Genomic DNA, 237,608 nt, shown 5'->3' with positions numbered 1-237,608 from the left:
TGGGAGGTGCTGAAGGAGTCTCCAGCCTGGCCCAGGAAGGAGACTTACCTGTTAAAGAATGCTGTCTAGCTGACCTGCCCAACCATGGGCTTTACAAAAGATTTTAGAAAGAAGGTCAAACCCAAGAACAGTTTTATCGAGCTCAAAAAGACTTGAGGGACTTCCCTGGTGGTAGAGTGATTAAAAATCCACCTGCCAATTCAGAGGACATGGGTTTGATCCCTGGTCCAGAAGATTCCACATGCGGCTGAGCCACTAAGCCTGTGCACCACATACTGGGCCTGGGAGCTGGAGCTAGAGAGTAGCTGCTGCTATCCACAACTAGAGAAGACCCTCCAGCAGCAACGAAGAACTAGCACACCCAAAATTCACCCCAACCCAGGCCAAAACAAGTCTACCGGATTCCCAAATCAAAGGACATTAGATGCCATGCAGACTTGAATGTAACAGTCATTAGCTGGTATCAGTTCAGTTGCTCATTTGTGTTCAACTCTGCAGCATGCCATAGACTGTAGCACACCAGGTTTCCCTGTCCATCACCAACTCCCAGAGTTTACCCAAATTGATGCCATCCAACCATCTCATCCTCTGTACCCTTCTCCAGCCTTCAATCTTTCCCAGCATCAGAGTCTTTTTAGACGAGTCAGCTCTTTGCATCAGGTGGCCAAACTACTGGAGTTTCAGCTTCAACATCAGTTCTTCCAATGAACACCCACAACTGATCTCCTTTAGGATGGACTGGTTGGGTTTCCTTGCAGTCCAAGGGACTCTCAAGAGTCTTCTCCCAACATGACAGTTCAAAAGCATCAATTCTGGGGAGGAGGAGCCAAGATGGCGGAGGAGTAGGACGGGGAGAACACTTTCTCCCCCACAAATTCATCAAAAGAGCATTTAAACGTTGAGTAAATTCCACAAAACAACTTCTGAATGCCGGCAGAGGACATCAGGCACCCAGAAAAGCAATCCAACTCTTCGAAAGGAGGTAGGAAAAAATATAAAAGACAAAAAAAGAGACAAAAGAGGGAGGGACGGAGTTCCGTCCCGGGAAGGGAGTCTTAAAAAAAGAGAAGTTTCCAAACACCAGGAAACCTTCTCACTGCCAAATCTGTGCCGAGCTTTGGAAGCACAGAGGGCAACATAACAGGAAGAAAAAAATAATAATTAAAACTCGAAGATTGCGAGTCCTACGGTAACTCCGCCAGCGGAGAAGCAGCGCAGACGCCTGCACGCACCATTAGCAAGCGGGGGCTGGGCAGGGAGGCGCAGCTGCATCACTTAGAGTAAGAATCTGGCCTGAATGCCCTGAGCACTACCTGAGTGAAATAATTTGGGCTAGCAAACCAGACTGTGAGATATCTACCACGCGAAAAGCCAGCCCCAACCTAAGACACCGCCAGGCCCGCGCACGGAACAAAGAATTGAACAGAGATAGCCGGCTGCAGACCTTCCCCCTCCGGTGACCGGCAGCCAGAGCCGGAAGGGGGCAATCGCAGCCCCAGAGAGACATTATCTATAAAACTGTAAGCAGGCTTCTTTGCTAACTAAAACTTTTTGGGGGTCTGGACGGTTAACATCTTCCTGAGAAGGTGCGCCGGTTTTACACCCAGATAACCGAGTGGCGGGGAGGCGGTAAGTCGCAGCATTGGCGCTCGCCAAACACCTCATCACTTGAGCTGCTCGGACCTGGGAAGAGCACAAAACTCAGGCCCAACTGAGTCTGCGCCTCTGAGGACTACCCGAGTGCCTGAACCTGAGCGGCTTGGACCTGGGAGGTACATGCAACCCAGGGCCAGCCTCGGATTGTTCCCAGCGGAACAACCTAGAGCCCGAGCAGTGTGGGCAGGGAGGCTACACGCGCCGTGAGCGGGGGCAGACCTAGTGTGGCTGAGGCATTGCGAGCACATGCCAGTGTTATTTGTTTGCAGCATCCCTCCCTCCCTCCCCACAGCGCGACTGAACAAAGAGAAGAAATACAGCTCCACCCATCAGAACACCGACACAAGCTTCCCTAACCAGGAAACCTTGACAAGCCACCTGTACAAACCCACACACAGCGAGGAAAAGCCATAATAAAGAGAACTCCACAAACTACCAGAATACAGAAAGGACACCCCAAACTCAGCAATTTAAACAAGATGAAGAAACAGAGGAATAGCCAGCAGATAAAGGAACAGGATAAATGCCCACCAAACCAAACAAAAGAGGAAGAGATAGGGAATCTACCTAATAAAGAATTCCGAATAATGATAGTGAAATTGATCCAAAATCTTGAAATTAAAATGGAATCACAGATAAATAGCTTGGAGACAAGGATTGAGAAGATGCAAGAAAGGTTTAACAAGGACCTAGAAGAAATAAAAAAGAGTCAATATATAATGAATAATGCAATAAATGAAATTAAAAACACTCTGGAGGCAACAAATAGTAGAATAACAGAGGCAGAAGATAGGATTAGTGAATTAGAAGATAGAATGGTAGAAATAAATGAATCAGAGAGAATAAAAGAAAAACGAATTAAAAGAAATGAGGACAATCTCAGAGACCTCCAGGACAATATTAAACGCTACAACATTCGAATCATAGGGGTTCCAGAAGAAGAAGACAAAAAGAAAGACCATGAGAAAATACTTGAGGAGATAATAGTTGAAAACTTCCCTAAACTGGGGAAGGAAATAATCACCCAAGTCCAAGAAACCCAGAGAATCCCAAACAGGATAAACCCAAGGCGAAACACCCCAAGACACATATTAATCAAATTAACAAAGATCAAACACAAAGAACAAATATTAAAAGCAGCAAGGGAAAAACAACAAATAACACACAAGGGAATTCCCATAAGGATAACAGCTGATCTTTCAATAGAAACTCTTCAAGCCAGGAGGGAATGGCAAGACATGCTTAAAATGATGAAAGAAAATAACCTACAGCCCAGATTATTGTATCCAGCAAGGATTTCATTCAAGTATGAAGGAGAAATCAAAAGCTTCTCAGACAAGCAAAAGCTGAGAGAATTCTGCACCACCAAACCAGCTCTCCAACAAATACTAAAGGATATTCTCTAGACAGGAAACACAAAAATGGTGTATAAATTCGAACCCCAAACAATAAAGTAAATGGCAACGGGATCATACTTATCAGTAATTACCTTAAACGTAAATGGGTGAATGCCCCAACCAAAAGACAAAGACTGGCTGAATGGATACAAAAACAAGACCCCTACATATGTTGTCTACAGGAGACCCACCTCAAAACAGGGGACACATACAGACTGAAAGTGAAGGGCTGGAAAAAGATTTTCCATGCAAATAGGGACCAAAAGAAAGCAGGAGTAGCAATACTCATATCAGATAAAATAGACTTTAAAACAAAGGCTGTGAAAAGAGACAAAGAAGGTCACTACATAATGATCAAAGGATCAATCCAAGAAGAAGATATAACAATTATAAATATATATGCACCCAACACGGGAGCACCGCAGTATGTAAGACAAATGCTAACAAGTATGAAAGGAGAAATTAACAATAACACAATAATAGTGGGAGACTTTAATACCCCACTCACACCTATGGATAGATCAACTAAACAGAAAATTAACAAGGAAACACAAACTTTAAATGATACAATAGACCAGTTAGACCTAACTGATATCTATAGGACATTCCATCCCAAAACAATGAATTTCACCTTTTTCTCAAGCGCACATGGAACCTTCTCCAGGATAGATCACATCCTGGGCCATAAAGCTAGCCTTGGTAAATTCAAAAAAATAGAAATCATTCCAAGCATGTTTTCTGACCACAATGCAGTAAGATTAGATCTCAATTACAGGAGAAAAACTATTAAAAATTCCAGCATATGGAGGATGAACAACACCCTGCTGAATAACCAACAAGTCACAGAAGAAATCAAAAAAGAAATCAAAATTTGCACAGAAACGAATGAAAATGAAAACACAACAACCCAAAACCTGTGGGACACAGTAAAAGCAGTCCTAAGGGGAAAGTTTATAGCAATACAGGCACACCTCAAGAAACAAGAAAAAAGTCAAATAAATAACCTAACTCTACACCTAAAGCAACTAGAAAAGGAAGAAACGAAGAACCCCAGGGTTAGTAGAAGGAAAGAAATCTTAAAAATTAGAGCAGAAATAAATGCAAAAGAAACAAAAGAGACCATAGCAAAAATCAACAAAGCCAAAAGCTGGTTCTTTGAAAGGATAAATAAAATTGATAAACCATTAGCCAGACTCATCAAGAAACAAAGGGAGAAAAATCAAATCAATAAAATTAGAAACGAAAATGGAGAGATCACAACAGACAACACAGAAATACAAAGGATTATAAGAGACTATTATCAACAATTATATGCCAATAAAATGGACAACAAGGAAGAAATGGACAAATTCTTAGAAAAGTACAACTTTCCAAAACTCGACCAGGAAGAAATAGAAAACCTTAACAGACCCATCACAAGCATGGAAATTGAAACTGTAATCAAAAATCTTCCAGCAAACAAAAGCCCAGGTCCAGACGGCTTCACAGCTGAATTCTACCAAAAATTTAGAGAAGAGCTAACACCTATCCTGCTCAAACTCTTCCAGAAAATTGCAGAGGAAGGTAAACTTCCAAACTCATTCTATGAGGCCACCATCACCCTAATACCAAAACCTGACAAAGATCCCACAAAAAAAGAAAACTACAGGCCAATATCACTGATGAACATAGATGCAAAAATCCTAAACAAAATTCTAGCAATCAGAATTCAACAACACATTAAAAAGATCATACACCATGACCAAGTGGGCTTTATCCCAGGGATGCAAGGATTCTTCAATATCCGCAAATCAATCAATGTAATACACCACATTAACAAATTGAAAAACAAAAACCATAGGATTATCTCAATAGATGCAGAGAAAGCCTTTGACAAAATTCAACACCCATTTATGATAAAAACTCTCCAGAAAGCAGGAATAGAAGGAACATACCTCAACATAATAAAAGCTATATATGACAAACCTACAGCAAACATTATCCTCAATGGTGAAAAATTGAAAGCATTTCCTCTAAAGTCAGGAACAAGACAAGGGTGCCCACTTTCACCATTACTATTCAACATAGTTTTGGAAGTTTTGGCCACAGCAATCAGAGCAGAAAAAGAAATAAAAGGAATCCAAATTGGAAAAGAAGAAGTAAAACTCTCACTATTTGCAGATGACATGATCCTCTACATAGAAAACCCTAAAGACTCCACCAGAAAATTACTAGAACTAATCAATGATTATAGTAAAGTTGCAGGATATAAAATCAACACACAGAAATCCCTTGCATTCCTATACACTAATAATGAGAAAACAGAAAGAGAAATTAAGAAAACAATTCCATTCACCATTGCAACGAAAAGAATAAAATACTTAGGAATATATCTACCTAAAGAAACTAAAGACCTATATATAGAAAACTATAAAACACTGGTGAAAGAAATCAAAGAGGACACTAATAGATGGAGAAATATACCATGTTCATGGATTGGAAGAATCAATATAGTGAAAATGAGTATACTACCCAAAGCAATTTATAGATTCAATGCAATCCCTATCAAGCTACCAACAGTATTCTTCACAGAGCTAGAACAAATAATTACACAATTTGTATGGAAATACAAAAAACCTCGAATAGCCAAAGCGATCTTGAAAAAGAAAAATGGAACTGGAGGAATCAACCTACCTGACTTCAGGCTCTACTACAAAGCCACAGTTATCAAGACAGTATGGTACTGGCACAAAGACAGAAATATAGATCAATGGAACAAAATAGAAAGCCCAGAGATAAATCCACGCACATATGGACACCTTATCTTTGACAAAGGAGGCAAGAATACACAATGGATTAAAGACAATCTCTTTAACAAGTGGTGCTGGGAAATCTGGTCAACCACTTGTAAAAGAATGAAACTAGAACACTTTCTAACACCATATACAAAACTAAACTCAAAATGGATTAAAGATCTCAACGTAAGACCAGAAACTATAAAACTCCTAGAGGAGAACATAGGCAAAACACTCTCTGACATACATCACAGCAGGATCCTCTATGACCCACCTCCCAGAATATTGGAAATAAAAGCAAAAATAAACAAATGGGACCTAATTAAACTTAAAAGCTTCTGCACATCAAAGGAAACTATTAGCAAGGTGAAAAGACAGCCTTCAGAATGGGAGAAAATAATAGCAAATGAAGCAACCGACAAACAACTAATCTCAAAAATATACAAGCAACTCCTCCAGCTCAACTCCAGAAAAATAAATGACCCAATCAAAAAATGGGCCAAAGATCTAAATAGACATTTCTCCAAAGAAGACATACAGATGGCTAACAAACACATGAAAAGATGCTCAACATCACTCATTATCAGAGAAATGCAAATAAAAACCACTATGAGATATCATTTCACACCAGTCAGAATGGCTGCGACCCAAAAGTCTACAAATAATAAATGCTGGAGAGGGTGTGGAGAAAAGGGAACCCTCTTACACTGTTGGTGGGAATGCAAACTAGTACAGCCACTATGGAGAACAGTGTGGAGATTCCTTAAAAAACTGGAAATAGAACTGCCTTATGATCCAGCAATCCCACTGCTGGGCATACACACTGAGGAAACCAGAAGGGAAAGAGACACGTGTACCCCAATGTTCATCGCAGCACTGTTTATAATAGCCAGGACATGGAAGCAACCTAGATGTCCATCAGCAGATGAATGGATAAGACACCTGTGGTACATATACACAATGGAGTATTACTCAGCCATTAAAAAGAATACATTTGAATCAGTTCTAATGAGGTGGATGAAACTGGAGCCTATTATACAGAGTGAAGTAAGCCAGAAGGAAAAACATCAATACAGTATACTAACGCATATATATGGAATTTAGAAAGATGGTAACGATAACCCTGTATACGAGACAGCAAAAGAGACACTGATGTATAGAACAGGCTTATGGACTCTGTGGGAAAGGGAGAGGGTGGGAAGATTTGGGAGAATGGCATTGAAACATGTGAAATGTCATGTATGAAACGAGATGCCAGTCCAGGTTCAATGCGTGATGCTGGATGCTTGGGGCTGGTGCACTGGGACGACCCAGAGGGATGGTATGGGGAGGGAGGAGGGAGGAGGGTTCAGGATGGGGAACATATGTATACCTGTGGTGGAAAAAAAAAAATTTAAAAAGTAAAGATAGAAAATGCTTAATACACATAATTATTTTATGTAGGGATGTTTTGATATAATTTAACCTCTCACATTTAAGTAAAACTGCATGTATTATGTGTTCTTAACAAAAAAAAATAAATAAACTCATGTTAGGGGAGATTTTGGAGATACTTCTAATACATTAAGTGAAAAAGTAATATGTATAACTGTATCTATTGAATGATATAAATTGCAGATGGATAGATAGGTGTACACTCATGTATATTTTCAAAATACAGAAGGATGTATATCATACTGTCAGCAGCAATTGTCTCTGGATAGTAGGGCTATGGGTAGCTTTTATTTCTTTATGAGTTTTTGTATGTAATATCTGAGATATATTACAGCTTTTCTTCTTTAGACTTCTTTGTAAGTACAAGATTTTTAATAAATGTTTCTTTCATATGCAGAAAAAAAAAAAAGCATCAATTCTTCAGTGCTCAGCCTTCTTCACAGTCCAACTCTCACATCCATACATGAGCACTGGAAAAACCATAGCCTTGACTAGACGGACCTTTGTTAGCAAAGTAATGTCTCTGCTTTTCAGTATGCTGTCTAGGTTGGTCATAACTTTCCTGCCAAGGAGAAAGCATCTTTTAATTTCATGGCTGCAGTCACCATCTGCAGTGATTTTGGAGCCCAGAAAAATAAATTCTGACACTGTTTCCACTGTTTCTCCATCTATTTGCCATGAAGTGATGGGGCCAGATGCCATGATCTTAGTTTTCTGAATGTTGAGCTTTAAGCCAACTTTTTCACTCTCCTCTTTCATAAAAAGGCTCTTTAGTTCTTCACTTTCTGCCATAAGGGTGGTGTCATCTGCCTATCTGAGGTTATTGATATTTCTCCCGGCAATCTTGATCCCAGCTTGTGCTTCATCTAGCCCAGCATTTCTCATGATGTACTCTGCATGTAAGTTAAATAAATGATGGAAAAGTAGATGTTGTTCTGGAACTCTTGCTTTTTTGATGATCCAGCTGATGTTGGCAATTTGATATCTGATTCCTCTGCCTTTTCTAAATCCAGCTTGAAAATCTGGAAGTTCATGGTTCACATACTGTTGAAGCCTGGCCTGGGGAATTTGAGCATTACTTCACTAGTGTGTGAGATAAGTGCAACTGTGCAGTAGATTGAGCATTCTTTGGCATTGCCTTTGGAATTGGAATGAAAACTGACCTCTTCCAGTCCTGTGGCCACTGCTGAATTTTCCAGATTTGCTGGCATATTGAGTGTAGCACCTTCATAGCATCATCTTTTATGATTTGAAATAGCTCAACTGGAATTCCATCACCTCCACTAGCTTTTTTCATAGGATGCTTCCTAAGGCCCACTTGACTTCACATTCCAGGATGTCTGGCTCTAGGTGAGTGATCACACCATCGTGGTTATGTGGGTCCTGAAGATCTTTTTTGTATAGTTTTTCTCTGTATTCTTGCCACCTCTTCTTAATATTTTCTGCTGCTGTTAGGTCCATACCATTTCTGTCCTTAATTGTGCCCATCTTTGCATGAAATGTTCCCTTGGTATCTCTGATTTTCTTGAAGAGATCTCTAGTCTTTCCCATTCTATTGTTTTCCTGTTTCTTTGCACTGATCACTGAGGAAGCCTTTATTTCTCCTCACTATTCTTTGGAACTTTGTATTCACATGCTTGTATCTTTCCTTTTCTCCTTTGCCTTTTGCTTCTCAGCTATTTGTAAGGCCTCATCAGACCACCATTTTGCCTTTTTTGCATTTCTTTTTCTTGATGATGGTCTTGATCACTGCATCCTGTACAATGTCATGAACCTCTGTCCATTGTTCTTCACACACTCTATCAGATCTAATCCCTTAAATCTATTTGTCACTTCCACTGTATAATCATATGGGATTTGATTTAGGTCAAACCTGAATGGTCTCATGGTTTTCCCTACTTTCTTCAATTTAAGTCTGAATTTGGCAATAAGGAAGAGTTCATCATCTGAGCCACAGTCAGTTCCTGGTCTTTTTTTGTTTTGTTTTGTTTTTTTGCTGACTGTATAAAGCTGCTCCATCTCCGGCTGCAAAGAATATAATCAATCTGATTTCAGTATTGACCATCTGGTGATATCCATGTGTAGAGTCTTCTCTTGTGTTGTTGGAAGAGGGTGTTTGCTATGACCAGTGCATTCTCTTGGCAAAACTCTTAGCCTTTGACCTGCTTCATTTTGTACCCAAGGCCAAATTTGCCTGTTACTCCAGGTATTTCTTGACTTCTTTTGCATTGCAGTCCCCTATAATGAAAAGGACATCTTTTTTGGGTGTTAGTTCTAGAAGGTCTTGTAGGTCTTCATAGAACTGTTCGACTTCAACTTCTTCAGCATTACCGGTCAGGGCACAGATTACTGTGGATTACTGTGATATTGAATGGTTTTCCTTGGAAACGAATAGAGAACATTCTGTCGTTTTTGAGATTGCATCCAAGTACTGAATTTTGGACTCTTTTGTTGACTATGAGGGCTACTCCATTTCTTCCTGCCCACAATAGTAGATATAATGGTCATCTGAGTTAAATTCACCCATTCCAGTCCATTTTAGTTTACTGATTCCTAAAATGTCATGTTCACTCTTGCCATCTCTTGTTTGACCACTTCCAATTTGCCTTGATTCATGGACCTAACGCTCCAGGTTCCTATGCAATATTGCTCTTTACAGCATCGGACTTTACTTCCATCACCCATCACATCCACAACTGGGTGTTGTTTTTGCTTTGGCTCCCTTTTCATTCTTTCTGGAGTTATTTCTCCATTCTTCTCCAGTGGCATATTGGGCCCCTACCAACCTGGGGAGTTCATCTTTCAGTGTCATACCTTTTTGCCTTTTCATACTGTTCATTTAACAATCATCAGCTGGTATACTCCTGCAGAAATATATAATCAATTGTCTCCTTTTTTCATGATTTCCAGGTATGTTGCTCAGATTAAAATGCTCCTTCAATAACCGGTTTATGAACAGATGCCTCCACAAAATTATGATTTTGGAAAAAAATGTTGACAGTAATTTCATGAAATGAAAAATAAAAGATAAAACATTTGTTAATGCTTACCCACTAGGAAATTGTTCTAGTCCTCAGAGAAGCAAGGTAAGCAAGTTCTCTGGGTTTTACAGCAATCCAGTTTAAATCCCTTTAAGATTCCAGGCTCACCACCCCACGTCATTTGGAGAGATTCACAGTCCACACACCAAACAGGAGCAAGGGCAGCTATTAGGGTGTCAGAACTCAGAGCCAGGAACGCATCTGAGGGCTGTGGCATTAATTTGTGGGTAGAGAAGAGACCAACATTTCTCTAATGCCACAGACCAGAACAGAGTGCATCACAAGTAGAAAAGAGGGACTTCCCTGGTAGTCCAGTAGCTAAGATGCCATGTTCCCAATGCAAAGAGCCCGGATTCGATCCTGGGTCAGGAAATAAGATCCCATGTGCCCCAACTAAGAGTTTGCATGACACAATTAAAGATCCCACGTGTCACAACCAAGACCTGGTGCAGCCAAATAAACGATGCTAACAATAAAAAAGGAGTGGTTCCAGAAACTGTTTCAGGTACACATGCACGTAAGGGTGTGTGTGAATGTATTGTGCCCCAGTGTGAAACACAGTTTTTCCCTGTGGTAGCAAAGTTTGGGTTACACACTATTTCTAGTGCCTTCAAATCACTGGAATGATATATTTCCAATTACAAATATAGTGCCATTTTGGCTTATCTATATAACCCAACTCACAGCCTAGAAACAGCACCCAGGAGTTCCTACTTCTGCTGTTGCTGCTGCTTAAGGAAATTTTCTATATACACAACAAACCAGAAATGGTACTTTTTGAAACGGGATAAGCTACTCAGTTTTCATCTTTTTATTTTATTCAGTTTGCTCCAAGGGCAAAATCAATAGTAATAGTGATCACAAACATTATTTTGACTGGCTCACAAGCCTGATCAGTAAAACCTGAAAAACAGAAAATGTTACACAAGTTGCAAATAAAATACTCCTGGAGTTGACTGACATGATAGCAAGTGGAAATAATATAAATGCAACAGGTGTTAACATTTGGAACAGTACTTGTAACCTTCTCACTTCTAGACAATTCTAAGACCCTGTTGCAAACCCTTCAGGTATTACTGCCGATTTCCTCTGATATAGAACATGACTTTACGGGACTCTTCCTAGGCCTTCCTGCTGTTGCACTTGAGTGGTCCCTATCCCCACAGCACTGGCATATGCTGTCAGAATCTCCACTATCTGCCTGGTTTCCAGGGTCACGCGGGCTTCCTTCAGCCAGCCCTGGGCTGCTCGTCTGGACTCCCCCTTCAGCTGATTGACGAACTTTGCTGCCAGCTCCAGGTCGCCGTGCTCAAGGCAATAGGAGGCATATGACAGGAGCGTAAATGTATCTGCATCCTCGGGGCAGAGCTCTGCTGGCGGCTTCAGCTGCTGAGGGGGGAACAGGAGCAGGGACTGTAAGTAGGAGAGGAAGTACTGGTATAAGCTATTTCTGGTCTCATCAATCATGGCTACCCTGCGGGCCAGTTTCTGGACGGCATAGAAACGGACTCTAAGGGTCTCTTCACTGTACACCCCACGGGTCAGGGACTCTGGAGGGAGGGCTGCGGTTAGCGCCTGGGCAAATTCACTATCAGAGCAGCTGGCTCGGATGGCCTCAACCGCACTGCCCAGGGGAACTGTGGGCAGGTCTGCAGACGCCGTCTTCATGCGGTACCTCAGGGCCTCCACTGAGAGCCAGAGCTGGTGCACTTTTCGGGCCTCCTCCTCAGCAACTGCATGACCTACAAAAAAAGACAGACTGTTTTCCCCACTTGACTACAAGTCCTTCTCATACAAGCAGAGAACTGATACACCTCAATAAGCTGAGTCCACAAAAGGGGAAGATGGGGCTGGACAGAGCCTCTGCCTCGCCCATCCCACCACTTGCTTCTGGCGCAGTTTTTCCTAGCCAGCCTCTTCACATGAGGCCACCAGGCACGACATACTTGGCTGAGGACTTGGTGGTGGGGGGCGGTTTTTGTACACAAATTTTCATCACAACTTTATTTGTAATCACTGGAAACAACCCAATGTCCATCAGTGGTTGAGGACTCGTTTTGACTACAACCCTGGAGGGAGTAGGGCAGATGGATATACACAGGTGAGTCTCCCTTCCCTCTCCCTGTGACATCTGGGACAGTGGATGGTATCTAATTCAGATATGTTTATCTCCAGAAATGTTTTGAGAAAGAGACGTACCTCTTAATCTAGGCTAAGACTTCTACTAAGGCCATCAGAAACTTCCTGCAAAGGAATGGAAGGCTACTGGATCCTGAAATTTTATGAGTACTCAGTTTGTTCTACTAATCTGACAAAAAAAAGGTTCCATCACACCCCAAAGAAGCCCATTTCATTAATAACACCTTCACTATCAGGACATTTCCCTCTCAGTGCGGCCCATGGAGGCCTCAGTATAACTACTGTCCATCTGGTGCGTGGAACAGCAAATCACCCCCAGCTAACCCTGTGACAGCAGGGCTGGACATGGGTCAGCAGAGCCTTGAGGGTGAGCATGCCACAACACTGACCTTTTCTCCACTTGGTGTGTGGGACACAACCAAAGTGTATAGGGTAAACTGCCATGTAAATGGTGACCTCATGCTGGTCACATGAGTATAACTGCAAGGTATTTTAGGTTTAAGTTTTAGATTCCTTAAGTTTGAGGCTTCCCTGATGGCTCAGATGGTAAAGAATTTGCCTGCAATGCGGGAATCCTGAGTGCAATCCCTGGGTCAGGAAGATCCCCTGGAGGAGGGCATAGCAACCCACTCTAGTATTCTTGCCGGAGAGTCCGTGAACAGATGAGTCTGGTAGGCTACAGGCCATGGGGTCACAAAGAACTGGACATGACCCAGTGACCAACACTTTAAGTTCCCTCTCACAGCACTGTAATCCAAACTTAACCAAATCTGACGCTAATTTTCTAAGAAATGAATACAACTTATTAGAGTGATTTTAGCATCTTCATTCCCTAATGTCAATGCAGGTACACCATTATCCTCATAACGAGAATTTACTCTAAGAAGTAGGGCTGAATGAAGTCAGCTGTAAGAGGTTCCACGTGCTTACTCTGAACAGCCTGCTCGATTCCTCTCAGTCTGGCATAGGCAGTGTTTATATCCAGAGTAAAGTTGTCAACCTGCTCCTGGCTGAGCCGACGAAACTGTAATTCTTGTTCAGCAAGTTTCTCAGACAGGTCCTGAAAGTATAAATAGTTGACAAAAAAAGTGATGCTACCTCCATGTATGTCACTTATTGGGTCACTAAGTCTTCCAACAACTGCTATGTTCAAAAGCAAAGACGGCCTTTATCTCAAAACAGGTGTCATGAAACTCCTACATTGTGTGTCAAGTTTCAAAAATTTCTTAAAATTTATATCTGATGTTTAATTTTAATCTTCTACAAATTTACTGGTGGAACCTAATATTAAGAGGAGGAAGACCAGAAGGAAGAAGTCTATTAAAATGAGAAAATGACAACTTTAGAAAATAAGGTAACTATATAGCCACCCATATTTACATTCAATTCAGTATCTTCTTCTTTGAGTTCATTTTTTTCTCAGAAAAATACACAACAAATAGAATTTAAAGTAATATACCTTTTCCTATCAGCATAAATTTCAATTTTCCAGAAGCTTTCCTTACTTAGAAAACCTCATTCCCTTCTTGTGAGACAAGATAATAAGTTAATGTATTATAAACGGCCTGAGTAGAAACTCATTATAAAAGGTATCCTCATGATTTGCTGTATTTCCAAACTTCACCTCTCTCGGATGTTTCCTCAGATAAAAATCTGAGAACTACTACGTAATCCACAGAGTTTGTAGAGATAAAGCAGGAAATACATGTCTCAAGTATCACTACCTGCATACCTGAAATCCCTGTACCAACACTCCTTAAAGCTCTGAAGTCTCCAAATGACTAGGACATAGATATAAAACACTTATCTGATCAGTAACACACAGGTACACCTTAATGCAAGAAGGAGCAGATTTGCAAATATACAAAAGCCCACCACTTCACCCACCCACCCCCCAACCAGGACTTCCCTGGTGGTCCAGTGGTTAAGAATCTGCCTTGCAATGCTGGGCACTAGGGTTTGATCCCTGGTCAGGGAACTAAGATCCCACATGCTGAGGAGCAACTAAATCTGCTCGCCACAACTACTGATCCTGCGCACCACAACTAGAGTCTGTGAGCCTCACAAAGATCCCACATGCTTCAACTAAGACCCAACGCAGCGAAATCAATGAATATTTACATGACAAAAAAGCTCCCCCTTCCCCTGCACTCCACGATGGGTACCATTAGAAACTTTGCTCCATGCTTCCACACCTCATATGAAAGGACGTGGAGACATTAGATGAAAGCAGAGACTATTTATAACATAAATGGGAAAAGAAGGTTGAAGAGGAGACAATGCTTTACAACAGGTCCTCACCTGCTCAAACTCATACTTCAGTTCCTGCTCTTGGACCCTAAGGACGTCTCGTAAGTGATCAGTGTGGGCAGCAGCCTGCCGGCGAAGCTGGGTTCTCATTTCATTCTCCATGGCGTCTCTGACTTCCTCTACCTGTGAAGTCAAGCACAGTAATGAGGAGTTCTCAAATCTGCACAAATGCTTAAGCAAATGAGAAAGACCAGTAACCACGATGATGGCAACTTCTTGGTCTGGAACCCCTATGATTGGCCGTAAATGTGAACACACTCTATACTTCGAATGCTAATATGAATCAGAAAGCTAAGTGTGAAAAAGCGACTCATATAAGGTCACACAGCTATGTCATATGGCTATAGCAAAATCAGATTCAAACAGGGGCTTCTTTGATCCCTCCCTCAAACTTGGGTTTCTTCCATATCACCAGGCTGTCTCCGAAACAAACACTGTCATTTCCTGAATCACAAACTCCCCTGGGAATTAAGAAATCTAAGCTCATAGAAAAAACAACTATAAAGATTTGAGATCAAACACAGCTTCACTGCAACTATGTGTGTGCCCTCAGCAAAATTATTCATCTTCTGTCTCCATTTTCTCCTCTGTGAATAATAATGCCTACCATGCAGAAGTGTTAAGAAAATTAACAAATATCTGGCAGTTATTGAACACAATCTCTCTCAACAAAGAAAGCTGCTCTGAAACTGCTGATTTTCATATGAATTTAGATTCACACAGGCCAAATCAAGGCAAAACTGAAAAGTCTATCAAGTCTGGCTTAATAATTAGACATGGATCATGCTACAAATTACTTAACACTAATTACCTGGAATTCATAACTTTTCTCAGAAACAATACAGTTAATAAATGAATCCATTCAGTCAATTGATAAATATTTATGAAGTACCAGTCCTGTGCCAGGTACTGCCCACTATAAGCGTGAATGAAATGGTGCTCAAGGTAGACAAACTTCTCGCACTATTGCCAAGGTATATATTTCAAGAGAGGAATGAGTGACATCTCAGACTGTGATACTTGTTAAGAAAATAAATAGGGCAATAGATGAAAAAGTAATACAGAGGCTCTACTTTAGAGGGAAGGGAACAGGAATGGGCTGTTGTTGGTCAGTCACTCAGTCGTGTCCAACTCTTTGCAGCCCCATGGACTGCAGCACACCAGGCCTCCCTGTTCATTACCAACTCCCGGAGTTTGCTCAAACTCATGTTCATTGAGTTGGTGATGCCATCCAACCATCTCATCCTCTACTACCCTCTTCTCCTTCTGCCTTCAAAAAGATGTAGTCAAGGCACCAAAACAACATCAATAAAAACACTCAGGGAACCTGCGAAATAAAACAAGTAAGGGAAGCCTGGCTCACAGCAAACAGGAATGAGATCAAGGGCTTTCCAGGTATAAGTTATGAATTTGGATTTTATATTAAATGCAGTGGGCAGTCAGTGGAGAATTTGCAGCAGCACAGTGTCTGATGAGAATATATTTTATAAATAAAGACCATCTGCCTGTGTAAACAAAGAAAGATAGGTATGCAAACGGGAACCACCTGTCAAGAAGACAATGTAGACTAAGGTGGTGGTAACTGAAAGAGAAACTAGTGGAGAGTTTGGGGATTTACTCTTGATGCAGAGCTTGGTAGACTCTCAATGGCCTGAATGTGAAAGTTGATGGAGGAACAACTAACTGAGCACGATTTCTAGCTTGATTAACTGAGTGCATGGAGATTTGTTTAGAGAAAAACAAGCTGAGGGGCTGGAAAACAGGTTGCACAGAATCAAGAAATTTGTTTTGAACATGAAATGACTACTGAAAATCCAGCTGGGAGTCATCAAGTCAGCCCAAGAAACCACAGCAGAGGTCAGAGCCTGCAAAATAAATGTCAGTGACATTGGCCACAGGACTAGCTAAGAGCACCTGGAGGCAGCAAGATGGATAAAAGGTTTCAGGACAATGTAAATGCACGCTGATATTTGAAAGGCTGAGCAACAGAGGCCAAAGAGTGTCAGCAAGGTGGGGGAAGGGCCGGCAGAGTGTGGTATCTGGCCGTCTAAGGAAGAAAGCACTTTTAGGAGTAAGTGGTCAGAGAATACCCGAAGGTAGAATGAGTAGCGAGGTTCCTAATCAGTCAGTAGACACCTCTTTAATACACAATGTGCACAGGCAGAAGACCACAGCTATTTCATCCATGCTTAACTACCAACCACTCAGAGACACTCAGAGAAAAATATTCTCAGAATCCAACAGGGACTTCTGGGCTTCCCAGGTAGCTCAGTGGTAAAGAACCTGCCTGCCAATGCACGAGACATGGTTCAATCTCTGGATTGGGGAGATCCCCTGGAGAAGGAAAAGGCAACCCACTCCAGTATTCTTGCCTAGGAAAGCCCATGGACAGAGGAGCCTGGCAGGCTATAGTTCCTGGGGTCCCAAGAGCGGGACACAACTGAGTGACTAAACAACAGAGACTCTTTCAACACTGCTTAAGGGGCTGAAAGGCTCCACTGGGAAAAGACAAGCTAGATAATCCGGGATGCTAGCAGCTCATTACTTTCTGGCACTTCTGCATCTGCTCAACATAAAGGCTTGCTGTTAGACTCATCCTTTCCTAGAAGTTCTGACAAGAACAAGGGCAGATGCTCCATTCAAAGATGGGCTGGCCTAATTGACAGCTAGTATTCTGAAGTCAGTGACTGCTGCTATTATTTTCGAGAGGTAGATAATCAAGCTAGATTCACATAAATATTGGTTAACTTTACTCATTTCTTTACCTTTCTGTCCTGTTCAGCCTGTATCTCACTTCTGTGATGCTCTAATGCTTTTGCTACTGCAGAGTCAAATGCCCGCTTTTCCTCCAGCTTCTGTTTCTCCAAGGCTAAGGCAATGTGCTGCTTCTCTGTGGCTTTCTGTTCGGCCAGTGCTCTGTTCAGCTGGTCAATGCGGCGATGCGCATGAGCAATCAGGGCATTCAGGTCATCGGCAGACAGCTTGTCAGCTAAACCAAACCACATGAAAATGTCAATGATGCCACCCAAATCATACATCCAAGTAACTTGCCTCAACTGACTGCAATTTAATTTTCACAGCTAGAAAGAAAAGATAAGAGGAGCTGACATTTCACAAGAGATACAGAGGTTGCAGTGTAATCAGAAATGCACAGCTCATGTCCAACAACTGGATATTTCCAATTCCAAGTAAAACTGTTCAGGGAGGCCTTCAAGTATAGAACCACTTTTTTTTTTCCAGTAACCCAAATTAGTAGTACTTCCAATCTAAACTAATTATAAACTGGCTTTATAACTCAATGTGATTTTGCCTCTCAGGACAAGCTTACATACACAATCATTTTCTTTCAAGCATAACAGGAATCCAAATAAAGATTCTTTTCTGCTAAAACTTGACTCAAATTCAAATTCTCTCAGACTTTTCCCTAATCAGAACTTTGTACTTTTTCTTACACAGGTAATATAATCCACGACAGTAATCTGCAGCCAGAGCTGTCCATCAGAACCATTTTTAGAGCTTTTCAAAATAATTATATTCAGATTCTGACTCTCTTTTTTTTCTTTCCCAATCTCACACTCCACAAGTGTTCTGAGATATTACCACAGGTTAACAATTACGGCTGTAACAGCAAAATAAAGACTATGGGAAATCCTATATGACAAATGACGCAATTCCACAATTAAGTAAATCAAGAAGCAAAAAAAGAATAAGAGATTTATAGACCAAATTCAATATGTGTAGCTCCTTTAGATATTGATTTGATCAAAAAGAACTAAAAAAAACTCATTCTAGAAAGTGGGCTATTTGAACTCTGAAGCAACTTTGATAACACAAAGAATTATTGTTGAGTGTGACAATGGTTTGGTGATAACAGTAAAATATACAGAAAGTTTTTACAAGTGAAAGAATATGATATTTGGGATTTGCTTCAACATAAGCTGGGGGAATAAATGAGACAAAACCAGCCAGGTGTTGGTAATTGCTAAAGTTGGGAGACGGGTCCACAGGAGTTCATTACAATTTTCTTCTTCCTTTTTAATGTTTGAAATTTTATAAAATAAAAACTTAAAAATATATATCTTCACATACATCACATCTACAGGTTTCCGATCACATGGTAAAAACGTTTTTGTTCCTGAGAACATATGGATGACAAAAATATCCAAATTAGATTTATGGCAAGCAACATAATTCTATTTTATATTAATTTTGATAGTTTAGTATGAGAATCACAGGCAAAATAAAGACTTGAGCCTTTTTAAGACTTAAAACACAAGTCTTTAAACATAAAATGCATGTAACTACTCACCTAGGTCAGAAATACCTACAAAGGAAAAGAACAACGGTTTGAGAAAAAGAAAGTACATGTATCAGTTATTAATCATTGTACAGAAATATCCAAAAGACAACAAGAAGGAACCAGAAGCCAGTAGTAGAAAAAGCACATTTTAGTACTGAAAAGCAAAATGATGAGTGTATTTCCTTAAAAAGTTTTAAAGGATCATAAAACAGTATAAATCAAGGTAAATTCTAACATTTCAGAAAATCAGAGAGTGAATGACACTGAAAGTAGTTTTGGTTTCTGGGGACTCATCTCTTTTCATGAAGCAACAACTAAATTTTTACACAGAACTACAATTCTCGTTTATTCCCCCACTTCACATTAGCTTGCAGGTTATTTCAGGAAGTCACAGTCCATTAAGTCAACCACTTAATCTGGTTCTCAACCAAAGAAACAGGGAGCTGACCCAGTGCTGCAGAAGAACAGGCAAAGATGGACAAGATAAATAGTTCTGTCTCAACCTATTACCAGACTGAACTCTGTATATTTCTCCACTTAATCCTTTCATAAAAATCCTGATTTTATTTTCTGCTTTGACGAGAAACTGCTATCTCCCTCTTAGGTGAATCAACCACATGAAAAAAAAACTAACTTCATATCTGTTATTTTTTGACAGCCTTGATTCTACTTCTTGCCATTAAATCGTTCTGGTTGGCCCTGATGCCGTTAAAATCCCTGCACTGGCATTATTACCTGAGCTACTCAGACCAGCCTTGGTTCTGTGATGCAACTTCAACACCTTCACCCCAGAGAGGCCTGTATCACTAGTTCTTCAAATGCTACCTGACATTCAGTTTCTAAAAGACATTGGCCTTTAGGAAGTTCTATTTTGATTTTGTTGAGACTCCAGATCTCTGTGATTTTAGTCACACAGCGCTTCATGCAGATGTGACTACTCCCTGCAGTTACAATGTGTAATTGTTTAGCCACCAAATTCCCTGCAATCTGAGCAATTTGCAAGCTGAAGGCCACACAGCCTGAACTTCCCTTTTCACCTAATGTCCCAGGTGAGTTCTCAATCAAGGCTGTCACAGAGCAGTTACAAGGTATGCCTTAAGTAATTCATTATGAATATTTTTAAAGTGCCAAAGGTTTTCAATAATTTTATATATAATAGGCAAATAGAGTCAAGGTTAAAATGTCACTTCACTCACTAAGATTCCAAATTACACTGGCTGGAATTTGTGTTCACCATTGCTAAACAGGGTGTGTCACCTGTCACAGGTATGGCTGAAATAAAATGCTGAAAACACTATACTGCACATGAGATGAAATATGCATGCCAGAGGGGTTTAGACTAGAGAATGGAGCCGATAAGTTTAGATCTGATGATCAGTTGTTTTTAAAAAAAAAAAAAAAACTGAAAAAGTAAAATACCAACACTTCAGTTGCACTTACTCATCCCCTTCCACCCCGGCAAGACTTCTGGAGTAATACTGTCCAGCTCTCGTTTAAAGTCTTCCCGGGCTTGGACCACGAGCTCATGATACTGAGACACGACCTTAGCCTCAGATTGAGCTGCCTGAACCTGAACAAATACAAGGGGTATGTGGTTAAAATGAACAAGAAATACCATAAACACTCCAAAAAATATGTCATATTCATGTATTTATTTACATTTGGTTGTAAATATATAAGTAATACATAGAAAGAAATCTAAAGGTCAGAGAAAGGAATATAAGTGTTGTCTTTGTTTCCATCTAATTCTGTTCAAATGCCATGGATAAGCCCTTTCCCATCTCCTTACTCCATTGTCCCTCTTTCTCTGGGTCATGGAAAAACTAACCACACAGATCAGAAGTGCAGACAAAAGAGATGCTACAAAATGGAAATTTCCATAAGCGGTAATGACCATGAGCAAACACTTACCTATTATAAAATGTATCAAGAATACTGAACAATTCACTTCATGTCCAAAGCAAGTTTCTAAAATTAGTAACAACTAATATTCTTTTCCAGGGGAAGGGAGAAAGATGACAGGAACCTTAATATTTTCCTGAATTCTTAAAAACCCCTTGACAAAAGAACTACATTAAAAAATAAAAAATACTTATAAAAGACCTGAAAAACACACCTTTTGGACCACATTATCCAGATCAATGATCATGTTGTGAAGCTTCCCCTCTGCAGCGGTTATATGAGATTTGGCCCCAGCAACCTCTTCTTTCTTTGCATTTTCAATTACACTTTTCATCTTCTCTAACTCTTCTCTGGAAACCAATAAAACAAAGGTTTAGTATTAATCCTTGCCAACTTTATTAAAAAAATTGAAATCAATACAAGTTACAATTAAGTCTATGAAACATTTAATTTGAAACAACTACTCAATGCTTTTTCACACTCAATATTGAGGCAGAGAAGTTTTCCTCACCAATTGAAAACACCTCGGTTTTTTACCACCTCAAGTTAGATTTAAAGAGTGGACCAGATGAGTAGCATGGTGTACAGGAAAAGACATAGGCTTCAGAACCCAGCAGACCTGGATTTAGCTCCCAGACCAGCCTCTCCTTTGTTGCTCACTCTGGCATAGGGATTAGAAGTAATTCAATAGCAGTGTCTTGCACAGTACCTGCTACTGTGCTATTGAGAGCCCTCAATAAATGGTAGCTTTTGCAAGGATTAGGTTGACTCCCTTGCCAATGAGAGCTTGAGGAAGATAAAGGCAAGGGAGCAAACTGAAGAGCTCACTGAGCATAGAGCTGGGTCTTCAGGAGCCCTCTCGATTCAGGCTGGATGGACTATAATCTACAACCCACAAACACAGAACTCAGAGCCCTGACTCATGGTCTACTGATGTGATGAACATCATGCTGTCAATCTCCTAAAAGACATGCTGGCTTTATCAGAAAGCTTCCCTTTCTCTACCAATTATAAATATTATGTTAAGACAACAAAATTCTGAATGACAAATAACAGTTCCATAATGTTGATGAGAACCCATTTTCAAATATTAGGTTCCTATTGACAGAGATTGAACTTATATTTGGTTTGCTTGCTTGATTCTAGTTTTAGCCAACTTTCAGGAATCAAGGTCAAGGTAACATAAAACTAGACCTATTATATGCTAACTACTTTGGTAGTTAAGGCAAAGAGAGTGTGACACACTCCTTAAATTCTGATAAAACTGCTCAAGCCGTCCCAGAAAAACCTTGAAATAATGGCAGAATCTCTGTAAACTATAGACATATCACCTAAGTAATATGCAAAGAAAATACAAAATTGTTTATCTAAGTTTCTGCCAAATTTATTTTGGCCAGATTATGTATTTTATTCTCTCTCTTCCTTTTAAATTTTCATGTTCCTAATACCAAAATATAGTACAGGTGGAGAAGGGAAGGGTTTCTCCTCTTTCTATGTAGACAGTACAAAGAAAACAGAGCCAAAAGAAAGCCACCAGGAGGCCCTAATTACTTGTCAAAGTCCATGAGTAATTACTTGGCTTTGAGAAGGGCATCAGCAGCCTCATCTACTGCCTTTCTGCGTTCCTTCAACGCGCCCTCCACTGTGCGCCACTGAGCTGACTTCTTGTCACCTGCAATCTAAACAAAAAGCTTTAGTTACGAACACATGAATAACTACTAGTACTGTCACAATAACATGACTAAATACAGAAAGTCAAAGGTTAAAAAAGTATACCTAACATTTCTCCCAAACAGGAACTCTTAATCTAATGTTCATGAAAGATTCAAAGAAGTCCATGAATCATCTCCCATCAACCAGCCCCCCAAAACTGTAAGCGTGTGTTCCAGTGCACAAGTATGCTCTAAAGAGAGAGAATATTTTTGCTAGATTCTCAAAAGGAGATATGAAGCAGAAAAGATGAATAGGAACAACAACTTGTCATGAACTGTCTGCGGATTAAATCTTTCTTCAACGAAGCACCAGTACTTAAAATTTTCTTACTTGGAGGTCTACTGAAATATTAGTAAGTATAATAGAAAGTTTACACACTTGTGGGGTCTCTACTTCCCCAAAACATTACCCACAAGAATGACTCTATCCATAATCTTTAAGGAGAAAATCAAGTCTTGTCAAGAACCCCACTCCACCTTGAGCTGGTTTTACACAATGTGGACTTTATATAAATGTCTCCCTTGGAAATTCCTTTGGCAGGTTCAACATTTTTTGCTCCAGCATTGGAACTAACTGCCACCTTCTTCAGCTGAGCAGAGCTGGCTCATATTTACGGCTTATATCATACCAAAAATAAAAACCACCTCTAGCAGAATAATCACACTCTGTGCAGCAAGATGCTCACACAAGAGTGTGTGAGAACCCTTGCAACTGAAGGTGTGGCACAGATGAGTCCAGCTTCCATCCTCCCCCTCACTCTGTATCATATAAACAATGAGCAGGATGCTATTTGCAACTGTTTGAACTCTTTAAAACTACTTTTAAAATTAGTTATTAACTATTTTAAATGACTTTCTTTCTCCCTTTCCTTTGCCAAGTAGATATAGGTTAAAGTAGTATATTATGTTTAGATATGACAAAACCACCTTAGGGCTTATCTTCAAAGTACAGCTGACCCTTTAACAACACAGGTCTAAATTGCATGGGACCACTTATATGAAGATCTTTTTTTAGCAGAGCACTACACAATCCACAGCTGGCTCAATCCTCAGATGCAGAAGGGCCAATTATGAGATGAGCATCCCTGAATTGTGGTATCCCTGGCTGATACTGGACCCAACGCCCTGTACATACTGACGGGTGACTATACACTATACCAGGACCTTTGTGAAAAACAGGAACATATTAAATTACCAGAAAATAAAATATTTATCGTCAAGGAAAAAAATGACTAAAGTAATTCAATAATTATAGTTGACAAGTCACCAAAGAGAGTCACAGCAAGGGCTGCTGCACACCCAAAACATGAGTGCCCTCTGAGTTAGGTGTCCTGGCCCTTGCATGACCATCCTGTATCTTCCCCTGTCAGAAACACAAATGGTTTTGCCTCTGCAGCCCTAGGCCTGCTACTTGAAGGGGAAGAGGACTCAGTAATGCCTCTGCTTTGGATCATTCACAAGCAATTCTCAACCTTATGTTCCCCTTGACATCAAGTGTGATCTTGATTTTAAAGGTACATTCATTATCAACAGAAAGTTTAAACAACCAAGTTCCTTAAGGCAGGATTAACCTGGCCACTGGACCACTGTGGCAATCTGAGGAAGCCTCTCTGAATAACATTTTTAAATACTTAAAATGAAACTACGAGATTACAAAGGAGCCCAATTACACTGAAATTTGATCAAAAAATATGTATTTTTTAAGTCTGCGACACACAAACCAAGATTCAGTGGCAGGACTAATAAATACCCTAATCTAGAAGTAGTGATGAGCATAAATGATATTTCAACAGTCTGTAAGTACCCATAATGTGATAGGAAAATACTTGTGCTCTCTCAGTAATAAAGTTATGAATACTACTAACACTACTGCTTTTGTTGTCAATATTCATAAATGAAGGAAAAGCTTCTGAGGCTAGTGAAAATAAAGATATTTTCCATCCAAGTTTAATGAGCCCCTGAATTCTATCCACAGATTTGACCCTAGGTTAAGAATTGCTTTTAGAAGAAATACTTGGTACTTTCTTTTTTACCTTTGTATCTCACTTTTGAACTTCTTATGTTTTATAATTATGTAGATTGTTGTAAAGTAACAAAACAAAGTTGTTTCATGGTGCAAATAATCAAGTTGAGGTTTAGGTAAACTACCACTCTAGCCATCTTGCAAAATAAAATATATCAAGAAAGCATGCTGGGGTTTCCCTGGTGGTCCAGCAGTTAAGAATCCACCTGCCAATTCAGGGACACAGGTTCGATCCCCGGTCTGGGAAGATCATGCCTCAGAACAACTAAGCCCATGGGCCACATCCACTGACCCTGTGCTCCAGACCCCAGGAGCTACCCACTACTGAGCCCCTGTGCTGTAAGTACTGAAGCCTACAGCCCTAGAGCCCGGGCTCTACAACAAGAGAAGCCACTGCAAACAGAAGCCCACGCACCACAACTAGAGTGCAGTCCCTGCTTGCCACAACTAGAGAAAAGCCTGCACAGCAATGAAGACCTAGCACAGCCAAAAATAAATAAATTTTTTCAATTACTAAAAAAAAACAAGAAAGGATGCTGGTTTGGGCCATGTCAGTATCTTTTCATGTGCAAAAAATTTTACAAGACCTTACTGTATGCTGTTACAAGACCTTGATATTATATTAGGATAACTCTTCATAACTAACCCAAATAGACTCATGAATCATGTAAGTCTCAACAACATATCTGGGGGCCAAAATGTATTTCCCTCTACTTGTAGAGATCCAAAGATAAGCTGTCCTATAAAACAGACACCAGATTCCCCTACGATCCTCTGGTCCAACTGTTTACAGGCACTGCCTTTTAGAAAGTAACTCAGTATATATTATAGAGTGAGCCTACATGCAACTACAGCTTTTTACTAGAAGAAAAAGAGCTGGGATCAATTTTTAACATTCCAAAACTTGTGCTCATACATTTTTCTGGATTATTTTGTTAACACCACCAGCTAACTATACCTAATCTGGTTAACTTCTACTATAAGGTATCCTTTAGTTGTAAAGTCTTAATTATAATAGATTTTGTACTGTTCAAGCCACATGCACCACATGTTATATGTTCAGTGGGGAGAGGAAATACCCTCTTATGTATAGCCTTCCACCAAAGTAGTACCATGGACATTTTAAAGTTTCTAATCACTGTCCTTCTGAGAGAACTCACTTGGGTTCAAACTCAATTTCCTGATATCATGCAACTTCGAGCTTTCTCACATGTGCATAATCAGTATATTAAATATTCCCTGTGTGGTTTCTTAGAATGAACTTTAAGATTTAAGCTTTCTTCTTGGACTTTAAGCAGAATCTTCTTTTCATTTTTCCAAGGTTGTAGTTTCTTGGCTGTTTGCATCAAAAGTATAATTTAACTGCTTTGTGATGTATGTGCATATGCCTAAAGCAATGAAAGTGTATTTAACTTTTTAAAAACCTCAGTCATTATGGCAAAATAACTTTAATGATGATGCAGAATCCTGATCCCTGAGACTTATTAGGTTCTCTACTTTATTTTATTCTTTAAATGACTTGATGTCAAGATGCATTTTTATACATTGAATAACTGAATGTAAAGGAAATTTACTAAGTCTCAGTATTACATTTTAATTAGTGTAATTACTTTATTCTTTGAAGTGTATAATGTAAATAATCAGCATAAGCATTTAAAGTAGCTAGTGTTTTGGGAACCCTGGGATCTCTGTATTATTTCTGACAACTGTGTATCCATCTCAAAGTATCTCATAAAAAAGTATATTTTAAAAAATGGTTGGCAATTTTAAAGCAAAAAAAAAACAACAAACAACAAATACATTCAAGCAGTATTAAAACATGAGAGCAAATCTGAACTAATCTTAATACCACATCATGGTTGTGAGATAAAGCACTATATATAATTCATTAAAAAGAACATTTCAAGTTTTCTTTTTTCTTTCATTTTGCTTTGTTTTTCTAAAAAGACAATCATTCTAGTTTGCTTTCACTTAGTGAGAGAGTCCAAATTAGGAGGAAGAAATCACGTATAACATTCGTTGGCCCACCTCAGAATCATCCATGGCTGCTTTCAGTATGTTCGCGTGGGCAGTGACAGCCTGCACCGCAGCATTCTGAGCCACAATAGCCTGCTGAGTGATGCGGGCAGTCTGGCTCAGGGCATCTTCTAAGCTCTTAGCTAATGCTGAAGTTTAAAAAAAAAAAAAAAGTTAAAAACCAGATCCTTCCCCACTGATTACTTTAATCTTTCCCTCTTTACCTGTTGAGTCTTGTGTCACATTTCCCCCCAAAATGAACAAACAAAATACAGTTTTAGAGAATCAAAGTTACACTTAAAAGTATGATAAAATTATTGAATCCAGGGACTTCCCTGGTAGTCCAATGGAGGGGGCACAGGTTCGATCCCTGGTCAGGGAACTAGATCCCACATGCTGCAACTAAGACCCGGTGTAGCCAAATAAATAAATTAAAAAAAATTTTTATTTAATCCAGATGATCAATCTATGGGGGTTATTATACTATTTTTACCTTTATGTATATCTGAATTTTTCCAAAATAAAACCTGTCTGGGATTTTCTATACACAACGGAAAATCACAACAGGAAAGACAAATGTATGAAAGGACTGACGGTCATTTAAATAAGTTAGTACATAGTTTAGGAAATAGTCCAGAAAATTCTGTGAAAGCAATTATAACTACAAGGAAGAGCAAAGGATAAACATGAAGATATAAAACAGGATGTCAAAATCAATAAATGTGGGAGAGGGGAGTAAGAAAACAGATCTTTTAGAATGTGTTTGAGCTTATATCACTATCAGCCTAACACAAGTACATATAATAATGGGCTAACATACTTGAAAACCTGGGTAACCAAAAATAAAAAAAACACGCCACAGATTCACAAACACCAAAAAGAAAGGAATTCATGCATAATACAAATGAAAACCATCAAATCACAAAAGTGAACACAGGAAGAAAGAAACAGTACATCAACTGGAAAATAAGGTTTAAAATGGAGATAAATACATATACATCAGTAATTATCTTAAGTGTCAACAGACTGACTAATCCTAACAAAAACATAGAGTGCCAGTACAATGAGAAGTCTGCTCTCCACAACTAGAGAACAGCCCACATGCAGCAGCAAAGGCCCAGCACCTAGAGGGGTGGGATGAGGAGGGAGGTAGGAGGGGTGTTCAAGTGGGAGGGGACATGGGCAAACCTATGGCTGATTCATACTGATGTTTGGTAGAAACCAATGCATTATTTTAAAGCAATTATCCTTCAATTAAAATTAAATTAAAAAAAAAAAAAAAAAAGACCCAGCATAGCCAAAAAAAAAAAAAAAAAGAGTTACAGCTTGGATAATAAAACAAGAATCTACAATATGCTGCCTATAGAAGACCCACTTCAGGGTGAAAGATACACACAGATTGAAAGTGAAGGGATGGGGATGGAAAAAGATATTTTCATTTCATGTGAATGGAAACAAGAAAGCAACAGTAGCAATATTCATATCAGATGAAACAAACTTTAAAACAAAGGCCATAAAGGACAAAGATGAACACTATCTAATGATAAAAGGATCAATAGAAAAAGAGGATATTATACTCATTAAAATTACACAATAAAACACACTTAATTGATATCTATAGGACATTACATCCAAAAAATCAGAATACACATTCTTCTCAAGCATGCATGGAACATTCTCTAGGATAGACTACATAATTGGACACAAAACAAGCCCAACCAAATGTGCTTATACTGGCCCATCTACTCTTTACACAATTCTAACAAACTTGCTTCCTAGGAATAAGACAGAACCAGCAAATTGAAGGAAACCAAGAACCATTAAAGGCAGAAAGACAAACAGAAATAAATGGAGAGAAGACAAAAAAAAACAAAAAAACCACCTACAAACAGCTGTCATAAGAGTTTAAAACTAACAACTCTCAGTCCAGCAAAAAACCACATGCACACTACCTCCAGGGACATCAGTATACTGCAACATTATACAATAAATTTTGTTCCATGTGCCTTAAGGCAGGAAAATACATTTTTAGATAACTAGTATCTTTTTTCTTTAAACCATCAAAAAACCTAATATAAAACTGAAACCTAAAAAAGGGATAAGCCTCAGTTGGGTGGAAACCAGAAATGTGTGAAACATTCCATCCCTCAACAATGTCATATAAGAGGATGATGAGACTGAGTCCAGAGGCCAGGTAACAAACTAGAGAAGGACCCATTTCCAACCTGCACAAATAAATGCATAAGTGTAACAATTAGAAGACTCTTAGGCAAGGTGCCAAAACATTAATTCCTGTTCTGCAAAGTATATAGAGTCTTCAGCACTAACCATACTAAAAACAAATGAAGAAAGTACATGCATCACTTGGAATTTACACCAATTTTACACTAAGAATAACCCCTTGTCACCTGGGTAAAAGTTTAGATGGAAAGAACACAAATGATGAAATAAAGCTGGTGAATAAGAGCAATGCCACTAAAGAAACCACTAACAGCTGACAGATGAGAAACTTGTGCAAAGGTTGAAGAAGAAAGCAACTGAGAGACACGACCCAAGTACTTAGAAAGCATCTGGTTACATACACTCAATCTTAACTTGCTCTTGCTTCTCTTGTTGGGCAAGTCGTGCTGCAACTTCTTCAGGTGGCCGCTCCCTTACAGAAGTTGAGGATGCTTCCTCTTGCAGCAAAAGTAAATAAGAGGAAATCAAATTTCAGCACAGAATTTCAACAGCTAATGGGGACATAAAAACACCATCATTTGTATTTGCCAGCTATATCAACTTGAGGGCATTTTTGTGATAAAGATTATAAAACCACATCATGACTGAATGATTCCAACATGAAGAAATAAAGGGTCAGCTCTAAAGCTCCTTGTTTTCAAAGACTTATTCTCTAAAATACCAAAAATTAGCTAAGCAAGGCTGTAGACCTAAAGCCAGTATAAATGTGCACTTAAGAGTATCTAGCAATAGCCTAGACAGTACATAGTTCTGATGAACACATCATTTATAAAACCACATATACAGATAATTTAACTACCTGAAGTTGCAGGCTTGGGTTTTCCTTCACCAGTTTCAGGGTGATCGGTTTTTATAAGTTCCTCATGCTGAACCACAGGGGCTGGGACCGACAGTGTGTCACCTGCTGCAGAGATAATTTGAGCTGCCTCTGTGGGTGCTATAAATATATGTTACACATGGTATATAGTTTCCTGGGTTAACAGAGAACAACAGGAATCTACTACTACTACTGCCACTTCACATCTGACTCCTTAAAGACACAAATGCATGTGATGCCACTACTCAAACACACAAATTAGTCAGGGGCTCTGTCCACTGCATAAATCCATAAACAATGAACAATGGTTGGGAAAGCACAACAGAAAGGAGTCTGGTCAGCATCCATATGTATTCTAACCATTATTCTCAGGCGAGGCTTCTAGTAATAGTACTAAATGGTACTAATACTTAACATGAGAAGGGAACATAAGATTACATAACATGTGAAAATAATAACAAAGGGGGTAAAAGGAGCCTGTAATGAAGAAAGTAAGCAAAAAAAAGGTAACCAAAAACCATTTTTTAATTGCTTTGAAAAATGGTAGAGATGAATGAAGAGGTGTGAATGAAAACAAGAGGGCAATTTTAAACACAGAGGAAAAAGTTCACAGTTTAGATGGTGAGTTAGAGAACTCAGTCAAAAAACTTATGTCATAGACATATTTTTAAAGAAAGGAAGGTTTAAAAATCAAGAGCCTATAAATTATAAATAAAAGTGTTGATGCAAAAGATAGATGCAGGGGACAAAAAAATGGAGAAAAAAATTTCTCAAATAAACTGAAGGTCCCATTTAAGAGTTATAGTTGGATTACCACAAAGCCCACTAACTGGTCTCCTTGCTCTGTCCTTGTTTGCTTTATCTATTCTCCACAATAGCCAGCCTGCATATGTGCCTAGTTGCTTGGTCATGCCCAACTCTTTGTGACCCTATGAACTATAGCCTGCCAAGTTCCTCTGTCCATGGGATTTTCCAGGCAAGAATATTGCAGTGGGTAGCCATTCCCTCCTCCAAGGTATCTTCCTGAGCCCAAGATCAAACCCAGGTCTCCTGCATTACAAGTGGATTCTTTACCATCTGAGCCACTAGGGAAGCCCACAATAGCCAGTGCCAGTAATCTTATTAAAGTAAAAGATATCAATCCCCTGACCTATAACCCTCCCAACAGCTTCCCATCTTACTCAGACTAGAAAGCAAAACTCTTACGATGGTCACCAAGAACTGACATGCTGGCATTCTGTTTCCTTTCTGACCTCATTTGCTGTTCTCCACTTACTTCAGCCCAGTTTCATTTACTCCTTGCTTGAACATGCCAAGTCTTTGCCCTAGCTAATCCTTCTACCTGGATGCTCTTCTCCACCAGTCTTTTACATGACTGACTCCCTCACCTCTTTCTGGTCTTTGCTCAAAAGACACCTTCCAGAGGAAACTTTTCCTGCCCACTCCATTTAAAACTGCAATATTCCCTCCCACATTTACCATTTTATGCCATCCTATACATAAATTTGGAGAAGGCAATGGCACCCCACTCCAGTACTCTTGCCTGGAAAATCCCATGGATGGAGGAGCCTGGTGGGCTGCAGTCCATGGGGTCGATAAGAGTCGGACATGACTGAATGACTTCACTTTCACTTTTCACTTGCATGCATTGGAGAAGGAAATGGCAACCCACTCCAGTGTTCTTGCCTGGAGAATTCCAAGGACGGGGGAGCCTGGTGGGCTGCCGTCTTATGGGGTCACACAGAGTCGGACACAACTGAAGCGACTTAGCAGCATACATAAATTTGGAGAAGGAAATGGCAACCCACTCCAGTATTCTTGCCTGGAGAATCCCATGGACAGAGGAGCTTGGTGGGCTACAGTTCACAGGTCGCAAAAAGTCGGACACGACTGAGCGACTTCACTTTCACTTATACATAAATTACTTGTGCATCGTATACAATTTCCTTCCCCTCATCCCACTAAGAAATATGCACAGCATTTGTATGCTTGTTTTTACTATTTTGTTCATGGCTATAACCTCAGTGCCTAGAAGACACCCACCACTTGGCACACAATAGAAACTCAGTATATACTGAATGGAAGGTGATTTCATCAAGGCAGAAGTGAGTACAGAGAAACAATACATTCAAATGTATGCTGAACAGGTGAAGATGAGGTAAACGCTGTAAATTGGTGTGGGATTACTTACAAATCATGAAGACAAAAAATACCTGCATATCAAAACCTAGATTAAGATACTTCGATCACTAAGACAGGAGAGAGGAGAATGAATTGGTGAACAAGTAGAAAAAAGAAGTGGGGAAAGAGAGCAAATATTAAAATCTAAAGAGAGGGAAAAACTAGGAGTCAGAGAAAAGGAAAAAAAGTAACTGTGTTTCAAGCAAGACCAATTCTTGTTCTTACTAGTACTCAGTAGCTGTTCAAAAACAAAAGCCCCATTCCATATCCCACTCAACACCTAAATGAGGGCCAAGAAGACACATGAGAATATTCCTTCCCAGGGTGAGGGAAGACTCCTTCGTGGGGACAGACCCCCTCACCTTTGACCATGGGTACAAATACATTAAACAATTCATTTACCCACAATTTTAAAAGAAGGATTCTAAATATAGGTACCTGTTGTTGAAGCTGAAGTATCTCCCTTTTGTTTTTGAGGTTGTGAGGCAGGCTGTTTAGATTCTTTCATTACCTCTGATACACTAGAGATTTTCAGTGGACCAGACTGAATCTTGGAAATGAAAAACATTTAACGTTTCAGACATAAATAGTGTTTTTTAAAAAGGCAGCATACAGTAACTTGTATTATTTAAAAAGTAGTAAAAAGCTTGGGAGTTATCAATAATTCATAACAATGTATTTTATTAACCACAGTAAGAGAACCCATCATACTAGGAAAATGCAGTCCAAAAGTAGTCCATATTTTAATAGTAACAAAAACTTCTCCTAAGGTAACTAATGTACTTGATATATGACCTTCCTTTTAAATAACCATTACTTTTATGTGTACAACACTGAGAAGGCTATTTCCATTCACTTTCTAAATCCAATTATGGTGTCTTCTAAATACATTCAGTTAGAAACAAACATTTTTTAAAAAGCTCTCAGTAAAAATAAAAATTCATTTTTCCTTTCTTTAATCTCCAAGATTCACGCACCTGCACTTCCAAGATATATGATGCAATTCTAATGCCTGCTTTCCTCTTTCTTAATAACCACATGCTTTAAGTTTAAGGCACCATTCATGAACAGGACTGTCAAATGATATGCCAGAGAAAACTACTGAGTAACAGAAATATTTTCATTTACCATCTATGCGGTCTCCCTTTTGCAAGAACTTGGCATTGGGACTCGGATATCCTAAGATGACTACTCAACCATAATAGAAATGGTTCTGAATTTTGTCACTACCAGAAATCAGAAATATACCCACTTTCTATTAAATTTTTACTACTTTTATCTCATGAAATGCATGCTCATTATAACAAGCAAAATAGTATCAAGATAAAGCATTGTTTTATTTAGCCTCTTCATTGCTCCTTCCAGGCTTCTCAGGAAGCCACTGCTAATGCCCTGAAATCTGTCCTTCCACCCATGCGCTCAGGTATATACACATATGCAGTTTTTCATTTCTTTAAACAATCTAAAATAGGTAATTATATAACTTGCTTTTTTCATTTAACAACACATTAATATATTTTTTTCATTTAACAACAACTCATTTGCTTCCAGGTTAAGAAATTCTTTTTAGTTGAATAATATCCCAATTTAATTGTATATCCTAGTGGAATTTCAAATTCCATAATCTGGGTCTATTATTCCACTATTCATGGACATTCAAACTGTTTCCTGTTCTTTGTTAAGCATTCTTGTCCACAGACAACTGAAAAGCACTAGAGTATGATGTCTGCAGGACAGTTTGCCACAAGAAACACTGGGTCAGAGGACTCGTATATTTTTAAGATATTATCACTTTGACATAAGGTTCTAGCAACTCACATTCTCACAATGAACATGTATGTGTTTGTGTACAAATATGATCTATTTGTAGACTCAGTTGTTCTATTTCTCTAATTTCTATTCCTATGTCAAAATCTTCTTGTTTATAACAGTAGAATTATAACAAAGTCAGTATCTGGAAAGGCAAGTGTCATCTGACTCCCTAACCCAACACTTTCAAAATGTCCTTGACCAGTCTTGTACATTCCTTATTCTTCCATGTGAACTTTAAATCTTGTCTAATTCCTCACCCTCTGGAAAAATCAATTAGAAATTTTATTAGATCTGTGTGTGTATTTATGTATATACACATACATATCATAAAAATATTACTTCTCTCAAATACATACATATTTAAGAGATTTGAGAGAAACACATATATTTAAGAAAAATGACATTTTTATAGTACTACATTCTATTCAGGTATATAACATTTATCACCATTTAGGGAAGTTATCGTCTACGCTCATCAAAAAGATTTTAGCAGGGGAAGGAGGGGGTGGAATAAATTTAGAGAGCAACATTAAAACATATACATTACCATATGTAAAACATAGAGCTAGTGGGAAGTTGTATATAACACAGGGAGCTCAACCTAGAGCTCTGTGAAGACCTAGAGGTGTGGGATGGGGGTGGAGGGGTGGGAGGGAGGTTCAGGAGGGAGGGGAATATATGTATACTTAAGGCTGATTCACGTTATTGTACAGCAGAAACCAACACAACATGGTAAAGCAATTATTCTCTAATTAAAAGAAAAAAGAAAAAAAAATAATTCAGATACAGTATTTGTGTCTATAATGAGACAATAAACTGACCATGTGAAACAACACTTTAGGATCATCTTCTCTCAGTATTTACTGTCTATGCATAAATAACCATGTTGACACTAAAAGGGTTACCATCAAATGAAGTGTATAGTTTCTAAAATCGACATGTTTGTAACAATGCACAACAACTGAGAGTACTGAATAAATGGGACAAAATAAAAATAAAAACACTAACTGCTACTGGAATTCAGAGGTGAGAGAAAACTGACTTTGGTCTGTGTAGTGAAGAATGCCAGTCTTGAAGAAAACAATAGAAGACAAAAGAAAGGAAGTCATTCTGGGTAGAAGACAACCATGGGAAGAGGTATACAAATAGAAAGGATCTCTGTTTAGTCTTCTGCTTTACCAAGGACCTTGGAACAATGCCTGGTACATAATAATCACTTGACTGACATTTGAGTAAATACACGAATGAAAAGTATAGGCATAGCCATACGGTAAACAAGTAGGAGAGCAAGGATTTATGCGCAGGACCATACAGAGCTAAAGGCAGAGTGTAGTAAGAGCCACACTGCCAAGGGTACCGAATGTCAACGGAAGAACCAGCAAAAACCACAAACCACAGAAATAAAGGAACCAACAGCCAGCTCCTAAGCTAACATTTAACCACTCTTGGCTTCACTTTTCTTATTCATACCATGAGATACCATGAGACAATCTCAAAGCCTTACTTGTTTTTACATTCTGTCTTTAAAACAACAGGAATCAAAGTCCCTGATTAAGTGATACAATGAAAATATCATGAAAACACCACAACACTTATTCTAGAAGATTCTCTAAAACTAATAAAAGGATGGCCTAGATGATGTTAAGAGTGACTGGTGGGGCAGAGCCTGGAGGTGGGAAAGAAATGCTGTGTGTAAGGAGGGACAGCACTGTTGACCTGCTGGGCACTTCCACTTGTCAGCTCTGCATGTCTGCATTACACCACCTCGAAATTTTCAGTCTTTTTTAAAATTCTTATTTTTTAATAACTTTATTTATTTTTAGTTGTACTGGGTCTTCATCGCTGCACGGGCTTTTCTCTAACTGCGGTAAGCAGGGGCTACTCTTTGTTGCAGTGTGCGGGCTTCTCATTGTGGCAGTTTCTCTTATTGCGGCACGTGGGCTCAACAGTTGTGGCTCCTGGGCTCTACCGCACAGGCTCAACAGTCATGGCACATGGGCTGAGTAGCTCCACAGCATGTGAGATCTTCCTAGATCAGGGATCGAACCTGTGTCTCCTGCATTGGCAGGCGGATTCTTTACCACTGAGGCATCAGAGAAGCCCTTGCACTCTTCTTAATTTGCTTTTTTTAATATTAATGATTGTACCAAGCTATCAGGTAGCTAGGTTAGAATTCTTGGATTCACCTTCACAGTTGCCCATATTTTGCTTGCTATCCTCTCTTGTTTAAACTCTAATTACTTTACAATATTGTATTGGTTTTGCCATACATCAACATGAATCCACCACGAGTGTACACGTGTTCCCCATCCTGAACCCCCCTCCCTAAACTCTAATATTTATTTGTCTTGCCACCATTCTTACCCTATTTCTGACCTTTAACAGCAGGGCAGCAAAAGTGGAGCAAGAAAAGGTCAAGGCTATTGAGAATGACACCTGGAAGTCATGTCCAGGGAGAAAAGAACACTACTCTGAACTGTGTAGCCTGACTCTATGCTCCTGGATGCTTCCAGCTATTTCTCCCAAGTCACATAGCTCAGAACAGACCCAGGACTTTAGCCATAGGATTCTGCTTCTACTGAAGCTGCAACTCTATCTTCCTGAGCCAGCATAAACACTTTAAAGTTCACACGGATGAATAAACCATGTAGAACATTTTGTATCATTTGGGGAAGGGGCAGGAAAAGTCAAAGGACACCTGCTTTTCCATATAGTAACTCTGTCACAGGTCTGGTCTCAAGACATTGCTACATACTGGAGAAAAGATCTCTAACCAGTTTCTTACAAAGAACTGGTCAGCCACGTTCAACCTCATAGACTATGGAAATACCCAATACCAAATCAGCAAAATTCATGTTCTCTTTCATCAATCTTTTTTTCAAGCATCTGTTTGAAAGAAGGAATATGTACAATGTTAAAAAAAAAAATTTGTAAGCCTCATGGAGAAAAGATGAAACTGAAGAAAATGCACAAAGTTCCGGGAATACTGGAAGATATTCCCATCACTGAATCAGTATGTAGCTGAAAATTCTATGACTGCTTTGTGATCTAAAAGGAGCCATGACTAACTATAACATGGGGATCCTGGTGTCATGGCCATTCTTCGTTTATGCTTTTAGCGTTCTAAGTCAGAGTCTGAGAGCTGCAGTGCTGGAGGCTGACACAGAACCCCTTGGGTCTGCAGGGCAGCCAGGGTTACTTCTGCCCAAGCTGCCCTTCCATTTAACCTGTGGGCCACATAATTATTTTCTATGTGATGTGGACTAAATGAGAGCATTTATGGGACTCCAAAGGGATAAAAATCCTTTAGGAAACATTAGTTCAAGTTAAAGAAAAATGACAAACAATGCTGGCAAAATATTTTCAAGATGAAAGCAAGCAACCTGCTTTTCAAAGTACTCCACAGGATAAACTGAAACGGTTTAAAACTCTTACCGGTTTCTTTGGCAATGGAACAGTGTAAGGTGGGGAACCAAGGACCATCTCAAAGAGTTTATCTGAGTAAGGTATGGTTTTCTCTACATTCTTCCGGAAATGGGAATCCCATTTGGCATACAGGATGGTGCCACCAATACCGCCACCAACAAACAAAATGCCAGCTCCAGCAATTTTGCTAGCAGACAACCTAAGTGAAAGAAATAGGAAACACAGGTTTATTTTGTTTTTTTTTTAACTCTCCTAAACCTTAAGTCTCAAACACCTTTAAGCTCCACTTCTCTACCACTGACTCAGATCACAGCAGCCCCGTTTATCTCCACACGCTGCACATCACCTTTCCCTGGTTTGTTTTTTAACATGTCCAAAATAAAAAATAACATTTCTTTATGAATAATTTTTCCTTAATACATTAATATCTAGGATAGGAAGAATGAAGCAATCGGCTCTTTCATACTTAAAACTTAGCATGTTCACACTCATGAGGCTTCCTTTGAACCCCAAAAACAAGTATCACTAATTTTCAAAGCTCCTCTCCCTTAAGCATTTCTGTAAATACAATAAAATAAATATTAAGAAGAACTAACAAATACTTTTTAAGTTTCAATGTGCTGAGTTCTAGATATAAATCTATTTGCCATATAATGGAAGCCAGCACAGGGGGTGGAGGATGTCTACCCTGGATGACATCCAAGAACCAAAGAGCCAAAAGGAGCACCATAACAAATTTTCACCTACAGATACATATGCTCCAAAGTTATTATGAGAAAACTCCAGTGTTTCTACCCTTTAAAAAACAAGATTTTAAGTAGATATTCCCATATTCAAGGAATGAATACACACACACACACACACACACACACACACACACACACACTTCAGCACACAGTTAAAAGTCTGTTTACAGGGAGATATGCTACATACCGAGAACTGCCTGAAGTGGAGTATCTGCGGCATGGTCGCAATGGACGGAGGACAAACTTCCCACAAAGACAGTTCTAGGGGGGAAGAAGCAAACATTACAACCAATAGTTACAGGAACCTAGTTCTTGCCTGGAGAATCCCAGGGACGGGGGAATCTGGTAGGCTGCCGTCTATGGGGTTGCACAGAGTTAAACATGACTGAAGCGACTTAGCAGAAGGCTTTTAGGGTAGGGAAGTAAATCCTTTTACTACAAATACAAATGTCTTTCTTAAAATTTTATTTTACTTTCATAAACCAACTTACCATGAAACATATTTACAGATCCTTAAAAACAGTGACACATCCTACACCCCAAGACTCATATAAAATTACTTTTAAGATTTAAAAAAAAAGGGACTATGAAACCTCTCCTCCCCCAACTGCCTGCACCATGCAGCTTGTGAGATCTTAGCTTCCTGACCAAGGACTGAATCTGGGCTCCTGGCAGTAGAAGCATGGAGTCCTAACCTCTGGACCACCAGGGAATTCTCCAGACCACTTTTTTTTTTTAATTGAAATATAGTTGATGTGGGCTTCCCTGGTGGTTCAGTGGTAAAGAATCCGTCAGTCAATACAGGAGACATAGGTTCAGTTCCTGGGAGAAGGAAACAGCAACTTTCTCCAGTATTCTTGCCTGGGAAATCCCATGGACAGAGGAGACTGATGGGCTACAGTCCATGGGGTAGCAAAAGAATCAGACACAGCTTAGTGACTAAATAACAGCAACAACATAGGTGATGTACAATATAATGTTTCTGCTTTACAAAACAGTGTTCACAAATTTTAAAGGTTATTTCATTCATAGTTATTGTAAACTATTGGCTATATTCCCCGTGTTGTACAATATACCCTTGTAGCTTATTATTTTACACACAGAAGTTTATACCTCTTAGTCCCCTACCTTTATCTTACCTCTCCTGGTTCTCCTCTCCACTTAACCCACTAGTTTGCTCTCTTTATCTGTGAGTCTGCTTCTTTTTATTGTAAGCAAGTAAGTGTTAGTCGCTCAGTCGTGCCTGACTCTTTGTGACCCCACAGACTGCAGCCCACCAAGCTACTCTGTCCATGAGATTTTCCAGGCAAGGATACTGGAGTGGGTTGCCATTTCCTTCTCCAGGGGATCGTCCCAATCCAGGGATTGAACCTGGGCGTCCTGTACTGCAGGCAGATTCTTTACCGACTGAGCCACAAGGGAAGCTGTAGCTTTTTTCTGGAGAGAAAAGGAGGATGCAATTGAGAAGGTTCACACAGGGCTTCTAAGAGTAATGCTGCAATTTTTAAAAACTTGTACACAAGTGTCCTGCTGTTCATGTAAGTGATATCATATAGTACTTGTCTCTGATGTATTTCACTTAGCACACTCTGATTATAAAATAATCCTTGCATGATTTTACTCTGATGGTTTAATTTTTTTTACGTTTAAATCTTTGAATCCAGTGTAAAGTATATGGTATAGATAAACTATTTTTATCTATACCAAACTGAATAATGTCTAAATCACAAACTGAATAATGTCTAAATCACAAACTGAATAATCCATTTCTTTCAACAATTTGAAATGCCACCTTAAAATATACTCAATTTCTTGGTGCATTTAGATTTCCTAATTTGTTCCACTGTTCCACCCTATTCACACACTTCTATTCATAGACAAATACCACAATGTTTTAAACACTGCATCTTACAATTAGGTTTTAACCTGGTAGAGCAAGTCCTCTCTTCTAGTACTTTTTTTTTTTTCCTCAGAATTTTTCTGGATTTTCTTGCTTTTGTTGTTTTGATAGCTGAGCTTTCAATTAAACAACTATAACAACTGTAATATGCACCCTGATTTAAGAAGAGATTAAACGTGAAAAAAAAATTACCTTTTATGACCAAAAAATAGTAGCAATACGTTTCATACCTCTATACCAAAAAAAAACAAAAACAAAAACAAAATACTGACTCAAATTAATAGGTTTTTTTAATCTGAAATAGTGGCTCCTGATTTTAAAAATTGGCTACCTGCATAGTCTATGATAAATTTTATATTTCAAATAAAGCTTTAAAAGTCAGGAAACTGAAGCTTTTTACAGTTTTATCATACACGTATGAATACCTAGATACAAAGTTTAATCTTGCCTAGTAAATATATATACATATACACCTATATCTTCTAAGTCTCTTAATCCTCAAGTCTTTTACTCCATAGATGTTTCCTCCAGTAATTATTGGAAGAATCTGCTTGTTTGGTCTGCGGAATTTTCCACAGACCGGGTTCTGTTCGAGGTGCAACTTAAAATATGCCAGTCCTCTGTATTTCCTGCAACCTGGAGCAGAAACCAGACACTTGACCAGACTCAGGTATACTCTCTTTGGCAGGACTTTACATGGTGGTATTTTCTTCCACTATGGAGGCACACAATGCCCGCCTGTCTCTCTTTTTGTAATGTTATCAACTGTACTGATTTACAATGTCCAGATCCATTAATTTATTGGAAGTTGCCAAAAGTGGACTCTGATTCTATTTTTCATTTATAATTTCACATATTTAATAAAGAGATGCTTACCATCATCTACAATTTAGTTACTCAGCAGTAGTTTATGGAGGAAAGGAAGGATAAATGGTTGATTCTTTCTATCCTTTTATCCAGTTATCCTCTGACGAGCAACAATTGCAGGGTTTTTTGGTTTCCATTTATTGTGACAGATTGTATTTTCTAAAACTTGCCACGTTTCACATGCTTTTCTAGAACTCTGCCACGTCCCCAGAACCCTGTAAGCTTAAATGATCCCAAGAACCTCCTAATGTAACCTCCTTAGAAATGAAAGATAAATATTTACTTATATATTATTTCCTTATATGTATATATGCACACGTGTATGCTAAGTCACTTCAGTCATGTTTGACTCTTTGTGACTCCATGGACTATAGCTCACCAGCCTCCTCTGTTCATGGGATTTTCTAGGCAAGAATACTGGAGTGGGTTGCCATGCCCTCCTCCAGGGGATCTTCCAAACCCAGGGACCGAACCCATATCTGTTAGGATCTCCTGCACTGGCAGATGGGCTCTACCACTAGCACCACCTGGAACCATATGCATATATAATACAATGTAATCTTTATCTGTATGATAATAAATATAACTTACTGTAAAAGAACAAATAATGTTATGGTTAATTAATACCAGTAGGTTTGGGGTGAACAGTTATACAGCTATAACCAACCATATGCTTGCACCTGGAAATGGGGTGCTACTACCAAACATAGAACATGTGGTAATGACTTTGGGATGGAACTGGGGGGTGGAACTGAAAGTTGGAAGGGCCTTGAGGAGACTGTTAGCAGAAGCCTAATGATCTTCACGGAAGCTGTTTTGGTGAGGGCTTAAGAAAAGCATGAAAAATATTTTGGGAACCTGGAGGAAAAAGGAATCTTTGTACGTAGTGGTAGAAGTTTACCAAAACTCTCACAATGGTAAGATGTGGAAAACAGAAAATTAGGCATTGCTGTACATAATGAAGGGGCTTCCCAGGTGGTGCTAGTGGTAAAGAATCCGCCTGCCAATGCAAGAGGTGCTGGAGACACGAGTTTGATCCCTGGGTTGGGAAGATCCCCTGGAGGAGGACATGGCAACCCACTCCAGTATTCTTGCCTAGAGAATCCCATGGACAGACAAGCCTGGCAGGCTACAGTTCATGGAGTTGCAAAGAGTCTGAAGCGATTTAGTACACACTATCTAATGAATTGACAGATTTAGCTAGAAGAGTCAGATCAGATCAGTCGCTCAGTCGTGTCCGACTCTCTGCGACCCCATGAATCGCAGCACGCCAGGCCTCCCTGTCCATCACCAACTCCCGGAGTTCACTCAGACTCACGTCCATCGAGTCAGTGATGCCATCCAGCCATCTCATCCTCTGTCGTCCCCTTCTCCTCCTGCCCCCAATCCCTCCCAGCATCAGAGTCTTTTCCAATGAGTCAACTCTTCGCATGAGGTGGCCAAAGTACTGGAGTTTCAGCTTTAGCCATCATTCCTTCCAAGGAAATCCCAGGGCTGATCTCCTTCAGAATGGACTGGTTGGATCTCCTTGCAGTCCAAGGGACTCTCAAGAGTCTTCTCCAACACCACACTTCAAAGGCATCAATTCTTCGGCACTCAGCCTTCTTCACAGTCCAACTCTCACATCCATACATGACCACAGGAAAAACCATAGCCTTGACTAGACGAACCTTTGTTGGCAAAGTAATGTCTTTGCTTTTGAATATGCTATCTAGGTTGGTCATAGCTTTCCTTCCAAGGAGTAAGCGTCTTTTAATTTCATGGCTGCAGTCACCATCTGCAGTGATTTTGGAGCCCAGAAAAATAAAGTCTGACACTGTTTCCACTGTTTCCCCATCTATTTCCCATGAAGTGATGGGACTGGATGCCATGATCTTAGTTTTCTGAATGTTGAGCTTTAAGCCAACTTTTTCACTCTCCACTCTCACCTTCATCAAGAGGCTTTTTAGTTCCTCTTCACTTCCTGCCATAAGGGTGGTGTCATCTGCGTATCTGAGGTTATTGATATTTCTCCCGGAAATCTTGATTTCAGCTTGTGTTTCTTCCAGTCCAGCGTTTCTCATGATGTACTCTGCATATAAGTTAAATAAACAAGGTGACAATATACAGCCTTGACGTACTCCTTTTCCTATTTGGAACCAGTCTGTTGTTCCATGTCCAGTTCTAACTCTTGCTTCCTAACCTGCATACAGATTTCTCAAGAGGCAGATCAGGTGGTCTGGTATTCCCATCTCTTTCAGAATTTTCCAGTTTATTATGATCCACACAGTCAAAGGCTTTGGCATAGTCAATAAAGCAGAAATAGATGCTTTTCTGGAACTCTCTTGCTTTTTCCATGATCCACCAGATGTTGGCAATTTGATCTCTGGTTCCTCTGCCTTTTCTAAAACCAGCTTGAACATCTGGAAGTTCACGGTTCACATATTGCTGAAGCCTGACTTGGAGAATTTTGAGCATTACTTTACTAGCGTGTGAGATGAGTGCAACTGTGTGGTAGTTTGAGCATTCTTTGGCATTGCCTTTCTTTGGGATTGGAATGAAAACTGACCCTTTCCAGTCCTGTGGCCACTGCTGAGTTTTCCAAATTTGCTGGCATATTGAGTGCAGTACTTTCACAGCATCATCTTTCAGGATTTGGAATAGCTCAACTGGAATTCCATCACCTCCACTAGCTTTGTTTGTAGTGATGCTTTCTAAGGCCCACTTCACTTCACATTCCAGGATGTCTGGCTCTAGGTCAGTGATCACACCATCGTGATTATCTGGGTCGTGAAGATCTTTTTTGTACAGTTCTTCTGTGTATTCTTGCCGTCTCTTCTTAATATCTTCTGCCTCTGTTAGGTCCATACCATTTCTGTCCTTTATCAAGCCCATCTTTGCATGAAATGTTCCTTTGGTATCTCTGATTTTCTTGAAGAGATCTCTAGTCTTTCCCATTCTGTTGTTTTCCTCTATTTCTTTGCATTGATCACTGAGGAAGGCTTTCTTATCTCTTCTTGCTATTCTCTGGAACTCTGCATTCAGATGTTTATATCTTTCCTTTTCTCCTTTGCTTTTCGCTTCTCTTCTTTTCACAGCTATTTGTAAGGCCTCCCCAGACAGCCATTTTGCTTTTTTGCATTTCTTTTCCATGGGGATGGTCTTGATCCCTGTCTCCTGTACAATGTCACGAACCTCATTCCATAGTTCATCAGGCACTCTATCAGATCTAGGCCCTTAAATCTATTTCTCACTTCCACTGTATAATCATAAGGGATTTGATTTAGGTCATACCTGAATGGTCTAGTGGTTTTCCCTACTTTCTTCAATTTCAGTCTGAATTTGGCAATAAGGAGTTCATGGTCTGAGCCACGGTCAGCTCCTGGTCTTGTTTTTGCTGACTGTATAGAGCTTCTCCATCTTTGGCTGCAAAGAATATAATCAATCTGATTTCGGTGTTGACCATCTGGTGATGTCCATGTATAGAGTCTTCTCTTGTGTTGTTGGAAGAGGGTGTTTGTTATGACCAGTGCATTTTCTTGGCAAAACTCTTAAGTCTTTGTCCTGCTTCATTCCGTATTCCAAGGCCAAATTTGCCTGTTACTCCAGGTGTTTCTTGACTTCCTACTTTTGCATTCCAGTCCCCTATAATGAAAAGGACATCTTTTTTGGGTGTTAGCTAGACAGAGTATCAAGCAGAATGTTCTCAAGTGCCAACTGGTTCCTTTCAGCAGAGTATAATAAGGATAGAGTCAAGCTTCTAAAACATAAACCAAAAAAACTGTTTAGCTTGCAAGCAAAATTTGAAGAAAATATAAAGGACCCAGTACTTGGTGGGTTAAAAAGTGATACTGTTTCTCATTCTCAGCCTCTCCAGTTAGCAAAGATCCTTTAAGACCTCAGAAAGATCTCAGGAGGTGCTCCTCATCGAACTTTTTACACTGAGAAAAGGCTCGCTAAGGACAGCCTTAAGAGTATGCAACCCATATTCCTTTCATTAAACAACAGGACTGCTGAGAATCTTAAAGGGTTTCAGACCACAGTAGCCTCACAGGGAGCCTAAAATGGAGAACAGCTTATCCTAGTCAGATTTATGGGTGTGGCTTTTGTCTAATGGAGAAAACCCCAGCAAGACCCAAAAGAAACCCACAAAGTCACTAAGATGAAAAACAGGCCAGCCTGGACTAAAGGGGAAAGAGTACAAAATGAATTGAAGTTTTTGGACTCCAGAACGTCTACAAACAGACATAAGTCTGAGAAAACAATTCGGCTGCCAACAGGCTACATTTCTAGAATAGGAAGGATAATGTAAGGAGTGAAACCTGAAGCCCAGAGGGTTAAGGAGCCCAAGAGCTAAGGAGAAACATTCCCAAGCAGAAGGACTAAGTCCTAATTAAGCAAGCAGCAACTCATGCCAGATAGATCTGACATTTGTTACGAACAGTGATGCTGTGTGTCTCTTTTTTTCTGCCTTTTGGGATGGGAGTGTCACACTATATTGTGCATAGGACACATGGGGAACAGATAACTTGTCTCTTTAGTTTACAGGTCTTTAGACTGAAAGGAAAAGCACTTAAGGAACTGCACCCAGGGGATCACATCCAAGATGTTTTCTGTGCAAAGGGAACTGATTTGATGACAAGATCCTGGTCTATTAGTCTAAGTCTGATGCTGTCATGGGATGAGGTTCTGGAGGGTTCTAAGGAAGGTTGTGAACACATCTGCATGTGGGAGGGATGTGAGTTGCTGTGGCTACAGGGCAGACCATATTATCCAAAACTGACTACAGTAATACTTCCTGTAATATTAGTTCTTCCAGCAACTCGCTGCTGCTAAGTCGCTTCAGTCGTGTCCGACTCTGTGTTACCCCATAGACGGCAGCCTACCAGGCTCCTCCGTCCATGGGGTTTTCCAGGCAAGAGTACTGGAGTGGGGTGCCATCGCCTTCTCCACCAGCAACTCGCTATCCTCCATCAAACTGACATCTATGCACCATTCCCAGGAACCAGGACAGGCCTAAGTTATCAATTTACTAATAAGGGCAGTGAAAGTGATCCTCTGTGACATCTGAAACCAGGAGGACATAAAGGGAACACAGCTTCTGCCTGGCTCTGCCTCTCATCACACTTGCTCTGGGAACCCAGCCACCAACAGTGAGGAAGCCCAGACATGTAAAACCCCACATGTAAGTGTTCCAGCCAACAGCACCAGCTGAGGTCTCAGTTGCAGCCAGTATCAACTGTCAGACATGGGAGTGAGGAAGCCTCTGAGATGACTCTAGCCCTAGCCACTGCCTGACTACAGCCTCACAAGGGATGCTGACCAAACTGGCCACCTGAAGCCAGGGAACCCCCAGAACTGAGTGAGGCAATAAATTTTTACCCCAAGCTCAAGGTGCCTTATGTAGTTACCACAAACCAAAACAGGATCTTTACCAACTCATAGATTTAAACACTTTTGATGGATTTAAACCAGCTGCAATTATTATCTGTTTAAAAACTCAAATTGTCCCAATTTTGGCCAATGGATACGACTTCAAGTTTACTACGTTATATTACTTTTAATATTACACACACACACACATCTATTTATCTATCTTTAGATATCTACCTGGAGGGCTTCCCAGGTGGCACTAGTAATAAAGAACCTGCCTACCAATGCAGGAGGGCTTCCCTCGTAGCTCAGTTGGTAAAGAATGTGCCTGCAACACAGGAGACCCAGGTTCAATCCCTGGCTCAGGAAGATTCCCTGGAGAAGGAAATGGAAATCCACTCCAGTATTCTTGCCTGGAGGATCCCATGGACAGAGAAGCCTAGCAAGCTATAGTCCATGGGGTCGTGGGAGTTGGACATGACTTAGTGACTAAACCACCACCAATGCAGGAGATGTAAGGGACACGGGTTGGATCCCTGGGTCAGAAAGATCCCCTGGAGGAGGGCACAACAACCCACTCCAGTATTCTTGCCTGGAGAATCTCATAGACAGAATCTCATAGACAGATGGAGATCTCATAGACAGAATCTCATAGACAGATGGAGAATCTCATAGCCTGGTAGGCTACAGTCCATAAGGTGGCAAAGAGTTGGACATGATTGAGCACGCATGCACACATTTCATATATCAGGTCATTTCCAACTACCTGGTGCTTTTTCTCTGCACTGTAAGATTCATTTATAAAAGTCACCATTTAAAGTGCATGTCAGTGCCATTTAGTACATCCACAATGCTATACAACCATCACCACTATTTAGTTCCAGAACAGTTTCATCACTCCCAAAATAAATTCCTGTACCATCAGGTCTCCCCACATTCCCTTCTCCCTAGCTCCCGGCAGCAATTATCTACCTTCTGGCTCTACAGAGCCTGTTCTGGACTTTTGGTACAAATGGAATAATGCAATATGTTGCCTTCTGTGGCTTGTTTTTAAGGTTCACCTATGTTGTCACATGTATCATGTATGTAACTTGTACTTAATTTCTTTTTGTGAAATTAGTTTGCAACTAGTTCAAACTGAATGAACTAGTTTGTTGTATAGATATACCATATTTTGTTTATCTAGACATCAGCTGAACATCTGAACTGTCTCTATCTTTTGCTATCAACATTCACCTACAAGTTTTTGTTTGAATACCTGTTTTCAGTTCTTTGGGGTGGAACTGCAGGGTCATATGGTAATTCTATGTTTAACTCTGGACCATTTTACACTCCCACAGTGAAGTATGAGGGTTCCAATTTCTCCACATCCTCACTTGTTATTTTCTGTTTTTATCAGAACCATCCTGTTGGCTACAAAGTGGCTATTTCACTGTGGTTTTGATTTACATTTCCTTAATGTCAAAGGATTTTGAGCTCTTTTCTAGTGCTTGTTGGCTATTTATACATCTTCCCAGGATAAATGTCTAGTTAAGTCCTTAGCCCATTTTTTATTTGGGTTGTCTTCTTGTTCCTAAGTTGTAGGAAATCTTTACATATTATGGATACTAGACCTTCATCAGTTATATGATTTGAAAACATTCCCTCCTATTCTTTTCATTCTTGTGTCATTTGATGCAAAAATTTTTTAATTTTGTGAAATCAAATTTATCTTGTGTCTTTTGGTGTCCTGTGTTAAGAAACCACTGCCAAAAAAGAAAACGTTGGCAGTCAGTTAGACGTCCATTTGAGAAGAGTGGGACTTGTGTGTGTGTGGAGGGAGGGGGAGAAACTAGGGTGAGGAGGAGGAGGAGGAGCAGGAGGAGAAAGAAAAGGACCCGATTGCCTTGAGGGGGAGGGGGAGATGAAAGATCCCAAGAGTGGACAGGACAGTCAGGTGAGTGCCATAGGGAAAGGAAACGAAGCCAAGCAACCGAACACACTCCCAACGGTGGTTTTGTTCAGTCCAAGATCAAGATGTGGACAGCACGGTGTCCTCCAGCACACAGTGACACACAGGCCTCACTCGGCAGGGGGAGTTCGGGATAACCCTGAACGCTGAAGCGGCCTGAACGCTGAAGCGGACAAAAGAAGCCGTCACATTCATCCATGGCTGAAAAGTACCATGGTCCCACGACATTCCAAACTCCTCTCAAACCATTGAAAGACTCTCTCACTCACTCGCCGTTCAAAATGTAGAGAACAGAAAAGGAGCGAAACGATGGTGGCTGGCTGGCTGGATTTCCGTGATGGTGTGATTAGGGAACACATGGACAGAAAAGCATCCGATTCACTTGTGTAAAGAATCTCTCTTGCCTTCTCAAAAAAAAAAAAAAAAACCACTGCCAAATCCAAGGTCTACCTCCAAAACTTTCTTAAGCACCAGACTAAACTCTCTCTTTATTCATACAAACTAAATATCCTAACTTTAACACAAAAGATACTGGACACCTCTTAATTCTGGAATACCTTTTATTAATAATAAGCAACAATATAGAAAAGACATTGCTGTTTCAAAACAATTTGCCTTGACATATAAATTTGTAATACATGTTGTAAGGTTAGTGCTGCTACTTCCAACCTATAAAAATATGATTTTAGCAAACAAAACAAACAAAAGGAGAGATAAAACACACAATTTTCATGTGATGCTTTGATACAGACCACTAATTCCTTAGCCCTACCAAACTACAGTAAACATAGAAAAGGAAACCACAATCCTGGAAACAGAGACTGTAATACAAGGCCCCTCATATAAACCCTATCTGGAGGTTGCAGTTTTCCTTTTTAGACTAGAGGGTAGCTGTAACTGATATTTTTGAAATCTGTCATAAGAATTCTTCCCACACAAACAAAAGACATCCAGATATTAATGGCCAGTTCTACATTTGAAATACAGATTAATACGCAACAACTTTTTCTATAGTTAACTAAAAATATTATATAGGAATCATGCATTAAGGTTAAAATATATCACACACAAAAATACAGTAAATTTGACATGAAAGTAGCATTATTTCTCAGTAAATTCATATTCTAGATCTAGGAGAAAAGGGGCTCTTCAGTTATGATAAAGAAATGGCAGATATTCATCAGTATGGCAGAAGCAGGAAGGTGACATTTCCCTAGTTTCCTCTGCATCTATGTGTGGATATACATTACCTATACATTCTCAATCATGTACTCTAAGTCACAATGTAAAATGTATTTCAAAATGGTTTGAAAGCAACTGATCTAGAGAAATAAAAATGAATAAAAAAAGATTCTAATATCCATAGAAGCAAACAGGCTGCATCATATATTAAACTTTCTACCATGTACACCTCGCTACCTACATCTATTACTGAGCAACACTGTTTTATTATCCTAGTGAAAAGAAAGAATTCTAAAAGATGATAGCTAAAAATATCCACACACAAGTTCAGTCCTAAACTAGCCCTGCTATCAAACTTGGTCTTAAGTTAAATAAATTAGCTTAGTCAATCCTCAAGAATAATAATGTCTCCTTCTCTTTTAAGATCAATGCATATGCAGTGACCACTCCCAAATTTATAGTCTGGGAGAGGGTGAGGCTAGACTGAAAGCCCGGGTCCTCCAAACCCCATGTCCACCTCAAAAAAGGTTGGACCTGGCCATGCAGTCCTGAGACTAAGAGAAGATGGATGGTGTCAGGTCTGGCAAGTGAGGAAGAATCAGAGCTCTGAAGCTCATTCTGGGAAAGAAAGAGCAATTCATTCCTGCTGAATACCCCCATGGATGACTAATTCCAGACACTGAGAATCAGAGTCAGCTGAGGTGGTTAATTTTATATGTCAAAATAGGTGTTTTGGGACGAGATCAACATTTAAATCAGTGAACTACAAATAAAGTGGGTTGCCTTCCACAATGTGGGTGGGCCTCATCCAACCAACTGAAGGCTTGAATAAAACAAAAAGTCCAGCCTGCCCAAGCAAGAGGCAATTCTCAAGCAGACTGCCTTCAACCAAAACTGCACCATCAGCTTTCCTGGGTCTCTGGCTTGCCAGCCTTCAGACTGAAAATGGACCATCTCTTCTGGGTATGTGCATATCAAGCCTGCCAGCCTCCATTACAGATGTTGGACTTGACAGCCTCCACAACTGCATGGGTCAAATCTTTATAATAAGTCTATCTATATACGCATCCTGTGGGTTCTGTTTCTCTTTTTGTGTTAGTCACTTAGTTGTGTCTGACTCTCTGTGACCCCATGGACTATAGCCCACCATCTCTTCTGTCCATGGAATTTTCCAGGCAAGAATACTGGAGTGGGTGGCCATTCCCTTCTCCAGTGGATCTTCCCAACCGAAGTATGGACCCAGGTCTGCAGCACAGCAGTCAGATTCTTTACCATCTGAGCCAAGTTTCTCTAGAGAAGTTCTAAAACCTATGGAGGTTGGTTAGAGGGAGGTCACATCAACACAGTTGCTGACTTTTTCTGGGCTCCAAAATCACTGCAGACGGTGCAGCCATGAAATTAAAAGATGCTTACTCCTTGGAAGGAAAGTTATGACCAACCTAGACAGCATATTAAAAAGCAGAGACATTACTTTGCCAACAAAGGTCCATCTAGTCAAGGCTATGGTTTTTCCAGTGGTCATGTATGGATGTGAGAGTTGGACCATAAAGAAAGCTGAGAGCCGAAGAACTGATGCTTTTGAACTGTGGTGTTGGAGAAGACTCTTCAGAGTCCCCTGGACTGCAAGGAGATCCAACCAGTCCATCCTAAAGATCAATCCTGGGTGTTCTGATGTTGAAGCTGAAACTGCAATACTTTGGCCACCTGATGCAAAGAGCTGACTCATTTGAAAAGACCCTGATGCTGGGAAAGACTGAGGGCAGGAGGAGAAGGGGATGACAGAGGAAGAAATGGTTGGATGGCATCACGGACTCAATGGATACGTGTTTGGGTGGACTCCAGGAGTTGGTGACGGGCAGGGAGGCCTGGCATATGCGGTGGTTCATGGGGTCGCAAAGAGTTGGACACGACTGAACGACTGAACTGAACTGAACATCCTCTTATGGAAATCAAGAAAAAGTCACAGAACACATTAATCTTTCAGTCAAACATGTCACACTTGTGACATGTTTATTTACTGAGCATCTATTAGGAGCTAGGGACTATTATGAGTACTGATATACAGTCCCTTTGAGGAGTTTCCATTTTAATGTGGAAAACACATAATAAATACACAGTATGTCAGGAAGTATAAGAGCTACAAAGTAAAACCAAGTAAGGTAAGGGTAGGTTCCAGAGTGATGCAAAGAAGGAGAAAGTGATCAGAGGTGTCTTAGATAGGGAAGGCCTCTCTGAAAGAAAAGTGATATCTAAGAAAATATCTGAATGGAGTGAGCTAAGCAAAGATGTGTGGGAGGACTTCAGGGCAAACAGCAAATGAAAAGGTAATCAGAAGAACAGAATGAGGCAGAGTAAAAAAATAAGATATGCAAAGAGCCAGATCATGAACAGCCCTGTGGATAGGTAAAGAGTTGAGATTTTATTGTGATATGATGGGATGTCACTGGAGGGCATGGCATGGTCCAGTCCATGTGCTTTTTTAAAGGCCTTTGTTAACAACAAGGTAAAGAACTGACCCTAGGGTAGACTGAGGAGATAGATCAGTGACAACCATGCTGTAACCTTTGGGCAAAACAAGGAAGAGTGGGCCTGAAAGGAGGACCCCAAAGATACACCTCTACAGTTTTGCCCTGAAAGTTTGCTCTGCTTCCTGCATACTCCCAGGCCCACTTGGGCATTTTGGTAGCCCAGATTCTAAGATGGTTCCCACGATCTCTGTCCCCAGTGGTTAAGCCCATGATTAGAGTTGTACAGGCAAAAGGGATTTTACAGATGTAATGAGGTTTCTCATCAGTTGACCTGATTTATCAAAAGGCATTTATCCAGGTGGGTTTGCCCTAATCACATAAGCCTTTTAAACCTAGGTCTGGAAATCATAAAAAGGGAAGAGATATTAAAGTCTGAGACACAAGCTCATGGTAGCCTGCAAGAAAGTAAACATCTATGTTATAATCTGCTTCTGAGAATCTTGTGGCAAAGAACTTCAGGCCGCCCCCAGGTAGGTGAGGTGAGAGCTAGCAAGAAAACAGGGACTTCAGCCCTACAGCTGCAAGGGACTGAATTCTGCTAACAAACTGAAGGAGCTTAGAAGAGGACCCTGAGCTCCAAATGAGAGGGACACATCTGGACCCCTTTATGACAGCAAGCAGATAACCCTAACCATTCACCTTTAGAAACAGTAAGGTAATAAATGGGTGCTGTTTTAAGCTGCTCCATCTGTGCTACCTGCTATGTACACACAGCAGTAGAAAACTAATACACACTCCACTTTCCTACGGAACAGCCTGTTTCTCTTACCCTGGAAACGAAAGGGGAAATGGAAGAGAAGCAAACTTGGGGGGGAAAAAATTGACTTTTCTAACCCACTGAGTCCAGGGACCTTGCTCAATCGCTCAAGTCACAGAACCTGTTTTGTAAATTCCACATTTTGCCAAAATACCAATTCTCTTTCCATTGTGAGCAATGGAAGTAAGTTTACTATTTTAAATTTCAGTAAATTACTTTGATGTGTGTGCTTAGTCGCTTAGGCCTGTTCGACTCTATGCGACCCCATGGACTGTAGCCTGCCAGGCTACTCTGTCCATGAGAGTCTGCAGGCAAGAATACTGGGGTGGATTGCCATTTCCTTCTCCAAAATTACTGTGATAATTATGCAGAAATAAAGGTAACTCCTTGGACGTCTGCCAAAGTTGTCCTAGCACCTAGAGACAGAGATCCTCAGGCTAATCTCAGAAACGAGCACAAGGTCAGGCGCTTAACCTTCCTCGAGTTCTAGAAGCTCTAACTCTTACTCTGTTTTTTATTCAGAGTAAGAATAGCTCAAGAGGCGTTCTCAGCTACGAAAAGAAAGGCAGTCCTTCCTGGATAATTACAACCTTGACCCCTAAAACTCGGTCTCTAGCAGTCCAGGCACCTCCTTAAGGTGCAACAAGCCAAGAATATGCGTGTCCCGCTGGGAAATGTAGTTTTCCCCCCGTCGACCTTCAACCACTGGATCCGCGAAACCTCTTACGCGCCCAACCGGCGACCCGGGCGCCAGCAGCCTCGATTGGTCCTAGACTGAGGCAGCGAGGGGCTGATTGGATGGCACGTCCCCAAAGCCGTGCCTCCCGTCCTACACCCGCCTCCCCGCCACCTTCTCTTCTCCACGCCCCATCCCGCTTCAGCAATAATCCTCCAGTCATTCCCGTCCACCTAACTCCCGAATTAACTGCCTCACGGGCCCACCCAGGACTCTCGCGATAAGGGCGGCCCGGAGACACGCCTCTGTCTGGGGCCTAGGCAAAGCCAAAGCCTCCCTTATTTTCCGCTGGTTGGCGAGAGTCAGTTCACCAAGCGCTGTCTCCCGGCGCCCCCGTCCTCACCTGGGCGGTGGAGGTCACGCCGGATAACTGACAGGCTCGCAGCATCTTTACTGGGCTGACTCCGCTGCGGGTGTAACTGGGAGATAGGGCGGCGGCGCGTGTAGGGTACACGGTACGTCCGTGCGTGCCTGCGTCCGTGCCGCCTCCGCGCCGGGCGTACCGGAAGGGCAGCCAACGACTGCGCACGCGCAGCCCCGTCTTGCTCGGGTCCCGGCCATTCGAAGAGGGTGGGCCCTTTCCAGGCGGAAAGGGAGATTTCTCCTTCCGGGTCGCTCTGAGAAGTCGGCTCTGTTACCCGAAATGTAGATTGCTAGGTAAACTGGAGGGCTGGCAGTGGATCGGAAACTCAGGCTTTGGTCCGCCCTGGAACCGGGCAGGTGTGACTCGTCGAGAATTTAAGCAAGAAACCATCTCAGCCATTTCTGTCAGCTGGATATTTCGTAGAAAGAAATGGATTTGCCGAAAATTACGTAAACAATGGTGTGGTCTCTGCGCGTTCCTTTCGTTTCGCAGCCCTTCAGGGAGTCATCCTGCTTAAGGAAGATTCAGTTCAGTTCAGCTCAGTCTCTCAGTCGTGTCCAGCTCTTTGCAACCCCATGGACTGCAACACGCCAGGCTTCCATGTCCTTCACCAACTCCGGGAGCTTGCTCAAACTCATGTCCATTGAGTCGGTGATGTCACCAAACCACCTCATCCTCTGTCGTCCACTTCTCCTACCCTCAATCTTTCCCAGCATCAGGGTCTTTTCAAGTGAGTCAGCTCTTTGCATCAGGTGGCCAAAGTATTGCAATTTCAGCTTCAACATCAGTCCTTCCAATGAACACCCAGGACTGATCTCCTTTAGGATGGACTGGTTGGATCTCCTTGCAGTCCAAGGGACTCTCAAGAGTCTTCTCCAACACCACAGTTCAAAAGCATCAGTTCTTTGGCTCTCAGCTTTCTTTATGGTCCAACTCTCACATCCATACATGACCACTGGAAAAACCATAGCCTTGACTAGACAGACCTTTGTTGACAAAGAAATGTCCCTGCTTTTTAATATGCTGTCTAGGTTGATCATAACTTTCCTTCCAAGGAGTAAGCGTCTTTTAATTTCATGGCTGCAGTCACCATCTGCAGTGATTTGGGAGCCCCAAAAAATAAAGTCTGACACTGTTTCCCCATCTATTTGCCATGAAGTGACGGGACCGGATGCCATGATCTTAGTTTTCTGACTGTTGCACTTTAAGCCAACTTTTTCGCTCTCCTCTTTAACTTTCATCAAGAGGATCTTTAGTTCTTCTTCACTTTCTGCCATAAGGGTGGTGTCATCTGCATATCTGAGGTTATTGATATTTCTCCCAGCAATCTTGATTCTAGCTTGTGCTTCTTCCAGCCCAGCGTTTCTCATGATGTACTCTGCATATAAGTTAAATAAGCAGGGTGACAATATACATCCTTGACATACTCTTTTTTCTATTTGGAACCAGTTTGTTGTTCCATGTCCAGTTCTAACTGTTGCTTCCTGACCTGCATACAGGTTTCTCAAGAGGCAGGTCAGGTGGTCTGGTATTCCCATCTCTTTCAGAATTTTCCACAGTTTATTGTGATCCACATAGTCAAAGGCTTTGGTATAGTCAATAAAGCAGAAATAGACTTTTTTTTCTGGAACGCTCTTGCTTTTTTGATGATCCAGAGGATGTTGGCAATTTGATCTCTGGTTCCTCTGCCTTTTCTAAATCCAGCTTGAACATCTGGAAGTTCATGGTTCACATATTGCTGAAGCCTGGCTTGGAGAATTTTGAGCATTACTTTACTAGCATGTGAGATGAGTGCAATTGTGTGGTAGTTTGAGCATTCTTTGGCATCGCCTTTCTTTGGGATTGGAATGAAAACTGACCCTTTCCAGTCCTGTGGCCACTGCTGAGTTTTCCAAATTTGCTGACATATTGAGTGCAGCACTTTCACAGCATCATCTTTTAGGATTTGAAATAGCTCAACTGGAATTCCATCACCTCCACTAGCTTTGTTCGTAGTGATGCTTCCTAAGGCCCATTTGACTAAACATTCCAGGATGTCTGGTTCTAGGTGAGTGATCACACCATTGTGATTATCTGGGTCGTGAAGATCTTTTCTCTATAGTTCTTCTGAGTATTCTTGCCACCTTTTCTTAATATCTTATGCTTCTGTTAGGTCCATACCATTTCTGTCCTTAATTGTGCCCATCTTTGCATGAAATGTTCCCTTGGTATCTCTAATTTTCTTGAAGAGATCTCTATCTTTCCCGTTCTATTGTTTTCTCTATTTCTTTGCATTGATCACTGAGGAAGGCTTTCTTATCTCTCCTTGCTATTCTTTGGAACTCTGCATTCAAGTGGGTATATCTTTCCTTTTTTCCTTTGCTTTTCACTTCTCTTCTTTTCTCAGCTATTTGTAAGGCCTCCTCAGACAGCCATTTTGCCTTTTTGCATTTCTTTTTCTTGGGGATCGTCTTGATCACTGCTTCCTGTACAATGTCACAAACCTACGTCCATAGTTCTTCAGGCACTCTATCAGATCTAATCCCTTGAATCTATTTCTCACTTCCACTGTATAATCGTAAGGGATCTGATTTATGTCATATCTGAATGGTCTAGTGGTTTTCCCTACTTTATTCAGTTTAAGTCTGAATTTGGCAATAAGGTGTTCATGATCTGAGCCACAGTCAGTTCCCGGTCTTGTTTTTGCTGACTATGTAGAGCTTCTCCATCTTTGGCTGCAAAGAATGTAATCAATCTGATTTTGGTATTGACCATCTGGTAATGTCCATGCATAGAGTCTTCTCTTGTGTTGTTGGAAGAGGGTGTTTGCTATGACCAGTGTGTTCTCTTGGCAAAACTCTATTAGCCTTTGCCCTGCTTCATTCTGTACTTGAAGGCCAAATTTGCCTGTTACTCCAGGTATTTCTTGACTTCCTACTTTTGCATTCCAGAAAACTAACCAATCTGATCACATGAACCACAGCCTTGTCTAACTCATTGAAACTATGAGCCATGACGTGTAGGGCTACCCAAGCAGATGGGTCATGGTGGAGAGTTCTGACAAAACATGGTCCACTGGAGAAGGGAATGCAAACCACTTCAGTATTCTTGCCTTGAGAACCCCATGAAAGTGAAAGTGAAGTTGCTTAGTCGTGTCTGACTCTGAGACACATGGACTGTAACCTATCACACTCCTCTGACCATAGGATTTTCCAAGCAAGAGTACTGGAGTGGGTTGCCATTTCCTTCTCCAGGGGATCTTCCCCACCCAAGGATCAAACCCCGGTCTCCTGCATTGCAGGCAGATGCTTTACCATCTGAGCCACTTGATCTTAGCCAAGAACCCCATGAACAGTATGAAAATAAAGGTAACACGTGTTAAATATTGAGCAACATATTCAATACTATTAGTAGTAATAATGATCTTACCATCACAGTATAGTGGAAACTAAACTTGTGTATCTGTTGCATTTGCAAAGTACTTTCAAGTCTTAATGCTACCAAATCCCATTTATAAAGTAGAGAAATAGATTTGAAAATTATCTAAAACCAGGTAATTACTTATTTTTGTATAGGTTCATTGCTTTTCAGAGTACTTTTGTAATTATATTACACCATTTCATACTGCTATCACTTAACAGCTTCCAGAGCAGCTCCCATTTTTTTTTTTTTTATTAATTTTATGCTTGAACTGCCACCACAACCTCTCCACTCCATCCCTGCCCACTACTGGCAATTCTGTAGTTTCCTAACCTCTAGTTTAACCAAGTCCTTAATCCTCATCTTCCACGTGCAATGTAAAATTTTTTAATTTTTGCTTTAAAATGGTCTCTCCTAAAGTAACTTAGAAATTTAATTCATTCCCTCTTTCAAAACTTTAGGCGACTCCCACTCGCAATTCAAAGATCCTTAAGAAATGTCTCAGAGTACTTTTCCAGCCTGTATTCATGTTTTATGGCTCAAAGTGGCCACCGTAGGTAGATCAAGATAGCAACAATAGCAGTTCAAGCTCATCAGCCTCTTGTCTACCCTAAAACCCAGAGAAACTGAAATATAACTAACTCAGACGTTCTCAAAGTGGTAGTCCAGGACTCCTGGTGAAACTGAAACCCATAAAGAGGGTCCATAAAATCAAAACAACCTTCATAATTCTAGATATTTGCTGTTTTTTACTCGTTATTCATAATTGTAGAGTTTTTCCAGACACTAGGTGACAGGTGATACCACAACAAATTGAATGCATAAGCAAATTTCAAAATCCAGCTTTCTATTAAACCAGACCTTGCAGAGACTTGAAAAAAGGTTAAACAATGCCACTCTTCTCATTTTTTTTTTTTTTAATTTACTTACTTGTTTGTGTCAGGTCTTAGTTGTGGCAACCAGGATTTTTTAGTTGTGGCGTATGGGATCCAGTTCCCTAACCAGGGATCAAACCTGGGCCCCTGCTTTGGGAACACAGAGTCAGTCTTAGCCACTGGATCACCAGGGAAGTCTTCATTAATTTTGAAATATTTTTCCTAAGATATTTTTTAATATGTAACAGATTTATAATTTTTTTTCTGCACCACATCAGCATGCAGAATATCAGTTTCCCTACCAGAGATCTGGTATGCGGGTCAAGAAGCAACAGTTAGAACTGGACATGGAACAACAGACTGGTTCCAAATCGGAAAAGGAGTATGTCAAGGCTATATACTGTCACCCTGCTTATTTAACTTATATGTAGAATACATCATGAGAAACGCCAAACTGGATGAAGCACAAGCTGGAATCAAGATTCTTGGGAGAAATATCAATAACCTCAGATATGTAGATGCTGCTGCTGCTGCTGCTAAATCACTTCAGTCGTGTCCAACTCTGTGCAACCCCATAGATGGCAGCCCACCAGGCTCCTCTGTCCACAGGATTCTTCAGGCAAGAATACTGGAGTGAGTTGCCATTTTCTTCTCCAATATGCAGATCACACCACCCTTATGGCAGAAAGCGAAGAACTAAAGAGCCTCTTGATGAAACTGAAAGAAGAAAGTGAAAAAGTTGGCTTAAAACCAAACATTCAGAAAATGAAGATCATGGCATTTGGCCCCATCACTTCATGGCAAATAGATGGGGAAATCGTGATAGACTTTATTTTTCGGGGCTCCCAAATCACTGCAGATGGTGACTGCAGCCATGAAATTAAAAGACACTTGCTCCTTGGAAGAAAAGTTATGACCAACCTAGACAGCATATTAAAAAGCAGAGACATTACTTTGCCAGCAAAGGTCCATCTAGTTAAAGCTGTGGTTTTTCCAGTAGTCATATATGGATGTGAGAGTTGGACTATAAAGAAAGCTGAGCACCAAAGAATTTATGCTTTCAAACTGGTGTTGGAGAAGACTCTTGAGAGTCCCTTGGACAGCAAGGAGATCCAACCAGACCATCCTAAAGGAAATAAGTCCTGAATATTCAGTGAAAGCACTGATACTGAAGCTGAAACTCCAATACTTTGGCCACCTAATGCGAAGACCTGACTCATTTGAAAAGACTCTGGTACTGGTAAAGATTGAAGGCAGGAGGAAAGGGGACAACAGAGGATGAGATGGTTGGATGGCATCACTGATTCAATGGACATGAGTTTAAGTAAGCTCCAGTAGTTGGTGATGTACAGGGAAGCCTGGCATGCTGCAGTGCATGGGGTCGCAGAGTCATCCATGACTGAGCAACTGAACTGAACTGAACTGAACTAGGGTTCTAACCTGTCCTCTGCAGTGGAAACAGATTCTTAGCCACTGGACTGACGGGAAAATCCCTATAATTGTTTTGTAATAAAGTAGTAAGACCAACGGGCAGAATACTTATCTCCACATTGTCCTAATCCCTGCTGCTGCTGCTGCTGCTAAGTCGCTTCAGTCTTGTCCAACTCTGTGCGACCCCATAGACGGCAGCCCACCAGGCTCCCCCGTCCCTGGGATTCTCCAGGCAAGAACACTGGAGTGGGTTGCCATTTCCTTCTCCAATGCATGATAGTAAAAAGTGAAAGGGAAGTCGCTCAGTCGTGTCCAACTCTTAGTGACCCCATGGACTGCAGCCTACCAGGCTCCTCCGTCCATGGGATTTTCCAGGTAAGAGTACTGGAATGGGGTGCCATTGCCTTCTCTGCCTAATCCCTAGAGCCTGTGAATATGTTACCTTACATGGCGAAAAAAGAATTTTTCAGGTGTGATTAAGTTGAGAATCTTCAGATGGGGATTGAGATAATTCTGGGATGTTTGTATGGACCAAATGTCCACACAGGGGTCCTTAGGAATGAAAAGAGGAAAGCGGGAGGGTGAGGCTGAAAAGGAAGTATGACAATGAAAGCAGGAGTCAGAGTGATGTCGCTTTAAGATGGAAGGAGGCAGTAAGCCTCTAAAACCTGGAAAAGGCAATGGAACAAATTTCTCTAGAACCTCTAGAAGAAACACAGCCCTGGATACCTTGATTTTAGCATTGTGAAGCCCATGTTGGACTTCTGACCTACAGAACTGTAAGATAATAAACTTGTGTTGCTTTAAGCCACCAAATTTGAGTTAACTTGTTATAAAAGCAGTAAGAAACTAGCAAAATAAATAGTTTCTGTTTTACTTTCCAATGTAATACATATTAATAGATATAATCCATATAATTATAAGCTCTTTGGGGTCCTCAATTTTTAAGCATGTAAAGAGGTTCTAAGACCAAAAAGTTTGAAAGCCACTGCTCTAAATAAATCCTGTGTGTCTCTGTCTTGGCTCCCTCTCTTTTCACCTTAGCTCTTGGTGTTGTTACCACCAACAGTGACCTTGCTCTTGTTAAAATCCTTCCCATTCTTTAAGATCCATATTATATTCCATCTCCTTGTCCCTGATCACCTCAACCAAAAGCCTTCTTTCCTTAACTTTGAATGCACTGTGGGTCGGTTATCTGCCGTGTATTTTTGGTCTGTTCTTTAGTAAGTCGTGTTTGGCTTTTGCAACCCCATGGACTGTAGCCTGCCAGGCTCCTCTGTCCATAGGCTTTCCCAAGCAAGAATACTGGAGTGGGTTGCCATTTCCTTCTCCAGGGGATCTTTCCCACCCAGGGATTGAACCTGTGTCTCCTGCATTGTAGGTGGATTCTTTACCACTGAGCCCCTGGGGGAAGCCTGTAAATAGTGCCATATATTGTATATGACTCAAGTATCTTAGACAACGAGGATGGGAGAGAGCTGTTTATTTTCTGTTTGAATGAAACTTTTTTTTTTAATGTGTGATCAGTAATTCTCAGGAATAAGATAAGGAATGTAAATTGTTCAGAAAGAGTTGAGATGCTGTTCTATCAAATGACAGTGCTATTGATGAGAGGAAAAAAAAGGGTGTGTGTATGTATGTTTGATATTTACATTGATTTTATTAGAGCTGGAATTCAATTTTTAAACATTTCTAATAGTGCCCTTATTTCCTATCCATTTAGCCTAACATATACCAGCTTTGGGAGAAGGCAATGGCACCCCACTCCAGTACTCTTGCCTGGAAAATCCCATGGACAGAGGAGCCTGGTAGGCTGCAGTCCATGGGGTCGCTAAGACTCGGACACGACTGAGTGCCTTCATTTTCACTTTTCACTTTCATGCATTGGAGGAGGAAATGGCAACCCACTCCAGTGTTCTTGCCTGGAGAATCCTGGAGACGGCGGGGCCTGGTGGGCTGCCGTCTATGGGGTCGCACAGAGTCGGACACGACTGAAGCGACTTAGCAGCAGTAGCAGCAGCAGCATACCAACTCTGGGAGGATACACTGTATCCTCAAATAAATTGAATGAAATGAGCAAAAAGAAAATGTTTCAAATGTGATGGTACTTAAATACATCAATTAAATGCTCAGTAAGAATTTATTGAGAGCCTACTATATGCCAAACACTATAATATAGACACTTGTTTTACAGCGCTGGAGGACAGCCTGGCATATAGAAGACATTCAATAAAGGTAGATCTGACCGTCCCTTTATTCATTTTTTCTAACTCCCTTTCTTGACTCCGCCCAGGTTAGTTTTCCTAAAGTCCCTCTTGTCTTGAGGTTTTTAGACCCAATGCGGCTGCCGTACGGCAGCGTTGCAAGATGGCGGCCTCCATGTTCGCCGGTGCGGTGAGAGCAGCCTCCGGTCAGTGAGAAGCGACGCCCTCGGTTTATGCCTTCATAGAAGCAGGGACTGGCGCGGGAGGGAGTGGACGTTTAACGTGGGTGGAGGTTAACAGGAAAAGAAAAAGAAAGGAGAGGTGGTCGTTATTGAGGACAGAAGCTTGTTGCGAATTTTCTCTGGAGAGGCCTGTATTCGATTTCAGCTCCAGATAGCGCCGAAATTCTTGGACCCTCGCGGACCTGGGGTTTCCCCCGGTTTCCTCTTCCGTACCGGCTCGTAGCCATTCCTCTTTCCCTAGAAAACAATCACGAAGGACGAGGGTGGGGGTAGGGGGGTTGTGACGAAGACAGAAAAGTTCCACCAAGGCCAGGATCCGTCATTCCCAACCTTTGACCTTGAGGTGTTATTTAATATCTTTGAACTTAAGAGGCTACGGCTCTAAAATAGGGCTAACAGCATCCATGGAAATTTCCTTGCGTCCTGTCTGGGACGTGGCGTATGCATGAGATTCAGGCAGTGTGCAGGGGATGTGCCTATTTGGTTCCCTCAGTCCCCGTACAAGGGGTCTTAAGAGAGACAGGAGTGAAGGATTGCCTTCACTCCGAAGACTTCTGCAAAGGTTAGAGATCATTCGGATACGGTTTTAAAGAGTCCCATGGACAGAGGAACCTGGTGGGCTATGGTTCATCCAGTTGTCGAACATTTCCATCATTCTGTGGAGTTTTATCAATATGCACACTATTATTATTATTTCTAATTTTTATTGGAATATAGTTGATTTACAATGTTGTGTTACTTTCTGCTGTATAGCAAAGTGGATCATACATACATATACATATATTTACTTCTTTTAGATTCTTTTCCTATGTAGGTCATTTCAGAGTACTGAGTAGAGTTCCCTTATTAGACCTACTGAGTAGGTCCTTATTAGTTATCTATTACATATATAGTAGTGTGTATGTATCAGTTCTAATCTCCTGGTTTATCCTTAACCACTGGTAACCATAGATTGTTTTCTTCATCTGAGACTCTTGAGTCCCTCACTAGTCTCAGTCAGAATCTGCAAGTGGAGCCCGAACTCTGTGAGTGATTCTGCTTTGCAGCCGTGGACTCTGAGTCTGGTGATTGTGTGAAAGATTGATAGAGAAGACACCTAGCCCCTCCATAATCTGCCTTCTGAGCTGCCACCACTCCTCCATGTTAGGTCCGGTCCCTGCTCCCAACAAGGATTTGTCTCAGCTTCCTCACCTTTGCATGTGCTATCCTACCTAGACACTGTGCCTCCCCCTCTTGTGGCCTGTTCATTTTTGAGACGGAAACTCAAGTACCTCTTATGTTGTCTTTATGAATCCTTTTTGTGCCACTCTGCTGTCTCTCCAAGGAGCTGTGGAGCTTTCATAGCTCTGCCATGCTGTTTCCTGCGTATGGGAGTTCTGTGTCATCACAGTGTAAGCGCTGGTGGTGGGAATTAACTTTACATATGTTTTGTCCTCTACTGTTGACCACAAAACTAGGACATATCAGACTGGATTGTGGTGGTGGTAGCATCTCTCTCTAACTTAAAAAAGGATTGACTTATACACAGATGGGTAATGTTGTAGTGTATAAGCTATATCGCAATAAGAATAAAAAGCTCCATGTGTGAGTCTGATGCTCAGGACCCATTAATTAATTATAGCACTTGGTTGCTTTGATGTTACTTTGTTTTAAATATCTGGATGTGTATTTTGTTTGTTTGTTTTGGCTGTGCCCCTTGGCTTGCAGGATCTTAGCTTCCCAATCAGGGATCGAACTCAGGCCCCAGCAATGAAAACACCAAGTCCTAAACACTGGACTGCCAGGGAATTCCCTGGATGCATGTTTTGGAGTGTCATATTAAGTATACATGCTTTTCTCTCTCTGCAGGAATTTTACGGCCCCTGAACATTTTGGCATCTTCAGCCTATCGAAACTGCACCAAGAATGCCTGTCTTAATTCTATACTGTCCTCCCGACATTTCAGTCATATTCAGACACCAGTTGTGTCCTCTGCTCCCAGACTGATCACATCTGTCAGAAACCTGACATGTGGGCAGACTGCCACAGTCCTCAATAGGTTGAGTATTATATTTTAGTAAACATGACTCTTGGACAAAAATTCTAAAATCTTCAAGCCTACCACAATATCTTAGGAGTAGGTGAGATTCTGTGCCTACCAACAGTTGATTATATAGACTTTGCTTGATAAGATTAGAGAATATGTATGTTAGTGGAGACGACTACTCAGGACCCACTTCTGATGTTCTAGATGTGGTTTTCTGGGTGGAAGCTGTCAGCCAAAGTAGAAGCTGGATAAGATGCTCAACTTAACAAGGCTTCACTGCACGTGGTGCTCATTCAGTCAGCCAAGGTTTAGTTTAAGCACTCCTGGGTGCCCAGCACCATACTCAGCAGAAACCATACAAGGATAAAAAAGTTGAAGCCCTCAAGGAAGGTTTTTTAATTTTTATTTATTTATATGACTGCATCAGGTCTTAGTTGTATCATGTGGGCTTCTCTGGTTGCAGGGTACAGGCTCTAGAGTAGGCTGGCTCAGGAGTTGCCCCACGGCATGTGGGATCTTAGTTCCCTCACCAGGGATTGAATCCACGTCCCCTGTATTGGAAGGCAGATTCTTAGCCACTGGATCATCAGAGAAGTCCCCCTCAAGGAGTTTCTAATCTAGTGGGCAGGTAGGTAAGAGATCAGGTGATTAAGCTATACCAGCATAAATTCTCAGGGATTAAGGGAGTAGATTATGGAGGGCTTGCAAGTTGATGATAGTTGCTATTCTTATGGGTAGCATCATGGATCATTTGAAGTAGTAGTGTATATTGAAAGTCATCTTTATTCCAGTGGAGCTGCTGCTTTCATTTCTACGAAGTGGATTTTATCCTTTAATGTCTTATTGCTGAGTTTAAATTTTTTAAATGTATTTTAGAATGGCCCTCTTGCTCCCGAACGTCCTGAAGCCACCAGTCAGAACTGTAACGTACTGCAGTTCGAGAAAAGGCAAGAGGAAGACTGTGAAAGCTGTCATCTATAGGTTTCTTCGACTTCATAGCGGCCTGTGGCTAAGGAGGAAGGTGGGTCTTCACGTGGTGACTTGCTTAGAAAAGGAGTGTGAGGTTAGATGGAACTGAAGCAAAATTCAGTTAGCCTGTTCCTTGGTACATCTTCCCCACATCTTAGCAGTAGCTTTTACAGTGCTGTGCTTGAGTCCCAGCTTTGTGGGCATCTCTTCATGTAAGCGAATCCATGTGAAGAAAACATGTTTTAGCATTCATATAACAAAATATTATTCACAATGGCAGAAGTCTGTACTGCAGAACAGGTTCCTCTCAAGTCTCTTACACATCTGGCTTATCTAAAGATTACTAGAATCCCTTTGAGGCTCCTAATGTGTAGTATCTTGTAGGGACGCTCTGTTTAAGCTCCAAGCATTGAAACAGTAGAGGGGACTTCAAGGACTTAGCTCCATGGTGAGGTTTGGGACTGAAGCACTTCCAGCTGACCCTGGATTAGGTTCTCAAGGTGACTTAATCTTTATGGCGGAATAGTAACCCCTCATAATCCCCGCCCCTTCTTTTTTTTAACTTTACAAGTTTTTGTCTTTCAGTGTGTATGATTGGCAGCCGTATCAGACAGAACTCTTAGTATTTAATTCTGATCAGGGACCACGGCTTCTAGAGGGGGACTCTGACAGATTACAGATTATTCCTGTTCTGTCTTCTCCCACAGCAACAGGTGGTAAAAGTGAATGTGGGCTTTTTCATTCATATCCTTAATTATTCATGGAAGCAGAATGGGTAGTAATTAGAAAGCAGCTGAAGACCCGAGTTTTCTAGGACACTGATGATAACTATTCAAATCCTAATTCCCTTTTACTATTTGGAAGTTAACAAACAATTCTTTAAAGGTCAAAATTTGTTTCCCTGTGAAAATAAAATAATTGGTAGGATGGTCTCACTATTTGAAGGGTTAAAAGGATTATCTTCTCTCTTATAAACTATCCTAAATTTGTAGACAAATAAGTTGACTGGCACTCTCAGCTCATTTCTCCATTAGAACAGTCCTGTGGTAGTTAATTTCTTACACTAGTCAGTAGAAGCTCATGTAATCCATAAGTACCTGAACTGAGTAATTCAACAGATAGTTGTGAATTTTGTGCCGTTGGAAACATTCCTTCCCCTTTGCTAGTAATTATTTCCAGGTCCACATGTTACCCAAGACAAAATGAAATGGCTGGTCTTCCTTGCCTTCCTTCCCACAATCCCTTTTATTGGGCTCTGAAACCCTCACAGTAGTATAAATGACCTGGTCAAGCTCCCCAATCATAATACCTAGTCCCTGCTCAAGACCCCCAAAGTATTCCATATACAGAACAGCCTGCTTCATCAAAATCTGATTTTAAGAAGAAAACAAAAAAATCCAGATGGGTTAATCTACACTAATGTATAAAAACATTAGTATAAACATTTGTATAAATGTTTATATAATATAAATTATTTTAAATAGTATAAATATATATATATATATACTTACATGTATAATGTAAATATAAAAATATTTGTATAAAAACAAATTATTTTCTGCAGCACAGTTTCATCCAGGTGTTCCTAATTTTTAGTCTTTATTCCATTTCTGACCCTAGAGACTGTCTAAGAAGTCTCAAGCACTTTCTCAGTGGCCACAGAATAATCTTTGAAGGAGATAATTCTGTTGGTGACGGGCAGGACAGTAAGCTAGCTAGGTAGTTAGCTATCAGATCCACAGGGACCCAGTTTGGCTTGCAAACTAGAAAACCTGTTAAACAGATATAGGGATTTTGCTTTGAATCTTTCAACTTAAAATTGTAAGTAATGAGAAGTAACCATTTAATCTCTGGCATTGTAAAGTCAGAACTCTGAAATAACCCTTCCTTCTTTCTAAGCATCACTGTACTCTAGAAGTTGCTAACCACCAATGACACTAAGGCATGTGAAACCCATGGCACCTTTCCGTCAAAGAGTTGTGGTTTTGTTCACTTAGCATGCTGCCCTAAAGGAGCCCTTGGCTCTTTCCAATGGCTCAGGTTCTAGTCTCACCTTCCCTGTAAATTACTGTATGGTTTTAACCAAGCATTAACCTGGATGGCACCTAAGGTCTCTTCTACTTTAAATAGACTATGATTAGGACTTTCTTGGAGGTCCAGTGGTTAGAACTTCATGTTTTCACTGCCAAGAGCCCAGATTCAATCCCTGGTCAGGGAATTCTACAAGCCACAAGGCCAAAAAAAAAAGAAAGAAGAAAATAAATAAGCTGTGATTATAGTTTTTATATTCAATCTCATTATCTGTTTCTTCAGAAATTCTTCAAAATTAATAATGTATGGATGATATATAGGCAGTTCTGGATTAAACATACGGAGTAACTATTCCTTCAGCACTCTTCCTAATAGTTTTCCTGTAGTCATTATTCCTCAAAAGAGTACTTATTACAGAAACTGCTCCCCAGTGTGTGAAAAGGATAAATGACACAGTATACTTGAGAACTCTGCTTCTCAGCCCTTGTAATACTTAGCTCCCATAAATGAACATAAGTGTTACCAGTTAGCTAGTACTCCATTATCCTTGACATTTGGAAGAGAGTAGTATAGCGGCTAAGAACTCTAAATAGTTCTGGGACCTCAGTCTGCTACTTAACTGCTCTAATTGTTTCTCTTTTATATGTAAAATCAGAATAATAGTACATTACTGTTGAAGAGATAGTAAGGTGACGCATATAAAGTTAGCTATTAAAATTGTGTATCATTACCCTGTACTTCACAAGCCACAATTTATTTAGCTTTCTTTTCTGTGACTTTAAATAATCTTTTTAAAACCATTAAGTTATTAATACTTGTTTCAAACTATGCATGCTTTCTCTGCCTACCCCCATTGAGAATCATATTTTTCTGAAAAAACATACCAGCCCCTATGAAAGTTTAGTCTCTGTTCCCAGTTGGCCTATAAACCATAAGTAGTGAAGATAATCTGTTTTTTTCTATATAATATAATGTTGTAAATGTCTTTGTGATATTATCTAACAGGCTGGTTATAAGAAAAAATTATGGAAAAAGACGGTTGCAAGAAAAAGACGCCTGAGGGAATTTGTCTTCTGCAATAAGACCCAGAGTAAGCTCTTAGATAAAATGACAACGTCTTTCTGGAAGAGGCGAAACTGGTATGCTGATGATCCTTATCAGATGTATCATGATCGAACAAACTTGAAAGTATAGATCAGAAGATCCATGATTTCTCAGTTATTAACTGTATATCTGTGTGTGTATGGTGTCTTTGCAAAGATGAAGTGGTATAAGACATGATGTAAATTGTACCAACTGATACTTGGAACATGGGGTACCAACATTAAACTTAACAATGTTTTAAAACTTAATGGATTAAACATTCCCAGATTTGTTTGGGGAAATATAAATTTTAAATTATTGATTAATTTTAACAAATGGCAGTGACTTAACTAGTTTTTCCAATTAGGCTTATTTAGTTGCAAGGCATCTCCAGTTGGGACAGACATGAAAAGACTGTAAAGCTAACAAGTTAGTTCAAGCAGTGTGACTTTATTTTAAGGACATGTGCCAGAAATACAGGAGTACCTCACACCACCCAGAACTAACCCCCAGGCCTCAGGGAGAGTAGAAATTATAGGGTGATCCTGGATCCAAGGCACCTCCAGGGGCCTCAGCAGCAGAAACGGTGGCTCTTTAGGCTTGGGTGGTCTGCCATGCACGTGACTAAGTTCTTTTTACATCACTGGCTCCATTCTCTCTCCAACTCCTCTGATTCACAGCTGTTGTTTATTCTTAGTGTCTGCTGCCTCATAATAAAGCTAGCTTGCACCCTTTGAGGTTCTTTTCTACATCATGACCCTCAGCTCCAGTTTCCCGTCTCTAATTACCAAGAGACTCTAATAGGACCATTTTGTCTTTTTATATCAGGTTTCATCATGGGTCACTGACCAATCAATGTAAGAACTGACTTTTCTTAGGTCAGGAGCCCACCCTGGCTCATTTGATTATGCTCGAGGTTCACGTAGAGCCAAAGATAGTTATGTGAGCAGTTTCCCTCAGGGGTGAGCCTGGGGTGATAACACACACCTAGTATACCAGGTAAACAGTTATCACTGAGTTTACTGGAACAGGATTTTTTATTGAGAGAAGAGATGAACTAGCCTTTCAATATGCCCATTCATGAAATAAAGAGGCTATATAAGTGGAGACAAAAACTTCTTAACCAAGAGTTAAAAGATACTATATTTCATAAAAGTTAATTTATCCCCTTGAGGTTTCACATTTTCAACTGTGAGGGTAAATGTTTTCCAGAATTTGCCACATTGTAGAATGTAAAGGGGAAAAGGTAATTTCAATCATTTTTAGAAACGATTCATGATGCATTGTTCCCTTGAAGAGGGCCAGGTAAGCAGCACTGAGGAAAATTCTGTTTTTCAGGAATGGTTATAGTCTAGGGCAGTGGTTCTCAGCTCTCCCATCAGAATCATCTGGAAAGCACTTTGAAACAGCAGAGCATTTTGCCTGGCTGAAAATCATTATTAAATACAATTATGCTTCAGTTACTGCTTCAGGTCCTTTAATAGTTGATGATGATAAGATATAGTTCAAATAAATTAAAATATAACCAAATTGACATTCTGTGGCATTTCAGACTAGGGTTATTAGAGGAGTTCCTTGAAACTAGTGTGTTCATTAAAAGGAAAAAGGGCGACAACAGAGTGTTTTAAAACTGCAAGGCCAAATGTGTGTCAGGTTCCCCTGGTGGCTCAGCAGTGAAGAATCCACCTACAATGCAGGACACCACCCTGTAATGCAAGGGACACGGGTTCAATCCCTGGGTCAGGAAGATCCTCTGGAGAAGGAAATGGCAACCCACTGCAGCATTCCTGCCTGGAGAATTCCATGGACAGAGCAGCCTGGTGGGCTACAGTCCTCGGGATCTCAAGAGTCGGTTACGACTTAGCGACTCAACCACCACCACCACCACCAAGTGTGTGTCTCTTTATGGGACCAATTGAAAAAAGAACAGACATTTGATTTGAGATGAGAATCTCAAGATCCTGAAGCATGGGATGGCTTTCTGTTCTGATGAGTTTTCATTTCCTCCTGCTTCCCGTCCCTCACAAGGGCTCCCCATCATTTCTCACTGGCCTGGCTCCTTACCTCTTCTGCTCACCCCTGGAAGCAGGATACAGCTGGTGCCCTACAGAGCCTTTCACATGCCTTCGTGACTTCTTAGTGCAGTGTAGACAACCAGGTCTTGGGGACTCAGAGCACCTTGGTTCCCCTCTAGGCCAGTGACAGGAGAGGTAGAGATGAGGACGTGCCCCGCAGCCAGAGATGGACTGAAGTGGAAGGGCTAACCAGATTTAGAAAAAGGAATTTTCATATATATAATTTTTGTTTTGTGGGTAGCAGGGCTTATCAGACACTAATTTTGTAGTTTGACAACAAAATATCTTATGAAAGGTCTAAGTGACATTCAAGTATATGTAAAAGTGTAATTTATTAAGCACCTACTGTGTCCCAACATGTAGCCACAAAACAGCTAACCCTCCTATCACCCTTCCAAGAAAGAGGGTGACACTGTCCATCCCTAGTTTAGATGTGCAGAAACTGAAGTTCACAGAAGGGAAATACATTACCCAAGGTACAGCAAGTGAGTCCCAGAACCCAGGTTGTCTCCTTGGAACCTTGTGTATTTCCAAGTCTTCCAACAACATGAAAGTCCACACTGAAATCCACAAGTGACTGAAATCTAGCACCATAAATACTAAACACTTCCTCATGACACTGAACCAAGTCAGCTTTTAAATTAGATAACTTTGCTTTTCTGTTATCTTAACCTGGTTAATCACATTTCCATTGACCATGGACTTGGCTCAGTAAATGAATGAATGAGTGAATTTTCAGCCTGCCTTTGATCTCTTCTGTCCATCTCGGAGTCATCTTCTTTACCTGCTGAGCCTATGCTTTACAGTCCTTGTGTCAAACGTTTAGGACTACAAAATCAAAGAAAAAGCGTGTTTCATTGTGATGTTTCTGAGTTTCTAAGTCTTTGTGACCACCCAGTTAAGCATACAGGTACCCGTTTCTGTCTTAAGGTGAGGGCTGTAGTGGCATTGAGGGCCCCCATACCAGCCGGTGCATCTCCGTGTGCAACGCCCTCTTCTGACCTGCACACGTTCTCCCGCATTTGCAGATAAGAAAGCAGGTTCCAAGAAGGAACGCAGCAGACCAAAGGTCTGTCTGCACAATTGAAACTGCCTTCCAGCCGAACTGCTCTGCTTTCACAGCTACCTAGTTTCCACTGGTGACCTTTAAAAATGTAAAACAAACATAGTGCCAGATGAATGTTTATGTGATCAACTGGTTTCAAAGCACTGATAGCATTTAGTATTTTCTCTCTGCAACAATTCTGTGCAGTAGGCACAGAGCCCAGACACCAGGCCCATTAGTGACTGCACACTCAGCTATTAATCCTTGCTCATGAATACATTTTTTTTTTAAAGATATTTGTTTATTTTATTTGTTGGCTGTGGTGAGCCATCATGGCTGCACGCAGGCTTTCTCTGTTGCGGCCAGCATTCTCTAGTTTCAGTACACAGACTGCTCAATGCGGTGCTTTTTCTTGTTGGAGAGCATGGGCTCAGTGGTTGTGGTGCACAGGTTTGGCTGCTCCACGGCATGTGGGATCTTCCTGGACCAGGGATCAAACCAGTGTCCCTTGCGTTGCAAGGCAGACTCTTAGCCACTGGATCACCAGGGAAGCCCAAATACATTTTTTTAAAAGGATTTTCTCTTTCTTCATAAGCCCAACATTTACAAAGATGTCTTTTAAAAGAAACATGTTAAGACTTTATTCAAGATATAGATCAGGCATTATAACAAAACAGAACTTCAACCTTTGGAATACTGTAATTTTACATCCCTTTGATGCACAGTCCAGTATACTATTTGATTACAGATCGTCCTATAGGATTACAGAGATAAACTAAGGGGGAGTGTGCACAGTCACCATCCAGAGCGCCAGCCCTCTGGTGCCTGCCGTTCACGAATGAAGCACTTCTTTTACCGTTTCCAGTGCTGTGCAAGATGAACAACTAGGAAGGTACTCAATGGCGGTCGTGGTTGACAAGCACTGTTATCACAGACACACGGACAGTTTACTACAGAGAACACACAGTTCAGAGGCCAGCAAAGTGAGCAAGCTATTCACACAAAGCCAGGAGGGATTATGCCTAACTCTCCAGTTTGTAAGTACAACACCCTCTCTCGTCTCCTCAGAAACAGAACAGGTGCTCAAAAGCAAAGAAAAAGTTACTACGTGAAAGGTACAGACTTTCCATTAGCATTTTGTAAACAGCCCGTGTCTGTAAAACAGCAAATTAAAAACATTCAGCTTTACCGTCTCGACAGAACTCCACACCACTATGTGTACACTTGGAGGCATTCACATTTTTACGTCAGTCCACACAAATATACAGCTTGTTGGATAAGGAAACACGTTTTGCCAGAAATATGACAGCTGCTCTCAGTTGTACAGTGTTTTTAAGAAAGAAACCAACTCCCTAAGCAACACCTGAAGGAAAAATAGTTACATTAAGACAGCAGTTTGGGTACCTTTCTATTTTTTTAAATCTTAAATGAGAAGTAATACAGCTTGTCTGAGAGTAGACTGCTTCAAAGTAATTTTTGGCATTGTTGAGTGCAAACTTGAGAGCCCATACTTGTTAAAACTCTCCACTGTAAAATGGTGAAAATATAGCTTGTTCACGATAGGATTTTAATCTCTGCTGCTAAAGGCATTTATTATTTTGGCCAGGAAAAAAAAAGTTGCTAAAAAGCTGCTTAATAAGCTTTTTTTTTTTTTTTTGCATTTGTTTCTGATAATTCTGGGTACTCCCAATAACAGGTAAATACATTTTAAAGCCTATATTTTTCCTCTTTCTGAAACTACTCTGTGAGCTTGAAGAAAACCGGTTTTCTGTCTTCACTAACAGATCTAGCTATTGGTGGGTATGGGGCACAAACATTAAACAGACAGCCTCTGTTTGCCCTCCTGAACCCCACATTTGCTTTTAGGTTTATTTTCCTAAATCCTCTTGTAAATTACCAAGTCACCTTCAGAGGCATAATGAGGAAAAGGGATTTAAATTTGCAATCTGGTAACAACTTCAAGTAAAACCCTTTCCGATGTGGCTAAGATCCAGCCAATATGTCATCAGCAAAGACTGATGTAGGTTTGTGTAGCTCAGTCATGCTACTGTCTCTAACTGGGCCTGTTTATAGCTGACTGACAGTAGGTTCTATGTACGTGACACTAATTCTCTAGTGTTCAGGGCCTATCTATGAACAAACACAATCCAAGTATAATAAGTAACTGGGTTGTGACCACTGCATGCATCACACTGAAAGGAAACATCAATCCTAAGCACAAGTAGACGAGTCCTACATTTAGGCTCGGCGCTTCCAGTGGGGAGTAGCCGCCACTGACCAAGATGCTATTTCAACCAGATTCTTCTTTTCAGATAAAATTCTCAATTAGGGAGTCGCCTCAGATGGTGCTTTGTTCTCTTCCTAAAGACATGGGCCTGTATGAAATACAAGTGCCCATGAACATGCCACTTCTCTCTTGCTCACACTCCACACAAGCCAGGAAGCAAACAGAGGGCATGAGCCACCGCTGCCCGTGGAGCCGAGCAGCAGGTCACGTTAATGAAGATGCAACCTCTATAACCTTCTAGAACCCAGGGTTGGGATCATTACCTAGATGGCTCAGATATACTTCACGGAGCATCTGAAACAAAGCATGGTTCTAGGGTTGGTTTTGTTTGGGTGGATTGGTTCGTTTTTGCCAGTCACAGCACAGGGTACTATAAAGGAGAAATAAACACTCAATGATTCGTCACAACAATCCCAGGAGTTTACATCCAAAGGTGAGCCAACCTGCCTAGGCAATGAGAAGTCCTCACCCTGGAAGGACTCAGAAGCTCCTAATCCTGTGTCTATGGGGAAGACAAGCTTCCTGTGACTTCCCTTATTCTAGGCTGTTCCCCTGACCTCATTATACCCACCTCTGGTACTGAAATATCATATCTCCATTCTAAACTTCTCTGGTATACTGACTGAAGATTACAGACCATCACCCTACAGGAAAAATGGATGTCCTTGAGGTGTGTTTGGAAGCTTCGTAAGCACATCTGAGACACCCTCCAGAATTAAAATAATCTTTTACGCTTCTGTTTTTGCTGTTTGCTTATACATCAGAACCTCTGGCAGCCTTTGCCAAGTCCACGCTATCAAGCCAAAAGCCATAAATATGTACATCATAGTCCGAAGTATTAGTATCAAGAACAAAAAAAAAGTTTTTAAAAAATTGCTTTGTTTGCATATATAGGACTAAAAACAAAGTATGCAACAAATAAGTTACAAATGTACATCTCAGCAGCTCAGTGGGGGGATTCTCTTCTGTTTCTACAACACTGCTGTCTATGCCAATCCAAGGGTGGGAAATGACTAACCTCAGAAGACCTAAGGTCACACCCCCAACACACTACCTTTCCCTTATCCTCTCCCCAACAAAATAAAAGGAAAGGGGGGCTCTTAGAGGGGAGAGAGGAAAGGCCACGTCCGAGGCTGTGCACAGAGCACACCAGCTTGCGGGTTTCTATGTGATTAGTGAATAAATAGCTCTTTAAGGCAGAGAAGAAACATTCTGTGGATCCGGTGCTGTTGGCTCATCTCACTCACGTGGTTTCAGTGGCCGAGGATGAGGTACTTTTCTTCCTGAAGCGAGATCGAAGGATTCTAGGCGGTGCCTGGCAGAGAAAACAGAAACAGGACTGACCCCTCGGTTTGGTATAAACATCAACGCTTTTGAGGACAGTACCTGGATGAGTTTGTGTTGGGACTTCAGCTCTTCCAGTCAAATGTCCATGTGTGTGAGCAGGCTGGTATGGCTGGGGACCCCCTTGGGGTTTCCACCACAGCAATCAGAGCAGCCTCCCAAGCATCCCCATAGAGCTGAGCCAGTGGAGGAGCCCAGTGCCCCCGTCTTCATGCTCTCCTAAGTCCCTGCACCTCCCAAGTGCACAGTTGCATGGAAGAATGACACAACTTGTTTCTGCCTTGGGAGCGAAATGATCTTAACAAATGACTCAGCAGAGAGAAAGGCCTCCCATCGCTTCCCTGGTCTTTGTTATTTCCTTTGGGAACTGGCCTCGCGTTTCTTGGTACATGCTTAAAATTTCCATCACTGAATTTCCAGTCCTCCTCCCAGATGTGAAATCCTTTCATGCAGAAGCAAACCACACAACACAGGAAACACTGGCTTTATGCATGAGGAGTTCTACCTCATCTCCCCTACCAATGACTATCAAGGGACCCTCTCCTCCCATGGGACACAGATCACAGGGGCCACTACTGTCATGATTAAAGAAAAGGGAAATTCTTTCTCCTGGCATAGCGAACTCAAGGGGGTTCACCACTGGCCCCGACCTACCCTCAACCCCCATCTGTCCACTTCTCTGTACTCAGCTGCATTTTCTACACTATCCTTTCACATCTCCATCCCTTCTGACCAGAGGCCTTTCCTCCCTGCTCTGGTTATTTCCAGTCCTCTTAGCAACAAGCTCCAGAGTCACTCCTGAGCCCCACCGCCATAGCCCAGTCACTGCCAGGATCAACTCCTTGGTTCTCATGCTGTTTAGCAGATGGCACGGGGGAGCGTGCTGCTCTGCGCACAGTCTTCCTCGGCCACACTGTGCCTTCCTGGGGGCAGGAAATGCACCACCCTCTCCCAGCAAGGAGCTCCATGCCCAGCGGGCACACAGAAGGGAGGCAGGAGGGAAACAAGCACCAACAGAAGGCTCTGGCCTTCCATATACTGAGTCCTCCCACCACACCGATATGACGGAAATGTTTACCAGCCACCTCTGGACAGGATGAGAGAAGAATCAGCGACCTGCCTCAGGCAGTTTAACCATAAACAGTAAAGCAACATGGGTGGTTTTATAAAACAAAACCAGGGACTTTCCTGGCAGTCCAGTGGGTAAGACTTCACCTTCCCACGCAGGGAGAATGGGTTTGATCCCTGGTCAGGGAGCTAAGATCCCGCATGCCCCGTGGCTGAAAAACCAAAACATAAAACCATAAAACAGAAGCAATGTGGTAACAAATTGAACAAAGACTTTTAAAATGGTCCACATTTAAAAAAAAAAAGGGGGGGGGGCACAAACCCTCAAGACCTAGAATGGTTCTAGCACCTTGCATGCCCTCCGAGCTGGGTCCCTCCCCCCATCATGGGGCTGGCCGGGCTGTAAAGGACTCCTCAGACAGAGTCCAAACCTAGAATATCTTCTACCAAAACCTCTCAGTTCAAAAAAGACCCCTGCGTGCCCCACTTTGGGAAGGAATCTGATGAACCATGCGCTGTGTGGTGGGAACAGCTGTGACCTTGGTGGGCACAGGCCGCCAGGCCGCTGTGTTGGAGAAGGGCAGCTTGTCCACACACTGCCTCACCTGAGTCTCACAAGGGTCTCTGCACTGAGGGCAGGGGGGCTCCCAACTTGCCTCAGTTGGACTCTCAGGTTGCAGCGTTCAGCAGAAGGGGAAGGAGGGGAGACCTGATGAAACAGAGAGGAAGACTCTGGGGTCCCCCAATTTTGCAGGCCCTGCATCCAAGCCCAAGGCTGTGACCCAGAGCAACGACCTGAGGCTCTAGGCTTGGCCCTCCTGCCGCCAAAATTCCATCCACATCTGCACTTGGCCAGAGTACATATATCAAGTGTATTGTTTTGCTCATTTGGCCGTGCCCCTTCAATAACATTTTATGAACATCTACTGTGTTGGCCAACAAGTTTGTCTGGGTGTTTCCAAACCCGAACGAACTTTTTGGCTAACTGAATATTTTGTATCGGCCAGTATGTTGTGACATGGAGATAAAGAGATGAACAAGCTCTATGTATAAAGACATGTCGTAAGACATTCTGAATTTTTCTCTCCCTCAAAACACTCATTTGGGTTGCTTTTCACTCACATCATCTTAAGTTGGTAGCTGGATGTTTTGTTTGTTTTGTTTAATCCCTAGATATGATCTCATTTCTTCTATTCCCAAATAAAAGTGGTAGGGTCTTTTTCACCCCTTGGCAAGTAGCTAGAAGCTATCTAGTGGCTTCTCCTGCCTGTTTGATGGAGGGAGGTCTCCCCTCTTCAGGCACTCAGATGTTGGGTATCCCAAGAGATGCCACTCCCAGGAGCCCCAGATCTCCAGGGCAAAGCCCTCTGTGAAAATACACGCTCCACCCCACAGCCCCCGATACCGTGTACCTCCAGGGGGAACTCCGTCTTTCGAGGTGCTTTAAACTTGTACATGAAGTCCAGCAGGTCTTCCTCTTCCTCATCAGAAAACGCCAATGGGTTTTGGACCTGGTGGGGCCCCCAGGCCTTCACACCACCCTCATTCACATCGCCCTCAACCACTGAATGGCCATTTACAATCTACGCAGGGGAGACAAAGTACAGCAAGGTGGGATCAGTGTAGAAAGGAGCGAAGAAGGGCAGGCCAAGGTTAGGCACACAGCACGGCAAACCAGGCCAGTTAGGAGAACTGAGGCCCCGACAGCTTCCTGGAACGTTGCAGGGGATCCAGGACCACTGCAACCGTGAGGCGCTTTGCACAGGAACAAGCGCAGGCTTCAGAATCTACTGACAAGCTATCGGGGGAGGTGGGGGTCCAGTTGGGGATACCTCTGTCTAAACAGATGGGTCACATCCTACAGCTTAGGGCTGTGGGGCCACACCAGAAGAACACCAGGGGGAAAGAATATCCTCTGGAAAGGATGGTGGCAGTCACTTCCGGAGGGGAATAACACAGTTTTCTGCATGATACATGCAAGCTGATGGGGCCTTGATTATACTTGCACATACAACTCCGAGCTGTCCTTAAGAGAGAGGATGTAAAATGCCAGGAAGCCTTCAGAAAGAACCTTAAGCAATGTAGATTTTTCATTTCAAAAGCCAAGTGCTAGAGAAGCAAAGGAGACTGGTGGAAGGAGAATCTAGCCGCACTCTTCCCCTCAGAAGCAGCAGCGAGATTCCTGTTTTGGTCTGCCGTGACTAATCCACGTGGAAAGCTCCAGAAGTTATTTGTGTCACTGTTGTTGTTGTTCTTCACTCAGCATGTCAGACTCTTGGCGACCCCATGGACGGCAGCACGCCAGGCTTTCCTGTCCTTCACCGTCTCCTGGAGTTTGCTCAAACTCACATCCATTGAGTCGGTGATGCCATCCAACCATCTCATCTTCTGTCACTGCCTTCTCCTCCCACCTTCAATCTTTCCCAGCATCAGGGTCTTTTCCAATGAATTGGCTCTTCGAATCGGGTGGCCAGAATATTGGAGCTTCAGCTTCACGTCACTGAGTCTGCAACATCGAATGTGGAGCATAGTCCATGTCATCTGGCCACGTGATCCTATCTCAGTCGAGATATAAAATACTTCCTGTCCCAGTCTGTCTGACACTCAGAGACGCATCTTTCTAGGCTTCGTATATTGTTTTTACCTAGAACCACAGAAGGCAGAGCCAGGGAGCCCTCTGATCACCTGATCTGACCGCCCGAGGCCTGCAGACAGAAACCAGAGCTGTTCTGGGACATGCTGCTACTTCTCCTAAAAACATGTTCAGCCACCAAATGTGTTCTCCCCATCAAAGGGGGTATGACAGCATCCAGTGTGGACTTCATAGAACTAACAGTGGGAGCCTAGTCTTGAGCCGCTTTCCCAGTCATTGCTGCTATACTCCCAATAAACAGCAGGGGGCAGCATGAGAGCACAGCTGTCTTAACCACAAATTTCAAAGCTGAATTGTAGACTGAGACCAGCTGCGACAGGATAGAGCCAAGCCTGAGATTGTTAACTCCCCTTTGCATTTTTTTTTGCTCCTGTGCATTCCCCAACCTGTTTCCTCTGGGTTTAGGCTCTCTCTGGTCCCTTCCCCCGCCCAAGTCAGCTGCATCGTTAAGATGGATGAACGTGAAAACTGGTCAGTCTGGCCCTCCTTAAATGCTCTGGTCTTCCCCAGCCTGTCAACTCACCCAAAAGGTCTTGGAATGTGTACCACATGGCTTGTGCCTCGAGCCCTAGTTCTCCTGTCCATCAGTTTCTGCCTCAGCTTCAAAGAAAGTGTCCTGAGCTACGGCTGATCCTCCTTGGTCCCTCTGAGCAGCTGACCCAGGACTGCGCCCACAGTGGCCACCCATCCACTAAAGGAGGTGGAGTCCTGACATCGTCTCAGAGGGCTCGCCTCTTGTCCCAAACAGAACTCAGCACTCATCACAAGGACATTCCTCTGAACACCTAACAGGAGAACAAAGAGGCAGGCCTGCCTAGGACTGAAAGACCAGGGCAGAAGCAGCCTGCCTAGGTCTGCCCCAGCACAAAATCTCCCATCTTGAAAGCAGACTAGGGTTTGAGTCTGTGCTTCTGCACTTGAGGCTCCCTCTACATTCAGGCCCACAGCATTCCCTCTACATATCACTCTGGGGTTCAGAAGGCAGCCCAGAGTCACCAAAAGATCCTCAGGCATGGAACTGTTCAACCTGCTCACCCATTCTGGACTCACTGGGACTGAGCACTGAACTCACACACTGTCAGAATAACAATAATAACAACAAGTGCAATCTCAAGAATGAAGCAAAAATGCTTTGAGTTAGTTCTCCACTGCATCCTTGAGCATGGGCTAAATGGTAGAAAAGAAGGGCCACTAGGAGTGATGGACCAAGGGAAGTCCAGAGATCCAGGCAGGAATGGAAAACAAGGTTTCAACTCAGCAGAGGTGGGGAGTGAAGGAACCACCTTCAGTGTGGGCAGCTCGGGAACCAGAAGTATCTTCTAATAGAAGACACAGAGAGAACCTGTTGAAAAGAGGAGAATCCTATTGGTCACTGTGTTCGTGGAGAATTTTTGCCAAGAATGTTGTTTGTAATATTCTGCTTGACTCTCAGGACCCGGGAGACGAAACACTGTAGACAAGCTGAGCCTCTGAGCCTCCAGATGTCTACTGTGTTGTGACAATGAATCTCTTATTTATTTTTGGCTGCGCTGGATCTTCGTTGCTGCACACAGGCTGCACATGGCTTTCTCTAGTTGCAGGGCACGGGCTTCTCATTTTGGTGGTCTCTCTTGTTGCAGAGCATGGGCTCTTGGGCATGCGGGCTTCAATAGTTGCAACACATGGGCTTGGTAGTTGCGGCTTCCAGACTCTAGAGCACAGACTCAGTAGTTGTGACATACAAGCTTACTGTCCCATGACATGTGGGATCTACCCAGACCAGGGAGCAAACCCGTGTCCTCTGCATTAGCAGGCATATCCTTAACCGCTGGACCACCAGGGAAGTTGGACAATGAACTGCTTAACTGCATCTCCCCCTTTGCGCTGGCTGCGAGGAAGCCCAGCATCTCAGACTGCCTGTGACTTTGGGACAAGCACCTATATTTTTCTTCTCGTTCTGACTCCATCTTACCTGCCTCCTCCCTTCCCCTCCAAGCTTCATTTTCTTATTTGGTTTGATCTATCATCTGTATTTCCACAAGCAGACTTAAATCCTTTAGGGAACAGGGAGGAGTATCAGTGAAGAAATAAACCCCACAGAACATGGTCCCATCTTTATGGGCACCCAGGTGAAAATAGTGGCTGAGCAGAAATGTGGTGCCTGACCTCCTCAGCGCTCCTTTTCCCGTACATCCAAACAGAATTTGTGATCCCACAGGTCCTCACCCAAAAGGGTGCTACTGTCCACGTCCTAATACTCTGATGGCTCCTGAAGACAACTTGTGTGAGGGGAGCGTCTCATGCAAGGTCATGGCCACAGCCACCTGCAAACCTCAGGGGATGGCAGCCAAGCCCTCAAGCCCACAGAGCTGACCACAGTGGCCAGGGCTGGGTGGTCTCCAGGAAAAGATATGGGTCACTCTTATTTTCCTCAGTGGGGGAATGAGTGTGTGGTCTTGGCTTACTTTCTGTGTTAGCAAACGTGCGTAGAGCAGGCTGGAAAGTGGCTGCACCTCTTCTCTCTGTGGGGAGTGCAAGGAGGGAAAAACTCCCAGCCCTTCAGGCTGAGCTGATCCATCTGCAGGAGCCCCAGGCCTCCCCACACCCCTCCCCCAGTGCAGCAAACACCCCGGGTTAGTGAACACTTCCACACAGCACACATTAGTGGGAGCCATTAATCAAAGTCAGCAAACACGTTTGAGGAGAGCACGCCCATCTGGACCACTTACATCCGAGTCCCCAACAGCCACCGAAGAGAAAGGAAAGAATATCCTGTTAAAGAAGGACCTTTGGGGAATGAAACTCACACACATGTGCGAGTGTTCGTGCACACGCACACATACACACATACTCACTCACTGCCCACGCTCCAAACCTCTGACAGCTCCTGCTACTGAGGAAAGAAACTACCCCAGGGCCCCACTCACGAAAAGATGCAATTCTCTCTCTCTTTTAATAGGATAAAAAGGGATGATTCTGCTTTTTAAAATAGGTCCCATCTACTTGATTTAAAAAGTTGGGGGGGGAACCCACGTCTATGACTCATTTCGAGCAGTGACAGAATTCAGTCTTCAGTTCTATATAACATCAAGGTAGGCAGAGAGAAAAGTGGGGATAAAGGGCAGTAGGGGTGGGAGACAGAGATAATAATAGAAGCACAGAAAAAGAGAGACAGATGTGCAGGAAACAACAGGAAATGGCTGACAGGCAGGAATGGAGCAGAAAGTTCTCTTGGGACCTGAGAGGCATGGATGGAAATCATCTCATCATTTCAGGGGACCAGGAGGGCCCCTCTGGCCAGAGCATCTGTGATCTGCAGCATCAGTGCCCCAGCCCCAGGTGTGAGACACACCTCCCCCTACACCATCTGCTGATGCTTCACAGCCAGCACCCTTCACAGGTCAAGCTGGAAGGGTCCCCGTAGCCTCGAGTTTAGTCCCTCACCCCATTTTACAGAGGAGGCGACTGAGGCCTGGAGAGTTGAGGAGCTTTCCCACCATCACAGAGGGAAACGGTGCAGATGACTCACTAGCTGTTTCCTTGCAAGCAGACCTCAGGGAGATGGGGTAGAACTCCAGGGCCCTGGATGTTCAGAAGGCTGAGAAAGGCAGGGCTGGGGCAGAGGCTCCTAGATCATGACTCTGAGCAGGTCCAGCCCAGCCTGAGGCCTCCACTGAGCCCCACCTGCAGCCCCATCCCCAACAATCCCCATCCCCACAGCTCCGTGGAAGGCCAGACTCTACTCAGTGCTCACCACCAGCTATAATTCTATTTTAACTTCTATTCTAACATCCTAGAAAGACAGGCTTTGATGATGAAATCACCAGGTGTCGTGGGGGTGGCGGGGGAGGGGGACTTCCCAGAGGGCAGCATGGAGCAGGCCCACTGGGCAAGAGTAGAGCAGAAGGCTTCTCTCTTCTCCCAGGTCCCAAGATGACAGGATCCCATAGGGAAAGGGTTTCTGAGTGGCTTAAGGTATTTACAAACTCCAAATTGTAGGGTGATTAGGTCGAAATAAACATAACTGCCTGAGGTCACTGGGATGGTTGTTTTCCACGAACTAGTGTGTGCAGCGGGCTTCCCAGGTGGCGCCAGCGGTAAAGAACCCACTAGCCAATGCAGGAGACGTAAGAGATGCGGGTTTGATCCCTGGGTTGGAAAGATCTCCTGGGAAAGGGCATGGCAACTCACTCCAGTATTCTTGCCTGGGAAATGTAATGGACAGAGGAGCCAATGGGCTATGGTCCATAGGATCACAAAAAGTTGGACACGACTGAAATGACTTAGCAGCAGCAGCGTCCAGCAGACCCGAGTATTATGTGCTAGTGCTGGACACAGCTGTGTGCAGCCCCTGGGTTTCTTTCATCCTTGTTGAGCATATGTACAGTCCTCTGTTCCTGCAGGATGATGGTCCCCACAGCCTCCTGCTAGGAATCTTTAGACCACCCATTCTCATTAGGCTCATGGCCTCTGAAACCCCCAGGTCTTCTACAGACCTTTAAAAATCCAAGAGCTGAAATGTTTAAGGCAGGGGTCCCTAACCCCTGGGATCTAATGCCTGATGATCTGAGGGGAAACTGATGTAATAATAATAGAAATACAGTGCGCAATAAACGTAACGTGCTTGAATCGTCTTGAAGGCATCCGCCCACAACCCCAGTCCATGGAAAAACTGTCTTCCACGAAACCAGGCCCTGGGGCCAGAAAGGTCGGGGACCACTGCTCTAAGGGACTCCCCTGGCAGTCCAGCGGTTAAGGCTCTGCATTTCCACTGCAGGGGGCACGGATTCAATCCCTGGTCAGGGAACTAAAATCCCCCATGCCATGTGGTGTGGCCAAAAAAAGAAGGAAAAAAGTCTTAAAACTGAGGAAATAAAGGGAAAAGAGGATTCTTCTTAGAACACAGCTCCATGTCTTCCTGCTCGCCACTTCTGTGGGAAGCATGAACCGCGTCTCGGTGGCGACAGGGCTGGGGGCACAGGCAACCATGGCACTAGGCTTGTCTCCCTCCTCCCCCACCCCCACACCAGCCAGCAGGCCAGGGCTGGCCCCTCTTGCCTTCTGAGCCAAAGGAAACTCCTTCAAGGGGTTGTAAGGGGCCTTGGGTTAGCCCAGCACCATCTCTGGTCCCTCACATGTTAAGATCAAGGAAAGAGCAGGAGCAGGTCAGAAGAAAGCAACACAGCCCAGACATCACCCTCACCCAGGGAGCATGGCAGCAGGGGCCCTGCCCAGGCCTGGGAGAGCCCAGTCCCATCTCCCTGAGGCCTTCTGGCCATCACGGCCAGCATCATCACCATCATCATTCTTCAAAAAGCCCTTTCACAGGTATTGTCATAGCAGCACAGTGAGGTGGGCAAGTGGGAAGCTTTACCTCTACTGGAAGGAAACCCAGGCTTTTGGGGGTTAGGTCATTTGCACATAGTCATACAGCTGGTGAGCGGCAAAGCAGGACCAGGGCTCCCTTGGCTGCACAAGGACTGAAACCCCCAGAACTGCAGGGCTCGTCACTTCCAGGGACCTGGGTAAGTGCCTGCACTCCTATCACCAAGAGCACAGGGAACTATGACTCTGTGATGGTTTTAAAGTCTCTCCATATTCCTTGTTACTCCTCCCTCCAAGAGGTGGAGATGAATTCCCCTCCTCTTGAGGATGGGCTGGACTTAATGACTCACTTCCAACAAACAGAACGAGGCAGAAGTGATGGTTTTGTGCTTTCCAAGACCAGGTCCTAAAAGGTGCTGTGGCTTCCCACCTGGCTTCTCTCCTATATCACTCACCCTGGGTGAAGCCAGCTACCATGTGGTAAGGATGCTCAAGCAGCCCCCAGAGAGGCACGTGGAATGGAGCTGAGGCCTCCAGCCAAGAGCCACAAGATGGCCATGTTCAGTCAAGCCTTCAGACAGCTGTGGCCCTGACTGACACCCAGACCATAACTCTTGAGAGTCCCTGAGCCAGAGACACCCAATTAAGCTGCTCCAAAACTCTAACCTGAATTCGCTGTAAGATAATACATGCTTGCTATTTTAAGGAGTTAACCTCCTCACCCCACCCCACCCCCTGACCCTGCAGCTGAAAGGGAGCCCCAAGGTCAGACACCAGCTCATGGTTAGAGCCTCCTTCCAAGGCAGGTCTCGCACGCTGCAGGGAGGCTGGCTGTGTACTCACCTTTCCGGGTCCTGCAGGTGGAGCAGCAGGTACACACTGCGGGGACGGGGGCATCATCAGTGATACCCCTCACCTGGACAGGGACCAGCCCCAGGCCAACAGGGAGGCCCAGGGAGGTGTGGGCGTCCCCATATGTTCACTATGGGGGTCCCAGGAATGTGGGTCTCTGTAGAGACACCAAGGTGGGCGAGGGGATCACTCTAGATTCCGCTTCCTCACAGGTGCTAGAAAATGCCCTTGTCTGGTGCACAGAGGCCAGTCCTTGTGACCTGCAGCCCAAGGGAAGGGAGGGGATGAAGTCCAAGTCTCTTCTGAGAAATAACTCCAACTGCCCCTTCTCTCTCTCTCTCCCACTTCATCATGGCCTGCAGAAAACCTGCTCACACTGACCTCCAAATCCCCAAAGGGCTCTGTGTCTGGCCATTTGGCCCCAGTGGCTAACTGGCTGCTACCTTACACACTCCACTGGTCTTGGTGTATATCTGGGCCTTGGTATACAGTGTGTATGTGTGTGTATGCATGCTCAGCTATGTCTGATTCTTTGTGACCCCATTGACTGTAGCCAGCCAGCTTCCTCTGTCTATGGGATTCTCCAGGCAAGGATACTGGGGCGGGTTGCCATTTCCTTCTCCAGGGGAATTTCCTAACCTAGGGATCAAACCCACATCTCCTGCATTGGCAGGGAGATTCTTTACTATTGAGCCACCTGGGAAGCCCTTGGTATACAGTAGGTGCTCACTAAATACAGGCTGTCTTCAAGTTCATGGAGGGCAAAGATCATTCTTTCAATTCCCTTTGTACCCTTCCCTGGGTTCAGTTCCAGACTTGCAATAAATGATGTCTGACAAAATACCTCCCAGGCCATTTATTCTGCAGGGTGGGCCACAGAAATTGCATGGTGTTATTTTATACCAATGGGCATGTATATTTTTATTTTACATAAATTATTACATAATCTCTTATTCCATTTTGTACATTGTTCACTAGGCCTCATGTTTTCAAACTATACCTAAATGTGCATTGAAACTGTTGCTTCCAACAGCTGCACACAACTCCCTGGGGTGTGCAGCCACCACCTCCTACCCAGCCTGTCTTCAACAGTGGCCTGCCGTCCAGGACTGGCAAATTATTAACACCTCAACTGCTCTCCTCACAACCCCAAGATGGAGGCCAAATAGGGATTCTGGTATCTCACCTTCAAAGGCAAAGGCTGAAGCGAACTGGGTTCCTTTCCTGGTCCAAGGACAAATCCTCTGATAGTGACCGCCCAGGGAATCACTCTCAGGAAGGTTCTGAGATTGAACATAGGCTCGGTGGGGACAAGAGTGGTGACTGCTTGGTGACGTCGGCCTCGCTGCGTTGCCATCTCTGCCCAGGCCCAGGGTCACTCAGTCAGGACAGAAGCCCAGACTTGGGGCCATTTCCCAGACCAAACCACTCGTGGTGTCCGAGGCCAGGGCCAGGAAGGGCACACCAGCTGGGCCTCCTTTGACGGACTTCCTCCTAGGCACCCTGACCCTCCCCTCCGGGGTTATGACAACTCCAGAGCCTCTGACCTGGGTGCTTCTGCCCTCGACCCAGGCCCTGGGCCATCTTTAACCTGCCTTTCTTTCTGAGCTGCCTTTTATTTTAGGCCCAGAGCAGCTAGGGTGAAGGCAAATCCATGGTCCCTGTCCTTCCTGCTAGGTCAGCACCCCACTTTCTGGCCCCGAAATCACAGGTGCCACGGCCAAGGGTGGGCAGTGAGGAGAGTGCATTTTGTTGCAGTACAGTAGGCTCTCTGGTTCTCCGTGAACTCCACTTGCTCAGTCTGCAGACCTGCAACCAGAGTGCTCTCCTGCTTTCTGGGGCATCACAGAGCATGGAGCGGAGCAGGGCCAGGAAGACAAATCAGCCCAAGTCCGTTTCCATCAAGTGCTGGCCTGGGAAAATGTTCAAAGCCCAGGGGATGCCCCCATCGCCTTCTCTTTTATAACTGAAGTACAGCTGACTTACAATATTTAGTTTCAGGTGTACAACATAGTGATTCAATATTTTTTATAGATCATACTCCATATAAAGATGTTATAAGTAACATTGGTAAGACTACCTTGGTGGTCTAGTGGATAAGACTCTGTGCGTCCCCTGCACAGGACACAGATTCAATCCTGGTCAGGGAACTAAGATCTCACATGCCATGTAGGGTGACCAAAAAGGAAAAGAAAAATCTCACATAAAACTGGCTATATTCCTGCATCCTTGTCACCTATGTTATGTTCAGCGGTTTGTAGCTCTTAATTCTCCTCACCCATTTTACCCTCCCCCAACCTTCTCCTCTCTGGCCACCACCAGTCTGTTCTCAGTATCTATGAGTCTGTTTTTATTTCGTTATATTCATTTGTTTCATTTTTTAGATTCCACATATAAGTAAATATACACAGTGTTTGTCTTTCTCTGACTTATTTCAATAAGCGTAATACCCTCCATCCGTGTTGCTGCAAATGGCAAAATTTCATTCCTTTTTATGACTGAGCAATATCCATCTCCTTTTAGATCCTACCAGACCTCTCTTTTTCCCAGTTTTGAAACTGCTGCAAATACTCCGCCAAGGGGAAGAGTAGGCAGGAGGCCTGGACTCTGGTCCTGTGTGGCCCTGGCACAGTATGTGCCCTCTCTGAGCCCACTTCCTCTGTTCAGTTTGCCTCTATAATGACAACATAGAAAGGGACTGCAGGCCACCCAGACTCACTTCCCAGCCAAAGCAGGAACTTTGTACGTGACTAACTCTGGTTTGGGCCCTTCCAATGTCAGGGATCTCACTACTTCACAAGGCAGCCCATTTCCATTTTAGACACTTTAATATTAAAGTGCTTTTCTAGGTAAGTTAGACAGCAACAAGAACAGTAATAGTAGCTACTACTTAGAGTGCCAGGCATGACCCTAAGCACCTTCACATGGCTAATTTCATTTGAATCCTCATGACAACTCTGCACATGGGGCTAGTCATTCTGTGCATTCAGATAAGGACTCTGTGGTGCAGAGAGGATAAAGCGCTTGCCCTGGCCACACAGCTGGTAAGCGGCTGCCCCCTCGGAACTCTACCCCGTTGGTTTTAGCTCTGTCCGCTGAGCCTCACAGAATCGGGACCCTTTATCAAATCAAAGCGACAGCTTTCATTTGAGGCTCAGTAGCTCAGAAACTGATCAAGGGTGGAGGCTCACATGCCTAGGAGCCCAGGAGGTCAGAGGCCAAAGATGCTCAAGGAAACCTGATGGCCAGTGGGTGAGTGGATAGAAGGCACTGACCCAGGAGTCGAGGCCATAGGAGAATGCCACCAGAAGGCACAAACCTGATGACAGCTACCTTCCCTGGGCCTTTGTCTCTTCGTTGATAAAATCAGAGGGTGAGATTGAGTGATCCCCAAGCTCCCTTCCTGCCTGGCCTTTAGGGATTCCACACTAAGTTCTCCTGGCTCAGGGACAGGGTTCCCCTACCCGAGGTGGATCTCACCCCCATGGCCAAGCCTCCATCTCCCCAACCCTAGTAGGGCTAAAACATCTCTCTTCCAACAGAAAAGCCACAATCTTCAATCCTAGGTAGAGGGGACATTCCCGAGAGGGGAGGAAACTGGTGGATGCCAGGCCTGGCTCTGAGCTGGTCTCCTTTTCCTGGCGGGGAGCACACGCTGTCATTCCCAGGGCAACCATGAAGCTCCTTTCCCATCCATGTCTTAGACCCTCAAGTTGGGTGGGCCTGGAAGGACCCTGTTCTCAGGACTCTAAGATGCCCCCTGCAGGCTGCATCTTACAGCACATGACCCAGGTCTAGGTGACCTGGACATCCCTCTTTATACATTTAAGGGCAGGTGAGCCACCTGGCACACGTCACAGCCAGAAATTGCCACAGTGGCCCTATATCCACCCCCAGGCTCAATGTCCCATCAAGTGAGAGGGCCGGGGGAGATTCAGAACCATGCCCTGCAGCCCACCCCCTCCCCATCTACCCTCTGCTGGCAGCAGCAGTGCTCAGCCCTGTAACCTCCCCTAGGAACAGTCTGGGGAACCAGAAGTGCTGGCCAGCTCCCTACCCCTCCAGTCCCCGACCCCAGCCTCCACAAACCAGAAACCCATTGATGGATCAGAAGTCGGTGGGTCCCAAATGTGGCTGCACCTTGACAGCACCATGTATCAGGGTCTTATCCTCAACATACTGAATCCCCTGGGGGTGGGCCCAGGACTCTACACATTTAATAATAAGGTCCCATGTCAATTCTGGCACAGGGACCCCTCTCAACCAGGGCAGACACAGAGGCAGAGGTGTGGTTTCATACAACCCTGGCCTCCACAGGAATTAGATCTCAGGGCTAGTGTGGCCTTGGCACGTGGTGGCCCAGGGTGAGGTTTATGGGGTGGGGGGGGGGGTGGGCACAAGAAGGGGACGAGATGGCAGAATGAGAGGATAGGAAACACCGTGTCAAGAAAAGGGACCACGGGAACCGTAGCCCTGGATGTGGGGGAGGAGACACTCAGGTGCTCATGACAGGTGAGCCCTCCTGGGAGCATGTGGATGGAGAGGAAAGAAAGAGAGAAAACTGCCTTAGCCAAGGACAGCTGGGCCAGTCGCCTCTAGGCTTGGTCTATGTACCACTATTCAACCACCTTCAACACCCTCCCAACCCAGATAATCAGATGGAGGAGGCAGGACCCTTGGTGTAGGGGACCTAACTCTGCCCCCATCAGAGTTCCCAAGGCCAGCTTCCCATCCTGGCCTGAGTGGCACTCAGTCCCTTGGCTGACCTGAATGGTCTGATGGGCATCTGTGTGAGCGGTGAGTCCTTGGGGAAAGAGTCCTAGGGTGGCCTGGGCCTCTCACTAGGAAAGCAAGGCCTAAGAGGTGGGAAAGAAGGGAAGTGAAGTGACACCTACCTGAGCTGCCAGCGCTCTCAGAAGCACTCCTGGACATCTTAGGCTGGCCGTGCTTGCCGCTGGCCCGCCCAGGGCCCGGTGGAGGGGGGCTTGAGGGAGCAGGGGCGCCGTCTCCCCTGATGGTGGAGAGATCCTGCATGCTGAAGCTCCGGAGTCGCTCCGATAAGGCACCTTGTCCCTGGACGCAACACAGAGGAACACCCATCAGAGGCCTGCCCCACAGGCCAGGGGCAGCCGTGCGGGACACACACAGGAGGCACACCCATCAGAGGCCTGCCCCACAGGCCAGGGGCAGCCGTGCGGGACACACACAGGAGGGACACCCATCAGAGGCCTGCCCCACAGGCCAGGGACAGCTGTAGGGGACTCTGACAGTCAGCACAGTAGAGACCAAGCCCCTGGAAGGACTCCGCACAGGGCAGCTGCCCAGCGTACTTGTGGGAAACACAGAGGGGGACCCGGCCCAGAATGTTCCAGGGCCTCTTACAGGCTCAGCCAGTTTCTCTGCCTCCTGACTCTCCTCTCCTTCAGATGCCCCCACAATAAAGCAGGGCCTCAGCCAGACCCAGGGTGGAGGAAACGACCATTGCCTTCAGTCCCTACTCTCCAGGGCTTGTCTGTGGCTTCTCCAGCCTTACATAAATAAAAATCTTTATATAGCTACATTTTTCTCAATCCTCAGGAAACAGGAATCTGGCCAGAAGATCAGAACTTAATAATCTAATAATCTTAATAATGTGCTCAGTCCTTAGTCTTTTCAAAGGAAATCAAATGCAGACAATATTTTTTTAATGTATGACAACAGCAATTTCTTTTATCTACTCATGTGACTGTCCATGAGTCACACTGACTGCCACTGGTGCATCTGAGATTCATAAAAAAGCCAAAGGTAATGAATCAGGAAGGAAAAAGATGATATTAAAAAAATAATAACATACATGCAACAAAACCCTGCTGACTGTAACCATTTCTGTCTTGCTTGCTCAAGTCGCTTCAGTTGTATCCGACTCTTTGCAACACTGTGGACCTTAGTCTGCCAGGCTCCTCTGTCCATGGGATTCTCCAGGCAAGAATACTGGAGTGGGTTGCCATGCCCTCCTCCAGGGATCTTCCCAACCCAGGGATCAAGCCTGCCTCTCCTGCATCTTCTGCATCACAAATGGATTCTTTACCACTTAGCCACCTGGGAAGCCCTTTACTGTCCTGAGGGAGCCACAGACATCATGTCAGGCAGAAACTGTTCTTTTTGTTTAGGAAAGCAAGATCGATCCACTATACTTATGAAAGGGAAGGGCCTTGTTGTCTGGATGAGAGAATCTGTCATTGTGAAAAGGATCGTAAGGCAGGCACAGGGACGATGGCGTTGTCTTAGGTGCACCTTGGGGGCTGGAGGACAGACTCCTGTTTGCAGAAAAGGAAACCTGAAGTGGGAGGGGCTGGTAGGATACTGGGGTTATTGAGGATTGGGTTGGGACCTGGAACAAGACGTGACAGGCAGACTTCCCTGGTGGTTCAGTGATTATGAATCTGTCTTGTAATGCAGGGGACGCGGGTTCCATCTCTGGTGGGGGAACTAATATTTTATACATGGCAGAGCAACTAAGCCCCCGCAACAGCAACTAGTGTGTGCATAAGAACTAGAGAGTCCATGTGCCACAAAGAAAGATCCCGTGTGCTGCAATGTCTCCTGGAAACTAACAACAACACAAAGAAAACTATTTAAGTAATCAAATACATATACAATTAGAATATGAAATCCAGGCAAAGGGTATTTGGAGGGCATTATATGAAAAAGGTGGGCTTTCCACGTAGCTCTCGTGGTAAAGAACCCTCCTGCCAATTCAGGAGACATAAGACATATGGGTTTGATCTGGGTTGGGAAGATCCCCTGGAGGAGGGCATGGCAATACTGGAGTATTTTTGCTTGGAGAATCCCATGGACAAAGGAGTCTGGTGGGCTATGGTCCATAGATTTGCAAAGAGTCGGACATGACTGAAACACCTTAGCACGCATGCACATAAGAAAAAGGCAGAAATTGTCCTGGTTGCCTCCGACATTGCCCTGGGACGATGGCGGGCAAGGGGTGTGAGGCTTAACCTACCAGATATGACAGCTGGGTAGCCTTTGCCAAGAAAATGAGGGCAGGACCGGCTGCCCAGTATAAACCCCTCCAAATCCATCAGTCAATGACCCATGATATTTCTACTCAGAAACATTCATGATGACATCTAGAATTTAGAAGAAACAAGACTAAAGAACAAAAACTGATCCTGAAAAGAGGGAGGAAATATTCTGCTAATTATAATGGAGTAATTCAATATTAGGTTAACATTCAGGAAAACTACTTATAAATTTGCTCTTTCATTCATTCTTCCATTTACTCCTTTATCTATTTCAGAAAGATTTATCAAGGATTGGCTATGGGCAAGACACTGTACTAGGTGTTACTAGGAAGTACCAAAAATATAGCTCGATTTCTGACAAAATGTAAAAAGACAAATGGACAAATAACCATTCAGAAGTGCCATAGCAGAAGCTACAGAAAATGAAGATTAAGAACCACACAGAGGTAGAGAATGGACATGTGAACACAGAGGGGGAAGGGGAGGTCGGGACAAGTTGGGAGATTAGGATTGCCATATATACACTACCATGTGTATATTCCCTGGGAACTCAGGCAGTAAAGAATCTGCCCACAATGCAGGAGACCCAGGTTTGATCCCTGGGTCGGGACGATCCCCTGGAAAAGGGAATGGCTACCCACTCCAGTATTCTTGCCTGGAGCATCCCATGGACAGACAAGCCTGGTGGGCTACAGTCCATGGGGTCCCAAAGAATGGGACACAACTATGCGCCTGACACTACATGTGTAAAGTAGGTAGCTAGTGGGGACCTGCTGTATGGCACAGGGAGCTCAGTTTGGAGCTCTGTGACAACCTAGAGGGGTGGGAGGGGGTCAGTGGAAGGGAGGTGCAAGAAGGAAGGCATATATGTATTCATGTAGCTGATTCACTTCATCGTACAGCAGAAACATAACATTGTAGAGCAATTATACTCCAATAATAAATAAAGAAACCACAGCTCTAGAGTCAGGCCTGGATTCAGTCCTATCACTTACTGCTGGATGACCTCAACCTGTCATCTGTAGAACAGCATCCATGTGGCAGGAGGATGGGGAGGAATAATATAATCTCATAATAATGGGATGATGGCATAAACTGTCCATGACAGAGCCCAGTGTGTAGTAAGTGGTCCCAAAATGTCAACTATGATGATGATAACATATTACTCTAGCTACCTGAGACATACAAGTTGCTGCTGAAATAAAAAACAGAAAGATCAGGGTCTTCCCTGGTGGTACAGTAGTTAAGATTCTATGCTTCTGATATAGGGAGTGTGGGTTCGATCCCTGGTCGGGGAACTAAAATCCCACATGCCACACAGTGTGGCCAAAAACAAATTAATAAATAAAATATAAATTAAAAAATGAGAAAACTCCAAACGCATTTGACCACAGTGAGACAGACTGTTAACTGACCATCCAAAAGTCATCCCCAATCCCATTCTCAAAATGGTGAGAAAAAACAGATTTCGCAAACTCCCTCCTATCTACTACTCATGGCCATGTGATACAGTTCTGGACAATGGGAGGTAAGGGGAAACCTGCTAAGGGATTTCTGGGAGAGATATTTCCTCTGTCTGACATGCAGAAGGAGAAAGGCCTGACCCTGCTTCCTGCTTTCTGCCTTTGAGTGTGGGAACTGCTACCTTGTGACAAAAAGACTCACCAAGACATTCACCCGAAGCCTTGGCATCTCTAAGACACCGGGATACTGACAGTGTCCGCTTACTCCTAGACTCCTTGTGAATGATGTTCATCAATTATAAGACATATTTTTCTCACCTCTGAAATTAGGGTGAGTCATACGATTGCTTGCCTTATTCTTGTTGTCACTGCTTACACACGAATGCACTTGGTCATTATTCCTGAAGGCAGGACCAGACAAAGGAAACTCGAGACTGTTCACTGTTAACAAACCAAGACCTACTGGAAGAAGGATTATGAGCCCAGGTTATTTAAAACACATTCAACTGACACCTTCTAGTAAGATGCAGAAAGTGGCAGAATGGGAAACAGCGACATGGATGAAAATCTCAGAGACAAAATATCTGCATCACTAGCACTCGGGAGAGCACAAAAAGTGATGTGGCTTCATCATGTACGGATACTGATAAGTGATTCAAAGGAAGCTTAGAAAGCCTCCAACCAGTTTCTTGTGTCTATAGCTTCCCTTTACTGCATGTATGCAAGTGACATGCAGAAAAAATCTAAAGACTCCAAAAGAGTCACTTTAATAAGTAGAAGTAGAGGAGTTCCTTGGTGTGTGTGTGTGTCGGTTGCTCAGTCATGTCCGACTCTTTGCGACCCCATGGGCTGTAGCCCGCCAGGCTCCTCTGTCCATGGGATTCTCTAGGCAAGAATACTGGAGTGGGTTGCCATTCCCTTCTCCAGGGATCTTCCCGACCCAGGGATCAAACCCGTGTCTCCCTCATTGTGGGCAGATTCTTTACCGAATGAGCCACCCGGGAAGCCCCAGTTATACCATGTTAATGGCCCAACAATTACATTTGTGAAAGTGCCTGCTGAAAGGTCACAGGGTTTCTTTTACTTATTGATTTTTAAAATATTTATTTATTTATTATTTTTGGCTGCATCAGGTCTTAGTTACAGCTCGTGAACATCTCTCTAGCTGTGGCACAGGGAGTACCCCGTGGCACACGTGATCTTAGTTCCCCCACCAAGAACTGAACTCGAGTTCTCTGCATTGGTAGGTGGACTCTTAATCACTGGACCACTTAACCACAGGTAAGTCCCATTACAAGATTTCTTTTAAAACAACTGTGTCAGGGTTCGCCAGTGGTTCAGTGGTTAAGAATCCACCTTGCAATGCAAGGGACACTGGTTTGATCCCTGGTCCAGGAAGATCCCACATGCCTCAAAGCAACTAAGACTCTGTGCCACAGCTACTGAGCCCGCGCACTGCAACGACTCACGTCTGTGTACCTAGAGCCCTGCTCAGCAATAGGGAGCCCACACACAACAAATGAAGAGTAGCTACAAGTGAAGAGTAGCCCCCACTCACCGCAACTACAGAAAGCCCAAGTACAGCAGTGAAGACCCACTGCAGCCAAAAAATACAATAAATACATCTTAAAAAAAAAAAAACAAAAAACAGTGCCAGAGGAGGGTGGGAGCAGAGGAGTAAGACTGGCTTTTCACCTGATGCCCTCTTTTGTACTTTTAGAATTGTGTACAATGAACACGAATCACCTTTAACGTAATAAATCCTTATGTTGCATTTCCAGTAACACCCACAGCACTCTTCCATGACCACCCTGCGGACCCCAGTCTGTAAATATGAGGCTTGCATGATGCTGACAAATGCCATCTAGACCAAAAAAATAACATGGGATTGTTTAAAACAAATGAGAAAAGAGGAGGAAGAAGTGGTTTCTCCAGAAGTTGCCATGTATTCACTCTCCAGCCTTGAGAGCCCGGTCTCAACTGTGCTTGGGGGACCCCGACCCAACAACTTGGTCCCACTCAGCCTTGCAACCTCACTGGGAAGTTAAAGGACTGAGTAAGATTCCCTTCTGGAATTCCCAACTGGAGAATTTTAACTTCGAGAATCTATGGCCTTCTCCTCTACAGTTGATTATGTGGCTCAGACTGCAACCCTAAGACTTTCCAGAGTAATTTGAAAATCTCTAGAGTAAATGTTGGGCCTCCCAAGGTAATTCTGAGGAAAGGTAAATAAAATTCTGGTGTGTGTGTCTTTAAATTCTTGTATCAGTTTCCTTCCCAGCCAACACCAGGTTCAGAATATGAACCAGAGGAAAAGCTGGGAAGTCTGGAGCCCTTTCATGAGCCAAGGTCAGCCTGCTTCAGGCACACTGTGAGCACCTGCCCCAGGACTGTCACACTGCAGGTCTGCACTGCCTTCGGCATCTCACCCCTGGAAGAACCTCCCCGCAGCCCAGTATCACGGGACCAGAAAGGGAGATGTAGTCAGCCTTCCGTGAAAACGAATCTCCTATTTGTATTCTGTCCTACTTTGAGCTCTTTATCTCCCACAGTATTATAAGCACGGTCTACCCAGCCCTGTTGCAGCTGCTTGTTTATATTCTGTTTGTCTGAACAGACTCAACCTTGCTTTTTTCCTGGCACGCTGATACCACGTGGCCCAGTGGCTCTCTCAACTCTTTAAAATACCAGAAATCCCACAGAACTATGTTGGGGGCAAGGAAGGGAAACCTATTACTGATTAATTTTTTTTTTCCTGGCTAAAACCCAGAAAACTGAACCATGTCACTGAATTTTCTATTAATCTGAGATCTTTATTTGTGTGTGTGTATTCCAATTTTATTGATGTATTTTTTTCCACTTGTATTTTTACATTTATTTAATTTATTTATTTGACTGTGTCCAATCTCATTTGCGGCATGTGGGATCTTCCTCACGTCATTCCGGATCTTCCACTGCAGCACTCGGACTCTAGTGGTGGTGCATGGGCTTAGTTGCCCTGTGGCCTGTGGGATCTTAGTTATCCAATCAGGGATCAAACCCAAGTCCCCTGCATTGCAAGGTGGATTCTTAACCACTGGACCACCAGGGAAGTCCCTCCATTTGCACTCCATTACTATATTTTTCTAATTTTATAGATGGATTCAAGATATAAACCTTAGGGGCTTACAAGTACTTTCACGTACATATTTATACTTAACATGTATTGTAATTTCTTTTTAATTTTAAAAGATTTTTTTATATAATTATTTTTTTATTGGAGTATAAATGATTAACAGTGTTGGGAATCTGAGATCTTTAATTCCTAATTCTCCCCCTAATTTGTAAGGAATAAGAAATCCATGTAGCAAACATATACCAAATTCTCTTTGTTTTAATGCTTTTCTTAATCGGGGGAGCAAGTGTGTTCCTGGGAAAACCCACCAGACCTCTACTAATCTGATACTCTAAGTAAAAAATTTACCACTAATAGAAGACCTGCCATTAGGGCCCACAGAGCCCCGATTCAACACAGTCACTAAGTCTGGCTGCAGGCCCTTGAGGAGGTCCCCTTTTCCAGAGGGACACAGTTGGGGAGGGACACCAGGAATCCCACTGGGGGCTGCAGCAGGGCATAAAGTAGCACACCTCACCTCGCACCGTATCTAAGGCCTGTGACTGATAACAATGAGAATAAAGTCAGAGGGCTTCAGTGAGTCAGTCAGTTGATAACAAAGCCACCAGCAGTAACCACAGTTCCCACTGGCGACTCAAAGAGCGTGAGTGCTTCCTTCTAGATTCCCACGGGGTACCCACCTCCCTGACACAGTTGCCTCTACAGCTACACATGCTCCACACCAAGCCCGAGCAGGCTCCTTCTCAGCATGCTTGATGAAGGCAGGGGCCTTCGTTTCTGCCACAGAAGTGGGTTAACACACAAAAGAGAAAGAGAATCCTTCCCACCATTGCATCAACGGTAGCATCGATCATCAAACCCAATTCACTCTCCAGGCATCAAACAAACAAACAAACAAAAACAAATAAGTTAATCGCATGTTAGATGCCACCACGTTAACACAATGAGAGGCTCTGGGAGGCGGCTGACCCCGGCTCTGGGATTAACGCACATGTACACACACGGGTGTCGGCGGGAGAGACACCGGGCTTGGATCCAGACCATGGGCTGGTAGGCAGAGGTGGCTACTGGCCTCTCTCCCCGACTGGATCAGTTCGAAGTTAGTCACACCTCTCAACGGGGTTACCTGCCCTTCTCTGAGGTCCAAAGAGTAGACAAAGGGAAAAAGTCGAGCCACCTGATAAAGGGGAAAAGAAAAAAAGCCATGGGCACCAAGCCTATGAAATAGGCACCATTCTGTTGCCCTGGCCTCAGACTCTCACTCATTCACTCATATTCCTTCATTCACCACCAATGCTGATAGTGTTCCTGAAGCTCTGAGGGAAGCCCGGTGGAGGAAAACATGAATATGAATCATGACACGGTTCCTGCTTCCACTATTCTTGCCTGGAGAATCCCACGGACAGAGGAGCCTGGCGAGCTACAGTCCATGGGGTCGCAGAGAGTCAGACACAATTGAGCAACTAACATTTTCCTGCTCCTAAGGGCCTCACAGACTGGCCAGGCATCGAGACACAAACACAAACAAGTCAGCAAAGGACGGATGACAGAACACATGACAGACGTTCGAGGCCCAGAGAGAACGAGAGCAGTGCTGGCAGGGACACCCAGAGAGGCCTCGTCCAAGAGTTCAGACTGGAGTTAGAGGTGAGGGCTGCACCATCAGAAAGGGAGAGGAGGCCCAGAGAGAACGAGAGCAGTGCTGGCAGGGACACCCAGAGAGGCTTCCTCCAAGAGTTCAGACTGGAGTTAGAGGTGAGGGCTGCACCTTCAGAAAGGGAGAGGAGGCACAGAGAGAAAGAGAGCAGTGTTGGCAGCAACACCCAGAGAGGCCTTGTCCAAGAGTTCAGACTGGAGTTAGAGACGAGGGCTGCACCATCAGAAAGGGAGAGCAGGGATATTGCGGCTGGAGAGTTGTCGGAGCCAAGGCGTCAGAGAGGAAAACCTGATTTGGGAAACTGAGATTGAACCAATCAAAGAAGGGGCTCAGGTGCCTGATGAGCAGCTGGAGGTAAGTCTGGAAAAACTGTACTTTGTCTAAACCTGGACTTCGATGACAGTGCCACTGATGTTTTCTGAGTGGTGACCCAAGTGGATAAAGCGGGATTTTAGAGTCACTTCCATGGAGGCTCAGATGGTAAAGAATCTGCCTGCATTGCAGGAGACACGAGTTTGATCCCTGGGTTGGAAAGATCCCCTGGAGAAGGGAATGGCAACCCACTCCAGTATTCTTGCCTGGAGAATCCCCATGGACAGAGGAGCCTGGTAGGCTACAGTCCAAGGGGTCACAGAGTCAGACATGGCTGAGTGACTAACACTTAAGAGTCATGAGAACATTCCAGATATACTGTGTGGCCCACACGGAGAACGGCCCCTGGTGTGTGCTCTGCCTTTCTTTCTCAAGTTGGAGCCAGGCACATGGATGTCTGCAGGGAAGACTGAAGTGCGGGACTTCCCTGCTGGTCCAATGGTTAAGACTCCAAGCTTCTACAGCTGGGGGTGCAGGTTCCATCCCTGGTCCGGTAGCTAAGATCCCACATACCTCATGGCCAAAAAACCAAAACATAAAACAGAAACATTTTGTAACAAATTGTACAGAAATATTGTAACAAACTCAATAAAAACTTTAAAAAATGGTCCACATTAAAAAAAAAAAAAAGGGACTAGAAGTGCCCTTAATGGGAGATGAAGTGCAAAAATGAAAATTAACTGGTGAGGGAAGACTGGTTTGGAGCACTGGCTGGATCTGAGGTGCCCACAGTAGCTGCTGAGGAGGTGAGGAGCAGGATGGGAAATGAGGACATTGTGCAGGATAACGACAGTGCATGAATGAGCAGAATCCCTGTAAACCAGAGCTGGGCTTGGTCCTCTGAGCCAGGCCATCACTCAGGTGATGGGCTTTCAGGGTCACCAGGAAGGACTCCAGCTGTCCCAGCCCTCACATGCAGAAGGCCACCACTGAGACCCAGCCAGAAGCCCTATCTGGTCCTTGGAGAGACGGGACCCTGAGGGAGCTTTGTGTGAGGCAGGTCCCTGTTCCAGGATCTAATTTCTTTTTTCTTTCTTTTTATCTAAGTATAGTTGATTTGCAATGTTATATTAGGACATTGTGGTGCTGGAGGACTCTTGAAGTCCCCTGGACAGCAAGGAGATCAAACCAGTCCACCCTAAAGGAAATCAATCCTGAATATTCATTGGAAGGACTGATGCTGAAGCTCTAATATGTTGGCCACTTGATGGGAAGAGCCGACTCATTGGAAAAGACTCTGATGCTGGGGAAGACTGAGGGAAGGAGGAGAAAGGGGCAACAGAGGATGAAATGGTTGAATGGCATCATTGCCTCAACGGACATGAGTTTGAGCAAACTCCAGGAGATAGTGAAGGACAGGAAAAGCCTGGTGTGCTGCAGTCCATGAGGTCACAGAGTTGAACACGACTTAGTGAATGAAAAACCAATTAGGACACAGTGATAAAGCTTTAGAGAATCTATCTTTAGTGTCTTTTTAAAAATTTAATTAATTCACTTATCTTTGGCTGAGCTGGGTCATCATTGTTGTACTCAGGCTCTCTCTAGTTGTGGCTAGGCAGGGCTACTCTCGAGTGGCGGTACTCAGGCTTCTTATTGTGGTGGCCTCTCTTGTTAAAGAGCACAGGCTCTATGTACATGATCTTCAGTAGTGGCGGCATGCAGGCTCAGTTGCCTTGCGGTATGTGGGATCCTCCTGGACCAAGGACTTGAACCCATGTCCCCTTCATTGGCTGGTGAACTCTTAACCACTGGACCACCCGAAAAGTCCCTGTCTTTAGTATCTTAAGGTAACTTGTGACCCACTGCCCAGCATTTAAGTGTGGCCCAAACCTTGCCTGAAGAGCTGACAGACAACCTTAGAAGTACCCAGGGTTGGTTCTAAAATTCTCAGTGGCAGACTGGCATCTCTCAGGCCCTCACCACTGGGTCATCCTGGCCAGGGGGTGAGATCCAAGCAGAACATGGTTAAGGAAGCATTGGTCTGGTGTGTGTGGAGGGGAGGGGGCTGTGGGGGTGTCTGGAGTGATGCAGGAACAAGCGACTGGCAACTAGAGTCTCACTCTCAGCCCAGCCAGGCCCCTAGCGGCTGTGAGGCCTCGGCAGCTGCTTGGTACTAGGGTCTCCATGTTCTCCCCTGTTCTCCCCTGTGCAGTGAGGGGCTATGGATGGTGGCATCTAAGGCTCCTGTTCTCATCACTCACAGGGTGGCATTCTTCTCTCTCTCAGTGGGGGAGTGTGGGCAGGGGCTCATGTGTTGTACAGAAGCTGCTGCCCAGGCACTGCCCGCCTCGAGGCTGAACAGGTGGCAGAAGTCGACCCCAGAGTTAAGAGGGACCTGAAGCCCAGGGAGGGGGAGTGTCTCTCCCAGGGCCACACAGCACAGGCAAGGTGGACGGAGCACAGGCAATGCCCAGCTGTGCTCATGCTACCGCATCCAGAGGAAAGGTGGGATTGTAAGTCACGTGATGCCAGTGTTGGACTTGTTTCTTTTATTTGGTTCATCAGTGAGTGAAGATCATGATCAACCTCAGGGTGTAAACGGACACAGGAGGAGTGACCAACAGGCAGCCTCCACATGAGCTCTGCATCCTAAGAAGTCCCTGTGGACATCACCTCATGACTATTTTGCGGCAGAAACCATCATCATGCCCATTTTGCAAATGAAGAGACTGAGGCTCACAGAGATGCAATAGCAAGTGGAGGAACTGAGGTTTGTTGGTATTTTTTTTTTTCCCTCACAGCATGTGGGACATTAGTCCCTTGACCAGGGATTGAACCCACACTCCCTGTATCAGAAAGAAGCAAGAAATCCTAACCACTGGACCACAAGTAAAGTCTTGGAGCTGCGATTTCCAACCTGGGTCTGCTTATTTTCAAAGCCCACACTTGATACTAAGCATTGCTCTTCTGGCTGTGACAGCTAAAAATAGGTACAATTATCCTTCATTCCTCTACTATTTACTGTGTAACTGGTAGGGATGCAGACAAGACATGGCTATAAATGACGGCAAGAGAGCCACTGGGGGCCATGAAGTGAGAGACTGGTTTCACCAGGAATCTGAGGAGGCAGCTGTGGAGGATGCGGCTCTTGATTCTGAAGGGTGGATAGGATTTCAAACAGTTGGGAACAGAGGCAGATGAAGAATCAGCATCAGAAGAGGTAGGAAAGAGAAAACTCTAGAAATAGCATGTTAATCACTCAGTCATGTCCGACTCTTTGCAACTCCATGAACCGTAGTCTGCCAGACTCCTCTGTCCATGGAATTCTCCAGGCAAGAACACTGGAATGGGTAGCCATTCCCTTCTCCAGGGGATCTTCCCAACCCAAGGATCAAACCTAGATCTCCCACATTGTAGGCAGGGTCTTTACCATCTGAGCCACCAGGAACACCATATGGAGTTGCTATTGCTAGACCAGCACAGGAGGTGGCGCTGTAAACACAGTACAAGAGCCAGGAGCAACTAGACAGGAAGGCAGGGATCAGTACAGGAATGCACAGGCCTCAAGCAGGGACAGTGGCAGTAACACTTGAGTGGCTACTGCAGTAGTCCAAGCTAGAAGGGAGGGTGATGGGAAGAGGGCAAGGAAGGGAGGAAGGGAGGAAGGAAGGAAGGAAGGAAGGGATGTCAGATGGGCAGGTCTTGAAGAGTAAGTCAGAGGAAGGAAGAGCATCAAAGATGACTAAGATTTAGAGCTTGGGGACCAGAGAGGATGGTGATTTCATTATCATCAGAAAGTTGGGACACAAGAGGAGGGGTAGATTTGGAGTTAGGTACCTGGTACTAATGACCAGGAAAGAGGGAGATGTTCAGAGAACCAGTAATGCTGGACTTGAGACCTGGGAGAGGAGCTGATTTGGGAGCCAGGAGCATCAGGCGACAGCTGAAGGCGAAGAAAAGGATGAGGTGGCTCTGGGGGTTACAGGAGCAAGCTGGGGTCCTGGAGAATCCCAACACAAGGGAGCTAGGGGAGGGGGCAGGGAGAGACATATAGCCGCTGATCATAATTGCAGGCAAATTGCCTGAGCTTTGGCTGGCAAGTCAGCAAAGTGTGAAAGCGGGCCTGGACCAGGGGAGAAGATGGAGAAACAAAAGCTCCATCATGGGCAGTGCTGTAAGTTGAGTCGCTATACCCCTGTTTCCCAGGTGAACCTTATATACAAAGGCCTCAAAGGGCTGAGCGGGTGAGGGAGATGGTAGAGACGAGCGTCGAGGAGGAGGAGGCTGTGGTGCCATGGCCACAGCCACTCATGGTGATCCTAAAAGTGGTTTCTCAGACCTCCTAGGTCCAACCACGCTGAGTGGTCCTCAGAGGCACACGGGCATCTCTTCTTCCACTGTGACCCTTGGTGCATCCAGCACCATCATCCCCACAGTCCAACTTGGAACAGAGGTGGGGCAAGTGACATCAGATCAGTAACTCTTCCCGAGCGCCGGCCCTTCCACCGACTTGTGAGGCTGAGTCTCTTGCTTGTGTTAATCCACCAGAGTGGATTCCAAATAGAAATCCGGAGAGAAAGGGCGTCAGGTAACAAAGGCGAGTGTGGCAGAACCACAGTGAACAAGGTTTGCTTGGTTCTGTTTCAGCTTGTTTTGGAAACAAGCTCCAGTGCAGGCTGATTTGTTGGGGAGACTAGAGGGCAGGGAATACTTCCAAATTTTTTCAGTGGGTTGTCCATACGGTTTGGATAATCTTGGTGTTTAAACGGTTGCCGTAGTGAATTCTAAACATTGATTTTATGTCACACAGTCCTTGGCTGAAACAGAAAGAGGGCTAACCTGACGTAAGTGAGCACAGAGGCTGGGAAATGTTGCTCTGAGGGGTGAAGGGACAAGCACGAAGCTTCCTGGAGTCCCTGGGTTTGGCGGACACGAGGGTGTGAAGCCACACAAGGGAGACACGGGAACCTGGATGGGCCAGCTGTCTTTTCGTCTTCCTTGGAAAGCATGCCTTCCAAGCATGAGTGGATATAGGGAGATGTTATAAAAAGAAAATCAATATTTAATCAATATAATTAAGCATGAGTGGATATAGGGAGATGTTATAAAAAGAAAATCAATATTTAATCGATATAACTAATTAAATGGGTTAATTATAATTAAACCTGATTATAATTAATCTGACAGACTGTAAACAGGTAGGTTATTTTTTTTTTGTCTTTTGGGTTTTTGCTAGGAAAATAAAAAACAAAGGCAAACAACTCCAATCTGGTCAGAAATCTCAAAACACTAGGCTTATGAACTTTCCAGAATTAGCTTCTGGTTCCAAAAATAAAGTTCCATGATCATTTGAAAGCAGCATTTTATTCAAGCAAGATTTTCAGATAAAGCAATGATGGATTAAAAAATAAGGATCGGAGGCAGACAACTTTTTTTTTAAATTATGGTGAATTGTTTCATAGAGTTTATTTTTAAAGCAAAAAAGAAGGTGATTTTTTTTTTTTTTCCAATGAGTGGGAAGACACTGTAATTTATCTCTCTGTGACTGTGCCTAGCTATTTGGATACTAGGGCTATAACCAAGGCTTGGCTATACCCTGGTGGCCGCTGACCATAATTGTAGGCAAAGTGCCTGAGCTTTGCCTGACAAGTGAGCAAAGTGTGAACGAAAGGCTGGACCAGGGGAGAAGGTGAAGAAGCAGAAGTTCCACCATGGGCAATGCTGTAGGCTGAGTCTCCATCCCCCTCTTTTCCTGGTACACCTCATATAACAAAGGCCCAAAGGGCTGGGCGGGTGAGGGACGAAGGGGCCTTGGTTAAAGCAGAGCACTGTAGGCAGGAAGATGGAAATAAGGCAAAGAAGAACCCAAGAGGCATAACAGAGTTCCTGGTGCAGTGCTGTCCAGGACAACTTTCTGTGAAGGTGGAGCATCCTATCCCTGCATCAGACACTAGCCACACTGGCTGCCGAGGACTTAAAAGGGGGTTAGTGAAGACTGAGGAATTGAATATTAAAACTTACTTAATTTCAAATAATTTAAGTAGCCACATGTGGCAAGTGGCTATCATTTTGGACAGAAGATTGGAGGCCTCAAAAAGTTTATTCTTCAGATCAATTAACGAGGTTTAATAAGTGTAAAACAACAAACAAGATGGCAGTTTGGCTTTTAGTGTTGGTTTTTTCCTAATGAGAAACAAGGGAAAAGGAACCAGAGCCACTTATCACCAGGAGCTCACAAACTAACAGGAAATATCCGATTCTAGGGAGGGAAGAGAAGGCAATGGCAACCCACTCCAGTATTCTTGCCTGGAGAATCCCAAGGACAGAGGAGCCTAGTGGGCTGCTGTCTATGGGATCGCACAGAGTCAGACACAACTGAAGCGACTTAGCAGCAGCAGCAGCAGCAGCAGCAGCAGGGAGGGAAGAACCCACAGGCAATCTGGGGCAGAAGCATCCCTTGCACACAGAGTGCCAGCTTTACTGAGAGCAGTTGTCTTGAACAGGTGACTCTAATAACATTATTGACGCCGCTGAAACTGTTCTGGGATAGGATCTCCAGGGGAAGTAAAATGGCATTATTTTCCAAGTTATGAGACAAGTAAAACACAAGACTGGTTTACCAGGCCAGAGAACTGGGCAGATGGAAGAGACGGAGGATATAGTTCAAATGTCAAGGGGAATGAGGGGGCCTGGATATCTCACAGTCTTAAATTTTTTTCTTTTTTTTCTTTAGTGAAAAGTGTTTATTAGGAAGAAAAGAGTATAGTTTGTGTGGATAGACACACGGGCAGAGCCAGAGAGAGTCACTAAAACTCTTGCTCAATTGTTTTTTTTCTCACTATGGTTTCTCATGTGAGAATGTATTTTGCTTAACTAATTAATTTCTCCATTCCCTTTTCCAGGGGATCTTTCTGACCCAGGGATCAAACTCAGGTCTTCCACATTGCAGGCAGATTCTTTGCTGTCTCAGCATACCAGGGAAACCCAATGAATTTCTAGAGAATTATTTTTAAAAAAAGAGCTTTCCAATTCTAGTCTTAAAAAGATGTGGGGCTGAATATTCCCTCCAGGTGGAATTACTGACTGGGAAATATTAATAGCTAACATCTAAGTTCAAAACCAACCAAAAGACTAGGGACACTTAGAAAGAAAGTACTAGCGAAGTGTGTTCCCAGGAAGGAGACAGAGCAGCTGTCACTGAAAACAAAGATGCACCGCTACTTCCCAGGGACAAGGACTAGACCTTGGGGAAAACTGGGGGATATGTTGGGGTTAATAGGTCTGGAGAGACATTTCCAATGTGCAATATTTTTATTTTAGATTTTCTAGCTCTAGGATAAAACATCAATAGCAACTTAAATTCGTACAGTGACAGGCTCTATTTTCTTGGGCTCCAAAATCACTAATGACAGTGACTGTAGCCATGAAATTAAAGATGCTTGCTTCTTGGAAGAAAAGCTATGACAAACCTAGACAGCATATGAAAAAGCAAAGACATCACTTTGCTGACAAAGGTCCATATAGTCAAAGCTATGGTTTTTCCAGTAGTCATGTACGGATGTCAGAGCTGGACCTCGGCGAAGAATTGATGCTTTCAAACTGGTGCTGGAGAAGACTCTTGAGAGTCCGTTGGACTGCAAGGAGATCAAACCAGTCAATCCTAAAGGAAATCAACCCTGAATATTCATTGGAAGGACGAATGCTGAAGCTCCAATACTTTGGCCACCTGATATGAACAACTGACTCACTGGAAAAGACCCTGATGCTAGAAAAGATTGAGGGCAAGAGGAGAAGCTGGCAACAGAGGATGAGATGGTTGGATGGCATCACTGACTCAATGAGCTTGAGCAAACTCCAGGAAACTGGACAGGGAAGCTGGGCGTGCTGCAGTCCATGGGGTCTCAAAGAGTTGGACATGACTGAGCAACTGAACAAATGGTTAAAAACCTTCTTCACACTTCATGATTATTTGCAAAAACCCTTCAAACATTCTTTTTTTTTTTTTTTTGAGAAAGGGCTCAGGGCTCAAAGTTACAAGGACAAAGAATGAACTAAAAGTGTAGGTAAAAGACCTTTCATTCTTCCAGTTAAGCTCTGCAGTTCCTCTTGGAGAAGCATCAAAGGATGGAAAAAAGATCAGATGAGGAAGAAGTACCCTCGTCATCTGGTCATGGTCCCAGGCTCTCTCCAATCTGTCTGAACTCAGAGAGAGGCTCTCAGGCATCTCACCCTGTCTTCTGCATCTGTTGAGCTAAATGCAGTAGGTATGCAGAATGAGAATTGATTTGTCAGTTAAGGGTGTTTTCTGGAAGGAGCAGGCAGGGTCCAGGAGCCATGGGTCCACATGGTCCAGGGGCCACGAGCACTGCGACCATAAATTCCAGTTTGCTCGGAACAGACCTAGTTTATACCTGTTGTCCTAGCATAATAATTAGAGCATCCTTTCAGTCTCAGATGTGTCCTGTCTGAATATTATATTATATGGTCACCCTAGCCACCGGGACTTGACATGGTGTCTTTTTTTTCCCCCCACAAAATTGCTTTGACTGTTCCCCTGGGGTCATTGACAAGGTTGTTCTGGATTCAGCTTTCCCATTCTCAAGGTTAATGCTTCTAAGGGGCTAAATCTGCATCCCAGGAATGTGAAAGAAGTTAACTGTTTTAACCCTAATCACCTGTGGTTTATGGCTCTGCATGGGGCATCAGGCAGTGACCTGTAATGAGCTCGCTATTTGAAAATCATCTGGGGAACTTGTTAAAAATAGAGATGCAAGGGCCCATGGCCTGAAATTCTGATTCAGCACATCTGAGAATCTATTTAAAAATGAGAAACAAAGCTTCCCAGGTGGTTTGAACACTGAAGCCAGATTTGAACCCACTGGTGAGTCATCATTCTTCAACCGCTGGCTGGAGTGGTCCCTTGTTGCTATGGAAACCACTGTTCTACCCCTCAGCCAGACTGAATTTTACTTTTTTTTTTAAAGTACACATCTGTTTCAAAAATAGAGGACATTATTTTATGGAGAGAAGAGTATTTTCTCTGTTAAGACATTTAGAGAGGAAAAGCAGAGCTCCTAAAAGGCAGAAAAATTTCTAGTCTGAAACCAAATTCAGCAGAAAGCAGGCGTCCCTCACTGCTTTAGCAAGACAAGAAAGAACCAGTGAGCAGTTTTTTTCTGAAGCAAGTTTCAGACTGTCGGGAGCATCCTTCAGGTTAGCTGTAAGGTGCCTGGCTGGAGGCCTGGGCTCAGGGGCTTCCCTGGTGTTCAGAGGGGCTGATGGTGACCGGCCAAGATGGTATCAAGACTCAGGAGACTCCAGCTGGAGAGGGACCTGGAAAAGGATGGCCCTACAGAATTACCATCAGAATATAATTTACACACACGGCTGAGTGGCCAGGCGGCCTGCACTGAGCCACTCTGATAAATATACCACACTGATGCTCTATGTCTGAGCTGAGGAAAGAGCAGTAATCTGTCCTTTAGGTGCAGAAGCAGAGAAGATGGGGTGGAGGAAGGGGCCTGGGAGAAGGCTTCTATAAGCCTCATGTGGTCAAGCTGGCCTGATGAATTCAGAATTTAGCAATTCCAAGTTCTCTTTCAGCTTAAACACAAAAGCATAAAATGATTGTATCTCGAACAGAATGATCTTGGAATTCACTGCTCTTTGCAAATTCTGATATCTGAAGATAAAACAGCAGAATTTCCCCTCCAAAGATACTCCCTGGGATTCACTGCTTTGCCAGCAACTATTGTACTAAGGTGGACAGGGACCCTCCAGGTACCAGCGGTAGAAGCAGCGAGACACTTCACTATGATTCTGTGTTACATAAGCAGCTGGTCCTTCTCTGAAATAGGAATCATTCCCTTTTGGTTCTCCTGTATCCCTGCCAACCTATGTCTGCAGAACTCCTTGACTTTATGTGGATGGTACTTTTCAAACACTCATCCCCGTGTGCTGTATCTTTCTCCCAGAAATGCTCCTAAAGTGCTTCTCCCTGGGCCTAGAAAACCCAGCTCAGTCCCTTGACCCAGCTCACTGTCCACACACTCCATTCCACCATCCACCGGAAGCCCGTGGAGCACCAAGATCAGTATTCAAAATCCTTTTCCAAATCCTTTCAAAGCTCTACCCTCTCTTTCCCCAAAACTCTCATATCACCATCTAGGACTCATAGCTTCCCTTTGCAAATACAACTCACCTCCCAACCCCTGGGTCTCCCCAGACATAAGCATAACTGTCTTTTCTCCATCCTCTACCAACTGTAGACCCCTACTCTACATTTGAGTTTGGGGGAAGCAGTTTTCACATGGGCAATCTGCTGAATTTGCTGTACAAGTAAACATTTACGAATTAAATTTTTCAGGGTTGAGCACATGATAAGAAACTGACACAATGACAAGGAGAATGTGATGGAAGAAGAAGCTGGGAAGGAACACAGAGGGCCTTTGAACAGGGCTGGGTGGGAAAGAGAAGGAAGTAATGACTTACATCACAATACCCACAGATTTGTGTTTATTTCAAACCTCCTCTACTGTATGATATTTGTTTTTCTCTTTCTGACTTACTTCACTCTATATAAGAGGCTCTAGGTTCACCCACCTCACTACAACTGACTCACATTCATTTTTTATGGCTGAGTAATATTCCCCTGTATATATCCACCAGATCTTCTTTATCTGTTCATCTGCTGATGGACATCTAGGTTGCTTGCATGTCCTGGCTATTGTAAACAGTGCTGCGATGAACACTGGAGTACATGTATCTTTCAGAATTGCGGTTTTCTCAGGCTATATGCCCAGTAGTGGGTTGCTGGGTCATAATGAATATATATGAAATCTAGGAAAATGGTATTGATGAACCTATTTGCAAGGAAGAAATGGAGACGAAGATGGAGAGAATGAACTTGTGGACACAGAGGGGTAGGGAAAGAGTAGGGTGAATGGAGAAAGTAGCATCTCTCTCTCTATATATATACATACACACACACTATCATGTGTAAAATGGATAGCTGGTGAGAAGTTGCTTTATAACATAGGGAGCCCAGTCTGGTGCACGATGACCTATAAGGGTGGGGTGGGGTGAGGGGAGGGAGGCTCTAGAGGAAGGGAATATATGTATAATCATGGCTGATTCAAGTTGTTGTATGGCAGAAACCATCACAACACTGTAAAAAAATCATTTTTAAAAACCCTCTTCTACTCTAGTTACTGCTACTACACATAGTGTCCTCCACATTTAAACCACTCAACTTATTCTAGGACCCTGGGTTCCTTCCCCTAGATCTTCAGGGTCATGTGAACCTGAAGTGCACCTGCTCACTCAGCTAAGTCTCTGCACCTGTCTATTTAGGTGACTCTCCCAGTGCATGCTGGGAAATTGCAAAGAAGTGCCCCATCGCCGCCCCTCCCCTCTTCTCTGTGTCCAAGGTTTATGCTTCAAGTAACTTAGAAGTTCTTAACATGAGAACCACAGGTGAGCTTCAGGGGCTCTGGGAATCTCTTGGTATTACCTAAACCATTTGCGTGTGTGTGTGTGTGCATGCGAGCATGCAGTTTTCTGAGGGTAATATTCATCCTTTATCCCCTCAGCTTTTCAAGGGGACCCCAGCTATACTTAGCCTGTCTCTGGATGAGTTACAGCCATGTTGGTCAGGTCCCAGGATGGTACCTTGGAAGCAGCCATCACTGCCGCTGTGGCCGCCACGTTCAAGCCTCGCTTCCCAAAGTGCACAAGGGCATCGTAACTTCGGTCTTTCGCTTGGACCAGGCAATCATCAATTTCCTGGCAAAGGAAAACAGGCACTCTGAGTTGGAAGGCCCAAATAAACCTCTATTCTTTCTCCCCTCTCCTGAGCGCTGAGCTTGGCAGCTTGCTCCATCACTGATTCTCGCTGGCACTGCCACTAATTGGCTGTCAGACCTGGGTGAGTGCTCAGCCTCTACACACGGTTCTGTCTTCTGCAAAATGAGAGTGGCGGCACCTAACTTGTGGAGCACAGTGAGAATTCATTGTTGTTGTTTAGTTGCTAAGTCCTCTCTGACTCCTTGTGACCCCAAGGACTGTAGCCCGCCAGGCTCCTCTGTCCATGGGATTTCCCAGGCAAGAATACTGGAGTGGGCTGCCATTTCTTTCTCCAGGGGATTGTCCCAACCCAGGGATCGAACCCATATCTCCTGCATTGGCAGGTATATTCTTTACTGCTGAGCCACCCTGGAAACCCCATGGTGAGGACTACATGTGCTCATTCCAGGAAAGCACCTTACACAGTGGCTGGCTTCAGTAACCAAGAACCATTGTCATCTTCCTTATCTCAAGGAGGTAAAGCCCCAGGATCTCTGAAATTCTACTATTTCATAGCAGTTTCATACAATATCCAAATTCCTCCTCATGTGTATATCGATGGGAGAGATTAGGATGCAAAAAGAGATAGGGGATATTTTTATTGATAGAGGAGATCATTTTACAGATAATTAAATAAAAACAGAAACCAGAAGTCAACTACAAGGTAAAGGTGAGGTGGAAGAGAAGATTGAGGTCTACTTAGGGACCAAGAGCAAGTAAAATATTGGTTTAGTTCAAATTTGGATCAGTGCTGGCTCATTCTTTTTGTTGTGTTTGGGTTGTTGTCATTGTTTTAGGAAAACAGCCATTCTGTAATCATAGGAGCAGAGTTCAGTCAATGACACTTGGCCTGTGTCTCATCGGAAGTTCAGCACATTGGTGCACTTCCTTCACTTTGAGGCATACAGGTGGGCATTCACCCCCTTGCCTGGTCCTTGTTTAAAATTCCTTGGGAAGTCACAACACTCAGTTTCCATTGGCTGACTCTGGAAGTGATTCTTGGCAGCTCTTAAGAGTCAATGGAAATTACATTAGTGGCTTCAGGGTTAAGTCCAGTGTTTAGAGAAAGGGAAGTAGGAAGAGTAGAGATTTGATAATGAGGTGGAGGCAGGGATTACCCTCTGAGACAGTAAGTGTTGTGTCCTAGTTCCTAAAGGGCATCTCAGAAATGGCTACAGTAACCTGTACTGGAGTACCTCCAACTGATGTACTCAAAGCCTTGCCCTGGAAACCCAAAATGTACAACTTTCAGAAGCAACAGAAACGAATGTATCAAGCCACCTATAGTAAAAAAGTTGGCTTAAAGCTCAACATTCAGAAAACTAAGATCATGGCATCTGGTCACATTAATTCATGGCAAATAGATGGAGAAACAGTGGAAACAGTTGCAGACTTTATTTTTGGGGGCTCCAAAATTGCTGCAGATGGTGACTGCAGCCATGAAATAAAAAGACACTTGCTCCTTGGAAGAAAAGCTATGACCAACCCAGACAGCATATTAAAAAGCAGAGACATTACTTTGTCAACAAAGGTCTGTCTAGTCAAGGCTATGGTTTTTCCAGTGGTCATGTATGGATGTGAGAGTTTGACTATAAAGAAAGCTGAGCGCTGAAGAATTGATGCTTTTGAACTGTGGTGTTGGAGAAGACTCTTGAGAGTCCCTTGGACTACAAGGAGATTCAACCAGTCCGTCCTAAAGGAAATCAGTCGTGAATGTTCATTGGAAGGACTGATGCTGAAGCCAAAACTCTAATACTTTGGCCACCTGATGCAAAGAGCTGACTCATTGGAAAAGACCCTGATGCTGGAAAAGATTGAAAGCGAGAGAAGAAGGGGACGATGGAGGATGAGATGGTTGGATGGCATCACTGACGCAATGGTCAGGAGTTTGAGTAAACTCTGGGAGTTGGTAACAGACAGGGAGGCCTGGTGTGCTGCAGTCCACGGGGTCACAAAGAGTCAGACACGACTGAGTGACTGAACTGAATTGATAGTGCTCTTAATTCATATGGTAGAATCTTACCACACAACCAGTTCAGAAAGTCATATAATATCATTAATGAATTACAGAATGCTGGACCCAATAATCCCACTCTCAAGAATTTATTCTAAGACAAGAAGTCAATAGAAGTTGATTGTATACTATGTGTGGTGATGTTTGTGGGCCCTTATAGACCCACAAGTGGAAAAGGATGGTATGCAAACATGTTTAAGATTTCAGAAGACAAGTAATGCATCTTTTCAGCTTTTTGTAGTTATTGTCTTCGGGTTTCGTTTTGGCTTTTTGGTGTGTGTGTGTATGGTTAACATTTTAAGGAAACATTACATAGACTGCATTGAATGAAAAAAGGAGCTACCAAACAAATTAATAAGACAGAGGTCTTTTATTTTAATGGTTTCTGCATCTATTATTTCCCTTAGTGTCTCAGTGTTAAAGAATCCACCTGCCAATGCAGGTGACACAGGAGATGTGGGTTTGATCCCTGGATTGAAAAGAGCCTCTGGAGGAGGAAATGCCAACCCACTCCAATATCCTTGCCTGGGAAATCCCATGGACAGAGGAGCATGGCAGGCTACCGTAGGACATGACTTAGCAACTTAGTATGCATGTGTCTCTTACTGTATGAAATCTTAACAAAACCATGGAACAATCCATTGAAAACAAATCTGACAAATCAGGTGCAGAGGAGATGTTAAACAAAAAATAATTTAATAGTGACATTATCTTAAAAGTAGCTTAAATTTCTTTTCAAGAGGGAAAAGTTGTAATTCCTCCGTGTATCCTTAGGTATTGTTGACTCCTTCCTGCAATTTCTCCCTATCTTATTTTTTCCATCTCTGTATGCTTATGCTAAGTCGCTTCAGTCGTGTCCAACTCTGTGTGACCCCATAGACAGCAGCCCACCAGGCTCCCTCATCCCTGGGATTCTCCAGGCAAGAACACTGGAGTGGGTTGCCATTTCCTTCTCCAATGCATGAAAGTGAAAAGTGAAAGTGAAGTCTTTCAGTCGTGTCCGACTCCTAGTGACCCCATGGACTGCAGCCTACCAGGCTCCCCTGTCCTTGGGATTTTCCAGGCAAGAGTACTGGAGTGGGGTGCCATTACCTTCTCCTTTCCATCTCCGACATTAGACAAATCTACATTTTCATTTCAAGGATGTATGGGAAGCAAAACTTTGAAGCAAAACACAAAAGGTAAATCGCATGAATCAAATTATTATGTCTATTCTCATTAACACACTTATCAACTGATAACTTATAAAGTATAAAAATAGCAGGTATTTCATTTGTAGCATACATTTTATCATTGATCAATAAAGCACATGTACTAGAAATTTATTATATTCCAGTCTCTGTTGTAGCTATCCAGGCACAAATGCAAGTCTTTTCATCTCTCTAGGCTTCAACTTTCCTGTTTATGTTAGGTTTTTAAAAATTTATTATTTTTATCTTTACCATTTATCATTTTTATTTTTTTGTCCATGCTGAGTCTTGGTGGCTGCTCAGGCTTTTGTCTAGTTGCAGTCAGCAGGGGCTACTCTGCAGCCGTGGTATGTGGGCTTCTCACTGCAGTGGCGTCTCCTGTCGCAGAGCGCAAGCTCCAGGGCGAGCAGGCTTCGATAACTGCGGCACGTGAGCTCAGTAGCTGTGGCTCCTGGGCTTGAGAGCACAAGCTCAGTAGTTATGGTGCATGGGCTTAGCTGCTCCTCAGAATGCAGGATCCTCGCAGACCAGGGATCAAACCTGTGTCTCCTGCACTGGCAGGCAGATTCTTTACTACTGAGCCAGCAGGGAAGCCCTGTACTCAGTTTTTAAAGTATTTTTTAGTAGTATATATAAAAATTCCATCTACAAAAGGACAGGTGCCGAGCCTGATGAAAGAAATTCCGTTTGGGGAGTTGAATTATGAGTGAATTTTTTTCTGTCTTTTGTGTCGATGTATGGAAATGTTTTACAATAATAGTGATGAATAATATCCTTTTGAGAATTTCACCAGGTCATAAAAATAGACTTAAAAGAGAAAGATTAGAAGGAACAATTTTCGGGTAGGGGGCAAATAAGTCAATCAAGAGTCTCCTTCAATAAAATCATATGTCTTCTTTTTTTTTTTTAATCACTTAAATTTTTTTTTCACTCACTCGAAGGAATGAAAGGCAGAACAACACAAATTACCTTTTCTTTTGAAGACAGTGTAGGATGTACAAACTTCCTGTAGAGGAGGCTGGAGCCTTTTGTGTAGGGAGACAGCAGCCAGGCTACAAATGCTATTTTTAGTTCATAATAGAATGGAAACCTGGAGAGAGAGGAGAAACATACACATTCCATTAGGTTTTCAGCAACTCTGCCCTGAGCCTATGACAGAGAGAACCTGGGAGCACAGATAGCTCTCCTGCCTGCACACAGCCTGGTCCTCAGATTCCCATGAACGTGTGTGCACACACACACATCCGAGGTACAAGCCCAGGGCCTCTTTTGAAAACCAGTTTCTTTTCTGTGTGTGTGTGACCTCAGTATGAGGCTTGTAGGATCTTAGTTCCCTGAGCAGGAATTGAACCCAGGCACCTAGCGGTGAAAGCACAGAGTCCTATCTATGGGACCACCAGGGAGTTCGCAAAGCCCGTTCACGTTTTCTTTTGTTGTCAAACAAGCTAGGGACCCAGGGTCTCTCAGCAGTCACTCTATGACTGTGCCTGACAACAACTGGCGCTTTCTGCCAGGCTCCGTTCACTTTGGCTGGAGCCGGAGCTCCTGCAGGCCCAGATGCCACATCCACCCTTGCCCGAGTTCCCACTCATTCACTCTTTCCTGGAGGCCAAGAAGAGACAAACACTTGGAGGATTCACAGCAGGGCTGAGCTAACAAAGAATCTCCACTTAGAATGAAAGCCTCTGTTCCTTGGCTGTCTTCTTAGTCCCCAAACAGGCTGGACAGGAGCCCAACTCTTGCAGGAAAGAGGATGGTACTTACCCTGCTCAAACCAACAGCAGACTTGGGGGAGGGGGGCAGGGAATAGAATATAAATAGTAAAATACAGGAAAGCCTGGCGTGCTGCAGTCCATGGGGTCACAAAGAGTTAGACATGACTAAGCAACTGAACAAGTACAATATATATAACTGCTTTATATACATATACGTATGTATACTTATATATATACATATATGTATATATATATACTCCCTGAGAATCCCTTGGACAACAAGGAGATCAAACCAGTCCATCCTAAAGGAAATCAGTCCTGAATATTTATTGGAAACTGAAACTCCAATATTTTGGCCACCTGATGTGAAGAACTGACTCATTTGAAAAGACTCTGATGCTGGGAAAGATTGAAGGCAGGAGAAGGGGACAACTGTTGAGGGCCAGAGTGAGGTACTCCGCCCGTGGCAAAGGTCATGAGGAAGGAGGCTCGACATACACGAAGGCGGGATCGAGCCTCAGGAGTCCCCCTGGAAATCCTCGAGCATCTACCCCCATAATCAGAGCCTGCCTACTTTACTACTTTGTGCTCTCACCTACACCTCTGACTTTACGGGGGGCTGTCCCCCACCACCTCTTTCGGAGAAGGAGTTAATCTAGAGCTCCAGTTAATCAAAACTCCTGGGCGTGACAAGAGTGTTTTAACCTACAAACTCCTCTGAAGGTTCTCTGGCCTGCCTGACAGGCTTGTCCGGCCACATGTGATTGCTCACAGCCTCCCAACCATGAGAGGCACGAGATGCTTTAAACCTTCTAAAAACAGGTTCCTTAGAAAAGTTAGAAAACTATTAGTATAAGTATAATGGGCTGATTAGAAATTGTGTTGGTGAAGGATTTTTCATTTGTTGAGCCAATGTTTGTTGCTAAGTCTCCATATCCCCTGCCCTTACACACATTAATGAATATATAGAAGAAATAAGTATTAACCTTTGATATTAATCACATTAGACCTTAGGCTAAGTAAATTCTTTCCTTAACTAAAACCCACTATACCCTCACCCTGTAGGAATGTAACTTTATTTGGGTGGCGTCTGTTTTAAGAATAATCACCCCTGGAGAAATAAGTGTCCTGGTTGACTGACCACTGTCACAAGGAGAGGGTCATAAATTGTCAGCAGGCCCCCTGGCCAGAAGATGATGTAATACCCCTAAGACCTCTGTGTACATTTGTATGAAGCACCTGACTTTGATAAAAGTCAGGACTGCCGACCCCACGTGACTTTTGCATAACATCTCAGTGTATAAAAGTAGACCATAGAAAATAAAGAATTGGGATCAGTTTCTCGAAATACTGGTCTCCCCATGTCTCTCTCTCACTCTGGCTGAGTCTCCATCTGGAGCGCGGAACCCACCATGCTTACTAATTATGCCTGGGCTTCTAAGATCCGACCGGGGAGGCCTCAGTGTCTCCTCTCCTTCGGGAGAATGGAAGGACGCCTGTGGCCTATGTAAGTGGTGCAAACTTCTTGTCTTGAAGTTTTATTGGTCTCCCGCGTAAACCAAGCTACTCAGCCTCTTTTCTCCACTGAATTTTCCTACTGCGCTATCCTTATTCTATTACTCTTTACATCTTTAATTAATATCTAATTGAAGCTATTGTATCCTGACCCTCGCTGACGCCGTCCCCGCTTCGAATACCCTGGATCAGCCGGGGCTGAACCCCGGCAGACAACAGAGGATGAGATGATTGGATGGCATCACCGACTCGATGGACATGAGCTGGAGTAAGCTCCGGGAGTTGATGATGGACAGGGAAGCCTGGCATGCTACAGTCCATGGGATCAAAAAGAGTTGGGCACAACTGAGTGACTGAACTAAACATATATATATATAGTTTCATGTGTACAGCAAAGTGATTCAGTTGTACACCTGACACTAACACATCATTGTAAATCAACTATGCCTGCATGCTAAGTCATTTCAGTCATGTCTGATTCTTTGCCACCCCATGTGGCCTGCCAGGTTCCTCTTTCCATGGGGTTCCCTAGGCAAGAATACTGGAGTGGGTTCCCATGCCCTCCTCCAAGGGATCTTCCCGACCCAGGGATCAAACCCTTGTCTCATATATCTCCTGCTTTGGCAGGTGGGTTCTTTACCACTACCACCACCTATACTTCAATAGAAAAAAAACTAAATTTTAAAAACCAACATCAGGCAAAAAGGTTTTGATCATTTTGGTACCAAAAGAAAAAGAGTTCAAGGTACAGATAAAATATCTCTGAAGTTTAAAGTTCTGGGTACTATTCACTGATGTATCCCATAAACCTTTCGCCAGCACCCATATATGGCAGTTGGTGCTGAGCACCAAGAGGACACTAGGGAACAAAGAAGACCTGAGCCCTGTTCTCTTGGAGCTTCCAGTCTAGCAGGAAGCACAGACAAGGTTCTGGCATCTTCGGAACTGACAGTCCAGTCAAGGAAACAGAGATTGCTCAAATCAAGACAATTAGTGTAGAATAACATCCTGAGACAAGCGCCATCAAGGGTCTCTGTTAACCCATATGGTACTTCTGCACATGTGAGAAAAAGCCCAACCCTTCGACTGGATGCAGTCCTGTGAGCATATGACTTGCAAACAGGGCTTCATCTGAATTTCAGCTCCACTGGCCAGGTATCTTGTGCTATGAACAACCTGTGCAACCATAATTGGCAGGTCAAATGGGTATTAACCAGGTCTTTTTATTTTTTGTATTCTGATGCTTTGACATCTTGGGACCTTGCTGATGGAGAGACTGCCTCTCTCATGGACACCACAATACAGGCTCCTGCCCACACTTCTTTCCTCTGCTTCCTGATCTGCCTGTGTGACTCTGCATGGCACACCATGCCTCTAGGGATCTGTGTATCTTTTTAAAAATATTTATTTATTTATATATTTGACTGTACTGGGTCTTCACGGTGGCACACAGGATCTTCAGTTGCAGCATGTCAACTCTTAGTTGCGGCATGTGGGATCTAGTTCCCTGACGAGGGATTGAACCCAGGATCCCTGCACTGAGAGTGTGGACTCTTAGCCACTGGATGACCAGGGAAATCCCTTGGGATCTGTGAAGTTAACAAACTTATTCCTTCATGATAGTCATTTCTGTGTCTGCATGTCTTGTGCTATGCTATGCTTAGTCGCTCAGTTGTGTCCAACTCTTTGCAACCCCATGGACTGCAGCACGCCAGGGTCCTCTGTCCATGCAGATTCTCCAGGCAAGAATACTGGAGTGGGTTGCCACGCCCTCCTCCAGGAGATCTTCCCAACCCATGGATCAAGCCCAGGTCTCCTGTACTGCAGGCAGATTCTTTACTGTCTGAGCCACCAGGGAGGCCCAAGAATACTGGGGTGGGTAGACTATCCATTTTCTAGGGGAACTTACCAACCGAGGAATCATACCAGGGCCTCCTGCATTGCAGGCAGATTCTTTACCAACTGAGCCACCAGGGAAGCCCCTCTGCATGTCTTACCAAACTTAAATCCTGGGTACCATTCAAACATGATGCTATGAGGGAACATGATACTTGGGCAGGTTTGAGGCCTCAGAAAAGTAAACCCCTTCCAGGCCATCCTCGTGTAAGAGGGCAAACACAAACAGTAATTTCTAGCAAGACATTTCAGAGGTCTTTAACTCTCACATCACTCCAGACAGCAGCTCCACCCACCCCTTCTTTCCCCACCCTAGTCCACTGCCTTCTGCTCCTGGCAGGCCCTTCCTGAACATTCTCCTAGCAACTAAAGGACACTTTCATGTCAAGATCGTTTAATGCTTCACAGCCAGAAAAGAGAAGGAGCTGAAGGAACAGAGATGTGATCCTCTCATATTTGAACACTCTGGTGATTAACAATGGAGGAAATTTGGTCTTGAAAACAAGTATTTGTTAGCCCCAAGGGGAAAATGAGCCTGGCAAGCTCAGGCACCAATCCAAGTTACACAGATAATCCTAGGGGGAATCTGTCACACTGTGGCTCTTTTGTTTATTATGTAAGAGATGTGGGTTGTTTTTTTTTTTAATAGGTTGTGTGTCCACATAGTTTAAAAGATTCTAGAAGTCCAAAAGGGGACATAGCAGAGTCTCTTTCCCAAAAGCACAAAAGCATCATCAGTTTCCTGTAGATCCTTCCAGAAGTGGACTGGGGCTAAGATATACAATCATGTGGGTATGTAGGACACCTGCAATGCTCCCTACACTCACTCAGTGGTATTCTCTGCTTCCCTTCACACCACACCTTGCTTTCCCCACCACACATCCAATTAACAGGACACTCCGGTGGCTTCAGCAATAACGTGAACCGTGAACTTCCAGATGTTCAAGCCGGTTTTAGAGAAGGCAGAAGAACCAGAGATCAAATTGCCAACATCTGTTGGATCATTGAAAAAGCAAGAGAGTTTCAGAACAACATCTACTTCTGCTTTATTGACTATGCCAAAGCCTTTGACTGTGTGGATCACAATAAACTGTGGAAAATTCTGAAAGAGATGGGAATACCAGACCACCTGACCTGCCTCTTGAGAAACCTGTATGCAGGTCAGGAAGCAACAGTTAAAACTGGACATGGAACAACAGACTGGTTCCAAATAGGAAAAGGGGTATGTCAAGGCTGTATATTGTCACCCTGCTTATTTAACTTATATGCAGAGTACATCATGAGAAATGCTGGGCTGGAAGAAGCACAAGCTGGGATCCAGATTGCCAGGAGAAATATCAATAACCTCAGATATGCAGATGACACCACCCTTAAGGCAGAAAGTAAAGAAGAACTAAAAAGCCTCTTGATGAAAGTGAAAGAGGAGAGTGAAAAAGTTGGCTTAAAGCTCAACATTCAGAAAACGAAGATCATGGCATCCGGTCCCATCACTTCATGGCAAATAGACGGGGAAACAGTGAAAACAGTGGCTGACTTTATTTTGGGGGGCTCCAAAATCACTGTGGATGGTGCCTGCAGCCATGAAATTAAAAGACGCTTGCTTCTTGGAAGGAAAGTTATGATCAACCTAGACAGCGTATTAAAAAGCAGAGACATTACTTTGTCAACAAAGGTCTGTCTAGTCAAGCCTATGGTTTTTCCAGTGGTCATGTATGGATGTGAGAGTTAGACTATAAAGAAAGCTGAGCACCAAAGAATCAATGCTTTTGAAGTGTGGTGTTGGAGAAGACTCTTGAAAGGTCCTTGGACTGTAAGGAGATCCAACCAGTCCATCCTAAAGGAAATCAGTCCTGGGTGTTCATTGAAAGGACTGATGTTGAAGCTGAAACTCCAATACTTTGGCCACCTGATGTGAAGAGCTGACTCATTTGAAAAGACCCTGATGCTGGGAAAGATTGAGGGCAGGAGGAGAAAGGGACGACAGAGGATGAGATGGTTGGGTGGCATCACCGACTCAATGATCATGGGTTTAGTTGGACTCCAGGAGTTGGTAATGGACAGGCAGGCCTGGCATGCTGTGGTTCACGGGGTCACAAGGAGTTGGAAACAACTGAGTGATTGAACTGAACTGAACTGGAGATTTTCTCATACCATTTCATGGAGAGTGGTTTCTCTCTCTCTCTTTTTTTGGCTGCTCCATGTGACTTGCAGGATCTTAGTTCCCTAGTCAAGGATTGAACCTGGGCCCAGGGCAGTGAAAGCACTGAGTCCTAACCACTGGACCACCAGGGAATTCCCCAGGCCTTACCCTTCTTAATGGCTATATAGGGGGCATGAGCATCTACCCAGACCCCCACGGATGGATATTTACAAAGGTCACAACCTTTAGCTACTACAACAGAACTGCCATGAATCTCTTGGAGTATGCTTCTTTATGTCCTGATGATAATGTACCTTTAAGAAATGCTCAGAAGTGAAATTTTTGCAGGTATCTGATTTATAGGTAGAAGCTGCGCTTTTGTGCAAGCACGAGTACAAGAGCCTGGTTCTCCCCAGCCTCATGCTCACAGTGAAGGACAGTGTAAGAGCTTACCCTAGGTTATGAGGATTGGCGGGGCAGGGGGTTGGTGGGGAGGATGGGCATTAGATCCTGAGCAGTTCTTCTGAGCTGCTGGAGCCCCTGTATTCTCTGGTCAGCCTGCTGCTAAGCCTCCTTGTTCTTCAAGATCTTTCCTGTGTACCCCATCCACATTAACATGACTTTTTAAAAAAAATTTATTTTTAGTTGCACTGGGTCTTCATTGCTGTGTTAGTCGTTCAGTCATATCTGACTATTTGTGACCTCATGGGCTGTAGCCCACCAGGCTCCTCTGTCCATGAGGATTCTCCAGGCAAGAATACTGGAGTGGGTTTCCATTTCTTTCTCCAGGTTCATTGCTGTACATAAGCTTTTTATAGTTGTGGTGAGCAGGTGCTACTCTTAGCAATCACTTCATTTTCTTTCAATTTTTTTCCTCAAGCTTTTTTCCTGCCCCCCTTTCTATTCAAAGACAACTTCTGGCTTACTGAGTGATTCACTCAGTTGGGAAAATTCAACTGAAAAGCTATGAGGTAAGGGGCCCATGCTAAGCAGTTCAGGGAAACCAAAGCTAGGGTAGAAACATCCTCCCCCTTAGTGGTTTGTCATTTAGCAAGACCAACAGGTAACCCCATAATGTACCATGAGTAATGGAACAATATCTCAGTGTGGCTCAAGGGCTTTGCTTCTCTCTGAATCATCATCCATTGCTCACAAACATACACCTCTCAGTTCTTACTATGTACCTGGCCAAAGGTCCATATAGTCAAAGCTATGGTTTTTCCAGTAGTCATGTATGGATGTGAGGGTTGGACCATAAAGAATGCTGAGCACCGAAGAATTGATGCTTTCGAATTGTGGTGCTGGAGAAGACTCTTGAGAGTCCCTTGGACAGCAAGGAGATCAAACCAGTCAATCCTAAAGGAAATCAACCCTGAATATTCATTGGAAGGATTGATGCTGAAGCTGAAGCTCCAGTATTTTGGTCACCTGATGCAAAAAGCCGACTCATTGGAAAAGACCCTGATGCTGGTAAAGATTGAAGAAAGGAAGAGAAGGGGGGAACAGAGGATGAGATGGTTGAATGGCAGCACTGACTCAATGGACACGAGTTTGAGCAAACTCTGGGAGATGGTGAAGAACAGGGAAACCTGGCGTGCTGCAAACCACAGAGTCAAGGGAGTCGGACACAATTTAGTTACTGGACAACAACAACATTCTATGTGGATAAGCCCTTGAATTGCCCTGACCTTAAAAATTAGGATGTATTTGAGAAGAAAAGGCTGGATGAACCCATAATATCCAAGTCATTTGTACAGCACTCAGGTGCAATTCTATGCTTTCAACACAATACCGTCAAGGGGTATTGAGCACTCAAGGGGGTAAGAGTTTCCTTTTTTTTTTTTTTTCAGTCATGCTGGGTGGCCTGCCGAATCTCAGTTCAGCAACCAGGGATTGAACCAAAGCCTCAACAGTGAAAGCTCTGTGCCCTAACCACTGGATTGCCAGGGAATTTCTAAGAGATTTCAAAGAGGGTTTGGCAAGTGATGAAACTGTCAAATATACAAGCAATTAATGTGTACAGAAAATTTCCAGAAGAAAACACAACTGACTTTGATCATGCTAACCTCTGGGGAGAGAGCCAAAGGCCTGGGGGAAGAGGGACTTACTTTTTAGTGTATTGTTTCAGTTTTATTTTGCCATGTGCATGTAGTATTATATACGTTTTTAAAAATTAAATGAAATAATCTACACAAATTGTGAAACAAACCACCATCCTATCTCTTCTGGGACCATACACAGCTGCTGTTTTCATCAAGATAGAAAGCTTTTAAAAGTTACCTATGAAGAGAGAACTGTGCTAAGGGTGAGGTGGAGAGAGCAGGGTGGGGATGGATGCATGAAGAATGAGAGGAAAAGTATAGACATGAGGGGTGATTTCCAGTCCAGGAAGTGAACAGAAGTGAAAGATGCTTCTAGGAAGCCAGAAGGTGTAGAACTACCTCTCTACTTCTTTAATTATAAAAAGAACTTAGAGCTGCTGAATTGGGATCCATTCCCTGGAAGGGAAAGAGGCTCTGTCTGTCTAATAGGCCTGTTCTGGGTCCAACCCCAGGGTTAAAGAGAGGATGGAGAGGGAGGACTATCCCAGAAGGAGACCAGGATCTGTGACACCTGGAGCTTGCCAGGAAAAGACAGAGCAGGCTGAGGGCATGTCCAGACTGCAAGCTGAGACAGGCACAGGTGGTAGTGGTTTAGTTGCTCTTCCCTGCAAAAGTGGAGCCCAAGGTGCCAGGAGACAGGCAAGACACCCTCACTTTCCACCCACAAACTGCCTGGACAGTGTGAGCTCAGGGGGACCAAGGAGGGACCAGATGATGCCTCTACATGGGTCAGGAAGAGAGGGGTGTTCTGCTCACACTGCACACACACTCCAAATACACTAGCTATCAGATGCCTTCCTGTGATAGGCAGCATTTTTGATCCTATGAACTTCCTCCCCATGTTACCCACCAATATGTTACCTCACATGGCATAAGGGATTCTACACATGTAATTAAGGTAATTAATCTTCTGACTTTAAGTTACAGAGACTGGGACTTTCCTGATGGTCCAGTGGTTAAGAATGTGCCTTCCAATGCAAGGGATGCAGGTTCAATCCCTGGTCGGGAGACTAAACCTGTGCACTACAACTATGGAGCCCACACGCCACAGTGAAGAGTCAGCATAGCCAAAAAAAAAGAAAACTGAACATGTGAAAATTTCAAAGTTCAAGTCAATGCATTTGGTACATGTATTGCAAGTGCTCTTAATAGATAATCATGAATTTTTTTTTAAGATGGGGAGGTTATATTGAATTATTGGGGTGGGCTTAATCTAATAGCATGATACCTTAAACAATAAGGCAGAGACCATTCTCTGGCTGGTAACAGAAGAGGACAGAAATGACATGCCATTGTTGGCTTGAAGATGACAGGATGTCACATGTCAAGGAAGTGGGGACCTCAGTCCTACAGCCCCAAGGAATTGACTCTGCCAACAACCTGAACGAACCTGTAAGTGGAATCTCCCCAGAGCCTCCAGATAAGAGCCTGGGATGACCCACGCCCAGGTTTTGGTCTTGTGAGCTTCCCATCAGAGGACTCAGTTGACTCTACTTGAACTTCTAACTCTCAGAAACTGCGAAGTAATAAATTTGTAGTGTTTAAGGATGCTAAAGTTTTAGTAATCTATTATGGCAGCAATAGAAAAGTAATACACCTCCCCCAAATCAAAATTAAATCAACCCCAGAGGCAGTTGTTGACACTTGGGTTGCCATGCCCTCCTCCAGGGCATCTTCCTGACCCAGGGATTGAACCTGAGTCTCTTTATGTCTCCTGCACTGGCAGGCAGATTCTCTACCACTAGTGCCACCTGGGAAGTCTACTTATTAGGCATGAGACTAAAATTCCAGGACCATGGGTTAAACATATCCCAGCTATTAGGGAGCAGCACATCCATCATTAGGTAGGATTTCCACCCAGCAAAGTGGTTGAAATGCCAGGACCCCCAGGAAAGAGCTCATGAGACTAATGTTCTTCCCCACAGTGTTCATAATAAAGGATGAGAGGAGAGCAGGAGGCCACCAGTGCCAGCCAAAAGGAGGGCATTACAACAGAAGACTAGACCACAAGAAGTGCTGGCCATGCTCTCTTTTTTTTTAATTGGAGGACAATTGCTTTACAATGTTGCGTTAGCTTCTGCTGTACAACATTGCAAATCAGTCGTAACTATATATTTATATCCCTTCTCTTGGGCCTCCCTTCCTGCCCTCATTCCACCCCTCTGGTTCATCACAGAGTACCAGGCTGGGCTCCCTGTGTTATTAACGTATTAGCACCTTCCCACTTGGAGGAGGCAACGGCACCCCACTCCAGTACTCTTGCCTGGAAAATCCCATGGACGGAGGAGCCTGGTAGGCTGCAGTCCATGGGGTTGCGAAGAGTCCGACATGACTGAGCGACTTCACTTTGACTTTTCACTTTCATGCATTGGAGAAGGAAATGGCAACCCACTCCAGTGTTCTTGCCTGGAGAGTCCCAGGGACAGGGGAGTCTGGTGGGCTGCCGTCTATGGGGTCTCACAGAGTCGGACACAACTGAAGCAACTTAGCAGTAGCAGCAGCAGCAGCAGCACCTTCCCACTAGCTATCTACTTTACATATGATAGTGTACATATGCCAGTGCTACTCTCTGAGTTCATCCACCCTCTCGTTCCCCCACTGTGTCCACATCTGTGTCTCCACATCCGTGTCTCCATACCTTCCCTGCAATTAGGTTCATCAATACCATCTTTCTAGATTCAGTATATACGCTTTAATATACTATATTTGTTTTTCTCTTTCTGACTTACTTCACTCTGTATAAAAGGCTCTAGGTTTATCCACCTCACTAGAAGGTACTCAAATTCATTTCTTTTTATGGCTGAGTAGTATTCCATTATATATATACCACAACTTCTTTATCCATTCATCTGTCGATGGACATCTCGGTTGTTTCCATATCCTGGCTACTGTAAATAGTGCTGCAATGAACACGGGGGTAACATGTGTCTTTTTGAATTGTGGTTTTCTCAGAGTATATGCCCAGTAATGGGACTGCTGGGTCATATGGTGGCTATGATCCTTAATGGATTACACAGTCCTCACTAGGTCCAGCCTATTCTCCTCATCTCCACGGGACAGACAGGAGCCTCCCCACTGAAGCTCTGATCAAAATGGGGTTTGCCTCTTAGTGGCAGCCCGTGGGGCCTGGGGAAGGAAAAAAAAAATGGCTCAGCAGAGTTCTGTCTCCATTCTTAGAGACTCAGCCCATCTCTGGTCTGCTGTTTACCTGGGCACAGAACAGGACAGGATAGCACAAGCATATTAAATTAGGTAATCCAGATTCCTTCCTTCCAGCTTGAGGTCATAATAGCTGAGACATCTATCTCTCCCAGTGGAGATGAAAGCCAGGCTCCTTCAGGGGAAAAACGACATACACACCGAGCCAAGACAGGATTCAGTGAAGTAGTGTTCAGAGAAGTGGACGTCTTTGACCCAGGACACCCCAGAGGATAAGTCCAGACGAATCCTTTTTAGGATGAGAACTTTTTCTCCAAAATGGAAATATCCTTATTATTTTTTTCTGATGATATTTGATCATGGTAAAACATTCATAAAACACAGCAAATGTGAAACTGACCTCATGATCCCAAATTGCAGAAATAACCCTAGTTAAGTGATGAGTATTTTCCACACTATTTTTAGTATATATTCACATGTGCACAAACTCAGACACTTCAGATATAAACAGGACACTATATATTATTCACAACCTCATTTAGCTAAGACACAATATATCAGTACAAACATGTAGCTTATGATTTTCACTTGGTTCACCACTATAACTGTACTGGTCATAAAAGAAAAAGAGCTGTCTATCAAAAGGGAATAGATTAAATAAATTACAGTTCATCTATACCATGAAATTCTATGTGGCCTTTAAAAAAAGTAGGTAGATCTGTTTATGCTTACATGAAAGTATTTAAAAAAATAAATTTAAAAAACAAAGTAAGAACTATTAGGTATACTATAGCTGTTGTTCAGTCACCCAATCATGTCCAGCTCTTCGAGACCCCATGAACTGCAGCACGCCAGGTCTCCTTGTCCCTCACCATCTCCCAGAGTTTGCTCAAGTTTATGTAAATTGCATCGATGATGTCATCCAGCCATCTCATCCTCTGATGCCCTCTTCTCCCTCTGCTCTCAATCTTTCCCAGCATCAGGGACTTTTTCAATAAGCATCTGTTCATATCAGATGTGGAGAAGGCAATGGCACCCCACTCCAGTACTCTTGCCTGGAAAATCCCATGGACAGAGGAGCCTGGTGGGCCGAAGTCCATGGGGTCGCTGAGTTGGACACGACTGAGCGACTTCACTTTCACTTTTCACTTTTATGCACTGGAGAAGGAAATGACAACCCACTCCAGTGTTCTTGCCTGGAGAATCCCAGGGATGGGGGAGCCTGGTGAGCTGCCGTCTATGGGGTCGCACAGAGTCGGACATGACTGAAGCGACTTAGCAGCAGCAGCATATCAGATGACCAAAATACTGGAGCTTCAGCTTCAGCATCAGTCTGTCCAGTGAATAGTCAGGGTGAATATCCAGTGAATCTCCCTTAACATTGACTGGTTTGATCTTGCTGTCCAAGGAACTTTCAGGGGTCTTCTCCAGCACCACAGTTTGAAGGCATCAATTCTTTGGCGTTCTGCCTTCTTTACAGTTCAACTCTCACAACCACACATGACCCCTGGGAAGACCATAGCCTTGTTGGCAGAGTAATGTCTCTGCTTTTCAACACACTGTCTAGGTTTGTCATCGTTTTCCTGCCAAGAAGCAATCATCTTCTGATTTCATGGCTGCAGTCACCATCTGCAGTGGTTTTGGAGCCCAAGGAGAGGGAATCGGTCACTACTTCCACCTTTCCCCCTTCTACTTGCCATACAGTAATGGGGCCAGACGCCATGATCTTAGTTTTTTTGATATTTAGTCTTAAGCCAGCTCTTTCACTCTCCTCCTTCATCCTCATCAAGGGGCTCTTTAGTTCCTCTTCACTTTCTGCCATTAGAGTGTTATCATCCGCATATCTGAGGTTGTTGATGTTTCTCCTGCCTATCTTGATTCCAGCTTGTAACTCATCCAGTCTAGCATTTCTCATGATGTGCTCAGTGTATACGTTAAACAAACAGGATGCCAATAGACAGCCCTGTTGTACTCCTTTCTCGATCTTGAACCAATCACTTGTTCCAGACAGGGTTCTAACTGTTGCTTCTTGACCCGCATACAGATTTCTCAGGAGACAGGTAAGATGGTCTGGTATTCCCATCTCTCTAAGAGCTTTCCACAGTTTGTCATGATCCACAGAGTGAAAGGCTTTAGCATAGTCAATGAAACAGAGATAGATGTTTTTCTGAAATTCCCTTGCTTTCTCTATAATCCAATGAATGTTGGCAGTTTGATCTCTAGCTCCTCTTCCTTTTCTAAACCCAGTTTAGACATCTGGGAGTTCTTGGTTTGCATAATGCTGAAGCATACAGTGCTGTATGTTGTGCTTAGTCGCTCAGTCATGTTCAACTCTTTGTGCCCCCCACTGACTGTAGCCCACCAGGCTCCTCTGTCCATGGGATTCTGCCAGCAAGAGTACTGGAGTGGGTTCCCATGCCCTCCTCCAGGGGATCTTCCCAACTCAGGGATCAAACCCAGGTCTCCTGCATTGCAGGCAGCCTCTTTATTGTCTGAGCTACCAGGGAAGTCCAAAGCATTTGGTACATCCTTAAAAAAAGGAAAAGTATGTGTATATGTGTGTACCCCTGAATATTCATTGGAAGGACTTTTGCTGAAGCTCCAATATTCTGGCTACCTGATGTGAAGAGCCAATTCATTGGAAAAGACCCTGATGCTGGGAAAGACTGAAGGCAAAAGTAGAAGGGGATGGCAGAGGATGAGATGGTTAGATGGCATTATCAACACAGTGAACATGAATTTGAGTAAACTTCAAGAGATAGTGGAGGACAGAGGAACCAAGCGTGCTATAGTCTGTGGAGTCGCAAAGAATCAGACACAACTTAGCAAGTGAACAACAAAAAAGGTGTGTGTACATATACACATGCACACATTTTTAAAAATTGTATACAACTGTGAAAAGCAGTAATGGTGAGAGTGAATGGTGTTGGGGGGAAATTTAGTTTTATTGCACACTTGTGTGTATTGTTTCTTATTTTCCTTTTAATTTTTTTAACATATGAATGCTTCTTTACCAACTCCATTAATTGAAGAATTTTGTTTATCTTGCTCATCATTATAAGAACAATACCTGCTCTGATAAGGGCATTCAATAAATATTTACTTGAAGAACAACTTTAGAAGAAGTTGATTTGAAATGTTCCAGTGAATATCCTTGCACCTGCTTCTCTGCTGATAAGGTTTAAGACTGTGGTCAGACCTTTTCCATCTCTCCCTTGAGACTAGGCAACTTACCTGGAAAAGTCCCAATTCCTGGAGTACTTACCAACAAAGGAAGATGTCGGTGAATGTCTCTGCTGTGGTGAATAGTGCAAATATAATCCAGTACATCATCCATTTGACCTGTTGAAAGAGAAAGCAATAAAGCTAGCAGAAAAGGTCAAGGATGAACGGTTGCCAGCTTCAAGAGAACAGGCTCCAACAGCAGATGTTGAGATGGGTCCAGGCAGCCTGGCCTACCACTGGTCACCCCTTCTCCTATTCTTCCCCAGGTTGGTCCCGTTCCACTCCAGACCCTGGGGATGCAAGCAAATAGGCCATTTCCACAACTGACCCAGGCTCGAGCTCAAAGTAGACTTTAGGTGGCCTTCACTGGCCCTCAGGTGAGCCACTGAGACCTGAAGACCAGCAGTGACTCAGGATTCAGTCAGGTCATTTTGCCAGGACTAATACCAGGTGAATAAAGTTTCCAAACTTCCACAGAGACACACTCTGGGATGAACTTTAACCTGGCCATATTCTCTGAGATAGAATAACGGTAATCCTCACTGATCACTTAAAAACACTTCTGAGGACTTCCCTGGTGGTCCAGTGGTTAGGACTCAGAGCTTCCACTGCAGGGGGCACGGGTTTGATCCCTGGTCAGGAACTAAGATTCCACATGCTGAGGTACAGCAAAACAAGCAAACAAAAACCTCTTTCATGTGGGAAAGCCCTCACAGAAACGATCTTTTCTTTTGTCTCCCCCATGTCACCATCCTTTTCCATTTCTACTGTTTCTCTTCCCTAGTTGAAGCTTTGGTTTCCCCCTCCCCGCCTGCCCCCGCTCTCTTTAACTACTGTAAGAGTCTCTTAACTGCTTTCCTGCCCCTTGACTTTCCTCTTACCAATCCATCTTGCAAACTATCCCCACACTAATCTCCCACAAAGCATGAACTCATCCTACTAACCTTTCATTTAAAATCTTCTAGCCTGCAGAATAAAGTCCAAAGTCCTGCTTAGTCTGCTCCTCCTGTTTTTAGAAATGGTGGGGTAGTTTGTATTGGACTAATCCTCTTGCCAATAATGATAATAAACTCAGAACAAAATATTTTATTTTATTCTATGTATCTTTGGCCACACCATGTGGCGTATGGGAAATCTTAGTTCCCTGACCAGAGATTGAACCCACACCTTCAGCATCAAAAGCACAGAATCCTAACCACTCGGCTACCAGGGAATTTTCTAAACAAAATATTTTACAGTAACTGTCTGAAGGCTAGAAAAGCTATCAAAAGCTGGCAGAAACTGGAAAGGATCCAACTTTTGAAATGTGGGGACCACACCAGAGTAAATCCACGTGGATGCAGCTAAAGAAACCACCTGGTCAGCAAATCATGGGGCAGACAGAACTCCAGAAGAAACCCATAGCCGAATTTGCCTGAGGAAGTGGAAAATAGAGTTTGAGATGGTCAAAGATGCTGGAAATTGAAAAGGAAAAATCCTCAGTAAGAGGGAAGCACAAGTCATAAACCAAACTCACACATAAATTCCTTTCAATTTCTTAGCTGGCTTCTGAATTGTACAGAATCAGCCACCTTGGTAATATTCCAAGGTGGCTGAGTAAAATACAGCTAGGAAGTGGAGAGTCGAGCAGAGATTCAGTTTCTGCCCACTACAGGAGAAATAGAGTTTGGAGTTCAAGTTTTGCCTAATTAGAGAAGGTTGGTAAACATTTGGGAATTTCCAGGGGAACATCTAAAAGGTCATACTTCAGGAATAAAAATTACAACCTAGGACTTAAGAGATTAGCTCTAGGACTAAGAGTAAAACTGAAATACACCTGCCCCCCCAAAATGTAAAACTTAACTACCACAAGATCAAGATGATCTGTTAGAAGTTAACTGCCTGCTAGAATAAAAATTAACCTTCTTCGCAAGAAGACAACACAGATCTGGAGTTCCTATGATGAAGTATACATAAAAACTCCAACAAACAAAAAAGATGTGTGTGTGTGTGTGTGTGTGTGTGTGTATGAAGAAACAGGAAAATTTGCTCCATGGTTAAGAGAAAAACTAGTCAATAGAAACAGATCCATATTTGACTTAAATGTTACAATTAGCAAAGACTTTAAAAAGTATAAATGTATATTGAGACAACTAAATATTCACACGTAAAAGAATGAAGATGGACTTCTACCTCACACCATATACAAAAAAGTGAACTCAAAATGGATCAGAGACCTAAATGTAATAACCTTACAAGAAAACACAGGAGTAAATTTTTGCAGCCTTGGGTTAAAAAATGTTTTCTTAGATGTGACACCAAAAACACAAGCAACAAAAAAAGAAAATAGATATATTAGACCTTATAAAAATTTTGAATTTTTGTACTTCAAAAGATATCATCAAGAAAGTGAAAATACAACCCACAAAATGGGGAAAATATTTGCAAATCAGTATCTGACAAAGTATTTGTATTGAAATAATAAAGAATTTATATAGTACAACAATAAAAAGATCAAACCCAGGTCTCCTGCACTGCAGGCAGATTCTTTACCAACTGAGCTACTAGGGAAGCCCCAATAAAAAGACAAATAACCCAATTTAAAGTGTGTCAAGGGCCCATATCTTTTAGAAAATGAATCAGTAATCAATAAACCCAATACCCATTTATGATAAAAGACCTGAATAGCCAATATGATACTGAAGAAGAGAAACAAAGTCAGAGAACTGACACTGTCTAATTTTAAGACTTACTATAAAGCTACAATAACCAGGAGAGTGTGGTATTAGTGAAATAACAGATAAATATATCAAATAGACTAGACAAATGGAATAGACAGCCTCCAAACAGACTGCACAAACTGATCCTTGACAAAGGAGCAAAGGCAATTTGATGGAGAAATGATAGTTTTTTCAATAAGTGGTGTTGGGAACAATTGGATATTTACATTCAAAAAACAAATAGATGTAGGCACTGATCTTACATCTTGCACAAAAATTAAGTAAAACTATAAAATTTCTAGACGATAATACAAGAGAAAACCTAGTTGATCTGGAATTTAGTAATTCGTCTTTTAACACACCACCATGACCCATGGAAGAAAAAAATGATAAGCCAGACTTCATTAAAATGAAAAATTTCTGCTCTGCAAAAGATATTGTTAAGAGAATGAAAAGACAAGCCACAGACTGGGAGAAAATATTTGCAATACATATATCTGAAAAGGGACTTGTATCCAAAATATTCAAAGAATACTTAAAACTCAACAACAACAAAAATAACAACCCAATATCTGAACATATATCTCACCAAAGAAGATATACAGCAGCTTACTAACAGATATTTTGTTATAGATTTTTTTTTATCACCACTTAACAAGACACTTATCCTAGGAGGAAAAGGATGGGTTCAGTATTTTTTTTTTAAGTATAAATATGTTTTAAAAAATCTATAGGAAAAGGTAGATATAATAAGTGAAGAGATGGGAGATTTCAAGAAAAAGAAGGAAAATCTTTAAAAAGAACTAAATGACATCCTAGAACTGAAAAACAAAACATCTGAAAAAAATGTTAATTATTGAATGGAATTTATAGCAGTTTGGTCACAACAAGAGATCTGTGAACTTGAAGGCAAGACAACAGAATCAACCAGGCTGAAGCCTAGATTAGGGGGTGGGCTGGGGGATGAAGAGTCTCAATACCTGAGGAACACGCATCAAGCAGTCAAATACACATGGGATAGGAATTTGAGAGAAGAGAAAAAAGAGAATTGGATAGAAAAATTATTTGAAGAAATACTGCCTAAAGTTTTCCAAAATTTGACCAACATATCAAACCCACAAAACCCAGTGAATTGAAGCAAGATAAATATGAAGAAAACCACATCTAGCCACATTATAGTAAAACTGCTAAAAAACAAAGAGAAAATCTTAAGTGAGGAGGAAAAAAGACATTACATACAGGAGAATGACAGTAAGAATTACAGTTGACTTTTTATCAGAAACAACAAATACCAGAAGAAAATAAATAACATCTTTAAAGTGCCACACACACACACACAAAATACTGCCAACCTATAATTCTATACCCAGCAAAAATATCTCAAAAAACTGGAGGCAGTTCTGGTGAATCTCACTGCCTTTGTGACTCTGAAACATGTGGCCAAGTAGATCAATTAGAGGCCTTCTCTATTTAGAAAAACAGAATAAACCCTTGGGAACAAGGCTGGCTTAGTCCATCAAAAGAAACTTATTTCTGACACTATATACTACCAAGGTTATCTGCAGCAGAACAGGCTCCTTAGCAGGAAGCGAACAATCTTATCTAGTTGTAAACTCTCTGGTATACTGGGGCCCAGGATCTAAGAATTCCCAACACTGGTATCCATATACACTGCAAGGAGCCTGAATTCCCTCTCTTGAAGTTTTTTCTTTTCAGTGTTCAAACCATGTTCCAGGGACTTCCCTGGAGGTCCAGTAGTTAAGATGCTGCACTTCAGAGAATACTGGCCTAAGTGGGTTTTTGGGAAGATGGGATTAGATAGCTTACAAGGCAAGAAATGCTCCCCAAGAGAAGGATGGCTAGGTATACACGGGAGGGAAGGGACCTGCTGAAGTCAGGGCATGAGCGACTGATAGTTATGGAACCACTCACATTAACAAGAAATTAAAAAAAATAAGAAAGCCAAATTAGGGAGAAGAAGCTGAGCTCCATGAGGCTGAGGACAATCTGAGGGTTTTGGAGGACATCTAAGAAAAATGCCCAATGGGCCTCTAGAGAGGCAAAAGTAAATCTCAGAATGGAGATTGGGGCTGAAGACTGAAGACAAAGATGAGGAAGCCATGGCAGAGAGGAGGCTGGAAGGGATAGCCTGAAGAATTTTCCATCATGTACTCCTTCACCTTAAAATACTTTCATGCAGAAAGAAGGATCTGAGAATGACTCACTGAGCCTAACAAGGTAAATGAAATACTGGTGACTCAGACATGGAAACCAAAAATAAATATCTGGAAATGGTCTCCTGACCATTCCTCAGAGAAACCAAATGGAAGCTGTTTTTCCAAGATTTGAAATAGAACTTGCCATGATAGAGGGATTCTACCCCAAACTCCCTGCAAGGTGAGTGGGAGAGTGGATAGGCTGGCACCCAGAATAGAGACAGGAAGATATTGTTGACTTGTGACATTATCATCAGGGGCAACTCGAGTGGACAGTTGACAGCACAACTGGGAACTCCCTCTGGACTGGTCAAGCACAGGAATGAGGAGACAGGAGAGAAGAGATGACCCTAGATCACAAAAGGGTGGGAAGTAGATCTTGGTGACCTTCCATGAGTCACAGAATGGGCTGAGACCCCAGGACCCATCAGATCCTGCCCCCAGGGCTCTTAGGAGCCTGTGAAAGGCCTCTTCCATGAACTCTGGAGGCAGCAGGCTCAGTCAACTCTTAGCCTCACCTCACCTTTGGACCCTCCCCCACATCAGTCACACTAATATTTCTTAAGCCTCTCACACTCCCTTCTGCATCTGAGCTCTGTTTCAGTCTCACAGGGAACCCTCTCTGACAAATGACTGAGGAAGGAAATATATGAGCCTGGTTGACAGATGAGTTGGCATCATCTGCTGGTACAAGTTCACAGGGGACAACTATAGTCAGAGGTGGCTGGGAGAGAGTAGGGAGGGAAATTCCCTGTAGGCAGAACTTTGAGCAGTGCTCTCAGTCCAGAAGGAGAATTGTCCTGAGGTAAGGCATTTATAAGAGTCGGACACGACTGAGCGACTTCACTTTCACTTTTCACTTTCATGCACTGGAGAAGGAAATGGCAACCCACTCCAGTGTTCTTGCCTGGAGAATCCCAGGGACGGGGGAGCCTGGTGGGCTGCTGTCTATGGGGTTGTACAGAGTAGGACACGACTGAAGCGACTTAGCAGCAGCAGCATGTATATTAACCATATTTTCATATTTTCTGTATTCTTTTTTTTAGATTTTTCTTGATGCGGATCATTTTTAAAGTCTTTACTGAATTTGTTACAATATTGTTTCTGTTTTATGATTGCAAGGTTTTTTGGCCACAAGGCATGTGGGATCTTAGCTCTCCAACCAGGAACTGAACTTGCATTCCCTTTCATGCAATGAACTTGCATTGGAAGAAGTCTTATCCACTGGACCACCAGGGAAGTCCCATTTTCTGTGTTCTTGATGTTGGGGTCTTGCTGACTGGAGAGACTGCCTCTCCTATGATTAGCTAATTCATAGAGATAGCAAATTTCTTATCCCAGAGCACATATGCAAACTGAGCGATCTGGGGTCCATACTACAAACCACCTCCTTTATGGAGCTCTCACAGGTTGAGCTAATATTTCCCAGCCCTAGTCATCTGGGGCCAACTGCCAGATAACTGGAGGCAGATCCCATACCCCAGAGTCTGCTGAAATTATTCAAACTAGCCAGTCGTAAGGTTGCTCACTCTGCTTTGCCTTGAATTCCCCACAGAAACTGTAATAAAGGTCAATGCCCATGTTTTCCCCTTGCTCTCCCTCTAACTCCTAACTGACCCTGGTGCTTCTTCAGTGGCCCTGCATGATGTGCTGAACCTCCTACTTCCAAGGAACTGTGAGTAAAAACTTCTTCCTCTATGAGTCATTTCTGTGTCTGCATGCCTTACCATAGCTGATTAAAATGAATCTGGGATACATTTTAAAACACCACATAAGAATTTGGATAGATGATGAGGTACTTGGAAGGGACAAGACTGAGAATTTGGTGTTGAGGTGGTTTTGAAATTACGTGGATGGGTCCATACTGCTGCTGCTGCTAAGTCGCTTCAGTCGTGTCCAACTCTGTGCAACCCCATAGACGGCAGCCCACCAGGCTCCCCTGTCCCTGGGATTCTCCAGGCAAGAACACTGGAGTGGGTTGCCATTTCCTTCTCCAATGCAGGAAAGTGAAAAGTGAAAGTGAAGTCGCTCAGTCGTGTCTGACTCTTCGCAACCCCATGGACTGCAGCCTACCAGGCTCCTCCGTCCATGGAATTTTCCAGGAAAGAGTACTGGAGTGGGGTGCCATCGCCTTCTCCGGGATGGGTCCATAGAATGCAGATATTTGTGGCTCATGCTAATGCTCACCAGAAGGTCCCAATGGCAGAGGAGGCTCTTGGTAATCAGGTGGATGAGATGACCAACTCTGTAGATGTCTGTGAGCCTTTTACTTCAGGCATGATATTGCTTGATCAGTGGGCTCATGTAGCAGTGGCCATGTGGACAGAGGAAACACACTGGCTCAGAAATGTGCATTTCTCTCACCAAGGATGACCTGGCCATGACCACTGCTCAGACACCAAGTTGCCAACAGCAGTGACTAAGCATCTCTAGGATGGTACCATAATTCAAGGCACCAGCCAGCCTCCTGGGAGCAGGCCATCATACCAAGCCCCTTCCTTATAGAAAGGGGAGCACAGAGTCTTTCTGGAATATTCATTCATTGGGCATGTGGGCTTGCTTTCCCCACTGCCATGTTTCTGGCATCCACACAACAAACTGTGGACCCCATTGAGTATCCTTCTCATTTTGATATATTCCACCCAACAATCCCATGAGAGGAGCTTGGCAGGCTGCAATCCATGGTGTCATAAAGAGTCAAACACGACTGTGTGCACACACACACCCAACACTGCCTCTGACCAAAGGCTCTCTTTTACAGCCAAAGAAATGCAACAATAGGCTGATGTCTCGGCGAATCTCTGATCTAATCATGTATCCCAATGCCCAGAAGCAGCTGGCCTTATACAATGCTGCAAGAGCTTAGGAGAGTGCCAGAAAAGAACCAGATGGGAATTAGCATTCTGGGAAGTTGCTATGCTCTCCTAGACAATGCAGTTTCCTCTCTGAACTAGTGACCAACACATGGTACTGCATCTTAGCCAGAATCTAAAGGTTCAGGAACCAAGGAAATGAGGGTGGTGTTTCTTAGGATTAGGCCTAATGCTAGCTCCCTGCAATTCGAAGTGTGGTTCATGAGACTGCAACATTGGAATCCCCAAGGAGTTTGTTAGAAATGTAGAATCAGCTTGTTAGAAGTGTAGCATCTCAGATCCCACTCCAGAGCTAATGGATCAGTTCTACATTTTAATAAAACTCTCTGCTTATTCATATGCATGTTAAAGTTTGAGAATCACTGGTCTAACCCACTCACAACACTTCAGTTCTCATTCTCAAACTTCTGAGCTCTGGTCTTTAATAATTTTAGTGCTTGAAGGATGGATGCTTTCACCAGGGATATAAAATGGTTCTGATGAAGTGGAAGCAGAGACTAGAAGGTCACCTGGCCATTTCAAGGCCACCATGTCATTAGGAAACAGATAATAAAGGGCTTATGGACTGCAAGAAGATCCAACCAGTCCATCCTAAAGGAAATCAGTCCTGAATATTCATTGGAAGGACTGATGCTGAAGCTGAAACTCCAGTACTTTGGCCACCTGATGCAAAGAGCTGACTCATTTGAAAAGACTCTGATGCTGGTCTTTTCAAGATTGAAGGTGAGAGGAGAAGGGGATGACCGAGGATGAGATGGTTGGATGGCATCACTGACTCAATGGACATGAGTTTGAGTACACGCCAGGAGTTGGTGTTGGACAGGGAGGCCTGGCATGCTGCAGTCCATGGGGTCGCAAAGAGTCAGACACAACTGAGTGACTGAACTGAACTGAACTGGGCTTTTGTAGGGTAACTGATACTGCTTATGAAGGGGAACTAGAGTTGCTATTACACATGTGGTGGGAAGGAGGTTGGATGGAGGTTAAGAATCCTTTAGGGCAGCCATCCCCAACCTTTTTGGCACCAGGGACCAATTTCAATTTCGTGGAAGACAATTTTTCCATGGATGGGGGTTGGCGGGTGGTTTCAGGATGGTTCAAGTGCAGTAGGGTTTGTGCTTTTATGATGATCTAAAGCCACTGTTGATCTGATAGGAGGTGGAGCTCAGGCGATAATGTGCGAGATGGGGAGCAGCCATAAATACAAATGAAGCTTCACTTGCTTGCCTACTGCCCACTTCCTGCTGTGTGGCCTGGTTCCTAACAGGTCATGAATACAGGCTTGTGGCCTGGGGGTTGGGAACCTCTGCTCTAGTGGATCTGCAAGCATTGCTTTGTTCAGAGGGAAAAGTCAACGGATCATTACTACAACCCTCCAGAGCAAGACCACTAAGGCCTCAGATTCCCCAGGAATGAAGATTTAGGTCACAACCTTGGAGAAGAAAAAAGGGCTTCCCTGGTGGCTCAGATGGTAAAGAATCTGTCTGCAATGCAGGAGACCTGAGTTCAATCCCTGGGTTGGGAAGATGCCCTGGCAAAAGAAATGGCAACCCACTCCAGGATTCTTGCCTGAGAAATCCCATGGACAGAGAAGCCTGGCAGGCTACTGTCCATGTGGTTGCAAAGAGTCCAACACAACTGAGCCACTAACACTAACACTTGGAGATGAAACCACACTCACTAAAGTTGAAGGCACAGGGAGCATGGACTAGATGGTGGAAAAGGGAAGTAATAGGAAAAGCTGTGAAAGACTTCGGAATGGGTGTCCTGTGGACTGCTAGGTGCTAGCCAGAGCAGCCAGCCTCCTGATTTATTTTAACTCTGCAGGTGTCTTTGGAGAAGGCAATGGCAACCCACTACAGTACTCTTGCCTGGAAAATCCCATGGACAGAGGAGCCTGGTAGGCTGCAGTCCATGGGGTCTCGAAGAGTCAGACATGACTGAGCGACTTCCCTTTCACTTTTCACTTTCATGCATTGGAGAAGGAAATGGCAACCCACTCCAGTGCTCTTGCCTGGAGAATCCCAGGGATGGCAGAACCTGGTGGGCTGCCGTCTATGGGGTCGCACAGAGTCGGACACGACTGAAGTGACTTAGCAGCAGGTGTCTTGTTTTACAATATCTTTGAGTTATTTTACAACTTTGTGAGTTGTTGAAAACTGATTGCAATGCAGATAATTTAGTCTATAGAGGTGAACAATAATTTTGTCCAATGGAGATACAACTGCGTCCAATGATCACATTTCCCAAGAAATCAGTTTAATATCTATTAACAAACATTTCATCATACCTCATTTCTTACATATATATCTGTTCTTTGGAGTCTCCTTTGGACTGATTTCTTTTTTAACACCTTATTAGTCCCCACATTACTCAGTGAGTTAAGTAAAATTTTCAACATTTGTTAATTTTATATTTGTATAAGAATCATGATTTCACACCTTTTTAAATTCAGTCAGTTCAGTTGCTCAGTCATGTCTGACTCTTTGCGACCCCAGGGACTGCAGCACGCCAGGCCTCCCTGTCCATTACCAACTCCCAGAGTTTACTCAAACTCATGTCCATTGAGTTGGTGATGCCATCCAACCATCTCATCCTCTGTCGTCCCCTTTTCCTCCCACCTGCAATCTTTCCCAGGATCAGGGTCTTTTCAGATGAGTCAGTTCTTTGCATCAGGTGGCCAAAGTATTGGAGTTTTAGCTTCAGCATCAGTCCTTCCAATGAACATTCACGACTGATTTCCTTTAGGATGGACTGGTTGAATCTCCTTGCAGTCCAAAGGACTCTCAGGAGTCTTCTCCAACACACAGTTCAAAGGCATCAATTCTTCTGCGCTCAGCTTTCTTTATAGTCCAACTCTCACATCCATACATGACTACTGGAAAAACCATAGCTTTGACTAGATGAACCTTTGTTGGCAAAGTAATGTCTTTGCTTTTTAATATGCTGTCTATGTTGGTCATAACTTTTCTTCCAAGGAGTAAGCATCTTTTAATTTAATGGCTGCAGTCACCATCTGCAGTGATTTTGGAGCCCCCCTAAATAAAGTCTGTCACTGTTTCACCATTTCCCTATCTTTTTGCCATGAAGTGATGGGACTGGATGCTATGATCTTGGTTTTTTGAAAGCTGAGTTTTAAGCCAACTTTTTCACTCTCCTCTTTCACTTTCTTCAAGAGGCTCTTTAGTTCTCTGCTTTCTGCCATTAAGGGTGGTGTCACCTACATATTTGAGGTTATTGATATTTCTCCTGGCAATCTTGATTCCAGCTTGTGCTTCATCCAGCCCAGTATTTCTCATGATGTACTCTGTGTATAAGTTAAATGAGCAGGGTGACAATAAACAGCCTTGATGTACTCCTTTCCCAACTTGGAATCAGTCTGTTGTTCCATGTCCAGTTCTAACTGTTGCTTCCTGACCTGCATACAGATTTCTCAAGAGGCAAGTCAGGTGGTCTGGTATTCCCATCTCTTTCAGAATTTTCCAGAGTTTGTTGTGATCCACACAGTCAAAGGCTTTGGCATAGTCAATAAAGCGGAAGCAGATGTTTTTCTGGAACTCTCTTGCTTTTTCGATGATCCAGCGGATGTTGGCAATTTGATCTCTGGTTTCTCTGCCTTTTCTAAATCCAGCTTGAACATCTGGAAGCTCATGGTTCACATACTGTTGAAGCTTGGCTTGGAGAATTCTGAGCATTACTTTACTAGCATGTGAGATGAGTGCAATTGTGTGGTACTTTGAGCATTCTTTGGCACTGCCTTTCTTTGGGATTGGACTGAAGACTTAAATTTTTCCAGTCCTATGACCACTGCTGAGTTTTCCAAATTTGCTGGCATATGAACAAAGACATACATACCAAGCATGAACTCATGACCACTGACTTAAATAAGGGGTCTAGCTTCTATTCATATTTCTTTCTTTCTGTGTCATGTATAGATTTAAATATTTTAACTAATTTTATTTTTATTTATTCTCCTTCTCCCCTTAACATAGTACATGGGCTCTGCCAGTGATGGTTCACTTGACAGTTTAATTTTTAGAGTGTTTATTATTAAGGTTAAATCCTGTCAGGGCCAGAAGAAGAGAGGACTTTGCCAGAGATATGCATCTGGAGCTGGACTCAAATGAAGAAATTTGGATTTGGCAAGAAGATGGTATAGAATTCTTATTGGAAGAATTTGTTTTGTTTTGGGGTGAAGCAGAAAAAAATAGCTTTGTTGCTTTGCGAGGCAAAGGGGGATACAGTGGGACTGTGCCTCTCAAAACTGTGTGTCCCAACCTGGAAAGAATTGGCGAGGAGTTTTATTCTTGCCTCAAGTGGTCTCCTGATCTTCTCTGAAGAATACTTCATCAAGGGTGTTCCATCTTCCATTTGTTCTGAAAGGATTTTTAAAAAGCCAAAACCTAGGTAAAGGAGTGGATGCAGATGTTGTGCAGCCCAAGAAATAACTATAATATAGATCACTATATATTTTCATATATATAATACACAGGCATATCTCCTTTTATTGTTTACTTTTTAAATGCACTTTGCAGACATTGAGTTTTTTCACAAATTGAAAATTTGTGGTTAAGCAGATATACTGGCACCATTTTTCCAACAGCATTATTTTTGAATAAGGGTGTATATAGTTTCTTAGAGAAGGGAATGGAGAAGGGAATGGCAAACCACTTCAGTATTCTTGCCTTGAGAACCCCATGAACGGTATGAAAAGGCAAAATGATAGGATACTGAAAGAGGAACTCCCCAGGTCAGTAGGTGCCCAATATGCTACTGGAGATCACTGGAGAAATAACTCCAGAAAGAATGAAGGGATGGAGCCAAAGCAAAAAGAACACCCAGCTGTGGATGTGACTGGTGATAGAAGCAAGGTCCAAGGCTGTAAAGAGCAATATTGCATAGGAACCTGGAATGTCAGGTCCATGAATCAAGGCAAATTGGAAGTGATCAAACAAGAGATGGCAAGAGTCAATGTTGACATTCTAGGAATCAGCAAAGTGAAATGGACTGGAATGGGTGAATTTAACTCAGATGACCATTATATCTACTACTGCGGGCAGGAATCCCTCAGAAGAAATGGAGTGGCCATCATGGTCAACAACAGAGTCTGAAATGCAGTACTTGGATGCAATCTCAAAAATGACAGAATGATCTCTGTTCGTTTCCAAGGCAAACCATTCAATATCACAGTAATCCAAGTCTATGCCCCAACCAGTAACTCTGAAGAAGCTGAAGTTGAACGGTTCTATGAAGACCTACAAGACCTTTTAGAACTAACACCCAAAAAAGATGTCCTTTTCATTATAGGGGACTGGAATGCAAAAGTAGGAAGTCAAGAAACACCTGGAGTAACAGGCAAATTTGGCCTTGGAATATGGAATGAAGCAGGGCAAAGACTAATAGAGTTTTGACAAGAAAATGCACTGGTCATAACAAACACCCTCTTCCAACAACACAAGAGAGGACTCTATACATGGACATTGCCAGATGGTCAACACCAAAATCAAATTGATTATATTCTTTGCAGCCAAAGATGGAGAAGCTCTATACAGTCAGCAAAAACAAGACCAGGAGCTGACTGTGGCTCAGACCATGAACTCCTTATTGCCAAATTCAGACTGAAATTGAAGAAAGTAGGGAAAACCACTAGACCATTCAGGTATGACCTAAATCAAATCCCTTATGATTATACAGTGGAAGTGAGAAATAGATTTAAGGGCCTAGATCTGATAGATAGAGTGCCTGATGAACTATGGAGTGAGGTCCGTGACATTGTACAGGAGACAGGGATCAAAACCATCCCCATGGAAAAGAAATGCAAAAAAGCAAAATGGCTGTCTGGGGAGGCCTTACAAATAGCTGTGAAAAGAAGAGAAGTGAAAAGCAAAGGAGAAAAGGAAAGATATAAACATCTGAATGCAGAGTCCCAAAGAATAGCAAGAAGAGATAAGAAAGTCTTCTTCAGTGATCAATGCAAAGAAATAGAGGAAAACAACAGAATGGGAAAGACTAGAGATCTCTTCAAGAAAATCAGAGATAAGGACAAAAATGGTATGGACCTAACAGAAGCAGAAGATATTAAGAAGAGATGGCAAGAATACACAGAAGAACTGTACAAAAAAGATCTTCATGACCCAGATAATCATGATGGTGTGATTACTGACCTAGAGCCAGACATCCTGGAATGTGAAGTCAAGTGGGCCTTAGAAAGCATCACTACGAACAAAGCTAGTGGAGGTGATGGAATTCCAGTTGAGCTATTCCAAATCCTGAAAGATGATGCTGTGAAAGTACTGCACTCAATATGCCAGCAAATTTGGAAAACTCAGCAGTGGCCACAGGACTGGAAAAGGTCAGTTTTCATTCCAATCCCAAAGAAAGGCAATGCCAAAGAATGCTCAAACTACCACACAGTTGCACTCATCTCACATGCTAGTAAAGTAATGCTCAAAATTCTCCAAGTCAGGCTTCAGCAATATGTGAACCGTGAACTTCCTGATGTTCAAGCTGGTTTTAGAAAAGGCAGAGGAACCAGAGATCAAATTGCCGACATCTGCTGGATCATGGAAAAAGCAAGAGAGTTCCAGAAAGACATCTATTTCTGCTTTATTGACTATGCCAAAGCCTTTGACTGTGTGGATCACAATAAACTCTGGAAAATTCTGAAAGAGATAGGAATACCGGACCACCTGATCTGCCTCTTGAGAAATTTGTATGCAGGTCAGGAAGCAACAGTTAGAACTGGACATGGAACAACAGACTGGTTCCAAATAGGAACAGGAGTACGTCAAGGCTGTATATTGTCACCCTGTTTATTTAACTTATATGCAGAGTACATCATGAGAAACACTGGACTGGAAGAAACACAAGCTGGAATCAAGATTGCCGGGAGAAATATCAATAACCTCAGATATGCAGATGACACCACCCTTATGGCAGAAAGTGAAGAGGAACTCAAAAGCTTCTTTGATGAAAGTGAAGTGGAAAGTGAAAAAGTTGGCTTAAAGCTCAACATTCAGAAAACGAAGATCATGGCATCCGGTCCCATCACTTCATGGGAAATAGATGGGGAAACAGTGGAAACAGTGTCAGACTTTATTTTTCTGGGCTCCAAAATCACTACAGATGGTGACTGCAGCCATGAAATTAAAAGACGCTTACTCTTTGGAAGGAAAGCTATGACCAACCTAGATAGCATATTCAAAAGCAGAGACATTACTTTGCCAACAAAGGTCCGTCTAGTCAAGGCTATGGTTTTTCCTGTGGTCATGTATGGATGTGAGAGTTGGACTGTGAAGAAGGCTGAGCACCGAAGACTTGATGCTTTTGAAGTGTGGTGTTGGAGAAGACTCTTGAGAGTCCCTTGGACTGCCAGGAGATCCAACCAGTCCATTCTAAAGGAGATCAGCCCTGGGATTTCTTTGGAAGGAATGATGCTAAAGCGGAAACTCCAGTACTTTGGCCACCTCATGCGAAGAGTTGACTCATTGGAAAAGACTCTGATGCTGGGAGGGATTGGGGACAAGAGGAGAAGGGGACGACAGAGGATGAGATGGCTGGATGGTATCACGGACTCGATGGATGTGAGTCTGAGTGAACTCCGGGAGTTGGTGATGGACAGGGAGGCCTGGCGTGCTGTGATTCATGGGGTCGCAAAGAGTCGGACACGACTGAGCGACTGATCTGATCTGATAGTTTCTTAGACATAATGTTATTGCACACCTAATAGACTATAGCATAGTGTAAACACAAGTTCTGTATGCTTTAGGAAACTAAAAAGTGCATGTGAGTCACTTTTTGGTGATACTCATTTTATTGTTGTAGTCTGAAATCAAACATGCAGTATCTCTGAGGTATAGGGTGTGTGTGTGTGTGTGTGTGTGTGTGTATTTTTAAAACTACTAGCATCCAGGGACTTCCCTGGCAGTCTCCTGGGTTGCACTGCAGGGACACATGTTCAATCCCTAGTCAGCGGACTAAGATCCTGCACGCTTCATGGTGTGCCCCCCAAAATTATGAACTAGTAGCATCCAAAGCCTTCTAATCTGGAGGGCATCTCCCAGCATGTGGGTCTTTATGGAAGCCAAAGTCTATCACCCAGACCTGGAAAAATCAGATGTCCCTATCCAGGGTTTTGAATCATCATGGGATGTTCCCAAGGCAAGAATGTCCCGAAGGCATGGGCAGCTGGCAGCCAGTTTGGTAGTGGCGACCTGGGCAGCAGATTCCTAAACAGACCCTTCCTGCAGCACAAGCTTGGTCGTCACCCAGCCTTCTTGATCCTCCTCAATTTCTGAGGGTCTTTCCCCAGCCTTCTAGTTAATTCTATGAAAGTGAAAGTGTTAGTCATTCAGTCGTGTCTGACTCTTTTTGACCCAATGGACTATAGCTCGCCAGGCCTCTCTATCCATGTAATTCTTTAGGCAAGAATACTGGAGTGGGTTGCCATTTCCTCTTCCAGGGATCCTCCTAACCCGGGGATCAAACCCAGGTCTCCTGAATTGCATGCAGCTTCTTTACCATCTGAGCCACCAGGGAAGCCCTATAAGTTCCTTTCTGTTTAAGCATCTGCCCATCAAACCTTGACTAGTGTAGTAAGTCTGGAAAGACATAAAAAGCTATGAATGTCGAGAGCAGTGTCTCTCAAATTAAGGATCTTGTTAAAAATGCAGATTTTTGAGTAGAGTTACCTGTACACCTGAAACTAACACAACATTGTAAATCAACTATACTCCAATAAATATTAAAAAATTTAAAGTAAATAAATACAATAAAAATAAATTTAAATGATAATTTTTTTAAATGCCAATTTTTATTTCAGAGGTTTGGGTAGGGCTTGAGATTCCAAGTTCCAACAAGCTCCCAGCTGATGTGGGATAATGCCAGTCCACAGACCACTCCCTGGGTGCTGAGCTCAGGAGCGCTGAATGCTTGTAGAGATGTGGCTAGAAAGTAGGAAGGAGCAAGGTCAACAAGGTTCAACATTATCTAATGGAGTTTGGACTTGATCCTGCAGGGGATAAGTAGCCATTAAAGGACCCAAGGGGAGTGAAATGAATAGATTTCCATTTATCAAGGGCTTGTAGACATGATGTAGACAACAGAGCATGAGAGACAGGAGGCGGAGGAAGCAGTGAGGGATCCGGTGGGCAGAACAACAGCCTCCACCCCCAATGTCCTCTTCCTCATCCCCAGAACCGGTGCATTTGTTACATTATATGATGAAAGGGACTTGGCAGTTATTAAGTTAAGGGCTTTCAGATGGAAAGATTATCCTGGATTAACCAGGAAGGCCCAATGTAATCACAGGAATCCTTACAAGTGGAGAACCTTTCTCAGCTGTGGCCAGAGCACAACACTGGTGACCCTGAAGGTGCAGGAAGAGGCTCAAGCCAAGGCATGCAGGTGGCCTCCAGGAACTCAAAAAGGCGAGGAAGTGGGCTCTCCCCTACAGCCTCCAAATGGAGGCTTGCTTTCAACCAGGGACACCCATCTGACTTGATCTCCAGAACTGTAAGATAGTACATTTTTGCTTTTTTGGTTTAGTTGGTTTTGGTCTTTTTTTTTTTTTGGCAGGGATGGGGGGTGGCGGCTGTACATAGGGCTTGGGGTACCTTTGTTCCCCGACCAGGGATCAAACTTGTGCCCTTGCAATGGAAGCACGGAGTCCTAACCACTGGACCACCTGGGGACGCCTGCATTTGTGTTCTTTTAAGCCACGAAGCTCATGGTAATTTGTTACAGGGGCAATAAAAAAAAGGATATGGGAGGCCACTGGGATATTCAGGGGAACAATGATGAGAGCCTCATTGAAGAGAAAGTATTAGTCTCTCAGTCATGTCTGACGAGTCTTTGTGACCCCAAGGACTGTGGCCCGCTACACTCCTCTGTCCTTGGAATTCTTCAGGCAAGAGTACTGGAGTGGGAGGCCATTCCCTTCTCCAACAGATCTTCCTGACCCAGGTATCGAACCCGGGTCTCCTGCACTGCAGGTGGTTTCTTTACCATCTGAACCACCAGGGAAGATCTCATTGAAGAGAGAGGGCAGCACAGAAGGGAGACCTGGTTTGAAAGATTATTGGGACGATAGAGATGGAGGTTCGTAGTTACCCGCTGGGTGTGTGGGTGGGGATGGTTGGTGAGGAGAGGCAGGAGTCAAAGGAAGCTTTCACGTTTCTCTCTCGGACAAAGGGGTCTGTTGGTCAAAAGGAAGGAAAGAAGTGAGTGTGAGTCTGAGTGTGAGAAAATGTGTAAGTGTGCACGCAAGTGTGTGAGTTGAAGGCATGTGAGAGATCCCAGAAAAAGGGAAGGAGTCTCCCTTAATACCACTGGGCTCTTTCCTTGCAGTTCCATTTTTACCGAGAAACTGGCTAATCTTAACTCTCAAGCTTTCCCTCCTGAGAACAGCACGGCCAACATAAACAGCTGCTCTGCCTGTCAGTTATATTTTTCAGTTTAAATTAATGAATTGCCATTCCAGTCCTACACCAGGCTCCCTTGAGTTTAGTCAGAACAAAACAATTCCCCGGGGTTCACTGTCTCCCGGATGAGCAGACAGAATAGAGTTTTGTACCCCTGCAAAGCAGAGGATCAGACCTTGAACCGCAGTGATTCCAGTTTCGCCTTCTTCCTTGGCGCAGTGTCCCCGCATCCCCAGCTGAAAGGGGTTGGAGAAAGGGAGGGAGACACGGAGGAGGCTGCCCAGTGCTGTCCCCTGGGCCAAGTCAATTAGGAATCATGAGGTTCTGTGCATGCAACTTCACTGCTATTTATAGTTCACACTCTGAGATTCCTTCACATACACTTATTGGGGACCCAGTCTCCAGAGGGGACATGCCCCATTTGGATCCCCTGCATGGTAGCAAATGCAAGCCAAGCAAGCCATTCTGGGAAACTCTGAGGGGTGGAGGCAGGTCTGGCTGAGTTGATCTAGAGGCGGCTGGTTCCATCCTAAAGACATCCTGGGAAAGCCAAGAAAATAACTTCAGAGCAGGTTTCCTCTCTGAATGATTTCTTTAGCTGTGCCTAACTTGCCAACTGACCTCTTCTGAGTAAAAGGAGAGCAAAGATCCTTTGTCCTTCCCAACGCTAAGGGCTGGGACTATTGATATCAACCCATTGCTCGGATGAGGAAATCGAGGCTCTTGGAAGTTAAAGTTCTTATCTAGTATTGAGTCAATCGAACATTGGAGCCAGGACTTAACTTCAGTCTTTTGATGACAAAAATCTCTATCCTTTGTACTTTGATGGAGGATTCTGTCCCCTCTGGGGAGGGACACCCCCTACCCTCCACTCCCCGCAGGCTTTTGTCGATCAGTGGTAGTCTGACGATTCTCCTGCCTGGAGGTGCCCAGAACATTTAGGGCTGTGAGTGGGGCACCCAGATCACCCAACAGTGACACAACCCTCCCACCAGTAAGTTCTCCTGATCCCCTACCTGTGTCCAGCCCTCGGCCAGGTGCTGTGGAAGATGGTATAGGAGGTATATGTGGAGGATGGTTCAGCCACAGGAGGATGATAGCTCCTGTTCTCTAAAAGTTTATAAAGCAACAGTGCTTAGATCGTGGGATGTTCAAACCACAGAAGTGGAGTGGGGTTCAGAGCTGCTGAACCAGGTCTGTTGGACATTAGGATCCGAGCCCCTGCCCCCAGTGCAAGACTGTTTCCCAGTAACATTGCCTTCTGCTCCAGACAAGGAAACTGACACTCAGAGAGATGAAGTCATGCTTCCAAGCCCACGGCCTGTGGCCTCTGGCAGCCTCCAACTCTAGCTACCATTTCCTCTTGCCAGGCCTCCCCGCTCTCATCACTTCCACACTCTACTTGTAACACCTCTGTTACTCAGCATATTCATTTGTTTAAAATAATGCTTCATTATGTCACAGTCATGACTACCAGTCAATGAAAAAATTGTGTGACTATGCAATCATCTCTTTTCCTATGGCCTCCACCTCACTCCGTGCATTCTCATGACTCTTCTTAAAAGGGCATGAAATCTCCTTTAACCTGGCTAAAGGGTAGCAGGGTTAAAGGAGAGGACTCCTGAGTGACATCTGGCAGGTCACTGTACCGTCCTGCTCCCAGTACCCACCAAAGAGGGCATCTGCCCGGCCCCCACTTCACACTCAGCCTCCCCCACTTAACCCCACCATCACTCACCCTATCCACTCAAAAATTGTGCTACTTACATATTCTTTAATGTCCTTTGACTTCACAGCCTTGTAGGAATAATATGCAGGGTAAAGAGTGCCAAATATTAGCCTGGAGGGAAGAGAGAGAGAGAAAAAATGAGAAATGTGATTTTCATTCATTCTGTCTGATGGAAAATGTTGTCTTCAGTGCCAGAGCATCCTCTGAACTACAGAACATGCTTTTGTGGGGCTTGGTTATTTTTCTGAAGGCCCTGAAGCGTTTCTGCTCATGGCTAGGACGTGCTTAGGAACCTCTATGACCTGTTATAACTCCACACCCACCTTCCTTCAATCTGTCATTTGGCAACACAGGAGGGTGGTTTGGGGTCACAGAAGCCAAAAATGAGAGGATCAGGGGCTCTGGAGGTGGGAAACCAAGCTGAGCAGCCAAGACCCCTGAAATTAAAGGCCCAGTGGATTTCCCTGGTGGTCCAGTGAATAAGAATCCACCTGCCAATGCAGGGGACACAGATTCCATCCCTGGTCCGAGAAGATCTCACATGCCATGGAGCAACCAAGCCTTTCACTGAAACTTCTGAAGCCTGTGCACCTGGAGACTGTGCTCCAAAGAAAGAGAAGCCACCGCAATGAGAAACCCACATACCACAAGGAGGAGCAGTCCCCACTCTCTGCAACTAGGAAAGAGTCCTTGCAGCCACGAAGATAGACCACAGCCAAAACTAAAAGTTAATAATTATACATATGTTTCTAAAAGGCCCAATGTTCCTCCCTGCTGCTAATCCCCATCAGATGCTCTCTTAAGCCCACCTACACCTTGGGCTTCCTTTGCTACCAAAACCGCATCACTCCAAGTTTCTTCAAATTTTACTCCCTTCAGACTGGATTTCAGCATCCTGCAGTCAGAATCAGCTGTTCAGTTTGCAAATCCAATCAAGCCAACCCTTTCTCCCACCAGACAATCCCCACCTTGCAATAACCTGCTTCCCACTGCTCTGAAGATGTAGAAGCAAAAATAATGACACCAGTGTGATGTTTGGGCTTCAGCTCTCACTGAGTCATCACTCCTGGGGCCGTGCACCAGGTCATTAAATAATCAGACTCTGCATAGCATAGCTCCACTTGCCCTTATTCTCTCTACTTTGTCCCTTCCCCAACCCCAACCATAGAGTCTTTGCCTGTCCTTTCCTTCTGGAATCTGCACCCCCACCCCCACCTCCTTCTTTGTCAGGTTGGTACCTATTCACTCATCAAATGCCAGCTCCATATGACCTCCTCCTGGAAGCCTTCCCTGACCTCTCCCCCTAAGTTAAATCTTCCCACTACACTCTCAAAGCATGATATACAATTTGATCAGGACACGTGATGTTTTGATTGACAGCATCCCCTAATTGGACTCTAAGTGCCTCAGGGCACAGAATGGATCTGTTTTGTTCAACAGTGTGTTTCCAGCACCTTCCACATAGGAGACTCAATAGATACTTTAATAATTATTATTTTAATTTTATTCATTTATTTGTTTTTGGCTGTGCTGGGTCTTCACTGCTGTGCATAGGCTTTTTCTAGTTGTGGTGAGTGGGGGCCACTCTCTAGTTGTGGTGCTCGGACTTCTCACTGTAGTGGCTTCTCTTGCTGTGGAGCACAGGCTCTAGGCATGCAGGCTTCAGTAGTTGCAGCCTGTAGGCTCTAGAGCACAGGTTCAGTAGCTGTCATGCTTAGTTGCCCTGTGGCATGTGGGATCTTCCCAGACCAGGGATCGAACTCATGTCCCCTGCATTGGCAGGTGGATTCTTAACCACTGGACCACCAGGGAAGTCCCCTCAGTAGATATTTTTCAATGAATGAACTGACAGGATGCTGGAGCTGAAAGGGTTTCATCCTTTCACCCGACAGGTGAAGTCACCTCTACGTGTCAATTCAGGTGCCAGCTGTTATACCATCCTGGCTCTGTCCCCATAAGGGCCAGCATCTCATGTGACAACCCTATGGACAGAGCTATGAAAGGAGACACCACACTCAGGAAGCCCAAAGCCATGGCTGGTTCATCAGGGGGGGTCATACAGAGAACTCCCATCAGATGCTATTTATCAAGGAGGGTTTAGTTTTACAATAAGCTGTTGCAGGTAACACCTTGACAGTCCACATTCATCAGGTTTCCATGGAAAAACAGAAAGCTAACTGAACCAAGTCTGTTTCTGGTGCTGAATGGGAAGGGGAAAGGGTTTTGTAACCTAGACTTACACAGGCCCTGCACTAAGTGCTCTGCAGACATGAGCTCAGACAACCTTGGTAACAAGAACCTCGTCCATAGACAGGGCACCGAGGCTGGAGCGGCTAGCCCGAGCTTGCCTAGTTCCATGACCAGTAAGGATAAAGGAGGGGAAGGGACCCAGCCAGACTGACCTCCTCTGTGTCTGACTCCTTACCAACACTGTCCACTGCCTTGGAGAGCAAGGCCACGCCCTGGGAAGGCTGAAATTGTATCTAGGGAGCTAGATAAGACAGCCAAAGGGACAAAAACATAGTCTGAAAGAAAACAAGAAAATTCAAAAGGAGACGGTGACTTCCTCTGACTGTCCGGTACCTAAGACTCTGCGCTTCTAATACAGGGGTTTTTGGTCATTCAGTCATGTCTGACTGTTTGCAACCCTATGGACTGCAGCACGCCAAGCTTCCCTGTCCTTCACCATCTCCCGAAGTTTGCTCAAACTCATGTCCATTGAGTCCAATGCAGGGGGCCCAGGTTCAATTCCTGGTCAGGGATCCCACATGCCGCAACTAAGAGTTCAAATGCCTCAACTAAAAAAAATCCCGCATGCCACAGTAGAGATCCAAGATCCTGTGTGTTGCAACTAAGACCTGGTGCAGCCAAATAAAATGTCAAAAAATTAATTAAAGAAAAAAAAAAAAAAGATGGCCACAGTGCCAAAGATACAGGCAGCCCAAGGAAATCCACTGGGATCTGTCACAAGTCAGCTCAGAGGAGGAGGTTTCCCCAACCCCCCCACCCAGCCCCGCTTCACCCTAAGCAGTATTCTCAGATACTCTGGAGAATCTCTCTTCGTCCATGAGACCTTTCCTGACCTCAGCATCCCCTGAAGATTAGGTTCCTCTTCTGTTCTTCACTGCCACACCCTGGATGGTCCCCTTTCTTAGCTCTGATCCATATCACTTGCATCAGTTTTTTCCATGTCTGTCTCTCCCGCAAGACAAGTTCTACAAAGTTGGCTTGATGCTGTCTACTTACAAGTCTAACCCACACCCCTTGGGCAGAGGAAGTGCTTGGTAAATATATGTTCCCTCTGGGAAATTTCATAAAGTGGTGAAGCAAGGGTCAGAGCCACCCAAGGGACACTCATGACTTTGGGGCTGAGGTCTCAATAGTGAGGAGATGCTGGACAGCACCAGGCTGCTTCAACAAAGCCTCCAGCACAACATCACAGGCCCCGGAGAAACAAACACGCCCTCCTTTGGCACAGAGGCCCTGGTCAATAGTCATGTCTGCCAGGACAGAGGAGCCTGGCATGCTGCAGTCCATGGGGTTGCAAAGAGTCGGATGTGACTGAGCAGCTGAACAACAGCAACGGCCAGGAGGGTGTCCAGCCCCTGCCTTGAGGCAGTGCGTGAGCAGCAGGAGAGACCAGTGGAAAGTGCATCTTCACCTGACAGCCCATGGATCAGCTCTTCTGTGAACCCCAAAGCCAGCAACACCCCCCAAGTGGACATAGAGGTGGAAAGCTTCACGAGGGCCAAGACAAAGGAGGCCTGTGTTCCGTCTGCCTGGGGGACTCAGATGTGAATGGGTGCCAGCATCCCCCCACCTGGCTCCCTTTTGACAGCATAGGGACAGCAAGACAAATGTGTCTGTGCTTTCCAGTCTCCAAAAGCTCAGAAACACCGGCATGTAAGGGACTAGACCCATTATTTCACTGCCCAGAGGAGGGAGAATGGAATGAAAAGGGCAAGGTCTCCTAAATCTATTTTGGAGAAAAAATAAATGAAGCAGGTCCATGCCAAAGGGGTTTGAGATTGATGTCCATTCATAGCAAGTCCCCCTGGCCAGGCCCTTCTCTTTCCCCACCTCCCTCAGCTCCGGACCTAACCCTAACCTCCTGGCCAGCAGCTGTTCCCCACTCAGCCATGCTTGCACGCTCAAGTGTCACTTCCTGGGACTTCCCTGGTAGTGAGTGGGTAACAGGCAGGAAGGCCAGGGCCTCCAAACGGAGGCAATAGGTAGCAAGTGTCAGACATTTTTTATCTTTCTCTTAAGAGGCAGGAGGAAACAAACAAGTGTTAGATTTTTTTCCCCTTCTCTATACAAATTTTAAAAAGGTTTCTCTTAAAATTCTGTGTTGCCATAATGACACCTGGTTCTACCTGAACTTAACTTTTCTCAAACCTTGAGTTAACCAATGCGTTTTTCTTATGGAAATGTTTGTCTTAAGCTATGTTAATGAACTATGTATTTATCCTAGACTGTCTTTCTTCAAGTCGGTTCCCCCTCAGAACCGACTTGACAAATCTGTATATTTTACTCATATATTGTTCTCCTAATCTATGTTAATGAAACTATATACTTACTTGAAAACCTGCCTTTCTTCAAGATTCAAGTCAATCATTTTATGGCCCGGGATAACTCACCTAGCGCCAATGTTATCTCAAAATGAATGTTGTGGGTGAGGGGCCTCGTGCCACTCTGAGTTTTGAGACATCTCCTTTCTATAATTAACAGCTTGCTAGTAGCTATATAACATCTGGCTAAAGACTAGCAGAGGGGCACTCTTTCTGCCCCTTTCTGATGTCTGTGTCAGAAGCTTTCTCTATCTCTTTTATACTTTAATAAAACTTTATTACGCAAAAGCTCTGAGTGATCAAGCCTCGTCTTCGTCACTGGCCCCAGGCTGAATTCTTCTCCTCTGGAGGCCAAGAATCCCAGCGTCTTTCGTGACTCAGCAATAACCTTTCAGTAGGCCAGTGGCTAAGATTTCATGCTCTCATAGCAGGGGGCCCAGGTTCTATCCACAATCAGGGAACTAGATCCCACATGCCATAACTAAAGAGTTTGGATGCTGCAACTAAAAATGGAAGATCTTGTATGTCACAACTAAGACCCAGTACAACCAAAGGAATAAAAATAAACTTTTTTTAAACGTGTGACTTCCTATTGGCTATCTCTTCTTCAATTTCTAAAAAAAATTTATTTATTTGGCTGCGTCAGGTCTTACTTGCAGCATTTGAACTCAGCTCTGGCTAGTTCCCTGACCAAGGATAGAACCTGGGCCCCTTGCACTGAGAGCTTGGAGTCTTAGCCACTGGACCACCAGGGAAGTCCCCCAGCTTGCTCTTCTGCCTGCATCTTAGTGCATGACCTTCCCACAACTCCACACCTTCCCCGCCCCCGCCCCCCCACCCCGCCTCCACAAAGTCTCACTAATCCTTTAAGACCGAGCCACTTCTGTGCGTCTTTGATCAGTTGTCTCTCAGGATTTTCTTGACACTTGTTAAGTCTCTTACAGCTCTTATGTCGTAGTTTTAATAATAAGACATTAAAAATAATGATATTAATATCACTGAGTGCTCACTCACGCCAGGCACTGCTCTACAAGCTGTTTATTTGGTCCTCTCAACATCAATACAGGCTAAGAATTTTTGCATTGTTCAGTCATGTCTGACTCTTTGCAACTCCATAGACTGTAGCCCACCAGGCTCCTCTGTCTGTGGAATTCTCCAGGCAAGAATACTGGAGTGGGTTGCCAATCCCTTCTCCAAGGGATCTTCCCGACTCAGGGATCAAACCCAGGTCTCCTGTATTGCAGGCAGATTCTTTTTCATCTGAGCCACCAGGGAAGCCCTAAGAATTCTTGTGCTTAGGTGCTCAGTCATGTCTGACTTTTTGCAACCCCGTGGACTGTAGCCCACCAGGTTCCTCTCTGTCCATGGAATTCTCCAGGCGAGAACACCAGAGTGGGTTGCCATTTCCCTCTACAGGGAAGAATTTTTACTACTCCATTTTACAGATTAGGACAATGAGGCTTACAGGGACAAACAGCCAGGAGCTGAGCTGGGATGTGACCCGGGCAGCCAGACAACAGGCTGACTGTCTTCTCCCAGGGCAGCCTGTGCTGACTGGGTCAGACCATCCAGGCCAGCGAGATTGATTAGTGGGGTCCCCAGCACCTGACACAGCGCCTGCCCAAGTGGCTGCTGGACGAATGTCTGATGGATGAATAAATATCAAACAACTGCAACCTCCAAGGAACTTCAGCCCACTTCAGATTCACAATAACTCTCTCTACAATGTCAAGAGAGAAGCTGTACAATTCTTAGGAGGAATAAGGCCACTTAAGTGCTTAAGGTTGGCTCAAGAGCAGGAAGGAAGAAGGCTTGAGTGTCTTCTGTAGAGGGGAAACCAGGCTCTGTGCTCACACACTCCACCTGGTTGTCTGTGAACAGAGTCCCACCTGGCACTCCAGAGCCACAGAGCTCTGCACCCACCCACCCTCTGCCCACGGCCATTTACTGTTCCCCGGAAGCCCCCAACCCAACCTACTGCCTCCATGTATCTGCTTGCTGCATCCCTGCTATCTTTGCCCTTGATTCCTCCTCTTGCTCCAAACTAGGGGCCTTCATCCGGGTTGCCGCCTTCACTTCCCCCCAGCTGCAGCAGGGTCAGGGCTGGGATGTGGGTGGGCAATGGGCCTCCTGTGAATGCTAACCTCGGAGACAGCAGTTCCCAACTGGGAGTAGCACATCTGGGCAACATCTGGAAACATGCAGGTCATCACAACTCAGAGAACGCTAGTTGGGGGAGGCCTAGGATGCTGTTCAACATCCCACAACACACAGGACAGCCCCCCAAAGTCTAATTGGGTCCATAACATCAGAAGTGCCAAGGTGGAGAAACCCTTGTCTAGGTGCTGTTTTTCAATCCTTGGGCCCTTCTCCTTTCCTTCAGCTTAAATGACATAAGATAACTGCTTTGAGTAGGATCCAGGGGCCTCTCTTCTTTCTCCAGTTAATTTCCAAGGAGTTAAAATTTCCTAAGAAGAAAGGGCTTCCCAGGTGGCGCTAGTGGTAAAGAACCTGCCTGCCAATGTAGGAGACATAAGAGACTCAGGTTCGATCCCTGGATTAGAAAGATCCCCTGGGGGAGAGCATGGAAACTCACTCCAGTGTTGTTGCCTGGAGAATCCCATGGACAGAGGAACCTGTCAGGCTACTCTAGTAGCCATGGCCAGTCCATGGGATCACAAAAGTTGGACACGACTGAAGCAGAAGAAGAGAGGTAAGAGGTCTGTTGAAAGCCTGACTGAGCCCCACTGAGCCCCTCACTGCGCTCACCAAGCCAAACAACAGCGGAGGGTCCCAGAGGGTCAGTGCATGCCTGATCTCATCTTGGCCAAGTCCACAGGTTCCCCCCTCAACACTCAGTCACCCCTGCTTCCAGCCACTCCACCATTTCCCAGCCCTGCTGGGACCCCAGCACTGGCAGCAATATGCACCCTTGGCACCAATGCAAAATATAAAATTTCTGATTATTGTCCTATGTAGGTTTTTCCATGAAAGTTTATGAATCCATTTTTTAAAATATTTACTTATTTTTATCTATTTGGCTGTGTTGGGTCTCAGTTGTGACACACAGGATCTTAGATCGTGGCATGCAGGATCTTTAGCTGCAGCATGAGAACTCTTGGTTGCAGCACGTGGGATCTAGTTCCCTGACCAGGGATTGAACCTGGGTCCCCTGGATTGGGAGCACAGAGTCTTAGCCACTGGACCACCAGGGAAGTCCCTATGAATCAGTTTTGATTACTTTCTAAGAGAATTAATTTCCAAGACCATTTTTACTTTCTACTGTCACATAAGGGTCCTCCTTGGTGCTGGAGTGCCTACTGGCATTTCAATAAATATGCTACAATTTTTAAGATGGAAAAAACTTAAAACAGGAGAGAGAGATCTGAAGTCTCCTATAGGTACTCTTTTCTCATATTTTTCTTTCCTTCCTTCCCCCAAATAAGCAACCTCCTGAATTCGGTGTTTCTCATTCTCACTATTTCTCACTAATATTTTTACTAACTCTGTAAGCCATGCTGAAGCAGACAAAAATGTATTTCTATTTAAACATTATGTAAATGGAATCACACTATGTGTATTCCACCAAAATATTTCTTCATTCAAATTTATGGTTTTGAAATTTTTGATCCGTATTGAGACTTGTCTTTCTAGACCTTTTTTGTTCTTGTTGCGTTGGGTCTTTGTTGCTGTATGCAGGCTCTCTAGTTGATGTGTGGGATCTTAGTTCCCTGACAGGAGATCAAACCCACATCCCTTGCATTGGAAGGCAGATTCTTTTTTTTTTTTTTTTTTAATTTATTTATTTATTTTAATTGGAGGCTAATCACTTTACAGTATAGTAGTGGTTTTTACCATACATTGACACGAATCAGCCATGGGTGTACATGTGTTCCCCATTCTGAACCTCCCTCCCACCTCCCTCTCTATCCCATCCCTCGGGGTCATCCCAGTGCACCGGCCCTGAGCGTCCTGTCTCATGGGTTGAACCTGGACTGGCGATCTATTTCTGGAAGGCAGATTCTTAACCACTGGATCACCAGGGAAGTCACTCCAGCACACTGTAAACCTCTGTATACTATTTAATTATGTGAATTTATCACAGCTTATTTACCCATTCTATTGATGCATATTTAGGTTCTTTCCAAGTTGTCACTATTACAAACAGAGACAGAATGAACATTCTTATACAAATCTCCCTGGGCGCAGGTGGGACTTACTCTAGGGTTTACACACAGTGTGGAACTGCTGAGTTGCAGGGCACAGCACCTTCCTCCAAACAATGCCAAACCACTCCCCAGAGAGGTCATACCAGTCTCTACTCCTTCCTGCAGTGTAAACGAGTTCTGATGTTCTCCATTCTTTTTTTGGGGGGGTCCCCATTGCTTCACTTGGGCTTTCTCTAGTTACAATGAGGAGGGGGCTACTCTTCACTGCAGTGAGTGGGCTTCTCATTTCAGTGGCTTCTCTCGTTACAAAGCACTGGCTGCACGCACACAGCCTTCAGTAGAAGCATGCAGGCTCAGCAGTTTACACGGGTCTAGCTGCTCCGTGCCATGTGGAATCTTCCTGAACCAGGGATCAGACCTGTTCCTCTGTATCAGAAGGCATAGGATTCTCCATTCTTGCCAAACTAATACAGTCAGATTTAAAATTTTTTTGCCAATCTGAAGAATGTGAAACAGTATCTCAAGTTTATTTTAATCCATATTTCCTCAATTGCAAGTGAAGTTGATTAACATCTTATACCTCTTGGCCATTTGGCCCCCTTAACTGAACTATTTCCCATTCAGTTCTTTATCTTTTTCTTACTGATTTTTAGGACTTATTTGTGAATTCTGGGTATAAATTATGCCTTGGACATATGGATTGCACACATCTTTTCCCAATAAAAAGCCCTTTTAACTTTCTTTGCTGTGGTCCTTTCTGTTGTACAGAAGTTTTAAATTTTAAGTGATAAATATATCAGTCTTTTATAGCTTGCTTTTTTATATCTTGTTGAGAAAATCCTGGCCACATATATCTTCTCATAAAAGTTTTTAAGATTCACTTTTTCACTATTAGGTTTTAATTCATCTGTAACTTATCTTTATGTATGTTATGAGTTAGGGATTCAATGTTATGCTTTTTTTGTAAGGATCCCAACTGTTCTAATAACAATTACCAAATTCCTTCCCACTGATTTTCTTTTTTTTTTTTTTCCCCCACTGATTTTCAATTCTACCATTACGTGTAATGTTTTCTAACATGTATAGATATTATTTCAGTTCTCCATTCCCTTACGCTGGTCTACTGACCAACTATGCACCTATACCACAGGGTATTAATTTCCATAGCTTTATAATAAATCCTGATATTCTTTTTAAAAAATATTTATTTATTTGGCTGCGCTGGGTCTTAGTTGCAGCATATGGGACCTTTAGCTGCAGTTTGCAAACTCTCAGTTGTGGCATGTGGGATCTAGCTCCCTGACCAGGGATCGAACCTACATTGGGAGCACAGTGTCTTAGCCACTGGACCACCGGGGAAGTCTCCTAAATCCTGATATTCTTAATGCTGTCTTGCCTATTCTTAGCCCTTAGATTTTCTACATGAATTTCATTACAGCTTGTCAAGTTCCATGAGAAACTTTATCTGTTCTGATTGAGAGTACACTGAAATTACAGATTTACTTGGGAAGAGTCACCATCTTTATCGGGTTTCCTTTTCATGAACATGGTCCCCTCTACTGAGTCTTCCTTAACATCTTTTCAAGATATGCTACAGATTTTTCTGTAAAGACCTTGGACTTGTTTTGTTTTCTTTATTCTTAAGTATATATTTCAAGAATTTTTTTTATGGTATTATGGGTTTTTAACATTAGATTTTCTCTTGGTTTTTAATGTTATACAGGAATGCCATTGGTTTTCCATGTGGATCTCAGAACCACTCAACTTGCTGCAATCAAAAGCATTTGGAGTCCCAAATGCATTACAACTCCATGAAAAAAGTCAAACCCCAAACCAATATACTGTATGATTCCATTTATATGCTATTCTGAAAAAGGAAAGTTTATAGGGATTAAAAAAAATCAGTGGTTGTGCAAGAACTAGAGATGGTGGAAGAGGTGACTACAAAGTAGAGTGAAAGAATTATGGAAAATGATGGAAGCTTCTTGCATCTTGATTGCAGTGGTGGCTACATAACTGTCCATTTATCAAAATTCAGAATTCAAATTCACACTTAAAACACTCGTACTGGGATTTCCCTGGGGCAGTCAAGTGGTTAAGAACCTATGTTTCCAAAGGCAAGGGGTACAGGTTCAATTCCTGGTCAAAGAACTAACCCATGTGTGGCCACATGCCACACAATGCAGGCAAAAATTTTAAAGTAAATAAATAAAATAAACCTTATCAAATTGATTTAAAAAACCTGACCTTAAAAAGAAAAAGCATCTTGAAGAATTCACACTCATAAGTGTAAGTGTGTGTGTGTGTGTGTGTGTGTGTGTATTGGTGTCCAAAAATGCATAAAGCTGGCCAGGCATTAGCCTCCAAGCTCGATACAACTTCCGGGTATTGGAGGGTCCATGTATGACAAAACAACAATTTGCAAGAAACATAACACACCTCTAGGGGCTGCTAATACTATAGCTCTGAAAGGACTGTCTTGGACATACTATGGGCCTGGGTGCTATAGGCAACTGAGCAAGCCTAACCTTTACCATGCTGTGTAGGGAACGTCCTTACTCACAGTGGTTATCCACAAGCCTAAGCTGGGCAGCTTCTCAGGCTGGGCACAGAGCTCAAGGTTCCCATGGCATGGCAAGCCAGCTGGGCTCTGGTTGCCATGGGTTCCATCCCTTGGGCTCCCGCTTCTGTTTACCCACTGTGACCTTCTAAAAGGCTAGAGGGAGAAAAAAGGAGAACAGCAGAACTGGCCCACTGGGCATTTGGGCTCCTTGGAGACTATATGACTATGATTTGTAAGTTCTTCTTTATTTATTGAGTATCCATTAGTTACCAGGGACTGTGCAAACTTCTTTATAAGCAATATCACTATTCATCTTCATATGGCCTATGAGAGATAAGTTGTTTTTTTATAATACAGACAAGGAATCTCATAAAGAAGGCTGAGCACCGAAGGACTGATGCTTTTGAACTGTGGCACTGGAAATGACTCTTGAGAGTCCCTTGGACTACAAGGAGATCAAATCAGTCAATCCTAAAGGAAATCAACTCTGAATATTCATTGGAAGGACTGATGCTGAAGCTGAAGCTCCAATCCTTTGGCCTGATGCAAAGAATCTTTGGAAAAGACCCTGATGCTGGGAAAGAATGAAGGCAAGAGAAGAAGGGGGCAACAGAGGATGAGATGGTTGATGGCGTCCCCGACTCAATGGACATGAGTTTGAGCAAATTCTGGGGGACAGTGAAGGACAGGGAAGCCTGGCATGCTGCAGTCCATGGGGTCACAAACAGTCAGACATGACTTAGTGACTGAACAACAACAAAGCTGATCTCAGCCAAAAATAAACAAACCATGTCCTTCTTTCTCAACGTGGCATGTGATTCTGCTAGCCCCTGCCTATAGACGCTTCTCTTTTTCTCTTGGTCTCACTGTGTGGCACGCAGAACTTCTCCAAACAGGGATCGAATCTATGCCCCCGCATTGGAAGCACGGAATCTTAATCACTAGACCATCAGGAAGTCCTGTAGATTCTTTCTTTTCAGTGTGCTTCACGTCCAACTCCTCTCTGCAGACTTGAGACTTACACACACAAAACTGTTCCTGGGGGAACACCCCAACAAACACCTTATTCTTTTATTTGGTCCTTTGGTCTACACCACAACCCTCTGAGACAACTGGGATTCTTTTCACAGTTAATAAAAAACTGAGGCTCAGAGTGGTTCAGAGATCCACCAAAGGCCCCTTCCTTGTCTGACAAGATTCAAACCCAGGTCTCCTGCCCTGAAGTCCAGGACCATTCTGAAGCCCCTATCGCCGTGGCACAGAGAAGAGGTTATTACTTATTTAGAGTTGTGTAAAATGTGTGTGGCAAAAATACAAATTTAAATTGGATTACAGAAATACTCCAAAGTCCAATTTAGAAAAACACAGAACAGACACGCTACAGATTTCAGTTCATGCTGTTAAGCATTAAACTCTGCAATCCAGCCCACTCAAGTCCTGTTCAAGTATCGGTCTGAGTATTTTAAGCTCTGGCATCAGACCTGAGTCTGAATCTAGCTCCATCACTGACTAGCTATGGGACTGGGAGTGTGTTTCTTAACTCCTCTGGACCAGTTTCCTTGAGGCTGGAGAAGAAAAACACCTATGGTCAACAGCCACTGCACAGATTAAACAAGGAGACTATAGCTGAGAATTTAACATTGCAGAGGCAGTGTAGAAGGATGACAAATACTAGTTTCCGGTCTACAGAAATAAAGGGATCACTTCTATTTACAGAAATAGTGGCTTCAAATGCCAATTCCTTTAGGCACAAAATAGTTTTCACCCAATCATTATTTGTTGAGCATCTACTATGTACCCTGGGTCCTCTGGTAGGAAAGGCAGCCAGCAAACAGATAATTATACAAACAGTTGACTAATAACTGCTGCGTTGAGTCTCACTGAGTATGTTTTGAAGGAGAGCATGGATTTCCTTTACAATGACTGTCCTGTGGTCGCCCACTTCCCAGCTCACAACCCCTCCCAGGATCTGAGAGCCAGAGACATTATTCTTGGCCAGATCGCCCCCTTGTAAAGGGTTATGGTTCTCCTCCTGGTGAACTTATCTCTAAAGCACCCTACAAGGGATATGGGGCTTCCCAGGTGGCTCAGTGGATAAAGAATCCACCTGCAACGCGGGAGACCTGGATTCAATCCCTGGGTTGGGATGATCCCTTGGAGGATGGCATGGCAACCCACTCTAGTATTCTTGTCTGGAGGATCTCATGGAGAGAGGAGCCTGGCGGGCTACAGTCCATGGGGTCGAAGAGATTTAGACACAACTGAAGTGACTGAGCATGCACGCACAAGGGATACACTTGGTGAGAGGAAAGTAGTGATGGACCTTCCTGCCTGCACCATGAGAGGGGGGAAGGGGAATAAGCCTGAGGGTGCTCTGAGCTAGATTGGAGGTGGTAGCTGTGGGGTGCCTGTGCGATTCTCTGGGAACCTGTGCCAGCTCTTTCCCCCCACCCCCATTCCCACAGAGCAGGTGCTGGTGTTGCTGTGCCCAGCTTGGAGGTCTACACGATGTGCACACACCTGTCCAAGGAGGGTATCACAGGGCTCCAGGGAAGAGAGGGGAACAGGACAGGTCTTTACTGATGCCCGCCGGGTGCTCACTGACGCCCACAGCAGTCAGGTGAAGTCGTGACTAGTATCCCCTTTTTAAACACGTAGGACCTGGGACTTAAGGAGGTTCCATTCTTACATCCGTTCATTAGATATTCATTCAGCACTTCTGAGTCTAACACAAAGTCACAGAGATGCCAGGTGGGTAAGCTGGATTCAAAGTGCCGTCACTTTCTGGCTTCAAACCCTTTGCTCTTTCCAGTCCAACATGATACCTCAAGAAGGTAAGAGATTTTATGCTCAGGGGGATCAGAAGTACCTGGAGTGCCAGGTGTATTGGGATGAGATAGCAGAGCAAAGCTGTGTGTGCTAAATATTGAAGGAAAAGCCTACGGAGGTGGGCCCAAGAGCCTCCTCCATTAGACTGTGAGCTCTCTGACAGCAGGAACTGGGACATTCCCCTCCTTTCATCTCCAGTGCCGGGCACAGAATGGGTGAGACACGCAGTAACATGGTGAAATTCAAATGTATTACACTAAGTGAAAGAAGGTGAAGGCGTTAGTCGTATCCAACTCTTTGAGACCCCATGGACTGCAGCCTGCCAGGCTCCTCTGTCCATGGAATTTTCCAGGCAAGAATACTGGAATGGGTAGCCATTTCCTTCTCCAGGGAATCTTCCCAACTCAGGGATCAAACCTGGGTTTCCCGCATTGGAGGCAGATTCTTTACCTTCTGAGCCACCAGGGAAGCCAGATTCAAAAGGCTACATGCTGCTTGACTCCACTTATATGACATTCTGAAAAAGACAGAACTATTAGAGACAGAAACAGATACACTGCCAGAGGCTGGGGATGTGAGAGAAGTTGACTTCAAAGGGGCATGTGGAAATTTCTGAATGTGATGGAATGGTTCTGTATACTGTGATAATGGTTACACAATTGCACGAGTTTGTCAAAGTTCATAGAACTACATTATAAAAAGGGTAAATTTCATTCTATATAAATTATACTCTAATTCTTTAAAGGGGGAAGAAAGAGAAAAAGAGAATGAATATAAGCAGATTTACAGAGAAGCTAATGAAGCTTAAATTTCAAGACCCCTCAACTGCATGGGTCCTGGGAGGGGTCCTAGCAAGCATACTCATCAAATTTTTTATGACTTTTTTGGAGAAGGCATCTTTCTTCCACTGTAAATGCTTCAGGATCTATTAAACCTAGATCCATGCCTGAATAAAAGTATAAGAACAGAAAAAAAGAAGAATGGTGGGCTCCCAAGGAATTAAGACTCAAGTGGGACCCTAAAGAAAGTCAAGACCTGGTTAGAGCAGAAGGAGGTAAGGAAGACCACCCAGGGAGCAGAACCAGTGTGGACACAAGTTTAGGGGTTTCTCATGGTTCCCAGTGACCTCATGAGCATCAGGAAACTGGTATTCCTACACTTATGCTCACTACTCAGACACAGATGTCATGGTGTGATCTTTTCAGACACATCAAGTCGTTCAAGGCAGGTAGAGCTATGACCTAATAGGATGTGAAAACTCTAGATGCCAGTGTAACAAGCTTGTATCATTCTTCTGGCTACCCATACAGCAATGACCCCTGACTGCCCAACAGAGGGAAATTTTACATTATGTTTCTGAAACGGAAAATGGTTGATGTCCACTCTTCCAGCCTTCCTTCCAGAAGGGATGTGTGTTTGTGGTAGACACATCTGCACAGGTATGAACCCAGGTCCCTGCAGCCCTCTCATTCAGCTGTGCTGAGAATGCGTCCTTCAAGGGGACAATCTCATGATACTACAGGAACAAACACAGACAAGTGAGGCTGGTCTTGTGGGTGGAGTTGCTGATTTCTTTATGGTTAAAATCAGCCAAGTTATCAGTAGAACGCAGCTCCAATTTTAAAGCAATTCTATTACAGAGAAATATTTGCACACCCATGTTCATAGCAGCATGATTCACAATAGCCAAGGGATGGAAGCAACTTAAATGTCCAATGACAGATGAAAGGAGAAACAAAAGGAAATGTATATTTATTTTTGTTGTTGTTTAGTCACTAAGTTGCGTCAATCCCAGAGACTGTAGCCCGGTAGGCTCCTCTGTCCATGGGATTTTCCCAGGCAAGAATACTGGAGGGGGTTGCCATTTCCTTCTCCAGGGGATTTTTCCCACCCAGGGATCAAACCCATGTCTCCTGCATTGGCAGGTGGATTCTTTACCACTGAGCCACCTGGGAAGCCCATATATATATATATATGTATATGTATATGAATATGTATATGTATTATATATACATATATATATGTATATACTTCTGCTGCTGCTAAGTAGCTTCAGTCATGTCCGACTCTGTGTGACCCCAGAGATGACAGCCCACCAGGCTCCCCCATCCCTGGGATTCTCCAGGCAAGAACACTGGAGTGGGTTGCCATTTCCTCCTCCAACGCATGAAAGTGAAAAGTGAAAGTGAAGTCGCTCAGTCGTGTCCGACTCTTAGCGACCCCATGGACTGCAGCCTACCAGGGTCCTCCATCCATAGCATTTTCCAGGCAAGAGTACTGGAGTGGGGTGCCATTGTCTTCTCCATGTATATACATATACATATAAAATTTTATATGTATACATATAATTATATATATACACAATTATATATATGTGTGTAATTTTATAGAAACAGAATATATTGAGTACAGCCCATTACCTCATTTAATTCATAAATGATTCATTGTAACAAATTTAGAGGAAAACAGAATTTATAATTTTTCAAGTTACATCTGTTCTGCTTCATAGTACAATGTCATTTATTTAATTTACTGAAATTGTCTAACCAAATAAAATTTGCCAATTTTAGATGGCATTGTAAACTCATCTCAATTCATTAGAGAGGATATAATGACATTTAAGATGAATGAAAATTAGCAAGCAATGCAAAAATCATATTTTTCAAATGGTTCTGGTTGTAGAGGAAAAAACAAAGCCTGTATATTATGTTCTATCCAGAAGTTTCACGACTAAATATGTTCCTGCTATTGATAGACAGTAAAGAATCTGCCTGCAATTCTGGAGACCTGGGTTCAATCCCTGGTTTGGGAAGATCCCCTGGAGGAGAGCATGGCAACCCACTCCAGTATTCTTGCCTAGAGAATCACATGGACAGAGGACCCTGGAAGGCTGCAGTCCACAGCGTTGCACAGAGTCGGACCCAACTGAATTGACTTAGCATGTACACAAATACATACACACACACTCTGCACATATATATTTGGCTGTGCTGGGTCTTAATTGCTGTGAACAGGCTTTCTCTCTAGTTGTAGCGAGTGGAAGCTACTCTTTATTTCAGTGCACGGGCTTCTCATTCCAATGGCTTCTCTTGTTGCGGAGCAGAGGCTTTAGGGTGCATGGGCTTCAGCAGTTGTGCCTCACACATTCTAGAGCACGGGCTCAGTAGTTGTGGTGCATGGGCTTGGTTGCCCTGCGGCACATGGGATCTTCTTGCACCAGAGATCAAACCTGTGTCCTCTGCATTGGCAAGTGGATTCTTAGCCTAAGGTCACCAGGGAAGTCATATACATATATATGTATATATATATGTATATACATATATATGTATATACATATATATGTATATATGTATATGTACATATGTACATATGTATATATGTATATATATATATGTATATATATATATGTACATATATATATATATATATATATGTGAACTGGGCTCCTGAGCTGGCCAATCCATCATCTATATATATATATATACATCTTGATTTCCTCCAGAAAAGATCTGGAGGTGACTTGGTTATTGTGTGACACATAAGAAACTATTACGATTCCAGGCCCCTGGGCTTGTCTGCAGGAAGGCTTGGGCAGCCACCAAAATCACTGTCACCTCACCCAAAGTGGGAGGAGCTAGAGAAAGGCTAATCACATCCAGGCCTGACTTACCTGCTCATGGAAGAACAGAGATTGTCTGCAGCAGGGCTGTCTGGCCAGTGCCCAGAATGCCTCCCTGATGAGAACATAAAAGCCCAAGAAAAAAAAAAGCAGAGTGGAAAACAGCCAGGTTTTCTTTAGTGAGTGAAATTTCAATTTTGAGAGGAGGTTCTCCAGCACATGTCTCGATCGTCAGGGAGTTGTTAATTACAAGGGACAGTTATGGAAAAAGCGCAGCTAATGACTGCTACAGAACTGATCTGGCTGGGCATTGTGAACTGGGCTCCTGAGCTGGCCAATCCATCATCAAGAACACCTGTGCTTCAGGTGATGTAAGGAAGCCCACGGCTCCCCTGAGAGATCAGCGCATGCCAGCCTCCCAGCTGTGCTGGTTGCTTACAACTCCTGGGGTGCAGCCATCAGGAGCAGACGGACCCTGAGAGAGAAAGGCAAGGCCCTGGTTTGGGTAACAACATTTTGTCGCTTGGAAAGGTAATCCTTGGTAGTGCTCTAAAAGGTGTGGAGGAGGGAGTTCCCTATTGGCTACTGGTTAGGATTCTGGGTTTTCACTGCCATGGTCTGAGTTTGATCCCTGGTCAGGGAACTGAGATCCTGTAAGCCACTCGGCCAAAAAGGAAAGAAGTTTTTTTTAAATGAGGGGTGGGGGTTGGGGGAGGAGGCAGGGGGAGGGGCTTCCTTGGTGGCTCAGTGGTAAAGAATCTGCCTGCCAATGCAGGGGACACAGGTTCTGTCCCTCGTCTGGGAATATCCCACATGCCATGGCAACTAAGCCCCGTGCACCACAACCACTGAAGCCTGTGCCCTAGAGCCCAAGAGCCACAACTACTGAAGCCCATGGCCCTAGAGCCCATGCTCTGCAACAAGAGAAGCCACCGCAGTGAGAAGCCTGTGCATCACAATAGGAGAGTAGGCCCTGCTCACTGCAGCTAAGGAAAAGCCCATGCAGCAACGAAGACCCAGCACAGCCAAAAATAAATAAATAAAATTATTAAAAAAAAAAAAAGATGAGGTAGAATGATGCTTAGTAGTTAAGAAGCTGAAATACATCAAATAGTTTGCTTCGTTTAGAAAAGATATTCCTCTCAACTACACAGAATGAGAAGTGCTTTGTAACATCTGTTCCATTTGCTTTTGCAGATCTGAAAAGAATGGATAAAACTAGGTCACCAAGGAGAAAACAATTCCAACACAGAACACAAAGAGTTGGATTAGAGGAGGGTGATATAAGAAATTTAGTCAATTCAGAATGAAAACAGTATGCTTTCTTTCCATTTGTTGTGAGCTCCAGATGGCCATGAAGACAGGGTGGACAGAAAGGGAAGTCCTGGTGAGGGATGGCCTGCTATCCTGGGAACCAACAGCAAGCTGAAACACTTTACATTTCGGGGTGGGGGGAGGTTAACATCCCATAATAAGCGGCGCTGATTACTGAGCACAGCCCTAAGCGCCCTACGTGCATTTGCAGGTACAACCACTCTACGAAGTAGGCATGATTCTAATCTACATTTCCCAGGCTGAAGATGTCCATCAGAGAAGTTAAATAATCAGGCTAAGGTCACACAGAGGATGAGATGGTTGGATGGCATCATCGATTCAATGGACACAAGTTTGAGAAGCTCCAGGAATTGGTGATAGACAGGGAAGCCTGATGTGCTGCAGTCAATGGGGTCACAAAGAGTCAGACATGACTGAGGGGCTGAACTGAACTGCAGATCACACAGCGAGTCCATGTTAGGACTGAAACTAGAATGTGAGATTTCAAAGCCTCGGTGCTAAATGGATTTCCCAACTTTTTTTGACAGCACAAAATCAGTAAAATATTATGATATTCCTCAGGCTCTGCTGAGGAAATCTTGGTAAGTCATCGTGAAGGCTGGTTTTATCTAAAATGAGCCTATCTAATACATAAGCCCACTTCCCAAGGCTCTTTCAAACTGTAACACAACTTGGGTTCTGCTGAAATCAAACAAAAGCTTGAGAGAACCTCCCACTGATTGGGAGTCTACCCCCCCCAACCTCGGGACCTTCCCCAGGGAGTGTGTGCAGCATGCCCTTCTCCCAGGCAGACCCACTGCCTGCTCTGCGCCAGCACCGCACTGTAAACCACCCATTCCATCTCCTCTCATCTTCATGATGCCCAGAGGTTTCGCTGTCCACAGAGCCGGTCTGTGCTGCACCACTCACTGGGTGACGGTCCTTGGACAAGCACCCAGGAGACTCACTGGGTTTATGTCCTCTACACAATGGGGTGTCCCCACCAGAGCCAGTAGTCCTGTCAAATGGGATGATATACAAGAAAATAGTGATGCTGAAGCTCCAATACTTTGGCCACCTGATGTGAAGAGCCAACTCACTGGAAAAGACCCTGATATTGGGAAAGGTTGATGACAGGAGAAGAAGGGGGTGACAGAGGATGAGATGATTAGATGGCATCATCAACTCAATGGACAAACTCTGGGAGATTGAGAAGGACAGGGAAGCCTGGCATGCTACAGTCCATGGGGTCGCAAAGAGTCAGACACAACTGAGCAACTACAACAAGAAAATACATTGAAAAGAAATGCTGCACACACCTGTGACATTATTTCCCTATGGTGGAGGCTGTGAGCGAAGGACCATGGTGTCCCACTAACAGCAGGGTGAAGCAGGAGCCACCGTGGGAGTTATACCTGAACAGCCCTGGGTGGGGCTGAGTCCAGCCCTTGTGCCTATAAGACCTAGGGATGCTTTGTGGCTGGGAGACCAGGGGTGGCACTGCCTGCAAGCCCCTTCCTGGGGTTAGTGGACACTAACATCCAATGAGCATGGTTTTCAGAGCACAGGGAGGAGTGCTGCTGTCTCAGTGGACTCTTAAAAGCATCCCACCCTGATGCATTGCTTCCTTCTGGCTGCGTGACATCAGGGAAATGCTTCTTCCAAGAAGACTCTGGTAGTGTCAGAGACACCTGTATTCACCCTGCCTCCATCCCAAAACAGAGAAAATGATGGACAAGTTCACACTACTTCCTCTCCCTGTGTGCATTTGACCAAGGTTTTACTGTGAATGGTACACATGCTCATGTGCTCAGTTGTGTCCAACTCTTTGCAACCCCATGGACCATAGCCTGTCAGGCTCTTCTGTCCATGGGATATCCCAAGCAAGAATATTGGAGTCGGTCACCACTTTCTACTTCAGGGAATCTTCCCAACCCAGGTATTGAACCCACGTCTCCTGCACTGGCAGACGGACTCTTTACCACTGAGCCACTTGGGAAGCCATGAATGGTATAGTTTAGCCCAAACTTCAGCATTGATAGGATCTTTCCTCAAACCCCAGCCCTGACTGGTCTGTGAAGAATTAAGCCTGGGCTAGCTTCCCAGGGGGCTCAGTGGTAAAGAACCTGCCTGCCAATGCAATAGATGTGGGTTCAATCACTAGGTGGGTTAGATTCCCTGGAGGAGGAAATGGCAACCCACTCCAGTATTCTGGACACCCCATGGACAGAGGAGCCTAGCGGGCTACAGTCCACGGGGTCACAAAGAATTGGACACAACTGAGCAACTAAAAAACAACAAGGCACCAGCCCTGGAGGTGCCCCTGGGGGTATGCTATCCTGGGAGGGATAACTAAAGGAACCACAGCCTGTGGTGTAGTATGGTGTGGTTCTGTGGCTCGTTTGCAGGTAGAGAAGGCAAGTTGCTTTTTAGGGTGGATTAGTTAGTTGGTTAGCAGTGGACTTCAACAGGAGGGGACTGGAGCACAGAGTGCTGGGTATAGGGGCCTGGTCTTCGGGAAGATCTGTATCAGTCAGGGCCTAGGGTGACATCTCTGGGTCCCTATGCACTGAACGGGGTGCAGCACAGGAGAAGGGCTCCCAGTTGAGGGTCAGGAACCATGGATCTAGGCTCAGCTCTGATCCCAACTGGCAGTGTGATCTTGAGCCATCACACCATCCCTCCCTGAACCTCTCCTCATCCTTTCATTCAGAAATCACTGACCAACTGGGACTTCCCTGGTGGTCCAGTGGCTAAGACACTGAGCTCCCAATGCAGGGGGCCTGGGTTCAATCCCTGCTCAGGGAACTAGATCCCACATGCCACAGCTAACAGTTCACATATAGCAACCAAAGATCCCAAGTGCCCCAACTAAGACCCAGAAAAGCCAAATAAATAAATATTAAGAAAAAAAAGAAATCACTGATCTACTGACCTGGTACCTATTGTACTGACCTGGTCCAGCAAGTGTCCAGCACTGCTCTGTTGACAAATCAGCAGTGAACAGGTGGGGACAGAACCCTGTTGAGTTCTGGGGCACTCCTTCCCCTGCCTCAGGCATTCTTTCATCTGATGACTGCAATCTGACCCAGCTCCAGTCCTGGCCTCTGCTTGCCCTGTGTGGAGACTGCTGAGTGTGACCTGTCCCCTGGGCACTACCCCCTACCCCACGCTGCATCCTGAGAGAGCATGAGGATGTCAGCAAACACCCAAACAGTGGTGATGAGCAAACAAAGCTGCTCCGAGGCCATCTGCACAGATGTGGACAGTCACCCCTCGCCAGGGTAGATTCTTGGGAAACTGCAGCAGGAAATAGAGCGGTCCAAAGGGGGATCATGTTTTTGCTGTATCCCTTTGTCACCAGTAGATGGGAATCACGGGTCAGCAAAGCAGAATGCTGACACAGCTTTCCTTCGGAAGCGTACAAAACAAAGAATGGACAGCCTGAGGTGGAAAACAGGAACATACGGGTGTGATTGAGCATGGGTGTGCAGATGAGCCAGCAATGAGGCAAAGCTGCGGTGAGCAGAAATGATACCCTTCTTAATGGAGCGATTCCACTGTTCCAAAATCTTCCACGGTATGACTTCCCTGGTGGCCCAGTGGCTAACACTCCACCCTCCCAATGCAGGGGACCTGGGTCTGATCCATGGTCCAGGAACTAGATCCCACGTGCCACAGCTAGGAGTTTGCACGCCACAACTAAAAAATCCTGCATGCTGCAACAAAGACCTCCCACCACACCACAATTAAGAACCCACATGGCCAAATAAATAAAAACACAAAACTTCCACAGCTCCCGACTGACCACAGAACACATCCAATTGCTTGCTTTGGTACTGAGGGCCCCACCAGCCAGCTGGGCCCACCCCACCAGCCTCACGTGCCCTCCGCTAATTCCTGGGCACACATCATGTGTTTTTGCCACTGTGCCCTGCCATCATTCTCTTTGCCTGGAAGGTTCTTTCCCAGCTCTGTCTGCCAAAATCCCATGGACTGGATTAGAAGCCTTGACATCTGGAGCCAGGAAATTATTTGCTGGTCAGGGAGGGAGCTGTCCTGAGCATTGAAGGATGTTCAGCAGCAACCCTGGTCTCTCCACCAGGGTTGCTGGTAGTAGCATTCCCTACCATGCTAGGGAATGCCAGTAGCATTCCCTCCATCCCATCTGTGAAGATCAAAAATGCCTCCAGGAGGGAGAGAAGTTCAAGGGCAGGGGGCTGGGGGGCGGACATACGTATCCCTATGGCTGATTCATGTTGACGTATGGCAGAAACCAACATAATACTGTAAGGTAATTATCCTCCAATTAAAAATAAATAAATTTAAATTAAAAAGAGAAAAAATGCCTCTAGAAGGACTTCCCAGGTGGTTCCAGTAGCTAAGACTCTGCACTCCCAATGCAGGGGGCCCAGGTTCAATCCCTGGCCAGGGAACCAGATCCCACATGCTGCAACTAAGACCTGGTACAGCTAAATAAATACATGAAATTTTTTTAAATGCCTCTAGAGACTGGCAAATGTTCTCTGGGGGCCAAAGAGCCCCTGGCTGAGAACCCCTATTCTACACTCAGATCCAGGGCTACTCTTTTCATGAGGCCCTTCCCTGAACTTCTTAGAAGTGTAAATGGCTTTTACACGCTTTGTAATAATCTATTAGCATTTAACATAGCTTCCTTTCAGCTTGATTTATATGTGCTTATATCACCCTCCCCGTCAGGCCATAAATTCCTTGAGGGCAGAGATCACCTATTGTTCATCTTCTACAAGCCACTCATTACCTACTGGCCTAGTGAAACTCGACCACTGGGTTTAACTTGCTTACTCTTAACATAAACCTAACCTGTCTATGTTACTTGTTTATGCTTATTGTAGAAAAAAATTTTAAGACAGAAAAGGACAAGACCTGGACCTAGTGGTCCAGTGGTTAAGACTCCGTGCTTCCACTGCAGGGCACACAGATTTGATTCCAGGTCAGGGAACTAAGACCCTTAAAAAAAGAATAAAATAAAAATCCCCCAGAATCCCACCATCCAGCAATAACAGTAGTTAAAACAAATTGTTATACTAAATATGTCCTTCTAATACTGGTATACCAATAAAATACTGGTACACATCCTTCCTCAGGGCTTCCCTGGTGGCTCAGTGGTGAAGAATCTGCAGGCCAGAGCAGGAGATGTGGGTTCAATCCCTGGGTCGGGAAGGTCCCCTGGAGAAAGAAATGGCAACCCACTTCAGAATTCTTGCCTGGAAAATCCTATGGACAGAGGAGCCTGGTGGGCTACAGTCCACGGAGTCACAAAGAGTCAGACATGATTGAAGCAACTTAGCGTGCACGCGCATGAAAAGTAGACGCCTGGAGAGACAGAGTCAGAAAGAGAACAGTGAACACACACACACACATATACACAGAAAATGAAGCTGAGATATGAGAGCAGGGTCTTGGGGAGGGGAAGGAAGTGAGAACAGGAGGCTTCCCAATAGCTTCCAGCCCAGTTTCTAGGACCCCATGGAGTCCAGCTGCAACTCCCTAACTCTTTACAATGAATTCCCCTTTTTGTTTTGTTTTTGTTTTTTTTTAATTAAAAAAATTTTTTTTTTTACTTTATTTCTTCCCCTATTTCCATTATTTACAGAGTTTGAATCTTAGGGCAAGCTTTGGTTTCTTGTTGTTAAGTTTGAGGAATAGTTTAAACTTAAGGTTCCTCTGTCCATAGGATTTCCCAGGCAACTGAAGTGGGTTGCCATTTCTTTCTCCAGAGGACCTTCCTGACCCAGGGATCGAACCCACATCTTCTGCCCTGGCCAGCAGATTCTTTACCACTGAGCCACCAGGGCAGCCTTGGGGAGGGATGTGTACCAGTAATAGTTTAAACTCTGCTGATTTAGGAATTAGCAGAATTCATATTTTCTTTCCTTGTTGGCCGCACCACTCAACATGTGGGATCTTAGTTCCCCAACCAAGGATCTAACCTGTGCATCCCACCCCCTGCAGTGGAAGTGCAATCTTAACCACCGGACCACCAGGGAAGCCCCAAATTCCCCTTTTTGGATGATGCTAAATCATCCAGTTGGTTTTCTCTCTCCTGGTTCATGCGGGAGAAAAGGGAGCAGTGGTGGGGGTGAAGACTTGACTAAGACACAGCCTCTGACAACTAATGCCTAAAAACTCAGATCCCCTTGACCTCCTCTCCAACCTGAACTCACGTCCCCTGGAGCTGACTGAGGCCTCCTGAGGGTGGATTATGCACCCGTGTGCATAAAGCCATTTACACCGCAGTACTACCGACAAACTCATTATGATGGTACCGAAAGGTGAGGTTCCAGTTCCTGAGCTGAGAGAGCTGGAAATCAGTACAGCAGTACCCACCGAGAGTGTATGTTTGCATAAGGATTCAGATCACCCCAACTAAACACAGGCACCCACAGTGAGGGTCTAAGGCGAGAGAAGCTGGGAGCTGTCCAACTTCTCCATCTGGTTCCCTTTGAAGTGCCTCTAAGCTCCTCTCAAAGCAGATCCTCAGCAGAAACCACAGCAGGCTTTCTCCTAGGGGCACACAGCCCTGTCCCTCCCAGGACCAGGTCACGGCAGCTAGCTTACCCACCCCCCTTTAGTCCAGCTCCTGCCAGAGCCAGGAGAAGAACCACCCCCTAAATACCGAGAAGGGCATTTCATCTCTACCACTTACTGACTTCATGATTTTGAATGTTATTTAAATTCTCTAAGTTTCAGTTCCCTCATCTACAAAAATAAGAAAAAAAAACAGTTCCCACTGTAAGGATTCAATGAAATGAGAATTTTAAAGGGACCAGAGTATTAAAACAAAAGTTTTAATACTCACCAGGTGTTAGCTTTCCATCTCCAATTTTGTTCATATTAAATGTTTTAATTAATTTTTTCAATTTGTGCTGTGTGTTGTGTCTGACTCTTGGCGACCCTATGGACTGTATCCCATCAGGCTGCTCTGTCCATGGAATTCTCCAGGCAACAATACTGGATTGGGTTGCCATTTCCTCCTCCAGGAGATCTTCCCCACCCAGGGATTGAACCCTCATCTTACATCTCCTGCATTGGCAGGTGGGTTATTAACCACTAGCGCTACCTGGAGAAGGCGATGGCACCCCATTCCAGTACTCTTGCCTGGAAAATCCCATGGGCAGAGGAGCCTGGTAGGCTGCAGTCCATGGGGTCGCAAAGAGTCGGGCATGACTGAACGACTTCACTTTCACTTTTCACTTTCACGCTTTGGAGAAGGAAATGGCAACACACTCCAGTGTTCTTGCCTGGAGAATCCCAGGGACGGGGGAGCCTGGTGGGCTGCCATCTGTGGGGTCGCACAGAGTCGGACATGACTGAAACGACTTAGCAGAAGCAGCAGCAGCACTACCTGGGAAGCCCATTCATATTAAACGTTTTAAGTAATTTTTTTCAGTTTACTAGGTGACAAAATAATGTCAATTTAAAAAACATAATCTATGTGAGATCCTCCTCAGCTGGAAAATAAAAACTTGATTAGGGTTCACTTTATTTTTTAAGTGTCCTCAAAATGGCACCAATTCCAGAAGTATATCAGCAAAAATAAGCAATACCACGGTTTAAACAGGGGTGCCAACAGCAAGTGGATCTTATCGCCTTTGGGGGGCTACAATTGTACCCCTCAAAGTGAATTTGCAGGTTCTGTGTGCTTAGTCACTCAATTGTGTCTAACTTTTTAAGACCCTGTGGACTGTAGCCTGCCCAGCTTCTCTGTCCATGGGATTTTTCAGGCCAGGATACTGGAGTGGGTTGCCGTTTCCTCCTCCACGGGATCTTCCCAACCTAGGGATTGAAACTACATCTCTTGTGTATCCTTCATTGCTTAATGCAGAGTATACTTAATATTTCAACAGATGTATATGTGCAAGAGGGTGCAAGTTCAGCTTCCAGGCAGGTCCAATTTCCTGTCTGGAAATGAATGACCTCTTGGGAACCCATCTTTGTTTGCTCCTGGGCTTAAGTGGCCAGGAAGCCCCAGGCAGATGAATGCACAGTAGCGACCTCTCTGCACCATGACGGCAACGAATGCTTCACCCTCACTCCATTTTCCTTTAATGTCTGGTAGATTTTATAAAGCCAGATGGGCTTCCTGAAGCTTGAGTCCCTCAGTGATGGATGTTCAGCCAATGCATTGCTGTCTGAAGCCCCCTGCCCACAGGTCAGCAAGCAGCTTCTTTCCCTCCCTACTTCGGAAAGCTACAGAGTCTCTCTGGGGTCATGGAAGGGGCAGCTATGCTGAGAGCCCTGGCCCTTGTCACTGAGGGCCAAGCTCCCAGCCCTGGACTGCAAGGCAACAAGCCTGTCTCCACACAGGGGCTCCAAAAACAGGAAAAGCTGCCACTTCCTCCAGACAGATTTTCCAGGCAAGAATATTGGAGCTGGTTGCCATTTCCTTCTCCAGGGGATCTTCCCGTTGCAGGGATCAAACTTGCATCTCCTATGTCTCTTGCATTGGCAGGTGGATTCTTTACCACTAGCGCCACCTGGAAAGCTCCCTCCAGATGGAAGTCATAGCCACTTAAGAGGATATCAGGCTGATTCATGTTGATGTATGCCAGAAACCAACACAACGTTGTAAAGCAATTATCCTTCAATTAAAAAATTTAAAAAAGAGGATATCAGTGCTTCTTATTTTTTTTTCACCTCCATTTTTTTTTTTTTTAAAGAATTTACAAACCCAATCATCCAGAACTGCAGATGGGAGGAGAGATTGGTATGATCTTTCTGGGAGGCAAGTTGCTCTTATCGCTCAAATCTTTATAGCTTTGCTACCCTCTGACCTAGCAATTGTACTCCTGGGAACCTACCCAAAAGAAATCATCAGAGGTAAACAAAGATTAAGGCACAAACACATCCCATGCTTTTTATTACAAAAGAAACTGAAAATAATACAGCTGTCCAACAATTTAAAAAAAGGAATTGACTGTACAATTTTAAAAGGTCACTAAAATTCCGTTTATAAATATTGTGGACACAAGGATATATTAATATATTAATGTTAATGGGAAAGCAAGATACATAGTAACTCCAACCACACAAAATTTTTGTGTTCAAATAGCCTTAAGGATCCCCCAGAATGCATTTCTATAGTGGAATTATGAGTGACTTTATCTCCTTTATCCTTTCCTTTTCTCCCCCATCCTGTTGCCCAGAGTAGCATTCGATCCTTTATCCATCAGTCAGGATCTAAAGATGAGTGGGACAGTCCTAGACATCACCAAGTTCAAGTCTAGCTGAATGACAGTCAGATCATCACACCCACAGCCGCGCTCTGTGAGCTGAGGCTGGGCTGCTAAATTAGCAGGGGATGCTCCAGGAGATGTTGAATGATGAGCAGGAGCTTGGTAGATTCAGGAGGAAGAAGGGGACACTTCAGGAAGGGAGAAAACATGAGCAAATCCTCAATGATGTGAGAGCATCCTGGGTTTGGGGCTACAAGGGGCTCAGGGGAGTTGGGACCAGGCCAGCTGGGCATGGACTGGGGGGAGCTGTCATTTTCCAGGGTATCTTCTGCCAGGGGGGTCCTTCCAAAGGCTGAGAGGAGGAGGGAAAACTAAAAAGGAAGTGCCAGGGAGGGTGATTGAAAATACGAAGCAGGACAAACTCTAGGGGACTTCCCTGGAGGTCCAATAGTTAAGACCCTCCCCCACTTCTAATGCAGGGGATGTGGGTTCAAACTCTGGTGGGGAACTATGATTCCACATGCTGAAGGGCGTGGCCAAAAATTAAAATAAATAAAACAAACTTGAAGTAAGACGAAGTTTATCTCTTTACACAGTGCTTGGCACACAGAAGGTATGAATGAATGAGTGAAGGAATGAGTGAATGCATGCATGAATGAATGAATGACTCGGGGCAGAGAGAAGGTTAGAGAAGCAGTTTACAACCAAGACAGTAAAGGAAACCAGTGAGTTGGAGTTTTCCCTCTTTGGAAAGTGGGTAGAGATCCATTCACACATATGCCCTATGGTCTCCCAGAAGTTAGAAATATTCAAATAAAACAAAGGAACAATTCTTGTAAAACCATTAGCAACTTAGTCCCAGATTTCATAGGAAAGAAAGACGCATGGACCCAAACACACCACAGCACCAATCAGGTGAAGGTGCGTCTACTGTGCTCAAGAAGAAGGAACACACAGGCCACCGCAATTCCTCCTCTCTCGTCCTTCAGGCTGAGATGCCCAGACTCCGTTGTTTCATTTGTAATCACAGACTCTTATGGAGAGCAGCTTTAAAAGCTATCATCCTGCCCTCAAAAGGAAAAGAATCACCGTGTCAGTCCCTCTGCACCAACAAGCTCCTCCCCTCCCATCCCCTCCTCCCCTCCCATCCCCTCCTTCCAACTCCATCAACAATAGGGTTTCTAATAATTAGTGCACACAAACCCTTAAAGGGGCCCCGCTGTGTTGCAAGAGTGCACTGTTAAGAAGTTCATTATGAATGAAAACAAAAACCATTTCCCCATACTAGTGGATCACACTAGTAACCATGAAAACACTGCACTGAGGAACAGACACTGTTTGGCACAGCCACGCTCTGAGGAACAGACACTGTGGCACAGCCATGCTGCCCATTCACCTCTCTTACAAGGACCACCCACCCTCCGCATCCCCCATCCCTATCCCCAGGCATGAACAGAGGACCCTGCCTCCAGCCAAAGCTGATTCAGGCACTGTCGGCCCCCAGCTGGACCTCTCCAATTTTTCCCCCCAGGAATTTAGAATTAGAGCTGAGAGATCTGCAGGTTATTGAAAATGAGGACTGTAGGCACAGTGGTAAAGAATCCACCTGCCAATGCAGGGGAAGCAAAAGATACACGGATTCAATCCCTGGGTCAGGAAGATTCCTTGGAGAAGGAAATGGCAACTCACTCCAGTATTCTTGCCTGGAGAACCTCATGGACAAAGGAGCCTGGCAAGCTACAGTCCCTGGGGGCACAAAGAGTCGGACACAACTGAGCACACACACACACACACACACACACACACACACACACACACAGAATGGCCATGTCCGACCAAATGGTCACCAAAGCAAAAAAGGATGTCTGCAGAGACAGAAAGAAGGGAGTACAGAGAAGCAAACACAATATTTCATGCTAAAAGAGACAGACAGACATACTGTATAAGGACAGAGTTGAGTCTCTTTTTTATTTTAAGCTCATATACTCTCTGGGTTCTCACCATGCCCAGCTCCTGGTTTCAGTCCTTCCTGAAGTCCAGGTGGACTCTGTCCTTTCATATTCTGGGAGCCACCCCAACATCCTTCCCACAAACATCCTCTCTTGCTGAAGCTGATCAGAAGCACATTTCTGTTCAGTTCAGTTGCTCAGTCATATCCAACTCTTTGAGACCTCATGGGCTGCAGCACACCTGCAGTCTCTCCTGGAGCTTCCTCAAACTCATGTACATTGAGTCAGTGATGCCACCCAACCATCTCATCCTCTGTCATCCCCCTCTCCTCCTGCCTTTAATCTTTCCCAGCATCAGGGTCTTTTCCAATAAGTCAGTTCTTCACATCAGCTGGCCAAAGTATTGGACCTTCAGCTTTAGCATCAGTCCTTCCAATGAATATTCAGGACTGATTTCCTTTAGGATTGACTGCATTGATCTCCTTGCAGTCCAAGGACTCTGTTACTTGCAACCAAAGAGTTTTACTGAGACACTGCCAAAACTGCCTGGGCAGCACACTCCTAACACTCCTGGGTGCACAGATCGGGCAAGGCCAGTGTCCACACCAGCCACACCACCCCTCTCCCTAGCTTCTACCTCTTCCTCCATTCTCCAACAGCCTGTCAGTATTTCCTCTTGGATCATATACTTCCCCTCGAACCCCATTTCCTTATGTCAGGGGCTCTTAAATGTGAGGTACATCAGAATTCCTCAGTGGGCTTGTTAAAGCACAGATTCCTGGGCCACCTCCAGAGTGTCTGAGTCTGTAGGTCTAACATAGGGCCCAAGCCTGCCTTTCTAGCAAGATCCCAGGTGGTGCTACTGCTGGCCCCGGAGCACAGTTTGAAGATCACTGCCCTATTTCCTTCCATGGAAACAAGGCATCGGCCCTTGTTCAGGGGCTTCCCTGATGGCTCAGACTCTAAAGAATCCACCTGCAATGTGGGAGACCCATGTTCAATCCTTGGGTCGGGAAGATCCCCTGGAGGAGGAAATAACAACCCACTCCAGTATTCTTGCCTGGAAAATTCCATGGACAGAGGAGCTTGGTGGGCTACAGTCCAGGGGGTCACAAAAGAGTTGGATATGACCAAGCATACACACACACACACACACACACACACACACACACACACAGGTGTGCAGTCTGGCCGATCCAGCCAAACCCAGCCACCACGGGAGTTCTCACATGGTCCTCGTGATGCTCCCTGTGCTCAGCTCCTACTCTAAATCAAGTCCCACCTCTTCTGTGAGACTTTTCCCACCCACCCTCATCAAAAAAACACTAGGCCTCTCTTCCTGAAATGCAGAATATACAAAAACAGTTGAGTAAAGATAATCTAGTTTCCCATTTTCCTACTTTTGCTTCAAAAAGTGTGATCATAATAAAATACTTCCAATTGGCTTACATTGTTAGGTAGTCTTTATCCACTCATCCAAAAAAAAAAAAGGACTGATGGCTTTTCATGTAAAACAATCTACAGCATCACACTGGCAACGTTTTTCCACATGCTGGAGACAAACAGTTACTGTAACTTCATCAAATGAAAGAACAAAATGTATGTCCCTCCCTCTTGCTAGGGGTCATGCGATCTACAAACAGGCGGCTGGGAGTTCTCCGGACAGACCTCAAAGAACGCTGATAGAAACAGCTATTTGTTCTCACTCAGTCTTGGGCAGAGAACCATACAGGAAATTCTGACAGGGTCGCTCACTCTACTGGGAACAGGGGAATCAGTGCTCTGTGTATGAAATCCATTTGATGCCACGCATCAAAAGCTTTTCAAAGACTCACACCTATTTATCCCTAATTCCATCAGCATAAGGAAAACATCTGAAAAACAAAGGCCAACAATACCATTCCCTATAGCCACACACATGCACAAAGTCAGAAACAAATGGGATGTCTCAACATGAGCGTGGCTTTCACATTCATACATTTATTTATTGTCATTCACGCTCCCCAGGTGGCGCTAGTGGTAGAGAACCCACTTGCCAATGCAGGAGACACAGGTCCCATCCCTGGGTGGGGAAGATCCCTTGGAGGAGGGCACGGCGACGGGCACGGCAACCCACTTCAGTATTCTTGCCTGGAGAATCCCATGGACAGGGGAGCCTGGTGAGCTACAGTCCATGGGGTTGTAAAGAGTCAGACACAACTGAAGTGACTTAGCACATGCCAAAAAGGATTTACTATACACTTAATTGTGCTCAATTTACTAGAATGGATAACAGCCCTTAAAAGTGATATTTACAAAATGTCTGAAAGGGCACAAAACTCTTTAGAGCATTATCTTCAGGTGAAAAGTAGAATACAAAGTTGTTACTATGTATAAGTACAACTGCATATTTTTGCAAACTAACTTCACAAGCAGAAAAGGACCAGAAAGATTCTCTATGATGTTATCAGCAGTCCTGGTGGGAAGATGGAAACAGTAATATTTTTTCCTTTCTATTTTTACATGTCTTCCAACTAACCATGAGCTCATTTTTAAAACATAGCTTAACATAAATATAGAAACCAAATGGGGTATGGGTGTCAGGTGTTCCCTATCATATAGCTCGGAGAAAATCACCTGTTCTTGATAGAAACATGTATCCGATTACGAGAACAAAAGGCAGACAAATGCAGAGAAGGCAGGAAGGACTGGGGAGACCTCTGTTGTCAGCCAAGTGCACGCTGCTAAGAATCTTTTAGATGCAAGATTCAAAGGCCAAAAAAAAAAAAAAAAAGTGATTGGTGACAGCCCTGCTGTCAATTGGACAGGATTACAGAAAAAGGGGGGAAAACACATGTGATGTTAGGAAGGCACTTTCAAGGATGACCCAACACAGATCGTGTTTTAAACTGCTGGCAGTGAGAGAATAACAGCATTTCTCCTCGGGGTCTCAGAGCCTCCCAGGTCTGCTTAACAAGTTCACCCTGCTAGCCCAGAAGGGCAGGACTGCAGAGAGCTGGTCTGAGGACCAGAACTGCAGCCCAGACTCTGTCACTCACTAATGGAGCCCTGGACTAGTCAGCCTCTGGGCTCTTATTGTCCTCCTCTGTAAAATGGGAGGGTCTTGGAAGACAGTCATTTGGTTGTAAGTAACAGAAACTGACCAAGCTGGCATAAGCAACAAAGGGAATCTGTGGGGAGGACACTGGGGTAAAGTCAGAACCCCAGGGCAGCTGGGCTCTGGGAGTGTCCGGAACCGGGGACTGGAGAGCCTAGGAAAGCAGGCAGGGTTTCTCACACCTCTGTGCTCTAATGATCTCTGTCACTCTTGCTTCTCTGCTAACCCATCTTCCACATGCTCTTTATGGCAGAACACAGCCTGCACACCTCCTCATGCTTACTTATTACGACTCCTGCCTCTTGAATAATTGGTGTTTTAGCTCAGGCCACCATAACGACGTACTACAGACTGAAGGCTTAAATCACAGAAATTTATTCTCCCACAGTTCTGGAGGTTCAAAGTCCAAGATGAGAGTGCTGGCATGGCTGGGATCTGGTGAGGACTGACAGATGGCCAGCTTTCTTTCTGTGTCCTCCTATCACAGAGACAGGGGGTGATGTGGGAGCTCTCTGGCGTCTCTTCTTACAACAGCACTAATCCCACCATGGGGGTGCATCCTTGTGACCTCATCTGAACCTAATTACCAGGCTTCCTTGGTGGCTCAGTGGTAAAGAATCCACCTGCCAATACAGGAGATGCAGGTTCAACCTCTGGTCTGGGAAGATCGCATATGATATGGAGCAACTGAGCTCATGTGCCACAACTATTGAGCCTGTGCTCTAGAGTCTGGGAGCCACACTACTGAAGCCCACACCCGCTAGAGCCCAGCTCAGTAACAAGAGAAACTGCCAAAGTAAGAAACCCTGATACCGAAACTAGAGAAAAGCGTGTACAGTAACAAGACCCAGAACAGCCAAAACTAAATAAATAAAATTATTAATAAATAAATAAACCTAATTACTTCCCAAAGGCCCCACCTCCAAATATAATACCTTCTCATTGGATGTTAGGGCTTCAATATATAAATTCGTGCCTGCATGCTCAGTCGCGTCTGACTCTCTTGTGATCCCTGGGCTGTAATCCACCAGGCTCCGCTGGTTCATGGGATTTCCCAGGCAAGAATACTGCAGTGGATCCCTCCTCCAGGGGATCTTCCTGACCCAGAGATCGAATCTGCCTCTCCTGCATTGGCAGGCAGGTTCTTTACCCCTGAATCACCTAGGAAGCCCCTATATAAATTGGAGGAAAACACAATTCAGTCCATGGCAACTGGCTATCTCTGAATCTCACTTCTCACTTTCCCAAGAGAGGGAAAACAGAATTGGTTCACTCTTGAGTCAAGTGGTCATCCAGCACAAACCTGGCTTCCAGCATTGATTCCCCAGTCTTGTCTCTACTGTGTCACCTGAATGAAAAGCTATTAAAGCAGCAAGTCAAGAACTGTTCCTCTTGGTTAATATTTCCCACAAAACTAAACATTCATGGAAGATAAAGGTCATTTCTGTCTTATCTACCACCACCTCCTCAAGCCCATCACAGAAGCAGGCACACAGAAGCTGTACAATGCCTGATGGTTGCTTTTTGGCTAGATGGGGATGGACTTCCCCAGTGGTCCAGTGGTTGAGCATCCACCTGCCAGTGCAAGGGATACAAGTTCAACCCCTGGTCCAGAAGGATTCCACACACTACAGGGCAACTTAGCCCATGCACCACAACTACTTGGCCCAAACTCGCAAACTGATGCTCTGCAACAAGAGAAGCCACCACAATGAGAGCCCATGCACCACAACCAGAGAATAGCCCCAACTCGCCACAACTAGAGAAAGCCCAGGGCAGCAACCAAGACCCAGTGCAGTGAAAAGTGAATACATTTTTTTAAATGGGAGAAAGATACAGAGTTTGTACTCCAAAGATATATACAGACATACCATCACCTTCTTGGACCCAGAGTACAATTTCCACCCTAAATGTGAAGAAGACTTTCCTTTGAGTCAAACTTTCTTGTTTTTTATTTTATTTTATTTTTTAAATTTTATTTTATTTAACTTTACAATATTGTATGGGTTTTGCCACATATCAGAATGAATCTGCCACAGGTATACATGTGTTCCCCATCCTGAACCCTCCTCCCTCCTCCCTCCTCCCTCCCCATACCATCCCTCTGGGTCGTCCCAGTGCACCAGCCCCAAGCATCCAGTATCGTGCATGGAACCTGGACTGGCGACTCGTTTCATATATGATATTATACACGTTTCAATGCCATTCTCCCAAATCATCCCACCCTCTCCCTCTCCCACAGAGTCCAAAAGACATCAGTGTCTCTTTTGCTGTCTCATATACAGGGTTATTGTTACCATCTTTCTAAATTTCATATATATGTGTTAGTATGGAGAAGGCAATGGCACCCCACTCCAGTACTCTTGCCTGGAAAATCCCATGGACGGAGGAGCCCGGTTGGCTGCAGTCCATGGGGTCGCTAAGAGTCAGACATGACTGAGCGACTTCACTTTCACTTTTCACTTTCATGCATTGGAGAAGGAAATGGCAACCCACTCCAGTGTTTTTGCCTGGAGAATCCCAGGGACGGGGGAGCCTGGTGGGCTGCCGTCTATGGGGTCACACAGAGTTGGACACGACTGAAGCGATTTAGCAGCATACTGTATTGGTGTTTTTCTTTCTGGCTTACTTCACTCTGTATAATAGGCTCCAGTTTCATCCACCTCATTAGAACTGATTCAAATGTATTCTTTTCAATGGCTGAGTAATACTCCATTGTGTATATGTACCACAGCTTTCTTATCCATTCATCTGCTGATGGACATCTAGGTTGCTTCCATGTCCTGGCTATTATAAACAGTGCTGCGATGAACATTGGGGTACAATGAAGCAACAGACTTTCTTGTTCTTTAATCTTTCCCCGGCAAAGAAAATTATCACCTACCATTGCTTAGAAACTCCACTACGTATATGTTGAATACTAACAATGTATAAAGTGTATAGAGCAGAAAAAGGATCAAAAGACAGATTGTCTACCTTCAAGGACTGAGACCTGAGCCCAGCCGAAAAGCCATCAATATTGGCAAAGTAAAAAAATATGAGTTAAGAAATAAGAAAACATGTGATATGTCTCAAGACAGCTGGGAAGAATATTGCCCAATGACAGGTGCTAGCGAGCAGAGTGTGCTTTGAGGGTGCAGGACACGGAATCCACCTTAGTCTAGAGTGGCCCAGGAGGAAAGAGCAGATGTTAAAGATGGGTGGGATACAGCTTGGTTCGATAGGGATGTGGCCTTCAGGAAAGGGGGAGTGGGGACTCAAGTCAAAGCATGGAAAGCGCACGACATATGTAGGGATACTCACAGGGAACAGTGAATAAGGTCCTTTGCTGCTGCTGCTAAGTCGCTTCAGTCGTGTCCGACTCTGTGCGACCCCATAGACGGCAGAAGTACATTATAGAGGGCCCTGAACAAGTGCAAAATTCTAGACTGGATAATTGAATGACTGTGAGCACTGGAAGGGCTTCCCAGGTGGCTCAGTGGTAAAGAGTTCACCTGTCAATGCAGGAAACACAGATTCGGTCTCTGGGTTGGGAAGATCCCCTGGAAGAGGAAATAGCAACCTGCCCCAGTATTTTTGCATGGGAGATCCCATGGACAGAGGAGCCTGGTGGGCTACAGTCTATGGGGTTACAAAGACCTGGACACGACAGAGCAACTGAACACACACAGGAGCACTGGAAAGGAGAGAACAGTGCCTGGACCCTGAACAGGTCCTCTGAGGACAGTCATGCCAGGCAGCTCTGTTTCTTCTTAAAACAGGGAGACCAGCAGGGGACTGTGGGTTTTGCAAGGTCATGAGTACAAGTTCCCATAAACTTAATATAAGAAATTTCCATAAACTTGATGGCTTAAAATAATAGAAATTTATTCTCTCAGTTCCAGAGGGGAGATGTCTGAAACCAAGGTATCGGCAGGGCCACACTCCCTCCAAAGGCTTAAAGGGAGAATGCTTCCTTGTCTTTTCCTAGTTTCTGGGGGTTGCCAGCAATCCCTGGTGTTCCTTGGACTGCAGAGGCATCACTGTAAAATGCCTGAACTGTTACATGGTATTCTCCCCCTGCATGTCTCAGTCTGCATCCAAATTTCCTTCTTATAAGGACACAGTCACTGGATTAGAGCCAATCCTAATCCAGTGTGAACTCATCCTAACTTGACTACATTTGCAAAGACTCTATTACCAAATAAAGTCACATTCTGAGGTCTCGGGTGGGTTTCCCTGGTGGCTCAGCAGTAAAGAATCTGCCTGCAATGCAGGAGATGCAGGAGACGTGGGTTCAATCCCTGAGTGGGGAAGATCCCCTGCAGAGGGAAATGGCCACCCATTCCTTGAATATTTTTGCCTGGAGAATTCCATGGACAGAGGAGCCTGATGAGCTACAATCCATAGGGTCACAGAGTCAGACATGACTGAGCATGCACGCATCTTTGTGTCTTTTGTATGTGAGGTCTCGGGTAGACACGAACTTTGGGGAGACACTATTCACATCAGCACAGACACTGAGTAACTCTCACCCTTACATGCTGGTTCAAGAAACTAACAGCCACATAAGCAACTATTCCATTATCCTGCATGAGAAGTGACTCAAAAGACTTCCCTGTTGGTTCAGCGGCTAAGACTCTGCACTGCCAATGCAGGAGCCTGGGTTCGATCCCTGGTCAGGGAACTAGATCCCACATGCTGTAACTAAAGGGTTATTAAGAATTTACATGCTACAGCTAAAAATCCTGCACACCACAAGGAAGAATGAAGATCTCACATGCTGCAACTAAGATCTGGCACAGCCAAATAAATATTAGGAAAAAAGTGACTCAATGTACTACTGTGATGGACGCCACCAAAGGGGGAGTCCCCACGCCAAGACAAGTTAAAGCTCTAGATGACTTCCAAAATTCCTTCTGATTATACACATGTGGGGTTCAAGGTTCTGTCAATTATTTCTGTTATATTGACTTACCAATTCAGTCCTCTTTCTCCATTCCTACTGCCAAGACTCTGGTTCAACCCTGTTGCTTCAAACTTGACATCGATAGAATTGTTTTCACATCACTTCCGCTTTCTAAAAACCTTCACTGGCTCACTCCTGTCTAAAAGCAAAGTCCAATACTTCGACCTCAAATCTACCTTCCCCACTTGAACTCCCCAGACATCCCAACATGAATTCTCAACTTGAGTCAGTCTGGTCCTTCAAACACAGCTGGCACATTTTACCCCCACACCTTAGCCTGGCACATGCCTGCCTCCAGGCAGAAGGGAATCCAAGTGCACCTGGAAGACCACTTGCTCCTCTTTCACACGACCTCTGAGGACCAACCAGCCCAGCCCACAGGGCTCTGGCATCTCCATGAGTCTGACTGCCTGCAGAAGGGCTGGATCCTTGCTCTCTCACTGCCTTCCACTATTGATGATCCTTTCTGGACAGAAAGAATGCTGCAACATCCAAACAAAGACAAATAAAGGCTGTGATCAGAGCCAATGGATAACCATTAAGAACTGGGCAAATTCCTTAACCTTTCTAAGTCTCAGATTGCTCATCTGTAAGACAGAAATAACACTATGCACCTATCCCATCGGACTACTGTCAGGATAAAGTGAAACAACACACACACAGCTGCCCATGCAACATCTTACTTGGAGTACAAACATGTCAATAAAAGTACTCATTTGCAGATTTCCCTGGTGGTCCAGTGGTTAAGACTCCACGCTCCCAATGCAGGGGACCTGGGTTCAATCTCTTATCAGGAAATTAGATTCCATATGCTATAACTAAGAGTGACTAAGAGTTCAAAGGCTAAAGATCCTGCATGCCACAACTAAAGATTTTACATGCTATAACTAAAAAACAACAACTAAAAGATCCTGTTTGCTGCAACAAAGATCGGAGATCCTCATGCTTCAACTAAGACCTGGTGCAGCCAAATACATAAATAAATGTAGTTTTTAAAGTACTTACTTGTATCATGGTTGTGCTGTGCTAAATCGCTTCAGTCCTGTCTGACTCTTTGCAACCCTATGGACTGTAGCCAAACAGGCTCCTCTGTTCATGGAATTCTCCAGGCAAGAATACTGGAGTGAGTTGCCATTTTCTTCTTTAGGGGAACTTCCCAACCCAGGGATCAAAACCTGCATCTCTTATGTCTCCTGCATTGGCAGACTGGTTGGATCCAAGTTTTGCCTTTAGGTCTGGGAACCAAGGCACAGATCTGTGTCCCTCCAGAACCAAGCAGCAAACAGCCAATGACTAATCAGGTGACATATGTCATAGGACCCTGTAAGCATTTAGCTACCCCCTCCCTTCATTTTATGAATGGGGAGACTGGGACCCAGGCAGGCAAAGTGACTCACCCAAGCTCACAGAACTGTTAAGCAGCAGAGCCACGAATGAACTGGGCCATGACTATTTTCTTACATCAAACGTTGAAATCAGTTTGGGCTTTGGTTACCTCACTGGTAAAACAGGGATACTAATGCCTATCTGCCCAGGTTGCTCTGGAAATACTGCATCAGCCTGGTGAGGGAAATGACCAGGTGTACGATGAGCAGTGGTAATCTCCAGCAGCCTTCAGTAACTGGACCAGGTGGGGCTGAGTAGACCCAGGGGCATGTGCCCCAGGGGCAGCCACTGCTCAGCTCAGCTGATGCTGCCCTGCTGAAATCACCCTGGGGCCTCAATTGTCCAAGTCTTCCAGAGAAGACAGAAATCTGGATGTGGCTGCCACAGCTCTCAATTTTAAATGTGGTGAATGACTCAAATTTCAAATACCACAAGGCAAATAAGCACAGGTGGGCTGGTCTCAGCCTGGAAGCCACCATGCTTGTGACTCTGTATCCAACAAGAAGGGCTTCCCTGGTGGCTCAGTGGTAAAGAATCCACCTGCCAATGCAGGAGAAGTGGGTTCAATCCCTGGGTCGGAAAGATTCCCTGGAGGAGGGCACAGCAACCCACTCCAGTATTCTTACCTGGAGAATCCCATGGACAGAGTCTCATGTAGATGGGTGGGCTACAGTCTGTGGGGTCTCAAAGAGTCAGACACGACTGAGTGACTGAGCATGCACGTACATACCATGGGGTAAAGGAAGGACTGCCCCACAGTGAGTGGGATGGTCCATCTATCATCTGGAAAGCTGTCTCCAAACTGTCTTCCCAGGATCAGAGCTCCCACTCCAAGTGACTTCATCCAGCCACACAGCTCCCAGCCTGGTGAAAGGCCTGCCGCAACCACCGCTGACCTCACCTTGCCCCCAGCCAGCACCATGTCCTGCAGGGAAAGCACCTGCTTGCTCAGAGCCTCATTAAGCTCAAAGAGCTGCCCCCAGGTCAGTGCTGAGCCTCAGTTACATCCAGGAGGAAACTGCGGGGATGGGCTGACCTCAGAGTTTGGAGGCTGCCTCTCCTGAGATGAGGCAAGCGCAGGTTGGGGGAGCAAGCAGGCAGGGCTGGGCTGAGCTGGCCAGGCCAGGAAAGACAGCACCTGGGCTTGTTCAGTTGCTCAGTGGAGTCCAACTCTTTGCGATCCCATGGACTGCAGCATGACAGTCTTTCCTGTCCTCCACTATCTCCCAAACTCCTGGAGTTTGCTCAAACTCATGACCATTGAGACAGTGATGCTATCTAACCAGACAGGTGTGTGACCAAAATCAGGAGAGCAAGATGCTTGCTAGGAGCTTCTGAGGAAGAAGCTTCCTTGTGTCCCACGAAGACACTCAGAGATGCCCTCTTCCTCCTGGACCCGAAAACCCCTAGAAGCTGCTAGAAATCACCATGTGTCCACAAGGGGAACACATTGTTAACATTGGTGTAGGGGAGAGACCAAGAGAATCTGGTGCTGACCCTGGGCTGCTGGATCAAGCCTCATCTGAAGTCAGCCCCACCCTAGACTTTTAAGTTATATGAGCCAGCATGAGTTTTTTTGTGTTTTTTTTTTTTTTTTCTTGGAACCAAAAGAATTCTAACTGCTACACCTCTGAACCTCAAAAATGAGCACCCAAAAGGATATTATTATTTCCAATAGTATCAGACAAGATATTTGGATATTACCCTCCCATTGAAAATAACTAAAAATTCTGGATTTAAAGAAACTGTAAATTTTTTCTTTTTTACCAAGTGATCCAGTTTGGTGGGCTTCCTCAGTGGCTCAGTGGTAAAGAAGCCACATGCCAATGCAGGAGATGTGGGTTCAATTCTTGGATTGTGAAGATCCCCTGGAGAAGGAAATGGCAACCCACTCCAGTGTTCTGGCCTGAGAAACTCTACGGACAGAGCCTGGTGGGCTACAGTCTATGGGGTTACAAACAGTTGGACATGACTTTGCGACTAAACGACAACGACGACAAGTTTGGTATAATCAATCACGGGACAGCCTGACATTCTGTCCGCTTGACAGAAGGTAGTGGGAAGTGCATCTCACCATCTATACAATGTCTGACTTAAGTCTAACCATGAGGACAAGTCTGACAAGTCCAGAACATCTATATCACAGTCAAGAGTTTCCATAAAGTTGATGGGATTTCCAGGTGGCGCTAGTGGTAAAGAACCCACCTGCCAATGAAGGAAGTATAAGAGATGCGAGTTCAATCCCTGGGTCAGGAAAACCCCTGGAGAAGGGCATGGCAACCCACTCCAATATTCTTGCCTGGAGAATCCCATGGACAGAGGAGCCTGGCAGGCTATAGTCCACAGTGTCTCAAAGAGTTGGACACGACTGAAGTGACTTAACACGCACACGTGGGGGGACTGTTCTAGGTTAGTCAAAGATGCAATAGCCAGATAACATGTGTGAGCTTTAACTGGATCCAAATAGAAACAAGAAAAAAATAAAGAGTTTCTTAAAAACTGGGGTTAATTTGAGTATGGACCACATGTTGGGTGAAACCGTGGAGAGACAGTTGATTTTCTTAAGTATGGAAAAGATTGTTGATTGTATAGAACAGTGAATGGTTCTCAAGCAGGCTCCACAGACTTCTGGCAGACCCCCAAACCCTTTCCAGGGGTTTCTGGGACCCTGTCAGAGGGTTCATGAGGTCAAAACAATTTTAATGACAATACGAAGACATCTGCCTTTTTCACTGTGTTGAATTTGCACTGATGGTGCAAAAACAATAGAGGGTAAAACCACAGCCTTTGCATGAATCAAGGCAATGGCACTAAACCTTGGCAGTAGTGATTGTATTCCTCACCACGACCCAGTAGGGAAAAAAAAAAAAAGCCTGTTTCATTTAAGAATGTCATTATGATGAAGCAGAAATCATCAATTTTATTAAATCTTGACCTTGGAGTAGAGTTGTTTTTTATATTTTGTGATGAAATGGGAAGTAAGCATTAAGCACTGTTGCATACCAATGTATGATCCCTGTCATGAGGAAAAGCCCTTGGGTCATTGAGTTATGTGCTGATTATCCACTATTTTTCAGGGAACACTATCGCTACTTGATTGACTAACAAACCATGGCTATTCATCTGGCAAGAATGTTTTAGGAAATGAGCCCATTTCTTCAAGAAAAACAAATAAGGTTTGTTGTCAATGGTAAAATTTGATATTTTAAGCAAAGACTAGAATTTTTGAAAAATTTCCTCTCCTACCATGAACTTGACAGTGTCCTAACACTTAAAAAACTTTTCTGATGAGATTGATGATGAAATTAATGAAAGTGCTTTTTGACACTGTGTATTTGTCAACATTTAGAAGATCTGCATTTAACTTGGTGAGTCAATAGTTTCTAAATGATTCATGTGTGACATTACAAATAATGCATGGATAAAAGATCCATGAATTTAAAATATGTGGAAGGGGGCTTCCCTGGTGGCTCAGTGGCAAAGAATCTGCCTGCCAAAGCAGGAGACATGGGTGTGATCCCACATGTAGCAGAGCAACTAAGCCCATGCACCACAACTATCGAGCCTGTGCTCTAGAGCTCGGAAGCCACAAACACCGGGCCCATGCGCTGCCACTACTGAAGACTGTGCACCCTAGAGCCTGTGCTCCACAACAAGAGAAGCCATGACGATGGGAAGTCCACACACCGAAACTAGAAACAGCTCCCACTCAACCCAACTAGAAAAAAGCCCGCATAGCAACCAAGACTCAGCACAGCCAAAACTAAACAAATAATTAAATAAATTTTTTAAAAAATCTTAAAATATGTGGAGGGAACAGAGGCCATAAAGTATGACCAAATAGAAATAAGCAGCTAATTAGAGACAGATGTGGAGAAAATTATTCATAAGCACAGGAGGGACTTCCCTGGTGGTCCAGTAGTTAAGAATCCACCTTGCAATGCAGGGGACATAGGATTCGATCCCTGGTAGGGGAACTAAGATCCTACCTGCTGTAGAGCAACTAAGCCCATGTCCCACATCTATTGAAGCCCATGTGCCCCAAGAAAAGATTTCTCATGACACAAGGAAGATCAGCAACTAAGACCCGATGCAGCCAAATAAATAAAATAAATAATTTTTTTTGAAGTAGTAAAGACAAAACAGGAATCAGAAATAAGAAATGAAGAGATATGGAAGACAGAGTAAGAACACCTCACCATATATCTAATGAGAGCTAGATTAAAAAAATTTTTTTTTAATTCCCTTTTTTCCCCTAATGGGATGATTTGCTTATTGAAGTAGTGATATTAATCTCAATCATAAATATTGCTTTAAAAAAAAAAGGAAAAAAGGAGTGGGGGACAGAAGCAATGTTAACTATCAATAAATTTCAAAAATTAGTAAAATGAATGAACTCTAAACTGACATTGACTCAAGAAAATAGAGAAACTCTAAAATCATCAAAGAAATCAAACAGATATGTTAAGTTTTTCCCACAGAATAATACACCTGGCCCTGATAATTTTACTGGTAAGGTCACTTATTTTACACACAAGAAAGAAATCTAATCTTACACAAATTATTCCAGAGTACAAAAAGGAGGATATATCCGCCCTCCACTTGGTTTATAAGGCTAACATAATCTTTTTAACCAAACCAGACAAGACAGCACAGCTAATATCACTCACAAATATAATTTTAAAAAGAAAAACTAAACATGAATAAATTGAATCTCGGGTTGTTCTGACAACAAAAAAGAAAAATAACTTTATAATCAAATTGCCTTTATCCAAGAAGGCAAAATTGATTAAAGGTAAAACTAATTAATACAATTTGCCACTTAACAAATTAAAGGCCAAAAAAATCATTATCATCTCCAAGGGAGGATCAGATAAAATACCATATCATTCAATAAAAAAACTGTCAGCAAACTAGGATGAAAACAAAACTTACAACAATAAAGTTTTCTTTACCGTTTAAAGCTTCTTTAAAGTTTTCTTTAAAAGTTTCTGTAAAGTTTTCTTTTTAAAGTTTTCTGAAAACCCTACGGCTAGCACAATACTTTATGGGAAAATGCTGAAGCATTCCTTTTTAAATCAGGAACAAGACAAGAAGGCTTGCTTTCATCACTGTTTTTCATCTTGCACTAGAGATCTTAACCAGGATAGTGAGGGGCAGGGAAAAAGGGGGATAATTACTGGAAAGACACGACACTGCTCTTCTCAGATGGCATGACTCTATCTGGAAAGCCCAAAAGAATCTACAGTTTGACAAGGATGCAGTCTAACAAACAACTGGAAGATGAAAATTTTAATAAGATACCAAATACACAGGCATCAACAAACATCAAGTAACAGAATAAATCTAAAAAATGATACATAAGATATTTACATTAAAAATTATAAAATTATATTGAAAATCTTTAAAGACCATAAACACAGATAGAGACCATGTTTATGGATTGGAACACTCAATACCTCAAGAATATCAATGTTACTACAATCAAACCCCCAAAAGATTTTTGAGTGAGCATGTGTATGTCTCCGTGTCTATGCATCTGTGTTATAATTTTAAGATAATTCAAAACATGTATATGGAAGAGAAAGGGCTAAGGTACTTTTGAAGGTAGGGGGGACTTGCCAGGACAGATCCCAAGAATTTTCATAAAATTATGGTAATGAAAACAGTGGTATTGGTACAGGGCCAGACAAACTGTTCAAAGGAACAGAATAAAGAGCCCAGAATAGACTTACACATCATGGAAACTTACTTTATGACAGGCTGGAAATCACAGATGTAAAGAGACAGGACACACTTTATAATAAACGGTGCTATGACAATTGGTTTTCTTTATAGAAAAAAACCTCTCTAGTCCTATTCCACATCATACACCAAAATCATCTCAAAATGGGTTAAGAAATTAATGTGAATGAGAAAACTATTAAACTGATCGCTAGGAACAATAAAGGAGAATAGCATCATGATTTCAGGTAAGTAAGGTTTTCCTAGGACACAAAAAGTATAAATTGTAAATGAAAAAATTGCTAAATCCATTGCAATCACATTAAGAACTTCTGCTTATTAAAACACACCACGAAGAAAATGAAACAATAAACCAGAAACTGGGAGAAAACATGTGTAATGCATAGTGACAGAGGATTAGCATCTAAAATATTTAAAGAACTCCTACAAATCAGTTGGATAAGGATAAGAGAAAAATTGGCAAGACTTAAACAGGCTCTTCACAGAAAAGAGAACATGAATGGGCAATAAACATATGAAAAGATGTTCAACCTCATTAGTATTCAGGGAAATGCAAATTAAAACCTATAATGAGATTCCATTCTGTACCCACCAGACTGGCAAAAATTCCCAAGTGTGACAATAGCAAGAGATGGTAAAGACATGGCACAACTGAAGTAATATATTTCTCTGGAGAAAAACCATTTCAGAAGGCAAATTATAATGAAAAAATGTGGAGACTTGCCAGGCCAGATACCAAGAATTTTCGTAAAAGTTACGGTATTGAAGACAGTGTGATCCTGGTGCAGGGTCAGACAAGTTGATTAATGAAATAGGATAAAAAGCCCAGAAAGAGACCCATACATCTAGGAAACTTAATTTATGTTATCTGGCCTAGTGAAAGATACATATACCCTATGTGTCAGCCTTTCCATTCTTAAAGAAATCTGTGCACCGGTGTACCAGGAAACACACACAAGAATGTTCACTGCAGAAATCCTTTCCTTTCACAAGCAAAAGAGAAAAACAAAAATCTAGGAAGACCCCAGATGTCTGTAAACAGTGATATATTGATACAATGAAGGTAATTTTCTATGTCTTAAACTGGTTGGCGAGTAAAGGAGCATTCATTTATTATCCATTACTGTGTATCGTAACTACTTCTTTGTAATCTTTTCTACTGACTCAATAATTACTTTTTACAAATCAAGGAGAATCTGGAAATAGACACAAAGTAAGAACATCAGAGTGTTCTTTCTTTAGGCTATTCTTTTTTTAGATTCTTTTTTTTTATGTAGACCATTTTAAAAGTCTTTATTGAATGTTACAATACTGCTTCTGTTTTATGTTTTCTTTCTTTTTTTTTTTTGGCCCTGAGACATGTGGGATCTTAGTTCCCCAAACAGGTATGGAATCCACACCCCCTGCATTGGAAGGTGAAATCTTAACCACTGGACTGACAGGGAAGTCCCTTTTTAGGCTATTCTTAACTCCCCTCAGCTTAGCGGCAGCAGAACCAGCAGTTTGGTGGGCTGAATTTTTTTTCCATTGTCCTTATGCTCCGTTGTGTCCAAGTCTTTGCGACCCAGTGGACTGTAGCATGCCAGACTCCCCTGTCCATGGAATTCTCCAGGCAAGAATATGTGGATTGCCATTTCCTTCTCCAGGGGATCTTCCCAACCCAGGGATCGAACTCCATTCTCCCACATTGCAGACAGATTCTTTACCATCTGAGCCACCAGGGAAGAGGCTGGATTAACTTCTATCAGATGCTGCAGGAGTAATGCTGTTCTAGGAACAATGTTTATGTTAATCTCTCAGCTAAGGGTACAGAGACCATGCAGAATGTGTTTATTTAAACCCTAAATCCATATAAGGACAGGGCCATAGAAGGTTTCAAATTCCCAAGGGAGAGTTTCCCCCTACCAAGAACCCTGGGCAAGACAGACAAACTTCACTGCCATCTTCCTGTGCCAGTGGGTCTATGCTTTTACTGAGGACCCACTCCAGTACTTTTGCCTAGAAAATCCCATGGATGGAGGAGCCTGGTAGGCTGCAGTCCATGGGGTCGCTAAGAGTCAGACATGACTGAGCAACTTCACTTTCACTTTTCACTTTCATGCATTGGAGAAGGAAATGGCAACCCACTCCAGTGTTCTTGCCTGGAGAATCCCAGGGATTGGGGAGCCTGGTGGGCTGCCGTCTATGGGGTCGCACAGAGTCGGACACGACTGAAGCGACTTAGCAGCAGCAGGCTGCAAAATGCCCTTCAAATCTGAGCTATATGCAATGTTCAGCTCTGACTTATTACCCCCACAGACTCAAGGCCCCTCTTTTCTCTACTGAGATACTAAAATCAAGTTAGGCCAGTCCCCCAGGATGGTATATTAAAGATGGCTGCAAATTACTTCTCCCCATCCTATGGAGAGGGAGAGTCTAAACTCTCTCTCTTCAAATCTAGGATGGCCTTAGCAACTTGTTTGGCCAATAGAATGCAGCTGAAATATTGTCCTGGGACTTCTGAGACCAGCTGATGGAAAGTTTTGCAGGGGGCTTCCTTGATGGTCCAGTGGTTAAGAATTCACCTTGCAAGGCAGGGGACACAGGTTTGATCCATGGTGGGGGAATTAAGACCCCAATGAGGTGGAGCAGTTAAGCCCGGGTGGCACAACTAGAAAGTCTGCAAGCCACAAGGAAAGACCCGTATGACAGTATCATGTGGGATCATGCAGGATCTTTCATTGTGGTGCAGGGACTCTCTAGTTGTGAAACACGAGCTTCACAGTGTGCACGCTTAGTTGTTGTGGGCTCAGTAGTTGCAACATGCAGGCTTAGTTGCTCCATGAAAAGTGGGATCTTAATTCCCCAACCAGGGATCGAACCCACATTGTACTGCACCAAGACCAGCCAAACTCTTAGCAACTGAACTACTAGGGAACTCCCTCTTGGACACTCACTTTTGCAGCTCTGAGCTACCATGTAAGAAACTTGACTATTCCAAGGCCTCCATGCTGGAGAAATCACATAAAAAGACCAAGTGGAGAGGTCTTGGAACACATGAAAAGTGAGAGATGGCTAGTCTGCCACTTGTTGCCATTTGCATCATCCCGTTTGAGACCCAGATACCACGGGGCAGAAATGAGTTTTGTGGTTCGTGTCCTGCCCAAATTCCTGAACACAGAGCCAGAGGAGATGATAACAAAACGGCTGCTGTGTGAAACTAAATCTCAGGGTAGTCTGTTGTGCGGCTGCTGCAGGACTAGTTTACAGCCCAGCAAAACAGATCTCTCTCTGTCCTGTCTCTTGGCAAATTTCTTACTTAAAAGTCTGGCTATGTTTTTAGGGGATCACTTAGATTTCATCCACAAGTTTTAGAAAAATGTTTCATTCAGTTTTCTTATAGGAGGAGTTTCAGGCTATATAGTTTTCTACACTGCCAGAGGCAGAAGCCAAATCTTTCATTTAACAGATGAGAAAATTGAGGCTTATAGAGGTTAAGCTATGTGTCACAGTCATGAATCAGGGTTCTACAAACCTAGGTTTAAAAAAGGATCTTCTAGCTGTTCTTACCTCCTGGGATGGCCCACACTGAGTCTGTGGAGTGTTTCTCTCTAAATAAATCCACTTCTTACCGATCACTTTGTCTCTCACTGAGTTCTTTCCATGGTAAAATATCAAGAACCCGAGTTTCATTAATTCCTGAGACGAGATGTAGTCTCAATTAAAAGACTGTGGGTTCAAGTCCCAATCTGAGTTATACAGTTTCACTTTGACATCACTTATTCTGATCACAAATCTCAGGGACAGGAGCTCCTCTGTGGGGCATGCAGATGGTGGACAGGGCATGACAACACACCAAGAGGACCTAGTCATCATAAAGAATTTAAAAAAAGATCTTCTAACCCCAGAGGGAATACAAAGTCATCATTCATATTTTTATCTATTTATTTATTTATAAATAGAGGCATACGGGATCTTAGTTCCCCTCCTAGGGATCCAACACATGCCCCCCTCACCCCACCCTGCAGTGGAAGCAAGGAGTCTTAACCAGTGGACCACCACGAAAGTCCCTGGATATTTTTTAAACACCAACTATGAGCTTAGAACCACTCTAGACACTAAAAAAACAGCTACAAGATGAAACAGGAAAAAAGTCTCAAAACAAACCATGGAGATCATATCCTAGTAGAGAGATTGGCCAGAAACAAGAAAAGAATTAAAAGCTAGTTTCCAGTAGGGATGAGAGCACAGAGGTGTGGGTGGGGGATATCTTGGAGAAGGTGATCAAAAGAGGCCTCTTCTAAATACATGACATGTAAGCAGAGACGTAACAGAAAGAGGGAAAGGGCCATGCGTGATCCAGGACAGTGTGTTCAGGGCCATGGCCCATCCACTCCAGGGTGTTCTGGGCAGAGGGCACAGCAAGTGCAAAGGCCTCTGGCTGGGACAAGCTTGTCACCCTCCAGGAACAACGAAGATGATGGAACTGAGTGAGCGATGGGGGAGCAGTACCAGGTGAGGTCAGTGCAGTGGGCAAGGGCTGGGCCTTGCTGAGTCTTGTTGAGAATGGGGAGGAGTCTGAATTTTATTCTCTGTGTGACGGGAGATCTTTAGACAGTTTTTAAACAATAGGGGAAAGCTATGATCTATTTTATTTTATTTTTTGAAATCTTTTCCCTGAATAAATTATACTCCAATAAAAATTACTTTTAAAAAGGAATATACAATTTTTAAAAAAGGAAAAAATATTTTCCTTTATAATATTTATTTATTGAAGTATAGTTTTTTTTTTTAATTTATTTGGCTGCACAGGGTCTTAGTTGTGGCACACAGAATCTTTTAATTATAGTGGGACCTCTTTAGTTGCGGCATGCAAACTCTCAGTTGCGGCATGTGGGATCTAGTTCCTTGACCAGGAATCAAACCCAGGCCCCTGCTTTAGGAGCATGGAGTCTTAGCCACTGGACCACCAAGGAAGTTTCTATTGAAATATAGTTGATTTACAATAATGTGTTAGTTTCTGGTCTATGGCAAAGTGATTCAGTTATATAAATATATGTGTGTGTGTATGTTATATGTATGTGTGTGTATTCTTTTTCATATTATTTTCCATTATGGTTTATTACTGGATACTGAATATAGTTCCTGTGCTATATGGTAGGTTCTTGTTTATATATATATATAAGTTTTATTTTTTGGCCACATTGTGCCATACATGGGATCTTAGTTCCAAAACCAGGGAACAAACCCATGCCCTCTGCAGTGGAAGCATGGAGTCTTAACTGCTGGACTGCTAGGGAAGTCCCAACTATCCAACAGGATAAAGAAAACAGGTCAGAAGGAGAGAGAAAGATTTTTCTACTGTTAAGAGGTAAAGGAGTATGTTAGCACTGTCCTGATAGCAATAGGAAAAAAAATCCCATCTCACCCCAACTTTAACAAAAAAAGGCCATGTAGAGGTTTGCAAAGCTGGTAAGGATTCATTCATTCAACATATATGGTGGTCACTGGGGCTGACTACAGATATTTCGTGAGATTGAAAATCTCCACCCAGTTGAATTCAGGCTTGGTCATATGATCTTCTTTGGCCAATGAAATGTGAGCAGAAATGACACGTGTTACTTCTAGTTAGAGGTACTTAAGAGCTGGTACATGACTCTCCATTTTCTTTCCATACTCCAGCGAATCCTGGTGCCTTATGTTGTAATAATAGCACCTGGAGACAAAAAATACTCAGTCAGCCTGAGCCTCTGGTGATGACCATGAGCAGAGTGCCTCTGCCAACCCACAGCGAACAGGCAGCATAAAACAAGAAATAAATCTTTGCTGTCTCTAGCCACTAGTATTTAAGGGTTATTGCTGCAGCATAACCCGGTCCATCCTTACCACTACAATAAACGTTTAATTCACATAAGCACTACTTGGGACTGCCCTGGTGGTCCAGTGGTTAACGCTCTGAGTTCCCAATGCAGGGAATGCAGGTTCGATTCCTGGTCAAGGAACTAAGATGTCACATGCTGCAAGGCACAGCCAAAAAAAACTACAAGCACTATCCAAGGCCTTCATTGTAGGATGTGGGACAGATCAAGGAATCAAAGGAGGAGCTGCAGGAACCAGAGCCTGAGAAACCAGAATCAAGACTCTGGTGCCAGCTTCCTGCTTTCTATTCCTGCATCTCATCCCTATTTACCTCTGCTTTGCCATAATTACCTTCTTCGGTCTCTACGCATTCTTCTCGTGCCGGCTAGCCACCAGCAGTCCCACCTTCATATCTTTCCAGTTCTGGGTCCCCCAGGCAAGTCTATTCTCTCTCAGCTTCAAATCAAGAAACCCTGGGGAAGGGTCTACGGGTTCCATTTGGGTTACATACCCACCCCTGAACCAATCTCTGTGTCCATGAAAATGTGCAGCTCGGCCTGAGTCCCTGCCCACGTCCACAGTGGAGTGGAGTAGAGGGAGGTAGGATGGGGTATGTTACCAAGTGGGAATGGGAAACGTGTTTTGAAGCCCAAAGTGCCATCCATATCCCTAAAGGAAGTGGAAAGGATTTGAGTGTACAAGTACATGAGAGAAGCCAAGGGAGAATGTAACTGAGCTGAGACTGTGAGAGGCAAAGGAAAACATGGCATACGTGTGATCACCCGAAGAGGACAGAGGCAGACTACAGAGCCGCGGGCTGGACAGCTCCCTATGCTGGTATCAAGGAGGCATCTGTGGTGTAGTGCTGCCACGTAACTGACAAAGCCTGGTGGAGACAGGATATGAGGAGGGGATGTTAAGTCAGATAAAGGATGTTGCTCTCTGTTTACTAATTTAGGGAACAGTGGGATGGATCTTCCATGATGGGGAACAGGCTAAGTTTGGAAGAGCAAATACTGAACTAATCTGTATGCTCCATTACCATCTTCCCTATATGAATCCTTATTGGTCTCCTTCACCAGTGAGCCCAACTCAGGTTTATACCCCATCTCAAGACTGGTCCCAGGCAACCTCCTGTCAATTATAAGAGATGAAACCCACCAGCCATCCTGGTTGAGGTATGCATACCAGGCTTGGGAGCTATAATATCAGGTTACCTGTCCAGATTCTTTCAGACACCCCTCCTGTGTACCAGATACTTGGTTCTTTATATTTACTTTTTCTCTATAAATCAAAGGAAAGGCCCCCAGGGCAACTGAAATGAACCAAAGGGAAAACAATGCACTTCTGTGTGAAGATGGGTGAGATCTGAAAGTTCAGAACAAACCATAAGTATGTAACTATCCAACTTCCAATCCATCAGGGCCTTCCCAAGGCCCAGAAGTGAGAGGAAAATATTCTCTTGGCCCAAATGCAAACTCTCTTAACACTTGTTGGTTCTTGGAAAAATTTCCACAGACACCAAGAATCCTGGTCACCAGTTGGGCATGTGCATGGCTCTTTGTTGGCAATAAAATTCCAAAGATGCCAGGGACTTCCCTGGTGGTCCACAGGCTAAAACACTGTGCTCCCAACGTAGGGGACCCAGGTTCAATCCCTGATTGGGGAACTAGATCCCACTAGGCTGAAGCTAAGACCTGGCACTGCCAAATAAATAAACAAAAATAAATATTTTTTAAAACTTCCAAAGGCTATTGCACAGTCAAGTCTACCCCACCTCCCACCCTCTTGAAATCCCTTGGACAACACACTCACATACACACACACACACAATACAAAATAACAACCTTTCCAGGTGGCTACTTGAGGGCCTGATCCTCCCTTCTCTCATTCTATGCAGGGCTCATTTTCCGTGCAGATAATATATACCCCAAAAAGGACAGCTCGCTTTAAGAGGAAGGGGAGGACTAAGCCATTACTAGCTCGGTGAGACTGTCACTTGTCAGCTACCCTTCAAATTAAGACCCAGCAGGAAGAAGGGCACAAAAGCTACTTCCCAGCAGGCAGGCAGGATTAATAAACAAAAATCAGGGCAACAGAATCTAAGCTGATATTTTTCACTTCCTTGCGGATACTTGCCCCTGTTTATAAACAAACATGGTGCATATGGGCCAGCTGGGGGATCTGGGGAAAAGGAAGGGGCCCAGAGGAGCAATGGCTCTTGGAATGTCACCAAGAATGATGCTGGTCAAAAATCTTGTCTCATAGATCGGGAGCTGGAGAAGGGCATGGCAACCCACCCCTGTATTTTTGCCTGGAGAATCCCATGGACAGAGGAGTCTGGTGGATGACAGTCCATGGGGTCGCACAGAGTCAGACACGATTTGGCTAGTAAACAACAACAGGCCGGAAGCAGGGCCCTAGCGTGGGTATGAGTTGCCCTCAGGACCCTGCCAGCAGGTCAGATCAGCACTTGGACTAGAACCTGGCATCCTTCCTCTCAACAGTCCAGCTGAAACGTTCACCAGGCTGCTACCCTGTGCCACACCCAGTGCCAGGAGCAAAATCATTAACCCACCTGAACCCTCCATTAACAGGATCACATTTCTGCATTCTACTTTTCAGAGCAGGCCCCAAAGAAAAAAGCTTATATTTAAGAGTGTATGGTTTTTTCTTTTTTCCATTTGTGTTGCAATAGTTGGGGAATATCTCGAGGACAACCCACATTCCTTCCAGACTCCTCTACGTGTCTATTCCCGACCCAGAGCATACAGAGCACACTCCAAATCCCAACCCTAGGACTCAGCTAGATCTTCAGCTATCAATCCAAGACTCTGTTTTAAACATCAGACTTTCACTTTCTAAAAACTAACATTTTTTTAAAGATGTGCAACGTGGAAAAGTGGCATTTTTCGGCACGTGTGTGTGTGCTTGGTCGCTTAGTCATGTCCAACTCTTTATGACCCCATGGACTGTAGCCCACCAGGCTCCTCTGTCCATGGGGTTTCTCCAGGCAAGAATACTGGAGTGGATTGCCACGCCTTTCTCCAGGGGATCTTCCTAACCCAGGGATCGAACCCAGGTCTCCCGCATTACAGGCGGATTCTTTACCATCTGAGCCAATAGGGAAGCCAAAGAATATTGGAGTGGGTAGCCTAACCCTTCTCCGGGGGATCTTCCTGACCCAGGAATTGAACCAGGGTCTTCTGCATTGCAGGTGGATTCTTTATCAGCTGAGCTACCAGCGAAGTCCATTTTTTGGCATAACTATTGGTTATTTAAAATTATTGGTGAATTAGGACTCTCTTTTTCCCCATGCAATGAGTTGGAGTTTTGGTCTACTAACCCAGTAAATGGCTTCCTTGGTGGCTCAGTGGTAAAGAATCTGTCTGCCAATGCAGGAGACTAGGGTTCAATCCCTGGGTCAGAAAGATCCCCTAGAGTAGAAAATGGCAACCCACTCCACTATTCCTGCCTAGAAAATCCCATGGACAGAGGAGCCTGGCAGGCTCCAGTCCATGGAGTCACAAGAGTCAGACACAATTTAGTGACTAAACCCCAACAACCCAGTTAAGTGGTAGGAAGCTCTGGATCCATTTAGCCAACAGCCTGGGTCTCAGACAAAATTCTGTCCAAGGACTTTCTTAGTGGTCCAGTGGCTAAGACTCTGAGCTCCCAATGCAGGGGGCCCAGGTTCAATCCCTAGTCAGAGAACTAGATCCCACATGCTGAACTAAAGATTCCACGTGCCACAACTGAGACCAGGTAATCAAATATATAAATAAATATCAAAAAAATTCTGTCCAGAAACAAGGAGGCAACACCTGCTCCTTGGAATAAAAGCTTCAAGACAATGCATTCCCCCAAGAAGGTACAGAGGACGCTCTTTGTGGCCCCAACTCCCCCGAGTGCACACGAACTTACCCTCCACAGTTTGAAATTCGTTCACACCTAGGCCTTGAGTGGTTTGGAAAGAAAACAAAGTATTTTAAAGAAGGCAAGCAGCCCAGGACTAAATGAGCCTCCGTGTTCCACGCAGTTATCAACCAGGTTTTAACAAAGCCAACTTTGTTGTTGTTGCTGTTTAGTTGCTAAGTCATGTCTGGCTCTTTGAGACCCCACAGACTATAGCCCACCAGGCTCCTCTGTCTGTGGGATTTTCCAGGCAAGAATACTGGAGTGGGTTGCCATTTTCTCCTCAGGGGATCTTCCCGACTCAGGAGTGGAACATGCATCTCCTGTACTGCAAGAGGATTCTTTACCACTGAGCCATCAAGGAAGCCCTAAGGGCTACCTTGCTACTGCACTAATATTTCTTCCTTAATTCTTCCTAGCTAAGTGAAGGGACTTAAAAGGAAGACAGCTGGCAAGAGAGAAGGATCTCAAATCGGTTCCTGTTTCAAGAGCTTTGCCCATTGGACACAAGCCTGTGCCAATGCCCACTAACCTCCGTCCCCAGAGAATAACCCTGACCAGCTCCCTGGCTTATCCCAGGGCCTCTGACCTCATTCAACACAACCAACATTTACTGAGGGCACTGTGGTGCCAGGGACTTCACAAAAGAGCCTTGGGAGGGGGCAAGAGGTGGGAGAGGAAGAAAAGCCACCACCACTGCCCTCAAAATGCTCACAGTCCATGGCAACACAGACAGCCACAAACACAGCTGGCTGTCCCCAGACACCATCAGCTTGTTTTGACGCCTCTGGTTGGAAGGAAGATACTCCCTCCCCATTTTCAGAACACAGTGATAGGTCTTCCTTACACATTCTTTGATGTGACAGAGGCTTACCAAATCATGAAAAGATTGCTTACAGGAAAAGGGACTTGTGGACAAAATCATAGGACTTCATACTAGAAGTCTTGAAAGCTTGAATGACATCATTTTAGGTCAAGGGCTGGCAGAGGTGGAAAAAGCACTGACCCCAAAATCCAGTACCTGTGTTTTTCTCCAGCTCACCTCCTGCCCTGAGGCAAAGCACACTTCACTAAGAGTTTTACAGATGAGGGAAGGACTGGTTCAGCAGTTTTTATCAGCAGTAAAACCCACATAGTTTCCAAATTACATTTGATCCAGAACCCCAATATATAAAACAAAGAAAAGGGATCAGGGCTGCAAGCCCAGAGCCAACCCACTAATGCTAGGTGGCCACCAGGGCAGCCAGTTTGAAATCTGTAGGAATAACATCTGAAAGCTCCTTCCAGAATTTGTACACCCTCGCTTGGAGGACAGAAGGAGGGGATTCTCGTTGACTGAATGCTTTCAGTGGTCCCTGACAATTTATCAGTCAAGGATCATTGAAATCTCTGCAACAGTAACATGAGTTCAACTAGTGTTTGTGAACTAGTATCTCCTTGGATCTGAGCTGTGAACTGGGATGTTGGCAAGAGGCAGAATTGGGTTTTGAACCAAGGGTTTTCTGGCTCCAAACATGGGATTTCTACTCTTTGCTAAGGGGTGTGTGAAATGTGGGCTGAATCAATAATCTCCTTGAATGGTAAATACAAGCATACGTGCATATGTATATTTGTACATACCTAGGAAAACACATCTTGACAAATATACCTCTTAAAATTATCATTAGCTGGGCTTCCCAGGTGGCGCTAGCGGTAAAGAACCTGCCTGCCAATTCAGAAGACAAGAGAGGCGGGCGGATTTAATGGGTGGGTAGGGAAGATCTCCTGGAGGAGGGCAAGGGAACCCACTCCAGTATTCTTGCTTGGAGAATCCCATGGACAGAGGAGCCTGGTGGGCTACAGTCCTTGGGGCAGAAAAGAGTCAGACACAATTGAAGTGACTTAGCACACACGCACATATGGTAGCCATGTAGATGATTTATAGTCTATATGGTCTATATTTTCTAATTTTCCTATAATGAATAGGTATTTTTATACAAAACAGGTACTGCTTATTAAAATGGTTTTAACAATTCACAAATGACACATGTTGGATTTCTGCAGAATTGGGGGCTGGAGGGATAGGTGGTATCTCTGAACTTTTGGAGTTGACAGTGGGAATAACAACCCCACATTCCAAAACTCCCCCTTGGAGTAGAGGGCCCTGGGCTAAGGAGCACTTCTCATGGTCATTTAACAGCTGGGGAAGGAGAGGGTGGGATGAATTGAGAGAGCAGAATGGACATATATACATTACTATGGCTCAGACGGTAAAGAATCTGCAATGCAGGAGACCTGGGTTCCATCCCTGGGTTGAGAAGATACCCTGGAGGAGGGCACGACAACCCACTCCAGCATTCTTGCCTGGAGAATCTGTACGGACTGAGAAGCCTGGCGGGCTACAGTGCATAGGGTTGCAAAGAGTTGGACATGACTAAGCGATTAAGCACACATATGTAAAACAGCTAGTGGGAAGCTGCCGTATTACACAGGGAGCTCAGGCCAGTACTCTGTGATGACCTAGAGGTGTGGAAGGGAGGGGGCAGGGAGGCTCCAGAGGGAGAGGATATTTGTGCACTTATGGCTGATTCATCTTGTTGTACAGCAGAAACCAACGTAACACTGCAAAGTAATTATCCTTCAATTAAAAATAAATAAACAAACAAAACATTCTCTGAAATGAAACTGTTCACTTCTGGGAAGTGTGGTTATTTTTGAAAATAACAAGTCCCTAAGACCCCACCCAAACCTATGCCTCTCTTCTCCACTCCTCTCAGGGGCCTCATATATAAGCTGAGGGTGCTAATAAAATTAAAGATGGTCACACGGACCCCTTATGACACATGGACCTCAGAAAGCCTGGCTCCTCAGTGTTCCAGCCCCAGCCCAGCAGGACCTATGGAGAGTGAGCCCTCCAGCCTGGCCAGCTCAACTCTCTGGCCCCACCCTGAAGTCCCCCCAGAAGCCACTTGAAAATATGACAATCACAGCACTACTTCAGAAAAAAACAAACAAACAAAAAACCACCCAGAAGGCAAGACAGGCCTTGATCGGGCACAAGGTGGGGCCAGCCACCGTGCCAGCCACTTCCCTGGGTTATTCATGCCAGCCCTGCCCGCAGAAATCTTCTAAATATTTAACATGCCACCTCTAGGTACAGCACAAACCCCCAGCAGGCGGCAACAGCTGCAAGGACAGGCCCGCAAGGAATGAACAACTCGGGGGGCTGAAAGGCACATGCACTGGCTTTGGGAGGAAAGCCCAGAATGGTGGCCGGGAGACAATGCTGAGTACTGCTTCCCAAAGCGGCCCCTGACCGGCTTCTTTGAAAATCAGGAAAGAAGGGTAGGAGATGGGAGGTGTTCCTAAACGTGGAGGGTGATGGTGCAGAATCAACCGGAGTCGGGAGCCCCTCTTTCTCAGACAAAGAAAAAAACAGAATCGCACCACCTGGCCCCCCTTCCCAGACCAATTTCACCCCGGTTCCCTGAGCAGGTGGCGAATCTGACTCAGGAGAGGCTGGTCAATGAAGGGGAGGAACTCGAATAGATGGCTCTGTCTACCTCCAAAGGAGGGCAAATCCACGAGAGAAGGAAATCTTCAAAGGTCTAGTCAGCTCTGGGGCTTGTCAGAACAGAAAACGCCCCCCACGCCCACCCGCGATGACTTCACGCAGGCCTCACCCCGGATGACTCTGCGCTCTCCTGCAAGGCCGAGGAGGTGTCATCGCCACCGTCAGGGTGGCCGTCTGTCACTTGGAAATTGCCCGGAGATAGATACCTGTCTATCTCTCTCCTTCAAACCCCCCGCCAAAGGACTCAGACAAGGGGACGCGAGATTCAGAGGTGTCCTTCTCCGTCCCACTTCCCTTGGCCGCTGTCAATTTGAGAACCCTAAAAAGGAGTCTTTTTCAACCCCCTGGGGAGCCCCGCCTCTGCCTCTCTGCCCTTCTCCACGACTACCCCTCCAGGCAGCGCCCAGGCTCTGCTGTCAATTTCACCCGACAAAAGCGTAGCGGCGGGGCGATCCCAGGCCAGCGTTTCTCCCCCAAGAAGAGGGACGCGTGTCCCCGCGGCGCGCCCACTCGGGGCCTCTACCAAGCCCATCAAGCGGGGGAACAAAGCGGCCGGGCGCGGCGACACGCGGCCCCCGGCGCAACCCCGTGCGCCCCAGCCCTAGCGGCCCCACCCGCCGGTCCCCGGAGCCCCGGGCCCGGCCCCGCAGGGCAGCAGCCGCGTCCTGCGCCGCCCGATCGCCCGCGACCTCGGCAGCTACTGTACCTGCTAAATTTAGCGGCCGCCGGGTATTAATAGCCGGAGCCACCCGGGCTGGCGTTCTGCAGGGGCGCGCGCAGCCCCCGGGGCCGGCGGCGGCGAAGGAGGGAAAGGAAGGAAGGAAGGGACGCGGGGAAGGAGGCCACTTACACCACCAGCCTGGAGATGATCCATGCCACCATGGCGGGGGCCGGGCGGGCGCAGCTCGGCAACGCGGGGCGGCTCGGCTGCGGCGCTCCGGGCACGTCCGTCCGCGCACGGCCGCCGCCGCCAGACTGAACGCGCCCGCCGCCCTGCCCGGCGCTCGCGCGTCGGCGCAGCCGCGGCACGTTCCGGCGGCGGCCCCAGCCCCCCGGGGCACCGCGGGCCCGCGGCGATTGGGCGGCGAGAGGCTCGGGCAACCGCGGGACCCGCCCCGCCCCGCTGGCCCCGGGTCCCCCGGTTAAATTCGGGCGGTTCCTCAGCGCGCCCCGGTGCCCCCGCCGTTCACAAGGGGACCCTGCGGTAGCCTAATCGGCAGGACAGAGACCCCGGGGCCGCCCCACCCTCTGTGCTCCGGGGGATAAACTGAGGCGTGGACTTTGGGAATCTGTGTCCACCTGTTCTGATTGGAATACAGTCATCCCTTGCCCGGATACAGCGCTGGCCTCGTAAGGGACTTAGTTGTATCCACATCTGACTGCTCCAATTGTCCCCCCGCAAGGCGTTATCTGTCTAAGAAACAAATCTGGGCCTGTGTCTCCTGTGCTTAAAATGCTGAAGAGTTCCTACAAAATCTGGTCTCTGCCTACAAACTCACAGCTACCACCATGGCCCAGATCCCCGCTCCGGGCCTTTTTACTTCAGGCATTTTGGACTTAGACCACGTTGTCCCCTTTCCCCGGTTTATACACTCCATGCCTTGTCTCCTTCTTCAAGGCTCAGATAAGGGTTATTTCCGAAGGACAGCTTTTCCTGGAGGCTGCTCCAGCGTCTCTGTGTCGAAGTGGCTCCAAGTGACCCGGAGGAAGAGAGAAGCTGGTATTGCCTAGCGCCAGTGCCCTGTGGAGCCATTTTGGAGTCTTAAGCAAAAGGGAAAATATGCATCTAGAGCGTTTGTTTTGTTTTTAAACATTGCACTAAATGTGATTTATCTTGATAACTGCGTCTTGTGGCACGCCCTTACATTTTGCCACTGAAAAAGTGCCTTAACCTTCTCACCCAAATCCTGGCCCTTACAGATGTGCTCCCTGGTACATTGTTCCACGTGAGCTTGAAAAATCTTTGTCTACTGCGCCTGCCCTTGGCTGCTGCTTTCCTCACTGCCTCCATGGTGCCTTCTGAGAGCCTCTTCTTTGCTGATGCGATGTCATGTATAATTCAGTGTCAGATGCCAGAGACACAGAAAAGAGCTAGCTTGAAGCCTTCTTTAAAGGAAACTTGCCCAAGACAGCTCCCTAGCAGAGGAGAGGAGACCTCAGACCTTGGAAAGAGGCTGGAAACGTTCCTTCAGAGGGAGCAGAGAGACAGCGAGGGTGAGATACAGGCAGAAAAAAGACCTTGCTCACAATAAGGGAACAGGAGACAAGACATTCTCTATGATAAGGGGTCTCCAAAGAGCACATGGGCTTTCCCAGGTGGCTCAATCAATGAAGAATCCGCCTGCAATGCAGGAGACCTGAGTTCGATCCCTGGGTTAGGAAGATTCCCTGGGGAGGGAAATGGCAGCCCACTCCAGTATTCTTGCTGGGAAATCCATGGACAGAAGAGCCTGATGGGCTACAGTCCACAGGATCACCAGAGTCGGACACAACTTAGCATCTAAACCACCAAAGAACCCATAAAATACCTGTAATAGAGTTGTTGTTGTTTTAACGCTGTTTTGACCCAGGTTTGAGGCCCAGCAGGGACTAGTCAGTTTCCCTTCATCGGCAGCCAAATAAGTCCACACCCCACCACCTGCCTTATCAGACTCTGGCACAGGCCACCATAACCCAGCTTATCACTCTGGGGCCAAGTACCAGATGGTCAGGGACAGCTTCTATGTCCTCGAGCCCACCGAAATTATTCAAATTAGCCAGTCCTAAACCTGTTTATCCTGCCTTGCTTTTTCCTTCCCACGGAAACCACGATTTCCCTCCGTCTGTCTGCCTTGTCATCCACCCCCCTGTTTACAGTGAGTAGCCCTATGCGCAGGGGTGCTCTGTCCAGGGAACCGTGAGTATAACAAAGCTGTAAACCTTTCTGCTTTCTCCCTCCTGATCCAGCCTCATCATACCTGACTCAAGGTACTGTGGTGAACATAGTTGTTGTTGCTCAGCTGCTAAATCATGTCTGACTCTTTGTGACCCATGGACTGTAGCCCACCAGGCTCCTCTGTCCATGGGATTTCCCAGGCAAGAATACTGGAGTGGGTTGCCATTTCCTTCTGCAAGGGATCTTCCCAGATCAGGGATTAAATGGATGTCTCCTGCATTGATAAATGGATTCTTTACCACTGAGCCACCAGAGAAGCCTGGTACCCCACAGGAGAAAGCTTGGAATACCTACTAGACAGATCAGGACAGTACCAAGCTAATAGGAATTTCCTCCATCCCCTCCCTGCACCCAGGTCAGAAAATGCTGTTAGTGGTGTTGGGGGGTGGATATGGAAGGAAAATTGTAGTTTAAAGAGAGACTTCTGGTGGGAAATTAGAGAAGCTGGTCACATGCTGTTTCTCTCCTAGTTGTTTTTGTTGTTTAGTTGCTAAGTCGTGTCCAGCTCTTTTGTGACCACATGGACTGTAGCCCTCCAGGCTCCCCTGTCCTTGAGATTTCCCAGGCAAGAATACTGGAGTGGGTTTGCTAATTCTTCTTCCTGGGGATCTTCCTGGCCCAGGGATTGCACCTGCATCCCCTGCATTGGCAGGAGGGTTCTTTACCATTGAGCCACCAGGGAAGCCCTTCTCTCGTGAAGATGCCCCCCATTCCTAGTAATAGAATTATCAGGTTTGACTCATGCACACAACTGGACATTTTCATTAATGAAATGAGACTGTTCTTGGGATTAAAATATTTGAAGATCTTTCTGTTATCTGAAGAGTACCAAAAAGCTAGTGGGACCAACCAGATTTCATTCAAGGGTTGGGAAAAAAAAAAACAAAAAACAAACATGTTCAACAGTACAAACAGGTAGCGGAGGGGAAAGAACACAGAGAGAAGAAAGTTGCTTTTCTATTTCTTTCTATCTCTTTCAGGGTAACTGTTACATATGTTAACTCTCTCCTTCATAGACTCCTTCCAGTTTGTCCTTGACCCTGGAAAACTTCAGGCCAGGGGAATAGATAGAGCCTTTGAAACAATGAGACTCTTGCAGCCCTATCAGCTGGTTAGCTTTAAGTTATTTTTCACATGAATGGCTGTTGCTGTGGATACTTAGGTGGATACTTAAAATCTGTTTCCCCCCTGTACCCTTTCTTCTGGGAAGATCAATCCATTTTGCATTGAGGAGTGATTTTCCCCATCCTCCAATCTTTTTTTTTAATTTTCCGCCCTTCAAATGTCATTTTCTCACAGGTCCTGTCCTTGCTACCTTGACTGGCCACGGGTGAGCACTGGGCACAAGCTGAGCCAAAGTTCTCCCCTGGGATTTTTAAAGTTGAAAATAGGAAAGAGAGACTTCAATTTTTCATCCATTTATATGAAGTTCTAGTCAAAACAAAACCTTTGGCTCTGCAAATTCTAGCTTTCTCCCTAAACTATCAGAGTAACAGAAAATACATCAGTGTTTCCCAGATGCCAGGAATGGGGAAAGGGAATTGACTGCAAAAGGGCAAGAAGGAACTTTTGGGTGATGAAAAAAAATTGACAATGATAGCATTTTCAGTGAGAAATATCAAGACAATATACTGCACTTTTCATAAAGCTAATGTATGCCATCTAAAGACCATCTCTTATTCTGAGATTGTCTTTTATACCTTTGGGGTTCCTAATATGTCCTTTCTTTTATGACATCATGGTGATAGCAATTAGTGGTTGTTATTTTTTTAATGTCCTTCCTGGCAAAGTAAAGAACTACCAAACTAATGCCATTCCCTTCAGTTTCTTCCTTTTTTCTTTTTTTTCAAGTGTCATTGTTGCTTGAAATTCAAAAGTCCAGGGGCCATTGCTGTGCCCTAGTCCTTGGGTATCATGGACTCAAGAGGTGCATAATTGGACACTTGACATTGTTGTAGGGTTTTGCGTTTTTGTGTCTTTTTTTTTAATTTTTCCATCTTCCCTTGTAGAACTAGCATATGTGTTGATTTATAATTTATACCCCACCTGTTTCCATAAGGATTCAAGGCTGCAAGACAGTTTTTCCCCTGGCATCCCCCCAGACTCTTGTAACGGTTACTGAGTCACATGGGGCCCTTTCCTGGGTGCCGACAGGATTCAAGCAGCAGGAGTGGGAGGATGAGGCATGATCTTGTGCTATCTATTGCGGGCAGAGCTGCCACATTGCCGTTTGGCAGGGCGCAGCAGGGAAAGGCAGAGATTGAGACCAGGGGCCCTTGGCATGCGTCCCGGCCCAGCCCTCAACTGTGGACCGGCAGCTGCAGCGTCTGTCTCCTGTTCTTCAGACGTCTATCTTTAGGCTGTAAAGCTTTGACTTAGGCCACACTCTTCCCTTCAGGTGACTGGGTGCTCTTGTCACCCCCCCCTTATAAATGACTACCCGTGATAGGACCCCAAAACTTCTTGGGAGAATAATGTAGCAGGAGTTGAGTCTGCTCTCTGGAGGAATAGTGGCTGGATTGAACCCTAGTTCTGCCTCTTACTAGGCATATCATGTCCTTGGGCAAGCTACCGAACCTTCGTAGACCTCTGTCTCCTCACATGTAAAGTGAGGGTGATAATAGAAGAACATACGTCATGAGGTAGTCATGAAACAAGGCCTGGGGACTGCCCTAGCGGTCCCAGTGGCTAAGACTGCACTCCCAATGTAGGGCATCCAGGTTCAATCCCTGGTCAAGGAACTAAATTCCATGTGCCCCAACTGAGTTCACCTGCTACAACTCAAGATCCCACATGCTGAAACCGAGACCTTGCACAGCCCCCAGAAAAACACAAACAGGGCCCAGGAAAGGCCATTTAAAACCACCGTGAGGACTTCCCCGGTGGCTTAGTGGAGAAGAACCCGCCTGCCGGTGCCAGGGACACAGGTTTGGTCCCTGGTCTGGGAGGATTTCGCATATTGCAGAGCAACTAGGCCAGTGAGCCACAAGTACTGAGCCCAAGCTCTACAGCCTGCAAGGTGCCACTACTGAGCCCACGTGCTGCAGCTACTGAAGCCCATGAGCCAAGAGCCTGTGCTCCGCAACAAGAGAAGCCATTGCAATGAGAAGCCTACACGCTGCAAAAAGAGTGACTCCTGCTCATCACAACTAGAGAAAGGCCACTCAAAGCAATGAAGACCCAGGGCAGCCAAAAATAAAAATATGATTGAAAAAAACCCACAGTGAGATAGCCCACCCACCCGGGAGAACAACTAAAATGAAAAAGAATGACAATACTAAATGCTAACGAACAGGAAGCACAAGTAAAATTCATACGTTTTTGACGGGAATGAAAAATGACACAGCCACTTTGGAAAACATGTTGGCAGTTTCTAAAATGCCAAATGTTTTTTTAAAGATTTCATTCATAAAATGAAGTATTTTAAAACACATACAATGCATAAATATTAGAAGATGCATATCTTTACAACAAAAGAAATATGTATTTACCAAGTGGCCCAATACGCATTTACCTCCTGGATATTTTACCTAGGAGAAATAAAAGCATACGATCACACAGACTTGTACACAAATGTTCTCGTGCATGTGTGTGTTTAGTTGCTCAGTCGTGTCCAACTCTTTGTGACCCCATGAACTGTAGTCTGCCAGGCTCCTCCGACCATGGGATTCCCTAGGCAGGAATACTGAAGTGGGTAGCCATTCCCTTCTCCAGAGGAACTTCTTGACCCTGGGGTCGAACCCCAGTCTCCTACATTGCAGGCAGATTCTTTACCACAGAGCCATAGTAGCATTATTTGTAACTGCTAAAAATGTAAACAATGTAAATTGCCATCCATAGGTGGATGGATAAACAAAATGTGGTGTTTCCATACAGTGAAATACTGCTCGGTTGTAAAAAGTCATGATCTACTGATACATGCAACAACATGGATGAATCTCAAAAATTTTTATGCTAAGAAAAATTTTAAAAAGCCAAAAAAAGGGTACATATCATGTTATTCATTTATTTTAAAAAACTCTCAGTTCAGTTCAATCAGTTCAGTTCAGTTGCTCAGTGGTGTCTGACTCTTTGCCACCCCATGAATTGCAGCATGCCAGGCCTCTCTGTCCATCACCAACTCCCTGGAGTTCACTCAGACTCACGTCCATCGAGTCAATGATGCCATCCAGCCATCTCATCCTCTGTCGTCCCCTTCTCCTCCTGCCCCCAATCCCTCCCAGCATCAGAGTCTTTTCCAATGAGTCAACTCTTCACATGAGGTGGCCAAAGTACTGGAGTTTCAGCTTTAGCATCATGCTTCCAAAGAAATCCCAGGGCTGATCTCCTTCAGAATGGACTGGTTGGATCTCCTTGCAGTCCAAGGGACTCTCAAAAGTCTTCTCCAACACCACACTTCAAAAGCATCAATTCTTTGACACTCAGCCTTCTTCACAGTCCAACTCTCACATCCATACATGACCACAGGAAAAACCATAGCCTTGACTAGATGAACCTTTGTTGGCAAAGTAATGTCTCTGCTTTTGAATATGCTATCTAGGTTGGTCATAACTTTCCCTCCAAGGAGTAAGCGTCTTTTAATTTCATGGCTCCAGTCACCATCTGCAGTGATTTTGGAGCCCAAAAGAATAAAGTCTGACACTGTTTCCACCGTTTCCCCATCTATTTCCCATGAAGTGATGGGACCGGATGCCATGGTCTTCATTTTCTGAATGTTGAGCTTTAAGCCAACTTTTTCACTCTCCTCTTTCACTTTCATCAAGAGGCTTTTGAGTTCCTCTTCACTTTCTGCCATAAGGGTGGTGTCATCTGCATATCTGAGGTTATTGATATTTCTCCCGGCAATCTTGATTCCAGCTTGTGCTTCTTTCAGTCCAGTGTTTCTCATGATGTACTCTGCATAGAAGTTAAATAAGCAGGGTGACAATATACAGCCTTGAGGTACTCCTTTTCCTATTTGGAACTGTTGTTCCATGTCCAGTCTGTTGTTCCATGTCCAGTTCTAACTGTTGCTTCCTGACCTGCATACAGATTTCTCAAGAGGCAGGTCAGGTGGTCTGGTATTCCCATCTCTTCCCATCTCTTTCAGTATTTTCCAGAGTTTATTGTGATCCACACAGTCAAAGGCTTTGGCATAGTCAATAAAGCAGAAATAGATGCTTTTCTGGAACTCTCTTGCTTTTTCCATGATCCAGCGGATGTTGGCAATTTGATCTCTGATTCCTCTGCCTTTTCTAAAACCAGCTTAAACATCAGGAAGTTCATGGTTCACGTATTGCTGAAGCCTGGCTTGGAGAATTTTGAGCATTACTTCACTAGCATGTGAGATGAGTGCAATTGTGCAGTAGTTTGAGCATTCTTTGGCATTGCCTTTCTTTGGGATTGGAAAGAAAACTGACCTTTTCCAGTCCTGTGGCCACTAGGGAAGACAAATCTAATCTAGAGTGACAGAAAGCAGACTGTTATTTATATAGGGTAGAGAGAGAAGACTAGGGGAGAGCAGAAGGGAATTTTGAGGTGATAGAAATGTTCTCTGTATATATATTGTGATGGATGCAGCCCAGTGTATGCATTTTTAAAAATACAACCAGGGAGGGAGGTTCAAGAGGGAGGGGATATATGTATACCTATGGCTGATTCATGTTGAGGTAGGGCAGAAACTAAGACAATATTATAAAGCAATTATCCTCCAATTAAAAATTTAAAAATAAAAAAAATACAAACAACCATACACTTAAAATGTATGAATTTTATTATGTGGAAATTATACCTCAGTAAATTGATTTTTTAAAATCTACCTGTTTGGGACTTCCTTGGTGGTCCAGTGGTTAAGAATCTGCAAGAATCTGCCTTCCAAAACAAGGGACACGGGTTCAATTCCTGGTTGGGGAACTATGATTGCACACGCCAAGGGGCAGCTAAGCCCCTGTGCCTCAACTGAAGAAGGCCCTGTGCTGCAGCAAAGACCCAGTACAGCCAAAAGTAACAACAACAACAACAAACTACCTATTTGTATATAACACGGTGCTCTAGCTGAAAATTGGGCTAAGGAAGGGAAGACAGATATAAAGTTGGGGAGAGTGAGGATGAGGTAGAACCCATGAGCCTGAGCCAAAACCCACAAGGATGGACAGGAAGCCATGTCACTCACTCATCACCTCCAACCCCGATGAAGGGAATCCTGCAGGGGAAGCTGACCTCCTTTGTCACAGAGCTTAGCACACACCTGGCTCAGCAGTCAGAGAAACTGAAGGAAGAAGCAGGACACGATGGAGCAGTGCAGGCCTGGATGGCTGCCACAGTCACCAAGGTGAGAAGCGAGAGTGTGCAATAAAAGCAACTGTCCTGACCTCCCACGCGGAAGAAATAATATGACTGCTGCTTCAGTTTGGACCTCCAAATCTCAGGAAAAGTCTCTCTTGGCCCAATTCAGCATAAACATCCAGGGAAGGGAATTCCAGGAAATTCAATTTAGGCCAACCAAGTGGACACATTACAAAGCCAACCTTGAATTTACAGTTTCATGTCTTAAAGCTGGTAGGTAGTTCTCTAAGTGTTCATGTTGCTATTCTCCCTATATATTTTGTATGCCTGAAATGTAGTTTTTATAATTTTATTTATTTATTGGTGGTGCTGGGTCTTTGTTGCTGCCAGTGGGCTTTCTCTAGTTGTGGCAAGTGGTGACAACTCTTCCTTGCGGTGTGCAGGCTTCTCTTTGCGATGGCATCTCCTGTTGCAGAGCATGGGCTCTAGGGTGCGGGGCTTCAGTAACTGCGGTGCACAGGCTTAGTTGCCTCACGGCACGTGGAATCTTCCTAGACTGGAGATTGAACCCATGTCCCCTACATTGGCAGGCAGATTCTTTACCACTGAACCACCAGGGAAACCCCTGCCTGAAATGTTTGATGATAGTTTAAATGTTCCTACAACTGGGGAGTTGTATCTTGTTGGTTACACCTGCCCCTGACCTCTACAGCCTATACATTCGGAATCACAGATGTGGCTGTTGAGACCCCAGGTCACCCAGACGGCAAGGGGCAGCACTGGGACCCAGGCCAGCCTCCCATGCTCTTTGTTCTAGAGCAGGCTGCCTTCAGCAAACATGAGTTACAGGTGACCTAAAGAGGTGGCGGCTACAGTGTACTGTCTTTTTACTTAATTTTCTTGTTTAGCATCCGTCTCTCATCACTAAAATGTAAGCTCCAAGAAAATAAGGACGTTTGTCCATTTTGTTGGTACATTAATCTTGGACTTCCCAGCCTCTGGAACTGTGAGAAATAAATTCCTATGGATTAAGCCACACAGCCTATGGTATTCCTGTTATAACAGCTCAGGCTTCAAGGTCTTCAAGGTAAGAACCCTGCTTTTTTTTTTTTTTGGCTGTGTGGTGTGGCATGTGCGATCTTAGTGCCCCAACCAGGGATTGTACCCTAGCCCCCTGCATTGAAAGCGCAATCTTAACCACTGAACCACCAGGAAAGTCCCAAGAGCCTAGCATTTTAAAAAGAGGTGCTTGGAGACAAAAACTTCATCTTGGGCAAGGAGGGAAATTCTTTGGGGGTAACTGTTCAGGGTCCATAGGACCTATGGGGCCTCTGAACTCATCCCACACAAGTGAAGCTACTAACGTATGCTTCATAAGATAACATACTAGAGAAGCAATGCTGATTAAGCAATGTGGACCATGCTGCAAGTCAGAATTTCCAGAGTTCTGCCTGCACAACAAGTGAGCCATTGATCTTGGAACAAATTACTACCTGTTTGAGCCGCAGGTTTTTGTTTTCCACCTGGAACGTAGAGGAAATTATCTTTGCCCTGCTTACATGTAAGGCTGTGAGCCTCAAATGAAACTGACCCATGAAGTCTTTAACATGATTCCCATTATTCCCGTGAGATGTTTGTTCATTCCTAGAACGGAAAGGAAAATGAGATCACAGAGGGACAAAAAGGTGTGCAAAGGGGCAACGATTCCCATGAAAGACTTTCTGACTGCTGGGGACACCAGAATGCTGAGGGATATCCATCAATAGCCAACTACAGGCATACCCAGCCCCAGGTACTGGTCCTCTGAGATGGGAACCCTGATGCCAACACCCACAGCCCAGACTCCCCACAGCTCAGCTATGGAAGAGTGGAGTTTCGATCCACAGCATATGCCCCCTTGTAGATGGATTTTAATACTGCTTTCCCCATTGCTGGCTTTCTCTCTGTGGCACACAAAATTGCAGCATCCACTGTACTTACCCTGGCTGTGCTCAGGGTCAAGAAGATCCTTTTCTCATCACCCTGACTCTTATGCATTATGTAACATCCTGTCTGAAACATGGACAGAGGAGCCTGGCAGGCTACAGTCCATGGGGTCACAAAGAGTTGGACATGACAGAGCACCCATACACACGAGCAAAGCTGCTCACTCCCTACTTTGTTTCTTCTGAAGTTTCGTTCACACATAGCAGGGGGTAGTGAAATGCCTTGTATTTGATGACACATCCTTCAATCCTAGCAGATTGGGAAATTCTGGAGAACACAGGCCTAGTTTATCCATCCATGGTTTTGGGCTCCTTGGCTCATGACCCAGCGGTAGGCATGTAGCAGGTATTACGTATAAACTTGTTGAATGAATATAGAATGAAAAACACTAGGGTGGGAAGTGGGAGGGAGGGAGATTCAAGAGAGAGGGGACATATGTACACCTATAGCTAATTCAGATTGATGTACGTCAGAAATGAAACCAATGTTGTAAAGCAATTAAACACACACACACACACACACACACACACACGACAAGCTCCCAGGCTATGCCAACTTTACCAGAGCTGTATTTCCCTCGCTCTGGCTCTCTGATATTTGTGTCTGCATGGAGGTGGTAGCCACACAGAGGGCTGAAGACAGATGGTCCAGCAGCCCCAGACTTCTGTCCTCCCAGGTTAGCAGCTCCAGAAGACAGAGAATCTCTATTCCCTTGTATCAAACCCAGAGGAGCAGCTGATTGCTTTGCCCCCATCCCCAGCTTCAACCCAACCTCTTTAGCTTCCTGACAGCTTTCAAGAGTGTTAACAGTTTCCAAGAGTGTTACAGTCTCATCAGTGAGACCATCTAAGGGGTTCATTTACTACTTCACGAAGCTGGTGCTATAGACTGAATGTTTGTGTCCTCCCCTCATCACGCCACAAATTCGTATGTTAATAATCCCCATCGGCAGGAACAGAGACTCAGACATGGAGAAAAGACCTGTGGACACAGTGAAGGAAGGAGAGGGTGGGACAAACTGAGACAGTAGCTTTGAAACGTATATATTACCATGTGTAAAATAGACCGCTAGTGGGAAGATGTGCTGCGGGATGGGAAGGAGGTTCAAGAGGGAGGGGACACATGCATACTTATGGCTGATTCACACTGTTATATGGCAGAAACCAACACATCATTGTAAAGCAATTATCCTTCAGTTAAAAAAAATTTTTAAATGTGACTAAAAAAAAATCCCCATTGGAGGTGGGGCCTTTGGGACGAGATTGGGTCATAAGAGTGGAGTCTTCATGAATGATATTAGTGCCCTCAAAAAAGAGCTCGCCCACCTCACCCCTTCTGCCAAGTCCGGGCACAGCAAAATGACTACTCTGAACTAGGAAGTGGGTTCTCACTAGACCTGGAAATTGCATCTTGGCCTTGGACTTCCCAGCCTCCAGAACTCTGAGAAATAAACGTTTGTTGATGAAGCCACCCAGCCTACTATGTTCTGTCGTAGTAACCTGAATGGACTAAGACAGCTGGGCTGGACAAGGGCTGAACTGAGCTCACTGCATACTCCTCTTTTCCCAAAGGTCCAGGATCCTCTGGGCCGGAGCCCAGAGACAGTTGATTAGCTTTCAGGGTAATGTCCCACTGAGAAAAGTGAAGGAAGTTCACACTTCCCTGCAATGCCACCATTCCAGAACACCTGGCTGACACATCCGGGAAAACAAGCAGCGCTCACTCACTCTGTAGAACTGTGCAGATTCTACAAGTAGAGCATTTCCAGATCAGAGGAAACCTGGTTCATCCACCTGACTTTCAGGGAACATGACACTTAGGCTATCCAGGAAATAAGAGTCTATCTCAGTAGAAACAACAAGCATTAATGATGATGCTGAGCTATCTGAACATTTGCTTTTAGAAACTCAGTTTCTTATCCACAAAATGGTGATCTCCCATAGGATTATTTATAAGATTTAAATTAAGTTATACATGTGACTTCATAATAGGGCTTCCCTTGTGGCTCAGACAGTAAAAGAATCTGCCTGCAATGCAGGAGACCGGGGTTCAATCTCTGGGTCAGGAAAATCCCCTGGAGAAGGAAATGGCAACACATTCCAGTATTCTTGCCTGGAGAATCCCATGGACAGAGGAGTCTGGTGGGCTGCAGTCCATGGTCATAAAGGGTTGGACAGGACTGAGAGTTAGTCACCTTCCCTTCTCTTTCCTTTCCATATATATATGGAGCAAATACGGGAGTAGACACAAAGGGAGCACTCCCTAAGTTTCTCCTGTTACTTGACACAACCAGCCCCTATCTTCCCGAACTGGAGAATGAAAGTCCATAAATGATAACCTTTTTTTTTTGTGCCATACCTCAAGACTTGCGGGATCTTAGTTTCCTGACTGGGGATTGAACTTGGGCCCTCAGCAGTGAAAGCACAGAATCCTAACCACTGGAACACCAGGGAATTTTCCATAAATAATAGCTCTAAATTGATACACCCACCTCCCCACACACATATACACACACATTTATTCTGGATATTTGATTTTTTTTAATTCAATGACTGTATATTATTATTTTAACAACACAATCTTTTACTTTCATATTTTAATTGATTTAGTTGGAAATAGTTCCATCAAATACAAGACCAACACTCATAATTTGAGCCATCTGAGTGTGTGAAATTCTGGCTTCTGTGATTAGCTTAATTTTAAGTTTGCCTTCTCTGATTGGTAGACTGCCGAGATTTCTTTCTAGTTATTTTAATTCAGAATTAATTAAAGCCTTTTCTTTTGCTCTCCAGGCAGAAGCAGGTTGTGTGGAAGGTGGCTGAATTGTTACCATAAACTCTAATTAATCCACCCAGAGCCCCACTATTATGAGGAGCGCTGGCTAGCCAAGGCACGGCAGAGTGATGCTTGTGGGACACTTGGATGTGAAGTTGGGAAGCATTTCAACTCAGAGCCAGGACCACGTGAAAAGGCTGCTTTGTCTGTTCTTACTGTTGAGCTCATTAAAGTGGATTACCGTCAGGACAACCAAGCCCCAAATGACAGACTCAGCCGTGCTGCAAGAGCCCTTCAGAAGCCCTCTACAGAAGCAGGCTTGCATTTCCCCATGGAAACTGACGCTCCATCCAGAACAGCACTGCCTTCTCTGATGACCCCTCCAAGCTGAGGGTTCCAGCCTGAGTTTTGGAACCCAGGAGCAGGGAGCCTGCCCATGTGGGAGGCAGGGAGACGGTGCTGGTGTAACGTTTCTCTTTTCTGGGATACAGGTTGCTGCTGTTGACCCCAGAAAGTCTGTGAAAATGATATTTGTTTGTTTAATTTTGCTTATTCATTTATGGCTGTGCTGGGGGTTCGTTGCTGCTGCATGGGCTGTGCTCTGGTTGTGGTGTGTGGGCTTCTCATTGTCGCGGCTTCAGTGGTTGCGGCACAGGGGCGCAGTAGTTGTGGCTCCCAGACTCTAGAGCACAGGCTCAGTAGTTGTGGCACAGGGGCTTAGTTGCTTTGAGGCATGTGGAATCTTCCCAGATCAGGGATTTGAACTGAGTCTCTGGCATTGGCAGGTGGATTCTTTACCACCAAGCCTCTAGGGTAGCCCGCAAACATTGTTTTATGTGTGCATTTGAGCTTCGATCAGGGGAGTGGTTCCAAAGCGTTCCCATGACTCTCAGAACTGTCACGGACACCTCCACCTGCCCACCCCCACCCCAAAAGGTTAGAAACCTTTGTCTTAGTACAGACCTTAGACAGTCTGGCTCCATCTCACCTTCTGTTCTGCTTTTCCCAAGGATCTCCTCATGGCAGCATGCCCCACCACACACAGAATTCCCCCCTATACTCCCCATTTGAGGTGGTGTGCATGTGTGCCCAGTCACTTCAGTCATGCCCTCCTCCAGGGGATCTTGCTGACCCAGAGATTGAACCTGGGTCTCCTGCATTGCAGGCAGATTCTGTACTGCTAAGCCACTGGAGAAATCCATTTGAGGTGTTGGGCAGGGCAGGGAGGAGGGGGGCAGTTGGTCAAAAGACTCCCTGAGTCACCTGGGAGTCTTCCCTAGAGCTGCTTCCTGAGACCTGTTCTTTCTTTACTGATAGGACTATCTTCAGTGCAGGAAACTCACGTTTGATCCCTGGGTCAAGAAGATTCTCTGGAGGAAGAAATGGCAACCCACTCCAGTATTCTTGCCTGGGAAATCCCATGGACAGAGGAGCTTGGTGGACTACAGTCCATGGCATCACAGAGTCAAACGTGACTGAGCAGGCATGCACTGAAGTGCAGTCACAGCTTTGTAGACCATGTAACCCTCTCTCTGTGAGGGACCAGGACCACATCCGAGGAACAGCAACAACCCCACTGGTGAGATGGGGAGGTGAGGGGACACTGTGGGATGAGTAATGGTCCCCCGGGATTTATATTCCCCTGGGAAATCAAAATATGACCTTACTTGGAAATAGTCTTATAGATGTATGTGGTTAAGATGAGGCTATACTAAATTGGGCTGGGCCCTAAATCTGAGAACTGCTGTCCTTAGGTGAAGAGGCAAGGACACACAGACACACACAGGGAAGAAGGTCCTGTGATGATGGAGACAGGGATGTTGGGAGTGATACGTGTCTAAGCCAAGGAATATCAAGGATTGCCAGCCTCAATAGGAAGATAAGGCAGGGACTTCCTGGTGGTCCAGTGACTGAGATTCTATGCTCCCCATGCAGGGGGCCCAGGGTCAATCCCTAGTCAGGGAACTAGATCCCATATGCTGCAACTATAGTTCTGGTATTCAACAGTGAAGATCAAGGTCAACAGTCAAGATCAAGTTTCCTGCCACAACTGAGACCCAGTGCAGCTAAATAAATAAATAAATAAAATTTAAAAGTGAATATTGAAAAAAAGAAGCTAGAACAGAGGCATGGGTGAGGCCCCCCCCCACCCACTTCCCCCCAGTGCCTCCAAAAGAAACCAATCCTGCCCACACCTTGATTTCAGACTTCTAGCCTGAAGTCATGAGAATGACTTTGTGTTGTCTTAAGCCACCAAGTTTGTGATAATTTGTTACAGCTGTTCTAGGAAACTGATACAGGCAGTACTTTGAGAATCCCGGGGGATCTGCCTTTGTTTTCTCCGTGTTCTCTGGAGGCTGGGCTCTTCCTGCATCCTTGGCAGGGCACAGAGTGGGAATCACAGTCACGTGAGCAAAGCATACAGTGTCCTGGGTTTGTGACAGCCAGCCACAAGGCCGCCCTCTGCAAACAGCTCTGTGCAAAGTCCAGTCTCGGGCCCAGGGCCAGGAGGCCATCCACAGCTCAGTCACCCCCTCTCTACTGTAGAAGTGATGAAATGAGCCAGTGTGTAGGTGATATTAGTGAATGAGCAGATTGTTACTAAAAATAGGCAAGGTTGGGTGCTGGGGAGACAGTGAGGAGGCAAAAGCACTTAGAGGTTATGCTCCAGCTCTTGTTAATAATGTAATGATAAAAACTACCATTTACTGAGCACTTAGCATGCCAGGCAGCGGGCTGTGCACTTTACAAGCATTATCCCATTTTAGCCTCACATCAGGCCTTTGGAAATAAATAACATGCCTAAAGTAAAAAAGCCAGTAGGTAACAGAGAATGGCAGATAAGACAAGGGCACATAAAAAGAAAGAAAGAGACAACAGAGCTAAAGATAATATGTGCTTAGAACGTGATTTGGGCTTCCCTGATGGCTCAGACTGTAAAGAATCCGCCCTCAATGCAGGAGACCTGGGTTTGATCCCTAGATCAGGAAGATGCCCTGAAGAAGGGAATGGCTATCCACTCTAGTATTCTCACCTGTAGAATTCCATGGAGGGCTGCACAGTCCATGGGGTCGCAAAGAGGTGGACATGACTGAGCGACTAACACTTTCAGAACATGATCAACACTCAGTGCAGAGAAACCTGTAAAATAGTGACAAAATTAATTCCAACCTCATGGGTTGTTCTAAAGTCTATAGGAGCTCATGTTTCAGAGGATTTTTTCCTAAAGTATCTCGCAGAGAGTAAGCTGTCAATAAATACTAGGTATTCTATTTACTATTAAAACGAATAGGGCAGAGAGCTAGAACTTTCTAGATGGAAAGATTATCCAATGAAAAGTAGAGATTCAGGAGTGAGTATTTTTTTCTGGAGTCAGGTGTCTACACTGAATATGGAGATAGAGAAAACAGATGTGTGACTAAAGTAAATTTTTGTTGTTTAGTCACTACGTCATGTCTGAGTCTTTTGTGATCATCATGGACTGCAGGCTGCCAGGCTTCTCTGTCCATGGGATTTCCCAGGCAAGAATACATGCCAGGCTTCCCTGTCCTTCACCAACTCCTAGAGCTTGCTCAAACTCATGTCCATCGAGTTGGTGATGCCATCCAGACATCTCATCTTCTGTCATCCCCTTCTCCTCCTGCCTTCAATCTTTCCCAGCATCAGGTCTTTTCAAATGAGTCAGCTCTTTGCATGAGGTGGCCAAAGTACTGGAGCTTCAGCTTCAGCATCAGTCCTTCCAATGAATATTCAGGGCCTTTTTCCTTTAGGATGAACTGGTTGGATCTCCCTGCTGTCCAAGCGACTCTCAGGAGTCTTCTCCAACACCACAGATAAAAAGCATCAATTCTTTGGCGCTCAGCTCTCTTTATGGTCCAACTCTTACATCCATACATGACTACTGGAAAAACAATAGCTTTGACTAGACAGACCTTTGTCAGCAGAGCGATGTTTCTGCTTTTTAATATGCTGCCTAGGTTGGTCATAGCTTTTCTTCCAAGGAGCAAGTGTCTTATAATTTCAATGCTGCATTCTCCATCTACAATGATTTCGGAGCCCAAGAAAATAAAGTCTGTCACTGTTTCCTTTGTTTCCCCATCTATTTGCCATGAAGTGATGGGACTGGATGCCATGATCTTAGTTTTCTGAATGTCGAGTTTTCAGCCAGCTTTTTCACTCTCACTTTCATCAAGAGGCTCTTTAGTTCCTCTTCATTTTCTGCCATAAAGGTGGTGTCATCTGCATATCTGAGGTTATTGATATTTCTCCCGGAAATCTTGATTCCAGCTTGTGCTTCATCCAGACAAGCATTTCACGTGATGTACTCTGCATATAAGTTAAATGAGCAGGGTGACAATATACAGCCTTGACGTACTCCTTTCCCAATTTGGAACCAGTCCATTGTTCCATGTCTGTTTCTAACTGTTGCTTCTTGACCTGCATACAGATTTCTCAGAAGACAGGTAAGGTGGTCTGATATTCCCATCTTTTTAAGAATTTTCCACAGTTTGTTGTGATCCACACAGTCAGAGGCTTTAGTGTAGTCAATGAAGCAGAAATAGGTGTTTTACAACAGCGTTATCTACCAGGCTAGTGGCAAGTGCTTTAAATGTATTTTTCTCACACTAATCCTGTAAGGTTTCCTAAGGTTTCAGAAATGGTGAATAACTTGTTCATGGTCACGCAGGAATACAGGGTCAGACAAGACCCAGCAATCTGACTCCTAAGCCCAAGCGGACCCAATTTCTCCTCCAAAGAGGGCAGTCTCGCTAATAGAAAGTCCGCACTGTGCGCCCCGAGAAGGGATGCCGCTGGGACTGGCCTGGGGCGCCTGCGCCCCCTAGGGGAGCCAGAGGGGAGGGCTCGAAAAAAGTCACCGGGCCGGGTTGGGAGGAAGGGCAAGACCCTGAGGACCCCGCTGCCTTCAGGAGGAGCTCTGCTCTTCACCAGGCCGGGCAATTCAGTCAAGTCCCCGAGTGGAACCCAAGTTCACCCCGGATCGTTCCCACACTTATGCCCTGGGAAGACCTAGAATGAATCGGGAATAGGTGGGTGAGAATAACAAAACAGGGGAGGTTCCCGGAGCTGTTCAGAGGCGGCCACCTGAGATCCAACTCAGAGAGTGTCAGAACTTGAGGGAAATAGGACCACTGACTGTTACAGGAGGTGAAATTTTAAGTGTAGTGGACCACTTGACAGTCACAAGGATTCCCGAATTGGATACAAAATGGGAATTAATAGAAAACTCTGAAAGTGAAAGTTGCTGGGTTTGTCTGGTTTTCGTGCTAGCAGGTTTTCATGGACTGCAGCCCACCAGGCTCCTCTGTCCATGGGATTTTTCCAGACAAGAAAACAGGAGTGGGTTGCCATTCCCTTCTCCAGGGGATCTTTCCCACCCAAGGATTGAACCTAAGTCTCCCACACTAAGGGCAGATTCTTAACTATCTGAGCCACCGGGGAAGCCCCTGAAGTTTCTCTAATTGAAGTTTCTGTATCAAGCATCTGTGATTCTACTGCCAAAGGCTTGGGGTCAATCCCTGGTCGGGGAACTAAGATCCAGCAAGCCAGGTGGCTTATTTATTAAAATTAATAATAATAATAAAAGAATCTATGACAGGTGCTGCTTTAGGGAAAAGCACATTTTGGGAGTCTTCTCACACCTGGGGTTCATTGAGGCTGACAGAAGCACATTTGGAAGAAAGATTGAGAAAGATGGGGGTGGGCTAACCTAGTTGAAACCTCAACTCATATGGGACTCGAACCCACAATCTTCCATCTGAAATTATACAACTCATCTCAGGACTTAATGAAGCTCAGGTTCTTTAAGTCTCCATGCAAAAGGGATTCAAAGATGCAAAGTGATAGGTAAGAAGCAGATTTATTGATATCCTTTGTAAAGAAGTTACAGGAAAATGGGGTGTGAGAGGATGGTTGTGTCCTGGGTCTCTGACAAGTTCCTGGGATGGTAACCAGGTGAGCTGGGAAGAATTCAAGGGCAGTCACAGTAAAGTGAAACCAGAGGTACACATTCCAGAGACTGAACACCACCTGTCTCAAAAGATGAGAGAGCCTCAAGGTGTTGGGGAGTGGTTCCTTTTTATGGGCTGGCTTATGTCATAGGCTAATGAGTGGGAGGACTATGGGAGGATTTCAGGCGAGGGGCATGGATTTCCCGGAAGTGAGTCACTGCCCATTTTTAGCCTCTTTTGCTGGGCCTCGGAACTGTCATGGCACCTGTAGTGTGTCATTTAGCTGATGTGTTACAATGAGCATACAATGAGGCTTGAAATCCACTGGAAGTCAGTCTTTTGTCATCTTGGACCTAATCAGTTCTAACCAGTTTTTGGTGAATCCAGTTCTCAATGGCTATGTCATTCTTTTAATGATTGTGCCCTGCCTCCTGCCCTCTTGTCTCATAGAGGTTCTCAAAATGTGGTTCCAAACCAGCAGCTTCAGCATCACCTAGGAATTTGTTGAAAATGCAGATCTGGGGACCCTTACCCAGACCTACTGATTTAGAAACTCTAAATTGGTGGGGCTCAGAAATCTGTGTTTTAACAATCCTCCCTTCTCCACCCTATCCCACCTCACCTTCACTCCAAGATTCTGATACAAGCTACAGTTTGAGAACCACTTGTATGCTGCTGCTGCTGCTGCTAAGTCGCTTCAGTCGTGTCCGACTCTTAGCGACCCCATGGACTGCAGCCTACCAGGCTTCTCCGTCCATGGGATTCTCCAGGCAAGAACACTGGAGTGGGTTGCCATTTCCTTCTCCAATGCATGAAAGTGCAAAGTGAAAGTGAAGTTGCTCAGTCGTTTCCGACTCTTTGCGCCCCCATGGACTGCAGCCTACCAGGCTCCTCCATCCATGGGATTTTCCAGGCAAGAGTACTGGAGTGGGGTGCCATTGCCTTCTCCCACTTGTCTAGAGTGCATCTTATACTAGTTGTTCTTGCCCGCTGAATGTTGATCACATAGTATCAAGTTTATTACCAATTAATATAACAACATAGTATTCATTAATTAGGCACTTAGGAGTCAACACAGAAGTGAACAAGATATGGTAACTTTCCAGCCGGAATTCACAATCTGATGGGAAACTTGATTTCCCATCAAGACAAACATACCATAGACATACTATGATCTGCTCTACAGCCAAGGGATAAACATATTAAGGACACAGAGGAAAGAAGGAATTTACTCCCACTGATAAGCTGAGAGAAAGCATCACTGAAATGTAAGTATGTAGGGTAAGAGATCCCAGAGGAAGAGAACCAGGCATGACTTTCTTGACATAAGAGAAGCCATTTGGGGTCTAAGCCTGGTCACAATGCTTGCTCTTGAACAGGTCTCAGTAATTAATGATCTTAAGGGAACAAAAGAATGCAGGAACAAACAACTGTTTTCAGGCAAGAGAAATAATGAAAGCAAAGGTGATATATTACTTATAAAGACTCCCAGTTCTGTTTCCATGGTAAAGAGTAGCCTGAAGCGTTTTCTGAGCTGTTTTCCCAAATGCAAAACCCCCTCCAGTGCTCAATAACCAGATCAACTGGAATCTAAGGAATAATGACTTGACTTTTTCTGACTGTTGTGACTTCTGTCAACTACAGCTTGGACTCTGTCAACCTTTGCCCCAATTCAATGCTGAATTCTCAACTGCTCAAGCCTCCTCATGTACCCTTACCTTAAAACTCCTCCAGTTTTGCTGTCTGAGAGACCTGCTTTGGGAAAGATCCTTGGGGTTCTCTTTACTTGCTGCAAGTAATAAATCCTTCCTTCTGCTCTTTGGCTTGGTTGTGTCTTTTGGCTCAACACTCATCAAAGACAAGCCTAGGTTTCAGGTAACAAAACAGTGACATGTAATTTGGATCTTGAAGGACTGTGCAATTTCCAGAAAGCCAGAGAAGGAGGAATTTATTATTACTTAATAGTATTTAAGAGCTTCCCAAATGGCACTAGTGGTAAAGAACCTGCTGGCCAATGCTGGAGACATGAGAGACACGGTTCGATCCTGGGGTAAGGAAGATCCCTTGGAGGAGAGCATGGCAACCCACTCCAGTATTCTTGCCTAGAGAATCCCCATGGACAGAGGAGCCTGGCGGACTACAGTCTGTGGGGTTGCAAAGAGTCGGACACGACTGAGCGACTAAGCACAACAATACAACCTCACCCCAGCAGGAGATGTGGGTTTGACCCCTGGATCAGGAAGGTCACCTGGAGGAGAACATGGCAACCCATTCCAGTATTCTTACTTGGGTAATGCCATGGACAGAGGAGACTGGCAGGCTACAGTCCATAGGGTCACAAAGAGTCAGACACAACTGAAGTGACTTAGCATGAAAACATTCAATAATACTTGCTGCTACTGCTAAGTCACTTCAGTCGAGTCCAACTCTGTGCGACCCCATAGACGGCAGCCCACCAGGCTCCCCCGTCCCTGGGATTCTCCAGGCAAGAACACTAGAGTGGGTTGCCATTTCCTTCTCCAATGCATGAAAGTGAAAAGTGAAAGTGAAGTCGCTCAGTTGTGTCCAACTCTTAGCGACCCCATGGACTGCAGCCTACCAGGCTCCTCTGCCCATGGGATTTTCCAGGCAAGAGTACTGGAGTGGGGTGCCATTGCCTTCTCCGTCAATAATACTTAATATATCCTTAAACTGAAAGTGAAAAAGTGAAAGTGAAGTTGCTCAGTCATGTCGACTTTTTGTGACCCCATGGAATGTAGCCTACCAGGCTCCTCTCTCCATGGGATTTTCCAGGCAAGAGTACTGGAGTGGGTTGCCATTTCCTTCTCCAGGAGATCTTCCCAACCCAGGGATTGAACTCTGGTCTCCCACATCACAAGCAGACATTTTACCATCTGAGCCACCAGGGAAGCCCATCCTTAAACTGAGGGTTTTCTTTTATGTTCAACAGAACAGAATAGCTGTTATCTTTGATGTCTCGTATTTACCCAATATGCCAGACAGTCTCATTTGCTGGTGCTCTGAAAACAGAAAAGGGAAAATGTATGATCTTCGTTAGTTCACTAGGTCACTGATCACCCAACGTCATGGTTGAGGACTGTTAAGTCAGATGCCATTGGTTTTGAATAGAGCAGTAGGTGGAAAGGAGAATTACCCAGTGACAGCAGGAATGCATTGCTGTGTGTAGAGGGTTAAATGCCTGAAATGGGCAAAGAAGGATGCAGGAGGAATTGACTGAATTTGGTGGCTGCTGAATAGAGGCCATCAGAAAAGAGGAGAAAGCAATAGTTCAGTGGTCCATATACTTTGCCTTCTAAATTAAACATCAATAAAACTTTCAACCTGAAAGCTTAAAAGGGCATTTAAATCAGTGTTTTGATTATTTAACACTGCAACTCAGAATATTTGGGTCTGGGTCAGAGCTGAGATCTAGGTTGGCCTGAGGAGTCAGGCTGCATCACACATGAGAGAGATCAGGGCAGTCTAGTCCCAGGATCAGTTAGGGTCTGATCAGAAAAGAGAAACTGAACTTTGCTGGTGGTCCAGTGGTTAAGAATCTGCCTGCCAATGCAGGGGACTTGGGTTTGATCTGTAATGGAGGAAGATCCCACATGCCATGGGGACCACAAATACTGAGCCTGTGCTGTAGAGCCTGAGAGCTACAACTACGGAGCCTACGCACTGCAACTACTGCTCTGCAACAAGAGAAGCCACTGAAATGAGAAGCCTGCTTACCGCAACTAGAGCAGCCCTGACTTGCTGCAACTAGAGAAAGCCCTTGCACAGCAACAAAGACCCAGCACAGCACCCCCCCCCAATTTTTTTAATTCTTAAAGAAAAGAAAAACCACAGAGCAATTTGAATAGGAAGGGTTTAATGCAAAGAATTATTAACTCTAATAGTGGATTGGAATAACAAAGGATTGGCTAGTAAAAAGCAAAGAGAATAGATACAAGGAGCAGCTGTGACCCCTACGGCTGCCATGATGCACAGAATGGCAGGGGTGCTGATACTGCAGCAGCAGAACTTGCTGGGATTCAGCCCTCTAGGGCACTAGGGAAAACTGCTCATGGGAGGTGACACAGGAGGCATTCTGCTACAAATAACCAGAGGTAGGGTGCCAGGGAAAGCTACACCCTTCAGTGGTGCCAGAGCCTGGGGCTGGAGATACTGTGCCTACTGCGGAACCTGCTGGACAGGCACATTGGAATGAGGAAGCAAAGCTTTCCTTCTGTAGTGTTTCTCCAGCACCCTCTACTGACAAAGCTTTACAGACAGTTGGGAAAGGAAAAAAATATTTCAAGGTCCCAGCCTCATTTTCAGAGAGCAGTCAAAAAGGGTGAATTTGGAGTTGAGAAGCAATCAACTGATAACTGGCATACTCTGTAACAATTTTAGAATGTTCAGGACACAAAAAAATAGTTTCCTTTGATTTTCATGAGACTCATGTTGCCTTGGGATTCCCAGATGGTTCAGAGGTAAAGAATCTGCCTGCCAATGCAGAAGATGCAGGAGACATGGGTTTGATCCCTGGGTTGGGAAGGTCCCCTGGAGAAGGAAATGGCAACCCACTCCAGTATTCTTGCGTGGAAAATTCCATGGACAGAGGAGCCTGGCAAGCTGCAGCCCATGGAGTCGCAAAGGGTCAAACATGCACACTGCCTCAGGAAACAGCTTGAAAGTGAAAGGGAAACTCACTCAGTCATGTCAGATTCTTTGCGACTCCATGGACTATACAGTCCCTGGAATTTTCCAAGCCAGAATATTGGAGTGGGTAGCCTTTCCCTTCCAGGGATTGAACCCAGGATTGAACCCAGGTCTCCCACATTGCAGGAGGATTCTTTACTAGCTGAGCCACAAGGGAAGCCTCAGAATACTGGAGTGGGTAGCCTATCCCTTCTCCAGCGGATCTTCCCTACCCAGGAATCAAACCAGGGTCTCCTGCATTGCAGGCGGATTCTTTACCAACTGAGCTATCAGGGAAGCCCAGAAAACAGCTTAAATTTGTCTAAATTGGAATTTTGGCAGGTGAAGACCTGCCTGATGAGTACCTGGCTATGAAGCACCAAAAACTGTATAAAAATTCATGTTCTTCGATGAAGAATTTCTGCTTCTGATGACTCACAATAAGCACATGCAAAACAAACAAACAAACAAGTTTATTGTCCTTGTTTTGTTTTTTAGGTCGCACCTCCCAGCTTGCAGGATCTTAATTCCCCTATCAAAGATTGAGTCCGTGCCCTTGACAGTAAAAATGTGAAGTCCTAACCACTGGACTACCAGGGAATTCCCACCATGCTACTCATAAGAAAAAAAGTCCTTAAAAGTCTGACAACAGGAGAACGGCTAAATTATGGTGTGTTTATAGAATGGAATATTATGTGGTCGTTAAAAATGAATGACATTTTAAAACAATTTTTTGATGAAATGGGAAAAGAGGATGCAATGTAAAAAGAGAAAAAGGATCCAAATTATGTATAATATATTCCAATTATGTTCAAATAAAAAAGGTGTGTGGGAGTGTGTATAATGAAACAGAAGGAAATCATACTAGTATTTATCTCTGCATAGTGATAAACTTTTCATTTCTTTTTCATATTTATTTATATTTTTCATGTTTCCTAAACTGAGCATATGTGACTTTCATAATTAAAAGAAAATGTGGGGCTTACCTGGTGGGTCAATGGTAAAGAATCTGCCTGCCAATGCAGGAGACATGGGTTCAATCCCTGGTCCAGGAAGATCCCACATGCCACGAAGCAACTAAGCTCATGTGCCACAACTATTGAGCCTGTGTCCTAGAGCCCAGGAAATGCAAATACTGTAACCCATGCACCCTAGAGCCCGTGGTCCACAGCAAGAGAAGCCCAAGCACTGCAACTAGAGAAAAGCCTGTACAGCAACGAAGACCCAGCACAGCCAAAAATAAATAAATACAAATTTTTTAAAAAAGAAAATGCATGGTACATTTTAAGGAATATGCACATCTCCAGCATTCAGTAGCAGGAGGAAAGCTTGATTTCACAATTCCTTCTGGAGCCTTACATTCAAGACCCTCTTTCCCTCCAGGGGCACAGACATTGAACTTTTTACAGTCCACTGGGGTGAGAACAATGGTCTATTTCTGCCCTTCTCATTTCCCTTGAATCTTTCTTCTCTTTGTGTAAGAGGAGAGAGAGAGCAAAATCATGCAGCAGAATGATAATATGATCTCATAAAACTCTGTGTCTGACAGTCACAGCTGACAGCAGGGCATTTCAGTTTATTAACTAACTGCAGAACCCCCGCTTTCCTCCTTCCTCAAGACCTTCCTTCTGATTTGCTAGATATTTACCAGTTCATTTGTTTTCAGTGTTCCCTCTGAAACAACCACTCAGATGGGATGAATGGCCAGATCAGCATCCAAGAATCTTGTTTTTTAACAGACCTCAGTTATGGTAAAAAGAAATGCATGCAACACCAATAAAGTCTAATGTTCATGTCGAACAATAAAGAGTAGTAATCAATAGTTATTTTAATAGCTTCCTTTATAATAAAAGGAATTGCACTGTGATACGACACTTAATAAATCACCATGTGACGACTCCTTCCTCTTCTCATGAATCTGAGGGAAGGTCAGCAATTTAATGACAGGAATCACTGAGGAAATAATGGGAGAAGAAGAATGGGAAAGCTGAGGAGTGGGGTACTGTCATTAACCAGTGTGTGCCCCCTGGAACACACACGCACACACAAACATGCTCTTGACAGGAGATGAAAGGAGATAAAAAATTCTCCCTGGCCTGTGGAATAGCAGACAGCTGGTGAGGAAGCAAGAGAACTGGTAGTTTCTCACCTGAGTCGGATCCAAATGAAATGGAAACAGTACTTCAGAGGTGTCTAGTGGGACTCTTAGTGCTGATGGGAACATTCTATATTTGTACTACCCAATGCAGTAGCCCCTAGACACATGTGACTCTTGAGCCCCCTGAAGTGTGGTGAGTGTAACTGAGGAGTGAGCTCAGTTACATTTTTAAAAATATTTACTTACTTGGCTGCGCCAGGTCTTAGATATCATGCTTAGTGGTGTCCGACTCTTCGCGACCCCTTGGACTGTAGCCCACCAGGCTCCTCTGTCCATGGCATTACCCAGGTAAGAATACTGGAGTGGGTTGCCATGTTCGGCTCCAGGGGACCTTCCCCACCCAGGGATCAAACCCACATCTTCTGCATTGGTAGGCAGATTCTTTACCACTGAGGCCCCCTATTTGTGGTACTTGGGATCTTTAGTTGCAGCATGTGGGATCTAGTTCCCTGACCAGGGACTGAACTCAGGCCCCCTGCATTGGGAACGTGAAGTCTTAGCCATGGGACCACCAGGGAAGTCTCAGATTCTACTTAATTTTTAAAATTTATTTAAAAATTTTTATTTTATATCAGAGTATAGTTGACTTCGGAGAAGACAATGGCACCCCACTCCAACACTCTTGCCTGGAAAATCCCATGGACAGAGTAGCCTGGTAGGCTGCGGTCCATGGGGTCGCTAAGAGTCGGACATGACTGAGTGACTTCACTTTCACTTTCATGCATTGGAGAAGGAAATGGCAACCCACTCCAGTGTTCTTGCCTGGAGAATCCCAGGGACGGGGGAGCCTCGTGGGCTGCCATCTATGGGGTCGCACAGAGTCAGACACGACTGAAGCAACTTAGCAGCAGCAGCAGCAGCATAGTTGACTTACAATGTGTTAGTTTCAGGTGTACAGCAAATTGATTCAGTTATACATATACATATATCTATTATTTTTCAGATTCTTTTCCCATATAGGTTTTTAAGATTATTGAGTAGAGTTCCCTGTGCTCTTTACGTAGATCCTTGTTGTTTATCTATTTATATATAGTAATGTGTATATGTTAATCCCAACCTCCTGATTTATCCTTCTCCCAGATTCTACGTTATGTAAATGAATTTAAAATTAAATAACCCACACGTGGCTAGTGGCTACTGTATGGGCAGTACAGAAAGAGATGTAAGTTTGGAGATCTGAGAGATCTGAAAGCAGAAGAGCTCTGTTCCCCTTTTCTCTCCAGAACTCTGGCACCATACAGCGGTTCCTCAAGCCTTCCTGCAGCAGCAGCCATAGAGGAAAAGTGGCTGGCTGGGATGACAGGGACACAGAGGTCCTAGGACAGCTTCCCCTGATTTCCCATGACCCTTCCCATGGTGTTGAGGGAACAGCCAGTCACACATTCCTCAGCCCCCCTCCCCCAGGAGGTACAGAAGTTAGATAAGAAAAGAGGAATGGTAATCTCCAAGGGCCACATTCAGTCTTAAGGAGGGGATGCTGCCTTAGAAAGTGGTGTGAGCTCCAGGATCGTGGCTGTATAAGAACACCACCAAGAGCTGGAAGCCTCACTTTATGGATAATGTAGTGCTTCCCCCCTCTTCACCCCCCACGTTATTCCCCATCTTGGTTATTGTTCAGTTGCTCAGTCATGTCTGACTCTTTGTGACCCCGTGGACTGCAGCCTGGCAGGCTTCCCTGTCCTTCACCATCTCCTGGAGCTTGCTCAAACTCATGTACATTAAGTTAGTGATGCCATCCAACCATCTCATCCTCTGCCATCCCCTTCTCCTCCTGCCTTCAGTCATTCCCAGCTTCAGGGTCTTTTCCAGTGAGTCAGTTCTTCACATCAGGTGGCCAAAGTATTGGAGCTTCAGTTCCAGCTTCAGTCCTTCCAATAAATATTAAGGACTGATTTCCTCTAGGATTGACTGGTTTGATCTCCTTGCAGTCCAAGGGACACTCAAGAGTCTTCTCCAACACCAGAGTTCAAAAACATCAATTCTTCTGTGCTCAACCTTCTTTATGGTCCAACTCTCACATCCATACACGACTACTGGAAAAACCATAGCTTTGACTAAATGGACCTTTGTCAGCAAAGTAATGTCTCTGCTTTTTAGTACGCTGTCTAGGTTTGTCATAGCTTTTTATCCAAACTTTTCTTCCCTCTCTTGGGGACAGTGGCAAATGCAGTCAACCAGGTGGTGCTAATGGTAAAGAATCTGCCTGTCAGAGGAGGAGACTCAAGAGTTGTGGGTTCAATCCCTGGTTCAGGAAGATCCCTGGGAGTAGGACATGGCACCCCACTCCAGTATTCTTGCCTGAAAAAATTCCATGGGCAGATGAGCCTGGCCAGACATGACTGAATGACTGAGCACCGCCACCACCAGAGAGTAAAGACCCTTCTCTGATTATCAGGGCTCTATCAGCTTTCTGGAGTGCCAAGACAACTTAGCAGGGGAAGGGGAAGGGGTGAAACAAAGGAGGACCCTATGGGGCTCCTGGAAACAGAAACATTTTTTGTTTCTTGTAGGCAAGGCTTCCCAAGTGGTGCAGTGACAAAGAATCTGCCTGCCAATGCAGGAGATGCCAGAGATAGGGGTTTGATCCCTGAGTTGGGAAGACCTCCTGGAGAAGGAAATGGCAACCTACTCCGGTATTCTTGCCTGGGAAATCCCATGGATAGAGGAGTCTGATGAGCTATAGTCCATGGGGTCGCAAAAGAGTCAACATAGCAACTACACAACAACAAAGGTAAGACTCCAGCCTCCGTGACATTCCCTGAGTTCCAAAGGGCAGATTTGAACAGTTGCTAATCAAGGGAGGAGCAGCCAAGAAACCACCTGAGGCAGAATTAAAAGGACCAGAGAAGCTCATCCAGATAGGAGACCAATCACCTGAGATCCTGCACACACCCTAATCTTTTCAGCAACCCCACCCTTGAACTGTTGCTATAAAACTCCTCACAAAATCCTCTTGGGTGGGCACAATAGTGTTTGAGAACAGGAGCCTGCTGTGTCCCCCTCTGACTGGTGAAACTGGTGAAACAATAAAGCTATTCTTTCCTCAGTCAGTTCAGTCACTTAGTCGTGTCCAACTCTTTGCAACCCCATGGACTGCAGCACACTGGGCCTCCCTGTCCATTACCAACTCCCAGAGTTTACTCAAACTCATGCCCATTGAGTCAGTGATGCCATCCAACCATCTCATCCTCTGTCGTCCCCTTCTCCTCCTGCCTTCAATCTTTCCCAGCATCAGGGTCTTTTCAAATGAGTTAGCTCTTTGCATCAGGTGGCCATAATATTGGAGTTTCAGCTTCAGCATCAGTCCTTCCAATGAACATTCAGAACTGATTTCCTTTAGGATGGACTTGTTGGATCTCCTTGCA

At 44.3% G+C, this 237,608-nt stretch overlaps 3 protein-coding genes and 2 non-coding genes across 22 annotated transcripts; 2 read left to right on the top strand and 3 right to left on the bottom strand.

The window, feature by feature from the left end:
- Positions 1-11,090: 11,090 nt before the first annotated feature.
- IMMT (inner membrane mitochondrial protein) lies at positions 11,091-53,712 on the bottom strand. 9 transcript variants are annotated; one of them, XM_005212770.5, is made up of 15 exons: positions 53,544-53,712; positions 38,115-38,188; positions 37,191-37,380; positions 32,382-32,493; positions 29,745-29,882; positions 29,287-29,382; positions 26,717-26,853; positions 22,529-22,632; positions 21,168-21,303; positions 20,492-20,621; positions 19,061-19,075; positions 17,517-17,740; positions 14,743-14,874; positions 13,372-13,501; positions 11,091-12,044 (listed from the first exon to the last, which is right to left on the bottom strand). In XM_005212770.5, the coding sequence occupies exons 1-15, from the start codon at positions 53,586-53,588 to the stop codon at positions 11,410-11,412; spliced, it is 2,298 nt and encodes a 765-aa protein (XP_005212827.1). In that variant the 5' UTR covers positions 53,589-53,712; the 3' UTR covers positions 11,091-11,409.
- Positions 53,713-61,615: 7,903 nt separating this feature from the next.
- Positions 61,616-68,097, top strand: MRPL35 (mitochondrial ribosomal protein L35). 3 transcript variants are annotated; one of them, NM_001192391.1, is made up of 4 exons: positions 61,616-61,679; positions 63,564-63,753; positions 64,618-64,762; positions 67,747-68,097. In NM_001192391.1, exons 1-4 carry the CDS (start codon positions 61,637-61,639, stop codon positions 67,933-67,935), a joined length of 567 nt encoding a protein of 188 aa, NP_001179320.1. In that variant the 5' UTR covers positions 61,616-61,636; the 3' UTR covers positions 67,936-68,097. The 3 variants fall into 3 exon arrangements, with proteins under 3 accessions (NP_001179320.1, XP_024854828.1, XP_005212851.1); XM_024999060.2 differs by lacking the exon at positions 61,616-61,679 and adding an exon at positions 61,849-62,277 and having other exon boundaries at positions 67,747-68,093; XM_005212794.5 differs by lacking the exon at positions 61,616-61,679 and adding an exon at positions 62,760-62,862 and having other exon boundaries at positions 67,747-68,093.
- Positions 68,098-71,560: 3,463 nt separating this feature from the next.
- Positions 71,561-208,447, bottom strand: REEP1 (receptor accessory protein 1). 8 transcript variants are annotated; one of them, XM_059891517.1, is made up of 11 exons: positions 208,321-208,447; positions 148,795-148,867; positions 128,859-128,935; positions 114,036-114,156; positions 109,689-109,802; positions 97,041-97,226; positions 89,348-89,525; positions 84,444-84,479; positions 77,056-77,207; positions 76,249-76,352; positions 71,561-74,546 (listed from the first exon to the last, which is right to left on the bottom strand). In XM_059891517.1, exons 1-11 carry the CDS (start codon positions 208,350-208,352, stop codon positions 74,471-74,473), a joined length of 1,149 nt encoding a protein of 382 aa, XP_059747500.1. In that variant the 5' UTR covers positions 208,353-208,447; the 3' UTR covers positions 71,561-74,470.
- Positions 156,470-156,542, bottom strand: TRNAG-CCC (transfer RNA glycine (anticodon CCC)). The gene has a single exon. It is a non-coding gene; the product is annotated as a tRNA-Gly (tRNA).
- Positions 175,368-175,506, top strand: LOC112448917 (small nucleolar RNA SNORA68). Its single transcript, XR_003037376.1, has one exon. It is a non-coding gene; the product is annotated as a small nucleolar RNA SNORA68 (small nucleolar RNA).
- Positions 208,448-237,608: the final 29,161 nt, after the last annotated feature.

The sequence above is a fragment of the Bos taurus genome, chromosome 11 (genome assembly GCF_002263795.3).
Source record: "Bos taurus isolate L1 Dominette 01449 registration number 42190680 breed Hereford chromosome 11, ARS-UCD2.0, whole genome shotgun sequence".
NCBI classification, from domain to species: domain Eukaryota; kingdom Metazoa; phylum Chordata; class Mammalia; order Artiodactyla; family Bovidae; genus Bos; species Bos taurus.
This window is presented reverse-complemented; position numbering and strand designations above follow the sequence as displayed.

Excerpts from the sequence above, each read along its gene's own strand:
- REEP1 (XM_059891517.1), bottom strand. The coding sequence starts at position 208,352 with ATGGTGGCATGGATCATCTCCAGGCTGGTGGT. Across the intron at positions 148,868-208,320 it reads ATCATCTCCAGGCTGGTGGT|GCTAATATTTGGCACTCTTT; the intron begins GTAAGTGGCCTC and ends TCTTCCCTCCAG. Across the intron at positions 114,157-128,858 it reads ACCGACATCTTCCTTTGTTG|GTTTCCATTCTATTATGAAC; the intron begins GTAAGTACTCCA and ends CTCTCTCTCCAG.
- MRPL35 (XM_024999060.2), top strand. The coding sequence starts at position 62,157 with ATGCATGAGATTCAGGCAGTGTGCAGGGGATGTGCCTATTTGGTTCCC. Across the intron at positions 63,754-64,617 it reads ACTGCCACAGTCCTCAATAG|AATGGCCCTCTTGCTCCCGA; the intron begins GTTGAGTATTAT and ends AATGTATTTTAG. Across the intron at positions 64,763-67,746 it reads GCCTGTGGCTAAGGAGGAAG|GCTGGTTATAAGAAAAAATT; the intron begins GTGGGTCTTCAC and ends ATTATCTAACAG.
- IMMT (XM_005212770.5), bottom strand. The coding sequence starts at position 53,588 with ATGCTGCGAGCCTGTCAGTTATCCGGCGTGACCTCCACCGCCCAG. Across the intron at positions 29,883-32,381 it reads TACTTCAGCTTCAACAACAG|CACCCACAGAGGCAGCTCAA; the intron begins GTACCTATATTT and ends ATATATTTATAG. Across the intron at positions 13,502-14,742 it reads TGAAGTATGAGTTTGAGCAG|GACCTGTCTGAGAAACTTGC; the intron begins GTGAGGACCTGT and ends TTATACTTTCAG.